At 33.5% G+C, this 239,109-nt stretch overlaps 13 protein-coding genes, 3 long non-coding RNA genes and 2 pseudogenes across 21 annotated transcripts in view; 14 read left to right on the forward strand and 4 right to left on the reverse strand.

Annotated features, from left to right (window-relative positions):
• The window catches only part of LOC142627872 (ATP-citrate synthase alpha chain protein 2), a 5,119-nt gene extending 707 nt beyond the window's left edge, over window positions 1-4,412 (reverse strand). The window contains exons 1-11 of the mRNA XM_075801758.1: window positions 4,189-4,412; window positions 2,627-2,803; window positions 2,377-2,538; window positions 2,199-2,279; window positions 1,830-1,881; window positions 1,380-1,494; window positions 1,184-1,265; window positions 974-1,069; window positions 596-697; window positions 387-503; window positions 192-308 (exon numbers count right to left, since the gene is read on the reverse strand). Coding sequence (XP_075657873.1) covers window positions 192-308; window positions 387-503; window positions 596-697; window positions 974-1,069; window positions 1,184-1,265; window positions 1,380-1,494; window positions 1,830-1,881; window positions 2,199-2,279; window positions 2,377-2,538; window positions 2,627-2,803; window positions 4,189-4,287 — 1,200 coding nt within the window. The 5' untranslated portion in view covers window positions 4,288-4,412. The remainder of the gene's footprint in view (window positions 1-191; window positions 309-386; window positions 504-595; window positions 698-973; window positions 1,070-1,183; window positions 1,266-1,379; window positions 1,495-1,829; window positions 1,882-2,198; window positions 2,280-2,376; window positions 2,539-2,626; window positions 2,804-4,188) is intronic.
• A 7,698-nt stretch (window positions 4,413-12,110) lies between these two features.
• On the reverse strand, window positions 12,111-12,500 carry LOC142627885 (putative CCR4-associated factor 1 homolog 11). Its single transcript, XM_075801769.1, has one exon. The coding sequence runs from the start codon at window positions 12,498-12,500 to the stop codon at window positions 12,111-12,113; it is 390 nt and encodes a 129-aa protein (XP_075657884.1).
• A 26,675-nt stretch (window positions 12,501-39,175) lies between these two features.
• LOC142627441 (uncharacterized) lies at window positions 39,176-44,007 on the reverse strand. Of its 4 annotated transcripts, none has more exons than XR_012842843.1 (4): window positions 43,839-44,007; window positions 41,127-41,192; window positions 39,729-39,800; window positions 39,176-39,334 (listed from the first exon to the last, which is right to left on the reverse strand). XR_012842843.1 is itself a non-coding variant. In XM_075801303.1 (4 exons), exon 1 carries the CDS (start codon window positions 43,840-43,842, stop codon window positions 42,064-42,066), a length of 1,779 nt encoding a protein of 592 aa, XP_075657418.1. In that variant the 5' UTR covers window positions 43,843-44,007; the 3' UTR covers window positions 39,176-39,334; window positions 39,729-39,800; window positions 41,127-41,192; window positions 42,042-42,063. The 4 variants fall into 4 exon arrangements, 1 of the variants encoding a protein (XP_075657418.1); XR_012842845.1 differs by having other exon boundaries at window positions 41,127-41,250; XR_012842844.1 differs by having other exon boundaries at window positions 41,127-41,284.
• Window positions 44,008-44,908: 901 nt separating this feature from the next.
• LOC142627886 (protein FAR1-RELATED SEQUENCE 5-like) lies at window positions 44,909-48,470 on the forward strand (annotated as a pseudogene).
• An 18,693-nt stretch (window positions 48,471-67,163) lies between these two features.
• On the forward strand, window positions 67,164-74,437 carry LOC142627028 (U3 snoRNP-associated protein-like EMB2271). The gene is made up of 7 exons (XM_075800806.1): window positions 67,164-67,808; window positions 67,951-68,296; window positions 68,989-69,213; window positions 69,664-69,892; window positions 70,301-70,479; window positions 73,081-73,146; window positions 74,087-74,437. Exons 1-7 carry the CDS (start codon window positions 67,345-67,347, stop codon window positions 74,162-74,164), a joined length of 1,587 nt encoding a protein of 528 aa, XP_075656921.1. The 5' UTR covers window positions 67,164-67,344; the 3' UTR covers window positions 74,165-74,437.
• A 1,481-nt stretch (window positions 74,438-75,918) lies between these two features.
• Window positions 75,919-80,731, forward strand: LOC142627910 (FACT complex subunit SPT16-like). Of its 2 annotated transcripts, XM_075801813.1 has the most exons (5): window positions 75,919-76,249; window positions 76,540-76,625; window positions 76,798-76,895; window positions 77,055-77,158; window positions 77,249-80,731. In XM_075801813.1, the coding sequence occupies exon 5, from the start codon at window positions 77,281-77,283 to the stop codon at window positions 80,491-80,493; it is 3,213 nt and encodes a 1,070-aa protein (XP_075657928.1). In that variant the 5' UTR covers window positions 75,919-76,249; window positions 76,540-76,625; window positions 76,798-76,895; window positions 77,055-77,158; window positions 77,249-77,280; the 3' UTR covers window positions 80,494-80,731. The 2 variants fall into 2 exon arrangements, with proteins under 2 accessions (XP_075657928.1, XP_075657929.1); XM_075801814.1 differs by lacking the exon at window positions 76,540-76,625 and having other exon boundaries at window positions 75,986-76,249.
• A 598-nt stretch (window positions 80,732-81,329) lies between these two features.
• LOC142627911 (protein transport protein SEC24 A-like) lies at window positions 81,330-83,640 on the forward strand. The gene is made up of 3 exons (XM_075801815.1): window positions 81,330-82,313; window positions 82,402-82,590; window positions 83,417-83,640. The coding sequence occupies exons 1-3, from the start codon at window positions 82,236-82,238 to the stop codon at window positions 83,609-83,611; spliced, it is 462 nt and encodes a 153-aa protein (XP_075657930.1). The 5' UTR covers window positions 81,330-82,235; the 3' UTR covers window positions 83,612-83,640.
• A 9,471-nt stretch (window positions 83,641-93,111) lies between these two features.
• Window positions 93,112-98,288, forward strand: LOC142630036 (shaggy-related protein kinase alpha). The gene is made up of 13 exons (XM_075804099.1): window positions 93,112-93,328; window positions 94,196-94,368; window positions 94,477-94,569; window positions 94,818-94,877; window positions 94,988-95,260; window positions 95,709-95,783; window positions 95,933-95,989; window positions 96,091-96,231; window positions 96,318-96,368; window positions 96,674-96,769; window positions 96,856-96,939; window positions 97,704-97,806; window positions 97,900-98,288. Exons 2-13 carry the CDS (start codon window positions 94,255-94,257, stop codon window positions 97,980-97,982), a joined length of 1,230 nt encoding a protein of 409 aa, XP_075660214.1. The 5' UTR covers window positions 93,112-93,328; window positions 94,196-94,254; the 3' UTR covers window positions 97,983-98,288.
• A 3,550-nt stretch (window positions 98,289-101,838) lies between these two features.
• LOC142627913 (zinc finger CCCH domain-containing protein 3-like) lies at window positions 101,839-104,755 on the forward strand. Its single transcript, XM_075801817.1, has 5 exons — window positions 101,839-102,084; window positions 102,180-102,241; window positions 103,607-103,688; window positions 103,977-104,048; window positions 104,376-104,755. The coding sequence occupies exons 1-5, from the start codon at window positions 101,949-101,951 to the stop codon at window positions 104,483-104,485; spliced, it is 462 nt and encodes a 153-aa protein (XP_075657932.1). The 5' UTR covers window positions 101,839-101,948; the 3' UTR covers window positions 104,486-104,755.
• Window positions 104,756-105,843: 1,088 nt separating this feature from the next.
• Window positions 105,844-106,614, reverse strand: LOC142627890 (pleiotropic drug resistance protein TUR2-like). The gene has a single exon (XM_075801776.1). The coding sequence runs from the start codon at window positions 106,612-106,614 to the stop codon at window positions 105,844-105,846; it is 771 nt and encodes a 256-aa protein (XP_075657891.1).
• Window positions 106,615-108,350: 1,736 nt separating this feature from the next.
• On the forward strand, window positions 108,351-182,652 carry LOC142627920 (uncharacterized). Of its 2 annotated transcripts, XR_012842964.1 has the most exons (4): window positions 108,351-109,220; window positions 180,960-181,173; window positions 181,292-181,336; window positions 181,447-182,652. It is a non-coding gene; the product is annotated as an uncharacterized LOC142627920 (long non-coding RNA). The 2 variants fall into 2 exon arrangements; XR_012842963.1 differs by lacking the exon at window positions 108,351-109,220 and having other exon boundaries at window positions 180,721-181,173.
• On the forward strand, window positions 124,669-132,990 carry LOC142630001 (putative disease resistance protein RGA3). Its single transcript, XM_075804059.1, has 6 exons — window positions 124,669-127,584; window positions 128,670-128,728; window positions 130,867-130,978; window positions 131,102-131,170; window positions 132,228-132,626; window positions 132,733-132,990. Exons 1-6 carry the CDS (start codon window positions 124,759-124,761, stop codon window positions 132,988-132,990), a joined length of 3,723 nt encoding a protein of 1,240 aa, XP_075660174.1. The 5' UTR covers window positions 124,669-124,758.
• Window positions 133,401-137,566, forward strand: LOC142627919 (uncharacterized). The gene is made up of 5 exons (XR_012842962.1): window positions 133,401-133,572; window positions 135,275-135,416; window positions 136,516-136,677; window positions 137,213-137,342; window positions 137,429-137,566. It is a non-coding gene; the product is annotated as an uncharacterized LOC142627919 (long non-coding RNA).
• Window positions 137,739-139,370, forward strand: LOC142627918 (uncharacterized). The gene is made up of 3 exons (XR_012842961.1): window positions 137,739-137,951; window positions 138,051-138,125; window positions 138,453-139,370. It is a non-coding gene; the product is annotated as an uncharacterized LOC142627918 (long non-coding RNA).
• LOC142627915 (putative disease resistance protein RGA3) lies at window positions 155,308-162,568 on the forward strand. Its single transcript, XM_075801818.1, has 9 exons — window positions 155,308-158,273; window positions 158,741-158,799; window positions 159,329-159,460; window positions 159,619-159,796; window positions 160,390-160,528; window positions 160,683-161,235; window positions 161,428-161,501; window positions 161,616-161,702; window positions 162,528-162,568. The coding sequence occupies exons 1-2, from the start codon at window positions 155,466-155,468 to the stop codon at window positions 158,786-158,788; spliced, it is 2,856 nt and encodes a 951-aa protein (XP_075657933.1). The 5' UTR covers window positions 155,308-155,465; the 3' UTR covers window positions 158,789-158,799; window positions 159,329-159,460; window positions 159,619-159,796; window positions 160,390-160,528; window positions 160,683-161,235; window positions 161,428-161,501; window positions 161,616-161,702; window positions 162,528-162,568.
• On the forward strand, window positions 173,355-176,256 carry LOC142627917 (zinc finger CCCH domain-containing protein 3-like). The gene is made up of 5 exons (XM_075801819.1): window positions 173,355-173,590; window positions 173,684-173,745; window positions 175,115-175,196; window positions 175,474-175,545; window positions 175,873-176,256. The coding sequence occupies exons 1-5, from the start codon at window positions 173,455-173,457 to the stop codon at window positions 175,980-175,982; spliced, it is 462 nt and encodes a 153-aa protein (XP_075657934.1). The 5' UTR covers window positions 173,355-173,454; the 3' UTR covers window positions 175,983-176,256.
• Window positions 182,653-195,686: 13,034 nt separating the features above from the next.
• Window positions 195,687-228,516, forward strand: LOC142627916 (putative disease resistance protein RGA4; annotated as a pseudogene).
• Window positions 217,840-227,065, forward strand: LOC142627891 (putative disease resistance protein RGA1). The gene is made up of 4 exons (XM_075801777.1): window positions 217,840-218,063; window positions 218,540-221,314; window positions 226,632-226,805; window positions 227,015-227,065. The coding sequence occupies exons 1-4, from the start codon at window positions 217,992-217,994 to the stop codon at window positions 227,063-227,065; spliced, it is 3,072 nt and encodes a 1,023-aa protein (XP_075657892.1). The 5' UTR covers window positions 217,840-217,991.
• Window positions 228,517-239,109: the final 10,593 nt, after the last annotated feature.

The following is a 239,109-nucleotide window of genomic DNA, read 5'->3' on the forward strand; positions in this document are numbered from 1 at the left end:
TCTCTCTCTCTCTCTCTCTCTCTCTCTCTCTCTCCTTCCAAAATAAAAAAGAAATATATCAAGTGAAATTGCCCCCATGCAATTTTCAATCTAAAAAGTCCCAAAACTTTTAGCCATTTGCAGAAGTTGCTCAGCCGCCTACAGATTTATTAGACACGAGGTTTCCAAAAAAAAACACCACCATTTCATACCTCAATGGGTACTCCGAGTTCCTCTCCCAAAGCACGCATCTTTGCCAGACCAGTCTGGTAGTTTGGACCACCTCTTCGAACATAGATGTGCATTCTTGCTGCTTTTAATTTGGACTCCTATCACACACAAAGGAAGAGAATTAATTGTTGAAAAAACAAACTAACACTTTTAGGATAAATTCAACCTAAACACACCTTCTCTTTAAGGGCTCGAATTATCCCATTGAAAGTAGCAGCCACATCAGTGAAGTTAGCAATACCCCCTCCAATAAGAAGGGCTCTCTTACGACCATCAGGGTCTGCAGTAGCACACTGCAAAACCATAAAGCATAAATTTTTGTACAGTGTAGGCATTGAAAGAAGTTGAAGTTCCAAAACAAGCCAAAAAAAATGTAATTTCTTACATCAATAACAACTCTTGCATATTGCAACACTTCGTCCTCATTTGGAGCTCCACTATACTCTGCATAGTTACCAAGCTCCTGTGCATAACCCAAATCGCCAACCTAGTTGAAAACAAAGGAAAAATAAGTCACAGAAGCCCCACAGCTTCCAACAGTCACTGTTAAAGAGTGCCACATCACTAAAACTTTTTCTTTTGTTGGAAAGTTACGCACACCCATTGGGTCTCAAAACCCAAGACCTCATGCTCCAACCTATCATTATGGAAGGAGCAAGTGTCATTTGAGCTAGAGCTCATTGACAACTAAAACCTTTCAGCAGAGATGAGATTATGATGAGAATGGTAGCTGCACTATAGGGGATAATATTGGGGGACTCACAGTATCAGCATATATAACACTAGCACCACCTCCAGCGACCATTGTCCAGATGCGTCCTTTTGGGTTCAACACAGTGAATTTCAAAGATGAACTTGTCTGCAATGTTAACAAAAAGAATAAGATTTATTCATTCCTTCCATTCTGTTGAAAGGCAGACAGACTTGATGAGTACTAAATATGAACATGAGATGGACACATGAATGCAATTACCTTTTCATCCAAGGAGTGAATGAAACTTTCTGTAGGGTTCAGGACTCTTCCAAAAGGCAACGGAAACTCGATGTTACCCCACCTGAATGTATAAAAATATGTCCACAAGACAACACACATTGCAAAATGCATTTAGAGGCATGGTTCCAAGGTCAATTAAACATTTCTTGAAAAACAAACATCAAGGAAGGCATACTTCTTAAAGTTCTTAAACGCAGCAGTGTCATCCAATTCTCCCCTCATATCCAAGGGATATGGCTCCCCATTCACCAGTGTAAATGGATTCATCTCTATGAAACTGAAGTCAAGATCTATGAGAAGAAAATAAAACAGTTAGAATTGAAAAACATCACTTTTAAGAATATTTCCCAAAAAAGTGCAAGTGATGACCAAAAGGTGAAAACAAAAAACGAAGAAAGCTCTCTTTTTTCATAACAGAAATTATCATTCAATTTTTATACAGAGTAAGATACTACCAAAATTGAAATTAGTTTCTATCAATTAAGATGCCAAAGTAAGATAGCGTATAAATTTGAACAAATAAAGTTTGATGAAGTCATAAATCTTTTCCAGAAGTCATGTTATTTCTCAAGCTCCATAAATGTGGAAGACTGCAAGCAGTTTTCTATCTTTAAGCATTTCGTACCTTGAAACACTTTAAACACACCAATTATGAAGTCACCAATTTTCCCCCGAACCTAAGTAAAATAAAAGTAGAGTCAGTGCATGGCAGAGACAACAAGAAAGCAATACTAAAAGAAAACAAACCTAATCATTAAAAAAAAGTGTATTGAAAAACTATAATTATGAGAAATTTGAAAATCAGGGAGATTTCATAGGATCTAGGTGCATTAAATGTGTCAGCAGAGTGTGTAGATGGAGGTTCTTTGAAAGTTAAACAGCTTAGTGACTTCTCAGATTACTCATCATTTGAGATCAGCTTTCACAAAATTTTGTGGAAATTATCACATCTGGAACGTGAAATGATAAATTAGAAAAATATACCTAAACTCACCTCCAAGGGAAGTGTAGCTATCAATGGAGCACAAGCCTCCAGTGTGATAGGCTTTTCAGATGGAAGGCATATAGTTTTAACCTGTACAAATCAAATACATGGTCACTATTTCGACATATAAACGCACCAATCATAGAAGAGATAAAAGAGAACTACAAGATGAACGGTGTGTCAATACTTTATCCCAGTTCTCTTCAATCTCAATACCCCCACATTCCGAAAAGCTAATGGTGCATCCAAGCCTTTCAGAGACTATAGAGAGGTAGTATTCTTGGTCATGGGGAACAAAGGGCTCAACAATGAATGTGGTTATCGGTGCTTTGCAACCACCCATCTCAACCTAAAGAAGATCCAATACCCACATCATCAAATTAATAATCACACAAATAATAATCAGAACAATGCAGCAAATATGTCTTGCCCATCACCTCAACACCAAGGCGAGCTTTCACAAACTCAGCAACTTGAGCTAAATCCAAGTTCAGCGCCACCAAGCCACTCTTTCCACGCTTCCCAAACAACATGTCGGGCTTCACGACCAATCTGGTGGACGAAAGCCATGGCTCTTGGTTCGTTAATTCAGTGAAGTCCGTTGCTTCTGTCACCTAAACCATAAAAATGTTCATTTCTTAAACAACCTTTTACAACATATATTCTTCTTTATATCTAATATCAGCTTAATTAAATATTCACAACAAAAGACCAACACAATTTAAATCACACACATTTTAATATCACAAAGGACAACCGAAATTCAAAATACATAAATTTTTTTTTTTTTTTAATTGCTAAGTAACACATACATCCAGTGGATCTTAAACCCACGACCATACTCTCCGCTTTATACTTTTAAGGGGACAGGACAAGGTGCCATTTAAGGCAGAGCTCAATGTCTATTCCTCAGCCTGTGGTTTTCTTGAAGTAATCACATACTGACAAACACATAAAATTGAAAATCTTTGAAACGAATACAATAAATTCAATGTTATAATACAAAATATGTTGAGTATCATTAAAATTGAGTATCACATTCATACATACACACCAAAAATTGAGTATCATTGAAATTGATATCATAAATTCAACCCGATACGCAATAACATAACAAGGACTAATGCCTAGCCCACTTTTTTTCCCTGAGGAATGATATAACTACATACTATACATACAAACACGTCGAGTAGACTCGGACTGAATTTCATTACTTCAAACGGTGAATAATAAAGTATATTGCTTAGCCCGTGTTTACTCCGAAAATACCACATACATAAGTTACATACACATACATACATACATACATGTACTCATAGATAATTGACTGAACTTGCATCGTTTAGCCGTATTCCCAGCTAGACCAACAACATGAATATAAAAAAACTTACCTTTCTACAAACTTCTCACTCAACATTCTCCAAATTTTGACTTTCCCAGTTCAAATTCAATGATTTCAAATCCAAATTAATTAAGGCCTCGTTTGGTACAGTAGTTTAACAAAATGTTTTTAGTTTTTAAATAACATTAAACGCTTTTTCACACACTTTTTTCACCCAAAAGTACTTCAAAAAAATACAAAAGTTACCAAACGGGCCTTAATTCAAAAATCGATTCGCAGATTCAAAAATTCAGTGAGCTCAAATTCAAAGTAAAATTAATCAACCAAAGCTAAAACTTGATCGCACAAATGTCACAAATGCTATAAGCTCAGTAGAGCTGAAAATTCAAACTTCTTTTTAGTTCAGCGAATCGAGAAGATTCTAGAAACTTCTAGAGTCAACGAGTTCGATCCTTTCGAATCGAACGAAAAAAAAAAGAAGAAGCTGTTTTCCACATGATAAACAGAGCACTTTTTTCCAATGCAAAAAAAAAAAAAAAAAATCGAAAGCGAAGTCGAGGAGGTTCTAGAAGGATCGGATCGGAGGTGAATAATTATTGATAGAGCAAAAATTGAAAGCTATAGAAAAATCGAGAAGGTTCTAGAAGGATGTGGAACCTGAGCAGAGTGGATCTGGAGGTCGATATTAGCGAGGCGCTTGAGGTGCTCCTTTACGAGGCGTTTCGAGTCGTACTCTCTGATCTTCTTCCTGGCCATTTTTGTATTTTTTTTGCAGAAGAAGAATATCTGTGAGAGAAATATATATATAAATATTGCTCTGTTTTTGTGAGAAAGATAAAAGAGATAGAGATGGAAGAATTGAGTTGGATGGGAAGTAGGTGGTTATTGGTTAATTGGTTGGGTTGGTGGCAAATTAAAAAAAAAATAAAAAAAAATTGTTATTGAAGAATGACCATAAATTTACAAATCAATTTTTTAATTTTAAGTTTAATTTAATTTTTTATTTTCAATTTTTGTATTGTTAGTGAGGTTATAGATGATGAAGAGATTTTTAAGAAACTAAAATTTATTATTTGAAATGAAGTAAAATGCTGGTTTCGTGTGTGTTAGTTTTTAAGAAAAAAATGTATCAAACTTGGGTGATATATATTTAAATAGAAAGTGTGCTAATTTTTAGGAAAAAAATTTCTCTGATGTTTTTTTTTTTTAATTTTGTTGAATTACAATTTTCTCTAATGTATCAAAATACTTTACAAGTTTTTTTTAAAAAAGAAACAAACATATCGTTTTAACACAAAGATACACTACGAACTCAAAAAAAAAAAAATCATGATTACTAAAAGAATATAAATTTGGATGGAGGATTACACATTGAGAATATTGATATTGTTACGATAGTTAAAAATGTAAATGGTAAGTTATAAAAATTATTATTGAAGAATGACCATAAATTTACAATCAATTTTTTAATCAATTTTTTTATTTTAAGTTTAATGTAATTTTTCAATTACAATTTATTTATTGTTAGTGAGGTTATACATGAAGAGATTTTTTGAAATGAAGTAAACTACTGGTTTAGTGTGTGCTAGTTTTTAGGAGAAAATGTATCAAACGTGGGTGATATATATTTTAAATAGAAAGTTTGCTAATTTTTTTATAAAAAAAAAAAAAAAAAAAAACTCTCTAATATTTTTTTTGTTTTGAATTTTTTTAAATTACAATTTTTAACTTTATTTTTTACTCCTATTTTTTAAGAATAAAGATTATCTAATTAGATCAGGAGTATTTTTTACAACTTTTTGCAGAAGAGGAATATCTGTGAGAGAAATATAAATATTGCTATGTTTTTTTGAGAGAAAGAGAAAGAGATAGAGATGGAAAAATTCAGTTGGATGGGAAGTAGGTGGTTATTGGTTAATTGGTTGGGTTGGTGGCAAATAAAAAAACAGTTGTTATTGAAGAATGGCCATAAATTTACAATCAATTTTTTAATTAATTTTTAATTTTTGAGTTTAATGTAATTTTTCAGTTTCAATTTATCTATTGCTAGTGAGGTTATACATGAAGAGATTTTTAAGAAACTAAAATTTAGAATTTGAAATGAAGTAAATTGGGTTTAGTGTGTGCTAGTTTTTTAGGGGAAAAAATGTATCAAACATGCATTATATATTTATATATATATATATATATATATATATATAAATAGAGAGTGTGATAATTTTTAGGGAAAAATTCTCTAATGGCTTTTTTTTTTTGAATTTTGTTGAATTATAATTTTAACCTTATTTTTTATTTTTTTTAAGAATAAAAATTATCTAATTAGATTAGGGGTATTTTCGACATTTTTTGAAGTTATAACTAACTTTCTGAACCCTCTTAATATATAGAAATAGATAAAAACTATTAAGGCTTAAATACATTTTAAGTTTTTTTATTATAAATAATGCCACCTTATTTTAACCTATGGCATTAGCTTTACAATAATTAATTAATTAATTTTTATTTAAAATTGATAATTACTTACATCATTAAGCTAAAATACCTATTGATTTTTGGTATAAACAGTTTTTGTTTGACGACAAAATACTTTACAAGTGTTTTATATTTTAAAGAAACAAACACATGATTCTAATACAAAGATACACTACAAACTCCAAAAAAAAAAAATCATAATTACTAAAAGAATATAAATTTGGTGGCTCAACTTTTATAACTTACCATTTACATTTTTTACTATCATAACAATATCAATATGCTCAATTTGTAATCCTTCATCCATTTAAAGTGGCATTGTTTTTCTTTTTCTTTTTTATGTTATGTTCAAAATGAAATTATTTTTGTGTAATTTAACAACAAGATTTTAATAAAAGGGGAAAATTTTCATTGTTAATAGCCAATGGTTTACATTCTAAATATAATCAAAAGATTAATTTAGAAATGACCCAAAACTTAAATGGTGTAAACAATATGTTAATTTCTTTTTAATAATTGATGCATTTTGTCAGTGATTCTAATACAAATGAGATAATGATGAGAGAGAAAATAGAGGGACAATAGTTGATAATTTCACGAGTAAATTTGGATGTAGGATCTTCGATAATAATAAAGAAATGTAGCTGGAGTAAATATGCATTGTAATTCATAATATTTTTTTTAGGTATATATAAAATTTTCATTAAAAAGTAAAAGAAAACAATAAAACAATTTATAAATGGAGAGAATCAAACCATTCTCCATTGTGTGACCTTAGACCAAAAAAAAATGGGAATCATTCCCCGAGCTCAAACAAAAGAGCCCATTTGGTAATATTATGGGCAATAAATTGGGGTTCGTTTGTTTATGTGGTTTAAACAACAGTTTTCAGTATTTAAATAATATTACACACTTTTTCACCCACACATATTTCCAAAAAATACAAACAACATTACTAGAAATCTCTTACCAAACGGAACGGGCTCTTGGTTGTCCTAAAAGTATGGTTTACAAACCACTCATCAAAAGAATTCAAAATTAACATAATTTCATATGTAATATGTTTAATCACCTGATGAGGATGGTAAGAAAGTTTATGTTGTGCAAGTTTAAAACGGAACTTGCATGGAAATTTTAATTTTGTAGATTATCCAAATCTACTCTGGGTTTAATAACATGCTTACATAAGCTTTAACAATACGTTTTATATAAATAAAGAAGCATAATAAGCTTAACAAATAAAAATGAAAAAATATATATAATATTGATGTATTAGGTGCCTAATCTTTAAGGTTAATATGGAGAAAGCATAAAATATTGAGGAAAACGATGAGCATAACCATCTTCGTCGTTGCATCAGCCCTCACAACATTTTATTTCTGAATTTAGATTAAGAAAGCTTTTTATTTTTTAAAGAAAGAAATAATTTTTTTTTAATATAAAGGTGTTGATTTCTGTAATTAAAAAGATGGCCAGTTTGACTTTTGCAACGAAATATTAAGATGGGACAAAGATTTAGACACATTATCATCTGCGAGAGCACTGGATGTAAGTCAAACTAAATATAATAATCTCATATTAATTGCTATGTATCAAATCAAATGATAGGAAAGAATTTGAGTGACAATAAATTTAATGACACAAAGTGTTTAATTTTTTCTCATGGGCAAGACTTTCGTCTAGTGTATAAACATAACACGAAAGCCGGCATGAGGCTAATTTTGAACAAGTATATTGTTCCTATAAGGCTAGTGCTCAAATGCATAGAACACAAACCAAACCATTTTTTTTATAAATTCAAAAAAAAATTAAGAAGGATAAATTCAAGATTTAAATGTAGCATTTTTGTACATATATATTTTTTCAATTAATATTCCCAAGAAGTAAACTATTGTATTAAAGGATATTGTTATCATTATGAGAAAGAATATGGGAAATTTGGAGATGAGACGATATTTTATGCGCCTAATGCATACAAAACTTTTGCTTTGGAGATAAGGTTTTTTTTTTTAAAAAAAAAAAAAAAAAATAGGTAGATAGGTTTAGTTGGTGAAAGAAAGTAGGTAGCATGTGCTTCAAGCGTTGCATAACCATGTTGCACGCCCACCCATCAATCATCATGTCGAGAGAGTGACTTCTTTTTCTTTTTGTCCTTTTTTCTCCCATAGAAAATGACTGATTTAATTAACTTTTAAGATTTGTATGAAATAGCATCTGTGCTAATATTAAGTTCTAATTCTGATACCACAATTTCTATTGAAAAATTCACACTCTTTCCCAAACCCACGTGCTTGAAACACACCACATGTACATAGCACAAAAAATGATTTGGTAAAAAAGTTACCTAAATTATTCATATCAGTCAGTATAGTAGCATAAAGAGTAAATTTTGCACATTTGATTTCAAAAACCATCCACATTAGTCTATGTAAATTTCTATAAATTTGATTGTTGCTACAGTAATCATGTAAATATACATAATTAATTATTATTCGCATGCAAATCTATTTTTTAATAGATCTATATATACATACATATATATATATATATATTAACATACATATATATATATATATAGACACACACAGATGATTTGAGAAAATTAAAAAAAAAATCAATAATGATATTATATTAATAAATGTAATGTAAAATAGATAATCTGATGTATGAGCTTTTGAAAAGTGGTTATATAAAATAGAAAAAGTAAATTTTTATGTTAAAATAGACAAAAAAATATTTGCATGAGTTTATGCAAATGCTCTAATAGGCCAATAATTAAAGTGAAAAAAAACCAATATAATGCTATTGTTCACTATCAAAATTAATTGTTATGATCCTATTTTTCACTATCGAAATCAATTGTTATAATTCATGTTAGGAGAATTAACTTAGTAGAGGAATCACATCACCATTGTCTAGTGATACTCCCATTCAATAATATAGCGACATAGTTTAAATTAATTAAATTAAATTATAATCTCAATTTTTTATTTATAATTCGATAATTTGGGATGGAAGATTTGAATTCTATATTTCAATTAGAAATGTTAGTGAGCGTTAGATGAACTATAAATCTCTTTCCAATCCTAATTTCAATTTTAAATCATAACAACTAAAAAGCGATTTGCCCTCACATCAACCATCCCCAACTTTGGTGTTGGTAAGGTCCTCTACACCATTCAAGTAAAAGTTTTGACAATTCAAGTAACATAGATGGGAATTGCTAAATTGGCGACTGGCAAAACTATGTTGTTAGCACTTTTACCATTTTTTAAAGGAATAAAATTTATCGCATACTTCCTTGCATTAAGCAACTCAATTCAATTCAAACAAACATACAATTATATGGAATTTAATTATGTTTTTTTAAAAAAAATTGAATTTACTTGTCTTTAAAAAAAGATAAGACATATTATATTTTATTGGCCAATAAAATCATACATTTGAATTTAATTTGGGTTATTAATGTTGTCTACCTAAATAAAAGTACAATTAAATTTTGGAGAAATTTTATTTCCACAATATTTTCATAACAAATTGTAAATAGTAAGTTACTATTGGTTCTAATTTAAATCCATAACTTAAATTATTTTTTTGTCCACCCTTTACAATTAGTAACAACTTATTACTTAACGGGGAATTGGTAACAATTCAGTCATTGCTCGTTCTCCCATGTTCGTCACAAGGGCAATGTGATGGCTAACAAGTTAGCAAAATTAGCTAAGCATCTTAATGTACCCAAAGTTTGGTTGGACAGTGTTCCAAGTGATGTTAACTCTCTTGTAGTTATTGACAATAGTTCTGCTGAAGTTTGAATAAAATTATTGGACGGATTTTCAAAAAAAAAAATTGTTGTGAAAGTATTGTGAAAAATGATGTAAATATTATATTTCTCTAAATTTTGTCCTTACAAGGTACAAGTTACAAACACAAGACTAAAATGTGAGACAGTAAAACTTCTTTTGTCCTTTTGATTGGTAAAGCCAGGGAATCATGGAGATGTAGTGTCATGCAACCATTTCTCACATCTTGTTAAGTTGTAAGATATCAAATTCAAGGCACTACTTGGGTGCATGTGGGCCAGTCCAGTCCAGTTCGGTCCTTGGCTACTTGAAAAAACTATACTCTTTTGAGTGAGGTCCTGAAAAGTGAAACCAGTGGGTGACAGTCAAGTTCGGTCCTTGGCTACATGTGGGTGCGTGCGGGTAAGTGGGTTTTAGGCAGGTGAGTAAGAATTAAGGTAGTCATTTTGACTTTTGAAGAAAGTTATTATAAATAGGTTAATTAAGAAAAATTTAAGAAAATTAAAATGGACAATTAGCATAAAACTATACTACAATTAAAAGCTAATTTGGATTCGACTTTGGATTTTGATTGTGCTTTGGCTTTAATATATTATTATATATGATATGATTATAAATAACAATTTGATGTCTTATTAACTAATTTGCAAAATTACACTATTTAATATCGGGCATAATACTAATACATTTTAATATATATGTACATATATACATATTGGGAGATTTTAGCCTTTTGCCTTTATTGAGCAAAATATTTGGCAACATGCCCCTGTTTTGAAACTATTTAGGTTTGAGCCCCTTTTTTGAAATTCGAATTTAATAAAATCGAGTTTCAATAAAAAAACTCAATTGCATGGAACTCAAGTTATGCCAAATGAAACTTAAAAAAAAAAACTTGCATGAAACTCGAGTTCAAGGAGCTCAAGTTCCATAAAAACGCCATTATAAACTCCTTGAACGCAACTATATGAATACCTAAAAAAAAAAAAATACTTGCATAGAACTCTAGTTCAATGAGCTCAAGTTCCATAAAAAACGTCGCTATAGACTCTTTGAACACAGCTATATATATGGGGTGATCAAACTTAAAAAATAAAAAATAAATAAAAAACTTGCATGGAATTTGAGTTTCATAAAAAACGCTGCTATAACACTAAAAAAACGCCACTATAGGTATGGAACTTGAGTTCTACACAAGTTTTTTCTTTTTTTTTAAGTTTCATTTGGGATAACTCGATTTTAAGCCAATCAAGTTTTTGATTGAAACTCAATTTTGTTAAAATCAAGTTTCAAAACAAGGGCATGAACCTAAATAGTTTCAAACATGGGCATATTGCCAAATATTTTTTCAAAAGAGGGTAAAATGCTAGAATCCCCATACATATTGTGTCTCATACTTTCAAGCTTGTTCATGAACACATGCTCATTTAGAAGTTGAGTGTAAACTTGGGCTTAAATTTGATTTATTTCGAAATTAATATATATGTGTATATATATATATAAGACCACGTTTGGTAGACTATAACGAAAATTATATAGAAATAGGAATAGGTATTACAAAGAATAAAAGATGATGTAATATAATACTTATTACTACTTACTAGCTTGTAACCACATGCATATGAATTAATGCATGGATACATTTAAAGATATACAATAAGATACATAATATAATTCATCTATATATAATTTAAATACTATTTGTAAGGACGCAATTTGGGTCCTAAGCCCAAAAGTTAAAATGATCTAGGCCCAAAGAGCCTAATACAATGAATTTGTAGAGAGTGAGTTGAAAAACTATGCTCTAATGAGTTAGGTAGCAATTACAGTGGGTCCAAATGACAATAAAGTAAAAATAGACTAGTTTTATCTAAAGAAAATCGTCCTCGGCATAGTCCGAGGAGATCAGTTCTGGTATATACTTCTTGAAGTTGATTACAAGTACAGTTCTTATTGCTATAGTATTTCTCTCTTAATTCTCCGATTCTCATCCTTCACCGATTCTCATCCTTCAGGGTCTTCTTTCTATTTTATACTCTCTTCCTCCCTTCATCTCTATCCTCCACATGTAGAGTAGATTGCTAGTGTTAATCCTTGCTCCATCAGTACCTTCTTGAAGTTTTTGGTAGTAAATGTAAGGCTGAAAATTACTACTCAAGTATCAATTCCTTATTAATTACAAATTAAAGATAGCAAACTATGATAAATATAGAAAATTGATTAACGACGACCCAAATAAAATGTGTACAAGATTTACTTTTTAAACGAAAAACAAAAGCAGAAATCTACAAGCAATAGATTTCACTAAAGATCGGAAATATCTAATCCATACAGAACACCAGCATACTTTTCAATCGGATTAACTTTGCCGAAGTAATCTTTGGTGATCTTCTGAAACGCGTGCAGGGTCAGCAAACTATCCGACCCGGCCTGGTGACTCTTCCCGATGACCCGACCCACATTAAGGGCCTGGGAGACCCGGTCCAGCCCACCGTAGAGACTCGCACAGTACCGCATCAAGGGTTTCACATCGTAAACCCTAGCACCAAAGAAGACTCGGACGAGTTCGAGAAACTCGCGCAACTCTCTCGGCAAGACTCGCTGAGTCAGCAACTTGACCAAGTATCCGAAGTCGTACGCGCTGTGGAAGGTGACCCACTCGACGAGGTCGTTGCACACGAGCCCCGACGACATCATCAACTCGGCGAACCGGGTCGACTCAACGCCGAACTCGCGGTTGCGCTCGAAAACTGAAGACCACTGCTCTAAAAGAAGACAAGTCAAGCACTAGAAGGGGGGGCGGTAACAAAGTTTTTTCCTAATATTTTTTATTTATTTTAGTACTATTATTCTCGGATTTTTTTTCATAACTCGGGGCCATGACCTCCCCCCCCCCACCCCCCCCCCCCACGGCCGCTCTGTAAAAATAAAATACCCCACGCTCCTATGAAAAAAAATACAAAACAAAACAAAACCGCATAAAAATAAATTGCAACTTTCTGGAAAAAAAAAATCCCTATTCATTTGTTCCACTCTTCACCTTCTCAAAGTTGTGTAATAATAATTCAAATAATGTTAAATCTCTCAAACTGCAAACCCCCAATATTCCTTCAGTTTTTTTTTTTTTTTTTCATTCTTTCATCATATTTCTAATTGGCACTATCTTCTGTACTCTCTGTTTAATATATTGAATTCTTTCCAATGGTCCGGAGTTTTCTTATTTAAATTGGCAAGCTTATGAACAAAATTTATATACTCGATTGAATTATATTATGAATTGGTAACTTTATGACGTATTATGATATGTGAATTATATGAAAAATGTTATAGAAAATTTAGTTATGAATAGAAAATTATAACATTAAATCCAAAAAAGAAAAAAAAAAGACTCATCACACATATAATTAGGCTAGTTTTTAATTATTTGAGTGCATCAAATTTTGAGAAGAAGTTTAATTGAATCCAATTTATTTCTATTAACTACGTAAAAAGTGCTATTAGGCTTATGAATAGTATTTTTGGTTTATTCTATTGGTGAGCTGTACCTTTTCTTCTTTACTTTCTTTTTTTTTCCCTTCAAATACGCAGTTGGTTTAAGCTTTGTTTTTGTTTTTTAAGAATCTTTATATGTTTATTGTGTACTTGCAATGTAAGCATACATTGTAAACATATAAAAAGTGGCAAATAGTATACACATTTGCAAAAAAAAAAGGGTAAATATTGTACAAATTTTGCAAATGTGTACAAAATTTGTCAATTTTTATGTGTCTACAATATAAATTTACATTGTAAGTACAATGCATACATAGAGATATTTTGAAAATGTTGTAATGCATGTGTCAATTCCTTATGGGTTAAAATAAAATAAAATAAAATAATATTAAATTAAGTATAGATCTAGAACAACTAAAAAATAACGGTATTGTATTGTGAAAATGTTATGACATTTTGTTGTTATCATAATACTTTTACAACTACTAAGGTGTAAATGCTTTATAGGTTAAAATAAAATAATAAAATATTAGACTGAGATCCACCACGGTTGAAAATAGAGATACTGTGAAAACATTGTAATATTTTGTTGTATTCATAATTGTTTTTTGGTTTAGTCACATTTAGTAATCTATATATAAAAAGAGTGAATGGGAAAAATTTAGTAATCTATATATAAAAATGGTGAATGGGAAAAACTACCGTAGAGTAGTTTTGGCTTGTTCAATTTTCACTGTTTTGCTAGTTTTTTTTTTTTTTTTTTTTTTGAATGCGTAAAACTATAGTAAATTTGCTATATTATTTTTGGTTTGTCCAATTCACGCTGTTTCACATTATAATAAAATACTAAACAACAAATTGGCACAATATTTCCACAATTGTTGAGGTGTAAATTCCTTATAGGTCGAAATTAAATGATAAAATATCATACTGAAACCAACCACAACTAAAAATAAAGTTCTTGTGAAAAAAGAAGTGTTATATCCACAATATTTTTCACAATACTTTCATAACACAAATTATAGGTGATGAATTGTTTTTGGTTCTAATTTAAACTTACCAATGAAACAACTCTTTTGCCTATTAATAATAACCAGCAACAATCTACTACTTAGGATTTGTTGTGAAAATGTCGTAGACATAACATTTTTTTTTTTTTTTTGAGAAAATGTTAAGACATCTTGTTTTCATCACAATATTTTCAAAAGTGTTGAGCTATACAAGTCAAAAAAAAATACAACAATACATTATAAAGAGATAATAAAACTGTTGTGCCATTATGTTGTGTTTTTAGAAATTTTTTGTTGGTTTAGTCGGCTTTGTTGAGCCAAAATTTATTATTTCATATACAATTTTTTTGGGTTGACCTTATGTATTTTTTATTTGCGTGCACCATTTTTAAGTAAAACCACATAGTTTTACACACAAAAACAAAAACTTAGCATAAAAACACTTGTCATCCTTGATGTTTTAGAATTCCTTTCTAAACTTTGAATTCAAGCAATTTTTCTCTTAATATTTTGGAAAATAGTGAATATGTCATATAGTTATTCTCTCAGCTAAATCCTAATGAAATCTTATGATTCTTAAAATATTTTATTGTGTAATATCTAAAATACTCCCTCTAAATTTTAACATCTCAAAAAATTTCTTCACATATTTTGAGTTTTAGATAGTAGTAATTCTTGGAAAGTTAGAATGATGATATATGGTGTTTTACTTTTATCTAAAGAACATTCATTTTTTAGGTTTAAATTTTTGAAACTTATAATTTATCTAATGAAAAATTCGATGACATATGTTTTTTGTTATCTTTTTTTTCTTAGCAAAACTCAGTTGTTTATTGTTTGAAGATAATGATATTCATTATCATTCTTAGAAGTTTTTAGTGAGTGAATATATTAACTTTAACAAATAAGTACTAAAAAACTATTATAGTAAAATAGATATTTATATGTTAAATGTCTACTTTATAACTTTGTGATTAATCTAAATTCTTATCAAAATGAGATTAACGTTTTTATGACATAATTATCAAAATTCTTAAAATTAATGTCTCTTTTAATTAATACAAATCTTTATGTACTTTAAAAATTAAATGATTTATATCTTTTTTTTGTGATACAAATAAAATCTTAAATTGACCTTAATCATTGTTCTATATCCACGGCAAGCACGTGCCTTGCATGTGCTGCCATAATTAGTTTAAGCAATAAAATTGTTGAATGAAAGTTTTAATTGAATCCAATTTATTTAAAAAATAAATAAAAATGTAAGTTACATTATTATAAAAGTGCTTTTTTTTTATTGATAATTAGCCCAAAAAAACCTAAAAACAGCCAAGCTGTTTTTTTAACAAAACTTTATATATATATATATATATATATATATATATATTTTTTTTTTTAAGAATGAACAGAACTTTATATCTGAAAGCTAAAGTACCGAGTATTTTTTTTAACAAAACTTTATGTCTGCAAGATGAAGTACCTTGTATACATTGCGAGAAGGCCAAAAAATGAAATAAAAGGAAAAGAAATATCTAAAGAAAAAGAGATGCAAGACGAGAAATTGGCTTAATTAGAGATTGAAGCAAAAGGCAAAGGTAGAATGAATTCGATCATTCGAGTTGAGGAGATTAAAGAAAGCAAGTTTTTGGAGGAATTTGGAGATGCAAATATGATCAAAGGCCTTGAAGATATTGAAGACTTGGAGGATTTGGAAGCATTCAATGAGTTTGGAGAGGAACTCAATTTGAAGAAAGAAAATAAAATTCCAGTAATGTGGAATGTAATGTGGTCACACTGCCAATAGAGTTTATGGCAAAAGAGAACAGATGAAGACTTGAATTCTAAAGGCTCAAATGCTCAGTGGGCATGTCATATCCTACTAATAGATAAAGAGATGGAGAATTTGGAACCTAAAGCAGAGGCAGGGCTAGAATTCCCACCAGGTATAATTATTTTTGAGAAACCATCTAAAAGAATGTTACAACATTTGATCTAAGTTTGAAGGCTATATTACAAGGTAGGAAGGTGTTAAGCACCCACACGGTGAAACCGGTTTTCTAGACTATGGTGGCCAACATTAATATCACATCATCCAATATGCTATCAATCGATTTGCATGTTGAATTTAAAGTGTGTGCATATGATAAACCCTAATTCAATTAATTAAGCATTTCATTTGGATTGAAAAATAAATTTTAGTGAATGTGTGTGGATGGTGATATCCTAGATTCAAGAATTTAAAAAGAATTATTAAACAAACATATTTTTCATATTTTTGATGTGGATTTAAGATCAAAATTAGTGTTATGCATGAACATGTGATTAACAACTAAGAACATGTGAAGAACATACAAGAACATTCAAACATATTCAAATGAATTTAAATGATTATTATCATGCTTTAATTTTAAACTCTCATCATGGCAACACAAAAAAGCAATTAGGGAAAGGGATTATACCTTCATGCAAGATCCATATGGTAGATGACAAGACTCTTGAGGGAGGTCCTAAGGGTGGAGGAAAAAAAGAGTTAGGAGGGGAAGAGTGAGTCTCACTCAATACCTTGAGTCTCAAGAAGATCAAGATATGACCAGAATACTCAACTTCCTAAAACTCAAAAGAGGAGAAGAGAAGGGGTTTTTATGTCTCGGAATGAAGGAGATGGAGGGTTTATATAGTAGTGGTGGAGGAAATATAAATGAAAGGTCATTTAATGAGGGTTGACAAAGAATCATGAACCTATACCTCATTTTAGCATTGGGGGAAATCTGGTGTATTAAATATAGAGATTGGTGGGAGTGAGGAACAAGCCAAAATTCGGTTTTCCCGTAGCTGCTGTAACAGCTTGTAGAACCAACTTCGAAAAATCATATTTGGCTCAATTCTGATCGGAATTGTCTCATTCTTGTGCTCAAATTGAAGCCTCAAATGTCTAGTTTATGAGAAAATTAACCTCATTTACAAATTCAAAATATTAGGAGAGATATCGATGAAATGGTGAGCAGAGGTTATTTGTTAGAAAATGGTTTCAACACAATTAACATTAATAGGTCCCAAATTAGCTCCCAATTAACATTAAATGGCTCCAATCTCTCTCATTTCAGACTTAATTGGTTCCAAATTTACTCTAATTAAAAGATAATTGCACAAATTACTCATTGAATAATTAATGTTTAACTATCTAATTAATTAGGTGTATGCAACGTTACCATAAAATGTAGTCCTAACCAATCAAATTATGACACATCATTAATCTCAAATTGATTATAATTATAACTAATTGAAATTAATTGTTCATAATCACATATAGTCGGACTCAATTTGTAATAGTGTATCTCAGCTATTAAAATTTGATTTGGTGATAACTTTCAATCTGATGGTTCAATTAGGGCTTATGACCAGTCAATTTGATCATTACAACATCAAGATCATTTTGGCGAAATGACATTAATGATCTAATGACCAGAATCAAGATGCATATTTTCAAGGTGAAATTACCATTTTACCCCCCATGTGAGGTTAAATGCAGGTTGCAAAATGAGGTGTCAACACTAGTGCAACAACCTTTGCATGAAGTGTGACGGCCCTTACAATAATCCTTATATATGTCTAGGGTTTTGAGAAAAGAAACCTTACACAAATACTCAAAGATATGCGTGTAATTAGATCTAGAATTTCTGATTTCGTAATTCTCAATAGATACAGCTTGTATCAAGGTTCTGTCGAGCTTTAACATTAAATCTTGATAGAAGTCTTTCCGTCGAGATTGCTGTCGAGCTTTAATGAACAACACTTCCTTAACTTGTTTCTTGGTCAGACTTGCATGGATTCAATACTAAACTTGAACACTTGTTTCTTGAAATATTAAACTCATCATAGATCTACCCAATTACAAATAAAGTGCATTTTGTCAAATGATTAGCCAATTACATCAACTATGTCCCTAACAGTATTATACTTGTAGAATTAAAGGTGGGGCATAAGATTACAATTGTTCCATTCTTTGTTGTTCATACTAAGGGAACTTACAATGCCTTGTTAGGAAGGGAATGAATGCATTCAAATTGGGTGATACCTTCCTCCCTACATCAATTTCTAATTTTTTTGGAATGATGATAATTCTGTTGAGATGGTGAAGGCTAATAATAGGCCATTCGAAGCATGTAAAAATACAATTAATGCTCAATTATATAACAAAAATGTTGGAATTTTGAAACTGATAGAGTTTGATTACCATGGCAAGCCAACAAGGGTGGAAATGGCTAGAGAACAACCATGTTCTGCTAGAGAATATGTTATTGGCCAAGAAATTGGCGAGGAATGGTTTGATGACAACATCATAGAGCCCCAAATGCCATATATAGTTGAGGAACCTATTAGTGATGAGTAGTTCACTTACTCTAGGGAAATTAAGGGCCATTAAATTGGTTGAAGACAAAGTAATAAGTTATTCTTGAGAATAAAATAGAACGAAGTATGTTTTTTGTAGAATGCGTATCCGCAGAATGGTGTCTTGGTCTGATGACAAAGAGTGCTCATCAAGAGCGGACGCTATAGGTTGAAACTCTCTAAAAAAAAAAAAAAAAAGAGAGATAGGAAACCAGGTTAAAATTGGTCAATAAGGCTCCTATCCAAATGTATTGAAAGCAGAGTTCAAGACCCTTTGATAGAAGTGAATCTTGGAACTAAAGAAGGAAAGAAAGTGATGTATATTAGTAGTCACCTTTCACAAGAACAATTCGATGAAGTGCTAGTTGTGGTGAAGAAGTTTAAGGATTGCTTTGCATGGAATTACACTGAATTACCAGGTTTAGACAAAACACTGGTAAAGCATAGACTTCCAATCAAGAAAGAACAGCTTCCACACCAACAACCTCCTTGCAGGATGGTGAATGAGGTTACTTTAAAAGTGAAAAAAGAGATCGAAAGATTATTGCAAGTAGGATTCACAAGGCTAGCCATGTACGTAGAATGGCTTTCTAATATAGTTCTAGTTCTTAAGAAAAATGGCAAATTACATGTGTGCAAAGATTTTAGGAACTTAAATACAACAACACCCAAAGATGAGTATCCTATGCCAATCGCAAATGTATTGGTAGATAGAGTGGCAGGACACAAACTGTTGTCTTTTATGGATGGGCATTTAGGTTATAACCAAATCTTCATTGCAGAATAGGATGTCCACAAAATTGATTTAAGATGTCTAGGTTCTATTGGAACATTTGAATGGGTAGTAATGCCAATTGGCTTCAAAAAGTGCGGCTTGTTAGTGAGACATGAATTTAATTTTCCATTACATAATTGGAAATTTTATGGATGTTTATATAGATTATGTGGTGATTAAATCCCAAGACTTTATTACCCATCTAAAAAACTTAGAGAAAGCCTTTTTGAGGATGAGAAAACATCAATTGAAAATGAATCCTCTTAAATGTGCCTTTGGAGTGCAAGCAGGAAATTTTCTAGGTCTTCTTGTGCATAATAGAGGAATTGAGATAGACCAAAACAAAGCCAAGGCAATCAAGCAAGCTAAACCTTCTTTCAGTAAAAAAGAACTACAAAGGTTCTTAGGCCAAGTTTATATTTTAAGAAGGTTTATTTTTAATGTTGCAGGTAAAATTAAGGTGTTTTCTCCTTTATTAAGGTCGAAAGACCATGAAAATTTTACTTGAAATGAAGAGCATCAGTTGGGCTTTGATACAATTAAGAGATATTTGTCCACACCACCAGTGTTGATTTCTCCAAGAAGTGGAAAACCTTTAAAGTTATATATATATATTTGTGACCCAAGATTCTATTGAAAGTTTGCTGGCTCAAGACAATGATAAAGGCCTTGAATAGGCTATTTTTTATATAAGTAGGTTATTAAATAAAGCAAAACTAAATTATTCAATGATAGAAAAAACTATGTTTGGTTTTGTATTTTACTGCTACTAAGTTAAGACACTTATGCTTTTTCTAGTAACTTATATTATCGCACAGACTGATGTAGTGAAATATATGTTATCTAGACCTTTTTTACTTGGAAGAATGGATAAATGGAGTTTAGCTTTAGTTGAATTTCACTTACTTTATGTATCACAGATAGCAATAAAAGGTCAAGCATTAGCTAATTTTTTGGTAAATCATCCATGCGATGAAGTTACAGATATAAACGAAACCATGTTTGTCACTTTAGCCCATTGGAAATTAAATTTTGATGGTTCACGTACCACATATGGGGTAGGTGTTGGTGTGATTTTAGAATCTCTAATCTAGATTAAAACCCAAGTGGCCTTTAAGTTAGAAGGAAATTATTCTAACAATCAAGTTGAGTATAAGACACTAATCATCGGGTTAGATATATTATTGGAAATGGGAATAAAAAGCGTGGACATTTATGGTGATTCACAATCAGTAATTAGGCAACTCACTGGTGTTTACAAATGTCGCAGTTCGTCTATTGCACCATACTTTGTGGCTCCGAGACAGCTGCTAGAACAGTTTAGCGACTCTAAGTTAAACCATGTCCCTTGAAATAAAAATGAGGAAGCCAATCGCATGGCACAAAATGCTTCTGGACATAAAGAAACCAACCAAGTTGCACAAAGTCCCATGTGTTTAAGTAAAAGGATACTTCCATCAGTTATTGATAGGGAATTAGGGACCCAGGTTTTTCATCTTGATACCTAAGTTAATGATTGGAGAAACCCAATCATGGATTATTTAAAAAACCCAAGTGGTTGTACAAATAATGCTTTAAAACTTAAAGCTAGAAAATCTATATTAATGGGAGACCAAGATGAAACTTTATTCAAAAGAGGAGTTGATGGTATACTATTGAAATGCATTAGTGATGATGAATCAAAGAAAATCTTAGTAGAAGTCCATGAAGGCATATGTGATTCACACCAATCAGGTATAAAAATGAAATGGTTGACACAGATATGGTTACTATTAGCCAAGTGTATTGAAAGATTGCATTAAATATGCACAAGGTTGCGTAGAATGCCAAAAATATGGTCCAATTCCTGGGATTCCTGCTTCAGATTTTCATGTGACAATAAAACCATGGCCCTTTAGAGGATGGGCAATAGATTTAATTGGAAAAATCAGACCAATCTCAAGAAAGAAAAATTGCTTCATAATCGTTGCAACTAATTACTTTACAAAATGGGTTGAAGCAAAACCTTATAAAGAAGTGGGTGAGTTTAATGTTATTCAATTTATAAAAGAAATGATAGTCCATATGTTTGAAATTCCTCAATCTATAACAATGGACAATGGAACCATCTTTAATGGAACCAGAATAAAAGACTTCACAAAAGAATATGTTATTCGAATTTTGAATTCCACATTATATTATGCATAGAAAAATGGTCAAGCAGAGGCCACTAATAAGATTATCAAGAATAATTTGAGGAAAATAGTGGTGAATGCTCGGATTTGTGTTAAAAACACAAGAGCTGTTTAGATCCCAAATTAAAATATTACAACTTGGTTGATTTTACTCTAACTTAAACTAAATGCAGAATAAAATAAATGCGGAATAAAGTAAATGCGACCGAACAAACAATAAAACTACTCTAAGCCATATTCAACAAATTACAGTAGTAAAATAAAAGCTAAAAGAGTAGGGAAGAAAAATGCAAACACAAGATAACACGTCAATGTGTTATCGAAAAGGAAATCGAAGCACTTGGTGAAAAATCTCTTCGCTGCCCTCCAAGCTGTAAATCGATCTACTAGACAATAAGTTAGGATACATGAATAGCAAAAGACCCTCTAAGCCTAATCTACCCAGTGCACCTAAGCCCTCCAAGCTCCTACTCCAACAAGATTTCTTGGAACCGTGTCTTGTCTAGCTTTCCGAATCCTACAATGCACCCGATTGCATCCGCTAAAGCTTGGCTTCTTCCAATACTTCCCAGTAGCACCAAAACCTCACTTGACACTCAAAATGGGTGCAATAAATGTTTGGGCTATCAACCTCTCAAGAATATGGATATGGAGAGGTAGGAATATGAGGAAAACCATAAAGGATTATGTAGATGATTGTAGGTATACAATCTTTAACTCTCAAGTGTATTTGCTAGGGTTTTCTCTCTGAAAAGCACTCTTTACAATATGTGGGTAATGTGGGTATATATATATATTGTGGGTGTATATATATATTGTGGGTGAAGACATGGTGGAGCAAATAAGCCAAAATAGCAAAACAGAATGTTTCGGGGGTATCTCGCGGGAAGGCCTTACCCAAGAGATACTTGCGAAAACTAGTTGTCTCTAGATTGTCACAACTCTTTATATTCTAGTCATGTGCTCTTTACGTGGCTTACTTCGCTGGAAGTTTACTCATGAGATGCCCGCGAAAACCACTCATTCTTCAATACAAGCTTGAGTCTTCACACTTTCTCTCACATGCAACCCATATAAAGAAATCCCACATAAAATATAGGGTACTCATGATTGAACAAAATTACAATAAAATTTGGCATGGAATTAAAACCAACACAAAATAGTTGTAAATAACAACTTTACAAGTGGCTAGAAATCCTACAAGTTGGGACGATTTTTAGTCTAAAGTATTATGGGCATATAGAACTTCGAAAGGAATGAGCATAAACACTACCCCATATTCATTATTTTTTGGCCATGATGCAGTTTTACCCATGGAGATTACTGCGAGATCAATGAGGATTACACGGCAAAATTATGAATTGACTCATTTGGATTATCAGGATGCAATGTTTGTAGAACAATATGAAATTGATGAGGCTCGCATGGCAGCTTTAGATTCTATTGTTGTACAAAAGCAAAAAGTATCTGAGATGTATAACAAGAGAATTTAAGCAAAATCATTTACCATTGGGGATTTAGTTTGGAAAGTTATCTTGCTTATAGGGGCTAAAGATCCATATTTGGGTAAATGGTCTCCTAATTGGGATAGACCTTTCTTAATCAACGAGGTCTTTGATGGAAATGCTTATAATTTAATGGATATTAGTGGCAATGAGCATGCGAGATCCATTAACAACAAATTTCTAAAATTATATAATCTAGGTATGAACGAATTGGCTTACTCACATAAATTTTTTTGAGATATGCATGTATGCATATTTCCAGGGGTCAAATGAGTGGTTAAAATGGGTATTAGTGATTAAAATAATGGATCACAATGCAATGAATGTATATAGAATAAAATTTAAAATAAAGAAGGTTGTAAATGATGGAAGTGCAAATATAATTTCGGAATTGAAATTGGTCTAATACATTGGGAATGAGTTTCCAAATACTTCTAATTTCTGCTCATTGGAATTCCATAAAATTTCCATTAAAGAATAGGAAATCAAAACAAATATTGATATATTTCGTTGGAGACCATTTTTTTTTTTGGTTTTGTTTGCGTGTTATCTAATGTTGCAAACTTTGTATTGGAAATTTGAATCAACATGTGTTATCTATTGCATTTTAACTTCCTTTGTGTTGTGCTTGAATCAAGAATCAATAGTTTTTAATTTAACTATTTTGAAAAGAAAAAGAAAAAGAAAGGTAATCTACATTTTAAACCTATATTTTAATACACCTTTGATCATACTTGTTTTAACTAATGATAACACACCCAACAAACAAAAACAAAAAAAAGCCCCAAGCATGTAACCATGTTTCATCCACACCATGGACAATGATTTGAAAGGTCATTCACAACAGATGCAATGCAATAGGAATTTGACTAACAACAAACCACTTAGAAGAGCACATGTGAGATAAATGCACTACTACTTTCTATAACCAAAACAAAAAGCTTAAACAAGTATTTAGAAGAATAGTGGTAACCTTATTGTTATTCCTGGCCCTTGCTACGAGAGTGAAATTCTTTATAGTTGCAGAAACAGCGATGGCACTAATAAGACCTACAGCAGGAGAGGCAACAAGAATTAAACGAACCATAACACCAGCAAAATACATGCTTGTAAGACCATACATAACACCAGCAACGAGTGATAATAATTAGGGATTATCATAAAATTTTGTAAACGCTTTGTCAGAGTTTAAAATTATAATCACAATCCAAGCAAGAAACAAATTAAGAACATATATGTTGTGTTTAGATTCTTTTCCGTGTTCATAATCATAACATTAAAAAAGTTTAAAAAATTTCGCTTCAATTGATTAATGAATAACTGAAATCAACATAAACACACAATATAAATTCAAAAACAATTGCTCTTACCAAAATTATACCTTCTTCAAATCCTCAACAATGCTCTTACTCTCCAAATCCCAGATCTTAATGCTCTGCTCCGTGCTCTGCTCTTGCTCTCCTCAATAATGGCACCCAAGTCAACCGAGTACAGCTTCTTCCCCTCAGCCAAATCCCACAAAAGGATCACCCCATCTTTCCCACCACTGGCACAAAGCGACCCATCGGGCGAAACGATGGTGGGTTGGAGAGTGTTGGGGCAGATTTGGTGCACGAGACCCAGTCCTGGTGCGCCTCTTGGTCAGAGATAGTGAACTTGCATTCTCCGAGGGTGTTCCAGAGCTTGATCGTGCGGTCACGGGAGTGGAGGAGGGGTTTGGGCAGGTGAGTGAGAGACAGCAAGAAGGAGTCGATGGAGGAGGCGTTTCTGATTTAGGGTTTTCTTGCGAATAAATTTAGGAATGATTTAGGGGAATTTTTTTTTTTTTTTTATTTATACTAAAGGTTGAAGCCGCGTTTGATTAAACGCAGCTCCAGACATGTTGAAGCTGCATTTGATTAAACGCAGCTTCAACATGTCTGGAGCTGCATTTAATCAAACGCGGCTTCAACCTTTAGGAGCTGCGTTTAATGAAACGCAGCTTCTGCTGGTCTGGAGCTGCGTTTTTTAAACGCGGCTCCAGAATTCAATTAAAAAATAAATAAAGAAATCCCTGTAGCCGCGTTTTCAGAAACGCGGCTGAAATTATACCTGCCAAACGCAGCCTCAGCACTAACCAACGCGGCTTCAGTGCGGGTCTATAGCCGCGTTTTGTAAACGCGGCTATAGGTGTTTCCTGGAGCTGCATTTTTGTAAAACGCAGTTCAAAACCCCTATCTGTAGCTGCGTTTTACAAAAACGCGGCTAAAAAACGCGGCCCAAAAGCGCGTTTTTTGTAGTGACATAGCTAATTAAACTATATAGTTTCAAAAGTAATAAATTCAACAATGAAGTTTCAAAAAACAACAAATTAAACCTTATAATTGTAAAAATGAAACCTTTAATTTTGTTTTAAAGGAAAACCGTGATTCCAATTAATTACCAGTAATTAGCAAAAATTGGATGCATCTTTTAACAACCACCTCTGAATAACACTTGAACATTCTTCATGCCATACAAAAGGATCACTACTATGCTGAGCGAGTCTAGCCAGAGAATGAGCAACTTGATTGCTCTTTCGCCCGATGTGACTAATTGAGTGGGATCTCAAAGTTTCCGACAGATATCTCAGCTTCACGGATCAATGAACAATTGCTCCAACAAGTTTTTAGAGTCACCCTTCATTTTATGTGCAATCCGAAGGGCCTATTTTAACTTCCTCTGTAGATCACGTAGGGTAACCCCGAGACAACACAAGGCCTTTTTCAACAGAGCACTGAACTAAATCTAGACCATCGGGGTATCTATTAACAAAGCTCCATCAAAATTGATTTTGTAGATTCGCTGTCGCTGTGTACTCCATTGTGCTATCCATAAGTCTTATCAATAAAACAAACTACCCGGTGTTCAGTGGTGGAGGTAGGATTTTTTTCTTGGGGGCCAAGGTAGCTTGATTACTTAATGATTTGTGGTGGCTGTTGCCGCTAGAGAAGTTTTGATCTTTGGGGTTACCAGGTTGGGAAGTTTGGGTTGTATTTGTGAAGTTTTTTTCTCTTCTTTTAAACGCATGTTTGTGACTTTAATGTTGTGATTTGTGTGTATTTATTTGGATTTTATAGTCCTAATTTAATTAGGAAAAGGTATCTGACTAACAAGTGATTTGGTTTTTGTTTTAGCAAAATTATTTATTGGCCAAAGAATGCGCTGGGGTTTTAAAATTAGATTGTTATATGTATTTTTTCATCAAAAATCTTGGGGGGGGGGGGGGGGGGCGGTAACAAAGTTTCTTCCTAATATGCATTCTCGGATTTTTTTCATAACTCAGGGAGGCATGCCACATGCCCATGTTCTGTGAAAATAAGATACCCCACGCACCTATGAAAAAAAAAAAAAAAAACCCTACCTACGTCACATAAAAAAAAACAAAACCACATAAAAATAAATTGCAACTTTCTGGGGAAAAAAATCCCTATTCATTTGTTCCACTCTTCACCTTCACAAAGTTGTATAATAATTCAAATAATGTTAAATCCCTCAAACTGCAAACCCACAACATTCCTTCAGTTTTTTTTTTTTTTTTCATTCTTTCATCCTATTTCTAATCGGCACTATCTTATTCTGTACTCTCTGTTCAATATATTGAATTCTTTTCAATGGTCCGAAGTTTTCTTATTAAAATTGGCAAGCTTATGAACAAAATTTATATACTACTTTCTCAATTGAATTATATTACGATTTGGTAACTTTATGACCTACTATGATATGTGAACTATATGAAAAAAATGTTATAGAAAACTATGATATTAAATCCAAAAAAGAAAAAAAAAGACTCATCACACGTGATTAGGCTAGTTATTAATTATTTGAGTGCATCAAATTTTGAGTAGAAGTTTAATTGAATCCAATTTATTTCTATTAACTACATAAAAAGAGTTAATAGGCTCATGAATAGTATTTTTGGTTTATTCAATTGGTGAGCTGCACCTTTTCTTCTTTTCTTTCTTTCTTTTTTTTTTTCTTTTTTTTTTTTTCCTTCAAATACACAGTTGGTTTAAGCTTTTTTTTTTTTTTTTTGATATGAAATACTGAAATTTTATTAAGGGCTGGAAAAACTTATTACATCATGGGCAAGGGCTTGTTCTAGAAAGTAAGGATTCTCCTCTATTCAAGTCATAAAATCAACAACGCCCAAAGCGTGTTTAGCTAATAGGTGGGCTGGACTATTACCCTATCTCTTAACGTGGGAAAACTCTACCCCACGAAAATCTTTACTCAGCTCTTGCACACCTTGTATAATAGTAGCCACAAAGGAGGGCTACAATGTAAGCTTACTGTGTACTTACAATGTACGCTTACATTGTAAACATATAAAAATTGGCAAATAGTATACACATTTGCAAAAACAAATTGGTAAATATTGTAAAAATTTTGCAAATGTGTACAAAATTTGCCAATTTTTATGTGTTTGCAATATAAATTTACATTGTAAGTACAATGTATACATAAAAATATTGTGAAAATGATGTGACGCATGTGTCAATTCCTTATGGGTCAAAATAAAATAAAATAAAATATCATACCAAGATCTAACACAACTAAAAATAACAATATTGTATTGTGAAAATGTCATAATATTTTGTTGTTATCACAATTCTTTTACAACTACTAAAGCGTAAATGCTTTATAGGTTAAAATAAGATAATAAAATATTAGACTGAGATCCACCACGATTGAAAATAGAGGTATTGTGAAAACGTTGTAATATTTTGTTGTATTCATAATTTTTTTTTTTTTGGTTTATTCAAATTTAGTAATCTATATATAAAAAGAGTGAATGGAAAAAACTACCATAGCTTCACTACAGTAGTTTTGATTTGTTCAATTTTCACTGTTTTGCTGGCTGTTTTTTTTTTTTTTTTTTGAATGCATAAAACTGCAATAGATTTGCTACATTATTTTTGGTTTGTCCAATTTGCATTGTTTTACATTATAATAAAATATTAAACAACAAATTGGCACAATATTTCCACAATTGTTGAGGTGTAAATTCCTTTTAGGTCAAAATTAAATGATAAAATATTATACTAGAACCAACCACAACTAAAAATAAAGTTTTTGTGAAAAAAGAAGTGTTATATCCACAATATTTTTCACAATACTTTCATAACAAATTATAGGTGATAAATTATTTTTGGTTCTAATTTAAACTTACCAATGAACCAACTTTTTTTCCTACCAATAACAACCTGTAACAACCTACTACCTATGATTTGTTATGAAAATATCGTGGATATAAGATTTTTTTTTGTGAAAATGTTAAGATATCTTGTTTTCGTCACAATATTTTCAAAACTGTTGAACTGTCAATTTTTTACAAGTCAAAATAAAATATAACAAAATAGTATAAAGATATTATAAAAATTTTGTGCCATTATGTTGTGTTTTTAGAAATTTTTTGTTGATTTAGTCAGTTTTGTTTAGCCAAAATTTATTGTTTCACATACAATTTTCTTGGGTTGACTTTTTGTATTTTTTTTTTCTTTGCGCACCATGTTTTTAGTAAAACCACATAGTTTTACACACAAAAAAACAAAAATAAAAACTTAGCATAAAAACACTTGTAATCCTTTATGTTTTAGAATTCCTTCTTAAATTTTAAATTCAAGCAATTTTTCTCTTAATGTTTTTGAAAATAGCGAATATGTCATATTGTTATTTTCTCAGCTAAACCCTAATGAAAACTTATGATTCTTAAAATATTTTATTGTGTAATGTTTAAAATGCTCCCACTAAATTTTAACATCTCAAAAATTTTCTTCACATATTTTGAGTTTTAGATAGTAGTAATTCTTGGAAAGTTGGAATGATGATATATGGTGTTTTTCTTTTATCTAAAGAACATTGATTTTCTAGGTTTAAATTTTCGAAATTTATAATTTTTTTAATGAAAAATTTGATGACACATGTTTTTTGTTATCTTTTTTTTTCTCTTAGCAAAACTCAGTTGTTTATTGTTGGAAGATTATCATTCTTAGAAGTTTTTAGTGAGTGGATATATTAACTTTAGCAAATAAGTGCTAAAAAACTATTATAGTAAAATAGATATTTATATGTTAAATAGCTACCTTATAACTTTGTGGTGATCGAAATTCTTATCCGAATGAGATTAAAGTTTTATGACATAATTATCAAAATTCTTAAAAGTAATGTCTCTTTTAATTGATACAAATCTTTATGTACTTTAAAAATTAAATGATTTATATCTTCTTCTTTTTTTTGTGATACAAATAAAATCTAAAATTGACCTTAATCATTGTTCTTTTTCCCAGCAAGCACGTGCTGCGATAACTAGTTTAAGCAATAAAAGTGTTGAATGAAAGTTTTAATTGAGTCCAATTTAGTTTAAAAAAATTAAAGCGTTGAATGTAAGTTACATTATTATAAAATCAGTGCTTTGTTGAGTTTGTTCCATCCAACTGTGATTCGGCCCGTACGATATGATAATTAGCCCAAAAAAACCTAAAAACGGCCTAGCTGTATAATTAGCCCAAACCTTAATATATATATATATATATATATATATATATAGAATGAACAAAACTTTATATCTGCAAGATGAAGTACCTTGTAATTTTTTAACAAAACTTTATATCTGCAAGATGAAGTACCTTGTAATTTTTTAACAAAAGTTTATATCTGCAAGATGAGTTACCGTGTATTTTTTTAACAAAACTTTATATCTGAAAGATTAAGTACCGCGTATTTCTTTAACAAAACTTTATATCTAAAAGATAAAGTACCATGTAATTTTTTAATTAAGTATTTTTTTTTTTTAACAAAACTTTGTATCTGAAAGATAAAGCAGCGTGTAATTTTTTAATAAAACTTTACATCTGAAAGATAAAGTATTGTGTACTTTTTTAACGAAACTTTATATCTAAAGGATAAAGTACCGTGTAATTTTTTAACAAAACTTTATATCTTAAAGATAAAGTGCCCGTTTGGTTGGGCTTTTAGGACCCAAAACGTAGCTTTTTCATAAAGTTGGTAGCCACTGGGCGTTTGGTGAAGCCTAAACGCAGATTTTAGATAAAAGCTGCGTTTTAAGGCAAAGGCAAAACTCAACTTTTCTGAAATGGTGGTCTGAGGTCCATATCTCAAACGCGCATCAACGTTTTCAGCTCAACGGATAGCTGAGACCGAAAATTACCGAATCACCCTCATCTCTTCTCTGCTGATTCCTCTCAGACGCTGATTCCTCTCATCTCTTCTCTGCTCTGCCTTCTCCGTGCTGCTACCGATCTCCCTGTGGTAAGTCATCTGTTCTTCTTCTTCTTCCTCTTCTGCTTTCTTCTTCCTCTTCTTCTTCGTCCTCTTCTTCTTCTTCCTCTTCTGCTTTCTTCGTTTTCTCTGATCTGTAATGTTTTTTGTTTTAATTTTTTTTTTCTGATCTGAGACAGGAATCTTGAAGGTACGCATTTGATCAAAAAGGCACCAAGCAAAATACACAAACAGATACAATCCTTCTGATTAAATTAAGGTACACCCTTTTTCTTCTTATTCTTATTATTTTCTCTGTGTTTATACTTTGTTGAAAACTAGGATGTGTAATCAAGTTGTTTCATTTTCTGTTTCTGGAACCCGAAAAGAAAAGGAGGTTAGTTGGTATGAGTTAGTTATTAGTTCAATTTTATAAGGATTATGGTAAAATGTAATATTGGGGAGTAAATATTAGTGGGTGTTTGGGAAGTAGAGCTATAGCCATGTTTGTGATTCAGTTCAATATGTGTGTGGTTGTGGTGTAAGTTTTAAGTTTTTTTTTTTTTTTTTTTACCCAATTCTTCAAATTTTCGATTTGTAGGCAAATTTACTTTATAGATTGGTTCAATATTAGTGGGTATTTGAGAAGTAGAGCTATAGCCGTGTTTGTGTTGCAGTTCAATATGTGTTTGGTTGTGGTGTAAGTTTTAACTTTTAAGTGTTTTTTTTTTTTTTTTACCCAATTCTTCAAATTCCAATTTAGAGGCAAACATTGAGCTGATGGGTCAAACGTTAAGGGCAAACATTGAGCATTTGAGCTGCTATCACATTTTAAATGCTGCTATTGCTTTATCTACCACTTATTTAGCTTTTTATTGCCTAGTTCTGCTTATAGTATTCTTAAGATGTCATATTGTAGACTAATTCTGTTTGCATTTGAATGTGAAAGTTGCCTATGGATGAGGAATGGCACTAGAATCTTTCATATTCTGTTGTAGTTGGTCTTTAGGCTGTTTTTGAAAGAAATCTCAAGTTAAAAGAACTTCAAACAATTATTGTTAATTGAACTTTTCTAATGAGAGTGTGAGGAGAAAGCCATAGTTTCAAGCGACACAAATATATGACGGGGCCCTAAAGCTCAAAAACTGAAGGCAACATCAAAGTTGCATAGTGAAGTCTTCTCCCATAAGGTTGACTGGAAACGATGTGTGGGGTGGTATGGTAAAAGGCATGTGTTAGAAAGTTTTTTTTACACTTGTTACGACAAGGTATGTCCAGGATACTGAAGATAGTGAAACTACAGTTTAAGACTCCTTATAAGGCATATCTAGGTTCAAAAGATACTCTTAAGTAATCCATTTGTAATTTTATATTTAAGTTGCTTCCAAAGTCTGAAGTTAAATGTTCCTCTGATTTTATTGCAGGTGAAGAGAACCTTTACATCTCGATGCACCACCTGCTCTCTAAGCTCTCCAAGTTCAGGCATATGATGGGGCAACATAAGCACATATGTATATAGATTTGTCTGTTTTCATTTGTTGAAGTGACCTGTGCAATTGTTTCTGTGACTACCGAACGTGAAGAAGAAGAAGAAGCAGCAGCCACATGCTGCCTTGGCACGCCCCAAGAAGAAGAATCGATCTTTGCATCGCCGCCGGGCATGACCCATCAGCAGCACACGCATCAGTATGGATTTGAGTATATTAGTGGTTTAAAGAATGAAAGACATTACACAGTGTATAAGAAATCATCTAATGAAAATCTTATGAAAAAAAAGGGGGGGGGGGAGAGAGAGCAAGGCAGCTGATGGGTCATGCCCGGCAGTGATGCGGCAGAGCTTCCTGCTGGGCATGCCCAGGCGACGTGCATCGAGATCAGCCGTGCGCGCAGGCTGGAACCAAGGCTGCAGCTTCTAAAATTTTTTTTCCCACATATTTTTTTTCCCACATATTAATAAGAAGTCATTAATGGTAATAACAAATAATTATGCCACTAAAAAAGAATAATTGCCCAAACATTATTAAAATAATACCAATAATATAAATTTATTATTATTATTATTATTATTTAGTAAGTATATGAAGTAGTTGAATTATAAGTATGAAATAAACTCCCTTATATATACATTGTCCTTTTTGGTAATTTGTCCCTCAAACTGCAACTTTTATAGTTTTAGCCAAACACTTTTTCAAAAAGCACTTTTTAACAGCTTTTACCAAACACTCAGCTTTTTGAAAAATCACTTTTTCATTATGCACTTTTTCAAAACTCAACTTTTTCATTATGCACTTTTTTAAAAAGCCCAACCAAACTCACCCAAAGTACCATGTAATTTTCAAACACCCACATAATCTCTCATTCTCACCGAGTCTAATCTCTCTTCCCTCTCAAGTCTCTCGGTCTCTCTCTTTCACGCTCTGTCTCATTCATTGCTTCCTTCTTTTGGTTCCTGTGCTTGGATGTGTTGTTGTGATCTCTCCTCCTCTACGCTACAGAGACATGGGTATGTATAATTTCTACTTAAATTCATGGATCCTTCTCTTTTCTTCTTCTCCTTTGAGTTTTTCTACATCTAATTGAATGGGGTTGTTTTGTTTATACTATAAATTCTTGCGCGTTCACGTCCCACGTCCCACATTTTTGGCCTTATTTTTTTTAAGGTGCTGCGCATCTTGCACTGTTCATGTCCATGAACTGTGCAAACATGCATAGGAACAGTGCCAAACAGTGCTGAACAGTAACCGAAAAATATTTTTTTATTATTTTCAGTTTTCAACAAAATAAACGAAATCCAAACGCACACTTAATAACCCACATTATAACTAGGATACTTAGCAGCAAAAACACCACAAAAATAAATAAAAAGATTATCAGTGACATTGTTTTATTTCACTTTTCTACTTACAGCTGGTTGGAGAAAAGATGGAGTAGGAGTTAAGAATTTTGAAAGTAACAATGACCATTAGATTGGCTTCACACAGGACTATATTGATGTGAATTATTTTATTAGTCGAGTTGAAGGGCATTCCTCTACATCAGTTTGCCTTTTAAAAATTTGCCTTCATTTTGAAATTGTTGAGTAAGTCCAAATTAATAGGACAATTTTATCTTTAGGGATGCGAAAAGAACAAAACTGATCCTACAGTGACCATTGAATGTTGTACTTTGGAATCTTTGGATGTTACCTCTTCTCTCCCCAAGAGAAAGAGTATAAGTTCGATCCACCGGGGGAAATGGGGCATAGTCCATAGAATTTACCTCGCTCCTTATAATTTTCCCTGGAAGTGGAACTGTGGAAGTGAGCCAAAGTAAAGCATTATAAAATCAAGAATAATGCTAAAGAAACAAATTATTTTATAAAATTTTTTACAAACGGCTAATTCGTTGAGTGATTATTGATAAATGAAAAAGTAATATTAATGGTGGGTCTAGATAAAAACCAATAAAAAGTTGACTACATCAACACTTTGTAAAAATGTTGTAAAATAATTTATGCTTATAACATTACTCTAAAATCAAAGAGAGAAGAATTTTCTTCTCCGAAAGTACTGGCATTTAATAGTTATTGATAATTAAGATTCTACTGTTGACTTTCCTAGTTTTTAAAAATAAATAAATAAAGTTTTCCTTGAACATTTTTGGAGTCCACGATATAATGACATCTAAATTACATCAGGTAACTATAACGCATTCTTGGCGTGAAAGTCATTTTACAAGTATAAGTACTTATAAGGTGTGAGGGAGGACAAGCGTTGAGATTCAAGTCTCCTAAAGATAGCTTTCTACACATGTACTTGAATAAGGCTTTGAGTAGAATTCTATCTCAACTTAAAAAACAAAAAAATTACAGTAGAGAACCATGAAGCTAACTTCTTCTTCTTCTTCTTCTTCTCTCTCTCTCTCTCTCTCTCTCTCTCTCTTTAATGTTGAATTTTTCTTGTGTCAGTAAATTCTGCCTCATCGTTTTACATCCTTCTTTTATTTTCTGTTTTTTTTTTTTTTTTTGTTCTAATTGGCTTTCCAGGATGGGTGTATCAATGCTCTATACTCTATCCCATCCATATATACTGATGCAAAGTATGCTACAGATGAATCCTGGCCAACCAAGACTGATGACTTTTTCCTGTAAGTTTAACGTTTGGATGTTATATAACCCGTTTTCTTTTTGCTTCCCACTTCAACCTTTTCTTAAAGTTTGAAGCATGCACCATGCCAGTTATGCAGATAGTGCAAATGCATACTGGACAGGATTCTTTACCAGTAGACCAGCCTTGAAGCAGAGACGTAGCTATGCTTGGACCAGGGGGGGCAATGGCCCCCCTTGGTCCAATAATATAAAGCAAAATATAAAATATATATTTATGCTCCATTTTTGTTCCATGCTTTCACAAAAATATACTTTCTTTATTCAGTTTTTCATTAAATTTTGATTCTTTTTGTGAGTTTTGTCTGAGTTCTAAATGATTTATGAAATTTATCTTAAAGCATTAGCATAGGATAAGTGCAGCTTAAGTGTTTGATGAAGTTCTCCAAAGAAACTTGAGATAAAAACACACACACATATATTCTTTTATAAGTAGCTTGGATAAAAAAAACATGGTTGTCTTTGGGTTAATCTAGAGCTACAATATGAAGGTTTAGGGTATAACACATTTTTTAAGCATTTGGGTTTGAGTGTATATCGCCCCTCTCACTCAAAATCCTAGCTCCGTCCCTGCCTTGAAGCACTATGTCAAAATAATGAGTGGCTATTATTTTGTATCATCTATGTGACTGTTTCAGTTTGTATGATGCATTTAATTAGAACAGTCGAATGACAGTTTTAGAGTTTGAGATTTATTTATCTCTAATGAATAATTGGCCGCAAGGCAACTAGAGTTTTTCAAAGGAAGGAATAGTTCTGAGCCCAATACAGAATCACTAGCAGATGCTTTAGCAATTGCTCAACATCATGATGGAGTTACTAGTACAAAAAACCTAAATGTGGCTAATGATTACGCAAAACATTTGTCGATAGGGTACACAGAGGTGTGAGTTTGGCTTATCAATTCAACCTTATGATTTTTCTCAAATTCTCTCTCTCTCTCTTCCTAGTGTCATCCATTTCTTCAAAATTTATGTGTAGGCTAAGGAATCATTTGCATCTAGACTTTCTTGCTTGGCTCAATCTACGTCAAATACTAGATGTGGGAAGTTTCAACCAGTAAAGTACTATGAGCTTAGCTATTTTAATTCATTGCTTAAAGGGCTCATTTTATTGTGGCATTCGTATAGCTCTAATGATGGATCTTGTTTTTGACTTTTGAGCACATTTGGTGGTCTGATGAATGTATGTATGATAAATGTCTGTATATCCCTACTGTCTATTAATATGACTACTATTCTATGTCAATTGTCGGGTAATTGTTTATATAAAAATTTTATCACACAGTAAGTGGGTTCCTAGATAAAAAAATTTTGTTAGTAGTGCAATTTTTTTTGTCGTTTCTATTCAAGCATTTGATCAAATCTAACATATTACAAAACCTAGTAGTTAATGGCTTAATGCCATTGCCATCATTCATATGGATTGAAAAACCAAGTAAATAGATTTTTTTAGATGAAAGTATATGTTATATTATAGAAATTAAATATATTTTATTTTATGATGTTATAAAAGTATAGTATTAAATTATTAATGTATTATAAATCATGGGGCCTTGTAATTCGACTAACACCTCTTAATGTTTTCAAGGAAAACATTCATAATTTAAATCTCCCACTCCAAATATTGAATTTATTATTATTATTTATATGTGCGTGTGTATCATAGTGTCTTTTTTTTTCCCCCTATTTTTAGGGCAATTGCCTAGGGATTAAGTCGGCATTATCAGGTTGACCTGACTCTTAAAAGACTAGGTACATATTGTAGGTTTTGCAATTCCCTCAACACGGCAATTCATTCAACACAACCAAAATAAGGTTGATTCAAACTTTTACCAAAACATAAAAGGGAAACATTAACGGAATAAAAAAATTGGTATGAATTGATGATTGAATTGAAAATATTACTAAAGTGATAAGTGGAACTCAAAAAGTTAGTTGTATTGGCTCTACGCCCTAGAAAGTTGGTAAAAAATCTAACATAAAAAAAATGACATAAAGCTATTTCTTAACCGGCAACTTAGGGTTAGTTAACACTAACCAACAAAGAAATCAAAATTCCATCTACTAACACAAGGTTCTAATTAGCAAAGTGATAACCTGATGGGACCATTCTACACGCTACGTAATAGCGTATACTTGACATCATTATTTATCTACTCCAATAAAATTTCCTCTAAAAAAATCTTCCCATTGAATAGTCGACATCTTTGATTGCTTTTTTTTTTTTTTTTTAATTTAAAACTAGAGAATGACCCTAATCATAACGTAACTACATACCATCTTTCTGAGCAATTCAGTATCTAGTTTACAACCAAACAAAATCAACTTGTAAATACAGCCAAATTTTAACTTCTTGTTGGTGTGATTTTGGGTTTCTGAGCAAGTTGTGTTTATGTATATTTTAAGCATATGAATTAGTATAACTCATACCCATTATTATGTTTTATATCTAATTTGGTGATAGGTTTTTTTTTTTTTTGGGATAAGCAATGTAGTTTATATTTCTATTTTGCATTAAAAAAGGGTTAGTTTGGTGTAATTTTGGGGTTTCTTAGCAATTGTGTCATACCTAATGTGAATGCAGTTGTGTTTTTGTATATTTATTCAGCCAAAAAATTTATATATATAAAAAAAAGATTAGATTTTTAGCACATGACTTAGTTTGTGAATATGTTGTTTGTGATATAAAGTGTCTCACAGTTTGAATTACTTGGATAGATAGGATTAATACATTAACATTTTGGAAGCTAAGAATTCCTTTAGAGCTGATGCTTTGTCTCTAGAGTGGTTGTGTAAAACCACCTTTGGCTGGGTTTTATCATTTGGGCATTGAGGAGTGGCTGTGATAAAAACTAATTGTGGGCCTGGGCTTGGCCCAGTACTAAAAGACAAGATAAAGGCGGTTGTTCAAACTAGTCTATATTAAAATGTCTCTCACTCTCTGTCTCTCTCCAAATACCAAAACCCTAGACCAAGCTCCTCCAAATACAAAAACCAAACCCTAGAAGATCAAAGGCAAGCTAGCTCCTGAAGATGAAGATAGATTTGGAATATGAATTTGAATTTGAGATTGCTTTCTATGCGCGTAATGGTCATTCTACAGAGTGGTTTGCAATACTTCCGTTCATCTGCAATTTGGACTCACTGTACAAAACTTCATTCTCCTTTTTTTCTTTTTTTTTTTCCTGATGAATAAAAATTCTTATCCTAGCATTATATGTGTATGCAACCTCGAAATGAATCAAGCTCTGCCGAGGTCTCCATTTTATGAGGTATTAGGCTAAATAGTTGACACAGGAACTGGGCATGTCTTTTATATCTATATGATTGATTAGGAACAAAATGCTGTAGTTGAATGTGGTTACAGTCATTTTATTACACCTTTGGATGTTTTTAGACAGGTGCAAGGGAATTTCCACATAGTGAATTTAGAAGTTTCTGCAATATTTTCTCGAGAACAATAAGTCAAAAGCAAACACACTGTTAGACCAAGGCATCTAGTTTGATCCATAGTACCTTCAAAGGATCTTTGGGGTCAACAGTGCATATACAGTGACATTGATCATTCATCAAGTAACTCATTAGAAGACTAGAAGTGCAATAATAGTCGGTAGGAAAATAGTCAACTAAAAAATTGTGTAAAAAAATGATGGTGCCTATCTCCATGTCTTTTCCTATTATGTAAGTGCACAAAAATAAGTTAAAGTGGGCCAAAATGGATTGAAGTGATCCGAATGGACTCAATAGGACCAAATGGAACAAATAGAAACAAGGTGGACCGAACGGACGGAATAGAACTAAAGTGGACGGAATAACAATGAATAGACAGATTAGGACCAAAGTGGACTGAATAGGAAAAATGTGAACTGAATAGGACCGATGTGGACAGAATGGATCGAATAAAACCAAAGTGGACAAAATGGACTGAATAGGACTAAACTGGACTAAATGACCCGAATAGGACTGAAGTAGACCAAAGTGGATAGAATGGAGTGAATAATACCAATGTGAACCGAATAGTACTGAATAGAACCGGAGTGTACAGAATGGACTGAATAGAACCAAAGTGGACAGAATAAACTGAATAGGACCAATGTGGACCAAATATAATTTTAGTGGACAAAATAGACTAAATAGGGCTAAATTGGACCAAAGTTGACAGAATGGACCGAATAAAACCAATGTGGACCAAATAAGATTTTTGAATATCTATCATTTTTATTACATTTTTAGGCTCATATTTCTAATTTTTAGTGTCTATTTTCTTTGTATTTTTTAACTCAAAACTAAAGAGTTTAGCCAAATATAATAAAATCTCATACTTTTCAAGTTTCAACCCAAAAATTAAGATAAAAAATGAATTTTTGAGCAAAACTTGAAAATGAAACCTACAAAAAGAATCAATATAAGGCTCAATTAGTCTAAAGTGGACCGAAATAGACCGAGTAGACCAAATTCAACCGAAGTAGACCTAAATGGACCAAATTGGAATGAATGAGATTAAAGTAGACCTAATTGGATCAAATAGAAAAAAATTTAGCAAGAACAAATTATTGTCAACAATTTAAATAAAAAAAAAAAGAATAATACATTATATTAAAATACAAAAAAATTATTTATTTTCATGCATTGCGTGAGTTTATGACTAGTTACAAATAATTCTCACTGCTAAGATAGCAGGCTCAATAATTTTTACATTTTCTAGTATGATTAAAAGAGAGTGCACGTGCCGGGAATTCCCACCAACAAGGCTGCATAAATGCAACATCAATATTACTTCCAGTGCAAAAGCTCTAAGCTGTGAATAGACAAAACAGAAAATATCATGTTTCAATTACATTTTCTGAATTAAACAAACTAATTTTGTCTTCATCTCTTAAAAAAAGCCACCTTTTTGATCTATTGTTATGGAATGCCATCAGTATATGTATACAAGGGTATGTTTGTATGAATTTTTCAAGGTCTGTGACTTGTAAATTTATATAACATTTGTTGGTAGCTAGTAGACATTTTCTTTACTTGTAATCCCTTTTGGCCCCCTTGAATAATAGCTCTAGTTGCTATTATCCAATTGGAATTTATATGCCATTACATAATTTAGACATGGCAGAATCTGAATGTAGATAACAGAGGTTATGCCGCATGTTTCAGCAGGCAAACATAGGGGAAATAATGTGCAAAGAAGTTTATACCTCTCAAGAATTCTGTAGCTTCATCTAGGACAAGGTTCAGCAACTGGTCGTAACCTTTCAATGTCCCTGTGGCTGTAACAATAAATAAATAGCTCAATCAGCTCACTCTAATTATGAAAATCAAGGTCAAACTTAGAACCCAAAAGTACATAACCATCATATAACTACATAAGAAGTCCATAAAATATACTAGATTAACGATTTTTAACTTAAATAAACAAAAATGCAACAGTTTTTCAGTATGCATTGTTGCATGACAGGGCTAACAACATTATTTGAGGGTTAAAGCATGGAAAAGGAATAGAAGAGGTATGTTCAAATTGGTTTATAGAAGCTTGTGAAAAGAAAATTAGCAATAAAAGTAGCTTGAATAAAAAAAATAATGGTTGATCCACAGTTTTACATAGAACATAGGAGTGGAACTGGTATCAGAAGTATCAGAAGTATCATAAAAAATTATGCCAATGCTTTCAATGTATATTATACGAGTTTAATATTTTTATTATCTAAAGATCTCAAAGAATTTATGTCTTAGGTCATCACCAACCTCACCCCATAAAACATAAATTTGTTAATACCAATTGATCTGACTTATTATTTCCCTCAGCTTTGGGACCATCTAAGGAGGAGCACTTTACCTTGAAAACAAATAGTAAGATCATGATGAGCCCCTAATATAGCTTATTCATTTAGCTTTTTAGCTTATTTGCTTATGTACAACTTTTTAAAACTCACATTTTTAAGGCACAATTATACTTTAACTTACTTTTAGCAAAAAGCAACATCTAAGCGCACTAAGCCACTTGGAAAGATCCAAGTCTAGCTAAAAAGATATCAATTTGAATTCACTAAGCCACTTGGAAAGAAACTAAATAAATTTTTTTCCTGAGGTTATTAGAGGCAAAGATAAATCCATAAAAAAATGAAAGGTTCAGTTCCAATACTAGTTTTGTCGAATCCTAAGAAGTATAAACAAAAACAGGAAAAAAAGGTTCCAGCTAAATCAACAGCATATTTCCATATAATTCCAACCAAAGCCACTGAAGACTACATGACATGCTATATACAAGCACAATTACATGTAGGGCATTATTTCTCTCTTTGTTCTCTTGCTGCCAAACGAATCAATTTGCAAAGATGATCCCAGCTCATGAAAAAATAAGTACATAAGGGCAACATGGTAAGCATAGTAGATTCATCAAGAAAATTAATAGAGTTGGTAAACCAATATATATACAGTGACGTGGCCGATGATGTGGCTTAACAGGAGTGTAGCAACAATAATTGCTACGTTTCAGCTTTTGCAACAAAAGAATTTGTAATATCCAACTACCTATAACTACAAACAAGCAGCACTTTATATAATAAAACAATGTTAACAATATAGCAAAAGAATACCAATGGTAGGAAAGGTGGTCACAATCTCTCCCAACTTCAGCTGGTACAAAATCGTAGTCTTGCCCGCTGCATGAAGACCCACCATTAGAATATGCATCTCCTTGGCAAAAGGCTAGCTGAAAAGCTTGGTGAAAGAAAACCCCATCTTTTATATCAAGCTAGATTCCCAAAATCACAAGTCAAAGACCAAATCAACCTAACAAGAAAACACTCATACATACATTCACATCACTTTGTTCCTAATAGTACAAACAATATTCAAAACCGTGAGGATTGGAATTGGACCAGAAGGTGGAGATACTATAAATATCTCATTATAATGATTTTGCACCAACTTACAACAAAACTTTTATAAACCTTGTTGTATATTTCACAAGACCTATGGAATTATCTATCTTATACTTGACCAAACATGACACCACTAACTTAACCTTGTGTATTTCAAAAAGATTGGTTTCCTTTAAGCATAACATCACTAACTAAAACTAAGAAACCTAACCCAAGTTAGCCTAGGAATTCACAATCTACATACCACAAAATGAAATTACAAAAGCTCCAAAAGAATCAACTCTCTGTGTCCATGAAATGTAATTAATCACTAACAAATGAAATATTCTTCAGCTATATGATCACAAGTTGGGAATTTCCAATTGATTTCATTTACTTTAAATCGTAAATACCAAAATGATTAAACCGTGAAGTTAATTTTGTATTGACAAAATTTAGCATTTTAAATCAGAAAAAATTCTGAAACAACTATCCAGTAAAATAGGTTCCATGAGTGCACAATGAAGTCGCAACAAAAGATAGAACAGGTACAAACAACCATGCATACATAAATGAAATAGAAAAATCATGAAAAGAAACATTACTTCACAAAAAGTAAATAACCACTTCCAACAAATATACATACACCTTATAGATTGACTGGCAAAGTCTAAATAAGTAATTCTTGAAGTGCTTTATCTGATGGATTTGTAGATAGCAAGTCAACCAACATGGATGCAGTGGTTGCATTTGCTGAAAAACCCTTGTCAACCATTATCTTAATAAGTTCTATAGCCCTTGCTGTCTCATTTTGTTGCAACAACCCTTGGATGATTGTGTTATATGTTCGATCATTAGGAGAGAAATGGTTCTCATCCATTTTCTCTAGCAGCTCACTTGCTTCATCAATTAGCCCCTCTTTGCAAAACCCTTTGATCATTATAGTGTAAGTCCGAACATCAGGTTGCAATCCTTTCGCAAGAAGACCACTAAAGATTTCTCTTGCAGTTATAAGTTCCCCAGCATTGCACATACTATCAATCAAGATGTTGTAAAACACAATATTATGGTCCAACTTTTTGTCTTCCATCTCTTGAAACAATGCCATCGCGTCCCCAATTTTTTTGTTCTTACAAAGGCCATCCAACAAGATGGCATAGGTTAGGGGATTTGGAAGTTGGCCACATGTCTGCATCTTATGTAATAGGTCTAGTGCAGCCTGGGGTCTCTCCACTCGAAAAAACCCACCTATAAGAGTGTTATAAGACACAACATTGGGAGCCACTCCCTTGTTGGACATTTCATCAAAGAGACTCCTTGCTTCATCAATTCTTTTATTTTTGCAATATCCATGGATTAATATGTTATAGCTAAACACATCAGGTGAACAACCCCTCTCATCCATCATATTAAATGTTTTGACTGCATCATCCATTTTGCTTTGCAAACAGTAACCATCAATTAGAGAATTGTAACTGATTGTATCAGGCATGATTCCTCTTTCAATCATTACATCAAAAACTTCTTTTGCCTCTGTCAGCATTCCCTCTTTGCAAAGTGTGTCGACCAATATAGTGAAGGTCCTCACACTTGGCACGATCTTCCTCTGTGTCATCTCATTCAACAAAGTGATAGCCTCTCTCCACCGGCTGAAATTGCATAGGCCTTGAATTAAGGAATTGTAAGTGACAACGTCCGGCTGAATGCCTTTACTCATCATTTCAGATAAAAGGTTCAAAGCCTCAGTTACCAATCTATCCTTACATAAACTATCAATGATTGTGCTATACGCTGTCAGATCAAGCTCAAAATTCCCTTCTTCCATCTTCCTAAGCAACCTAATAGCCATACAAGTCTGTCCAATCTTACACAGACCATTTAGTATTGTTCCACAAGTAAATGCATCAGACTTATACCCATTCTTCTCCATTTCTTCTACCAACCTCACAGCTCCAGCAATGTTACCTTGAAGACAGAGCCCCTTGACAAGGGTGTTTAGAGTAAAAGAGTCTGGGTGATAACCAAGTTTCAAAATTGTTGCTAAGACAGAGAACCCAAAATCTACTCGGTTCAACTGGCAGAAGCAATTAATCAAAGTATTGAGAGTAGGAAGACTGGGAGCAATTCCTGATGAGCCCATTTGTTTAAATAGAGTAATGACTAATGGGTAATGCTTCATTCTTGTAATGACACCCAAAATGTGATTAAAGTCAACAATGTAAGGCAAAGGGTGCATGTGAAGCATTGTCTCAAACAGGTGTACGGCATGATTAACATTCCTAAAGCTTCTAGATTTGCACTGATCTCTAACAGATTTCAAGAATTGATTTTGATTCTGATTGTGATTGTGATTCGGGTTTTTTTTAGCACTAGCAATACTAGCAGCAGTCAGAGTAGAATAACAATAAGAACGAAAAGAAGAGTGGGAAATACGAAGCAGCGTACCCATTTTCCTGAAGATCCAGCACACAATTCGGCAGCAGCAGAAATGAGAACGAAACGATAGAGTTTGAGAATTGAGAAAGAAAGAGAGTGAGAGAGATAGAGATAGAGAATCGGTTCGGTTTTGAGGGCAGTCTACTGATCAGTTATCTGATGGTGAGAGAGCATAAAAACAATTGGTGATGGGTACGGCTGAAATCTGCACACATCACCGGATTATTCTTCCTTTTTCCTGTTTAGAACAACGATTTTACTCTTTAGTCCTCGTCCTCGTTAACTTAAAGGAACCGGTTGTTGGGAACATTGATTGGGTTTCGGTGGGGTAGTTTTGGAATTTTGTGGACCTTTTTAATAAGCCTGTACCAATTGAAGAAAAAGAGTGGTTTTTGGTTGTTTTTTTTTTTTTTTTCATAATAAAAAAGGGGTGAGGGCGATCATGTATGGCTCATTCCCTTGGGTATGACCGTAGAGGCACCCTGCTAAAGAATGTTGGATTAAGTTATCATTACTGTGACCGAGATGTCACAGACCTCACCCTAACACCTTAAGAGAGCTAGTACTGAGATGCAACACATGAGTTCTCCCACCTCCCATCCTCGATACCCGTCAAGGTTCGAATGAAGGATCATTACACATGCGCGTGTGATCCTTATCGCTAGGCCACCCTTCCTAGGGCAAGTGTTTGGTTGCTTGGACTATAAAAATGTAATGGTTTTTATGCATCTGTGACTATTAATTAAGGACATGGATTTCCTCCAAACAAGTTTGCAGCAATTGCTACAAACAGAGACAAGTGTCAATTAAATAATAAGACACCTAAACAATCACTTAAGTAAGGGTCATGTGCATTGCACATGACCCATTTTAATTGGATTGCTGTTAACCCTAACGTTAACAGCGTTAGGCAGCCTTTCAAAGAAAAAAAAAAAAAACAGTGTTCTTCTCCCTCACGCCTCTCCCTCTCATCTCCTCCTCCACTGTGATCTCAGCAAACTCAGACTTCTCTTTAATCACGCCCCTGCGTTAGGCAGTCTTCTCTTGAAACCCCAGTCAGGCCAAAGAATTACGGCCACATGCAGAGGCCGCCGTCGATTCCGGCTGTTCACCCCCTTCCCTCTTCGCCGATTCCTCCTCCTCTGTGATCTCAGCAAACTCAGACCGGCGAGAGCTTGGGAGGCAGAATCAACGGTGGCCAAAGCCTAACGTTAGCAGCGTCTCTCTCATCTAAACTGGACAGCCCCTCTCTTTCTCCTCAAACTCTTCAAACCTGCGTCTCAACCTTCTCAGCTTTGTCTTGGGAGGCAGAATTGAAAGCGGCCACATGCAGCGGCCGCCGATCTCACCGGCGCATATCTCCATTCCTCCTCTTCACCCGCTTCCCCCTTCGCTGATTCCACCCCATTCACTTTCTCACTCAACCGATGCCGCTCCCATAAAGTCACCGCCAAGGACCACCGCTCCTACCACTCCATCGTTTCTCGGCATTCAACCCGACAGTGACAAATGCAATGTGGCCCAATTTGTTCAGGTCTGATTTTCTTTAAAAAAATTGTAATTAAAAAAAAAACATTGTTTTTTTAAAGATAATTATTTCCTCAAATTGGTTTCTAAAATTGCATTATATTTGAAGTTTGAATATTTGTCCTTATGATCATTATCATTGCTGAGTTCTCCTTTCAGATTTTAACAATAGATTATCAATATATAAATATATACTCAGACTGTTAAAAAAAAAAACCTAGAGCAAAAAACATATAGCAGAATCATTGTCAACAAAAAACATTACTAGAAGCATAACTGAGAGACGCTTTTCATCCACCTTTTCTAGGACTCCAATCAAACCAAGGTACCCAATCACATTGCCTTTATAAGGCAACCAAGTTGATAACTTTCTTAAAGAGCAATACAAATAATATTATCAGTATATAGTATATACCATGACAAAGTTGTATAGTGTAGAGTAGAGCTGTAGAGTCTAGCTTTGCTTAGAGGAAGGGGTTTTCTTTGGCTTCTGTGGCTAGGTACGAAAAGTTTGGAAAAGCGTAAAAAAGCAAAAGGGTGGGTCTGAATTGGGTAGTCACAGAGGTTGAATCTTTAGGTATTTTGAGTTCTGATCATTGTTGTTGTTGTTGTTGTTCCTTGTGACTATTTGCAAGACTATAAACAACTATGATTTTTTTTTTTTTGCTAAATTTATTAAAAAAATTGAATATTATTTTTCATACTGAATATTCTTAACACTATTGCTTTTTATTGGTTTTTGGACTTAGGAAGAAGCTCAAGTCAAACCTATTGATGGCAGTCCAAACACCCCAAGTAAACACAATAAGGATATTAAGGCACCAATGATTGGAATGAAATTTGATTGTGATGATAGTGCATATGAGTTTTACAAACAATATGCTCATAGAATGGGTTTTAGTGTAAGAAAACAGTATGTTAAGCGAGGAAGTGCTGGACATATTAAGAGGAGAACATTTTGTTGTTCAAAACAAGGTGAACGAGCTATTGACAAACGTCGTGAACAGGTATCTTTCCATCACCCAATTTCACGAATTGGTTGTTTAGCACAAATGACTTGTCAACTTCAAAAGGATGGTATGTTAGAAGTTGTTTCTTTTCACGAACAACATAATCATGAGTTTGCTCCTTCTCCAATGAAACACATGTTAAGATCAAATAGGAAAATTACACCTGCCCAACAAGCTTTTGCGGATGATGCAGAAAAATCTGGGGTATCAATAAAACAAACCATAGATTTGTTGAGCATGCAAGTTGGTGGTTATGAAAATCTTGGGTTTCTGAATATTGACTATAAAAATCATGTAAATTCCAAGAGGAGAGAGGCTTTAAAGAGAGGAGATGGTCGTGCTGTGATGGATCACTTTAGAAAGATGCAATTAGAAGATCCATCTTATTTTTATTCTATACAACTTGATGATGATAATCAAATTTTGAATATTTTTTGGGCTGATTCTAGATCTATAGTTGATTATGGACACTTTGGAGATGTTATATGTTTTGACACCACTTATCGAACAAATTCATATGGTCGACCCTTTGCTCCATTCATTGGGGTTAATCATCATAAACAATCAATTATCTTTGGTGTAGCTTTACTTTATGATGAAACTATAATGTCATTCAAGTGGTTGTTTGAAACTTTTTTGAGTGCAATGTCAAACAACCAAGAACTATATTTACAGATCAATCTGCTGCAATGGCTAATGCAATAGAAGATGTGTTTCCTGAATCAAATCATCGTCTATGTGTGTGGCATATTTATCAGAATGCTGCTAAGCGTCTACATCATATATTTAATTCATCAAGCCAATTTCGAAATGATCTTAGTAATTGTGTGTATGATTTTGAAGATGAAAATGAATGGATAGTTGCTTGGAATAACATGCTTGAGACATATGATCTAATTGATAATCCATGGTTGCGTGAAATGTTTGATGTGAAAGAGAAATGGTGTATGGTATATGGTCGACATATGTTCACTGCTGATATGAAAAGCACTCAACGCAGTGAGTCAATAAATGGTGTGTTGAAGAAATACTTGAAGCCAAAATATGGTCTTTTGCAATTTTTTGGACATTACTCTAGAGTATTGTTTGATAAGCGAAGTCAAGAACTACAAGCGAGTTCAAAATGAGGCAAACAACACCAGCTTTACTATTTGATTTTGAGATGTTGAGACATGCCGCAAAGTTGTACACTCCGGAAATATTCAAAATGTTTCAAGATGAATATGTGAAGATTGTGGATTGTACTATTTACAAGGCTAGTAAATCTGATTCTATCACGGTAATATAGAGTGAAATATCGAAACAAAACTCAAGAGCACTTAGTCAAATATGAAGCCTCAACAACGACAGTCCAATGCAGTTGCATGAAGTTTAGTTTTTTGGGAATTCTATGTTCCCATGCTTTGAAAGTTCTTGACAAGAAAAATGTTAAGAGAATTCCAGCCCATTATGTATTGAAAAGGTGGACACAAGATGCAAAGGTTGGTTCTATCAAGGACTATCGTGGCATTGATATTAAAGGTAGTGCTCAAGAGTCAGTGGGAAAGCGTCTTTCTTATTTAAGTCACAAATGTCTTCAAATTAACACATTTGCAGCAGAGAGAGAGATGATGTATGAATATGTTGATAAATGTTTTGACAAATTATTGAAGGATTTGCAAGAAATGAGAATTAGATGTTGTTTGTCCTCTATGGAGGGTGAGGTCCATGGTGAAGTTGTTCCCGAGAATGTTTTACAAGGTGATGGTGGATTTGAGTCACATGTGGACATTTCTCAAGACATACGTGGGATCAAAACAAAACCTACTGTAGGTCGACCAAGAGGAAGGTTGAAAAGTTCATTAGAAAGGAAAAAAAGAAAATCTCAAAGTAAGAACGATCAACTCAAAAAGACTAGTGGAGCAAGACAAGTTCAATCACGTGGTGGCTTAAATAGAGTAAGTTCATTTACATTCCATTATAGAACATGAATTTGTAGGTTCATAAATTTGTTTTATGTGACAATTGTTTTTTCTTCCCACATAGGTTGATTCCTCTGTTAATATTAATTCTCACAAAGAACATAGTAATGTTGAACAACCATCACAATTAGTAGATAACATAACTCAGGTATGATGCTCCTATTTACATTTTTTTTTCTTCTAATATCCTATTAAACAATTACTACTATTATAAAGTGACATAAATTTATTTAAATGTCATATACGGGAATCTTTCGGTTGTAGTAATTTGGTTGGACAAGACAATGTTGTTGGGTTAAATGGTCCGAATCGTGTACACTTATAAATTTTGTCTAATATCCGACTACCTAGTTACTTTCATTAGCATAGAAAATGAAATGTTGATTTGTTAAAATGTTATATGTAGGAATCTTTTGATTGTGAATTTTTGGTTGGAGAAGATCACGTTGGGTTATATGGCTTGAATCGGTGTGTATAGTCGTTATGAATTTTGCTACAACTTAAACTTATATTTTCCTTTTAGTTATTTTTTCCATACACTTATTTTATATTTGGTGGCATATTTTACAGGTTTCAGGAGATCCTGATATTGACAACCATTGAAAAACACCATATTGGCTGTTTTCCTTGTGTTTTGCACAGTTTTTGGACAACATATTGACTGTTATATAACATCTAATGGACAGAACTTCGACAGTATTTTTTGGACAGCACATCTGACTTTGACAAATTTTTGGAGAGCATATCTGACAATTTGGATAGATTTTTTGGACAACACAATTTGGACAGATGTTTTAGACATCACAATTTGGACAGATTTTGAATAATTTCATATGCAATGGGAAAGTTTATTTTTATATTTTTGTATTTATGCATTTGCATATTTAAACAGGGCAGCTTTAAATGAATGCAATAGAATGATATGGATGAAAATTTAAATTCAGGAACTTTAAATTGAGCAATAGATTTGTTGAGCTTTTCTTTTTATTTGGCTCTCTTTTAAGATTCAGGAAGTTTAAACTTAGATATGGATTTGATTGGCAGAAAATATTTCAGGTGAAACAAATATAGCCTGAATTGCAGAAAGAAAGCAGCAACTTTTGCGGTAAAAAAGCAAGCAAAGTTTTTTCCCCTATTTTTGGAGATGGTTTGTGCACGCAAAGCTAGTGGTGCAAACCTTCTATGTAAGTAGTGGGGATGTTGATGATCAGCAAAATCAGGCCATGGAACATGCTTATTTCTGTTGTGAGCTAGTTGCATGTGGTACATGATCACATGGCCCACTACAAGAGGTCCATAATCTTCAATCACATGTAACATCAATTAAACAACCAAAATCTAAACATAGGGAGAGGAATAAAGAGTGGTACCACAGTGTGACCTTTATAAATAAAGTAAAAGAACATATAATAATTCTTTTGGTTGGCAAGGAGCTAATAACATTATGTCAAAACTCAATTTGATGTAACAAAACCATATATGATTCTCAGAGCTCTCCCAAATAAATATTACAAGAATTGTAATGTAACATTTTACTAATACAAATGACAAAATCCATATCAGCATCCTTTGCCAAGCAAAAACAATCAGCCATAGCGGCTACTGTATAGCCTCTATTTGTGTCACGAGCAACATCCTCATATGTGCTCTGGACTCCAATCTCCAATCGTGTACAACCAGACAAAAGCATTTGCCGCAAGTGAGGTCCAAGGCAATAATCTGGCCTCCTAACAGATTAAACAAGAGCAACAGTTAACAATTTATTTTCATCAAGGAAATGACACATTCAAGTTTCTTAGAACTACAACAGAAGTTTTAATTGTTATGATTACTATTGAAGCAATTATTATCTAGACAATTAAAATTTATTACTGCAGCAGGTTCACAATCATACATGTGAATCCCTGTAACTCGCTAAATTAACCAGTCAAGGTTCAATACTGATGCTTCACCTCAACCTACAATTTGCCTTTTCCTCTCAGCATGAAGCAGAAGAAAACAGTTGCTTCACTTGTGTCAAGCCAGACAGAACATCAACTATCTTGGGATAATTTTGATTTTTTCCAAAACTCCAGCTGCTACTGATGCACCATTTTGCAATTTCACCAAACTTTGCCAACACCATGATCTTGCATTTGTCTTTCAGAATATCTAGCCGCTCATCAAAGGACTCCTACCACCAACAAGCTCATTTATCTCTTCCATGCTCCTGAAATTTTTGTAGCCATCTCGATCTGCTATAGGCTTCCCTTTTAGTAGCTCAAGTAACAGAAGCCCAAGACCCCAAACATCTTCAGCCATTTCTGATAGTTGGCCAGGATTTGTCCTGTCATTGCTGCAATAATTTGCAGACTCCAAATACATCATAAAATACATTAGGCCCTAAAATAGCAATTTCATTGTTATTTGTCTGTAATGTTTCCCAGACTCAAATTGTGCATCATACCCCTAAAGCACATCACCAATTTCATGTCAAATTGACAAGCAAGCTGAGATAACTTTAAGTTTTTTTTTTTTTTTTTAGAAGTAATAACTAGAAGATTATCTACGTGCACCAATTCTTATCAACTCAAAGAAAATCTCCATTACGTGCACTGGGTACAGCTTTTTTTCAGGACAAAGTGTGAAAAAACAAAGCAAAAAGAAATACTGCAATATACCTTCACTTCATCAAAGTCATCCTTCCCATCATCAACATTAGGTAACCCTCTAAATGACCGATTCCATGTAATCACACGCATCACTCAAGCAGAATGATCAATATGTCCTTGGCGGCGAATATATAGGTGCGAGATGGGAATGGAAAAGAGAGAGAAGGTTGTTAGGGGCGGCAACGGTTGAGTGGGAAAGGGAGTGAGACGGAATCGGCGAAGAGGGAAGGGGGTGAACAGCCGGAATCGACGGCGGCCTCTGCATGTGGCCGTGATTCTTTGGCCTGACTGGGGTTTCAAGAGAAGACTGCCTAACGCAGGGGCGTGATTAAAGAGAAGTCTGAGTTTGCTGAGATCACAGTGGAGGAGGAGATGAGAGGGAGAGGCGTGAGGGAGAAGAACACTGTTTTTTTTTTTTTTTTCTTTGAAAGGCTGCCTAACGCTGTTAACGTTAGGGTTAACAGCAATCCAATTAAAATGGGTCATGTGCAATGCACATGACCCTTACTTAAGTGATTGCTTAGATGTCTTATTATTTAATTGACACTTGTCTCTGTTTGTAGCAATTGCTGCAAACTTGTTTGGAGGAAATCCGTGTCCATTAATTAATGATCCACTGTTACATAAGTGTAATTAATTATTAATTGAACCTGATTAGATTATGGGGTCATCGGTTCCAAATTCATGTAGAATTCATAAAAATCAGTCAGGGATTCAAGCTGGTTCCATCAGTACTACGTTGGGCCCAACATTTCCATCTAGGTCTCTCTCTCTCTCTCTCTCTCTCTCTGTTATGAATTTGATTGAAGATGAATTTGTGTGCAAAATGTATTGGATTCTCTAGTGCCTGCACTGTTGGTTGACCAGAATTGAAAGTTTATCTATGCTGAACAGGCAAGTTTTTTGGTCCAATTGCTATTTCTCATTTTAAAAGTATAATATATTATTGTACTGAGTTTGGTAGACGAAGAAACATTGGGAAAGAGAAGGAAACTAAACTTTTAACCTTTACTGGTTTGATTGATGAAAATTGAAAATCTTCACTTTAAGTAATTATGTTGGCTTTTTAAACTTATTTGATGGATAATCTAAGATTTAAAATTGCTATTTCTTTTTCTTTTTCTACATTGTCCTGGTAAACAAACAAAGCATCATGGCTTGGTTGGTGGAGAGACTGTGAAAAATGCATGAGATTATGCTGGACTTGCACATAGGATTAGGAATAGGAGAATTGGAATTTGGGACAGTGAAAGTTAAAACAAAAACAAAAAACAATTTTTATTGCCTTTGAAATATGCCCCATCTTAGTTTACTAATGCCCTCTCTGCTATTCTTTTAATCAAACTGTAATATTGCAGTTCAGATTCACAATGTCTTGAAATTTCAAGGACCGCATTACATCAAATGTTTAGGTTGTCATTAAGAATCTAAAAGTCTAGAAACTAAATGCTAACAATTGGTTGAACTTGGTCAATTTTGGTATTTTGTCCATGGTTGGAACCATCAACAAGGTGACTGATTGTTAAAACTGCAAAGATGGTTTCACATAGTTTCTCCATCATCATCATAATCTTATGCCTTTCAAGTCTCTACGAATTCCTTAAGTTGAGGATTGTTTGACAGAATATTGTTTAAGTTATAATTTGTGATTAAATATGCATGTCTCGTGTTTATCAAAGAAAGGCAAATTAGATGATAAGATACTCATTTGAACTAAGATGTATTGTATTTCTAATAAAGGCTGCTGATAAAAATTTATGGAATAATGTTGGTAATCTACTATAAGGTGAGTATGAAATTACTAATTCTTCCAAAAACTTGAGGAAATTGTGAATTTAATCATGAGAGATGCTACGTTCACAACATTTTTACAACATTTTCACAACAAATCACAGGTGGTTAGTTGTTATTGGTTTAAATTTGAACCTAACACGAAAATTACTTTTTTACCCCAACAATAACAACCAGTAAGAACCTTCTACTTAAGATTTGTTGTAAAAATGTTGTGAAAATATTGTGGACATATCATTTCTTTTTAATCATTTAACCATAATGCTATCCCTCCCCTCACATGTGGGCTTAAAGTTCTCCTTAATAAGTGGGGCCCAACATGTAAGATTTTTAACATTTTAAATGGGAGGTAGTAAGAATAGGGATCAATATTTTTGTGCACGAAAATCCAATTTTACACAATCTACCAAATAAAAAAATGAAAAAACGTCTTGAAGACCACAGTCTACATTGATAATAATTTTTCCAAACACAAAGTTAATTGTGATTTCACCTATTCTTCCATTAATCGGAACACAAACTCTATGTTTTACTGGCATTAGAATCTATATTTCATAAGGTCCATATTGATTTTTAGAAACCCATAAAGCATTAGGGGTATAGATTTTCTTTTTCCTGATAAGTATAGTAGGGGTGACAAATGCATGGCCAGTGCATTGGTTTCTTCTCTAACATAGATTTATATTAATGGAGTTATTATATAGTTTGTTAGAATTATCTAAAAATTCTCTGATTAGGTGATTATTTAGGTCTCCTTTTAAGTATAGTGGTTGTATGGTACCAAACAACTAAATTTATTTATAAAAAAAAAAATTAATAAATTTTCTGCAATTTGGTGTTATAAAATCAAATTAAAAAATCTAAATAAAATATGCTAATGTAGAAAATTGTGGAGAGGTCAACCAAAAGTTAAAGACGTCAGTTATATATATATATATGAGATAGGTTCAAGTTACACATAGTATAACTCTTGTAAAATTACACATTTTTTAAATTATAAATTTCTAAGAGATTTAACCGTTTAAAAAATAGTATTAAATGTTATTACTTTCTATTTTATTACCTCATTAATACTAGCATTTTTTCTTTCTTTCTCTCTCCTTATTTATTTTGTGTCCTTTATTTTCAATAACCTGCAATCCATACTCATCTACTAAAGAGCACCCCACCATAGCCAAATCTCCCCTTTCGGCACAAAAGCAATATAGAAATTAATTTATGTTAATTGAATAATTTCCATACCACCTGTACGTAGGACATAATTTGAACTTCAAGCTCAAAGGGGTCTGTTAAATGGGCTTGAAACCAGTTTCGTTCTACTAAAAATGTATACTTGCATTCTTCCATTAATATGCGCGATAGTTGTATTGAATGCATTGATATTAGCTATATGGAGGGATCGGGGTTTGGCTGATGCCATTACAACTTCTTGAATTTCTTTGTTTTTATCACACAAGGGAATATGCACCCACCCATAACTGTGCCATCTAGGAACTTCACTAATTAAGGCAAATATATTGCAACCTATGGCAATGAAACTATTTTGGGATTGGAAGTTCACACTTTCTATGGTCTTTGTAATGCTATTAGTATAATTCGAAAATATTGGATAGTTGACATGAACTATGCCTTCTAATGAAATCTCCAGCACCTACAAGTTGAAGCTCCTCAAGAACTATTCTAAATGGGTACAAAGTGCATTTTCCCACAATATGTTTGAAATGAAGTCTTTGCTAAACTTGCTGATTGTATAAATGTAGTAATCGGGTAATTTATCCAATAACGAAATTGTCTAAAACACTATTTGCACCACGACCAACTCTTTATTGATGATGAATGGGAATGTGAAGCAGAAAATCCAACTAGAAATTTCTAGTGTACTGTTTAATAGCTTCTTTGCGAAAATGGGAGATTTGGCTATGGTGGGGTGCTTTTAGTATATGTAAGCTTTGCAGGTTATTAAAAATGATAGTGCCCTTTAATCAAGTGGAAAGCAATAAATAAGGAGAGAAATAAAATGCTAGTATTAATTAGGTAATAAGGTGTAAAGTCTTAACATTTAATGATGTTTTTTCAAGTGTTAGATCTCTTAGGAATCTATGACTTAAAAAATGTGTAATTCTTATAAAGTTACACCAAGTGTAACTTGAATCCATCTCTCTCTCTCTCTCTCTCTCTCTCTCTCTCTCTCTCTCTCTCTATATATATATATATATATATAGACACACACACACATATAGATAGGGAATAACTATTCATCTTCAAAAGGTTTGTAATAATTATTCTTAACAAGTGTATTAATTTCTAAAATTAATATATTTCCAAATGAACAAACTTTTCATATGCACATAACAATTATGAAAATAAATAATCATAAAAAAATAAATAACCTCTCTTTCAAATTTAAAAAATATTATTTTTTAGGAATTATAATTATATGAGTGTAAGTGCACAATCGCACCTGGACTCAAAGACAAAGTAGGCTTAAGCCCAATGAGCCTTAAACAATAAAATTTGTAGAGTGTGGATTTGAAATCTAGCCTTAGTGGTATTGGAGACTTGACAAATAGGCTTAAGTGTTACAGTATTTGCTAATAACAAACGATTATGACAAATGAACCTCCTCGGACGTAAGCCGAGAACAATTTCTCTATTATTTCTTTCTCTCTTAAAGATTATAGTTTTTGGTCCTTCTTTTGCTCTCCCCCTTTCTCTTTGCTCTCTTCTCTTCTTAAATACTTCCTCTTTTTCCTTTGTCCACGCGTCACCCCCAATCCCCTTCCACCACCTTCTTGGAATCTTTAAATAATAGCCAGAAGATTCAATTCTACTGTTCAGGGGTCACTTCCCCATTAAGGCGGCTAGGGAGGTAGGTGCAGGGTCTTTAATGTGGAGGTAGCAGCTTTTTTCTGAGATATTTTTCTCACACCGGTGCGTCTAGAGGGTACTTGGATCTCCTTTTTAACCTACAATCTTTCCAGAACTCTGCCTTGATATTTCTAGCGAATCTCCAAGCTATCACGGGTCTGTCCGAGGAGAGATTCTTCCTCGGATGAATCCTCGGACCCTCGGCTTGCGGGCCGACTTACAGTCCTAAAGGCCTTTAGTCAAGAACGAACTGAACCTTCTTAACAGAGCCCAAATGCCCAAATACCTACCCAGGTCCTTTAACTCCCCACAATGAGTAAGATATTTCCTAAAATATATCTTAAGTTTGATTTAAATAATATTTTCATTCTATTGTCTTCAGGGTTCTATTATTGTGTTGTCACAATATAAATGAATAGTAATAAGCATTATATTACAACGTCTTATATTCCTTGTAATACCTATTATATTGTGTTGCCATTAAAACAAAAGCTGCTATAAGTAGTTTTTTTTGTAATGATATTCCCATGTAATTATTGTTATAGTTTACCAAATGTATCCTCAGACCTTAAGTAACTCCAAGATTGTGGGGATTACTTCAAAAGTCAACGCATAAATATGAAATCAAACTTGCATGTGTGTGGTGCACACTGACGACTCCAAGTTAGAGTCAGGGTGGTCACAAAACCACCCTAGCCTAGAAAAAAAGTCATATTATATATAAAATTTAAAAATTTTATGATTTTTGTAAGTGCACAATTGCATCTGGCCCCAAGAATAGTTACGGGCTCAGGCCCAATGAGCCTTAAACAATATGAATTTGTAGAGTGTGGGCTTGAAACCCAGGTCAGAAGTGTCTGAGGATTAAATGACAAGCCAAAGATTGCAAACACTTGAAAACAACAAGGAATATTGTAAATCAACCTGCTCGGACGTAAGCCGAGAGCTGTTCTTATATTATCTCTTTCTCTTTTTTTTCTTTTTCTTTTTGATTACCAAAAAAGGAAGGCCCCCATTCCTGTTCTAGGTTTCTTCTTAAATACTCCTCTTTTTGATACTTTGTACACGTGTTACCCCAACTCCCCCTTAAGCCAGATATTTCTTTTCTCAGTGCCTTTGAATAGTAACCAGAAGTTTCCCTTCCACTATTCAAGTGTCACTTCCCCATTAATGCGGCCAGGGTGGTAGGTGCAGGGTCTTTAATGTGGAGGTGGCAGCCTTTATCTTTGGTATTTCTCTAACATCGGTGCTTCTAGGACATTCAAGAGTTCACCCCCTTTAACCATTGGTCTTGACCGTGTCATTCCCTAACCTTTACCATGAAGTCCCGGGTTCTCCGGTGTCCGTCCGAAGGGAAATTCATCCTCGGCTGGATCCTCGGATCCTCGGTGTATGGGCCGACCCGTAGTACTAACAAGTTCTAAACCCAAGAGCAGGTCGGTCTTCCTTAGCATGGCCCAAAGGCCCACATCCCCATCAGGGTCTTTTTACTCCCCACAATTTTTTTACCTTAAAAAAATGTATGACCACCGTAAAATTTTTTAGGTCCAATATAATTAAACTTTAGACAAAATTTAGCAACAAACTTGGTTGTAATTAAGGCTATAACTCCACTCAATATTTTTTTTTATTATATATGAATTTTAACAATTCCACAATTAGATCACATTTTTTTTCTTATATTCTCCATACTTGCAAAACTTCAAGAAGATTAAAGATAAATAGTTTATGTCATCAATCAAATGTTTAATTTTCGTCTTCTAAAAAAAAAAGTTTAATTTTCGAGTTTTTGTAGTCCTAAATTATACGCAAAAAATAAGTTTATGGATTAAATAGTAAATAACATTCGATTGACATGAAACTTGACCTATGTTTTAAGAACATAAAAAACATACAATTCAACGGTTAGATTTTCAAAATATGTAGTCATGTTAATTTGTTTAGTGAAAGTTGTAGTTTTAGGTTACAGCTAAGTTTGTAATGAAATTTTGGACTTTTTAACAATATATTGGGCCTTTACAAACAAAAAGAAAAATCCAAGAAAATTTTATTTAACTAAAATTTTGAAAGAGATAAGCTTGTGGTATTAATAGTGAGATATAATTATCTTTTTTTTGTTGTTAAATATTGTATAATTTAAGTTTCCTAATGACCACCCTAAAAAAAATTCCTAAAACCGTCACTGGTGGTGCAGCCTAACATGGGGAAGCTTATATATAACTCATATACTACTTGACATCATTATTAATCTGCTGCAATAATGGGCAATACATTATGAGAAATTTTTATCTTATTGAGTGGATAGAATCGTGGACACAGGCATGTACAGGAATCCAATAATAACATCAAGACCAATACATTGGCAAATTTTTCACACATAAGCTACATTCTGCACGTTCCTCTTCTTCTTGTTCTGGATGCAGATCTTTAAAAGCCCCATAACATCCCCTTAAGTTGACCTAGACCATGACTTTTTTGTTCACTCAACCTAAGTCTATTCCAATTAAGTTTAGTACAAATGGGAAAGTCAATGGAATATCTGCAGTTAACTGAGGACTCTAGACGATGCTATTTGGACCTTTGAAAGTTTGAACTGTAGAAGTGTTGACCGCTTAAAATTACATTATTATCTTAGTTTTAGTAGATAATATCATATCAATTTCATATTTAATTATTCGTAAATATGTGAGTTTGAAAGATTTCTAAAGAATATACTCATTACATGTATTTTTCTCTTTATAAGAGATTAAAGCCATTTAGCTAATTATATAGAATGCAAGAGAATCTAAGGGTCAAGATCAATTAGAGCATGGTTTTGGAAATTCTAAATAAGTCAAAAATGTGTGAGAATAAAAAGGGAAGAATGAAATTTGTTCAAGTCAAAATTGAAAAAATCCTAATATGGAAACATCCTGCACTGTTTCAGTATTTTTTTTCCATAATGTCTTGCATAGATGTTCGATAGACCTGATTCTTGTGGCCATGGAAATAAAATTTGAAGATCTACAACTTTGTAGTTTATCACAAATTCCATAAAATTTGTTTTGAAGGTCAAAAGTGGGCTAGAAGCCGACAGTTGATAAAATTCCTGAATTGGCGATTGACAAAATGTTGTTGTTAGCTCTTCTACCATTTTTTTGAAAAAATAAAATTTATCGCATACTTCCTTACATTAAGCTACTCAATTAAATTCAAACAAACATATAATTATATTGAATTTAATTATTATTTTTAAATTTTTTTTTGAATTTAATTGTCTTTAAAAAAAGATAAGACATATTATATTTTATTGGCCAATACAATCATACATTTGAATTTAATTTGGGTCATTAACGATGTCTGCCAAAAAAAAAACAGTACTTAAATTTAGGAGAAATTTTACGTTCAAAATATTTTAACAATAAATCATAAATAGTAAGTTATTATTGCTTTTAATTTAAATCCACAACTTGAATTATTCTTTTGCCCACTCATAACTACCGGTAACAATTTACCATTTAAAATTTGATAAGAAAATATTGTGAAAACGTTGTAAATATTGTATTTCTCTAAATTTTGCCCTTACAAGGTACAAGTTACAACACAAGTACACAACATAAGACTAAAATGTAAGACAATAAAACTTCTTATGTCCTTTTGATTGGTAAAGCCAGGGAATCATGTAGATGTATTATGTCATGCAACCATTTCTCTCACACCTTGTTAAGCTGGCACTTTGCACAATATGATATCAAGGCACCCCGCACTACTACATGGGTGCGTGTGGGTCAGTCCAGTCCAGGTCGGTCCTTCGCTACATGTGGGTGCGTGCGGTGCGGGTAAGTGGGTTTTATGCAGGTGAGTAAGGATTAAGGTAGTCATTTTGCTTTTTACAGAAAGAATTACGAATAAGTTACTTGACACTAAAATTAAGAAAATTAAAATGTACAATTGGTATAAAACTATATTACAATTAAAAGTTAATGTGGATTTAATTTTCAATTTTGATTGTGCTTTAGCTTTAATATATTATATATGATATGATTATAAATAATAATTTGATGTCTTATTAACTAATTTGCAAAATTACACTATCCAATATTGGGTGTAAGGACACAATTCAAGTTCCCAAACCACGACTAGGAGGAAAATGGGCTTGAAAGGCCTTTCTTCACAATGAATTTGTAGAGGATGGGTTTATAATTTAGATTTCAAGGATGGCTTTAGACAATCACAAAAAGAACGGGCTTTGGGCCCAATGGAACAAAACAAAGAATCGTTTGCAAAGAGTAAGATTGAGAATTCCTCCTCGGACTGATTCCGAGGATAATTTCTAATAGTATTTCTCAAGTGTGGATACAAATATTGATTATCATACACTTTTTCTTTCTCAAAAAGCCTCCCCCTTCTTCGTATGCCTTCCCTCCTATTTATACTCCTCCTCTTCTCTTCATCATCTTCCACTTTATGGTCGCGACCCTCATTTTTGGATACTTGTCCCATCCATTCTTCCCTAAAGCCCGCTGGGATTTGGGACCAAGTTCCAAGCTCTATACTCAGGTCCCATCCTTCCATCTATATTGTCAGCGTATCAATTACAGGGTCTTTAATATATGGGCGGTGGTAGCAGCTTTACTTTTAGACATTCCAACGCTCTTTCTACTGTCCTCCACGTATACTGTATATCCTCGGCTTAACATTCCGAGGACAAATCTACTCCTCGGACGGTAAGGGACACTTAAATACTCCACGATTATTTTGATGTTTTCGGATTTGGGTTTCTAGCCCAAAAGACCTTGTTGGGCCGTCTATTATAAATTACTGGGCCCAATACCCCTACAATAGCCCCTCGAGATTCTTTATTTTTCTTTCACCTCGGGAGGAAAATAGGATCTCGATTTAAAAGACCTTTTCACCCTGCAGGATCCTGGAATGTCACTAACGGAAATAACTTCTGAATTACCCATCGCGTGTTCCCGATGCTTCGGTATGCGAAACGCCCCCGAATTTATTATTGGCGCTTCTATGTCCCCCACGTTTCATTGATATGACACATATCTAACGGTCGAGAGCGATTCCTGTGTTGAGGCGGGAATTCGCCCGCTTCAAAACACCTTTTGACATATAAATACTAATTTTCTTCAAACTTCCTCACACTACAGAAACCTGATAACGTACCTGCCACACTTTCCATCTCCCCGTACTCTCTCTTTCTCTCAAGTACTCTGTCCGAGGTGACGTGATTTCTTCTTTTAAAAGTAAGTTCTTCAATACTCTTTCCCCTCCTTATCAGCTTTTTGTTTCTTTTGTTTCTTTTTCTTCCCGTCTTCTCCTTTTCACTGTGTCTTTCATCCTCGGCGTAGTTAGTTTTCTTCCCACCCCCCCTTTTTTCAAAAAAGAATGGGTAGGTTCGCGTCCCTGGTAGATTCGAACGAAAAAATAGAGCAGTTTAAGGCTAAGTACAAAATTCCCTCGGATGTATCCATTACGTACTGTAACGAGGAAGAGTATTATACAAAAAGAAAAACGGGAGAAGTCGTAATCCCGATGATTGCGTTCATCGAAGGGGGAATGAAAATCCCCATGGGAACCGTGACTAGGGATTATTTTAGGGCCTTTAGATTAGCTCCCACCCAGTGCGCCCTAAATGTCTTTAGGATCCTAGGTTCCATAGACGCCTTAAATGAGAAGATGAACTTAGGGCTCACTCACCACGACGTGAACTGGGTTTACAACCTCCATTACCTAAGCAAAAAAGATGAGTATTACCTAAAGTCTAGATACCCAGAGGTTAGGCTAATTCAATGTCTGCCTGAATCAAATAAGGGCCTAAAAAGCGACTTCCTGATCATATCAGGAAATTGGCATGACGGCCTCCCCTATCCGACAAGGGAAGGGACTCCAGGTGAAATTTCTTTTACATACTATTATCCTCTGTCTTTTTACTTATTCTTACCCTCTCTTACTTGGACAACTCTACAGATCCACACGCCGCGGATTGTCATCCCAATCTCGTTGACTTCGGACGGTTGGATAGGATCTTACAAGCTGAGGTTTTTGTGCATACTGACGGTCAACTCCGAGCAGCTCATCTGATCCTCGGCTACAATCCAATATCCAAAGCCTTTCAGGCGCCGAAGTGCGTGATCAAAGCCCACGATCCTCGTCTTCCTCGGATCAATGTTGCTGTTGAGGGTTTTTTGCTACCGGAGGGGACTGCCATTCCTCAAGGCACCTTGGTCACCCAACCAATCCAACCACCACAATTCGTTCCGGTTGGGATTCCCACAGTTCCTTTCTCCACAAATTTAACATTTGGTGAAGCCGCGCCTTCTCACTCCACTGTAAAGGAAGAAGAAGAAGAGATAGTTGAGGTATCAGATTCCGAGGACGATTTTGAGGTTTTTAATCAACCCTACTCTCCTGAAGATTCAACTTCCATCCTCGGCACCTCTACCCATATCTTAAAGGCTACTACTGAAGAACTTGACACTATGGGCATTCAACGAAAGACTAAGCCCAGCCTAAAGGATGTCCTTGAGGGCACTGATAAGGCCCCCCGAGTCCAAGAACCACCAAAAGAGGTGCGCCCTCGGACTCAAGAAAAGGGTGCTGACAAAGGCCCTGAAGCTAGGCTTCCTCCTCCTCCCCCATCCTCCCAAACCCAACGCACCAACATAGCTGATCTCAAAAGAAAAAGAGATCAGCCGAAAGGAAAGGAAGTGGTGGAGACAGGGAAAGGCTCTGTTTCCAAGGAGTCTGAGGTGGAAAAGGGTGCAAAGCAGGCCCGTACCATACAGACTAGGTCGGAGAGAAGAACTGACCAACAGGTGGCCGTGCGCGCCCCTTTATGGCTCCCTGATATGTCTATGGATGACGAGGCCATTACTGTGGATGCGTCCATTAGGAATTCCGATGAAGGGACAGCTGCATGCGTCGCGGATGCTTTGGAGCAGGCGCTGTTACTCCCTGAGGATATGGTTGAGCTGAGAAAGAAAAGGGACCATACCGTCTTCATGACTTTGAAGAAGGAGCTTGCAATGGTAAGTTTTCTTTCTCTAAAATTTTGGCCTTTGTTTTTATTTTCTATATATATATGTCTGATTTTTATATGTTTTGTTCGTAGGCTGTTCAATCTGCCCATAGGGCAGAGGAGATTGCCATCAACTCCTATAAATCTTTGAGGGCCGAGGAGTCCAGGCGTGAAACCGCCCAAAAGATCTCGGACCTTCATAAGAAGAAACTGCAGGAGGTCACAGCAAAATTGGCTAAGGCTGAGAGTGCTAAGGCAGGCTTAGAGGCTGATCTGAATACGACGACTAAACAGGCCGAGGATCAGCGCTTAATGCTTCGCCAAGCCGAGGATAATCTCTTAGTAGCACGAAGGCTCGTAGAGGATCTTAAGAAAGATCTGAACGAGTCTGTAAAGGCCAAAGAGGAAGCCATCAAGAGCAAAGAAGAAGCCATTGAGGAGAAGAAAAAGGCTGAAAAAGCAAAAGAAGAGGCCGAGATCTCAAGGGACCAAGCCGAACAAGATGGTTATGATGTAGGCGTGAAGGAGGTCACTGAAACCTTCAAGGCTCAGGTTCCCGAGGTATGTAGGCATTACTGCCTCCAAGTGTGGAATGAGGCACTTTCCCAAGCTGGGGTTGATGCCTCTTCCACTCTTTGGAAAGCAGAGAGTGTCTACTATCCTCCCGCAATTCGCGCTTCTTCCATTCCTGAAGTTGCCCAAGAAGTTGCCCAGGGATCATCTGAGGATAAGGGGGCTGATTTGGTTGAGGATTCAACTCTTCCTGAAGATGCTTCTAAGCAAGCTGATCTAGTACAAGAAAAGGCGCTTGAAGACGTACAGCCCTCAAGTGACCTTCAGGTATCTTCGAAGGATGAGTTGGGTGATCAAGCTAATCCAATACCCTTGACAGATGATCCCAAAGGCAAAGGAATTGCCGTTGAGTCCTCGGTCCAACTTCCATCTCCTAAAGACCCCAAAGGCCCTCTGAAGATCAAGCTGAAACAATGAATGCCTGCTGTCTTCCTTTCCCTTTTTTTATATATATATATTTTTTTATTTTGTTTTATCTCTAAGTGTAATTTCTAAATGTGATTGAAAAAGTACTTACTTTGAATTTAATATAAGCACGAATGTTTGTTTTACTTGTTTGGATGATTCTTACCTTTTGCTCTGTTCTGATCATATCATTCCATAAATATCATCTCTTTGTCTTTCACCAAAGTTATTAACAACAGCTTGAATTGAAATTGATACTCCTAGGAAGGCTTAATTATGCCGAGAACTGCATTAAGTGATGCATTTTGAGTATTTGTTTCTTCGTTTTGGAACTCTAGTTTGAACTATGTAAAGATAAGGCATATGGTCTATGCAAATATCCGATGTATTAATTCTTGGCGAGTAAATGATCCGAGGATCCAACAATACCAAGCTTCAGCTTGATACTTAGACGAATAAATTTAAAATGTTAATTTTCCCAAAGTAGGTGATCCGAGGACCAGACGTAACTTAGGTTCTGTTTAACACTTAGTAAAGAATATCAATTTAGACGAGGTATGTGGTCCGAGGATCCAGGCATACCAAGTTTCAGCTTGATAATTAGTCGAATAAATTTAAAAATGTTAATTTTCCCAAAGTAGGTGATCCGAGGACCAGACGTAACTTAGGTTCTGTTTAACACTTAGTAAAGAATATCAATTTAGACGAGGTATGTGGTCCGAGGATCCAGACATACCAAGTTTCAGCTTGATACTTCGACGAATGAAGATAACGAATATAATGTAGTTTACAACAAAGAACGGCCGAAGTGCCTTTTATTTAGTAATAGTACCTTCGTAGATTATTTACATTCCAGGGACGTTGTACAACATTTTCGTCCAAATCCTCCAGATTGTAGGCCCCTATTCCTGCTACCGAAGTAATACGATAAGGTCCTTCCCAGTTGGGCCCCAATTTTCCCCACGCAGGATTCTTCATCGTGCCCAAAACTTTCCTTAGTACTAAGTCACCTGGTCCAAGAGGTCGAAGTTTCACATGAGAATCATACCCCTGCTTGAGCTTATGTTGATAATAAGCTAGTTGAACCATGGCGCTTTCTCGCCGTTCCTCAACTAAGTCTAAGTTTCTCATTAACAGATCATCATTGCCATCTGGAATAAAGGAGCTTTTCTTCCGGGTTGGGAACCCAGTTTCTAAGGGGATTACTGCCTCGGCCCCATAAGTCATGGCGAAGGGTGTTTCTCCTGTGGATCTTCGTGGTGTAGTTCTATACGTCCACAAGACATGTGGCAGTTCTTCCACCCACCTCCCCTTGGCGTCACCCAACCTCTTTTTGAGTCCGCTCACTATTACTTTGTTGACAGCCTCGGCTTGCCCATTTCCTTGGGGATAAGCCGGAGTGGAATATCTATTCGTAATGCCAAGATCACAGCAGTATTTCCGAAAGGCTTTGCTATCAAATTGTAAACCGTTATCTAAAATGAGAGTATGAGGAATGCCGAACCTGGTAACGATATTCTTCCATACAAACTTTTTTGCTTCCGTGTCTCTGATGTTTGATAATGGCTCAGCTTCAACCCATTTGGTGAAGTAATCTGTTCCCACAGACGGCGCCAATTGTAAGGACACAATTCAAGTTCCCAAACCACGACTAGGAGGAAAATGGGCTTGAAAGGCCTTTCTTCACAATGAATTTGTAGATGATGGGTTTATAATTTAGATTTCAAGGATGGCTTTAGACAATCACAAAAAGAACGGGCTTTGGGCCCAATGGAACAAAACAAAGAATCGTTTGCAAAGAGTAAGATTGAGAATTCCTCCTCGGACTGATTCCGAGGATAATTTCTAATAGTATTTCTCAAGTGTGGATACAAATATTGATTATCATACACTTTTTCTTTCTCAAAAAGCCTCCCCCTTCTTCGTATGCCTTCCCTCCTATTTATACTCCTCCTCTTCTCTTCATCATCTTCCACTTTATGGTCGCGACCCTCATTTTTGGATACTTGTCCCATCCATTCTTCCCTAAAGCCCGCTGGGATTTGGGACCAAGTTCCAAGCTCTATACTCAGGTCCCATCCTTCCATCTATATTGTCAGCGTATCAATTACAGGGTCTTTAATATATGGGCGGTGGTAGCAGCTTTACTTTTAGACATTCCACCGCTCTTTCTACTGTCCTCCACGTATACTGTATATCCTCGGCTTAACATTCCGAGGACAAATTTACTCCTCGGACGGTAAGGGACACTTAAATACTCCACGATTATTTTGATGTTTTCGGATTTGGGTTTCTAGCCCAAAAGACCTTGTTGGGCCGTCCATTATAAATTACTGGGCCCAATACCCCTACATTGGGCATAATACTATATATATATATATATATATATATATATATTTATTTATTTACATTGAGTCTCATACTTTCAAGCTTATTCATGAACATATGCTCATTTAGAAGTCAAGTTTAAACTTGGGCTTAAATTTGACTTATTTCTTAATTTTTATATATGTAAGTTTTTTCTCATGCTAAGCTCAAATTGTTCATGACAATGTAATGGTTACATTCCAAAAAAAAAAACTCTAAACTTAGTTAATAGGGGTGTGCATGAGTCTAGTTGGGTCAAGTTAAATGGTTTTTTCAATCTAACCTAACTCAACTCATCAAGTGGATAGAACCCAACCTAACCCAATCAACATGGGTTAGGTTTAGTCAATTGGTTATGCATACATATTATATGCTTCGTGAAAAATTAGACTTTTACCAGTTGATTCTTAAAAAAAAAAAAATTAAACATTTTTTTCAATAAATTTTTGCAATTCATATAACATGCTTAAATTAAATTCCAAAATTTTCAAAATACCAAATTAAGCAAACCAAAAATAAAATAAAATTAGGGTAATAAAATAAATTTATATACATGGTAAGTTGGGTTAAGTTAAATGGGTTGAAAACACTTAGAGGGGGTTTGGATCCAGTTTTTTTTTTTTTTTTTGCTGCGTCCACGTTTTGCTTTTTTTTTTTTCTTTGCTGCAGGGGGACAAGCACGCAGTGTGCGCACTTTTCACATACTTTTTTAGCAATTTTTTATTAAAAATAGGTCCCGCAGCACTATTCACACATTTAAAAATTATTTTGCTATAGTGTTTTCAGTTTTCAGTAATAAGTTCTATCTAAACGGACCCTTAGGGTCTGTTTGGTAGAGGAGTTTGAGTAATGTTGTTTGTAATTTTTTGAAATATATGTAGATAAAAAAGTGTATGAAAATATGTGTAAGGTTATTTAAAAACTGAAAATGTATGTTTTCACTACTCTATTAAACAGTGCCTTATCAATTCAAACCTAACCCAACTCAACCCTCAAAATAAAATTCTAACCCAACCAGCCCATGAAAGCCAACCCGAGAGTTGACGGATTTGTTGCACACCCGGGCTTTTAAGCCCAATCCAGCCTAACCCAAAAGCACACAAGAACCAAAAATTTGCAGCACCCACACGCCCTAACAAGTAACGACAACAGTTTGTCTGTATAATTCTTCAAAACTCTAAACCCTCTGAAAAACCCTAAGGTCCCGCCGGAAACCCAAAAAAAAAAAAAAAAAAAGCAATCAAACAAAGAGCTTTTTACTAAAACCCTAACGAGAAAAACTTTTCCTTCACTTTCTCGGGCATTTTCTCAGCTACCAAAAGCGTTTTAGGCAGCTCAATCTATACCAAAATGAAGAAGAAAGTGTCTTCGGCAGCTCCAAGAGGAAGAGGAAGAGGAGGTAGAGGAAGAGGAGGGGCAAGAAAGGACGAGAAATTCTCGGAGGATTCGTTTTTCATGGCGGAATCGAAGAAGCGGCGGAAGATTTCGGACGATGCCGACGTGATAGACAGCGGCGAGTCGGACGACGAGAGGGGATATGGATTCCGCGGCGGTTCCGACGGGGAAGACGGTGATGGCGGCGATGCTGAGACGGCCGACGAGGTGAGGCAGCGCGTGGCTATGGCGCAGTTGGATAAGTATCGTCGAATTGCTAAGGAAGAAGAGGACGAAGACGACGACGACGACGACGATGAGGATGAAGGGATTGATAGGGTAAGCGAGAAGGAAGGCCTCAGAGACTCGCTTGTTGCGAAAATTTTGCAGCAGGAACAGCTCGAAGAGAGTGGCCGAGTTCGCAGAGCTATGGCCTCTAGGTATTGTATTTTATTGCTTTTTCGTTAGTGTCTATTGGTTTTTAGCAGATTTTGTTTAGTAAAATTTATAGCATTTGGTTCTTTAATTGGGTGCTAATTCGATTAGAACATGTATGTATGATCTACAATGCAATTCATTCAGGGTACAAAAGCCGAAAACTAGTGGTGGTGGGTTCAAAGTGTTATTGAAGCATAGACAATCTGTGACTGCTGTGGCATTATCAGAGGATGATTCTAGGGGCTTTTCAGCTTCCAAGGATGGCAACATTTTGCATTGGGATGTAGAAAGTGGGAAAAGCGAAAAATACCAATGGCCTAGTGAGGATGTAATAAGGTCCCATGGAGCCAAGGATCCACAAGGTTCGGCGAAGAAGCATAGTAGAAATGTTTTAGCACTAGCTGTTAGCTCTGATGGTCGGTATTTGGCTACTGGGGGATTAGATCGCCATGTTCATTTGTGGGATACCCGTACACGAGGCCATATTCAGGTAAATCTAGTTTATTACTCTTTTTTTTTTTGTGTTTTGGAACAAAATGTGTGATGATTCAAGACTTATTGTGGTTTTTTTTTTTAAACAATTACTTTAATTGGGTTTAACTGTGGAATGTTTGCAACCTATCAGACCATGCGACATTTAGTGACAGACAATAGAGAGAATTAAAGGGGTAATTCTACATTCTGGAGTTCACTTAAACTATGGCCTGGGTGTTAAATAAATTTTTTGTATGGTATCAAAGTTCACTTAATCTGGGTTGTTTTGTGCAAAAAGATGTAAAAAAAAAAAAAGGGTACTGTACCCCCCTGCCTGAGACTTGCACTCCCCTGGTCAAATCAACCAAGCTGGTCCAGTCCCCACTTGGTGCCAATTGAGCTACAAGCCTCTTGGCTTGAAGATGCCCAGATATTTTGCATGCTGAAATGTTTAGATTCATAATTACGATCTGTCTATTAATATTGACAAGATCTTTGAATAATTTCTCAAATGGCCTGAACAGGTGATGGACTGCTGAGTTTTGAGAGGATTCTCCTTATGGCCTATCTATGTTTGCAAGTTGAACTTCAAAATTTATGTATCTTATATAAATTTTTTATTTCCTGACACTGTTAGGGCAACATTTAAAACCTGAAGTTTATGGATCTTATGTACTATTTCTTAATTGTCTGTGGTGTGTTTAACAGGCCTTTCCAGGTCACAGAGGATCTGTATCATGTTTAACCTTTAGGCAAGGGACTTCAGAACTTTTCTCTGGTTCATTTGATCGAACAGTCAAGATATGGAATGCAGAAGACAGAGCCTACATGAATACATTATTTGGCCACCAAAGTGAAGTATTATCTATTGATTGTTTACGGAAAGAACGGGTGTTGACTGTTGGACGTGATCGAAGCATGCAGTTGTTTAAGGTAAAGCATCTTTCAGTTATTCCTTGTGAATATATTTACTTAGCTGAAATAAAAATACATAGATAATGTCAACTTTGCATAATAGCAAAAGTTGACATGAAGTGTGATGGCAAAGGAAAGGACACGGTTTATACTGTACTTAAATTAGATCTTTCCAAGGGTACATCTAATAAACTTAAATTTAACATACCAAAATGAAATGCCAAGAGCCTCATAGCTCAGCGGCATTGCACTGATGCTTGAAACTATGAGTCCAATTGCTACTGCAGATATGTGGTTTTATAGGGAGAACTATGGTCCACATATTTTTATAGATTATTGTTTTCTTTCAGTAGTATATTTGAGTTTTTGTGGTGCTTTTTTTTTTTTTTTTTTTTCTGTATCAGTTGGATTTGTCTTTCTTGTTATTATATTTGGTCTTGACATCACCTTCTATGCTTTGTGAAATAGGTCCCTGAGGAGTCACGTTTAGTATTTCGTGCCCCCGCATCTTCTCTGGAGTGTTGTTGTTTTGTTAGTAATGATGAATTCTTATCTGGCTCCGACGATGGAAGTATTGAGCTTTGGACCATGTTGCGAAAGAAGCCTGCACACATTGTAAAGAATGCTCATGCTTTGTTGGCTGCAAACAAGAATCTCGAGCAAAAGAATAGTGAAATAATCCCTAATGGACACTTAGGTAAAATTGTAAAATTCTGTTTTCATATTATCTATCATGGAAATTATATGTAATGTTGAAGTATTAAATGGTCCTATCATCTTTAAATTTCTAGGATTACTCTATTTTTGGAAGAAGTAAAGATTTTGTATTTAGTGAGAAAAGATCTCATCGATTTTCTTATTCCATGCCTTCTGTCATTTACAAGTGGGTATAAGATTATTTTACCCCTGGAGAGGACACCAGCTATTATACCTTTGTGTTGTTTAAAGTGAAATCCATCAATCTTTAAAAATAATTGGTGGAAAACAGAATTCTAATTTATTGTACTTTTTGGATAAGTATATTCTAAAATACTTTATTAATCTTTCCTTGTGCTTTCTCATTTCACCTGTATTCTAATGACAGCTAATGATTTCCATACTGCAGAAAATGGTAACCATAGTTATGAAAGCTATCATTGTCAATCAGCATATTCCTGGGTCAGTTCTGTCACTGTATGTAGAAACAGCGATCTTGCTGCATCAGGAGCCGGTAATGGTTCTGTTCGATTATGGGGTATTGAAAGTGAGACCAAGGACGTTCGACCCTTGTTTGACCTTCCATTGGTAAGCCAAAGCAATATTAAAAATAATTCTTAAATCTTTTTGCAATTAGAATTTACCAACATTTAAAAAAAAAATACCAACAGTGTGAATATAGCGATTACTATGGATTATGCTTTGGGGTATATATTCTTATTTTTTTCAAAAGAAGTTCAAATGTGAATATATTCTTATTTTTAAGAAATAATATTTGATAATAATCATGTGTGAATTTTTTTTATCTATATAAAAAAAATCCTGTATGAATTTAGAATAATTCATAAATACCTTTTTTAATAAATATTTTTTTTACTTTTTTTTTATTATTATGGATTATGCTTTTGGGTATTTCTGGATGTTATTAATGTTAAGATTTGTTTCAGTTACTAGTACTACCAACTTTTTATGCACTGGTATATTGCTCAATGGGCTTATGATATGCAGGCCGAATTTGGTATGTTTAGGTTTTAATGATTGGTAGAAGTTTTGTCTAGAGTAGAACTATAGAGATACAAAATGGAGCTTTTTTTGGGTTATATAATTAAGATATCATTTGAGCATGATGTGGTTAAAAGAATTGAATATTTATTACATTAAGTTCTACTCAGCTTTATCTAGCAGACTCTTTGTATTGGGCAAGCTGAATGTTAGGAATCCTGCATGTGCATGCTGCCTTGTGTTAGTGCATGCTACCTTGTGACTGCTTGTTGTGCCTTGTGTTAGTGCATGCTACCTTGTCACTGCTTGTGGACATTAAGGTTGTTGGCAGGGCTATGTGTGCACATGTGCATCAGTGTGAGACAAGCTTGTGAGCTTATGCATGGAGACTAGGGCTTGTTGTAACTGATTCTTTCTAGCTCATGTGTGTAATTTTTAGAGCATGTGCTTCGTTAGATAAGCTGTTAGGCGGGCTGTAGGCCAACTGGCAGACAGATAGAGAGTTGGTTAGGCTATTCTTGGCCTTAGCACCTGGCCAACACTTGTATGAATAGGCTTCTGCCTCTTTTCACCCCATTAAGTTGAATATACGTCAGTTTCTAGTCTCAATTCTCTCTCAATAACTCTCCCAATTCTCCCTCTCTTAGGAGGCCTGGATACCTTGAATAGGCCACTTCACTTACATTTCACACACCTAGTGTTTCTTAACACCAAACTTGCCAAGACAAGTTCTTAGAAAGTCAAACCATGCAACTCAAAGACAGTTCATGCCATTTTTAGTGCAAGGATGAAGGACAACTATAGAAAGAATTTCAAAAAACATTCTTTATGAAATTAAAAGAAAGTTTAAAGTGAAATCAGTTCTAAACGCTTGTTCTTCGAGTATGCAATGCTCACAATTCATTGCATTTGCTCACAATTCATTGCATTGCAGAAGATTAATTGGTCATGATGTGTTACTGTTTCGTTGTCCAAGCACAAGAGAGCTTGATCTAGTAAAAGGAGCTGATCCTGAGCCAAACCCAGATTGCCCCCACAATTTGTGGTTTGAAGTTCACAAGTTGGGAAGATTGCTCTAAGCTTGAAATGATTGAGTGTTGACGCAATTTAGGTTGCTTGAACAGGACTTATGTTTGCAGGATTTCTAGACAGCAGGTAAACATACTTTCTGAAGGCTGTTTTAATGGGAGTAAGGTGGCAAGGAAATGACTTCTTGGTTGCTGTTCTAGGGGCTGTGAATGGTGCTGGAGAACAGTGATCTTATATTTTGAGTGGTTTTTGTTTCCCATAACATTGATTTTATGGTGTTGAAAAGTGAACTGGAAATTAAAAAGGGAACAGAGTACATAGGTTTCACACATAGGATTTCTAAGGCAAGGACTCTAAATTTAGTGAAGTGTTAGTAAACTAGGTTTTAAGCAACAAAAAGATCACAATGAGTACTCAATGACATAACTTACCCAATAGCAAAACCCATTGGCCTGACCAAAACTACATGCGTCCTGGTTTCTTGAAATTTTATAAACTGTCCCTAAATCCTAAATATTTAGAATTGAAAATGAGACTTGCAATTAACTAAATAAGCCTATACAAGATCCAAAGAGGCTTGGTATCATCCAGTATGTGCCGAATCAATTCTTAGGCATTGGAGTTATCCTTGTTCTGCCTACTGTCTTTAGAGACTGTTGCCAGCATCCTCCATCACATTTAAAGATAGGTAACTGTTCCCTCATTTGAACATGAACGCATCATTTTTCGTTATTTATCTTACTAGATAATAGGTAATCGATATACCTTGTTAAACTGTCAGCAATAGAAGTCGATGGCGGTATTTCACACTTTCCATTTTGCAAGTATTTATGTCAACGATTAGTTTCCAGGGTGGACATTGGGAGTTAACACTGTGTTGATTCCCCTGTGCCTTCTTTACTGAAGAGGGGAAAACCTATTGTGTGCATTGATTTAAGCCAGTGTGCAGCCCTCAATTTGGTTATATCAACATCATCCCCCCCCCCCCTTCTCCCTGACGACACTTTTTATTTATTACTTTCTTTCTTATCTCTTTCTTTGGTTTATTAATGAAACCTTTTGATGTTGGGCTCACAATCTAATTGGTTGTCTGATTTGGTTTAGAGAGCCACCAAAAAAACTTGTTTTTTGCTTACTTGAATCATTTGTGTAACACAGGTTGGATTTGTGAATTCCTTAGCTTTTGCAAAATCTGGACAGTTTCTGGTTGCTGGAGTTGGGCAGGTAATTTTTTGTTCCATATCTGCCATCTATGACATAACCCTCTTTGAATATGGTATGAGAACTTGATTTGCCATGATTTAAGATAAGCTGATCTTTAATTTGAAATTTCTAAAATCCTTACATTTAGTCACTTATCAAAAAATAATATCAAATCCTAGAAATTCCCCACACACACTTTGTTTCCCTGCACCTTTCAAACTAAGTATAATCCTCATTCTGTCCAAAAATATAAGGGCAGTTTCATCAATCTATAATTTTGGTTGATGAAATTTGATTAAAGCATAGTTTTCAAAAACCTAAATGAATCCAGTAGAGGTTGAATATATTGATAGCACCTGGCCTTCAACCATTAGGAGTTCCCCTGGATTTCCTGATAGACAGTTTTGATGGGTGGGTTGTCTATTATCCGTGGTTTACTTCTCAAGGGTGGCTCCAAAGGGTATTGCCTTGGTGAGGATCTCATCATTAAAAAAAAAAAATTGTAGACAACAGAACCAAGGATGCATTTTAAATCATTGCTGAAAGGAGAGAAAGATATCAAGTGGGATAAAAGAAATTAATGTTCTAATGTATGTAAAAGGAAAAGATACAAGCTCAAAATTCATGAGGTAATCGTGAATCTGAACTTCTGGCTTAAAGAATCCTAGTCTCACTAGTCACTAGTACTTTGGAGCCTTGGAGGTCCTTCCCTCTCTTGTGGGGCTGATGAGGCTTCTCCAAGCTTTTCCTTTCTAACCATTTTCCATCGGAAATGCACAAAGAATGTGGAATTCAAAGTATGGAAATAAATTTCTGGATTTAATTTTTGACATTTAATTAGGCAAAAAACCATGGTACTGTTAAATTGCAAGTCAGTTTCTTCCATTCATAAAATTCTCTTATGTTATGCTTCACTTGGTGCCTGCTGTTCACATCTTAACTTGATAAATCTCTGCAACAGGAACCTCGTTTGGGAAGGTGGGGACGTATCAAATCTGCTCAGAATGGAATTGCGGTTCATTCCCTTAAGCTCTCATAAAATGGGCAAATGATTTTTGTAGCTCTCCAATTTTGACTAATCTGAGTTTTTAAGTTAAATGAAAAAAATATTTCTCGGCCTGGTCCAAATGATATATATTTAATTACCTTTCATTTAACACTTAGTGGCTTTGTATCCTGTCTTGTAAGTTTATTATTCTTGTTTTGTTTCTCTTTCATCTGAGGGGAAATAGGAAACCATGTTTTTAATGTGAAAAGCACTTATTCATCTTATGGTAAGAAAGTGCTTGGAAGAAACTTCAATTAGCACTTGGGATGGGATAGCTTTGTGATTTTGGATGTTTGTCTGTGGGTCATTCAAGTGTTTAAGTGTAGATTTTTATTGGGAGAGAAAAGTAAGAAAAAGATATGGATGTTTTGATCATACTTCATAGACAAACTTTAATTAGTACCTTGGTATAATGTCAAAAAATTATCCAGGGAACAATTGAATTTTAGTTTTGGATTGAAACATTTATGTGATTTTGCACATTTTAGATCCAAGATGGATAAAGCCTTCAGTTTGATTCCTCAATTCTTATGATTTATTTAATAATATTTTACTTATCCTCTGGTTGGTTGCCAAGAAAAATTAGGAGGAGAAATGGAAAACTGCAGGTTAGTTTCAGTTTCAGTGTTCTTATTTTTGTTCTCTTAGGGCTATGGTTGTTTTGAGGGAAATGTGAATAAGTTTCTTCGCCCCAAAAAAAAAAAAACATTAATAGCTTCAAAAAACTTTAGAATTGAGCATGAAGTACAAGAGAAAACTACCCAATTGCATAAACGAGTTAAGTTAAAACGTTGAGCTTCCAAAAGGTTTTGATGGTCTCAGTTGTAGAAAGTTGATTTATGTTTCAATGAGAATGATTAACATATATTTTAATCAAATGCACTTGTTTGAAATAAGAAACCTCTAATGTGGGCACAGGTGCAACTAAATTGTTAAGAGCTTATACAATTATAATCCCTTAAAATGGAACTATACAAGTCTTTTGACCATTGTGAATCATTCACAAACTATGTACAAATATGTATATGTTTGTATATATTATATAATAATAATATAATTATCCTTTAAAAATATATTATATTTTACACTTATAGCTTCCAAACAATTAGGTGATAATTTAAACATATTAATTTAAAACTTAACAGCTAACTACCCTAACCTGATTTTCCCGCCATGTTGTGTACAAAATCACAAAAAAATGAACCAATTTCCCGCCACTGCCCACGTAAACGACGTCGTCAAGCTTATTCATCTAAAAATACACAGTTACAAAAACGACACCGTTAGCAACCCACAAATCACACCAAATCCCAAAACCACCCTTACACAAAACCCAAAAACACAACCCAAACCAACCTCACAGACCCATAATTTCCACCAATTCCACTATCCTTTTCCGTCACAAAAGCGAAAAAAAAATAAAATTTTACCACCAATTCCTTCACATTTATTTCCCGCCCATCTTTAACAAAAAACCATTTCCCGCCACCGCCAACGAAACGACGTCGTCAACACCCTAAAACGACACCGTCCAAAACCAAAATTGCCCTTATCAGCCACTACACATGCAAAATCCCCAAACTACCCTTACCCAAAACCCAAAACCCAAAATCCACCCCCAACCCCACCGTAAATCCCCCAAACTACCACTGTCCTTTTCCGTCACATTAAAAATCCAGGGGCACTCAAACAACGGTCTTAGCTCTCTCATATAAATACCACCCCCTAACCCCCCAAAATTTCCATTTCTCTCTTCTCTGAAATTTTCTCTCTTCGAAATCTCTCTCTCTCTCTCTCTCTCTCACCGAAATCTCTCTCTTTTTCTCTCACTCCGATTCTCTCTCTCTCTCTCTCTGGTATTCCATTTCGCCGATATTTCGGCCCTGTTGTTAAAAGCCAAAAGCTTTATCCCTAACCCTAAATAAACATTATTGCAAGATTCAAAATCACTATTATCATTGTTTCTCTTTTGTTATTGTTTAATATAAGCGTATTAGCCCTAGGGGTTTCAACTTTTAACGATAAGGTTCTGATATTTCAGAACACGACGAGTATTATTGAAGGCCTAATCAAAATGTAAGTATTTCTCATTCTGCTTTTTTTGGGTTTTGTTTGATTTTATTTTTGTTGTTTTTTGGGTTTGTTCTAGGGTTTTTTTTTTTTTTTTTGGTTTATTGAAGTTGAGGTGGAAATCCTAATTAGGGGTTTTGAAAATGGATGGGTTTTGATTTTGGTTATATTTGTTTGTGTTTCTTTGGGTTTTTGGCGGTTTCTGTTACGCTAAACCCTAATTTCGGGGTGAATTTGTTTGTTTGGAACCCTAACCCTAACCCTAACTTTGTTTTTTTGTGTTTTGTGTGTTGAAGATTGATTGGTTGAGCTGGAGTGTGAAGTTTGGGTGGAGCTTGGCTTCTGGGATTTGTTGAAGCTGGTTCGTGAAGGTCTGGGGAATGTGAGTGTTTTTGGGTTCGATTTTGTTGGTTTTAGGGGTTTCTGGAGGGTTTCGAAGTTGCTGGAACCCTAATTTGGGGGGTTTTTCTGGGATTCTGTTTTGTGGGTTTTTGTGGGTCTGTTTTGTTGTGCTCGAAACCCTAACCCTAGCTTTGTTATTTTGTGTGTTTCAGAGCGTTTGGCGGACCCAGAGTGTGAACTTCAACTCGAATCAGCTTTGAAGAGCAAGCACTTGATCTGAAGAGTGTTTGAGAGTCCTTGTGAAGTTCGAGTAAGTGAAGTCGTATGCTTTGATTTCTATTATCTTAGTGGGTTTTTGAAGCTTTTTGAAGTTGGTGAAACCTTAATTTAGGCTTTTAATTTAAATTTTTATTATTACTATTTTGATGAATTTTGAAGTCTAACGCTACCTTTATTTTATGTTCTGAAGATTGGTCATAATACCAGTAGTACACAAGTTTAACCATAATTGGCATCATTATCTTGAGCTTGCCCTCCTAAGATCAAATAGCTTCTTTGTGACTATCGAGATATGTAAGTTTTCTGCTTCAGTTTCATCAAATTTTAGGGTTTTTCAGTTAGTTGGTTTTAGTTTGTTGAATAATTTGCCATTACATTGTGCAGCAAAGTTATAGGCCCAGCCCTATACTTTGCCAATGGCTGATCAACGGAATGGAAGTGGGCAACCTTCTAATGGGAAGGCTAGTGCAGCAGCAAATTCTTATTCAATTGATTTGGATAAATTCACTACACGATTGAAGTCTCTATACTCACATTGGAATGACAACAAGGATGATATGTGGGGCACATCTGATGTCCTTGCTATTGCCACACCTCCACCTTCAGATGATCTGCGGTACCTCAAGTCCTCAGCATTGAACATCTGGTTGCTGGGTTATGAGTTCCCAGAGACTATAATGGTTTTTATGAAAAAGCAAATCCATTTTTTGTGTAGCCAAAAGAAGGTCTCTCTTCTTGAAGTTGTGAAGAAGTCTGCTAAGGATGCTGTTGGTGTAGACGTTGTGATGCACGTGAAGGCAAAGAATGATGATGGAAGTGGTCTAATGGATGCTATATTCCGTGCTATCCATGCTCAATCAAAAGTGGATGGCCTTGATACGCCACTGGTTGGGTATATTGCAAGGGAGACTCCTGAAGGGAAACTTTTGGAGTTGTGGGCAGAGAAACTAAAGAACGCAAATTTCCAGCTTGGTGATATTACTGGTGGGTTGTCTGATCTTTTTGCTGTGAAGGACAAGGATGAGATTATGTGTGTCAAGAAAGCTGCTTACTTGTCTGCTCATGTGATGAAGAAAGTTGTAGTTCCAAAGCTTGAGAATGTAATTGACGAGGAAAAGAAAGTCAGTCATTCCTCATTGATGGATGAGACTGAGAAGGCCATATTGGAACCAACTAGAGCTGGTGTGAAGCTGAAGGCAGAGAATATTGACATTTGCTATCCTCCAATTTTTCAGAGTGGAGGGGAATTTGATCTCAGACCTAGTGCTGCCAGTAATGACGAGATGTTGTACTATGACTCTGCCAGTGTTATCATATGTGCCATTGGATCACGATATAATAGTTACTGCTCGAACATTGCAAGAACATTCTTGATTGATGCCAACCACCTTCAGAGCAAGGCTTATGAGGTTCTTCTTAAGGCCCAAGAAGCTGCGATAAGTGCATTGAAGCCTGGTAACAAGGTCAGCGCTGCATATCAAGCTGCCATTTCTGTAGTTGAGGCAGATGCTCCGGAGTTAGTTGCAAACTTGACAAAATCTGCTGGGACAGGAATTGGCCTTGAATTTCGCGAGTCGGGGTTGACTATCAATGCCAAAAATGATCGAGTGGTGAAAGTAGGAATGATATTTAATGTGTCAATTGGTTTTCAGAACTTGCAGACACAGACCAAGAACCCGAAAAATCAAAATTTCTCCCTGCTGCTTGCTGATACAGTTGTTGTCACTGATGAAAAGACAGAGGTGGTGACTTTAGCAAGCTCTAAAGCGGTTAAGGATGTGGCTTACTCTTTCAATGAGGAGGAGGAAGAAGAAGAAAAGCCTAAAGCTAAAAAAGCTAAAATTGAGACTAATGGCACTGAGGCCTTATTGTCTAAGACAACACTCAGGTCAGATGTTAATGAGATCTCAAAGGAGGAACTACGAAGGCAGCATCAGGCAGAACTTGCCCGACAGAAAAATGAAGAAACTGCCCGGCGTCTAGCTGGTGGTGGACCTGGAGCTGGGGACAAAAATGCTGCTGTGAAGGCTTCAACTGAATTGACTGCCTATAAGAATGTGAATGATCTCCCCCCTCCAAGAGATTTGATGATTCAGATTGACCAGAAGAATGAAGCTGTTCTTCTGCCTATTTATGGAAGTATGGTCCCTTTTCATGTGGCTACCATCAGGACAGTTTCTAGCCAGCAGGATACCAATCGAACTTGTTATATCAGAATAATCTTTAATGTGCCTGGGACCCCTTTTAATACTCAAGATGCGAACTCATTGAAATTCCCAGGGGCTATATATCTGAAGGAGGTTTCATTCCGCTCCAAGGACCCAAGGCACATAAGTGAAGTGGTACAGCAAATCAAAACGCTCCGGCGGCATGTTATGGCTAGGGAGTCAGAGAGAGCTGAGAGGGCAACTTTGGTTACTCAGGAGAAACTTCAACTAGCTGGTAACAGATTTAAGCCAATTAGATTGACTGACCTTTGGATCCGTCCTGTTTTCGGTGGCCGTGGAAGGAAGATACCTGGTACGCTTGAAGCTCATGTGAATGGGTTTCGTTTTTCAACTACAAGGCAAGATGAGCGTGTGGATATTATGTTTGCGAACGTCAAGCATGCATTTTTCCAGCCTGCAGAAAATGAGATGATCACTCTGCTCCACTTTCATTTGCACAACCACATAATGGTGGGTAACAAGAAAACCAAGGATGTACAGTTTTATGTTGAGGTGATGGATGTGGTCCAGACCTTGGGAGGTGGAAAGAGATCTGCCTATGACCCAGATGAGATTGAAGAAGAGCAACGGGAGAGGGACAGGAAGAATAAAATTAACACAGATTTTCAGAGCTTTGTGACTCGGGTGAATGATCTCTGGGGGCAGCCTCAATTTAGTGGCCTTGACCTTGAGTTTGATCAGCCTCTAAGAGAGCTTGGCTTCCATGGGGTTCCCTTCAAATCCTCAGCATATATTATCCCATCTTCCACCTGCCTTGTGGAACTGATAGAGACTCCTTTCCTGGTTGTCACTCTAAGCGAGATTGAGATTGTGAATCTGGAGAGAGTTGGACTTGGACAGAAGAACTTTGATATGACGATTGTATTCAAGGATTTTAAGCGAGATGTTCTTCGGATTGATTCCGTCCCTTCCACATCGCTTGATGGCATTAAGGAATGGCTGGACACAACAGACATCAAGTATTATGAGAGCAGGTTGAATCTGAACTGGCGTCAGATACTGAAGACAATCACTGATGACCCACAGAGCTTCATAGATGAAGGGGGTTGGGAATTTTTGAATTTGGAAGCTACTGATTCAGAATCTGAGAACTCAGAGGATTCAGACAAGGGTTATGAGCCATCAGATGTGGAGCCTGAATCGGACACAGAGGAGGAAGATTCTGACAGTGCGTCTTTGGTGGAGTCTGAGGAGGACGAAGAGGAGGATTCAGAACCAGACTCAGAGGAAGAGAAAGGAAAAACGTGGGAAGAGTTGGAGAGGGAAGCAAGCAATGCGGACAGAGAGTTTGGCGATGAGTCAGACAGTGAGGAGGAGAGGAAGAGAAGGAAAGCAAAGGCCTTTGGGAAGTCTCGAGCTGGCCCTAGTAGCAGTGTCCCCAAGAGGGCCAAGTTACGATAGATTTGATAGGAAATCTCTTGTTTCTTAGTCTTTTGTTTTTGTGATTCAGCAAGCAGCAGCTACTTTTGCTGCAGAATGCAGATGTCTGACTTTAGCTTGGAATTGTTATTTCTTACTAGTTTATTTCGAGGATTTCTTTCTTATGGCACTAAATAGCTTATCTAGAAGACAGGATCTTTTATTGTAAATTGGTTCCATCTCTTTGCTAGAAGTAAAATGATCTCTTTTGGCCGTGTTAGTTCTGATGTTCTATTGCTATGATTAACTGATGAGATCCCCTCACCCTCTTAATTTTAAGAGGGTAAAATACTATTTTGGTCCCTAAATTTTATTAAAAGTTTAGTTTTCATTCATAAACTTTAAGTTCATTTTTTGTCTCTGAATTATTGAAAAGTTTATCTATCATCTCTAAACTATTAAAAATATTTTATTTATTTTCTTAAATTTTATTAAAAGTTTGTTTTTCATCTTTAAATTATTGAAAAAAGTTCATTTTCCATCCTTATTTTTGTCCCTAAACTATTAAAAAAACTTTTTACAAAGCTTAGGGATGAAAAAAGAATTTTTTTAGAGTTTAGGGATGAAAAACAAACTTTCAGTAAAGTTTAAGTACCAAAATAGTATTTTACCCTAAATTTTTTATTTTTTTTTATTTTTATTTTTATATAAGATAGAATTTCTACTCTAAGTGTATATGTGTGTGAGTCTCTCTCTTGGAGACTTGAAGTTCGGCTCTTACTCCCCTCACTTTACAAGCATTTAAACTTATGAAGTGACCACTGCACGAAAATTGTGCGGTGGTCCTCTTAAGAGATCCTTTGAAACAAGAAAAGTCATTCATGGTAACTGTATGCTTTCAGCAAACTTCTTGATTTTTGTGCTGAAATTCATGTTCCTGGGTATTTGAGTGATTGTTTTATTCAGTTATTCATTGTAACCTTTCTTCACAATTTCTGCAAACTCTGAATTGCATGGTTTCCTTCTTGTGATAATCTTGTTCCTTGATATTTAGGAGACTTTTTTAAAGTCAGATTTTATCTCTTAGGCTTTAAAAAAAAAAAAAAAAAAATTGGCTAGCATTTTTTTATATTTTATATTTTTATAATTTTAAAGCTTGATCTTCCCTATTTCATTTGATATCTACTGGGACATTATTTCTCAGTATGGCCGTATGCATGACTCTTTGACTTTCTACAGTGTTAGGTGTCCCATTAGTTACTTGGATGTATTCATAAGACATTCAAGTTATCAAGGTGTCCTTAACAAATAAATAGATATACTGCATCATGTGGGGAAGGCGTATTAGAGTACACACAGCAGCTGCACTAGTGGTTGCAGATCTCGGAGAGAAGTATTGCCAGGTTGATGTTGGTGCTGTTGTTTCTGTGTTTAGCAGGCTAGGGACAGTAAAACAGGTCCCTTCTTCTGGTGATGTCATGTGTGATTGTGGATCTTGTTTTTTTTTATTTTATATAATACTTATTGAAATAACTTGCAGCAATTGAGAAACATTGTCCAGTAAACTGGAAGATGTATGAAACTCAGTGCAACTAAGAATTGTTAAAGCCCTTAAAGAGTATCGAAATCTTTATGCTGTACAACATTGCTTAGGAGACAGGATAATATTTCCAGAGTCTCTGAAGTTCTTGCCTTTGTACGGATTAGCACTTTGTAGATCCACACCTCTTCGGGGAGGATATGCTGATGCTCCACTTGATGAGTGCTGTTCAGCAGGTTACACAATGATGACTCTACCAGTAAAGAAAATGTTGAAGGTTCTATATCCTAGCTTAATACGACTGGATGAGTATCTTTTGAAAGTAATGAATTACTGGATTCAGTTATGCACTTGTGATGATTTTTATATTAGAACATCCTCAGAATTGGTTTTACTTCTCACATTTGCAGGCATCTGCTCAAGTCAACGACTTCAAAAACCTTGAGAAAAGATTACCACTGGCTGCTGAGAACTTAGATTCCAGAGGCCTCTATTTATATGATGATGGTTTTCGCTTTAATATATGGTTTGGTAGAGCTCTTTCACCTGATGTGGCCATGAAATTTTTTGGTGCAGACTTTGCAGCAGAATTGTCAAAGGTATGGTGGATCCCATAAATAAAAGTCTTAAAAGAAAAAAAAGATAGTGTATGATAGGCCATAAAATAAAATAAAATAAAAGCCTTGTGATGGTAATCCCCCAACCCCCCCCCCCCCCCCCCCCAAGAAAAAAAAGCATGTACTACAACAATGGCAAGATCAACGAAACCCAGTTTTTGGGGTTGGTTATGGATCTTTGCCATTTGATCATATCCAAGATCTTAATCTCTATTATCTCCTTAATTAACATGTCATTTTCTACTACCTCAATATGTGTTATTTTAGGTATTCTTCTACCTCCTTCTGCTCTCCATTTTGAATCAAAGCATGTACTTTTTCCTTTTGCTTTGGACTTTGATATGCCTATGCTTGTCCTAGGGGGCGGGCTGTTTGGGAAATTAATAATTTATCAGCTTGGGGCTGATCTTGATGTGTTGTTTTGATAAACAGATTTTTAGTTTTGTTTATCTTGAGACCAGCTTTTTCTTGGTTCTATTAGGAATTTTCAGATACATCTGTATCCTTATAAAACCAAATTTTTCTACAAAGCATCAAATACTGGTCACTCTATCTGCAGCTGACTTGCTTTTGGGGCTCCCTAACAACTCTTCTAAAGTTCTGTAGTTTTAAACAAAAAAAAAAAACCCCTTAGTATTCACTTAAATGGTTTTATTCAATGTAGTCTTGGTGTCGAGTTTTATTTAATTAGTGTGGATGAGGCTGCTATACGCAGCCAGTGCCTTAAATGCATGCCCAAAAAACCTGTTCTTTTTCATAATCAATCTGTAACTGACTTCCTCTGTTGCTGTATTTTTGTTTGAATCAGGTTACCCTTTCTGAGCGTGACAATGAAATGTCAAGGAAGCTGGTAAGGATACTTGAGAATTTAGAGAAAGTTTTCCTTCATATTATCATGTGTCATCTTGTAAGACAAGGCGAACAGCCCAGAGAAGACAGAAGGCTTTCCTTCTTCTCTCCAATCTTGTTGAGGACCAGATGGGGGGTGCTAATGGTTATTTAGATTGAATTCTACAAATACACCAGCAAGTTCAGCAATTTTTGTAATATATAAGTAATGAATTCTTCTGTTAATTTTGGGTCTACTTGGGACATTGCTTCAGAATGTTTTCAATTAGGAACCATGGTGTGTCAAATCATTTAGGTTGTGTTTTAGGATTACAATTATAAACAGTTTATTGAGAACATCTCTGTTTGAAAAAAAAAAAAAAAAAATTGTTTGAAAAGTAATGATTTCATGTTTTGATGTCTACCTTGACTTGAATTCTGCAGGGGGCTTAACATGCTTGTTCTGTGCCTCGTCCATACATTGATGGAACGTTTCATTCAATGTAATTATCAGTTTGAATTCAGACATCGGTTCCCCTCGAGAAGTGTCGATGGTTGAGTTGATGAACTGGTCACCAGACATCGAACAATTGCTTTGTCCATCACAGGATGTAATAATTAGGGGATATTAGTTAGTGATATAATCTTATGCTTCTTGTCTTTAAATTGAGAAGAAAAAAAGAAAAAAAAAATTTTGAATGCGATATCTTAACCACTTTAGCTTCTTCTTTTATTTTATTTTTATTTTTATTTCTAGTTTGTGTTGTATTATGATTTTTCTACCCCAGAACGCATGATTGTTTGCAAAGTTTGTTCATTAAATTATTGGGTTTTGTTCTGTTACAATGATAATATTTGAATAAACATTTGTTTCCTTATCTTTGGCATAGCATGAATCTACTTCTCCTACTCTGCATGTCTTGGTATTTTGGCTCCAAACCATCAGGTAGGTTGGTTTGTGAATAACCTGAATGGCAACCCAAAATGAATATTCAGCTGCTCCTCTTAAATTCCAAAATGGGTCTTTGAAAGTTGCTATGCTTCACTAATCTGTCACTCTAAGGAACTTGGTTGGTTCTTTGCTATTGAAAAGCTCAATATCAGTTTTGAAGGTGCTAGCCAACCAGTTGATACAGTTTAGTTACAGGGACAATCTTCATCAACTAAAATAATGAACCAGTAATCTAAATGATGTTATCTGAATGTCTAATCTCCTAAAGGGGAAAAAAATTCATTATAGAATTTAATCGAATTTAGATAAATTGGTGCACCACTTAAATTGAAATAACAATGAGAGTCAATGGTCCCAATCAGTCCATGTTGATAAGGCTGAAGATCTTCGACTAGGTGGATCGTCCAACTTCTAGCTCAAGGCGGATAAGCAACTGTAAAACAAAATATTGGATTGTTACAGTTTTTTGGGGTGCTTGTACACTCCCATAGAATTGGATTAGATGCATAAACACCGACTCTCCGATTCTCCAAAAAATCTACTAACGAACTTTTTCTATAGTATGAGTATGCACAATAGCATCACTGATATTCAATTTAGCTTGAATTCTTAACAAAGCAACACCAAATTTTTGGTTCAGAGGATCTTCCATAATGGCAAAGATCAATTAGTCCTTATGAAAGATGCTATATACAAACTGCTACATTTCTTACTTGGAAGGCATTCAAAATGAAAACCAGCTGTTAGCAGCTTGGTTTCTGATGTCTTGCAGTGAATATGAAGATGTTATGACTGAGCTGAAAATAGCAAATCCATCTTTGTGGTTGAAGGAGCACAAGGCTTATGAATTATGATCTTCATGAGACACACACACACACACATACATACATACATACATACATACATATATATATATTGCTCCTCCAGTGCCTTTTTGACAGTCTAGCTTTTGCTAAGAGCTAGCAAGATGAGAGATGCTTGGTCTTGAATCAGGAGAAACTTAATGACGTGCCGGGGTTGTTTGGAAATTTTGATCTGGATTCTCAGGAGGAGAGTCTATGTAAGAATTGAGTTGGATTCTAGGGACAAAATGGAAATCAAGGTTTGTGAAGTGTCTTTGGAACAGTTGATGGGTCCATGAAATGACATTGAGGGCAATGTTCACACAGTTCAACTTCAAGCCTTCATCTTTCAATTATCACAAAGAATACACTATAATTCTTTCTCTCACGTCAGATTCTTGAGATGTTTGCACTTATCAAGTTTCTGATTCAGATTCTCACACTTGCTGAGGTTGCCGAAAATGTTTTCTATTGTCACTATTCCTTTAAAAAAAATGAAAATTCAAATCCAATCTGCCGAGTAACTGGACTAGGTTCTCATTAGTGGAGTTCCTTTAATTTTTTTTGTGGGAGGTCCTAAAGAACAAAAATATCTAAGAATAGTCTTGATTTCTTAAGTTTTCCTGCTTTCTCAAAGTGAGCACATGAAAAATGTTTAATTTCTAGTGCTGATTTGTTAACATTATTAGCCTTTTTCACAAAATAAAAAGCTTTGCCCAATATATTGTTGTCTCTAGCCATCAAGTTGAGCATGGATTGTATAGGTAATCATACAAAGCTGACTAGTAAAGAAGAATTCCTCACTAATGAGATGGCTTTCAAGAGAACCATAATCACTCAAGATAAATATAGATTATAGTGTCACAAAAATGTCCTCAAATTTGAGTCATTGACAGAGAATAATTCCAGTACTAAATTGAAGAAGGAAGAGGAAAAATCAGTACTAAAGACTCAAAGGATCGTTGGAAACTTTATCTGCTCTAACAAAGAATGATTTTCAACGGAAATCATGATATTCAAAATGAGAAAGTGGTAAAATTGTCAAACAAGATGATCTTAGCATTTAAGAGGTGCCTTCAACTTCCTGCTAAACTAGCTCTAAGGCAAGTACAGTAGAAGCAGAAGTGGAAATGATAAAGTAGTTAAGTGAAAGCATGCACATAGTCCCTCTAAAACCTTCATGTGTTAAGAGAATTAATCGTTTTGTATTCAGGCTGATGAGGAAATTGATGGTAGCATAAGAGTAAATCATTGCAAGGTTTGAGAAATGGAAGATATTAAAGAGACTGTCTGAGATATTATGTAGTGCATATATGGGAGATGATGATATATTATGGTTTGTGTCAGCAGAGGCTTGTACATTAGCATTAAGCCAGGCAGCTGAGGATGTTACTTCTGGAGATTCTGATGTCATGTCACTAATGCTGCTACATTGTTAAGTTCTTTGAAGTATATGAACCTAAGTTTACTTTTTCTCTAGATAGGTCAAAATATTCATTATGTTCTTGTTCCCTGTAATCTTTTTCATTTTAAACACAGCATCTGATGCTGGGATTTATCATATTGTGACCACCACATGATGTGAATGAAATGGATTCTTTCAAGGACATTGATATGCTTGAACCAGAACCAGCTCCTTTGAAGTGGCCTTGAAAGACAGGAATTCCACACTTTGATTTTTTTTTTTACTCTGAAGATTATAGTTATGATGCTTCATCAGAGGGTTTCAGTTTTGACTAATTCTCTTAAAATAGTAGATTTCATCTTTTTTAATGACTCTAGGATTATGCTTGATTGTGAACATCATTGATGTCTAGAGTTATCACCTTTTGCAACAATGTGGATAACATCATCTTGCCAGATTGTTTCTATTCTGAAATCAAGCAGACTGTTGATGCTTGTGTTGCTGAGTCTTTGCCTAGACTTGTTTCTGATGTCAGGCTGACAACACCAGTATCTACTTTGAAGCAAGGAATAATACTCACTTTTGAACTTGTTCTCTCTTTATTAGCAATGTCTAATCAGATGAGGGGGACTAGCACTAATTTGTCCCTTATTATTAGATCAAGAAACTAAATGTTCAGTAGAGTCTGTAGGACTGACATTATTTTCATTATTAATTGACAAATGATTTGTTTAATTTCTCAAAATCCATTTGGATCTCCAAGGACTGGAACTGCAGAGTAGAATATAACATGAATGTTTTCCATTTGGGTCTCCTATTGTTTTCCACTTGAGTAAACTATGCAATCATATAACATGAAAGTATGCAAGAACAAAAGCCTCAATTTTTTTCTTTATTGTGTCCATTTGGCTACATAACTAGAGGCTGCTCTTTCTCATCACTAAAACCCACTTCCCTTGCTGTAAGGTTGTGAATAAAAAATTGGATCCAAAGTTCAAACCTTCTTGCCTGACAACAAACGACCTTTACCAGCTAAGGATAGAAGATTTCGGACGTAAGATCAACTAGGTTGCGATAGAGATGATTGCGTTTTTACTTTCTCATTAACCAATTCAATGTGTACATCTTTGAATCTTTAGCTAGATTAATAAGTTAAAAAAAAACTGTATATGTGCAGGCTATGTTAGACTTTTCATTGTTGACTTAATCTTTTGGTTCCATTCTTGCGTCAGTACTGAACAAGTCTTGATTGAAATTGAATACTTTGTTAATGTCAAGTTCCCTGTATTGATCATTTTCTCTCCATGAAATGACAAATGTGATAATTGTGAAATAATAGGATCACTTAGTCTTTGACATATATGCATTATTTTAAAAATATAAAAACCTTTCAACCGCTACTTTTTTTTTAAAACTCTATTATTGACATAAGGGATAAAAGGGACTGTTTATGATTGATGAACTGTCACCTAGCACTGGAGAAAGTATATGTTGTTACAGGAATACTAACTCAGCATCCAAGTTAGGGTGCTTGTTGGATACAATGTCTTTCACCGATGGTCTCTCCATTTGCAGTATTCCTACACTTACTCTGCACATGACCAACAAGAGGATGTTACTTCACAAGATGAGACCCCAAAAATACATATAAGGATAGAGATACATAAAGCATCACAAAAAGGACCTTCAATTTTTTCTATTATAACTAATCACTTTTCATGCACTTAGTTATCATGGAAGAGAAAATAGCAATTAAACTGGGGGTAATGAAAATTTTGAAGTTTAGTAAATTGCTTGGCAGCCCAAGGATAAGACAAGAATGCCATGACCGTGGCATATCTTGAATTAGTACTGTATGCAGTAATCAAATAAGGTGATATAGAATCATAATATTGAAATTTTGGGTTTTTACTGCCTCTTAAAGAATAACTTGTTAACCGTCCTTCTGGTTTTGTTGTTTGCTTACTAGCTGCTGGGTAGTTCTTGAGTAAGCGAAAGAAAAAGTACAAGGCTATGAAGGATCTTATAATGTCTTCAAAGACTACAATGAGATTCTCTTCCAATAGTTCTATGGGAAAATTGATCTTGGACATAAACAACCATGATTGCCCAAAAGATTGAGAGGGAAGAAAATAATGTGACCTCTTTTGCTTCTCATATTGCTTCATGTATTACCTTGTATAGCTTAGTAGCTACCAAGGATGATAGCTTAATGGTAACTTCTGTAGAAAATTTTAGGGTCTTTAACTGAGCATTTGAACATGGAACTTGGATATTGGAATGGAAAGTCTATACGCAACTAAACTACATGGCTATTGGGCTGTTGACTAACATGAAACACAATGTACATACTACATACTAATGATAATTAAACTATCATACCATTCCAATAATGTATAAAAACAAGCAGCAAAATTCTAGCTATCATCTTATGGTAATGCTAATACTCCTAGCTGGGGCTAGCTAAGGTTTCTTGCTGCCTGACATGTCAAGCCAAGAAACAGTAGTCAAATGTCTTGCAAGTTTTGTGGAGCAAATTCTGAATGTAAAAGGAATAGGATAAGGAGCTACTTTGTCATCTATGACTTTGGAGTTATCAACAATGTTAAATCACCATATATGCATTAGATTTGAATATCAATCATTATTAAGTGCCAATTGCCTACTATTCAGACATGCCAAAAGTGCACCGCCACTGCCATTAGAAGCGTTGATAACTCGATATCCTCTTGAATGAAGAAAATTGACTATGTTAGAGACACAACATTTTTTTTTATACTTATTAAGATGATAAGCTTAGTTTATTAGAAAATTATCTTTATCAGACAGATTGACCGTTAGACACTTTTTATTATACACCAATTACAATTAGTCGCGTCAACAATTGTGAAAAAAATTGTGAACATTTTGCTGTCCTTTGGACTCAAAACAAATAAAGAACATTGAGGCTCTTTCTTTATTAGTGGGGGGTGGAAGACCTAGTTAAAATTTGACAGCTTGTTTGTTTTTTACCAGTATTTTCTTTGTTTTATGTTGTGTCTGCTGGCCCCACTTTCCTAATCATTACCTAATTTTCCTTATTCTTTTAGAGAAATCATAAAATAATATATTATACAATTATTTTTTTTAAAGACCAGGTTTTCAATTTTGGACTTGTTATATGTCACCAAAAAATAATAAAAATAAAAATATATAAAGACAATGACCATAATCATCCAATATAGATCCTCAAAAAAAAAAAAAAACCATCCAATAATATATTCTCCATTTGGTTCATCCACAGCCAATTTGCCTAATTTTCTTTATCGATATCATTGACTTTAAAAGCATGTTAGATTCGTATATAAATTACAAGGGTGATATTGTAATTTCATCTAGATCTTATAATCTAAGACATTGTGCTTGAGCCTGGTCTTTAAACGGCAAAAGGAGTTATGGTATATTCGCATGTTGCAATAATGATTTGGACTGTCCTTTTGACAATATAGGCGCCCATAATAAAAGGACAATATTGCCCTCATAAAGAGATTGAAGTCTAACTAGTGCTTTTTTCGTATTCGTGTGTTCTAATAAGTATTACTGCTTCTTCAAAAAAAGCCTAACTAGTAAATTAGCTTAACTGGTAAAGCTAATTAAAAGTGGACACTATAAGTTGAAATTTTAAATTTATTCGCTTTCTCGTGAGTGAGTGTGTCGATGTCCATCTCTCTTCGCGTTATTCTAAAAATGTAGGGGTTGTCACCTTTCTCTTCTACAACTTTTTTTCCTTAAAAAAAAAAAAAAACTCTTCAGTTGAGTATGAGATTTTAATTTAAATATGATATGTATAAAAGAAATCTAATATTATTTTTTCTTAATGAAAAATATTAATTATCATAAAGTGAGTATCATTAATTTAAATCATATCATGTTTATAAAAAATATGATTTAAAAAAAAAAGTCTTGGTTAATTAATTATTATACTCTTATAGTTTCATCATAACATATGAAATGAAACTTCATCAGGGTTGAATGGACTGTTAATGTAATAATAGTGGAGCCTCCTTTGGTCACTTCAATCATTTTGAGCCTGATTAAAGCAACTGTATGAAAACAGGTTGAAATGATCAATATGTGAAAAGGTTTTTGTGATAGAAACTTTTAGTTGTAATGTGGATTAAAATTTTGCCAAAATAATATATTAATAAATTTTGTTTTTCTTCTAAAAAAAAAATTGTTTTTAAAAAATACTCCACCTAACTTAAACCATGTATAATCACACCACATTCTTTTCTTCTTGAAGTATTATGTGATTTTCTAGTGCCAGAACATGAAACTTGAAATTTGAATGGATTATTGATGCAATATTCATAAGGAATTTTAGGTCAATGTTCAACAGAATAATTGTTGAGTCTAGATAAAGGTTTGAATATGTAGATGTTGGCTTTCTAGAGTTATGGACCTTTTATAGTTTAAGAAATAAAGAAAGCAGCTAAAAGGTTTGAACACATTGTGTGAAGAAATTTTCTTCTAATAATTGATCTAATGACAAGTTCTTATTGAAAATTTTGACAAAATACACAAAATGTGATATTGTATGCACATCATGTGTATTGATCTCACCAATATTAAATTGAGTGACATGACAAGGATCATACATGAAGCCATGTGCCATACCAAAGCTTAACTTCACATCCACCCATCTCTTATATCCTACAACAAGTCATACCATAAAATACAATCTTCTCATCCGCCAATCTCTATATAACCTACTACAACAAGTCATACATAGAATGTAACGGTACTTAGGTACTAGTAGTTGAGAAAAGTGGGCAATTTGTTTTATATATATAGGTTTAGAAATGTTCTAATTACTACCAAACCTCTTTCCCCTTTCAATCCCAAACACTTAGTATTGGAGGAGCTATCGTTTGCATTAAAGAGTTTGGTGGTACCTCATAAATGGGCAACTTGTTGACAACATCAAAAGTAGTAAAAACTTTCTTTATCAAAACTTTATTAGATTAAAATATTGCTAGCGACAACTTAGTAGTTGAGCTCCCTATTATGGCTCTCTTAATACCATAATTATTGGGTTAGAGTTAGTTCAATAATTTTATGCAGTAACAAAGGAAAGATATTAGTAATTTGTAGACTTAATTTTAAAAAAACTATTAGCCCTTAAGCACTCTACCATTTTTTTTAATACATATTACAAATAAAATATTTCACCATCATTTCATAATGGTTTCTAACAAAGAATTTAGCTGTTTTGAGAAAATCAATCATTGTCAAAAGTTTCATAAATGGTATTAGCATCCAATTATTATTATTATTTTTAGATTCCCAAAATTTTTTGGATTGATTTTATTGTAAGAATTCTTAAATTCTAAACTGTTCAATATTATATGGATGGTTAAACATTAAACTTTATCACATTATTAAAAAAAAAAATATATGAAAAGTTATTGATTAACACAATTTTGATATTCATCTAAATAATTGATGACATGATAACTTTTGAGAGAATTATTTTCAATTTTTCAGGTTTATGTATAATTTTTTGGATATAATTGATCAGTTTTTTTTTTAGTCCAACTTACTTTTTTTTAACTTCAATAAATAAAAAATAATAATTTATCCTCAAGGTGCCATTTTTTAAAGGATTATTACGATTTAAAAACTTCAGCATATTCCCTCAAAAAAAAAAAATCAGCATTTTTTTTCCCTATATAGAATCTATCAAATTGTCAAAAAGAACATCAAGATAAAATAAAATCTACAATTTTTTTTTTTTGGTGGTAAACTACATATTTGGTTCTTATCTTATACATCATATTTTAATTTATTCATAACCTTTCAATTGTGTTAATTTGGTCCGCAACCTTTCAGTACCGAGTTAATTTAGCCCCTGTCGTTATTTTTTGGATGAAAATTGATAACGAGTCTAATAGCCAAAATAAAAAATTAGCTTTCGTTAATGTGACAATACACTAAAATTTTATTTTGATCATTTACCATGTTATCAATTTTATTCAAATTAGAATGATATGGAGTAAATTGACATGACACTAAAATGTTATGACTAAATTAAAAGGTAAATGACCAAATTAAAATAGAGGGTAAAAGATAAAGACAAAACACATAGTTTCCTCAAAATTTTATCCAAATACCCTAAATAGGAAAGTGGGTGCCCAATAATCAAAATCACATAGGTGCCAAAATCAAAGTCCCTTTAGACGTTTATTAAACACCATACCTTTTTAAAATTCTAAAAAAAAAAAAAAAAAACCCAAAAACACAAAACTTATAAAGTAAGTTTGAATGGTCAAAAAGATAGGCAGTAGGCACAGACTTCTTACAAAGTTTTATGATTTTCATTTACCATTTTTTTTATTTTTTAAAATATTCCATTAAAAAAAATATAAAACTAAAAACACCACAAAATAATAATAAAAAATTCATTATTTTTTTAAGATCTTTCTTTGACTGTCACCAGCGCATAATAGCACACTTCACAGAAAAAAGCAAAGCATTTACTCTCTCTCTTTCTCTCTCTCTCTAAAACACACACAAATCCATGAGAGTGAAAAGCCAAAAGCTTTGAAGTTTTTAACACGTCAAAAAACCCAACTGGATCTAAGTTTCTAAAGCCTCTGATACTTTGCTGTTCAAGGAGCTCTTGTTGATGCCTGGGAATTTCTGGTTTGATCGGTATGGATTTAAAATTTTTTTTTTTATTTTAAATTTCTCATAGACCCAGTTTATGTTTTTTCACTTTTTTGAGGTTTTTGGTTCTGGGTGTTGTTTGTTTTTGTTAAAGTTTTGATCTTTGTTGTTGGGTTTGAGTTTGCTTTGTTGGGCTATTGGTTGGTACGGATCTATGGGTTTCTTTGTTTATCTACTTTTTGTGATGGTTAAATTTTGTTTAGTTTATGATCATGTATTTTATGTTGGATTTACTTGCTTTGATTATCAATTTTCTTAATTAAATTCTTTGATTACTTGTGGGTATTTATAGAGTGCAAAAGATATGCTTATCAGCTTCCATTTTCTTTATTTTTAAAGAGAAATTGCATTTATGAGCTCACTTTATTGATCTCCAGATCTCTCTCTCAAAATTCCCATCTCTTATGTTAACTCAAAAAGGTGTCAAAATGTGAATACTTTGATATTTTTTTAGCTTGATGGGGTTCTATAGTTTTTTTTCGTGTTTGGTGTGGAAGTAGATAGGTTTTGACAAACCAAAACTTTGTGCATACTTCGATTTTGTTAAATATTTTGTGGGAATTTATAAGTTTATGTTAAGTAGTTGATGTGAAGTGCTAAAGAAATCCTGGAATATATCTTTGGTTTTAGGTTTAGGTTGTGGAAGTAGGAGCATTTGTTTGATCTGCAGCTCATCTTTTGTATTGTTGGCTAATTTGATGGGTTCTAGGTCTCATTCTGTTTCTTTCTGTATAGGTTTATGATTCATTTTTATTTTTATGTGAGTTATGGAGGATGGGTAAAGGATATTTATCTTGTATAAAGCACTGCACTATAGCTAAATTTGTTATTTCTTTATTTTTATTTGAGCAGGTAAATGATTGGTCTCATCAAGGTGAATATTTAAGGAAATTAGGACACATTTTATACTAATGGCTTCGGTGGGCGTAGCACCTGCTTCTGGTATGAGAGATACTAGTAGCCATAATGTTGGAGTTGATCGTTTACCTGAGGAGATGAACGACATGAAAATTAGGGATGACAAAGTAAGTATAGAGTTGGTTTGGTATATCTCTCTCTTATTCTTTTGCTTGTGTTCACTTGATTTGTGAGGTATATCTGCCAGTTAACCATAGGATTCACTGTTTTTGTAGGAAATGGAAGCCACAGTTGTTGATGGTAATGGTACAGAGACAGGTCATATAATTGTAACAACTATTGGTGGTAGAAATGGCCAGCCGAAGCAGGTATAGCTTTGTTTTACAAGTTATTCTCAACAATTTCTGTAAGTGAGGACCTTATGTACGCTCGTTTGAATGAAAATGTCAAAATGAATCCTACATGCTCTACAAGTGTCCAACTAAAGCTGGTTTAGGACTATTGCAAATGTCAATAATTGTAAAATTTGTCCTTCTGGATATGTGTATATCTTGATTTAAATGCAATGTATCATTTCATGACGTGTATTTCTGATGTGGCCTTCTGATACTTGCAGACAATAAGTTACATGGCCGAGCGTGTTGTTGGACATGGATCATTTGGAGTCGTGTTCCAGGTGAGGATTTATAGCATTTAAATTATAACTGAGTTTGATGTCTGTTAATTTAACGTCTTTTAGTTAGTATGGTGCAAGCTGTTATATACTGGTTTACTATGTTTATGTAGGCAAAGTGCCTAGAGACAGGTGAAACTGTTGCTATAAAGAAGGTTCTTCAAGACAAGAGGTATAAGAACCGAGAGCTGCAAACCATGCGCCTTCTTGACCACCCAAATGTTGTCTCTTTGAAGCACTGTTTCTTCTCAACCACTGAAAAGGATGAACTTTACCTTAATTTGGTACTTGAGTATGTTCCTGAAACAGTTCATCGTGTGATCAAGCACTACAACAAATTGAACCAAAGGATGCCACTGATATATGTGAAACTTTATACATACCAGGTATTGTTACTTGTTAAGAATTGGTTTCCTTCTGCTCTCACGATAAGTCATGTTTTGGACAATGTTTATATGTTCATGTGGTTAATTTGAAAATTTGTTTTGGATACTGCTGATGTCTAATATTGCTTGAGCAAAGATATTTAGATGTTAGGTTAGTCTTAACTCGTTTAAGTGTATCGGACTGGTGTTCTACACCATGGACTGTGAACCCTAGGCTGACCAATGTGTCTTGATGCATTAAAGACAGCCTCAAGACTTAAGCCTTGGAATCTTCACATGTATGGTTAATTATTTTAGATTTAGGTTAACATTCCATTCTTTTTCTTTGAAGCGGTTTGGGAGGCAGGGTTTATAGCTAGCTTTAACTTCATTAACGTGTGCGGTTTTTATAGTTTTGCTGATTATTTTTGTTCTTGCTTAGATTCTAATATATCTTTGTGCTTTGCAGATCTTTAGGGCCTTGTCATATATTCATCGCTGCATTGGAGTATGTCATCGGGACATTAAACCTCAAAACCTTTTGGTATGTCTGCTAAAAAATTTGCATGTTTATTTTAGATATTTAACTTGTGTTTTCTTTAAGCTTCACTGCCATTGCCTTTGTAAGGATGACACAGTAAAAAATTGCAGGTTAACAACTTATTCTAACTCAAAGCTATTGCTCTTGTACAGGTGAATCCACATACCCACCAGGTTAAATTATGTGACTTTGGAAGTGCGAAAGTCTTGGTATGTTTTTATTTTGTTATTCATGTCCTTTTCCTGAAGTTATTTTTGTCTTTGCTGTAATTGGAATGCTTATTATCCTTATTTTCTTTAATGTTGGACAGGTGAAAGGTGAGCCAAATATTTCTTACATCTGCTCTAGGTATTATCGAGCACCAGAGCTTATATTTGGAGCAACTGAGTATACTACGGCTATTGACATTTGGTCTGCTGGCTGTGTTCTTGCTGAGTTACTGCTTGGACAGGTAATTGATTATTCATATAAGCTCTGGTCAACTTCTGGATTTGTAATTTGTACATTAAGATTAAAATGAACTTTTTGTTCTATCAGCCTTTGTTTCCTGGTGAGAGTGGAGTCGACCAGCTCGTGGAGATAATCAAGGTAAATATAATATTTTGTTATGTAATGGAACTTGGATACCATCAAAAAAAAAAAAAGGTAATGGAACTTGGATATTTATTTATTGTGGGATTTTTTGTATGAAATTTGCTGGTTAGGAGTTAGCTGATGAGACAAAATGAAGTCTTTTAAGTACAATTATTTCACTGGACTGACCTAGCAGATGCTTTAGCTTTTAGCCTCTTAGATTGGGCAGTGGTTGATTTGAATTATGGTCATGCATGTTTACATTTTATATAGATATTTTTTGCACTGCTGTATTTGATATGAATTTTTGTGTGTTGTAGGTTTTGGGCACTCCTACAAGGGAGGAAATCAAATGCATGAACCCTAACTATACAGAGTTCAAATTCCCTCAGATTAAAGCCCATCCATGGCACAAGGTATTCAAGATGGGAATCTTAAGGTCTCATAGTATATATTTTTATCACCAATCCTCCTAAATATCTGCTCATTCCTCTTTTATTAGATATTCCACAAGCGTATGCCTCCAGAAGCTGTTGATCTGGTTTCAAGACTACTACAATACTCCCCTAACCTACGATGCTCAGCTGTGAGTACATTAAAATCTCAGTTTTCCAATATCTTATTTTACCTTGGGAACATCTTCACTAGGCTGTGTATGATATGATTCATCTGTTGATCATAGGAGTCTTGTAGGTGAATATTGGTAATTGTTCACAATAGTTGTATGATGGTGGAGATTGCTTTTACAGCATGGATCGATCTGTTCCATTTTTGTTTGGGACGGGTTGGTTTGGAAAGAGCATGTAATGACAAAAGTCTTACCAAATATGTTTGACTATACGGGTGGTCCTACTTGGGTTGTATCATTTTCTAGATTCCCTCTTGGTGGAGTTGGTTCATTTCATTCACCTAACACAATTTTAGACAGCATCACTTATAGGAGTCAAAGCTTGAGGAATTTTCCGTGAGACTGAGGGCCAGTGGGGCATTCACATTTTAAACTTGGGCTGCATCTTAAGCATGAGTCACATTTGTTTTGTTTTTGTTTGTTTTTTTCTTTGGCTGGAAAAAGTGTGATGCACATTTGGTACTGTATATCAATTTGACTCAAATAAGCTTTAGCCATGATTCCCACTGACTTGGGTCGGCTCAATAGATCATTTTATAAGTTACTGGGATTGCTACACATTTTTCTTAATGTCTTTTGCGGCTTGACAATCAGAAATGTTTTTGAATGCAAATATTGTCTTCTTGTCACAGTATGAGTTTAGTGACTTTTTGGCCAATTGTCTTCATGCTCCTCTTTTTTTGATCTTTGTGTTTTCTAATCATGCTTCAATTGCAATGCAGCTGGATGCCTTGATCCATCCCTTTTTCGATGAGCTACGTGATCCCAACAGTCGCTTGCCAAATGGACGGTTCCTCCCACCACTATTCAACTTTAAATCTCATGGTATGATATCATTTTAAAACCATTTAAATTACCTTATAAACTGTTATTCCCATCCAAACGTGAAACGTCTCACCTGCTGTTTTTGTCAACTAGAATTGAAGGGGGTGCCAGTTGAGATTTTGGTGAAATTGATCCCAGAGCATGCAAGAAAGCAATGCCCCTTTCTTGGTTTGTGATTTGATGTAATGTAACAAACCCACGAGTGTTATCTCCGTATGGAGCCGTGTTCAATCTATTTATGCTATTTGTTCTCAGTTCTTCAATGTATCTTTTGTTCTATTGTTACCTTGTTTTGTAAAAGCAGATTTAGAGATATGCTACCTATTTGCCCAAACCTCAATGGGTGTCTGATTACCTTGTTCTTGTATCACAGCCAGATTGTAACCTCACATAGAGAAGACAAACATCAGCATTATCTAAGTGTTTTATCTGTATTGCTATTTCTAGATGACAATATCAGCATATGTCCAGTAGTTTCTATCTGTCTTGGGATTTCAATGTTAGTCTAGGACTTGGGAAGTCATCTAATAGGAGACTGTAAAAGTCTTCTCACACCCTTTGTAAGTACCTCAATAGTCTTGGTCTCTGGGCTTTTATAATTGGTTCCATGGTGTATTGAAGTAACCACCCTTGGTCCTGCATAAGCTTCATTGGTAGCAATTAAAATATTTTATCTCCATTAAGGGTCCTCATTGTGGTGGTTTGGTTGTCATTTTCCATTAAAAAAAAACTATTTAAGGATTTTCTGTTCAAATAATACTGGGTGGTCAAGAAATCAACTAGATTCATTGTGCTTTATTTTTTTGGGATAAACCCGACATTTCATGCCACCTAAATCACTTTTGTTTTATGGTATTATTTGAAATATACAATCCGTCTTGTCCAATAATTGAATAGATGGTTGATTTTGTCAAACCAAAATCATCTCTGGTCCACATGTTTGCCCTTGTTCTTACGTTTTAGGCTGTGAATGATTTGTGGTCCATGTCTGCCCACCATATATAAAAAAGAAACAAACAGTAAACACGGGACCAACTGGGTAAAGTAAAGGTTCCTTAATTGAATTGAATTTTATCGTTGTATTGACTAATGCAGTCAATTGGGGAATTTATGGCACAGTATCTAAGAAATTTTATATAAATTTTATTCTAAACATATCTTTTTGATTATATCCAAACATGTACTAAAGCTCGTTTGAAACATGAGATTGTGAAATTGGACACCATCCTCCAGATATACATTGGGTGACTAATGACAATAATCAAAGAAGGATTTAGCAACGATTGCCTTCACAGTAAAATATATATATATTTATAGGTTGTAATTGAACTAAGCTGATCATGAATAACTCGAACTCGGCTTGATAAAAAAATTGTTCATGTTTATTTGTTTATAAATAAGTCAAACTTAAGTCATAGTTTTAGGCTCGTTTAATAAACAAGTCGAGCTTAAGCAAAAAAATTTGTTCACGAACAAGCTTGTGAGCTATTAGGCTTAATACATAACAATTCAAGCATAGATTTATTTTTAAGTTTATGTGTTAATTAAATATACCCATTACACATATTTTAATACTGACATGGCCAACATGAGACCACTACTTATTACCTTAATTTTTTCCTTCCCTCTAAACTGATTAAGAATCACTTTAAACTATAGCTACGTTTAAAAATAAATTAATTAATTAAGTAAGCCACATATAATTCTTCCCTATCAATCATTTAAGGTAAAGTTATAAGATATGTTAGTATTTTCTCATTCATAATAGTTGCAAACAAATATTTTTCTAGTTCTAAACAATATAACTGAAACTGTAGATAAGGAATGATGAATGAATGAATTTAATTATATAAATTTTTAATTTGAATAATGGCTAATCATTAGTAAAGCTAGATGCATGATAAAATGAATATACTATATTTTTTTCATAATTTTAGAGATTTAAATGTTTTTTTTTTAGTCAAGCTCAAAAGTTTGACTTAAGCTTGAGCTTGAGCTTGAGCTTGATATTAAGCTTAAGCTTGACTCAACTAATTAATCAAGCCAAGTCAAGTCAAGCTCAAGTTTTTTGGCTTTTCCACGAGCTCAAGCTCAAACACTATTTTTAGGCTTGTCACGAGCTTAAGCCAAGTTTGAGCTTTTGATTTTTCTTGACGAGCTAACCTTGAACATTCACTACTCGATAAAGCTCAGCTCATTTACAACCCTAAATCACAGGCATCAACATGGGTCCCTTGTCATTTTTCATAGTTTGCCCTTAATTAATGATGAAGACTTTGTAGTGTGGCTAGAAAAGCACCCCCATTGTTGAAGCCTGCCCTTGAAATGGACAGGCCTCCTTCCTTGCTTTCCTTCTTTCACTAACCTAACGTTTGACAGAGAAAGAAAGGGAATTCCATGCAAGTTTGGTCCTGAAGTTCCCTGTCAACTAACTTGGCTGTTTTTGCATATAATTGCTATCCTCCTTCAAATTGGCATTGTCTTCATGACCATTTCTCCCATCTTGTATAACCAAAACTTGCTATATTTATTGCCAAAAACAAGGACAATGAGATTACTTTGATGAGAAAACAAGTTTACAAATGATGGGATTTACAACTTAAGAATCATGATATTTCATATTTGAATATTGTGCTCTCTAATGAATAAATAGTCTTTACAAGTAAAATCATACATCTATTATTACTAAAGTCTCTAGGAAGAGAGAATTCTCTCTAGTAGTAGTTACATGGACTGTCCCTTTCATTAAATGTGTGATTCATAAGTGTTAGAGGAACGCTCCATACAACTATTACAAAAGATACATTCTTCTAGGAATGATTTGTTATTTAAAAAATAAGGGAGTTAATCACAACTATTTATCCTAAATTAGGATATTTTGCAAAATTTCCACTTAAAAAAAGGGTATTTACAATATATTCTAAATAATAAAAATCCTGCAAATACAATCCCTCATATGCTAACTTAGATGACAGAGCAAACATTGTAAAAATTAATCTTGAAGCAGATGCTGATTATTAAATTAATCAAAGGTGTACAAGACTTTCATAATTAAACATGGATAGCTTGAATTTAAAAATAAAATAAAATTGTGAGAGTAGCCCATCCCAAAGAAGTGATGAGACAATCATGATCCAGAAAACTTCTCATCTATTGTCACACCTACTTTATAATATGTCATACTCGTCGCTAACTCGTGTTAATCTTGATTTATTTACAATAGTCATCATATCATAAAACATGAGGGAACATTAATAATATTCAAATTGTAGCAATTGAACTTGCATAATAATCTTCTTAAAAAAACATGCATAATAAATTAAGTACTATCCAACAAATATTTGTAACTTTTTGGGAATAAATGTTAGGTGAGCACAGTTTTTCTAAGATGTATATGAATGTTTTGCAAATGTAACTTTCATTTATTTTTATAAGAAGATTTAAACAATTATTTATTTCTTTTTCTTTGATTGCACATTAGGATTCTAATCTCAAAAATCCCTAACCTCAATATATGAAACATTCGATTATTAAACGAAAAATATCAATTAAACAAAAATTAGAATATGAAAAACAAAAGAACTCACTATACAAAAATTTAAATAAAAATTAGAATATGAAAAACAAAAGAAATAATAGCTAGAAAGAGAAATTGACATACCTTGAGGGCAAAGAGTTTTGTAGAAATAAAAGATTGTCATACCTTTATGACAATCTTATTCTTGAAAATCCTAATAACAGAGGGAGTGGGAAAGAATTCCTAAGCAGATCTAAGAAAGAATAACTAATTACTTAATTGAAAATAAAGCCAAACAAAATAAAATTAGTAGAAATCTTAATAAGAGTTAGATTCGGAAAAGAATTAATAGTTTAATTAAAACCCCTTTCTTTGGGTTTAGATTTTGTCAAATAAATGAGGAATTAAAAGAAAATGTGATCACTCCAAACCTTTTGTGTTTATATATTACAAAGTCAACAATAATAGGCTTATATTAGATTAAATAAACTCACTTTCAAAAAAAGAAAAAAGGTATTGTTTTAAACGGTTGTCGATTTCAGTGTCCAGCAACAAAACGACATGCCACACTTCCTAATATAGGCAGGCGAAGAGAGAGAGAGAGAGAGAGAGAGAGAGAGAGAGAATGCCGTTGGGGAAGTACTACTGCGACTACTGCGACAAGGAATTCCAAGACACCCCATATGTTCGGAAACGCCATCTCCAAGGTCTCCAACACCTTAGAAACAAGGCTCTCTGGTTCGACTCCTTCCAATTCAAAGGTCTCTCCTTTTTCTTCATCTTCTTCTTCTCTCTCTGTCTCTATGATTCTCTCACATTTTTTTTTTATTTTACGAAGTTGCTTTTTTCATTGCAGATGCTAACCAGGCTTATACTGAAGGATTTGGCAAAGGGGTCTGTAACCGCTTTGTCAAGACGGTACCTTTTTGAAAATCTCTGCCTAAATTTCAATTTTTTTGGTTACCCATGTCGTTTTATTGGATATTGGATAATGGGTTCATGGCAGAATTTGGATTAGCTTTTGTTTTTTCTATGATTACCCAAGTTGTTTTATTGGATACTGGATAATGGGTTGAAGGCAGAATCCATATTAGCCTTTTGCTTTGATTACCCAAGTTGTGTTGTTGGATGTTGGATAATGGGTTTATGGAAGAATTTAGATTAGCTTTTACTTTTTCTTTGGTTACCCAAGTTGTTTTGTTGCATATTGGAAAATGTGTTGATGGAAGAATTTAGATTAGCTTTGTGGTAAATTGCTGTGATTTTAGTGGTTGAGCTTTTGCTAGCTCTGTGTAATTGTGTCTTGCTATTCATTGTACTGTTTGTACATGTATGAGGTAAAATAAAATCTGCTCATTTATCTTTAAAAAAATGAAGATTAACTTTTGGGTTTTGTTTGATTACCCAATTTGTGTTTTTGGATATAGAATAATGGGTTGAAGGCAGAATCTTGATTAGCTTTTTATTTTTCTTTGATTACCCAATTGGCCAAGTTATTTTGATGGCTATTGGAATTGGAGACTGGGTTTAGACCAGCTTTTTGGTTTTCTTTGATTACCCAAGTCATTTTTTTGGACATTAGACAATGGGCTGAGGGTAGAATTTAGATTATCTTTTGCTTTTTCTCTGAGTACCCAGGTTGTTTTACTGTATTTTGGATAATGGGTTGGAGACATGATTTATATTAGCTATTGTGTTTTCTTTACCCAATTCAGTTTCATTGGATATTGAGTAATGGGTTGAAGGAAGAATTTAGATAGCTTTTTCTCTTTCTCTAATTGTTTAAGTAGTTTTATTGTGTCATAAATAATGGATTGGAGGAAAATTTTACTTTAGCCTTTTGTATTTTTTTTACTGGTTATGTAAGTTTAAGTTTATTTTTGCCTTATGACCTTTAGGTCGACTAACACTTCTTGGTGTTTCCAAAAGAAATGTCCAGAGTTCGAATCGCCTCACATAAGGTGTATCAAAAAAGTTTTAAGTTTATTTCTAAGTGCAAAATGGGTTGGAGGTAGAGTTTAACTTGGCTTTTGTTGTGGAAATTTGAGCTTGTTGTCTTTGAGTACTAAAGTAATTTTATTACATATTGAGTAATGGGTAGGGGGGAGTTTATGTTTGCGTTTGGTTTGGGAATTTTAATTCGGTTTTCTTTGATTGCCCAATTAATATTAGTTGATAATGAAAAATTGGGCGACAATCTTGCATTGGCTTTATCGCTTTTGGAATAGAAATGATTTGGCCTAGAATTAACATGTTTTTTTTTTTGGCATGATGGGAGTAAAGGGGTTTTGCCAGTATGGAGATTCTTGCAAATATGTTCATCCCAAGAACAACTTAGAAAATGTTAATAATCAAGGCATATCAGGTAAATTATGTCCCTAATATATATTATTCTCTTTAATTCTTTTTACTTATTTTTCAGGCTGTTTTTCAGGCTATTTTTCTTTTTAATTTTCTATTTATCTTATGAATTAAAATAAATCTGATTAATACTGTATCTTAAATTTGTTATAAAGCTCTTATTTCTATAAAAAAAGAAAAAAAGAAATGGGGTGTGGAAATATTCAAAACTGTATCTGGGTTAATAATGACATATATGTTAGATAACTGTTAACAATGATGCTATTAGATAACTAACTTTATCAAACATCAGTGACAGGCTTTGTGGATAACAATCAGTCACCAATTATCCCTGGAAATCAGTTGGTTGGAGGCAGTTTTTCAGGTAAGGATACATTGTATGTTTGCTTAGACTTGAGCATTTGTTTGTCAATGGTTGCATTTGTTATAGTTTTTGGATTATTATTTTTTTCTTATGTTATTGTTAGACTTAATGTGGTATACAAACTATGCATAAAGCCTACTGCTGTTCAATCTTGAAGGAATGGGGCTTAATTTCTTTATTCCTTTTTTAGTAAATGTAGCATGTGGTCATCAGCTTATATTCTGTCATCTGTCATAGACATTTTTATATTTATTTATGTAGCTTTATTTTCTACGTTTCAGACTACTTTTACTCCAAATGCTTATGTTTCATCATTGTGATTCACAGGGGATGTAGTACGAGATAATATGGGAATGTCATGGGGCAATTTACCTCCATCTCTAAAGCCTCCTCCAGAGGGTGGATATCCTTCTCTTCCCTCTGTGGATTGGGGATAGGTCTGCTACTTCATTTAGTCACCTTTTTGTGTGGTGCCAGTAATAGAGTTCCTTCTATATTTTCTATCACCTTTCCTCGACATACTTGATATGGTTACAATGTAAATTGAGATATGTGTGGATATAGGTTCATGCAGCTTTCTGTATGTGATAGTTGAGTGGAACATGTTATTCTTTTTTCCTCTATTAAGGAAAAAGAAAGGAAGTGTTTTTGATGTGGGAGGTGTAACAAAAATTTTATTTTAATTTACTTCTATTTCCTTTTGGAAATCAATTGTATTTTTATTGGTCAAATGGATTTTATTTTAGGTCTTAGTACTTAATTAATTTTATTAGTATAATTTTTAATTTCCTAGAGTCAAGGGTAGTTTTGTAATTCAACGATGGGGATTTCCCAAGTCAATTAAAATTAGAATTAGGTATTTGTCTTAGTAGTTTATATAAGCATAAAATTGTACTTCTATGGAGACAGTTTATAGCTTGATTGGTAAAAAAATCTCTTGAAATTCTTCCAATGATCTGGTCCCTACTCCACCCAACCAAGTGTTGACTCTTAGAGGTTCTCTCTTCTTGGTGCTGACTCTAAGTCTAAGCAAGCTTATATGTTGACTCTTAGGTTGCCTATCCTTTAGTTTATATTCTTCAATTTTGTTGTTGCATTGTTTTGGTTTTGTCCTGCATCAATGCTCTTTCAATCAGCATGTTACTTGTTGCTTGTTTGCTTTATATAAACTTTTTGAATCCAGTGGTTGCCTCTGACTTGTTTTAGGCTACTTTAACACCTTTGAAATTAAAGTGTTTCTGGAATCTACATATTGAATATTTTGCAATGCCAAGAAATGCAATAATTTGGAAAGGAAAAAAAATGTAAAGCTGTACATGAATACATCGCAGTGCCCAACTTATAGGTACAAGTAGGAGGGATGTCACCAGTGTGATAATTCACGTCACTTTGATTATAATTGTAACTGAATGCATTTTTTATAGTCTGGAGTCCTTTTGATTTAATCTAGTTCAGATTTACCCTATATATTTGTTCTGTTCGCTTGTTTTGCCTTGCTCCTTAAACACTTCCCATCTTTGCTTCTTGACATCCATTACTCTATATGGGAGGGGGTGAATTGTGTCTCAGCAGAACAAAGAAGACAGAGGCAAGGCTGGCAAACAGCAAGCACATTGCAGACAAAATGAGTATGTCCAAATCTATCCTCTCATGGCTCAAGCTTCTTAAAGTTTCCAACCTATCCCACACATAAGAACCATCTTGCAATCTTGGACAATTGCACTGTGATCCACACCCCTCTGTATTACAGTAGAAACTGATTGAGGTCATCACATTCATTGCATCTTGGAATGGGTTACTCCAATACATCCATCTGTAAAACTTTGTCAGATAACAGAACAACCACACCTAAAGCTGACACCCACAGTGATGTCACAATTGACATGGCAAATGCAGCTAGTGTTGGCACTGGTGCTAGGAAAGTGATTATCATTCCAAAATAAGTTAGGCATAGTGTAAACAGGAAGAGCACTGTCCAGTACTTGATGAATTCTGAAGGGGATTGTGTCCCAATACCTGCCATCCCATTCCCAATTCCTACAACTGCAAGTGTTGCCATGAGAAAGTAAGGAATCTCACCCACTGCCCATGATATCGGATAAAATACTGGAAGATACATTCCAGTCCTTTTCTCTCGGAAATAGACCAACCTGTCTGTGCCAATCTGGGGTATGACATTGTTTGCTGAGATCACTCCTATGAGTATAACTTGCATGTATATATATAGTGTACGTGATGTAGCACCATATATGTCCTTATATTCAATCTGAAAGTAGAGGGAACCCATCAGGAGACCAATCATCGCACATCCGGTAAGTCTAGCATATGTATATTGAACATTCCTCCATAAGAATCTTTGTGTTCTTAGTATTACCAAAATGGCTTGCCGTGAATATGGAGCTGGATAAGTAGAAGATAGATAATTTCTTCTTATGTTCTTGATTGACTTCTTTATATTGCAAATTTCTTTGTTATTCATCTCACACAGAGAGCTGGCTTGGTAGATTTGTGAAAAATTTAGGGAAGGAGTGTCCCTCTTTTTGGTTCCTATGCCAAGAGCTCCCATGATAAACCTAACTGGACTATCTCTTCTGCAATAATGGGGGGCCTTTGGGATTGATGTGAAATAATGTAGCAAGTCATTGCAGTTAGATCCTACTGGGCCAAAGTATGCTTGATTTCCCTCTCGTGTTAGAATGAGTGCTAGGTCAAAGAATGATAGCGTGCGTGCATTAGGGTGTGTTAGAGTAGAAATAATGACCCGACCTGAATTTGACACCTGAGAGAGAATGTTGAGGATGGCCAAGGTTCCATTAGTATCAAAACCAGAAATTGGTTCTTCAAGAAGGAGAATACTTGGGTTGGCAGCCAGCTCAACTGCAATGGTTATCTTTTTGGCTATTTCAAATGTCTTTCCCGTGGCATTGCGAGGATGACCTACAAGTTCATTGGAGTAGGGCAGTAGAACAAGTTGGTTGAGAACCAACTCAACATGAATGCAGCGGCTTGTGGCACTAATCTCTTGGCCAAGATGGAGTGCAGCAATGAATTGAAGGGATTCACGGATGGAGAGGTAAGGTTGGTCAGCATCAAGCTTCTCAACATAACCTATTAGTCTGGAGAAGGTAGTGCCTATCCCCAAACCATTTGCCTGGAGATTGCCATTGAGGCTGCTGCTTGCTGGTATCCTTCCAGCCAGGCATTTGAGGAGTGTGACCTTACTTGTTTGATTACCACCTAACAAGGCTAGCATGGTGTGGGGTCTTGCATAGGCTGATGTATTGTTGAAAACTGCTGTGCCTTCTTTAGCTCCCTCATCATACCTGATGCACCACTTAAGTGTGAAAAAGTATCTCATGGGGATCAACCCTTTAATTTTATATAGTTCAACTGGGAATTTTCCCCCTATTTTTTTGTTTGGCAGGCTATTGTTATTACTTTTATTATTTCTTGTTGTAGACAATTTGTTTTAGGGAATTGTGACAGGTAATTATATAATTATTTTTTGGGTACAATTTGGAGATTGGGACACCTAAGGTTGGGTTAGGAGTAGGGAACAAACCTTGCGAATGATAAATCCTCAAAGAGTAGAGTTGCCTGCTTCACTGGAATGCCTAACCCGTGCCTCTACATGTCAATTCGAAATTCCTCAATCCATTTCTCAACTCCGCCATTGTCCTTCATTCCTTCCTGTTGTGAAATTAAATGTTGGCTATTGCTGTTGTATGACTGAAATTCTTTCTCTCTGTCTTCCTCATATTTTCTTATTATAGGGGTCTTTTTGGGACGGGGCGGAGATTGACTCATCCCCATGAACTCTATCTTCTTTAGCCCCAACACTGTTAACAAGTTGGCAATTCCTATCCATCCCAAGAGAATAACATAAGGAAGCCATGGTATCTTAGCATCCTGTGAAAGCTCATAAAAGACCATGTAGGCTTTTCCAACTGTCATTCATGGGAATTGATCACAGAAAGGAAGTTCACCAAGGTACTTTGAGCAGGGCTCTGTGTATCCCTCGTTAAACTGGAGCCTGCAAAATGAGACATTGGCCCAGTGAATCGGGTTCAGGTAAACAAGCCACTTCCAGTAAGTTGGAATGTTGGATGGAAAGATCACAAAGCCACTGAAGAGTAGGAAGACCGAGACAAGTAGACCTGCATGAAGTACATGAATTACATAATGGGTTTCATACCTGGTGTAAAAGTAGTGCTATCTCAAGCAGCATTCACTCAAAAAGAACCTTAAAAAATATTGACTGTTTTATGTATATATGAGATTGATGAGATTGATGAGGTGATTATGATAATACATTTTTTTCCCAGGAGCTTGGCAATTTTGAGAATTTTCTAAATGAATTTTAAGGATGCATCATTGTTTGCAATCTATGTATTTATGCAACTGGTTTAAGAACTTCTGCAGTGAACATGCTCATGCTGTGGGACATCAGGTCCTTCCGTTAGCGTTTAATTTTTGGAGATTCAAAATCGAAACAATGCAGTGTTGATGCTTTTGGATAGCAAAAACCACCTTTTTGCAGGATGGGACTTATTTCAATTTCTTTCATTTCCATTAAGGTCCTAATAATAACTTGTGGAAGTCATCATCGTAAGTTAGGAAAACTGTTTTCAAAGAAGCAGAAGTACCTGCTAAAGCATTCCCAACTTCTTGAATTGAAGAGATAGCACTGATAAAGAAGAATACTGATGAGCCAAAGTATGCTACTAAGAATAAGAGCATTAGATACACAAAGAATGGTGCCCCATTTCCTGCCATTGATAGCCCTGCTAGAAAATAAACACACAGAGTATATGTGAGTGCCTGCAAGAATTATTATATGTCTGAGTTATTTGAAAGCTATAGATATTTCAATAGGGAAAAGTCATTGAGAAGATTACTTCTATGAGAGTCTGTGGGAGATTGACTATGGAATGAGCTGTGATATATGATGAAGTTCTGAAGAATCTCTGGGCCCTATGCTTGTAAAATATTGGCCTTTGGAGCATGTAGAGAGGAAGCTGTACAAGATTTAGGAGCATAATACTCATGGTGGATACAAACCCAAGGGCCCTTACGAAATTCCTTTGCTGTTGGTCATATTGACCCCCAAGTTTGTAAAACAGTGTTCCTGCAAATATTCCCAGCATAATTGCCTGCAAAGTTTAAAAATGGGTTAGTTTTTACTATTCTTTGTTTCTCTTTTCGCTGTACCAAACTTGTAACATTTGACCTTGGTGGCAGCAATTCCAACAACTCATGCCACCAAACACCATGGTTCAAGGAAGATTGGTGGGATTCTTTTTATTTATTTATATATTTTTAACTAAGTATGAGATACTTAATGAAATAAAGATCAGGGTTTTCCTTCCACATTGGTTCTGTAGACGTGGTTTTTCTAGATATTCAATAACTTGAAATTTTGACATGTCAGATGATTTTTGTGATATTCATGAGCGGGAAAGCTGTGAAGATATGGTAGTATTAACCTGGAATAGCCTTAATTTGATTATAGCATGAAGCCTTTTGGTGATCTTGATTTGCCTGTAAGTCAAAGTCTTGGTTGATTGCAACCATGTTTGTACAAAGGGCCTTTGGAACTGCTTCCACTGAGCTTGATACTCCTCCTAAATAACAGATAACCTCTGTAAGTACAAATCATGTAGTATATCTTTTGTTTCTCACATTGGTTTTATAGGGCATTTGGATAGGCAAACGCGCGTCCACGTCCAGAGTTTTTTTTTTCCGTGTGTTTGTTACTGTTCATTGGCCATGAACAGTGATTTTAGGCCAATGAACAGTAACTTTTGGCATGAACAGTATTTTTTACCCATTTAAAAATTATTTTGCTACAGTGTTTTCAGTTTTCAGTTTTCAGCAATAAGTTCTATTCAAACAAACCCTTAATGTCAGTATTTTTCATTACATTTGAAAACCAATAAGCTGATCATCTCATTAGTCCTTTCTTGTTGGTAGGAAAAGCTTTTTATATACCTGTTCTTTACAGCGCTCAACTTGGAGGCAAGTGTGACCTCTTGCCTGCTTCAAAATAACATATGCATGTGAGGCACGATTGTGCTTAATTATTTGAGATCCCATTGATAGGTATTGCATTTCTTCATTGTTCATAGATATTGCTGTGATCACATCCCCGACTAGAACTCTGAGTGCTTTCAATCCCCCCTGAGTGCCCTACTTTGGTAGAGAGTTTGGACACCACTAGTTCTGAAATCATGTTAGCAAATCAGTAATTGTTGGAATAAGCTGCTTCAGTTAAATTATTGAATCAGTTCTAGCTGCATATATAGAGTTTACTCTAACAGGTTATTGATATTCTCATGGAATGATTTCTTTACCTGTCTCTCTTCTTGTCTGTGCGTTGACTGTGCTATGGTATTTGGATGGCGTTTTAAGGGACAACCCAATCCCAGGCTCACTTTCCACCCGGTAGGTGTGCTTCGCATCATCTCCATTAACAATTCTCATTATATCTTTGTAGTGATCTGATGCTCTGTAGCACTCTACTAGCTCTTCTAGTGTTAAGGGTGTTGCTCCAGGTACAATATATTGAGAACCGTCTCCAGCTGCAATATCTTCAAGAAACTCACTGGACTCCACATATGATGGTTTTATGTAACTGAACAATTAACAGGTGTTACTGCTTTCTAATGTTATGTTGAACATAGTTACTTATAAAGAAGTGTATGCACATATTAGCTTGGCTGTGACTACTTCCATGTTACTGTATACTAACCCGAGTTTGGCAAAGTAAGGAATGGCATCTTGACGGGGGCCCTGGAACAAAATGTGTCCATCAGTGAGCAATATAATTCTATCGAAAAGATCGAACACTTCCTGAGAGAGTTGTGTCAGTGACATGATTGCTGAAGATTGCTGAATCCTGCTAATAGTTCTTATGGTGTCAACTAGGTCATACGTAGCTGCTAGATCACACCCAGAAAATGGTTGGTCATAAATCATAACAGAATATGTTCCAAGTGCTAACTCAGCCGTAGTGAGCTTTTGGCGATCAGCATCGGATATTGCCTCTCCAGTGAGGTTGTTTTCTATATGTTTCAAACTTAAGATTTCTAACACATATTCCAAAAATGGATCCTGTCCCTCTACTAGTGCATGTGCAAAGAGCTTTCTCATCTGAGGAGTGAAGTTCTCTGGCCGAAGCCCCTGAGTGCAGTCCCTAGCAAACTCATGCGTCTCTCGAACTGTTAAAAATGGGCCATGTCTGCAATTTTACAAGTAAGAGAAAGTAAATATGCCAACTAGTAATCTTTAATTTAATTATTGTGAAGTTAGTAAATTTGTGTGCACATAAGTATGGATCTATGTTAACACATTTAGATGTCGGATGATGCTTATTTGAAAACTATGAAGTCAAATGACTACTTTGTGTGTTCATTCATGGTTGCTCTAATAAGATATTTAATTTGTCAATTTTAATTAAATTTTGATTAATACTGGTGTTTGAATGCCCATATGGTATGATAAATGTATACATGTTCCAAAATTTGGTCATTGTGTGCTTACATATTAAGCTGGTTGCTAATATATGCAATGAGTCTACTGAGACGAATGTCAGAGGCATATTTGTTGTTGTACATGACTGCACCTTCCACTATTGAGTTCTTATTTCCACTGGCTCTACCTGCCAGAATTTCTAGGAGAGTACTCTTGCCACTGCCTGTAAGATTTAATTAATGGATAAGTTCAGTAGCAGCGAAATGTCTAATCATATAAGGGCTATTGTACTGCAGGTGAATGAAGAAAGATGTATATATTGTAGCATAAAAAGTCAAGCAAATATGCGTTAGAAATTGTATCAAATGGTCCAATTGTGAAATCTTAGAATTCAATTAATATACAGGTAATCTTTTTTTGGCATTTTGGAATAAGCCTAATGGAAATTCTGAATATGAACGCATATAAAATACATACATATGAAAATAAATCTTAATTTATAGGGCTACTTGTTTGTAGATAGAAAGTTTCAGGATGCAGTTTCAAAGAGTTTTAGGTTGCAGGGATTTCTTTCTCTAATATGGTGCTGCTAACTTCGTGTAATTCCTAAGAGATGAGAGAATAATTTTCTTGTTGACATTACTGGTGCAACTTGTTTTTTCATTGAGAAAGACTAATCTAAAGCTTAAATTTTAATCTGGGCACTTAATAAAGAGGATTTCTCACTTTTTTCTCTCATTAAGTGCAAAAGAATTTCATCTGACATGGCTTCATCCTTCATTAAGTTCTTGCGCACAACTTGCAATTGATCTCAACATTTTACAAATTAGTGTCCTGCTCAGTATATAGCTTTAGTTCCAATTCTTTTATTTGTGCTTAGGAGTAATATATGTTCTGGCCAATAGATCTTATTTATTAAATTTTAGATTGTATTTATGTTTCTACCTGGAGGCCCTAGTAGGAGGGTCATGAATCCAGGCATGATATACCCATCCACCCCTTTCAGAATCTGCAACCATGTTGAATTCTTTCTTTGAAAAAGAGTCTTTAGGGGCCCAACAAAACTACCCACCAGTTTGTTTCCAAATGTTTCATTTCCATTGTTGGGTATCTCAAACTTCGTTCTGTACTTTATGTCTGAAAAGCGGACTACCAGCAAAATTTTCCAATCCATTCAAGTTGCATGATAATTGGGCCTTATAGATGTATCAAGTTTAGAGTTAATTGGCACCAAGGAATAGCATAGTCTACAGTACAGATAAAGTCTAGCACTCAATAATTATCTCATGTATTGGATATATGCATGCTTCCTCTTACCGTGTGTGAATTTTGCAATTGCCACACTGGGAGAAGAAAGATGCATATATATGATATATGCGATACGTTCTCCTCAGCATTGGTTGCTTGCATTATAAATATATGGGCTGTTAAATGATAGAAGACCTAAACTCCACAAAAGTTGTATGTTGGATGAGTTTCAAATATATGATCTTTCAACTAAAATCACTTGGGTGTGTTTGGTTTAAAGAATCTAAACAAGATTCTTACCTTTTTAGGAATTTAATGAGAGTATCATGTTTTGTTTGCTAATTATGTTATGCATTCGAGATCCATTGATATATGCAATAGACAAAAAAAAAAAAAAAAAAAAAAAAAAAAAAACCCTAGAGTATAGTTGATATGGCACTATGCACAAATAAAAGCAAGCCACCTAATATAAAATCTGACCTTTTCACATGACTCTTTTAGTTTGTGTCAAATTTTTGTATTAGGTGGTTTATTTTTATTGGTGTGGGATATTATGTCAACTTTATTATGAGAGTACATAATAATTACTCATCATCCACCAGAGACCACTATAACAAAACCCTTGGTGTATATCGTCATTTTAGCATTTCTTCCTTTTCCTTTTTAGAAAATCCCATTTAAACTCTCAAGAGTGTATCCCCAACTATCGAATTATCCCTTCTCCTTTAAAAAAGAAAAACTATCAATATATATGTGTGCGCGCGCGCGCGCGCACGGTCTAACCATGTTCTGCCTAATCTATCTGACAATTTGCTCTGTTGCTCTTTTCTTTAACCTTCAAAAAAGTTCACTTATTCTTAAAAAAAAAAAAAAAAAAAAAAACTCTCAAGAGTATATCCTCTTTTTTTTTTAATTTTTTATTTATTTAAATAATAGGGGTATCATACATCATATATTTTTATGTATCTAGTCTTTCTGCCAGACCAGGTTTAAAAATCTTGTAAGCCCATGACAATGATAAAAAAAAGATACTCAGTGTTGTTAAATTGTACCACATCGGTAAGGTGTGATATTGAGAAGTGGTTTATCAATTGCTCCGCGACATTAACTACCGCATGTAGATTTGGTGTTGGTGTGTGAGTGTATTCTCTTATCTCATCCCCTTTCCCTGTATATGACAAGTCAAAACAAGAATTCTTATTATATGCTGCGGGAATTACTTCACGTTAATATTAGGCAAAAGTATTTTTTGAGATAGTCAACCAACTTAATGAAAATAATTCAACATTAAAAAATTCTGCTTTTTCCGTAGTCAAAGTAAAATATGATATAAACCTATGTGGTGACTTAGTCACATAGGCAGTCATAATCACCTTCCTTATTATTCAGTGACATAAATTATTTAGCTCTTTCATTTCTAATATATCGAAACAAGTGTAATTCAATCCAATTCAATTAAATTAAACTGATCTGATTATCTGGCTTTGAATTTATTTAATTTTATTTTTATTTTTATTTTTCATATTGTAAGTTACACATGTAGTCGGTGGATCTTGAATCCATAGCTAACTCTCCGGTCTTAAAAATCCTTTAAATAATTGGGTTATTTATGTCACTACATTTCACTATTTTTTTCATCTAAAGGCTACACTTTATGTGTGCATTTTTATTAACTTTTTTTAAAAAGTTAATTTGTTGAGCTATACATAAGCAAATAAGTTCATGAAAAAAAAAAAAAAAACTAATTCAAATAGTTGCGTAATTGATCATGTTATTTTTTCTTCTTCTTCTTTTTATTTATTTATTATTTACTGATCCATGTTACTTCATCTTTTGATAATCTTTTTTTTTTTTTTTTGGTTTCTTAAACTCAAATAAATACTACATAAAAACGCTTTTTTTTTTTTTTGAAAAAAAATACACACACATCCAAAACAAGAGATATGGACCAAGAAAAATGAAAAATAAAATAAAATAATTCAAAAAATAGATCAAACTAACACCTGTTATGAACTTTTTGAGAAGTAACAGTCGTACAAAAGCTGTTAGGATTTGAATATATGGTTAATGGAATTGAACATCTCTCAACTTAGTCAACTTTTTACTTTGTTACTAAATCCTTGCAATTAATTTTGTTGGACCTCTTAAAAAAGATGTACTAATATTTTATCTTAAAGGGGATATGATTGCATTGCTAGAAAGATCTTTGTCCTAGCCAATAAAAAAGTTAAACTAACAATTTTCATAATGCGGTCTCCACCTAATATTTTACTGCTCTTAGAATGTTGAAAACATCATAAAAAGAAGTTAGTTTAAAATTTCCAAACATTTTTTTTATGGATAATAACACAAGTATTGAGTGAGTCTTGAATTCATTCTCTCTCCTTCCATTCCATTATTATTACGAACCAAAAATGTGTCATTTAAAAAAAAAAGATTTATAAAAATTCAATGTCATTTGAACCAGAGTTTATTGACATAACTTTTGTTTATGAAAGCCAAAAATGACCGACTCAATCTTGCATGGTACACTACATAACTATAAGTCTAGCATACAAAACTTTTCATAACTCTTTTTTTATATGGATTGATAATGACATGACCTATTGTGATTAGTTATAATAAAAATAGTATTCATGATGAGAATTCATATAAATGTGATTTTATTCAAATCATAACTTTATACCTAAGTAAGTGGACCAAAAAAATGAAGGTTAACACATTCAAATATGCCATTTGGGTTTCATCACAGTGACGGTTAAAAAACTCCTAGAAGAATTCGTTTGGATAGAACTTATTGCTGAAAACTGAAAACTGAAAACATTGTAGCAAAATAATTTTTAAATGTGTGAATAGTATCGTGGGACCCATTTTTAATGAAAAAATTGTTGAAAAGTAAAGTTTGTGGGTCCCGTAAACAGTGCACGGGACCCACTGATGTGATGAAAAGGGCTGAAAAGTCAACAATGTACCGCTACTGTTTATGAACAGTAGCATGAACAATAAAAATTGTCCCCCCTAAAGCATGCAGCAGCAAAAGAAAAAAAAAAAAAGAAAAAAAAAGAAAGAAACGTGATGTGCAAAACGCAAACGCACAATAAGTTGGATCCAAACGCCACCTTTGTCCCTACCCACTAAATCAATATATATATATAAAAGCAGAAACCTCACGTGAGAGAGCACGAACTTTTGCCAAGTTGCACTCTATTTGAAAAGATAATTGATTTTTTTTTTTTATAAATAAAATACATCATTTTTTAATTTATTACACTTATTAGATGCCACATCAGTTATTTAATAACTCAACAGATTTTAATTAGTAATAAATAAGACTAATGGATAAGATAGAGGGGTGTTAATCATCAAAAACTCTTTATTTTCCTTATTCCTCCATCTTAAGGTTTTCTTATGTTTATGTCTACTCCTCTTCCCTTATAACTAAATGCCTACTCTTCCTAAACCACTACATGCTTTCTCCTATGCCTATGTTGCTAAATTACCGATTCTATGTTCTATAATTTGCACAAACTAAAATAGCATATAGATTATTTAAAAACACATGAAATCATATAAAAATCACCAAATTAGAGTTTAAAATTATAACTAAATTTTAAAAAGAAATTTAGGCACATTTGCACAAAAATTCCATGTAACTAAATCACACTTAGGAATATTGGACCATTTTTCCTTTGTATAAATAGAAGGATCCCAATGAGGGGACTAACAATTTTCTCTCCAAAACATTTGTTGTAGGAACACAAACGTTTTCGATTATAAACTTTTCACAATTAAAGAACATGAATTGCCAACTAATCAAACTAGAGTTTTTAGTACCTACAGCAATTTCACAACATCGAGAACAAATCCCAGTGTATACAATATCAAATTTCATAGTCTCCTGTTACATCAAATGAGTGTTTAATTTTTCTCGCAAAGTATTGAATAGTAAAGCTTCTGAGCCTTAGTCTCAATTACAACTCTCAATCATATTGGACTTGGATGATACCTATCAACAACGTATCATTATGAAATGCAGAAAAAATTTGGAATGTACACAACGTTTAGTGTGAATGGGAAGAAATTTCATACAATTCCAATTGGTTAGGTTAGTAAGGGACCTATTCCAATTTAATGTTTCTAGAATTTTGTATACAAGTAATAATCAAGGAAACTTCCACCTAAAATAAGTCGGACTTTTGGCAAGAGAGAAAATTGATGTCTAGACAAATCAAGCTAAGGCCGACCAAAATGGACCATATTCTTAATTTCTTATCTCTATTTGTTCCATGTACAAGACTTATAGTCAATGCTTAGCGTATAAAAGTTGAACATCTTATCTAAAGTCCATCCTCTGAAAGCTTGAGAAAAAATTCATTTAAACTAACACAGTATATAAATTATAAAGGAATCAAAGAAAAATTGTCAAAAATAATAAAAATTTAATCTATGCTTAAATTCTTATAAGGATGAACACAATAGCAAAATCCTTTTTTTTTTTTTAAATAAAGATAAAAAAAAATTTATATTTATTTTGTACGTATGATAAAGTCCTATCACAAAATTTTTTGAGATTCATGTTGATTAGTGATTAGAAACAATGTGCATGACGTCTTGCCAAGTAACGCTCTAATTTTGCATTTAGCATTTTTTTTTACCTCTTTCATTAAGTGTTTTTTACTATTACCCAAAAGTTTACATTAACTTATTTTACTGTTATCTCATTAGTCCCTCATTAATTGCCTAAACTTACATCATGCATTTCTCTCTTTCTCATGTCTTTTAGCATCCCCACCGTTTTAATATTTTTTAAAAAAGTAAAAAAATAATAGTTAAGAACTAATAGTAATAACTTACCAGATAAGGTCTTAGAGAGAGATAGAGAGACATAAAAATGTTATCGATTGTTAAATAAAACGCATTGTTTCACTGTAAAATCAAAACACATTGTTTCACTATAAAAGACCTGAGACTGACAAAACATTTGAAAGAGAGAGAAAGAAAAATCTGAGGGGACGTTGCCTCCGTAATATTGGCCCCCACCACCATCAAGACCTTAAACCTATACGGGTATTTTTAGTTCTTTTTAAATTAGGAGATTAAATATGATTTAGATTTATGTAATTTGGTTGGATAGTTTTTGTTTTGGGTATATAAGTAGAGAGAATATTTGATACGCAATGTAAAACCATATTCTACCATGGTTTGAAATTATCTATAAGACACGTGCATACACACTTGCCCACACCATGTTTTAATGTTTCACTATCAATGAGTGGAAGACAGTGAGAGAGTTGGACATACTTTTATTTCATAGTATTAAATATGTGAACACAACACAAATTATTTGATTTTCACGGTCCTGTTACTCTTTTGCATTTATTTTTTGTTTCATGATTTTAAAAAAACTTAATCTTACCTTTTTTTTAGGCTGAAAAATTAATCTTATCTTGAAAAGGCTATAAATATGCAGTGAAACAACAGTTATAAATTGCACACACATAATCATTATAATTATTCAGTTCAAGGAATGAGTAAATATATATATATATATATATATATATATATATATATATATATATATATAAAAGCAGAAACCTCATGTGGGAGAGCACGAAGTTTTGCCAAGTGGCACTCTATTTGAAAAGATAATTGATTTTTTTTTGAAATAAAATACTTCATTTTTAATTTATTACACTTATTAGATGCCACATCAGTTATTTACTAACTCAACAAATTTTAATTAGTAATAAACAAGACTAATGGATAAGATAGAGGGATGTTAATCATCAAAAACTCTTTGTTTTCCTTATTCCTCCATCCTAAGGTTTTCTTATGTTTATGCCTACTCCTCTTCCCTTATAACTAAATGCCTACTCTTCCTAAACCACTACATACCTTCTCCTATGCCTATGTTGCTAAATTACCGATTCTATGTTCTATAATTTGCACAAACTGAAATAGCCTTTAGATTATTTAAAAACACATGAAATCATATAAAAATCACCAAATTAGAGTTTAAAATTATAACTAAATTTTAAAAAGAAATTTAGGCACATTTGCACAAAAATTTCATGTAACTAAGTCACACTTAGGAATATTGGACCATTTTTCCTTTGTATAAATAGAAGGGTCCCAATGGGATGAGGGGGCTAACAATTTTCTCTTCAAAACATTTGTTGTAGGAACACAAATGTTTTCCATTGTAAACTTTTCACGATTAAAGAACATGAATTGCCAACTAATCAAACTAGAGTTTTTATTATCTACAGCAATTTCACAACATCGAGAACAAATCCCAGTGTATACAATGTCAAATTTCATAGTCTCCTGTTACATCAAATGAGTGTTTAATTTTTCTCGCAAAGTATTGAATAGTAAAGCTTCTGGGCCTTAGTCTCAATTACAACTCTCAATCATGTTGGACTTGGATGATACCTGTCAACAACATATCATTATGAGATGCAGAAAAAATTTGGAGTGTACACAACGTTTAGTATGAATGAGAAGAAATTTCATCCAATTCCAATTGGTTAGGTTAGTAAGGGACCTATTCCAATTTAATGTTTCTGGAATTTTGTATACAAGTAATAATCAAGGAAAATTGATGTCTAGACAAATCAAGCTAAGGCCAACCAAAATGGACCATATTCTTAATTTCTTATCTCTATTTGTTTAATGTACAAGACTTATAATCAATGCTTGGCATATAAAATTTGAACATCTTATCTAAAGTCCATCCTCTGAAAGCTTGAGAAAAAATTAATTAAAACTAACACAATATATAAATTATAAAGAAATCAAAGAAAAATTGTCAAAAATAATGAAAATTCAATCTATGCTTAAATTCTTATAAGGATGAACACAATAGCAATATCATTTTTTTAAAAAATAAAGATAAAAAAATATATTCTCATTTTGTACGTATGATGAAATCCTATCACAAAGTTTTTTGAGACTCATGTTGATTAGTGATTCGAAATTATAAAGGAATAATCATGAATATATATATAAGTAGAGATCTTATGTGAGAGTGCGTGAGGTCTTACCAAGTAACGTTTTAATTTTGCATTTAGCATTTTTTTTACCACTTTCATTAAGTTTTTTTTTACTATTACCCAAAAGTTTACATTAACTTATTTTACTGTTATCTCATTAGTCTCTCATTAATTGCCTAAGTTTACATCACACATTTCTCTCTTTCTCATGTCTTTTAGCATCCCACCATTTTAATATTTTAAAAAAAGTAAAAATAATAATAATTAAGGACTAATAGTAATAACTAACCAGATAAGGCCTTGGAGAGAGATAGAGAGACATAAAAATGTTGTAGATTGTTAAATAAAATGCATTGTTTCTCTTTAAAATTAAAACACATTGTTTCACTATAAAAGACCTGAGACTGACAAAACATTTGAAAGAGAGAGAAAGACAAATCTGAAGGGATGCCGCCTCCGTCATATTGGCCTCCCACCACCGTCAAGACCTTAAACCTCTACGGGTATTTTTTTTTTTCTTTTTAAATTAGGAGGTTAAATATGATATGGTTTGGGTAATTTGGTTGGATAGTTTTTGTTTTGGGTATATAAGTAGAGAGAATATTTGGTACGCAATGTAAAGCCATATTCTACTATGGTTTAAAATCATCTATAAGACACGTGCATACATACTTGCCCACACCATGTTTTAATGTTTCACTATCAATGAGTGAAAGACAGTGAGAGAGTTGGACATATTTTTATTTCATAGTATTAAATATGTGAACACAACACAAATTATTTGATTTTCATGATCCTGTTAGTCTTTTGTATTTATTTTTTGTTTCATGATTTTAAAAAAACTTAATCTTCCCTTTTTTTTTTTAGGGTGAAAAATTAATCTCACCTTGAGAAGGCTATAAATATGTAGTGAAACAACAGTTATAAATTGCGCACACATAACCATTATAATTATTCGATTTAAGGAATGAGTAAAAAAAAAATTTGGAGGAATATTGTAGAATAAAGGTTGTTACAAAATGTCTTTCTCTCAGAGACCTCATGCAAGAGTGCATGAGGTCCTGCCAAGTGGCACTCTAATTTTGATTTAGTATTTTTTTACCTCTTTCATTAATTTTTTTTTATTGTTACCCAAGAATTCACATTATCTAATTTTACTGTTATCTCATTAATATCTCTTTAATTGCCTAAGCTTATATCACATCTTTCACTATTCTTCATGTCTTTTAGCATACCCACTGTTTTAGTGTTTCAAAAATAATAAATAAATAAATAAATAAGGGCGGGCTAATAGTAATAGCTAACGAGATAAGACTCTAAAGAGAGACAAAGAGACACAAAAATGTTGTGAATTGTTAAATAAAATGCACTATTTCACTATATATTACCAAATTAAAAGACCTGAGACTAACAAAACATTTGAAAGAGAGAGAAAGAGAAATCTGAGGGGTTACCACCTCCGTTATACTGACCTCCCACCACCATCAAGACACCGAAACCCCTACAAGTAATCTTTTTTTCTTTTTAAATTAGGGGCTTAAATATGATTTAGGTTAGGTAATTTGGTTAGTTAGTTTTTGTTTTGGATATATAAGTAGAGAGAATATTAGGTGCGCAATGTAAAGTCATATTCTACCATGGTTTAATTTTAAATCATCTATAAAACACATGCATACACACTTGCTCACACCATGTCTTAATGTCGCACTATCGATGAGTGAAAGATAGTCAGAGAGTTGGGTATACTTTTATTTCATAGTATGAAATATGTAAATACAACACAAATTACTTTATTTCATGGTCCCATTACTCTTTTGCATTTTTTTTTTTTTGATTCATGATTTAAAAAAAAAAAAAAAAAATCTTACCTTAAGAAGGCTACAAATATGCAATGAAGCCACTAAACCAATTTTTAATATCACAAAATGTATATGTTTCTTTACTCTAATTTAATTTACTTTTTTTTATTTTTTATAATTTATGTACAACATTATTCAAAAGTGCTTTACATAAAATATCATAAAATTATCCGTGCATCGCACGGGCAACTTACTAGTTTCTAATAAAAAGTAAGCCAGGTTTTTCAAAACCAATGTACACCCTTTGGCCCTTGCAAGAACTTACAACGGGCATGCACTACATATGCCTTTAGTTTGTTAATAAGAGAATAGAATTTCTTTCAATGATGATTTTGATAGCTCTCCACTAGTAAGAAGAACCCTTTCTTTAGCAAGACTAACAAGTCTTGTTTTACATGGAAGTTTATTATTGTTGATTATGTTATGGTATCCAAAACATTGAACAATAGATATTATTCTTATAATGCATCTAGCAATTTTGATGCAAATTCAGTGATGTCATGAGATTGAGAAAGAGAAAGAGAAAGAGCCTCTTTTTGTATTCATCACAATGTTCGGCACTCTCTGGTTGGTTGTAAATGAAGAAATTGTTATTCTAAACTAAAACTATGTTGTCTGTTGGTCTTTCTCAAATTCAGCACTCTATCAGATAGAGATAGGAAATTTATTGATGATGAAAAAGAAGTTTCTTTCAAGAAATGATGTTGCCTTGTATCTATGTTACTTAAAATTTGATTATGATCTCCTCCCTGTTCATTCTATAGAACCCGTTGTCCCAAATTGCAAGCTTTGGCTCTAGCTTAGTCAATTAAGCTATTGCCTGAGGCGCTTTACAAGAGCAAGACTCCAAATTTTCGTTTGAACGTTAGTTTTATCGAAACAATTATTAAATTAAATCTGCGGTTTGCTTGGATAGGGCAGCTCTTAGGCTAAGCCAATAGTCCGTTTAGTTGGAGGGTAAAAAAGTAAGAGTATAGAAAATTGAGATATGATAAAAAAGTTTTTAGTTTTCTCTTGTAGTGTTTGGTTAAGAGTGGAAAAGTGGAGAGATAAAAAAATGTAATTTGTTTAAATTTACTTTCATGCCTCTACTAAAATAAAGTAACAAATTAAGGAAAAAAAACTGGATGAACCAAAAAAACAAAAACGAAACTGATGAAACACAACCAAAAAAATAATATATATATATATAAATAAATGTATAAATAAAAGCAAACCGAATGAAAAGTATAGAAAAGGACAAAAAGCTAAAGAAGGAAATTAAAAAAAGAAAAAGAAAAAGGAAATAGTTGAGTAACAGAAAATGACAAAACTGAAAAAAGAAAAAAAGTGCCAAGAAGAAACCGAGAAAACCCAGCAGGTTGCAACACATGGGTGCTTTAGTTTAAACATTTTCTCTTGGATTTTCTTCCTAATTTGGGGAAAAAATATTTTGATGAGCCTGAGAAGAAAACAGTCTAATCCCACTAGTTTTCCTTCCTTAAATATTTCCAACCAAATATCCAAAAAATCCATTTTCTCTCCACATTTCTTTTCCATCTCCCTGAATTCCTTCCAGACCCTAAAGCCATGTATGATGTGGGTCAATATATATTCAACCTAATTGAAATTCTAAAACATTTTTAAAAAAATTTGTTAGAAGTGTGCTAAATCACCATGAATGATCAATTTTTCATAACAATTCAAGACTTCAATTTTTTATAAACAAGTCTCCATACGCTAAACAATCTACCTCTCAATAGGAAAATTAACATTGGAAATTAAATTTTAGCTCTTCTCATGTTACCCAAGGTAAATTATAAGTATTTTCTAAAATAATAATAAATTTTAATCTTTTTGATTTGGATGTTGAGTGGAATTTTTTAAATACCAAATATTTTTTTTACTATTATTTTATTGATCACATTAGTGTCTATCATGCGAACTATGCATCCTTTGTGCCACATAAGATATTTTACTTAGTAAGATAAAGCGATTTTCAAAAATTAGGGGCCAAATAGGAGCCCAAAAAATTGAAAGCCAAAGTAAAAAATGACAAAAAATACAAGAACCAAAAACATATTGTGTTCAAATGTTCCTATATAACGATCATAAAAATAAATAATAATAAAAAAGTTCCTACATAACTTTTTCATCGTGATCGACACTACGCTATGACTATTATACTACAACTTTATAAAGTTGATAACTTTGTAAATAAGCGGGGAAATTCACTTCACGGCACTATTTACATTTTGCTACAGTATTTCAGTTTTCAGCAAAATAAGCAATATCAAAACAGACTATTTGTGCGTGAGGAGATGTTAATTAAGTTACAAGACTATTGACAAAAATAAGAAAGAATACGTAAGAAGAAAATAATAATTGTGCAAGTAGGGCAACTCTCAATCTCAAATGGTCAAAAGGAAATAATATTTTAGTGCAATACTATTAAATGCATAGTACTTTTTTATCTTCTTCTTCTTTCTTCCAATTTTTTTTATTTAATTTTTAGAATTAAATAAGAAAAACTTTACTGTCTCAGTCCTCATATAATGCCTTTTCCAATCTATGCTTCTAATTATTGCTGTCCATAGGATATTATCCTATGAGATATTTATTCGTGTGGGATAGATGGAACCACCTCATCGTCCCACTAACCAACCCATAACCTACTACATAGAAAGTAGCCGTTATGTTTATATGTGCAGTATTTTGAAAAGGACTCGTGCCAACTGTAATAAATTCTTGTAATAGCTTTACCGGCAGGTAATTTCTATTCATGAAAGTTCATTATCAACAATGTTAGTGGTGGTGGGAAGGTTTTATAATTTATAGACCATAACGGACCCCCCCGCAGATCCTTTTTATCATTTAAAATGGGTGTTGCACATGACCTTGCTTAAGTGTATTCTTATTTGATTGACACATGTTCATGTTTGCAGCAGTTGCTGCAAACATGTTTGGAGGAAATCCTTGTCCATATAATAAATCAGTGTGAACTGATAACGTAGGGCCTGGACTTTATTGATGAGAGGTGGCTATGCTATTTGGTTTCTCCTGAATATCATCAACCAGTTCATTATCTACCTACTCTTTCTCACAGACTCTTCTTTCTCTTCTTGTGATATCCAGCAAATTTCCCATTTCCAATCTATGGCTCGTGCTTTACTTTCTGCTATTGTGGAGCAGCTTGGTTCTTTCATTTCTTCAGAGTTCACCTTGACCGCAACTGTCAAACAAGAAGTCCAAAAGCTTGAAACCAAATTCCGTACCATCCAGGCAGTGCTCAATGATGCTGAGAAGAGGCAGCTGAAGGAGGAAGCTGTGAAGCTTTGGTTAGATAAGCTCAAATGCGTATCCTACGAGATGGACGACGTGTTGGATGAGTGGAACACTGCCATGATCAAAGAAGAGATTGAGAAACAACAAAAAGACGAAGAAAAAGCTGAAACTAGCACTACTAAGAAGAGGAAGGTATGGTCCCTCATCTCAGTTCCTAATCTTTTTCAGCATCGTGATATTGCTCATAAGATAAAAGAACTTAACGAAAAATTAGATGAGATTAACAAAGAGAGGGAAATGTACGGGTTTGAATTGAGTAGGGCCATTGAAGAAGTAATTGAGAGGCCAAAAACTACTTCTTATGTTGATGTGTTTGATATTCTTGGTCGTGATAGGGTTAAGGATCATTTAGTGAGCATTCTATTGGGCAAGGGTACTGAAAAAGAAAAACTCCCCCATGTCATCTCTTTGGTGGGCATGGGCGGTATGGGAAAAACAACACTTGCCCAGCTAGCTTTTAATCATCATGAGGTGATGGATCATTTTGAAGAAAGAATTTGGGTTTGTGTTTCTGAACCCTTTGATCAATGTAGGGTTGCAAAAGCTATCGTTGAAGCTTTGGGAGTTCGTGATTTTTACACTACTGAATTGCAGAGTCTATTGGAAAAAATTTGTGAATTAATCGGGGGAAAGAAGTTTTTTCTTGTCTTTGATGATGTGTGGACTGAAGACTATGCAATGTGGAAGCCAATTAGAGATGCACTCAAAAGTTGTGGTTCCCAAAGTAGTAAAATTCTAGTCACTACACGTAAAGGCAAAGTTGCGAAGATGATGGAAAGTGCAAATACGATCAAGTTGGAGGAATTGTCTGAGGAAGATTGTTGGTTGGTGTTTAGTAAAATAGCATTTTTTGATAAGGATCCTAAGCAATGTGAGCAACTAGAAGTCCTTGGCAAGCAAATATCAAAGAAGTGTAAAGGCTTGCCCCTTGCTGCAAAAACTCTAGGGAGTCTAATGCATTTCAAGAAAAGTAAAGAAGAATGGAAGAACGTTTTGGATAGCAATTTGTGGGAATTAGAAGATGTTGAAAGAGGTCTTTTTGTGCCATTGTTACTTAGTTATTTTGATTTGCCCTCACCACTGAAACGGTGTTTCTCATATTGTGCTGTCTTTCCGAAAGATCATGCTTTTAATGTTAATGAGTTGGTACATATGTGGACAGCACATGGATTTGTTGAGTCAAAGGGAAATATGGAGGTGGAAATCATGGGAAGAGAATACTTTGATAATTTAGTCATTCGCTCTTTCTTCCAAGAATCCGGAGAATTTGGGCTTATGAGGTACAAAATGCATGATATAGTGCATGACTTTGCACAATTGATTACTAAGAATGAATGCTTTATAATCAATAATGACATAGAGTCGGAATCAGATTATAATAATGCTCGCCATTTGAGATTAGTAATTCCAAAAGAAACCCAATTTCCTGTGTCCATTGATAGTGCCAAAAATCTACGCACCCTCATCTTTTTTAATCAAGGTGGTTATAACATATCCAATTTATTCCAAAATTTTAGACTTTTACGAGTGTTAAAGTTGGAGTGTAGAATGAAACTTCCGCATACCGTGGAAAATTTAATACATTTAAGGTATCTCATTTTGTTTAAGTACAATGAGGTATTGCCTGAAGCCATTTGTAATTTATGCAATTTACAATATTTGGAGACTACCCCGGTTTTTGGTTTTGTGCTCACAAAATTACCTCAGGGGATAGGTAAATTAATTAACTTAAGACATCTTATTGGAGAACATTTTCTAATTCCAAGAGGGATTGGAAGATTGATTTCTCTTAGAACATTAAAATGTTTCAGCATAAGTGACGAGGATAGCGAAGGATGTAAACTCAGAGAATTAAAAAATTTGAACCACCTGCAAGGGAGTTTTGATATACGTGGGTTGGGGAACCTGGTAGATATAAGTGAGGCCAAGAATGCACAACTTAAGAAGAAGATACACCTTCGTGAATTGAAACTATCTTTTAAGAAAGGGAAGGATAGAGGATGGTGGGATGATTGGGTTCCAAATGCCGTCGACCCCAATGATAAAAGAATGGAGAGGGATGTATTATTTTTAAATGCGTTAGAGCCACCTCAAGACTTGGAGCTGTTAGACATTCGTTGGTACCAGGGCACCACAATGTCTCCTAATTGGTTGATGTCCTTGACCAAATTGAAAACGGTTTGTATCGGTTCGGTCGCCAAGTTAATGAGTTTGCCTCCTTTGGGGAAGTTTCCGCTCCTCGAATTGTTAACTATACGGAATGTGTGCAGTCTGAAAAAAGTGGGTGTTGAATTTTTGGGAATAGAATCTGAAAACAAGAAACAAGACATAATATTCCCAAATTTGAAACATCTCATGTTTCTGGGGTTGGAGGAGTGGGAAGAATGGATTGGGATTGGAGGAAAAGAAGACGCAGACTGTATTACTGTAATGCCACGTCTTCAACAGTTGGAAATTCATCGTTGCAGAAAGTTAAAGTCGCTGCCGGACTTCCTGCGTATAATTCCATTGAATAAATTGGTGATCGCTGGCTGTCCAATCATCAAGAAACGTTGCCAAGGAGAGACAGGAGAGGACTGGCGCACCATTTCTCACATCCCAAACATTGATCTTCTAGAACGTTCTGATTATGCTTGGGTAACTCATTCTGCTTCTTCATCTCCTTACTCTTCATTTATTTTGCAAATATATACTATCAATTAAATATTCTCATTTTTTGAAAATAAATTACTCACAACCTAGATTGATGAATTTAACATATTCTTATAAATTTGAGTTAGCGTGGTTTATTGTTGTTGCTTAGATTCAGTTAGCTTGTGATGTATTCAAAATTGCTTGATGGGTACAATAAATTTTCAGAAATGAATTAAAAAATAAAAGGCTGGACTTTCAGATGGAATAATCAAATGAACGTAGATTTTCACTCATTTGCATTTAAATGTAAACAACTCAAAATCAAATGGAACACCCTTTCCAAATAACGTTACTGTGCTAAAGATTTCGTTAGTTGGCTGGTTTTGGAAGAAAATGGGAAACTAACAACTCGAGTTTCTAAAACTCGAGATTAAACTGAAAATCGAGTTTTTAGTACTCGATTATGGGGTTTTTCATTTACTGACGTGGACAAATTTTTCCATGTGGATTCTTGCAAAATCGAGTTTCTAAAACTCGAGATTAAACTAAAAATCGAGTTTTTAGTACTCGATTATGTTTACAAAATCGAGTTTCTAAAACTCGATATCTAGTCATCGTTTTTATACCCCCCTGAACACCCTTTCCAAATAACGTTACTGTACTAAAGATTTTGTTAGTTGGCTGGTTTTGGAAGAAAATAGGAAACTAACAACTCGAGTTTCTAAAACTCGAGATTAAACTGAAAATCGAGTTTTTAGTACTCGATTATGGGGTTTTTCATTTACTGACGTGGACAAATTTTTCCATGTGGATTCTTGCAAAATCGAGTTTCTAAAACTCGAGATTAAACTAAAAATCGAGTTTTTAGTACTCGATTATGTTTACAAAATCGAGTTTCTAAAACTCGATATCTAGTCATCGTTTTTATACCCCCCTTTCAAAAACACGTTTTTGACCACTTAAAATCTAAAATCTCACCTGTACCTGTCTAGAGCTCTCTCCTCACTCCCACTCAGTTACTCTCACTCGACTCTCTCTCTTTGATTCTCACTCTAACGGATACTCTCCTCATTCTATTCTCACACCAGTCCCTTCAAGATTCAGACTTTCTCTCCGATTCGGTTTATTCCACAGTATTTGTACCAAGGTAAATCCTTTTCAAATTTTCCCTCTTGAATGCTAAGAAAGTTTGATCGTTGAAAGTTTGGTATACACCGTTGCGTTAAAACTGTTGTTTATATTTTTCATCAAGCCTAATCAAGCATTACTTATTATTATTATTTCTGTGCGCCTCTCCCATGCTCATTCCCGGGTAAGCCGCCATTGTTTGCTTTTGCAACCCCAAGCTTTTGCTTTTGTTTTAGTTTCTTTTTTGCTTTTTCAAATTTTGATTGAGTTGGAGAGTGGAGACCTAGTACAAATCAGGAAAGAAAGGATTTTTAGTTCAGTGTTGTTTTTCTGATTTGGGTCTTGTTTATAATGGGTCGAGTGCTTCGTTTGGAATGAGAGTTTCCGTTTAGTCGTCGGAGAGTGTTGTTATAGAATAAAATAATACTAATAATTGGAAATTTGGAATGAGAGTGGTCGGAGAGAGTTTTTTTATTTATTTTTTATTTAGATATCTCAATGTTTCAAAAGCAAATCATTACAACTAGTTTTTTTGCTGTTGTTTTCTTTTCAGCTTAGCCCTCCATTTGGGCAAAGGGTAGAAATTGTTGTTATTAGGGTGAAATGCCACTCAAACCCAGAGATAGATGATTTTCCTTGAAATGTGTTCAGGCACATTAGTTGATTGGACATTAGGGGCAAAGCATTGTTTTTGTGCAGGCCCCGAGAATGGTACTAATTCAAGGAAAACTCTTAATACTAAATATGATCTCAAAATAACAGGGATCAACTTATCACACATAAAAATTGGCAAATTCTCTATCACAAAATTCAGGTGGAACAAACCTTGATGAGAAGATTTTCTTTCCTATCAGCTATAATTATGTAGTATTGCCAACAACAGAATGTGAAAAAACAAAAAACTTCATTAGCAAATCTGCTTGCCACAAACATGAAAAACCCACCACTTGGCACACCTATTACTTGGTATTAACTATTAAATCAACAAGGAATGGTTCATATACATGGCACTAGAGTCCTTTTATTGTAGCAACAAAAATTTTAAACACTAAATACAAAGCTCTTGGGCACTAGCTTATGTGATTCATATGCATATGTTGCAAAAGTTTACAAGAAAATAACCAAAACATCCTTACGTAAGTGCTTAGTTGCATTAATAAGGGTGTAATTGAAAAGGGAAACTAGATGTATTAGTCAGTTTATGTTGAGGAACATTTTTAGGAGAGGGCTTGGATACAGGTATTGGCAAGCAAGTTTTAAAGCATTTGCATGTAGAAGTGACAAGACAATCGTGATTTTCAATTTATCAGCAAGTAGATTGTTCCAGGGAAATTTTATTCAAAAATATAATGCAGCTTATTCAACCATGCAGGGGGGGTCAACTTTTTCATATTTATATTGAAGACAATAGTTGCTTATTTTTTGACCAAATTAAGACAACCTTTATGGAATTCTACTCTAGACTCTGGTGGATTTGTTTATTCACAAGGTTGTGTTTGATGATTTTATGTGACAAAGCAATTTGAGATGGTGTTATTATTAATTTGTATATATAAAAAAAAAGGAACTGATAAATGCAGCTAAGAAGGCAAAGTTCAAATTGAATCTCCTCTTAACAGTTATGTTATGGTTTCATCTTATTTTAGTGACTTCAACATCTTACCTAACCAAAAAAAAAAAAAAAACCCATCAAACTTTCATGGGATTTTTTAATTGCACAAGCTCTAGATTTCTCCATAGAAATCCATTAAAAAGATGGCCATAATCAAGCAGTAACTAAATTAGAGTGCTTACTCACAATTACCAAATTATCCTATTAACCAGCTTGAGACATCAAAATTTTTACTGTTTCAGTCACTAAGTAACAAATGTCAAATGAAACCAATTCAGAAATAATCAAAAAGTCTGCAAACCCAGATAGGATCAATTCAGTAAATTCAAAAAACATCCACAAAAAAAAAAAAAAAGTGAATAGGTAAACATAGGAACATAAAAGATCAAGGCTGTACTTCTTCTTGCTTTCCATTCGTTTAGCATCCTTTTTTAAATAATGCCAATAAGCTGCTCTTCAGTATAGATTTTCGTTGTATGTAGAATAGCATTCCTTTGCCTCCACACTATTAATGATCTCACAGTTGAGTATCTGAATGTTTGCAGTATGGAGCCTCGGATTGATGACGAGCCACAGATCTTGCACCCTGGTCCGCTTGATGAGTCACTGTTGACGCGACAACGATATCATCGATCAAAGGACATTTGGAATAGCGAGGTGAAATATCTAGTTCTAACAACCGCTTTAATTTTTACGTTGTCTTTGACTTTTAGTTGACAAGTTCTTTCAAAGTTGTATTTGTAGTTGTAACAACTGCTATAATTTTTATGGATTTTGCAGGACCCGGGCCCACTTACGTGCCGTGGTCGCACTAAGGAGATGACAAGCATTCAGATGGGAGATAATCGGGTGATTGACATTATGAAGTTGCTAAGGCTGGAAGGATTGTTTAGGGCCCCTTCCAGAGAGATAGATCATTGCCTAATATCGGCCCTTGTTGAGCGATGGCGGCCGGAGACGCATACGTTCCATCTTCCACATGGTGAGATGTCAATCACCCTACAAGATGTGGAGGTCATTTTCGGACTTCCTATAGACGGTGAGGTCTTGGTTGGGCCGACTGCTGTGGTGGATGGGGATTGGTGAGATCTGTGCATGGAGTTGCTTGGTTTTACTCCGGCGAATGACAACAAAACTTTGGCGGGGCAAAGAATTCTCATCAGCCGCCTTGTTGACGCCATTACAGCGCCACTGCCTCATGACGCAACGGAGATGCAGATACACCAGTATGCCCGGTGCTATATTTTAGTGCTGCTAGGGGATAAGCTTTTCATGGACAAGTCGGGAGATAGGGTGCATTTGATGTTCTTGGCGTTCCTGCGTGACCTTCGTGATCCGCCACAGTATAGTTGGGGTAGTGGTTGCTTGGCCTGGTTGTACAGAGAGTTGTGCAGGGCAAGCGAGAAAGGGGCATCGCAGATTGGTGGGGCGTGCACATTGGTCCAGTATTGGGCATGGGCAAGGTTGCCATTCTTGTGCCTGAGGATAGAGCCCCCACCTAGATGTGATTATGGCCCATGACCATATGCTCCACTTGCATTTAAGTAAGTATTTTTCTGATATTGTGTGTGTTTTGCAATGTACTCTTCTTAGTAACTATAACATGGGTATTATCTTATCTTATGTTATTCGCTCGTAACTGTAGGTGGGTGCGGGTGCCAAGCTCGAAGAGTAGGCCATCCGGCATGGCCTTGATCCACTATCGCGAGCAATTAGTTAGAATGCAGCCGGACCAAGTATGGCAAACAAAAATTCTGTTTGGTTATGTTAATTTTCCTTAAGAATATGATTGCTTCATCCTTTAACATATCTTCTATTTTAATTTTCGTTTTTCCCTTTATTGATGTATTCTCCCTTGTTTCACATTCCTTGATGTTATGATAATTGTTTTTTGTTTCTATTGTAGATTGTGTGGCAGCCATACGAGGCAGACTTCGGCCACCTTCCTGACTTTTGCGTTGCAGGGAGGGATAAGTGGACGGCAAGGGTGCCACTTGTGTGTTTTTGCATAGTAGAGATGCACCACCCAGATTGTGTCCTTCGTCAGTTTGGGTTGGCGCAAGAGCGGCCCGACCATGTTATGTACGATGAAAGACTACATAGAATAGACTTGCGTGGGAAGGTGGAAAAGAATTGGAGGGAGGAGCATGGACTGTATATCCTTACATGGGATATGAGACAACAACGACTTTGCCATGCACCTCCTCAGACTGGTGAGATGCCTCGCGATCATGACTATTACCGCTGGTACCGTCCGTTCACTCGAAAGTATGTCGACCGCAACAGCGCAAAATTAGATATATCGGTAATGTGTGAGTATTTGGGTAGATTAATAAGTACTATATTATCCATTCTACAATTGATACGTAAATGTCTCAAATCTGATTGTACTGGTTCTTTCTTGGTTTCAGATTGAAAGTCATTTAGCGCTGTTGGAGATGCTTCCTGTAGGCAGCCGAGCACACAACCATGTCCGACGCGTCCTAAATGATCTAGCTGGGCTTGGTGGTGGTCCTGTAGCAAATGGGGAGGCAAACAATGGGCATGAGACTGAATCAGCAGCTACTGCAACCCCAAGCACAAGCGCAGCACCCATAAGTACACTGACCCATAAGACTCATTATCACAAACGCTTGATACTAAAACACAACAAGACAGGATATGCATAACTAAAAAACAAATAAATTTATGAAAAATCCCATTTAACTAAAGATATGTGAGTTTATCCCATCTAAATCAAGCCGAGATGTTTTTTCTTACTGTTTTGTCCATCTCTAATAACCTCATGCTAGATATTTAATTTTGTTGGCCTCATTTAAACCATACATCAAATTCTATTATGTAGGGAAGTATATTTTGTGCTTGAGAAAAATTTCACGCATGGATGCACTTTTGAGAAAGACCTACAGAAGAAATGCGTTCATTTTATTTTGGCAGTAAAGCTCACATATCGTATGACACATGAAAGGTTAGGTAGGTACTTGACAATCTACAACTTATGCAACCTTCTATCCTTAATCTTTAGGCTTTGATGTTTCACCTTTCAAATTTGATTCTGGATGCACACAGATTTCTTGTCTTAGTGATGTGTTTCTTATCAATGAAGATGAGGAAGAGTGAGATGTAACGACCAAGGGTAGAGGGCACAATTTGATAAATACTTGCTATTTTGAAAAGGACACCATAAGAAGTGGAGAGGAGAAGATAGGACCAGTCTTGATCTAGGCACATAAATGTTGCTTCTTGCATAGGTAACTCTCTCCTTTCTATTTCTTTTTATTTTTCATTTATTGCTGCATTTGATTTTGTTCCATGGTCAATCATTTTTTTTTCAACCTAATAATACCTTAGGAATGTCTTGCTCTCCTTCAGTCTAGGAACAATACCCTAGGAATATTTGACAAAAATTGTGATTTTGAAAACATTATTTCACAATTTGAACTAAAATCATGTTTTCAAAACACGATTTTCAAATAAAATGTGTGCAGAATTTGAAATAACGAGTGTGTACCAAGACTTTCCCTTTTGACTAAACCAATTCTAATTTCCAATGTCACAATTTCCTCTACTTTGTCCATCCCAACTGGTTTTTGCTTAAGGAGGGGAACCCTTCCATCCATGCAACCATAATTGAAGCGAAAACTTTGACCAAACCAAATAAGAGAAAGTCTAACTACACAAACAATTTGACAACAAGTTTCACACATGTTGAGGTGTTTGGTCAGTAATTTGAATGTCATAAAGTGATGATAATGATGATTCTAGATGAAAATGATGTTGCCATCAATTATATCCTGCTGAGTGCTAAAAAATTGTAAAATTTATTGTGTAGCATTGCATCGCCACATGAACCTGCCATTTTGTCTCTGCAACTCAGAGTCTAATATACAACACAGTTGTGGCAAAGTGCAAGTGAAAGTGTACAGTAAAATATATACTGGCCTCTTTCTCCATCCCAACGTGTAAAGCGGTGTTCAAAGCACATGCATGTCTGTCTTCGTCCCTTCCATCCATGATGTAGCTCTCCCTCAGTCAGACTCGGTGGGCTCCAACTGAATCACTATGACTCTGCCATGCACATGGGCTCCTCTGTTGCTCAGTTTTCCTTCACGCAAAAGCTCTCAACCACAGAGCGCTCTTAACGCAAAAGATCGTTAGAACAAATTTGATTCTCAACTGAAATCCACCAATCATGCTCATACGTCTCTATATCTATAAATACTCTTACCCACTCAAACATTCTTCAATCTCCAAACACTTAAACTAATTTTGCTCTTGATTTCTCTCTAAATCGGTGAGTTTCAGTTTATATATATATATATGTGTGTGTGTGTGTGTGCACGCTAAAAGCCAACTTTGTATTGAGGTTCCGTATTGAGATTTGAACCCTGCTTCATTTAGGCACTGAGCCTCACTCACTGTCACTCAGATGGTGTTGTTTCCTTCTCTGCAATCTGCATATTGAAGCTTCTGTTATCTTATTTCATTTGTGTTTTTAGCAGCTGCTCTGTTTTTACTGTAGCATTTCACTTGTTTTAGGCTGGATGCTCTTGTTGTTGCATGGGTTTTTGTATTCTTCTTGATTTTTTTAATGAAAGTTACTGATTCATCAAAAATGTTATTCGCAATCTCTTTCATTTATTTTGTGTTTCTTTTAAACTAACTTGTATGTATTATTTTATTCGTACATGCTAAAGTTTACATTGTTCCATATTTAGCCAAATGCCTTCAAATCATACTTGTGAAAAGGGGAACAAGATCTAAATCAATGAAAAGGCGTACTAAGCTAAGGCACTTGAATCCATGCATTATTGAAAATCCTTCTGGTTGTGTTATTAGTATACCTATAAGCTAAGATTTTTTTTTCTTTAAGCCTATTGGTTGTTTTGAGATTAAAAAAACTCGCTTTTTCACTTGATAATTAGAAGATTGATGGAATTCTTGTCGCACCAGATGGATTTGAAGCATGGTCGGCAAAAACTAGCATGCAAGAGAGTCTAATCTTCATAAGTATCAGGGGATGTTATTGCACAGGGTTGGTCTTATAAATGGCAGATGAGAGAAATGGTAGAATATTCATGGCAGGCATGACAAAGTGAGCCTTTATATTTATTTCTAATCATACCTCATTAATGTTGACATCCTATATTAATGGAATAAATCTTGATGATGCTTTAAGATGTAAACAAAAGTAGCTAGAAATTTAATTTGGAAGTTAAAACTCTGTAGAAGTTCTTCCATTGAAGTTTTTAACTTATGCCATAAGTTTTGCTTCTAGTTCTGGTTTGAAAGTAAGGGGAGTTGAGTTAAGATCAGCCCCAGGTTTCATTTTGGATTCGGTCATTTTCAGAATGTCCATTTAGAACTTGTTGATAGTCCTAACATGATGTAGAATAGACTGCTATGGTCGTTCTGGACTCTCATGCGCACCTGAAATCATCACGCAAGGCAAAAAGGCAGTAGTAGAAATCATGGGCCTCACAATCAGAATAGCATGAAATTTGGCAGGCTGAAGCAAAATGACATTTTAAGCAATATTTGTTACTTTGCCATGAGGTAACCCTGAATATGGCGAATTCCTTCATTTAGGCCCCGAAAACTACATTTTGCCGTTTATAGTAATTTTTGTTTCCTTAATAACTTTTTGCTCAAAAGTCAGAATAAGGTCCCACTTGTTATGGGACGACCCTTATGGTTAGTAGTTTATGATTCTGCATTAAACTCAAATTTTCCATTTTTGGTAAATTTTAGTATTTTGTCACCTAATCACATAATTAATGCAAATTAGGGTTTTAGACGTTTTTCTTAGTATTTATATGTTTTGTAGCCGTCAAAAGAAGTTTAGACTATTATCAATAAACATAGACTTTTTGTCAAATTCTTTCTCTGGTAGATTCTAGTTTATCTTCTTGTGGATTTAGGGAATCCACTTGTGGATTTTAGGTTTACTACCAAAAGCTAATAGTTTAGTTTTTGTTTCCTCAAGAGAGCATCGTGTGTGCTTTCTTCAAGCTTCTGTGATATCACAACATTGATGGAATTCACTTGGAGGAGAGAAATAATGTGAAAATATACAATTCATTCATATCCACTAGCATATTATTCCACAAGCTCTCAAATCCTGGTTCTTGTCTTCCCTATGTATTTCCTATTCTAAAAATGTCCTACTGTTTGGGTTTAAACATTTGATACAGGTGATGATTTTATTGGAATACAATGTGGATATAAGGAATGTTACATGCATTTACTATTCTCAAAGGGTAATACCGATTTTTGGTTTATTGGTCTAAGCTACTACATGGTATCCCTTTTGCATGGAGTTCTGATTGTTTAAGGAGTACAAGAAATCTATACAGGTACTGCTTCACCTACATCATCTATACATACCTCTTAACTAATTATTGAGATTTGAGACAAAAAGCTATCAAAAAGTCCAAGTTTTGGTTTAAAAAGATTGAAACAAAATGCCATCTTCCTTTGTAGTATAGTCAAATTAAGGTAATTGGCTTGTACTTCAATGTACTGTGTGTAGACCCCACTCTGTTAAAAGAAAATTTGTTATATATGTAGCCAAATATCTTCAAATCCATATTCTTATAATGAAAAGGCATGCTCAGTTAAGGCCATGCTAAAGCATGAATTCCTCTAGGGTAATTAATATTGTGTTTTTCATTATCATTTTAGCTATCTTAGTTCCTTTCATTTAGGGAAAATTTCCTAGGCCCACATGACAGTAGCATTTGCATGCATTATTTAGAAAATCAAAACCATGTTCCCTTCCCCATGTGGCTTTAACCTCAAGTAAAAGAGGTACTTCTACTATTACCAATATTGTTTTCAATGTACTTTGCATTGCTGCTGTTGGGGATGGTGTTATTGATGACTCCAAAGCATTCAAGAATACAGCCTGCAATGCTTCTTGTCCCTCCTAAATATTCCTACGGGGTAGAGTGTACAATTATCAAAGGGCCTTTTGAATCCCATCTCATCTTTCAGGTTGTGTTATCAGTATGGCTATAAGGTGAGATTTTTTTTTTTTCTTTAAGCCTGTTGATTGTTTTAATGATGAAAAACTCGCTTCGGGGCCTGATAATAAGAAGATTGCAGTGACTCTTATGGCACCAGATGGACTTGATGCAGCATCACCAAAAACTAGTAAGCAAGAGTGGCTGGTCTTCAGTAGTATCAAGGGGAATGTCATTACTAGGGGCTGGTCTTGTATATGGCAGAGGAGAGAAATGGTGGAATCTTCTTGGCAGGCCTGATAAGTAAGGCATTTTAATTTCTAATATTACCTCATCAATGTTGACATCCTATATTAATAGTATAAATATAGAGGATTTTTAAGACAAACAAAAGTAACTACAGATTATTTTTTGGAAGTTAAGCTCTGTTGAAATTCTTTCATTGAAGTTTTTAACTAATGCAGGACATGATTTTCGCTTCTAGTTCCAATTTGAAATTAAGTGGACTTTTATGACCAGCCCCAAGTTTCATTTTGGATTGATCAGTCAAAATGTCCATTTGGAATGGCATAGCAAATAATGACCTGATGATAGTCCCAACATGAGCAGAATTCACTTGGAGGAGAAAAATAATGTGAAAATATACAATTCATTCATATCCACTGGTATATTATTCCGCAAGCTCTCAATTTCTAGTTCTTGTCTTCCCTATGTTTTTACTATAATAAAAGTTCGTATTGTTTGGGCATATCCCTTTTATGCAGGTGACGATTGTATGTCAATTGGAAACAATTCTCACAATGTGGACATAAGTAATGTTACATGCAGCCAAATTTGTGGTACATTCACTGCTTGATACTAAAATTTCCTAGTTGAAAATATAGTCTGCATCCAAATTACAAGCTGTAAAAAAGTCAACCTACAAAACTTACTGCCATACAACACTCAGGGGTCACACTTGAGCTTATATTCACTTCTAGTTGTCTAATAGAATGTAGTGTATTAGAAAACTTCATTGTTTGTCTTTCTTTGTCGTAGTAAAAGTCAGAGGTTACAAAAGCCTAGACAAAGGTTTCAATTTGCACAAATTTTAATCTGCTTTTGCTTAATTAAGTGGCGGAAAATCGACTAGTCACTTTTTCTGACTGATCCTTCTACCTGTGCAGCATTGGCAGTCTTGGTGCAGATAAATCTCGAGCTTGTATTCCGAACTTCACACAGTGAGGGACTCAATCATCAAACACTCTACTAATGTTGTTCAGATCAAAACATGGCTAGGTGGCTCAGGTTTTGTATCCAAGTAGCATTCCAAAACATTCACATGGACTTTGTTCAAAACCCAATTATTTGAACCAATGCTACCTCCTCGGTAAAAAGTTCGCCAATCATACTACTGTACTTTGCGTTTTTGGTACATGGACAATTGGACATGGTTCGAAACCCAATTATAAAAACCAATACCACTGCCTCACTGAAAAGTTCCCCGATCATACTTTCATACATATATGGTACTTTTGACATAAAAAGCCCACCGATGAACATTGCTTGCAGTGATTCAAAGCCATGCAGAAATGTTGACACTTTTGAGAGTGGCATAGCTTTCCTGCCCAAGGAAAGAAACATATGAATCCATTTTGCTGGAAAGCTTATGGCAGAATTCACACAAGTACTCTTAGACCAGTTACCTGACATCCAAAGAAGTTAGCATGAGTAGATGATGATTATGGTGATTGGTGTTAAATAATAAGCTGTAATCGTGACAAGTTGATTTTGAGAATGATTAAAGGCCTTCAGGGTCAGTCTTCTTGTTAAGGTAAAGGGTCAAATCTCGACACTCAGAATGTTTAGAGCATGTCATTGAGCAATAGGGGTTTTATGAGTTGTTTGATGCATTTCTTTTGTGGAAATGATATTTGTTTATTTACCTAAGAACCAAAAAAGACCGGCTGGTGATGTTTCTGAAATATTGTTTGCAAAAGCAAATCAAACTCATTATCCAATTATTACTTTTCTTGTTGGCATAGTTTTTGTCTTTTTTGGACTTCTTGATGAATTAAGTATATAATTCTTTTCAATTGGCATATTTTCACTTGATAAGTGAATTGTCTACGAGAGTATGTAGTTGTGTAACATATTCATAGGAGGGATATTTTCTTCCATGAAAATAATCCCATTTTATGCATTGGCATGTTTTTGGGTTCATTGTCAAAGACCAAGGCATATTCTTCATTCAGTGAGAATATTTGTGTACCAATAGTTATCAAGTTGAAATGATGCTTAAGTACTGCTACTAGTATAGGGTAGGGTGCTAAATCACCATGTATAGAGTAGTGTTAAGAAATAGTTTCATGTCATTTTTATTTATTTATCTCATAATTTTTACTAGCTTTATAAGGTATGGAGCTAACAAAGTTACCTTTTTGAGTTCCACTTGTCATTTCGGTAATATTTTTAATCCCCCATCAATTTATACAAATTTTTATTAGCTAGATCCCACAATAACTCATCCAAAATTAGTTGGTGTCAAAATATTTCGTATTCCTTACCAAATTAAAACGTCTTCTAGTACTGTGTTGACTATCTTGCTTCAAATCCAATCAAAACAGGTTAACCATTAGTGATTAGGTAAACTACAGATAAAGTAATTTTTCACATTTTTTATAAATGAATTTATCATTGAAATGGTTCTCAAAAAAAAAAAAAGTTATCATTAAAATCACTTCTTTACCTATCAACAATTACTTGCCACATCTATCAAAAAATAAAAATAAAAACAATTACTCGCCACATTGTTAGTGAATATTTTTATGTACCTAAATTTATATTACAATTACTCACGACATTGTTAGTGAATATTTTTACTTACCTAAACTTATATTTGGCGATTTGATTGCAATTGAAATCTGTCACTCACATGATAAATGCTTTCACGGCACCTATATATATATATATATATATATATATATATATATATATATATATAGTTTTGTTAAAACTTTGCTGTATTGAGATTTGAACCCTGCTTCATTCTTGTCCGAATTCCTCATATTGAGGCTTCTGTTAGCTTATTTCATTTGAGGTTGGAGTAGGTTTGGAGATAAACCTTTAAACTCCTCTTATTTCTTTTTAATAGATAGGAATTTTGAAAATATAACTGTTGGATTGCATGTTCTTATTATATTCCACTTGAGATAAAAAATTAATAGCTATGTTATTAATCAATGTTTAAATTTCAAGTTTTTGTAGTCTAAATTAAGCATAAAAAATAAATTTATGGATCGAATAGTAAATAACATTCAATTAGTATGAAATTTGACATACGTGTTAAAAACATAAAAAATATACAATTTAACTCTTAAAATTTCAAGTTTCAATTTCTCAACAAAAAAAAAAAAATCAAAATTCACATATTAAGGCTTAGATTTTCAAAATTCACATCTAAAATTTGTCCTCGTTGGTTTTAGTAGCAGCTCCAGTAGCTCTGTTTTTACTCTAGCATTTTACCTGTTTTAGGATGGATGCTCTTGTTTTTGCATTGTTTTTGTTTTTGTTTTGTTTTGTTTTTTTTTTTTTTTTTGTGTTCTTCTTGATTTGTTTAATGAAAGTTACTGATTTATCAAAAAAGGTATTAACAATCTCTTTCATTTATTTTGTGTTTCTTTTAGACTAACTTGTATGTATTATTTTATGCATTCATACTAAAGTTTACATTTTTTGTTATTTAAGTTGCAGTGTGTTTAGTGAGCATGTATGATAGCCTGCTAAGTGTTGGCAAGGGAATAAGAAACCTGCCCCCAAACCCAGTCCATAGACTATTTTAACCTTCCTTCTTGCAAACCAAATTCTTAACAAAAGACTAGAATTTCTATTTGCTGTGCCGAAATTTTTTGTTTATTGTTTCAGTGTTTATCTCCGAGTTTATCGGGAACAAATTATTACTTAGGCCCCGTCCGTTTGGAGTGAAAATAGAGAGGATGGAAAACAATGAGAGGAAAATAGACATTTTTCACTGTTCGTTTGGAGAGAAAACAAAGGAGGGATGGAAAACTGGAAGGAAAATTTTCCTCCCGGGCCCACAAATATTTTCCTCCCAAATTGGGAGGAAAACTGTGGGAGAAAACTTTGGGATGGGGGCTTTTACTAAAAAGCCCCCATCCCACTTGATGCTTCTACTCTTTTTTTTTTTTTTTTCAACGTTACTGAACGTTTTTTTTTTCTTCTTCAACGTTACTAAACGTTCTTTTTTTTTTTTTTTAACATTACCTGAACATTTTATATTATGTACTGAGTACAAATAAATCTATTTCTTACATATTATGTAACAAGGGTATAATAGTCAATTTATATAAATTACATTTTCCACCCTCCTATTTTTCCACTCCTCCAACCGGACACACAAGAGGGAAAACTAAATATTTTTTATTCTCTCACTTTTCCATCCTACTACTTTTCCACCCCTCCAACCGAACAGACCCTTAGTAATATACTGTGGAGTCCTGGTTGTTTTAAGGAGTCCTATTATCACCTATGAGACCAATGTACAAGAAATCTATATCGGACCTTCAAGTAGGGCCATTTAGAAACTTGACTACAAGGTATATGTGTGGTTCTCATCGTAGACAGCAAAACCACTAATTGTGGCCCAAAAAAAAAAATTTAAGGTTCAACAATTCTTGAGGAGTTGAAGAATTGAAATTGAGTCCAACATCTTTACAAAATAATCAACTCAATGATTGAGTCCAGCCAATGCACTTAATGGGCCCTGCAATTGGGCCAAAAATGTTAACAAGTGACCTTTGGAAGTTAGGATGAGGAAAATTACAAAGACAATTGAGTTAAAAAAGAGTCGAAAGCTAGGACACTGAAAAAATTCCTTTTATTTTGGTTCCAAAAGTAAGAGAAATTTTATTTGAAACCGTATGATTTAAGGGTGTAACAAATTAGACATGAAAGTTTCAAATGTAACAAATTAAATCTTGAAGTTTCAAGAAAGCCACAAATTAACCTTAACTCATTTAAGTGGAATGAAATTGTGTTTTAGTTTAATATGGATTGAAGGTTTAATTTGTTAGCTTTTCAAATGCTTAAAGTTTAAATTGTTATTTTTGAAACAATAGTATTTAACTTGTTACATTTCTAAATTATAGGATCTAAAATATAATTTTCTTTTTAATATAATTTGGAATGAGATTGAGATTTATATATATTTTTTTTAATAAATTCAAATTTAAAATAGGGTAAATTACAATTTACCCACCTCTGGTTTGCTTGAAATTTAAGTTGTCTATCTGTGGTTTGAAATTTGACACTTTACTTACTTGAGGTTATCTTTATTTTATTTTTTTCTTTCTTTTCGTATGGTACTTTACTTTCAAGAAATCAAGTACTAGGTAAATTTTTTTTTTTTCACTTTTTTTTCTTTTGTAAATTTTGTATTATTAAATGGATTATAAATATTTAAAATAGTAATTTGTATTTTGCGTACATAATTATTGAATCTTCAACAAATATTTATAGATTAACACATATTACTCTTAAATATAGTCACTCTAAGATTTGAATATGATCTAATAGTATTTTAGAACTTAACAATTCGATAAGTTATCTCTCTTTAAGAAAAATAAAATAAAATAAAAAGTTGAGTTTGAAATGAGTTTGGATTCATTAATAAGTATATGTAAAACAAATTTGAGATTAAACTGCTAAAATTTAATATAATTTGGAATGAGATTGAGATTTATATATTTTTTAATAAATTCAAATTTAAAATAATGTAAATTGTAATTTATTTACCTATGGTTTGGTCAAAATTTAAGTTGTCTATCTGTAGTTTGAAATTTGACACTTTCCCTACCTGATGTTATCGTTATCTTTTTTTTTTTTTCTTTTCTTTTTTTTTTTTTTCTTTTTGTATGGTACTTTTTATTCAAGAAATCAAGTATAGGGTAGATTTTTTTTTCAATTTTCTTTCTTTTGTAAATTTTATATTATTAAGTGGATTATAAATTTTTAAGATAGTAATTAGTATTTAGCCTACATAATTATAGAATCTTGAAGAAATATTTATAGATTAATTAATATTACTCTTAAATATAGTCATTCTAAGATTTGAATGTGATCTAATAGTATTTTAGAACTAAACAGTTGGATAAGTTCTCTTTTAAGAAAAATAAAATAAATAAAAAAGTTGAGTTTGAAATGAATTTGGATTCACTAATATATCTGAAACAAAATTGAGATTAAATTGATAAAATTTAATATAATTTGGAACAAGATTGAGATTTATATATATTTTTAATAAATTCAAATTTAAAATAGGGTAAATTACAATTTACCTACTTGTTGTTTAGTCGAAATTTAAGTTACCTACATGTGGTTTGAAATTTGACCCTTTACTCAACTTAAGGTCATATTTATCTTCTTTTTTTTTTTTTTTTGGTATAGTACGTTACTTTCAATAAATTAAGTAATAGGTAAATTTTTTTTCACTTTTTTTTCTTTTGTAAATTTTGTATTATTATGTAGATTATAAATATTTTAGATAATAATTAGTATTTTGCATACATAATTATAGAATCTTCAACAAATATTTATAGATTAATACATATTACTCTTAAAATAGTCACTCTAAGATTTAAATGTGATCTAATAGTATTTTAGAACTTAACAATTCGATACGTTATCTCTTTTTTTAAAAAATAAAATAAAATAAATAAATAGTTAAGTTTGAAATGAGTTTGGATTCATTAATAAATATATGTGAAAAAAATTGGAGATTAAATTTCTAAAATTTAATATAATTTGGAACGAGATTGAGATTTAAAATTTTTTTAAAAAATTCAAATTTTAAAATAGGATAAATTACAATTTACCTACCTGTGGTTTGATCGAAATTTAAGTTGTCTATCTGTGATTTAAATTTGACACTTTACCTACCTGGTGTTATCCTTATCTTTTTTTATATATAGTACTTTACTTTCAAGTAATCAAGCATAGGGTAAATTTTTTTTTTTTAGTTTTTTTTTTTTGTAAATTTTGTATTATTAAGTGGATTATAAATATTTAAGATAGTAATTAGTGTTTTTCCTACATTATTATAGAATCTTCAACAAATATTTATAGATTAATACATATTACTCTTAAATATAGTCACTCTAAGATTTAAATGTGAACTAGTAGTATTTTAGAACTTAACAGTTCGATAAGTTATCTCTTTTTAAGAAAAAAAAAGTTGAGTTTGAAATGAGTTTGGATTCATTAATAAAAATATATGTGAAACAAATTTGAGATTAAATTGCTAAATTCTATACATACATACATACATACATACATATATATATATATATAAAATAAGTGAAGCAGAGAGAAACTACAATTGCAATTCTAAATTGGAATTCTAATCTACAATGTGTCACGTGTCAATGTAAATATGAAATTGGAGTCTGATTTTCCTTCATCTGTTGTAATTCCGATGTGTTTTTTTTTCCACACCCATGTATTTTCAGGTTCACCTCCCTTTTCCACTCTCACATATCAGGTTCACCTTTCTTTTTCACACCCACGTATTTTCAGGTTTACCTCCCTTTTCCACACCGATTCAAGCTCCTTAATATACAACTCTCTTTTTCTTCAATCAATGCTATGGAATTTCAAAAGAATCTCTTGGTATCAATAATGCATGTTTTTGGGTATTTTTGTATCTTATATAAGAAGAGATTCTCTAGATATTCCGATTGTACTTGTCTTTACAATTTTCATGGTCCTGGTTTATGCTCTGCAAAACGAATTCCAATCATTCCAAAGGTTTGATTATTGCTTTCTTTCATCTACCTATATTGTCGCTCCTTTTTGTGTAAATTTTTAATTGTTTAATTATATAATTTTGTGGTTTTCCTATGATTGATGTTGTATGTTTATTTTCTTTCATTTGCCTATACTTTCTTTCTTTCTTTTTTGTCAATAATTTTTATTGTTTGATTATAAAATTGTTTTGTTTTACTATCATTGATGTTGCATATTTCTTTTCTTTTTCATAACATGTTATCAGCATGAGTCTCTACCCAATTTTGAAAGGAAGTTGTAATCTCATTATTCTTCAAATATCAAAGATTATTTGTGTAGTTTTCTCAGCTTACTATAAGTTTTCTTATAAGGAATTAGTACTTATCCTATTTGCTTCTCTTTACGTTTTATGCTCATAATTTTAATGATTTTTAATTGATTAAATTTTTTTATGAGATTCACGTTATTCTATTGTTATATATTGTTATGAGATGCACGCTCACATTTAATTGATTAAAATATTTTGCTAAAAATGGTTTGTGATAAAGCAACTTAATCATAGCTATATGTACTGTGTATGAATCAACATTGAATATATATGTCTATGTAGCATTCTTTCATTAGAATTTTGTATGATAAAAATATTTGTTAAAAAATTACATAATGCTAAGTTTTATTAAACATGAATAAACGAAGTCTTTTAAACATGACTAAAATCATGATTAATAAATAAAATAAAATAAAACCAATAGTATCACTTAGATAATAAAATGCAATATATTTATTTCTATTGTTTTATTAAATTATATCCATTCCCGTGCGGTAGCATGAGTTACATGCTAGTTAATATAATTTGGAAAGAGATTGAGATTTATATATTTTTTAATATATTCAAATCTAAATTAGGGTAAATTACAATATAATTTACCCACTTGTGATTTAGTCAAAATTTAAGATGACTACCTGTGGTTTGAAATTTGATATTTTACTCACTTGAGGTTATCTTTATCCTTTTTTTTTTTTCCTTTTCTTTTTTGTATGGTACTTTACTTTCTAGAAATCAAGTACTAGGTAATTTTTTTTAACTTTTTTTTTTCTTTTGTAAATTTTGTATTATTAAGTGGATTATAAATATTTAAGATAGTAATTAGTATTTTGCCTACATAATTATAGAATCTTCAACAAATATGTATAGATTAATACATATTACTCTTAAATATAGTCACTCTAAGATTTGAATGTGAACTAGTAGTATTTTAGAACTTAACAATTCGATAAGTTATCTCTTTTTATGAAAAATAAAATAAATAAAAAGTTGAGTTTGAAATGAGTTTGGATTCATTAATATATGTGAAACAAATTTAAGATTAAATTGCTAAAATTTAATATAATTTGTTACAAGATTGAGATTTATATATTTTTTAATAAATTCAAATTTAAAATAGGGTAAATTACAATTTATCCGCCTAATAAATGCTCTCACCGCACCCCCTCACTCACACAACATTTTTACATAAAACAACAACAGTCTAGCCGATAACAATTTAGGCTAATTTCCATACATAAGCATTATATAGTCTATAGACTCTACTAGTAAAATTATATATTGATTTTATTTAACTCCAAAACCACGCTAGAGAAATTTCTTTTCAATCAAATTCCTTTATTATATGTACTTCTTAAATTCTGCTACTTTTTTAATTCTTAGGTACTCTTGAAGCACGGATAATAGTTCTTTTTCCTCTCACATTCATGGTGAGGTCTACTCATTAAATTCATGATGGAATCCACCATGATTGTGAGAGGAGGGAGCACAATTTCTTTGTGCTCTAAGTGTACCTAAGAATTTTCTCTTTTATAGATGCACATACCTAATGTTATGATAACAATGGAAAGAAAATAAAAAAAATCATGACTTGTACTGCCTTCATGCGGTAGATACTAAACGGTATGTATTGCCAAAAATACTGTTCCGCCCTTCGCTACTTTTATATATTAGTGTAGATGATATGACCAACATGTAGCTGCCCCTTCATTCAATACAAGCTCTCTTTCCCTAACCTAGCTTTCTTCTCACAAACTCTCTCTAACCAACCAACCAAAACCTTCACACACTCTCTCGTTCCAAAGCTCTCTCATATGGAGGAGGAGGAGAATGGTAGGGCTTTGTCTGACCTAAGGGAAACTAAGATCTGCTTGCTTGGACAACACAAGCTGGATGGTAACCGAAGTTATGTAGAGTGTTATGTGATTAAGGTCCCAGACCTTGAGGCTTGTACTCTGCCTTCTTATTTTTCTTGTCCTATATTCAAACAAAAACACAAGAAAAAGCAACCTTTAGCTTTGGCTTAGTCAATTAGGCCATTGCCTGAGGTGCCTTACAAGAAAAAGACCCCAAATTTTAGTTTGAATGTTTGTTTTATTGAAACAATTATTAAATTAAATCTGGTTTGCTTGGATAGGGCCAGGTCTTAGGCTAAGCCAATTTGGCCATCACTAAGGTTCCATTTGCTTGGAGGGGTGGAAAAGTAAGAGAATAGAATATGTAGAGATGATAGAAAAGTTTTTAGTTCTCTCATGGTGTTTTGTTTAGGAGTGGAAAAGTTGAGGGGGGAAAAATGTAATTTTATTTTAATTTACTTTCATGCCTCTGCTAAAAAAGAGAGTTACAAATTAGGAAAGAAAAGCTAGATGAACTAAAAAAACAAAAATGAAACAGATGAAACACAACCAAAAAATAATATATATATATATATATATATATATATATATATATATATATGTATATGCATGTATGTATGTAACCATTCCAAACTCTAATGGCTTTGTTAGTCATAATGGATGAGCCCAAGATACATTACGCATCTATGGCGAGCATTTATGCCAAAGAGTAACAAACCTAGCAACGGAAAAGAAGATGTTACACAAATCGAAGCATAAGTTTGTAATGTATTAACCGTTACAAATAATAATGAATGTAGAGATTCGTTGCTCATTAAAGACAAGATGGCTATAAAGCCAAAGGGGAAGAGAACCAAAAGATACACAATTCTAATCCCAAAAATACTCCCAAAGTTGAATTTCATTGTGATATTCCAATTAAATTCCATTCTAACTTCATCGTTGGAGGGTTTTTGGCAAACACCACACTATAGAATCCATATTTCTCTATTTCATATCTTATTTTAGGTTTGCCTTAGACATATCCATCCACTTTGTCCATCTACATAGATGAGAACTCAACTGACGATTTTTTGCATCATCAATATATTTAAGCAAATCAAATGAAAAGTTTAGAAAATGACGAAAAGCTAAAGAAGGAAATTTTTAAAAAAGGAAACAGTTGAGTAACAGAAAATGACAAAACCGGGAAAAAAAAAAAAAAAAAAAAGTGCCAAGAAGAAACCAAGAAAACTCAACATGTTGCAGCACATGGGTGCTTTAGTTCAAACATTTTTCTCTGATTTTCTTCCTAATATGGGAAGAAAACATTTGGATGAGCCCAAGGGGAAAATAGTATGGTCCCACTAGTTTTCCTACCTTAAATCTCTCCAATCAAACATCCAAAAAATCCATTTTCTCTCCACATTTCTCTCATTTCCTTTACATTCTCCCTAAAATCCTTCCAACCAAACGGACCCAAAGACCACGTATGATGTGGCTGAATATAAATTCAACCTAATTGAAATTCTAAAATGTTTTTTAAAAATTTATTTGAAGTTTGCTAAATCACCATGAATGATCAATTTTCCATAACAACTCAAGACTTCAATTTTTTGAAACAAGTCTCCCACATTATATACAGCCATAAACTAAACAATCTCTCTCTTAACACGAAAATTAACATTGGAAATTAGATTCTAACTCTTCTCACGTTACCCAAGGTAAATTATAAGTATTTTCTAAAATAATAAATAAATTTTAATTTATTCGGATGTTGAGTGGCATTTATTAAATATCAAATAATTTTTTTTAATGACCACGTTAGTGTCTAACATGCTAACTATGGATCCTATGTGCCACATAAGCACTTTTATTTAGTAAGATGACGGTTTTAAAAATTGATGGGTATGATAAAATACGAACTCCAATATCGTCCATGGAGGTCGTCCAGGACAAGACCAGGAAAGCAAAGGTTGTAAGAACCTCGTCCATAAGAAGCTCGTCCATGCAGGAAGATGCTTGGACAAGCTTTGCATGGTCAAGTTTCACGAAACCACACTGTGTCATCCAAGGAAGCCATCAATCTCGTCTGTAAGAAGGTCGTCCATAGAGGAACAACCTCCCTTGGAAGCGAGGTACGCTCGACTGGAGGACCCCTAGACGAGGTCTTGGCACTTAGGAAAATTCCTGAGTGTATACAACAACTCCTTATCACAGACATAAATTCCAGTGACCATTATGTGGGACAATGTAACTCTTAAACAATTGTGGAAGTTATTCCTGAACCCTCACACCTCCTCAAATCTAGGGGAGGTTACAAGTCTAGTAATTATTTCTAGGACACTCTATAAATGCTTATTCAGACCAGACAAAGGTACGTTTTTTACATTTCCTGAAAAGTTGGAACTCCAAAATTATTAAGAGAAAACTAACTTTGCTATCGGAGGGTTCTTGGCCGGCGACTCTGGTCACCTTTGATCGTTTTTTTTTTTTTTTTTTTTTTTTTTAGGCCATCAAGACAGTCAGTAGTTCTTTCTAATCCAAAGCATCCAACCTACTGATTTTCTTCGCATCATAAAAAATGATTTTCAAAAATTAGGGGCTGAATAGGAAGCCTAAAAAATTGAAGGCGAAAATATCATTTTGGTCCTTACATTTTAGAGTCACGGTCAATTTGGTCTATATATTTTGATAATAGTCAATTTGGTTCCTGTTATTTTTAACTTACAATCAATTTGGTCTCTGCCATTAATTTACTAACGAAAAATACTTACATGTCAAATAGAGAGCATTGTTGGCATACTTCATGCCTAGATGGCTTATAAAATAATATTAAACAAATTTAATCAACATAAAAAATTTCTACATCAGCATTTATGTGAAATTATAAACCCAAGTTAGTTGGTTGAGTAGTTGGGCACTCGATCTCAAAATGCTTGTCCTAGGTCCGACTGGGTGTGCTCCCCAGTTGGGGTCTGAATATCTACACTTTGAAAAAAAAAAACCCCTAAGCCAACGATTTACCCTACTAAGGCCCACTCACCAAAAAAACAGAAGAAGAAGAAATTATAAAGGCAAAAATAATAAGAATCATACTTTCTTTTCTTTCCTTGGCAACCAAACACAATCTAAACATTAAAAAAAAAAAAATCAATACAACCATTGTACGGTGGGTTCTTTTTTTTCAATTGAAATTGCTGGGTTTGATTTTTATTCAAACCCAAAGTCCTCTCTCTCTCTTGGAAATACAGAGAGTCAAACTGAAAGGAGTAAAACCCAGAAACAGCTCCCTAAAGCTAAATTATAATGACCACAAATCAAGTAAATATCCAGATTTTATCCAAAAAAAAAAAGTAAATATCCAGATTAGAAATGGCCAAAAAAAAAAAAATTTAATAGCAATTCCCATCGTTACCAGCGATTTGGGTTAGTTGGGACCAATCTTTTTAAAATATATATATATATATATATATATTTTTTTTTTTTTTCATTTTCTCACGATTTCTCGGAAACCAAACAGTGGGGAGAGTTTGAACCACCTGTTCCACTCTCTCTACCTTGCCACCGACGAGGACCAAGCCTCCGTCGCGCCGATTAGTCGTCGCACCATTGGGTTGGAGTCCATTGCCACTGCTACTGTTAGGATCGCTGAAGGCAGATGTGATTGGGTTTCTTTGAATGATTTGTTGTAGCTGCTACTGGTGATGAGTTTCATTTTGGGTTGGAGATGGGTTGTGGCTACTATTAGTGAGGGGTTTCATTTTGAATTTCAATTCACAGATCTGGACTTGATTTTCTGGTTTGTTTGTGGAGTTTTCAAGGAGTATGTTGTGTTTGGTTACCCAGAAAGTGGAAGAAAGAAATGGAAAAAAATGAATTACAGATTTTTTTTGAGGATAAACGTCAGAAAAAGGAATTAAAGATTGATTGCCAAGAAAGTGATTTAAAAAAAATAAATAAATAATGAACACGAGAGAATTAAGTCAATTAAATTTACTCTCAAGACTTTTTATTAAAAATATTGAGGAATTAATTCTGTTTCTGTTTTTTTTACGCTGATGTAACAATTTTTTTATGTTAATTACAAAATTTTATTATTATTTTGTAAGTTTGCCAATTGTGCATACTGCTTATCATGTAGATATTTTTCGTTAAGAGTTAACAGTAAGGACTTAATTAATTGTAAGATAAAAATAATAAGTATTAAATTGACTACTATGAAAATATAAAGATCAAATTAATTGATCGTAACTCTAAAATCTAAAATGTAAGAACCAAAATAGTATTTTAGTCAAAATTAAAAGCCATAGTAAAAATTGACCAGAAATACATAGAACCAAAAAGATATTTTGTTCAAATGTTCTTATAACTCTTTCATCGTGGTCGACACGACACTCTGACTATAGTACTACAACTTTAAGAAGTTGATTACTTTGCAAATAAGCGGGGAAATTCACTTCGCTTTGTGCCTTGTGGGTAGGTCAAAGAGAACATAATAGATCAGTGTGAACAGATAACGTAGGGCCCTGCTTTTGAATTTGCTATATGGTTTCTCCTGAATATCATCAATCAGTTCATTTATCTACCTACTCTTTCACTGACTCTTATTCTCTTGTGATATACAGCAAATTTCCCATTTCCAAACTATGGCTCGTGCTTTACTTTCTGCTATTGTGGAGCAGCTTGGTCCTTTCATTTCTTCAGAGTTCACCTTGACTGCTCATATAAATGGAGAGAAAAGAATGTGACAAGGATCGCTCAAAAAAAAGGTCGCTGATGGGTCAATTTACTGTAGCCGTAAGATTATATCAAGGGCTGAGATTAGAGCTATTGCACGCTGTGGAACTTCTCTTCAGCTACTCCCAGGACCGAATAGCCTCTTTTGTTTTCCTTCAGCTTTTCTTTTACTTCAGCGTGTGGGGAAATTCTTACATAGTCCCGGACTTCAAGGTCACCAAGCTGACCTTGTAGTCCCAGCCAATAAGAACAAAACAAGCTAAGATAAAATTGCTGGCTCATCTAAATAGTACTGCTCATGGGACTGATGTGCTGACTTCACGTGGCTGTGCTGATGAAAAAAAAAAAAAAGAAGCTCAACGTTAGACATCAAGTTAACGATAAACGTTAACGTTAATGTTATTAAAATAATAAAATATAAAAAAGGTGTTGGCCAGCTATTTTCAGTGGAAACTTAGGACAAAGAGAACTTTTAGGGTTCTCACTGAAAAGCCACAAGTCTTACTTCTAGTTCACAGTGCCGACGAAAAAAATAAGTGCACAGTGTGAGTGTGTGACCACAAACAAATGAGTGGTTTTTTAGTGAAATCAAGTGAAAAATTTTAGTGCAAAGAGACAAAATCTTGTTCACATAAGCATGGAAGAACCCAATTTTCAAGATCTTGTTCACATAAGCAACATTTCTTGTTCTTGCAAGAAATATGAGTCATTGGGAATTCTTTGTTGTCATACATTGCGGGTCTTCAATTTAAAAAATTTGACTAAAATTCCAAGCCAATACATTTTGAAACATTGGACAAAGGAGGCTAAGAAAGGGATGATGGCTTATGAACAAGACGATCATTCAAGTAGCAATGCTAAAGAGGCCGAGATAGTGTGGCGTAATAGCATGTTACGTATAGCTAATACAATTATATCCAAAAGCCAAAGGGATGATAGCCTTAAAAGCATTTGTCAAAAGATACTATTGGGACTTGATGAAAAAATCGAAAGAGAGTCGTCAAAGTTGGGTTCAAATGCAAATTTGGAAGAAAATGAAGTTGTAGAGCACAATACAGCTGATGAAATGCTTGACTTATCAAATTATGTGTCAGTTTTAAATCCCCCATGTGTGAGATCAAAAGGCTTACGAAAAGATAGACTTAAAGGCCACTTTGAGAAGCGCAAGGCAAAATCGTCTAAGGATGCATCCTCTTCACGTAAGAAATTCTTTCTTCTTTTTACTAAATATATGCCATATTTTTATTTTTAATAAAACTTTTTATTTACAACTATTATTATGTTTGAGTTTTTTAATTTGCATTATCAATTTTATTACTTATTTCTTGTTCCTAAGGATGACTTCCTTTTTTTTTTTCCTTTTTTTTTTTATATACAAAAGATGGTCAACAATGTAGAACAGCAAGGTTGGGGCAATCCAAGAGTCTCTAGATAAGAGAGTTCCAAAGGTATACTTCATTATTGATTATTTTATTTGGGGTTTGGTTTTTAAGTGTGATTGTATCAATACAAAATAATTAGAATGGTTTTTGTGAATGTTAATCTATTTATTTTTGTTCCATTCAATATGCTAATATGATTCTTATATGTTTCCAGGTGAGAAGACCGAGGATGTCATGCAGCCAAGAACTCTAGGAACTTCACAAATCCGGCACAAATTCTTGGCTTGGAGCCAAGTGACATTTATCATGACACCAAGTTTCTTTTGTTTGTTTTTTTATTTTTGAGGAATACATTTGTTCTCTTTGGATTTATTTTGACTTGTTGCCAAGTGAAAGTTATGTATTAAGGAAGAATATCTTTATGAATGAATGACAATTGCAGAGTACAATTTTAAAGATGGATTGCAGAATTCAAATAGGACACACAAATTCTCTGATAACAAACAATTTGAGCATTCAAAAGCTATCCTCAATCCTCACTGCTAGTGCTAACTCTTGCCTTGATTGAAAATACACCTACCTATTTTATTGATGTGTAATAAGTAAACAAAGTATACAACTTAAAAAAAGGTCCCAACAGAAGCTAAGAATTTGGCATCAAGTTTTTCCTTCTATTTTCTCTGGAACCGAACAGAGGCTGAGAATATGGCATCAAGTTTTTCCTTCTATTTTCTCTGGAACCAAACAGAGGCTAAGAATTTCATTGATGATTCAGAGCACTATAATCTCTTTCAATTTGATAACAACAGCCAGCAGATTGGACTCCTTCAGCAGCGCCTATTATGCATTGGACTTTTTGAACAACATTTGTTCTGCATTCCAAGACTAAATGAGCCGAACCAAGACTCCTTTAACCACATCTAGGCAACACTGCCAAATTTCTAACAGTCAACAACCTTCACAAAAAAAAAAAAAAAAAAGAAAAAAAAAAGAACTTCAAGACCAAAATTTCAATTACCGTATCAGCAAAGAATTTATTTTAAAATTGACAAACATAGCAGCAAGTTGTTTGCCAAGCAAAGATAGAAGCTTTATGTTTCTACATATGAAACTACAACAAAAATCCAACTGTTATCTAATCCGAAAAAACATTTAAAATAATAATAATAATAAAAAAAACCCTTTACAAGGTAGTATACATTTTGTTGATAGATAATAGTATGAGAACAAAGGAATCTCCATCTTCATTGAGACATTTCATCAAACATGTACAGGGGAAAAATGGCACACAAAAGGAAACTAAAAAATAGAGAATAAAAAGTCTTCTTGCAATGTCAGGAGTTGGAAAGAGAAGATTTTAGGGGTTCGAAAAAGAACAGATCAACACAACCCCTAAATCTGACAAATACTTTCCTTCGTTTTCCCAGCAACCAAACTAGGCTTATTGGAAAAAAAATCATTAAAATGACAGAAATAGATAGAAATTATAATATATAACTAAATAAAAAAACTTACTGGAAGTGCCGGCGATGTCAGCGTCAAGTGGAAGGAAAGGGCAACTGAACGGTGGTTATGATGAACAAGGAAATCTGAGAGAGGGGAAGGGGAACGGGTGGAAATGCTAGAGAGTTCCAAAATCAGTACATGGCTGGATATTTTATTTTTTTATTAAAGCTAACGTTAACTGATGACTAACGTTTGGAACATTTTTTATTTTTTTGAGGATGAACGTTGGTGGGCTGCCATGGTTGATGAGCTGTGCTCGTTAAATGATGTCAGCAGAATATTTATTGACGTGGTATTTTTCTATTGTCTGGGACTACAAGGTCAGCTTGGTGACCTTGTAGTCCAGGACTAGGTAAGAATTTCCCCAGCGTGTGAGCCACGCTTATTAGAGTCATTGTTTCTCAATAAATGAGCTAAAGACTTTGTGCAGTGCGCTGGATATAATAGATGACTAGTGTGGACTAATAATGTAAAACCAGGGCTTCGTTGATAACAGGATTTGGTTTCTCCTGAATATCATCAACCGGTTCATTTATCATCTAGCTACTCTTTCTCACAGACTCTTCTTTCTCTTCTTGTGATATCCAGCAAATTTCCCATTTCCAATCTATGGCTCGTGCTTTACTTTCTGCTATTGTGGAGCAGCTTGGTTCTTTCATTTCTTCAGAGTTCACCTTGACTGCAACTGTCAAACAAGAAGTCCAAAAGCTTGAAACCAAATTCCGTACCATCCAGGCAGTGCTCAATGATGCTGAGAAGAGGCAGCTGAAGGAGGAAGCTGTGAAGCTTTGGTTAGATAAGCTCAAATGCGTATCCTACGAGATGGACGATGTGTTGGATGAGTGGAACACTGCCATGATCAAAGAAGAGATTGAGAAACAACAAAAAGACGAAGAAAAAGCTGAAACTAGCACTACTAAGAAGAGGAAGGTATGGTCCCTCATCTCAATTCCTAATCTTTTTCAGCATCGTGATATTGCTCATAAGATAAAAGAACTTAACGAAAAATTAGATGATATTAACAAAGAGAGGGAAATGTACGGGTTTGAATTGAGTAGGGCCATTGAAGAAGTAGTTGAGAGGCCAAAAACTACTTCTTATGTTGATGTGTTTGATATTCTTGGTCGTGATAGGGTTAAGGATCATTTAGTGAGCATTCTATTGGGCAAGGGTACTGAAAAAGAAAAACTCCCCCATGTCATCTCTTTGGTGGGCATGGGCGGTATGGGAAAAACAACACTTGCCCAGCTAGCCTTTAATCATCATGAGGTGATGGATCATTTTGAAGAAAGAATTTGGGTTTGTGTTTCCGAACCCTTTGATCAATGTAGGGTTGCAAAAGCTATCGTTGAAGCTTTGGGAGTTCGTGATTTTAACACTACTGAATTGCAGAATCTATTGGAAAAAATTTGTGAATTAATCGGGGGAAAGAAGTTTTTTCTTGTCTTTGATGATGTGTGGACTGAAGACTATGCAATGTGGAAGCCAATTAGAGATGCACTCAAAAGTTGTGGTTCCCAAAGTAGTAAAATTCTAGTCACTACACGTAAAGGCAAAGTTGCGAAGATGATGGAAAGTGCAAATACGATCAAGTTGGAGGAATTGTCTGAGGAAGATTGTTGGTTGGTGTTTAGTAAAATAGCATTTTTTGATAAAGATCCTAAGCAATGTGAGCAACTAGAAGTCCTTGGCAAGCAAATATCAAAGAAGTGTAAAGGCTTGCCCCTTGCTGCAAAAGCTCTAGGGAGTCTCATGCATTTCAAGAAGAGTAAAGAAGAATGGAAGAATGTTTTGGATAGCAATTTGTGGGAATTAGAAGATGTTGAAAGAGGTCTTTTTGTGCCATTGTTACTTAGTTATTTTGATTTGCCCTCACCACTGAAACGGTGTTTCTCATATTGTGCTGTCTTTCCAAAAGATCATGTTTTTAATGTTAATGAGTTGGTACATATGTGGACAGCACATGGATTTGTTGAGTCAAAGGGAAATATGGAGGTGGAAATCATGGGAAGAGAATACTTTGATAATTTAGTCATTCGCTCTTTCTTCCAAGAATCCAAAGAATTTGAGCACATGAGGTACAAAATGCATGATATAGTGCATGACTTTGCACAGTTGATTACTAAGAATGAATGCTTTATAATCAATAGTGACATAGAGTCGCAATCAGATTATAATAATGCTCGCCATTTGAGATTAGTAATTCCAAAAGAAACCCAATTTCCTGTGTCCATTGATAGTGCCAAAAATCTACGCACCCTCATTTTTTTTAATCAAGGTGGTTATAACATATCCAATTTATTCCAAAATTTTAGACTTTTACGAGTGTTAAAGTTGGAGTGTAGAATGAAACTTCCGCATACCGTGGAAAATTTAATACATTTAAGGTATCTCATTTTGTTTGAGTGCAATGAGGTATTGCCTGAAGCCATTTGTAATCTATGCAATTTACAATATTTGGAGATTAACCCGGCTTCTGTTTCTGTGTTCACAAAATTACCTCAGGGGATAGGTAAATTAATTAACTTAAGACATCTTGTTGGAAAAAATTTTCTGATTCCAAGAGGGATTGGAAGATTGATTTCTCTTAGAACATTAAAATGTTTTAGCATAAGTGACGAGGATAGCGAAAGATGTAAACTCGGAGAATTAAAAGATTTGAACCACCTGCAAGGGAGTTTTGAAATACGTGGGTTGGGGAACCTGGTAGATATAAGTGAGGCCAAGAATGCACAACTTAAGAAGAAGATACACCTTCGTGAATTGAAACTATCTTTTAAGAAAGGGAAGGATAGAGGATGGTGGGATGATAGGGTTCCAAATGCCGTCAACCCCAATGATAAAAGAATGGAGAGGGATGTATTATTTTTAAATGCGTTAGAGCCACCTCAAGACTTGGAGCTGTTAGACATTCATTGGTACCAGGGCACCACAATGTCTCCTAATTGGTTGATGTCCTTGACCAAATTGAAAATGGTTTCTATCTATTCGGTTGCGAGTTTGCCTCCTTTGGGGAAGTTTTCGCTCCTCGAATTGTTAACCATAGGGATGTGTAGTCTGAAAAAAGTGGGTGTTGAATTTTTGGGAATAGAATCTGAAAACAAGAAACAAGACATAATATTCCCAAATTTGAAACATCTCAAGTTTGTGTGGTTGGAGGAGTGGGAAGAATGGATTGGGATTGGAGGAAAAGAAGACGCAAACTGTATTACTGTAATGCCACGTCTTCAACAGTTGGAAATCTATTGTTGCAGAAAGTTAAAGTCGCTACCGGACTTCCTGCGTACAATTCCATTGAATAAATTGGTGATCGTTGGCTGTCCAATCATCGAGAAACGTTACCAAAGAGAGACAGGAGAGGACTGGCGCACCATTTCTCACATCCCAAACATCCATCTTCTAGAACTTTCTAAACGGGTAACTCATTCTGCTTCTTAATCTCCTTACTCTTCATTTATTTTGCAAATATATACTATCAATTAAATATTCTCATTTTTATGAAAATAAATTACTCACAACCTACATTGATGAATTTAACATATTCTTATAAATTTGAGTTAGCGTAGTTTATTGTTGTTGCTTAGATTCAGTTAGCTTGTGATGTATTCAAAATTGGTTGATGGGTACAATAAATTTTCAAAAATGATTTAAAAAATAAAGTCTAGACTTTCAGATGGAATAATCAAATGAACGTGTCTCTAGATTTTCACTCATTTGCATTTAAATGTAAACAACTCAAAATCAAATGCCTACCTCTTTCTATTTCATTTGCGGTTTAATTTTTTTATGGGTCTTGCTCATTTTATTGATTTAGATGATATTGCAGGAATTTATCAAATTTTGGCCAAACTCACAAAGACACTGTCAGCAATGGTTTTCTTAAGGGCATGAGCAAAGTTCATCGTCGGCTTCATTCGGCATTGCAAGTCTGAACCAATAAAGGGTAACTTCTTCCTACTTCTTTCTTCCTCTTCTGCTGCTTTTGTCATACGGCTGAAATATTAATTAATTATTTTCATTATCTCTCAAAATTTATCAATTTTTGGCCAAACTTACAACAGGACTGTCAGCAATGGTTCAATCTAGTAGGCCCAGTATTTGCAACCAGAATTTCTATTTTACTTAATTTTGAGTAGGATTTTTCTTGTGTCTAAACTTAATACAATCCTTGCATCTCATTTTAATTTGCTTTACTAAGTGATACAAAAAATGTTGTTCATTTTTAAAGAACTGTGCAATTTTCACCAGTATAACATAATTATAAATTTGTCAAAAAAAAAAAAAACATTGCCAAGCTTCCCTTTTTTTTTCCCCTTATGTTCTCTTTTATTGCAAGGTATATCCAAATATTATTTTTTATCTTTTGTATTGAGATGATTTTTCTTACTGTTTTGTCCATCTATAATAACCTCATGCTAGATGTTTAATTTTGTTGGCCTCATTTAAACCATACATCAAATTCTATTATGTAGGGAAGTATATTTTGTGGTTGAGCAAAATTTCACACATGGATGCACTTTTGAGTAAGACCTACAGAAGAAATGCGTTCATTTTATTGTGGCAGTAAAGCTTGCATATCGTATGACGCATGAAAGGTTGGGTAGGTACTTGACAATCTACAACTTATGCAACCTTCTATCCTTAATTTTGAGGATTTGAATGTATAGTTGCTAATCTTCAGGCTTTGATGTTTCAACTTTAAAGTTTGATGTTGGATGCACATAGATTTCTTGTCTTAGTGATGTGTTTCTTGTCAATGAAGATGAGGAAGAGTGAGATTCTACTACCAAGGGTAGAGGGCGCAATTTGATAAATACTTGCTATTTGCTGCAATCCATAGTTGCCTATTTTGAAAAGGACACCATAAGAAGTGGAGTGGAGAAGATAGGACCGGTCCAAACTTTCTTCATCTAGGCACATAAATGTTGCTTCTTGTATAGGTAACTATCTCCTTTCTATTTCTTTTTCATTTTTAATTTATTGCTGCATTTGTTTTTTGTTCTATGGTCAATCATTTTTATTTTTTCCAACCTAATAATACCCTAGGAATATTTTGATCTCCATCAGTCTAGGAACAATACCTTAGGAATATTTAACAAAAATTGTGATTTTGAAAACTCTATTTCACTATTTCTCAATTTGAACTAAAATCTTGTTTTCAGAACATGATTTCAAATAAAATGTGTACAAAATGTGAAATAACGAGCGTGTACCAAGACTTTCCCTTTTTACTAAACCAGTTCTAATTTCCAAGTCACAATTTCCTTTGCTTTGTCCATCCCAACTGGTTTTGAATGAAGAAGGGGACCCCTTCCATCCATGCAACCACAATTGACGTGAAAACTTTGACTAAATCAAAATAAGAGAAAGTCTAAGCACACAAACAATTTGACACCAATTTTCACACATGTTGAGGTGTTAAGTCTGTAATTTGAATGTCATTAAGTGATGATAACGGTGATTCTAGATGAAATTGATGTTGCTACCATTATATCCTGTTGAGTGCTAAAAAATTGTGAAATTTATTGTGTAGCATTGCACCATTTGTCACCATCACATAAACCTGCCATTTTTTCTTTGCAACTCAGAATCTCATACATAACACAGTTGTGGCAAAGTGCAAGCGAAAGTGTACAGAAAATATATGCCGGACACTTTCTGTGACCCAACAGGTATATATCTTGTTTATTTATTCCTTTATTAAAAATCTGTGTTTTTCCATTCTTCCTCCTGCAACACATGGAGTTTTAGTAGTTAGCAAATTGAATTTCTGCTAGCACTGTGACAGTTCTATTTGATGACAAAGGGTTGATGTTGCCTTGCCAGCACCAATAAAACTGTTGGAAGGAGTGACTCATTGTATCATACTACAAATCAAAATCAAAATGGTGCTTTTACCCCTGAGAAGGTTCAAGTCCTTCAGTACTTGCAATCTCAAAGTGGGACATTTCCAGCAAGATCATTTTCACAAGATGGTTTGTGGGGTACAGCTATAGGTTTTCAAGAATATATGGTTCTGGCAAGAAATCTTGTTTGGGGATATAAGCTACCTGGTGGTTTAGAAGGAAATGCCCCTTGGTTGAAACAGAGCAAGATAGATGTGTCTCATAAGTATGGACACAGCATTGAAAATGATAATTACTTGGACAGAGATTTTCTTGTACAGCTTTGGGTTGCTGATAGGAAAATGAAAAATTATAAGGGAAAAAGAAGGCGGAAATTGGTACAGCATATGAAAACCAACATGAATATGGAAGATGGTATTCGGGGGCACCTCTTTGCAGAAAAGGTTTTTTTGGACAAAGGCAAACGACTTTTGAATCAACCACCTCTGAGCCAGTCTGACTCAGCTTTTCTGGAGCCAAAATCTCCAAATGAGGTGAGTTGGGTTTAGTGTTGCTGTTAGTTTGTTATTTTTAGAATTAATCTGTAGATTTATTATTATTGAAGTTGTTGTGATATGATTGTTCAGTAGCTCCATCTGTCATTATCTTTAACAAATGCATCAGCTTGCTCATTGTGCTTTTTCTGCTATTTTACTATTGCTATTTTTGTGAAAATTGAAATACAGGTTGTGCATGTGTGGAGTAAGAAATTAGCTCAGAGAAATCCCTGTAAGAACAAAGGGGAAAAAGCATGGGAAAGGTTGAGGTTGCCTTGAAGTTTCTTTCAAGATCTTAATGTTCAAAGTTAATCTTTTTCACCCACTGTCTGTAACATATGATTAATGTTTCACTTGGTATTTTGTGAGTTATTTAGGCCCAGGTTGCACTCCTTCTTGCTAGGTTCAATTTGTTGATTACTAGGGATATAGAGTGGGCAAATTTTATGCTTGGTTTCAAGCAGGTAATTCATTTTCCCTATCATTATCTTTTCTTTTTTTGTTCGTCTTGATGCTGATTTTGGAGCACACATAGTAACCCATATCTATTAAATACTGTGTATGATACATATAGGATCCAAAATATTACTCTTTTATTAGTTGATTTATTTGTTTTGCCTTTGGCTTTAAAATAAAGCAGTAGATTGAAGTGTTAATGGTAAGAATATTGAGATTTTTTAGTAGAGCATCAGGTTAACTCCTCTGAGTAGTTCCCTACAGCTTTTGACTGGGAAATACAAAAAATTATTATTAATTATCTCTACTTTGATTTATTTAATTTCATCTTCTGTTTTAAGATCAATATTTGCTTATATTGTGGTTGATCAACTTGCTTAGTTTGCATATTTGGCTTTTCTTTGATGGTCCTAGTGCTTATGTAGTTGGCTTTAAGTCTTACATGGGTATGGGTCTGACAAGATCCATTCATAGGTAACTAAAATTATGGTGTGTTGTCTTTCACATAATTCACAAGACCCTGAGCCAAGTTTGGGATGTTGGTAGTGTGATGCCAAGAGCCAAATATTTGATCTGATGGTTGACGAGGTAGTGTTTAATTGGACACGACTTTTATTGTCTGCTTGTATGCTTTGCTATTTGATATTTTCAATTTGGAGTAATTGTTATAGAGTAAGGATCAAGTTACACCTAGTGTAACTTTTGGATGTTACACCATTAAGTAATATTTTATTGGATCAATATTTTGAAAATTCAACTATTGCATTCTAATAGTATAACCTATTTTCTCTGTCTCTTTTGAGCATTTAATTTTTCATTTTCTTCTTCTTTAGATTCTTTACTCTCAGTTCTATTTGGTGGAACTATTGGAAAACCGGTATGCAGTTGTAGATGTGTGCTACCACAGTCAGTGAGTAATCAATCTAACTCCTTTCATTCTCCTTAATTTTTGCCACACACAATTATCTTTCAAACAAATGGGCTCATTATTTTACCCATTGAACAATCTCCCAATTCCTAATACTCTGTTGTTTTGCAGCCTCTAGGTTTTATTCGTGAGTTGAGTAATCTCATTTCCAGACAGGTATATTCCTAATACTCTGTTGTTTTGCAGCCTATAGGTTTTACCACTACACTCTTCATTTTTAAACATTTTGTTGTGTGCACAATATATATAATACATTTGGTGTCTACTTCATATTGACTATAAAAAAATATTCTAATGTCATCCTTTAAAATCAATATGAAGTTCAATATTATATCATAATAAAACAGAAAGTGTACATGTCTCATGGAAGATGATTTCATTGTATTTTTCCATATCAATCTCATCATGTGGACTAAGACGATGTTAATTTATACTATCAATGTAATCTAGGAATCCTTCATTTTTTTATTTAGGGTAAATACATAACCCAAGGCACCTATAAATACATTGCTTCCATATCGAAGTGGCATTTGGTAACTCTACAAAAATGTTCATTCTTGGGCCAAAAAATGCATTTTTCATTATCCATTGGATGTTTGGTATCTCTATTATGTTGTAAATTTAGAAAATTTATTTCCCCTAACTACTCCAAATAAGTAAAAATGAAGTCCTATATATTTCTGGTCCATTGGTTTAAGCTACTACATGGCATTCCCTTTGTGTGGAGTCCTGCTTGACAAGAAATCTATACAGGTATTGCTTCACCCATAACATTTTGGCTTAAGACTAATGATTGAGACAAAAAGCTGTCTAAAGTCCAAGTTTTGGTTTAAAATGATTGAGACGCTAACTGGCATCGTCCTTTATAGTCAAATTAAGTTAATTGGCTTGTACTTCAGTGTACTATGTTTAGAGTTCTACTCTATTATAAAGAGAATTTGTTCTATATTTAGCTAAATATCTTCAAATCTGTCTTCTCATACTTATGAAAAGGGGAACACAATCTAAATCCATGAGAAGGAATACTTAGCTGAGGCACATGAATCCGTGCATTATTTCTTTTCAATGTACTTTTCATTGCTGTTGTGGATGGTGTTATTTATGACTCCAAAGCATTCAAGAATGCTTGGAGTGCTTGCCAAGCCAAAAGGTTTGCAATGCTTGTTCCACCCAAATATTCATTCCTTCATGGTACAAACTACAATTTTCGAGGGGCCTTGTCAATCCCATCTCATCCTTCTGGCTGTGTTAGTAATATGGTTATAAGCTGAGGTTTTTTTTTTTTTTCCCCTCTCTTTAAGCCTGTTAGTTGATTTTGGATTGATAATTAGAAGATTGACGGAACTCTTCTGGAACCAGATAGATTTGGAGTATGGTCACCAAAAACTAGTACGCAAGAGAGTCTGATCTTCATACATATTAGGTGATGTTATTGCACAGGGCTGGTCTTATAGATGGCAGATGAGAGAAATGGTGGAATATTCATGGCAGGCTCGGAAATTGAGCCTTTTTATTTCTAATTATACCTCATTAATGTTGACATCCTATATTAATGGAATAAATATTGATAATGCTTTAGGATGCAAAAAAAAGTAGCTTGGAATTTATTTTGGATGTTAAACTCTGTAGAAGTTCTTTCATTGAAGTTTTTTACTAATGCCAGCCATAAGTTTTGCTTCTAGTTCTGATTTGAAAGTAAGGGGACTTGAGCTAACATCGGCCCCAAGTTTTCTTTTGGATTCGATCATTTTCAAAATATCCCTTTAGAATTGGTTAGCATAAAATCACTTGTCGATAGTCCCAACACGGATGATATTCAATAATTTGAAATATACAATTCATTCATATCCACTGGCATATTATTCCACAAGCTCTTAAATCCTTGTTCTTGACTTCCCTATGTATTTTCTATATTAAAAGTTCATACTTTTGGGTTTATACCTTCAATGCTGGTGATGATTGTATTGGAATACAATTTGGATATAAGGAATGATACATGCAGCGAAAGTCATGGAATTAGGTCATTCACTGCTTGATTCTGATTTTATTTGCTGAAAATATAGTCTGCATTATAATTGCAAGTTGTAAAAAAGTCAACGTACAAAATTGCTACCATTACCATACCAACACCCAAGGGTCATCACTTTTTGGTTTATATGCACTTCTAGTTATCTAATAGAATGCGATGTAGTAGAAAACTTCCTTGTTTGTCTTTTCTTCATTGTAGTATAAAATTCAGAGGTTACCAGTCTAAATCTAGGTATCAATTTGCACAAATTTTAATCCACTTTTGCTTAATTAAGTGGCAAAAAATCTGTCACTAGTCCCTTTCTCTGACTGAATCCTTGTACCTATGCAGCATTTGGCAGTCTTAGCAGAGATAAATCCCGAGCCAGCATTTCAAACAGTGAGGGACTCAATCATCAAACACTCTACTGATGTTCGGATCAAAACGTGGCAAGGTGGCTCTGGTGTTGTATCCAAAGTGACCTATTCAAAACCCAATTATTTAAACCAATACTACTGCTTCTGTGAAAAGTGCCCCAATCATACCTTTTCACTTACCATTTCTGATGCATCATACAAGAACATGTATGGTGCTTGTGACATAAGAACCCTGCCTATGCACAATTCAAAGCCATGCAGAAATGTTACAATTCTGGGAGTTGCATTGCTTCCTGCCCAAGGATAGAAACATATGAATCCATTTTTCTGGAAATCTTATGGCAGTATACACACAAGAACCCGTCCACTAGTTTCTTGTTTGTTCCGAATGTCCAAAAAAGCCAACATGAGTAGAAGACAATTATGGTGATCAGTGTTAAACAATTAGTTGTAATTATGTCAAGTTGATTTTGTGATTAATTAAAGATCTTTGGGGTCAGGCTTTTTTCTAAGGTCAAGGTTCAAATCTCAACCCGCATCATTTTTAGAATGTCTTTCTATGAGTTGTTTGGGAATTGATTTTTTTTTCTTTTTTTTTTTTTTGTGGAAAATATATTTGCTTATTTACTGAAGAACCAAAAAAGACTGGTTGTTGATGGTGTTTCAGAAATATTGTTTGGAAATGCAAATCCAACTCATTATGCGAGGATTACTTTTCTTGTTGGTATAATTGTCTTTTTTGGACTTATTGCTGAATATGAGTATATAGCCCTTTTCAGTTGACATATTTTCACTTGATAAGTGAATTGTCAATGAGAGTATGTACTTGTGAAACGTATTCATTTGGGGGGGGGGGGTTATATTTGGATTCATTGTCAAAGACCAGGTATATTTTCTTTATTCAATGAGAATATTTGTGTAGCAATCGTTACCAAATTGAACTGATGCTTAAGTATTGCTACAAGTGGTGCATGCTAGAAATCTATATAATATCTAAAAGATAAACAGTATCATTTATTACTATTACACTCTTGTTAAGTCACATCATCATAGCATTTTGGCTCATTTTGGTTATTTCAATCATTTTGGTCTAACTTGGTCTTAAATTGATATTTTTTAAGTTGCCTTTTTCAGTTTGGGGCTCAAAAATTCTTTCTTTTTTTTTCTTTTTTCCCTAATTTTTGGGTTGGAAATTATGAAATTTTATTCTTTTTGTGCCAAACTCTTTAGTTTTGGGTTAAAAAATAGAAACAAATAGATATTAGAAGTTAGAGATGTGGGCCTTAAAAAAGTAATAAACATGATAAATATTTACTAGATTACATTAAAATTCAAATTTCAATATTGTAGACATTATACTTATTTTTGAAAAAGAAATGTCACAATTCTAAACATATTTAATAATTTAAACTTAATATAAGAAGTTACATGTGTTCCATGGAATGAGGATGTACATTTTTTTTTTTTTTAATATTCTTTGATATGTTCAAATTAGTCAACTAATCATGGTATATTTTTAAAACAAAATATTTTTAATATATTTATATTACACTTTTCATATATATAAAACTTTTAAAAATTGAAAATAATTATTTAATTTATGTATTGTTGTTGAATTCAAAATACACTACTTAACTTATAAATTTTACATTATATTCTTATACAATACTTTTATTACATTTTTCTATATATTGCGTGGATTTGCGACTAGTGGGACGGTATTCATGCATTTATGTTTAAGTTGAAAAAAGAAGGAAAAAGAGTGAATACAAACTTTGTCAAAATGTTTGGCATGCGGATACTTAGAGAATGAAGTGAGAAGGATTTGAGAATGTGGAAGTGACTTCACTTAGAGGGCACGGAACTTGAAGTGAAAAGAATATGTTGATGTTCTCTCTCTCTCTCTCTATTATCTACAAACTGTGTAAAATGGGACAAAATGAGTGGGCGGTGCACCAATAGTCATAGAAGGCTGCTGTTAATGTTTTCCCCATTCAGAGAAGAAAAATTGACTATTCGTTGCATTTTGTATTAAAATAATGAATAATTCTAGCATATTTAGTATCATGATTGCTGGGGTATACAGCTGAAGGGTTTTTTCAACCCAACCCGCTTTAAGGTCATGTTATACTAGAATGTTTCATCTCTTGTAAAAAAAAAAGATTTTCATGAACCATTTAAGTTTTTTTTATTAATAAATTATTAAAATTCAAATAATATGTCTAAATTATATTCCGAAACTAATCTAATTTTGAAAATACCAAAAATGAACTAAACTAAAATATTAAAATAAGGTTAATATGTGTGTGTGTGTGTGGTGGGTTGGGATAGATCAAATAAATTGAAAGTTCAAATAATGTATAAAACACCAATGAACGTTTAGACCCTCAAATACAAAAATACCAACACAAGCTTATACACAAACAATATATGTGCGGAATGATGAATATGAGCTAAACCCAAATTGGTAAAACACTCTAAACCAACAATAATCACAAATATAGCAGTAATTAAAAGGCAAAGAGTAAGAGAAAAGAGATGCAAACACAAAGATAACACGGTGATGTGTTATCGAAGAGGAAACTGAAGAACTCAATGAAAAACCTCTCTGCCGCCCTCCAAGTGGTCAAATGATCCACTAGAGAATAAAATTGGGATACATGAATAGTAATAGACCCTCCAAGCCTAATTTATTAGATGCACCTAAGCCCTCCAAGCTTCTTGCTCCAACAAGGTTACACCGAACCTTATCTTCTCTAGCTTACCGAATCTTGCAATAAGCTCCATGTTGCATCCGCCATCCTTGGCATCTTCCAATACTTTCCAAAGCTCCAAAGACACTCTCAACTTTTTGAATGGGTGTGGGTAGTATTTGGGTACAAATCTCATCTCAATGGGTATATCAATGAGAGAGGGAAAGAGAAGAGACTACAAAGATTTCTTTCTAAGAATGAGTAGCTCTCTCTAATAGGATGGGTGTGTTGTAGAAATCTCTCTTAGGGTTTTTCTCTCAATAGACTCATTTTTCCGCACATTACATTTCGTGGGTATAAGGATATTTATAGTAGGGTATGAGATGGAATGTGAAAAGTCAGTTTTCAGCAACACAGGGCATTCTAGCGACTTGGCCTCACAACTAGAACGAGTCGCGAGTTAACTATCAGGTCAGACTATACTTTTTGTCTTGCAATGCTCCAGTTGTCGTGACCCTTCAACTCCCTGCATGCTTCACACGTGTGGCACTTTGGTGACTTGCCAGTCGCGAGATCTAGTCATGAGGCTCCTCTTGAATGCACACAACTTGAGTTTCTTCACACTCTCTCACACACAACCCTTACATTATTTTCACCTAAATACAGGGTTTCTAAGTGCTGAATTACAAGCAAATTTGACAAAGAATAAAGCCAACACATGATTGAATAAATTCAACCTTACATAAATGTATTAAAAAAATAGAAATAAAAACTATCAACCTGAATCCAAGACTCAAAATAAAATTTTTACCCAACCCATGAAAACCAACCAAAGGCGTCAGTTTCTTCAGATTGGTGGATTAGATGCACACCCTTAATATCATGCTTTGTTTTTGGTTTTTTTTTTTAAACCAAATATCTTCTAGGTTATACAACCAAAGAACACCTTGATGGGCAAGGAAATTCAGCCAAAAATATTGACAAATGACCTCACAGGTTAGGAAGAGCAATCATACCAAAAAAAAAAAGAGTTAGGAAGGGGAAAAGTACAAAGAAAAAATGGGTTATTGAAAAACTCATTTTCCCTCTAGTCACCACCACACCAACCCCCCCTCCCCCTCCCAAGACCCTAGAAGTAGGGGAAATTATATTTTGAACTTGAAAATTGCAAATGTAATGTAACAAATTAAATCTTAAAGTTTTTAAAAGTAACAAATTAAATTCCGGCCCATTTAAATAGAATGAAATTGAGTTTGGACAAGAAGATATTTGGTTTAAAAAAAAAAACCAATTGTTACCTTTAGGGCTTCATTTGTTACCTTTTCAAATCTTTGAGTCTAATTTATTACATTTGAAACTGTAGGAGTTTAATTTGTTACACCTATATATAGGAATTAAAATACAAGTTTACCATAAATGTATTATAGCAACACAAGCCACACATAAATGTTCCTCATTACAAGTGGTCAATTTGTACCATAGCAATCATCTTTGGTCAACTTTCTTAATAACTGTCACATAAAGGCAGGGGACAAAAAAAATAGGGCAGACTTATTTTTGGACTTTTGACTAGTTGAAGAGGAAAATGCTATTCTTGGTGACTGATTTTTTTGATTGAGGTTATACCACTTCATGAAGTGTTAAGGACTCGTGTGTAAGGGCACATTTGAAACTAATACACCATGGTGACCACTTCCTAAGGAGTAGCTTATGTGAAATCTCTCTCTCTCTCGAAATCACTTAGACAAAAACAAGATTAAATCAAAATTCTTTCTTTATAGTAGACAGAATTGTGGAGGGACAAATGACTTTTACCGAAAATTGAAAAAATCCCCCTCAAAACTTTTTGATTAACATTAACCAGGTTATGCTTTCTAATATTCCCCCCATAATTCTAGCAGCTAGGTAATAGAAAATAAGGAAGAAGTTATTAGAATTTTCTCAAGTTCATTTAGCAAAACTAATGCTTAAGAATGATGAAATATTAAATATTCCTACTTCATTCAAGCCCCTTTTGATGGTGATAATTGGATCTAAAATCATATTTAACTCTACAAATGTCTATGTCATTCACCCTTGTAACTAATTTGAAGGTCAATCATACTTTTGGAAAAGTACAAAGTAGTCACATGAATTTTTTACAAATAAAGAACATGAATAAAGATATCTTTGTAATTTAATTTTAATTTTATCACTGAATGTAAATCGTTCATGCCCAACTTAATTTTCTAAAAGTTTTCATATGCTTCAATACCATAAAAATAACATATTATTCACATAAAAAATACTCCAATACTATCACTAACTATTCACATAAAAAAATAATCTCTTATATTTAAAAAGAAGATATGCTTTTCTTATAGAAGACTTCCAAAAAAATTTCCCAGTATAATGTGGAGGCTTTGTTATCAATAATTGACATTTCTGCAGCAACCTCAAGCGATAGATCTAACAGTAATGTGACAGACTAGCTAATTTGAGAAACCAAGAATAATTTGAATCTTTTAAATGAAACTAGGGAATGCATACCTTAGAGGCACAATTCAATTATTAGGTACAAATTTAATGCCCATGAAGAATCTAAAAACTATCTAGAGCAGTAGAGCACAAATCATAGTCTAAACTCCAAAAGTCTAAACAGACAAACATGTAAGGTGACCATGGTTGATCAGTCCCTAGCATCAACATAGTTGGGGGTGCTACATATATATGCCAAACCCACTGGCACAACTGACCAAATCAAATCTACATACAATTATCTAAAATGGCAAGGGACACTGCTTGCAAGTGACAATTCAGTTTATTGCTTCAAAATCATAGGATCATGCAAACTGGCTTCATGTTCCAGGTCAGTTACTAACACAATAAAATTCTCCTGGAATTTAATTTCCATAGTAAGAGATTTATTTTTTGATTAAATAAGTTTTCAATGAAAGCTATGTCTATGAGTTTTATCATGAACTATAATTAAACAGTCCAATGAATTTATGAAGAAACCGATCATAGCATGGTTAAAATTCACTAGGAGAACACAATGTAAAAGTGAACAATTTTTTTGGTCCTAAATGAAGAATTGAGTCACATCCAATGGTGAAGACTTTGTTCTCTTTATGTGAGTGTCTATGCTTCAGAAACAAAGCCTTAGTGATAATGACATGCATTTTGAACGTAAAGAACAAATAGAAGCTATAAAATATATAAGAGAAAGTTACTTTTGCATTGAATACTTTGTAGTTAACTTCCTAACCACATTAATAAGTAAGTGATGTATGAATAGTACTTTTCAATTTTATAGCTACCTCCAAAGACTTCAGGAAAGTACTGATAAGACAAGGATCAACACTAGCATTCTAATTTACATGTGGAGGGTGGAGATGAAAGGAAGAAGAGAGTATAAAATAAAAAGAGGTCCTTAAGAAAGGGAATCGAAAACGGAGAGAAAAACACTGTAGAAACAAGAATAATACTTGTAAACAGATCAAAGAGGAATATATACAAGAACCAACCTCTTCGGATTGTGTTCAAAGTTAGATGCATGATAAAATGAATATACTATATTTTTTTTCATAATTTTAGAGATTTAAATGTATTTTTTTTAGTCAAGCTCAAAAGCTTGACTTAAGCTTGAGCTTGAGCTTGACTCAACTAATTGATTAAGCCAAGCCAAGTCAAGCTCAAACTCAAGCTTTTTGGCTTTTCCACGAGCTCAAGCTCAAACACTATTTTTAGGCTTGTCATGAGCTTAAGCCAAGCTTGAGCTTTTGATTTTTCTTCACGAGCTAAGCTTGAACATGCACTACTCGATAAAGCTCAGCTCATTTACAGCCCTAAATCACAGGCATCAACATGGGTCCCTTGTCATTTTTCATAGTTTGCCCTTAATTAATGATGAAGACTTTGTAGTGTGGCTAGAAAAGCACCCCCATTGTTGAAGCCTGCCCTTGAAATGGACAGGCCTCCTTCCTTGCTTTCCTTCTTTCACTAACCTAACGTTTGACAGAGAAAGAAAGGGAATTCCATGCAAGTTTGGTCCTGAAGTTCCCTGTCAACTAACTTGGCTGTTTTTGCATATAATTGCTATCCTCCTTCAAATTGGCATTGTCTTCATGACCATTTCTCCCATCTTGTATAACCAAAACTTGCTATATTTATTGCCAAAAACAAGGACAATGAGATTACTTTGATGAGAAAACAAGTTTACAAATGATGGGATTTACAACTTAAGAATCATGATATTTCATATTTGAATATTGTGCTCTCTAATGAATAAATAGTCTTTACAAGTAAAATCATACATCTATTATTACTAAAGTCTCTAGGAAGAGAGAATTCTCTCTAGTAGTAGTTACATGGACTGTCACTTTCATTAAGTGTGTGATTCATAAGTGTTAGAGGAACGCTCCATACAACTATTACAAGTGATACATTCTTCTAGGAATGATTTGTTATTTAAAAAATAAGGGAGTTAATCACAACTATTTATCCTAAATTAGGATATTTTGCAAAATTTCCACTAAAAAAAGGGTATTTACAATATGTTCTAAATAATAAAAATCCTGCAAATACAATCCCTCATATGCTAATTTAGATGACAGAGTAAACGTTGTAAAAATTAATCTTGAAGTAGATGCTGATTATTAAATTAATCAAAGGTGTACAAGACTTTCATAATTAAACATGGATAGCTTGAATTTAAAAATAAAATAAAATTGTGAGAGTAGCCCATCCCAAAGAAGTGATGAGACAATCATGATCCAGAAAAACTTCTCATCTATTGTCACACCTACTTTATAATATGTCATACTAATCGCTAACTCGTGTTAATCTTGATTTATTTACAATAGTCATCATATCATAAAACAGGAGGGAACATTAATAATATTCAAATTGTAGCAATTGAAACTTGCAGAACAATCTTCTTAAAAAAACATGCATAATAAATTAAGTACTATCCAACAAATATTTGTAACTTTTTGGGAATAAATGTTAAGTGAGCACAGTTTTTCTAAGATGTATATGAATGTTTTGCAAACGTAACTTTCATTTATTTTTATAAGAAGATTTAAACAATTCTTTATTTCTTCTTCTTTGATTGCACATTAGGATTCTAATCTCAAAAATCCCTAACCTCAATATATGAAACATTCGATTATTAAACGAAAAATATCAATTAAACAAAAATTAGAATATGAAAAACAAAAGAACTCACTATACAAAAATTTAAATAAAAATTAGAATATGAAAAACAAAAGAAATAATAGCTAGAAAGAGAAATTGACATACCTTGAGGGCAAAGAGTTTTGTAGAAATAAAAGATTGTCATACCTTTATGACAATCTTATTCTTGAAAATCCTAATAACAGAGGGAGTGGGAAAGAATTCCTAGGCAGATCTAAGAAAGAATAACTAATTACTTAATTGAAAATAAAGCCAAACAAAATAAAATTAGTAGAAATCTTAATAAGAGTTAGATTCGGAAAAGAATTAATAGTTTAATTAAAACCCCTTTCTTTGGGTTTAGATTTTGTCAAATAAATGAAGAATTAAAAGAAAATGTGATCACTCCAAACCTTTTGTGTTTATATATTATGAAGTCAACAATAATAGGCTTATATTAGATTAAATAAACTCACTTTCAAAAAAAGAAAAAAGGTATTGTTTTAAACGGTTGTCGATTTCAGTGTCCAGCAACAAAACGACATGCCACACTTCCTAATATAGGCAGGCGAAGAGAGAGAGAGAGAGAGAGAGAGAATGCCGTTGGGGAAGTACTACTGCGACTACTGCGACAAGGAATTCCAAGACACCCCATATGTTCGGAAACGCCATCTCCAAGGTCTCCAACACCTTAGAAACAAGGCTCTCTGGTTCGACTCCTTCCAATTCAAAGGTCTCTCCTTTTTCTTCATCTTCTTCTTCTCTCTCTGTCTCTATGATTCTCTCACTTTTTTTTTTTTTTACGAAGTTGCTTTTTTCATTGCAGATGCTAACCAGGCTTATACTGAAGGATTTGGCAAAGGGGTCTGCAACCGCTTTGTCAAGACGGTACCTTTTTGAAAATCTGTGTCTAAATTGCAATTTCTTTGGTTACCCATGTCGTTTTATTGGATATTGGATAATGGGTTCATGGCAGAATTTGGATTAGCTTTTGTTTTTTCTTTGATTACCCAAGTTGTTTTATTGGATACTGGATAATGGGTTGAAGGCAGAATCCATATTAGCCTTTTGCTTTGATTACCCAAGTTGTGTTGTTGGATGTTGGATAATGGGTTTATGGAAGAATTTAGATTAGCTTTTACTTTTTCTTTGGTTACCCAAGTTGTTTTGTTGCATATTGGAAAATGTGTTGATGGAAGAATTTAGATTAGCTTTGTGGTAAATTGCTGTGATTGTAGTGGTTGAGCTTTTGCTAGCTCTGTGTAATTGTGTCTTGCTAATCATTGTACTGTTTGTACATGTATGAGGTAAAATAAAATCTGCTCATTTATCTTTAAAAAGAATAAAGATTAGCTTTTGGGTTTTTTTTGATTACCCAATTTGTGTTTTTGGATATAGAATAATGGGTTGAAGGCAGAATCTTGATTAGCTTTTTATTTTTCTTTGATTACCCAAGTGGCCAAGTTATTTTGATGGATATTGGAATTGGAGACTGGGTTTAGACCAGCTTTTTGGTTTTCTTTGATTACCCAAGTCATTTTGTTGGACATTAGACAATGGGTTGAGGGTAGAATTTAGATATCTTTTGCTTTTTCTCTGAGTACCCAGGTTGTTTTATTGTATTTTAATTAATGGGTTGGAGACATGATTTATATTAGCTTTTGTGTTTTCTTTAATTACCCAATTCAGTTTCATTGGATATTGAGTAATGGGTTGAAGGAAGAATTTAGATAGCTTTTTCTCTTTCTCTAATTGTTTAAGTAGTTTTATTGTGTCATAAATAATGGATTGGAGGAAAATTTTACTTTAGCCTTTTGTATTTTTTTTACTGGTTAGGTAAGTTTAAGTTTATTTTTTCCTTATGACCTTTAGGTCGACCAACACTTCTTGGTGTTTCCAAAGGAAATGTCCAGAGTTCGAATCCCCTCACATAAGATGTATCAAAAAAGTTTTAAGTTTATTTCTAAGTGCAAAATGGGTTGGAGGTAGAGTTTAACTTGGCTTTTGTTGTGGAAATTTGAGCTTGTTGTCTTTGAGTACTAAAGTAATTTTATTACATACTGAGTAATGGGTAGGGGGGAGTTTATGTTTACGTTTGGTTTGGGAATTTTAATTCGGTTTTCTTTGGTTGCCCAATTAATATTAGTTGATAATGAAAAATTGGGCGATGATCTTGCATTGGCTTTATAGCTTTTGGAATAGAAATGATTTGGCCTTGAATTAACATGTTTTTTTTTTTGGCATGATGGGAGTAAAGGGGTTTTGCCAGTATGGAGATTCTTGCAAATATGTTCATCCCAAGAACAACTTAGCAAATGTTAATAATCAAGGCATATCAGGTAAATTATGTCCCTAATATATATTATTCTCTTTAATTCTTTTTACTTATTTTTACAGGCTATTTTTCTTTTTAATTTTCTATTTATCTTATGAATTAAAATAAATCTGATTAATACTGTATCTTAAATTTGTTATAAAGCTCTTATTTCTATAAAAAAAGAAAAAAAGAAATGGGGTGTGGAAATATTCAAAACTGTATCTGGGTTAATAATGACATATATGTTAGATAACTGTTAACAATGATGCTATTAGATAACTAACTTTATCAAACATCAGTGACAGGCTTTGTGGATAACAATCAGTCACCAATTATCCCTGGAAATCAGTTGGTTGGAGGCAGTTTTTCAGGTAAGGATACATTGTATGTTTGCTTAGACTTGAGCGTTTGTTTGTCAATGGTTGCATTTGTTATAGTTTTTGGATTATTATTTTTTTCTTATGTTATTGTTAGACTTAATGTGGTATACAAACTATGCATAAAGCCTACTGCTGTTCAATCTTGAAGGAATGGGGCTTACTTTCTTTATTCCTTTTTTAGTAAATGTAGCATGTGGTCATCAGCTTATATTCTGTCATCTGTCATAGACATTTTTATATTTATTTATGTAGCTTTATTTTCTACGTTTCAGACTACTTTTACTCCAAATGCTTATGTTTCATCATTGTGATTCACAGGGGATGTAGTACGAGATAATATGGGAATGTCATGGGGCAATTTACCTCCATCTCTAAAGCCTCCTCCTGAGGGTGGATATCCTTCTCTTCCCTCTGTCGATTGGGGATAGGTCTGCTACTTCATTTAGTCACCTTTTTGTGTGGTGCCAGTAATAGAGTTCCTTCTATATTTTCTATCACCTTTCCTCGACATACTTGATATGGTTACAATGTAAATTGAGATATGTGTGGATATAGGTTCATGCAGCTTTCTGTATGTGATAGTTGAGTGGAACATGTTGCTCTTTTTTCCTCTATTAAGGAAAAAGAAAGGAAGTGTTTTTGATGTGGGAGGTGTAACAAAAATTTTATTTTAATTTACTTCTATTTCCTTTTGGAAATCAATTGTATTTTTATTGGTCAAATGGATTTTATTTTAGGTCTTAGTACTTAATTAATTTTATTAGTATAATTTTTAATTTCCTAGAGTCAAGGGTAGTTTTGTAATTCAACGATGGGGATTTCCCAAGTCAATTAAAATTAGAATTAGGGTTTTGTCCTAGTAGTTTATATAAGCATAAAATTGTACTTCTATGGAGACAGTTTATAGCTTGATTGGAAAAAAAATCGCTTGAAATTCTTCCAATGATCTGGTGCCTACTCCACTCAACCAAGTGTTGACTCTTAGAGGTTCTCTCTTGCTTGGTGCTGACTCTAAGTCTAAGCAAGCTTATATGTTGACTCTTAGGTTACCTATCCTTTAGTTTATATTCTTCAATTTTGTTGTTGCATTGTTTTGGTTTTGTCCTGCATCAATGCTCCTTCAATCAGCATGTTACTTGTTGCTTGTTTGCTTTATATAAACTTTTTGAATCCAGTGGTTGCCTCTGACTTGTTTTAGGCTACTTTAACACCTTTGAAATTAAAGTGTTTCTGGAATCTACATATTGAATATTTTGCAATGCCAAGAAATGCAATAATTTGGAAAGGAAAAAAAATGTAAAGCTGAACATGAATACATCGCAGTGCCCAACTTATAGGTACAAGTAGGAGGGATGTCACCAGTGTGATAATTCACGTCACTTTGATTATAATTGTAACTGAATGCATTTTTTATAGTCTGGAGTCATTTTGATTTAATCTAGTTCAGATTTACCCTATATATTTGTGCTGTTCGCTTGTTTTGCCTTGCTCCTTAAACACTTCCCATCTTTGCTTCTTGACATCCATTACTCTATATGGGAGGGGGTGAATTGTGTCTCAGCACAACAAAGAAGACAGAGGCAAGGCTGGCAAACAGCAAGCACATTGCAGACAAAATGAGTATGTCCAAATCTATCCTCTCATGGCTCAAGCTTCTTAAAGTTTCCAACCTATCCCACACATAAGAACCATCTTGCAATCTTGGACAATTGCACTGTGATCCACACCCCTCTGTATTACAGTAGAAACTGATTGAGGTCATCACATTGCTTACTGGAATGGGTTACTCCAATACATCCATCTGTAAAACTTTGTCAGATAACAGAACAACCACACCTGAAGCTGACACCCACAGTGATGTCACAATTGACATGGCAAATGCAGCTAGTGTTGGCACTGGTGCTAGGAAAGTGATCATCATTCCAAAATAAGTTAGGCATAGTGTAAACAGGAAGAGCACTGTCCGGTACTTGATGAATTCTGAAGGGGATTGTGTCCCAATACCTGCCATCCCATTCCCAATTCCTACAACTGCAAGTGTTGCCATGAGAAAGTAAGGAATCTCACCCACTGCCCATGATATCGGATAAAATACTGGAAGATACATTCCAGTCCTTTTCTCTCGGAAATAGACCAACCTGTCTGTGCCAATCTGGGGTATGAAATTGTTTGCTGAGATCACTCCTATGAGTATAACTTGCATGTATATATATAGTGTACGTGATGTAGCACCATATATGTCCTTATATTCAATCTGAAAGTAGAGGGAACCCATCAGGAGACCAATCATCACACACCCGGTAAGTCTAGCATATGTATATTGAACATTCCTCCATAAGAATCTTTGTGTTCTTAGTATTACCAAAATGGCTTGCCATGAATATGGAGCTGGATAAGTAGAAGATAGATAATTTCTTCTTATGTTCTTGATCGACTTCTTTATATTGCAAATTTCTTTGTTATTCATCTCACACAGAGAGCTGGCTTGGTAGATTTGTGAAAAATTTAGGGAAGGAGTGTCCCTCTTTTTGGTTCCTATGCCAAGAGCTCCCATGATAAACCTAACTGGACTATCTCTTCTGGAATAATGGGGGGCCTTTGGGATTGATGTGAAATAATGTAGCAAGTCATTGCAGTTAGATCCTACTGGGCCAAAGTATGCTTGATTTCCCTCTCGTGTTAGAATGAGTGCTAGGTCAAAGAATGATAGCGTGCGTGCATTAGGGTGTGTTAGAGTAGAAATAATGACCCGACCTGAATTTGACACCTGAGAGAGAATGTTGAGGATGGCCAAGGTTCCATTAGTATCAAAACCAGAAATTGGTTCTTCAAGAAGGAGAATACTTGGGTTGGCAGCCAGCTCAACTGCAATGGTTATCTTTTTGGCTATTTCAAATGTCTTTCCAGTGGCATTGCGAAGATGACCTACAAGTTCATTGGAGTAGGGCAGTAGACCAAGTTGGTTGAGAACCAACTCAACATGAATGCGGCGGCTTGTGGCACTAATCTCTTGGCCAAGATGGAGTGCAGCACTGAATTGTAGGGATTCACGGATGGAGAGGTAAGGTTGGTGAGCATCAAGCTTCTCAACATAACCTATTAGTCTGGAGAAGGTAGTGCCTATCCCCAAACCATTTGCCTAGAGATTGCCATTGAGGCTGCCGCTTGCTGGTATCCTTCCAGCCAGGCATTTGAGGAGTGTGACCTTACTTGTTTGATTACCACCTAACAAGGCTAGCATGGTGTGGGGTCTTGCATAGCCTGTTATATTGTTGAAAACTGCTGTGCCTTCTTTAGCTCCCTCATCATACCTGATGCACCACTTAAGTGTGAAAAAGTATCTCATGGGGATCAACCCTTTAATTTTTTATAGTTCAACTGGGAATTTTCCCCCTATTTTTTTGTTTGGCAGGCTATTGTTATTACTTTTATTATTTCTTGTTGTAGACAATTTGTTTTAGGGAATTGTGACAGGTAATTATATAATTGTTTTTTGGGTACAATTTGGAGATTGGGACTCCTAAGGTTGGGTTAGGAGTAGGGAACAAACCTTGCGAATGATAAATCCTCAAAGAGTGGAGTTGCCTGCTTCACTGGAATGCCTACACCGTGCCTTTACAGGTCAATTCGAAAATCCTCAATCCATTTCTCAACTCCGCCATTGTCCTTCATTCCTTCTTGTTGTGAAATTAAATGTTGGCTATTGCTGTTGTATGACTGAAATTCTTTCTCTCTGTCTTCCTCATATTTTCTTATTATAGGGGTCTTTTTGAGACGGGGCAGAGACTGACTCATCCCCATGAACTCTATCTTCTTTAGCCTCAACACTGTTAACAAGTTGGCAATTCCTATCCATCCCAAGAGAATAACATAAGGAAGCCATGGTATCTTAGCATCCTGTGAAAGCTCATAAAAGACCATGTAGGCTTTTCTAACTGTCATTGATGGGGATTGATCACAGAAAGGAAGTTCACCATGGTACTTTGAGCAGGGCTCTGTGTATCCCTCGTTAAACTGGAGCCTGCAAAATGAGACATTGGCCCAGTGAATCGGGTTCAGGTAAACAAGCCACTTCCAGTAAGTTGGAATGTTGGATGGAAAGATCACAAAGCCACTGAAGAGTTGGAAGACCGAGACAAGTAGACCTGCATGAAGTACATGAATTACATAATGGGTTTCATACCTGATGTAAAAGTAGTGCTATCTCAAGCAGCATTCACTCAAAAAGAACTTTAAAAAATATTGACTGTTTTATGTATATATGAGATTGATGAGGTGATTATGATAATACATTTTTTTCCCAGGAGCTTGGCAATTTTGAGAATTTTCTAAATGAATTTTAAGGATGCATCATTGTTTGCAATCTATGTATCTATGCAACTGGTTTAAGAACTTCTGCAGTGAACATGCTCATGCTGTGGGACATCAGGTCCTTCCATTAGCGTTTAATTTTGGAGATTCAAAATCCAAACAATGCAGTGTTGATGCTTTTGGATAGCAAAAACCACCTTTTTGCAGGATGGGACTTATTTGAATTTCTTTCATTTCCATTAAGGTCCTAATAATAACTTGTGGAAGTCATCATCGTAAGTTAGGAAAACTGTTTTCAAAGAAGCAGAAGTACCTGCTAAAGCATTCCCAACTTCTTGAATTGAAGAGATAGCACTGATAAAGAAGAATACTGATGAGCCAAAGTATGCTACTAAGAATAAGAGCATTAGATACTCAAAGAATGGTGCCCCATTTCCTGCCATTGATAGCCCTGCTAGAAAATAAACACAGAGTATATGCGAGTGCCTGCAAGAATTATTATGTCTGAGTTATTTGAAAGCTATAAATATTTCAATAGGGAAAAGTCATTGAGAAGATTACTTCTATGAGAGTCTGTGGGAGATTGACTATGGAATGAGCTGTGATATATGATGAAGTTCTGAAGAATCTCTGGGCCCTGTGCTTGTAAAATATTGGCCTTTGGAGCATGTAGAGAGGAAGCTGTACAAGATTTAGGAGCATAATACTCATGGTGGATACAAACCCAAGGGCCCTTACGGAATTCATTTGCTGTTGGTCATATTGACCCCCAAGTTTGTAAAACAGTGTTCCTGCAAATATTCTCAGCATAATTGCCTGCGAAGTTTAAAAATGGGTTAGTTTTTACTATTCTTTGTTTCTCTTTTTGCTGTACCAAACTTGTAACATTTGACCTTGGTGGCAGCAATTCCAACAACTCATGCCACCAAACACCATGGTTCAAGGAAGATTGGTGGGATTCTTTTTATTTATTTATATATTTTTAACTAAGTATGAGATACTTAATGAAATAAAGATCAGGGTTTTCCTTCCACATTGGTTCTGTCGACGTGGCTTTTCTAGATATTCAATAACTTGAAATTTTGACATGTCAGATGATTTTTGTGATCTCCATGAGCGGGGAAAGCTGTGAAGATATGGTAGTATTAACCTGGAATAGCCTTAATTTGATTATAGCATGAAGCCTTTTGGTGATCTTGATTTGCCTGTAAGTCAAAGTCTTGGTTGATTGCAACCATGTTTGTACAAAGGGCCTTTGGAACTGCTTCCACTGAGCTTGATACTCCTCCTAAATAACAGATAACCTCTGTAAGTACAAATCATGTAGTATATCTTTTGTTTCTCACATTGGTTGTAATGTCAGTATTTTTCATTACATTTGAAAACCAATAAGCTGATCATCTCATTAGTCCTTTCTTGTTGGTAGGAAAAGCTTTTTATATACCTGTTCTTTACAGCGCTCAACTTGGAGGCAAGTGTGACCACTTGCCTGCTTCAAAATAGCATGTGCATGTGAGGCACGATTGTGCTTAATTATTTGAGATCCCACTGATAGGTATTGCATTTCTTCATTGTTCATAGATATTGCTGTGATCACATCCCCGACTAGAACTCTTCCAGTGCTTTCAATCCCCCCTGAGTGCCCTACTTTGGTAGAGAGTTTGGACACCACTAGTTCTGAAATCATGTTAGCAATCAGTAATTGTTGGAATAAGCTGCTTCGGTTAAATTCTTGAATCAGTTCCAGCTGCATATATAGAGTTTACTCTGACAGGTTATTGATATTCTCATGGAACAATTTCTTTACCTGTCTCTCTTCTTGTCTATGCGTTGACTGTGCTATGGTATTTGGATGGCGTTTTAAGGGACAACCCAATCCCAGGCTCACTTTCCACCCAGTAGGTGTGCTTCGCATCATCTCCTTTAACAATTCTCATTATATCTTTGTAGTGATCTGATGCTCTGTAGCACTCTACTAGCTCTTCTAGTGTTAAGGGTGTTGCTCCAGGTACAATATATTGTGAACCGTCTCCAGCTGCAATATCTTCAAGAAACTCACTGGACTCCACATATGATGGTTTTATGTATCTGAACAATTAACAAGTGTTACTGCTTTCTAATGTTATGTTGAACATAGTTACTTATAAAGAAGTGTGTGCACATATTAGCTTGGCTGTGACTACTTCCATGTTACTGTATACTAACCCGAGTTTGGCAAAGTAAGGAATGGCATCTTGACGGGGGCCCTGGAACAAAATGTGTCCATCAGTGAGCAATATAATTCTATCGAAAAGATCGAACACTTCCTGAGAGAGTTGTGTCAGTGACATGATTGCTGAAGATTGCTGAATCCTGCTAATAGTTCTTTGGTGTCAACTAGGTCATACGTAGCTGCTAGATCACACCCAGAAAATGGTTGGTCATAAATCATAACAGAATATGTTCCAAGTGCTAACTCAGCCGTAGTGAGCTTTTGGCGATCAGCATCGGATATTGCCTCTCCAGTGAGGTTGTTTTCTGTATGTTTCAAACTTAAGATTTCTAACACATATTCCAAAAATGGATCCTGTCCCTCTACTAGTGCATGTCCAAAGAGCTTTCTCATCTCAGGAGTGAAGTTCTCTGGCTGAAGCCCCTGAGTGCAGTCCCTAGCAAACTCAAGCGTCTCTCGAACTGTTAAAAATGGGCCGTGTCTGCAATTTTACAAGTAAGAGAAAGTGAAAATGCCAACTAGTAATCTTTAATTTAATTATTGTGAAGTTAGTAAATTTGTGTGCACATAAGTATGGATCTATGTTAACACATTTAGATGTCGGATGATGCTTATTCGAAAACTATGAAGTCAAATGACTACTTTGTGTGTTCATTCATGGTTGCTCTAATAAGATATTTAATTTGTCAATTTTAATTAAATTTTGATTAATACTGGTGTTTGGATGCCCATATGGTATGATAAATGTATACATGTTCCAAAATTTGGTCATTGTGTGCTTACATATTAAGCTGGTTGCTAATATATGCAATGAGTCTACTGAGACGAATGTCAGAGGCATATTTGTTGTTGTACATGACTGCACCTTCCACTATTGAGTTCTTATTTCCACTGGCTCTACCTGCCAGAATTTCTAGGAGAGTACTCTTGCCACTGCCTGTAAGATTAATTAATGGATAAGTTCAGTAGCAGCGAAATGTCTAATCATATAAGGGCTATTGTACTGCAGGTGAATGAAGAAAGATGTATTTATTGTAGCATAAAAAAGTCAAGCAAATATGCGTTAGAAATTATATCAAATGGTCCAATTGTGAAATCTTAGAATTCAATTACTATACAAGTAATCTTTTTTTGGCATTTTGGAATAAGCCTAATGGAAATTCTGAATATGAACGCATATAAAATACATACATATGAAAATAAATCTTAATTTATAGGGCTACTTGTTTGTAGATAGAAAGTTTCAGGATGCAGTTTCAAAGAGTTCTAGGTTGCAGGGATTTCTTTCTCTAATATGGTGCTGCTAACTTCGTGTAATTCCTAAGAGATGAGAGCATAATTTTCTTTTTGACATTACTGGTGCAACTTGTTTTTTCATTGAGAAAGACTAATCTAAAGCTTAAATTTTAATCTGGGCACTTAATAAAGAGGATTTCTCACTTCTTTCTCTCATTAAGTGCAAAAGAATTTCATCTCACATGGCTTCATCCTTTATGAAGTTCTTGAGCACAACTTGCAATTGATCTCAACATTTTACAAATTAGTGTCCTGCTCAGTATATAGCTTTAGTTCCAATTCTTTTTATTTGTGCTTAGGAGTAATATATGTTCTGGCCAATAGATCTTAATTATTAAATTTTAGATTGTATTTATGTTTCTACCTGTAGGCCCTAGTAGGAGGGTCATGGATCCAACAAAACAACCCACCAGTTTGTTTCCAAATGTTTCATATGAATCCATTGTTGGGTATCTCAAACTTCCTTCTGTACTTTAAGTCTGAAAAGCGGACTACTTGCACAATTTTCCAATCCATTGAAGTTGCATGATAATTGGGCCTTATAGATGTATTAGGTTTAGAGTTAATTGGCACCAAGGAATAGCATAGTCTACTGTACAGATAAAGTTTAGCACTCAATAATTATCTCATGTATTGGCTATATACATTCTTCCTCTTACAGTGTGTGAATTCTACAATTGTCATGCAGTGAGAAGAAAGATGCATATATATGATATATGCAATAAGTTCTCCTCAGCATTGGTTACTTGAATTATAAACATATGGGCTGTTAAATGATAGAAGACCTAAACTCCACAAAAGTTGTATATTGGATGAGTTTCAAATATATGATCTTTCAACTAAAATCGCTTGGGTGTGTTTGGCTTACGGAATCTGAACAAGATTCTTACCTTTTTAGGAATTTAATGAGAGTGTCATGTATTGTTTGCTAATTATGTGATGCATTCGAGAACCATTGATATATGCAATAGACCAAAAAAAAATCCCTAGAGTATAGTTGATATGGCACTATGCACAAATAAAAGCAAGCCACCTAATATTAAATTTGACCGTTTCACATGACTCTTAGTTTGTGTCAAATTTTTTGTATTAGGTAGTTTATTTTTATTGGTGTGGGATATTATATTAGTTTTATTATAAGAGTACATAATAATTACTCATCAACCATCAAAGACTACTATAACAAAACCCTTAGTCTATATCATCATTTTAGCATTTCTTCTTTTTCCTTTTTAGAAAATCCCATCTAAACTCTCAAGAGTGTATCCCCAACTATCAAATTATCCCTTCTCCTTTATAAAAGAAAAACTATCAATATGTGTGTGTGCGCGCGCGCAATCTAACCATGTTCTATCTAATCTATCCGACAATCTTCTCTGTTACTCTTGTCTTTAACCTTAATATAGTTTACTTATTCTTAAAAAAAAAAAAAAACAAAAAACAAAAAATTCTCAAGAGTATATCCTGTGTTTTTTTTTAAAAAATAATAGGGGTATCATACATCATACATTTTTATGTGTCTAGTCTTTTTGCCAGACCAGGTTTAAAAATCTTGTAAGCTCATGACAATGATAAAAAAAAGATACTCAGTGTTGTTAAATTGTACTACATCGGTAAGGTTTGATATTGAGAAGTGGTTTATTACTTGCTCCGCGATACTAATTACCGCATGTAGATTTGGTGTTGGTGTGTGAGTGTATTCCCTTATCTCATCTCCTTCCCCTGTATATGTGTGTGTGCGTGTGTGTTTCTCAAATAATAAAAAAATAGAATAATGGTCAATGTTAATATAAGTGTCACTAAACTTTAGTTTAATCCATAATCAAATGCAAGCAAAGTTAAAACACAATGTATGACATAGGAACTATCTCAATCAGAAACTAAAAAAAATAATCAAATGCAAGCAAAGTTAAAACACAATGTATGACATAGGAACTATCTCAATCAGAAACTAAAAAAAATAAGGGTAGAGATTCCAGAGAAAGGGGGATGAAAAAAGGAGAAGAGAAAGCACTGTAGCAATCTCAACAACTCCTGTAACCATTGTCATCCAATATATACTAGAACAGAGCTCCTCAGACTGTGCTGAGAACAAACTTTCTCGCACAAACTAGGTTCAATTCTTGTTGGCTCATCATCCACAACCATATTAACTGTTATCCATGCATTAAAGCCTAGCTCTTTGACCCACTCTCTACAAATTTATTGTTCTAGGTTCACTAGGTCAAGATCCCTTACATTTTGAGCTTGGTCTGAAAATCGTGTCCCTACACTTATTATTCAATGACATAAATTATTTAGCTCTTTCTTTTCTAATATATCGAAACAAGTGTAATTCAATCCAATTCAATTAAATTAAACTGATCTGATTATTTGGCTTTGAAATTTTATTTTATTTTATTTTTTTCATATTGTAAGTTACACATGTATTCGGTGGATCTTGAATCCATAGCTAACTCTCCGGTCTCGAAAATCCTTCAAATAATTGGGTTATTTATGTCACTACATTTCACTATTTTTTTCATCTAAAGGCTACACTTTATGTGCGCATTTTTATTAACTTTTTTTAAAAAGTTAATTTGTTGAGCTATACATAAGCAAATAAGTTCATGGAAAAAAAAAAAAAAAACTAATTCAAATAGTTGCGTAATTGATCATGTTATTTCTTCTTCTTCTTCTTTTTATTTATTTATTATTTACTGATCCATGTTATTTCATCTTTTGATAATCTTTTTTTTTTTTTTTTGGTTTCTTAAACTCAAATAAATATTACATAAAGACGCTTCTTTTTTTGAAAAAAAAAAAATACACACACCCAAAACAGGAGATATGGACCAAGAAAAATGAAAAATAAAATAAAATAATTCAAAAAATAGATCAAACTAACACATGTTATGAACTTTTGAGAAGTAACAGTCGTACAAAAGCTGTTAGGATTTGAATACATGGTTAATGGAATTGAACATCTCTCAACTTAGTCAACTTTTTACTTTGTTACTAAATCCTTGCAATTAATTTTGTTGGACCTCTTAAAAAAGATGTACTAATATTTTATCTTAAAGGGGATATGATTGCACTGCTAGAAAGATCTTTGTCCTAGCCAATAAAAAAGTTAAACTAACAATTTTCATAATGCGGTCTCCACCTAATATTTTACTGCTCTTAGAATGTTGAAAACATCATAAAAAGAAGTTAGTTTAAAAATTCCAAATATTTTTTTTTTTATGGATAATAACACAAGTATTGAGTGAGTCTTGAATTCATTCTCTCTCCTTCCATTCCATTATTATTACGAACCAAAAATGTGTCATTTAAAAAAAAAGATTTATAAAAATTCAATGTCATTTGAACCAGAGTTTATTGACATAACTTTTGTTTATGAAAGCCAAAAATGACCGACTCAATCTTGCATGGTACACTACATAACTATAAGTCTAGCATACAAAACTTTTCATAACTCTTTTTTTATATGGATTGATAATGACATGACCTATTGTGATTAGTTATAATAAAAATAGTATTCATGATGAGAATTCATATAAATGTGATTTTATTCAAATCATAACTTTATACCTAAGTAAGTGGACCAGAAAAATGAAGGTTAACACATTCAAATATGCCATTTGGGTTTCATCACAGTGACGGTTAAAATACTCCTAGGTGCGTGGCATAAAGATACTTTTTTTTTTTTTACTGTTATCTTGAATGTGATCATTAAAGAATTTTTGTGCTAAGATTAATTAATACAGATGTACAAGTTACAAGACAATTTCTTAAATGTTCTAAGGCCAGCAATGCTGCAGTTAGGGGATTTGGCTATTATTACTGGGTCATGTGACAAATTTGTCAACTGCTGATTTTTCTAATTGCCTAGTTCACCTTACCCTAAAAATTGAAGAAGAAGACGAAGAAGAAGAATTCGTTTGGATAGAACTTATTGCTGAAAACTGAAAACATTGTAGCAAAATAATTTTTAAATGTGTGAATAGTGTCGTGAGATCCATTTTTAATGAAAAATTGTTGAAAAGTGAAGTTTGTGGGTCCCGTAAACAGTGCATGGGACCCATTGATGTGATGAAAAGGGCTGAAAAGTCAACAATGTACCGCTACTGTTTATGAACAGTAGCATGAACAATAAAAATTGTCCCCCTTGAAGCGTGCAGCAGCAAAAGAAAAAAGAAGAAGAAGAAGGAAACATGATGTACAAAACGCAAACGCACAATAAGTTGGATCCAAACGCCACCTTTGTCCCTGCCCACTAAATCAATATATATATATATATATATATATATATATATATATATATATATATATATATATATATATATATAAAAGCAGAAACCTCACGTGAGAGAGCACGAAATTTTGCCAAGTTGCACTCTATTTGAAAAGATAATTGATTTTTTTTTTTATAAATAAAATACATCATTTTTAATTTATTACACTTATTAGATGCCACATCAGTTATTTAATAACTCAACAAATTTTAATTAGTAATAAATAAGACTAATGGATAAGATAGAGGGGTGTTAATCATCAAAAACTCTTTGTTTTCCTTATTCCTCAATCTTAAGGTTTTCTTATGTTTATACCTACTCCTCTTCCCTTATAACTAAATGCCTACTCTTCCTAAACCACTACATGCCTTCTCCTATGCCTATGTTGCTAAATTACCGATTCTATGTTCTATAATTTGCACAAACTAAAATAGCATATAGATTATTTAAAAACACATGAAATCATATATAAATCACCAAATTAGAGTTTAAAATTATAACTAAATTTTAAAAAGAAATTTAGGCACATTTGCACAAAAATTCCATGTAACTAAGTCACGCTTAGAAATATTGGACCATTTTTCCTTTGTATAAATCGAAGGGTCCCAATGGGATGAGGGGACTAACAATTTTCTCTTCAAAACATTTGTTGTAGGAACACAAAAGTTTTCGATTGTAGACTTTTCACGATTAAAGAACATGAATTGCCAACTAATCAAACTAGAGTTTTTAGTACCTACAGCAATTTCACAACATCGAGAACAAATCCCAGTGTATACAATGTCAAATTTCATAGTCTCCTGTTACATCAAATGAGTGTTTAATTTTTCTCGCAAAGTATTGAATAGTAAAGCTTCTGAGCCTTAGTTTCAATTACAACTCTCAATCATATTGGACTTGGATGATACCTATCAACAACGTATCATTATGAGATGCAGAAAAAATTTGGAATGTACACAACGTTTAGTGTGAATGGGAAGAAATTTCATACAATTCCAATTGGTTAGGTTAGTAAGGGACCTATTCCAATTTAATGTTTCTAGAATTTTGTATACAAGTAATAATCAAGGAAACTTCCACCTAAAATAAGTCAGACTTTTGGCAAGAGAGAAAATTGATGTCTAGACAAATCAAGCTAAGGCCGACCAAAATGGACCATATTCTTAATTTCTTATCTCTATTTGTTCCATGTACAAGACTTATAGTCAATGCTTAGCGTATAAAAGTTGAACATCTTATCTAAAGTCCATCCTCTGAAAGCTTGAGAAAAAATTCATTTAAACTAACACAATATATAAATTATAAAGGAGTCAAAGAAAAATTGTCAAAAATAATAAAAATTTAATCTATACTTAAATTCTTATAAGGATGAACACAATAGCAATATCCTTTTTTTTTTTTTAAATAAAGATAAAAAAAATCTATACTTATTTTGTACGTATGATAAAGTCCTATCACAAAGTTTTTTGAGATTCATGTTGATTAGTGATTAGAAACAATGTGCGTGACGTCTTGCCAAGTAACGCTCTAATTTTGCATTTAACATTTTTTTTTAACCTCTTTCATTAAGTGTTTTTTACTATTACCCAAAAGTTTACACTAACTTATTTTACTGTTATCTCATTAGTCCCTCATTAATTGCCTAAACTTACATCATGCATTTCTCTCGTTCTCATGTCTTTTAGCATCCCCACCGTTTTAATATTTTTTTAAAAAGTAAAAAAATAATAGTTAAGAACTAATAGTAATAACTTACCAGATAAGGTCTTGGAGAGAGATAGAGAGACATAAAAATGTTATCGATTGTTAAATAAAACGCATTGTTTCACTGTAAAATCAAAACACATTGTTTCACTATAAAAGACTTGAGACTGACAAAATATTTGAAAGAGAGAGAGAAAAATCTGAGGGGACGTTGCCTCTGTAATATTGGCCCCCACCACCATCAAGACCTTAAACATGTACGGGTATTTTTATTTCTTTTTAAATTAGGAGATTAAATATGATTTAGGTTTAGGTAATTTGGTTGGATAGTTTTTGTTTTGGGTATATAAGTAGAGAGAATATTTGGTACGCAATGTAAAACCATATTCTACCATGGTTTGAAATTATCTATAAGACACGTGCATACACACTTGCCCACACCATGTTTTAATGTTTCACTATCAATGAGTGGAAGACAGTGAGAGAGTTGGACATACTTTTATTTCATAATATTAAATATGTGAACACAACACAAATTATTTGATTTTCACGGTCCTATTACTCTTTTGCATTTATTTTTTGTTTCATGATTTTAAAAAAACTTAATCTTACCTTTTTTTTAGGTTGAAAAATTAATCTTACCTTGAGAAGGCTATAAATATGCAGTGAAACAACAGTTATAAATTACACACACATAATCATTATAATTATTCAGTTCAAGGAATGAGTAAATATATATATATATATATATATATATATATATATATATATATATATATATATAAAAGCAGAGACCTCATGTGGGAGAGCATAAAGTTTTGCCAAGTGGCACTCTATTTGAAAAGATAATTGATTTTTTTTTGAAATAAAATACTTCATTTTTAATTTATTACACTTATTAGATGCCACATCAGTTATTTACTAACTCAACATATTTTAATTAGTAATAAACAAGACTAATGGATAAGATAGAGGGATGTTAATCATCAAAAACTCTTTGTTTTCCTTATTCCTCCGTCCTAAGGTTTTCTTATGTTTATGCCTACTCCTCTTCCCTTATAACTAAATGCCTACTCTTCCTAAACCACTACATACCTTCTCTTATGCCTATGTTGCTAAATTACCGAGTCCATGTTCTATAATTTGCACAAACTGAAATAGCATTTAGATTATTTAAAAACACATGAAATCATATAAAAATCACCAAATTAGAGTTTAAAATTATAACTAAATTTTTAAAAGAAATTTAGGCACATTTGCACAAAAATTTCATGTAACTAAGTCACACTTAGGAATATTGGACCATTTTTCCTTTGTATAAATAGAAGGGTCCCAATGGGATGAGGGGGCTAACAATTTTCTCTTCAAAACATTTGTTGTAGGAACACAAATGTTTTCCATTGTAGACTTTTCACGATTAAAGAACATGAATTGCCAACTAATCAAACTAGAGTTTTTATTATCTACAGTAATTTCACAACATCGAGAACAAATCCCAGTGTATACAATGTCAAATTTCATAGTCTCTTGTTACATCAAATGAATGTTTAATTTTTCTCGCAAAGTATTGAATAGTAAAGCTTTTGGGCCTTAGTCTCAATTACAACTCTCAATCATGTTGGACTTGGATGATACCTGTCAACAACATATCATTATGAGATGCAGAAAAAATTTGGAGTGTACACAACGTTTAGTATGAATGAGAAGAAATTTCATCCAATTCCAATTGGTTAGGTTAGTAAGGGACCTATTCCAATTTAATGTTTCTGGAATTTTGTATACAAGTAATAATCAAGGAAAATTGATGTCTAGACAAATTAAGCTAAGGCCAACCAAAATGGACTATATTCTTAATTTCTTATCTCTATTTGTTCCATGTACAAGACTTATAATCAATGCTTGGCATATAAAAGTTGAACATCTTATTTAAAGTCCATCCTCTGAAAGCTTGAGAAAAAATTCATTAAAACTAACACAATATATAAATTATAAAGAAATCAAAGAAAAATTGTCAGAAATAATGAAAATTCAATATATCCTTAAATTCTTATAAGAATGAACACAATAGCAATATCATTTTTTTTTAAATAAAGATAAAAAAATCTATTCTCATTTTGTACGTATGATGAAATCCTATCACAAAGTTTTTTGAGACTCATGTTGATTAGTGATTAGAAATTATAAAGGAATAATCATGAATATATATATATATATATATATATATATATATATATATATAAGTAGAGATCTTATGTGGGAGTGCGTGAGGTCTTACCAAGTAATGCTTTAATTTTGCATTTAGCATTTTTTTTACCACTTTCATTAAGTTTTTTTTTACTATTACCCAAAAGTTTACATTAACTTATTTTACTGTTATCTCATTAGTCTCTCATTAATTGCCTAAGTTTACATCACACATTTCTCTCTTTCTCATGTCTTTTAGCATCCCACCATTTTAATATTTTAAAAAAAGTAAAAATAATAATAATTAAGGACTAATAGTAATAACTAATGAGATAAGGCCTTGGAGAGAGATAGAGAGACATAAAAATGTTGTAGATTGTTAAATAAAATGCATTGTTTCTCTTTAAAATTAAAACACATTGTTTCACTATAAAAGACATGAGACTGGCAAAACATTTGAAAGAGAGAGAAAGACAAATCTGAAGGGATGCCGCCTCCGTCATATTGGCCTCCCACCACCATCAAGACCTTAAACCTCTACGGGTATTTTTTTTTCTTTTTAAATTAGGAGATTAAATATGATTTAGGTTTGGGTAATTTGGTTGGATAGTTTTGGTTTTGGGTATATAAGTAGAGAGAATATTTGGTACGCAATGTAAAGTCATATTCTACCATAGTTTAAAATCATCTATAAGACACATGCATACACACTTGCCCACACCATGTTTTAATGTTTCACTATCAATGAGTGAAAGACAGTGAGAGAGTTGGACATATTTTTATTTCATAGTGTTAAATATGTGAACACAATACAAATTATTTGATTTTCACGGTCTTGTTAGTCTTTTGTATTTATTTTTTGTTTCATGATTTAAAAAAAACTTAATCTTACCTTTTTTTTTTAGGGTGAAAAATTAATCTCACCTTGAGAAGGCTATAAATATGTAGTGAAACAACAGTTATAAATTGCGCACACATAACCATTATAATTATTCGATTCAAGGAATGAGTAAAAAATTTTTTTTGGAGGAATATTGTAGAATAAAAGTTGTTACAAAATGTCTTTCTCTCAGAGACCTCATGCAAGAGTGCATGAGGTCCTGCCAAGTGGGACTCTAATTTTGATTTAGCATTTTTTTACCTCTTTCATTAATTTTTTTTATTGTTACCCAAGAGTTCACATTATCTAATTTTACTGTTATCTCATTAATATCTTTTTAATTGCCTAAGCTTATATCACACCTTTCACTATTCTTCATGTCTTTTAGCATACCCACTGTTTTAGTGTTTCAAAAATAATAAATAAATAAATAAGGGCGGGCTAATAGTAATAGCTAACGAGATAAGACTCTAAAGAGAGACAAAGAGACACAAAAATGTTGTGAATTGTTAAATAAAATGCACTATTTCACTATATATTACCAAATTAAAAGACCTGAGACTAACAAAACATTTGAAAGAGAGAGAAAGAGAAATCTGAGGGGTTACCACCTCCGTTATACTGACCTCCCACCACCATCAAGACACCGAAACCCCTACGAGTAATCTTTTTTTCTTTTTAAATTAGGAGCTTAAATATGATTTAGGTTAGGTAATTTGGTTAGTTAGTTTTTGTTTTGAATATATAAGTAGAGAGAATATTAGGTGCGCAATGTAAAGTCATATTCTACCATGGTTTAATTTTAAATCATCTATAAGACACATGCATACACACTTGCTCACACCATGTCTTAATATCGCACTATCGATGAGTGAAAGATAGTCAGAGAGTTGGGTATACTTTTATTTCATAGTATGAAATATGTAAATACAACACAAATTACTTTATTTCATGGTCCCATTACTCTTTTGCATTTTTTTTTTTGATTCATGATTTAAAAAAAAAAAAAAAATTTTACCTTAAGAAGGCTACAAATATGCAATGAAGCCACTAAACCAATTTTTAATATCACAAAATGTATATGTTTCTTTACTCTAATTTAGTTTACTTTTTTATTTTATTTTATAATTTATGTATAACATTATTCAAAAGTGTTTTACATAAAATATCATAAAATTATCCGTGCATTGCACGGGCAACTTACTAGTTTCTAATAAAAAGTAGGCCAGGTTTTTCAAAGCCAAGGTACACCCTTTGGCCCTTGCAAGAACTTACAACGGGCATGTACTACATATGCCTTTAGTTTGTTAATAAGAGAATAGAATTTCTTTCAATGATGATTTTGATAGCTCTCCACTAGTAAGAAGAACCCTTTCTTTAGCAAGACTAACAAGTCTTGTTTTACATGGAAGTTTATTATTGTTGATTATGTTATGGTATCCAAAACATTGAACAATAGATATTATTCTTATTATGCATCTAGCAATTTTGATGCAAATTCAGTGATGTCATGAGATTGAGAAAGAGAAAGAGAAAGAGCCTCTTTTTGTATTCATCACAATGTTCGGCACTCTCTGGTTGGTTGTAAATGAAGAAATTGTTATTCTAAACTAAAACTATGTTGTCTGTTGGTCTTTCTCAAATTCAGCACTCTATCAGATAGAGATAGGAAATTTATTGATGATGAAAAAGAAGTTTCTTTCAAGAAATAGTGTTGCCTTGTATCTATGTTACTTAAAATTTGATTATGATCTCCTCCTTGTTCATTCTATAGAACCCGTTGTCCCAAATTGCAAGCTTTGGCTCTAGCTTAGTCAATTAAGCTATTGCCTGAGGCGCTTTACAAGAGCAAGACTCCAAATTTTTGTTTGAACGTTAGTTTTATTGAAACAATTATTAAATTAAATCTGCGGTTTGCTTGGATAGGGCAGCTCTTAGGCTAAGCCAATAGTCCGTTTAGTTAGAGGGTAAAAAAGTAAGAGTATAGAAAATTGAGAGACGATAAAAAAGTTTTTAGTTTTCTCTTGTAGTGTTTGGTTAAGAGTGGAAAAGTGGAGAGATAAAAAAATGTAATTTGTTTAAATTTACTTTCTTGCCTCTACTAAAATAAAGTAACAAATTAAGGAAAAAAAACTGGATGAACCAAAAAAACAAAAACGAAACTGATGAAACACAACCAAAAAAATTATATATATAAATATATATATATATATATAAAAGCAAACCGAATGAAAAGTATAGAAAAGGACAAAAAGCTAAAGAAGGAAATTAAAAAAAGAAAAAGAAAAAGAAAATAGTTGAGTAACAGAAAATGACAAAACTGAAAAAAGAAAAAAAGTGCCAAGAAGAAACCGAGAAAACCCAGCAGGTTGCAACACATGGGTGCTTTAGTTTAAACATTTTCTCTTGGATTTTCTTCCTAATTTGGGGAAAAAATATTTTGATGAGCCTGAGAAGAAAACAGTCTAATCCCACTAATTTTCCTTCCTTAAATATTTCCAACCAAATATCCAAAAAATCCTTTTTTTTCCACATTTCTTTTCCATCTCCCTAAATTCCTTCCAGACCCTAAAGCCACGTATGATGTGGGTCAATATACATTCAACCTAATTTGTTAGAAGTGTGCTAAATCACCATGAATGATCAATTTTTCATAACAATTCAAGACTTCAATTTTTTATAAACAAGTCTCCATACGCTAAACAATCTACCTCTCAATAGGAAAATTAACATTGGAAATTAAATTTTAGCTCTTCTCATGTTACCCAAGGTAAATTATAAGTATTTTCTAAAATAATAATAAATTTTAATCTTTTTGATTTGGATGTTGAGTGGAATTTTTTAAATACCAAATATTTTTTTTACTATTATTTTATTGACCACATTAGTGTTTATCATGCGAACTATGCATCCTATGTGCCACATAAGATATTTTATTTAGTAAGATGAAACGATTTTAAAAAATTAGGGGCCAAATAGGAGCCCAAAAAATTGAAAGCCAAAGTAAAAAATGACAAAAAATACAAGAACCAAAAAGATATTGTATTCAAATGTTCCTATATAACGATCATAAAAATAAATAATAATAAAAAAGTTCCTACATAACTTTTTCATCGTGGTCGACACTCCACTATGACTATAATACTACAACTTTATAGAGTTGATAACTTTGTAAATAAGCGGGGAAATTCACTTCACTTTGTGCCTTGTGGTTGGGCCAAAGGGAATATAATAAATCAGTGTGAACTGATAACGTACGGCCTGGACTTTATTGTTGAGAGGTGGCTCTGCTTTTGAGATTACATAGTGGCTTCCAGTGTGAACTGATAGACTTCATTGATTGACCAGAGCGGACCTGCTTTTGTATTTGCTATTTGGTTTCTCCTGAATATCATCAACCAGTTCATTTTCTACCTACTCTTTCTCACAGACTCTTCTTTCTCTTCTTGTGATATCCAGCAAATTTCCCATTTCCAATCTATGGCTCGTGCTTTACTTTCTGCTATTGTGGAGCAGCTTGGTTCTTTCATTTCTTCAGAGTTCGCCTTGACTGCAACTGTCAAACAAGAAGTCCAAAAGCTTGAAACCAAATTCCGTACCATCCAGGCAGTGCTCAATGATGCTGAGAAGAGGCAGCTGAAGGAGGAAGCTGTGAAGCTTTGGTTAGATAAGCTCAAATGCGTATCCTACGAGATGGACGACGTGTTGGATGAGTGGAACACTGCCATGATCAGAGAAGAGATTGAGAAACAACAAAAAGACGAAGAAAAAGCTGAACTAGCACTACTAAGAAGAGGAAGGTATGGCCCCTCATCTCAGTTCCTAATCTTTTTCAGCATCGTGATATTGCTCATAAGATAAAAGAACTTAACGAAAAATTAGATGAGATTAACAAAGAGAGGGAAATGTACGGGTTTGAATTGAGTAGGGCCATTGAAGAAGTAGTTGAGAGGCCAAAAACTACTTCTTATGTTGATGTGTTTGATATTCTTGGTCGTGATAGGGTTAAGGATCATTTAGTGAGCATTCTATTGGGCAAGGGTACTGAAAAAGAAAAACTCCCCCATGTCATCTCTTTGGTGGGCATGGGCGGTATGGGAAAAACAACACTTGCCCAGCTAGCCTTTAATCATCATGAGGTGATGGATCATTTTGAAGAAAGAATTTGGGTTTGTGTTTCCGAACCCTTTGATCAATGTAGGGTTGCAAAAGCTATTGTTGAAGCTTTGGGAGTTCATGATTTTAACACTACTGAATTGCAGAGTCTATTGGAAAAAATTTGTGAATTAATCGGGGGAAAGAAGTTTTTTCTTGTCTTTGATGATGTGTGGACCGAAGACTATGCAATGTGGAAGCCAATTAGAGATGCACTCAAAAGTTGTGGTTCCCAAAGTAGTAAAATTCTAGTCACTACACGTAAAGGCAAAGTTGCGAAGATGATGGAAAGTGCAAATACGATCAAGTTGGAGGAATTGTCTGAGGAAGATTGTTGGTTGGTGTTTAGTAAAATAGCATTTATTGATAAGGATCCTAAGCAATGTGAGCAACTAGAAGTCCTTGGCAAGCAAATATCAAAGAAGTGTAAAGGCTTGCCCCTTGCTGCAAAAACTCTAGGGAGTCTCATGCATTTCAAGAAAAGTAAAGAAGAATGGAAGAACGTTTTGGATAGCAATTTGTGGGAATTAGAAGATGTTAAAAGAGGTCTTTTTGTGCCATTGTTACTTAGTTATTTTGATTTGCCATCACCACTGAAACGGTGTTTCTCATATTGTGCTGTCTTTCCGAAAGATCATGCTTTTAATGTTAATGAGTTGGTACATATGTGGACAGCACATGGATTTGTTGAGTCAAAGGGAAATATGGAGGTGGAAATCATGGGAAGAGAATACTTTGATAATTTAGTCATTCGCTCTTTCTTCCAAGAATATATTTACGGGTACAAAATGCATGATATAGTGCATGACTTTGCACAGTTGATTACTAAGAATGAATGCTTTATAATCAATAGTGACATAGAGTCGGAATCAGATTATAATAATGCTCGCCATTTGAGATTAGTAATTCCAGAAGAAACTCAATTTCCTGTGTCCATTGATAGTGCCAAAAATCTACGCACCCTCATTTTTTTTAATCAAGGTGGTTATAACATATCCAATTTATTCCAAAATTTTAGACTTTTACGAGTGTTAAAGTTGGAGTGTAGAATGAAACTTCCGCATACCGTGGAAAATTTAATACATTTAAGGTATCTCATTTTGTTTGAGTACAATGAGGTATTGCCTGAAGCCATTTGTAATCTATGCAATTTACAATATTTGGAGATTACCCAGACTTATGGTTCTGTTTTCACAAAATTACCTCAGGGGATAGGTAAATTAATTAACTTAAGACATCTTGTTGGAAAAAAATTTCTGATTCCAAGAGGGATTGGAAGATTGATTTCTCTTAGAACATTAAAATGTTTTAGCATAAGTGACGAGGATAGTGAAAGATGTAAACTCGGAGAACTAAAAGATTTGAACCACCTGCAAGGGAGTTTTGAAATACGTGGGTTGGGGAACCTGGTAGATATAAGTGAGGCCAAGAATGCACAACTTAAGAAGAAGATACACCTTCGTGAATTGAAACTATCTTTTAAGAAAGGGAAGGATAGAGGATGCTGGGATGATTTTGTTCCAAATGCCGTCGACCCCAACGATAAAAGAATGGAGAGGGATTTATTAGTTTTAAATGCGTTAGAGCCACCTCAAGACTTGGAGCTGTTAGACATTTGTTGGTACGAGGGCACCACAATGTCTCCTAAATGGTTGATGTCCTTGACCAAATTGAAAACAGTTTCTATCGAATCGGTCGCCAAGTTAATGAGTTTGCCTCCTTTGGGGAAGTTTCCGCTCCTCGAATTGTTAACTATATACAATGTGTATAGTCTGAAAAAAGTGGGTGTTGAATTTTTGGGAATAGAATCTGAAAACAAGAAACAAGACATAATATTCCCAAATTTGAAACATCTCAGGTTTCTGTGGTTGGAGGGGTGGGAAGAATGGATTGGGATTGGAGGAAAAGAAGACACAGACTGTATTACTGTAATGCCACGTCTTCAATGTTTGGAAATTCATTGTTGCAGAAAGTTAAAGTCGCTGCCGGACTTCCTGCGTACAATTCCATTGAATAAATTGGAGATCGCTGGCTGTCCAATCATCGAGAAACGTTGCCAAAGAGAGACAGGAGAGGACTGGCGCACCATTTCTCACATCCCAAACATCCATCTTCTAGAAGATTCTGATTATGCTCGGGTAACTCATTCTGCTTCTTCATCTCCTTACTCTTCATTTATTTTGCAAATATATACTATCAATTAAATATTCTCATTTTTATGAAAATAAATTACTCACAACCTAGATTGATGAATTTAACATATTCTCATAAATTTGAGTTAGCGTGGTTTATTGTTGTTGCTTAGATTTAGTTAGCTTGTGATGTATTCAAAATTGCTTGATGGGGACAATAAATTTTCAGAAATGATTTAAAAAATACAAGGCTGGACTTTCAGACGGAATAATCAAATGAACGTGTCTCTAGATTTTCACTCATTTGCATTTAAATGTAAACAACTCAAAATCAAATGCCTACCTCTTTCTATTTCATTTGCGGTTTAATTTTTTTATGGGTCTTGTTCATTTTATTGATTTAGATGATATTGTAAGAATTGCGCATGAGCAAAGTTCATCCTCAGCTTCATTCGGCATTGCAAGTCTGAACCAGTAAAGGGTAACTTCTTCCTACTTCTTTCTTCCTCTTCTGCTGCTCTTGTCATTTGGCTGAAATATCAATTAATTATTTTCATTAACTCTCAAAATTTATCAAATTTTGGCCAAACTCACAACAAGACTGTTAGCAATGGTTCAATCTAGTAGGCCCACTATTTGCAACATTACCAGAATGAGTAAATGTATGGAAGATTTTTCATTTATTTTAAAGATTCCAGACTGAATAGTAATGAAACATTACTTGTGGATTTTTATTATTGGCATATGGCCTTGTTATTTAACATTAACATTTTACTTAATTTTGAGTAGGATTTTTCTTGTGTCTAAACTTAATACAATCCTTGCATCTCATTTTAATTTGCTTTTCTAAGTGATACAGAAAATGCTGTCCATTTTTTAAAGAACTGTGCAATTTTCACTAGTGTAACATAGTTATAAATTTGTCAAAAAAAAAAAAAAAAACATTGCCAAGCTTCCTTTTTTTTTTTTCCCTTATGTTCTCTTTTATTGCAAAGTATATCCAAATATTATTTTTTTATCTTTTGTAACGAGATGATTTTTCTTACTGTTTTGTCCATCTCTAATAACCTCATGCTAGATATTTAATTTTGTTGGCCTCATTTAAACCATACATCAAATTCTATTATGTAGGGAAGTATATTTTGTGCTTGAGCAAAATTGCACGCATGGATGCACTTTTGAGAAAGACATACAGAAGAAATGCGTTCATTTTATTTTGGCAGTAAAGCTTGCATATCGTATGACACATGAAAGGTTAGGTAGGTACTTGACAATCTACAACTTATGCAACCTTCTATCCTTAATCTTCAGGCTTTGATGTTTCACCTTTCAAATTTGATTCTGGATGCACACAGATTTCTTGTCTTAGTGATGTGTTTCTTATCAATGAAGATGAAAAAGAGTGAGATGTTACGACCAAGGGTAGAGGGCACAATTTGATAAATACTTGCTATTTTGAAAAGGACACCATAAGAAGTGGAGAGGAGAAGATAGGACCAGTCTTGATCTAGGCACATAAATGTTGCTTCTTGCATAGGTAACTCTCTCCTTTCTATTTATTTTTCTTTTTTCATTTATTGCTGCATTTGTTTTTTGTTCCATGGTCAATCATTTTTTTTTTCAACCTAATAATACCTTAGGAATGTCTTGCTCTCCTTCAGTCTAGGAACAATACCCTAGGAATATTTGACAAAAATTGTGATTTTGAAAACATTATTTCACAATTGAACTAAAATCATGTTTTCAAAACACGATTTTCAAATAAAATGTGTGCAGAATTTGAAATAACGAGTGTGTACCAAGACTTTCCCTTTTGACTAAACCAATTCTAATTTCCAATGTCACAATTTCCTCTACTTTGTCCATCCCAACTGGTTTTTGCTTAAGGAGGGGAACCCTTCCGTCCATGCAACCATAATTGAAGTGAAAACTTTGACCAAACCAAATAAGAGAAAGTCTAACTACACAAACAATTTGACAACAAGTTTCACACATGTTGAGGTGTTTGGTCAGTAATTTGAATGTCATAAAGTGATGATAATGGTGATTCTAGATGAAAATGATGTTGCCATCAATTATATCCTGCTGAGTGCTAAAAAATTGTAAAATTTATTGTGTAGCATTGCACCGCCACATGAACCTGCCATATTGTCTCTGCAACTCAGAGTCTAATATACAACACAGTTGTGGCAAAGTGCAAGTGAAAGTGTACAGTAAAATATATACTGGCCTCTTTCTCCATCCCAACGCGTAAAGCGGTGTTCAAAGCACATGCATTTCTGTCTTCGTCCCTTCCATCCATGATGTAGCTCTCCCTCAGTCAGACTCGGTGGGCTCCAACTGAATCACTATGACTCTGCCATGCACATGGGCTCCTCTGTTGCTCAGTTTTCCTTCACGCAAAAGCTCTCAACCACAGAGCACTCTTAACGCAAAAAATCGTTAGAACAAATTTGATTCTCAACTGAAATCCACCAATCATGCTCATACGTCTCTATATCTATAAATACTCTTACCCACTCAAACATTCTTCAGTCTCCAAACACTTAAACTAATTTTGCTCTTGATTTCTCTCTAAATCGGTGAGTTTCAGTTTATATATATGTGTGTGTGTGCGTGCGCTAAAAGCCAACTTTGTATTGAGGTTCTGTATTGAGATTTGAACCCTGCTTCATTCAGGCACTGAGCCTCACTCACTGTCACTCAGATGGTGTTGTTTCCTTCTCTGCAATCTGCATATTGAAGCTTCTGTTATCTTATTTCATTTGTGTTTTTAGCAGCTGCTCTGTTTTTACTGTAGCATTCACTTGTTTTAGGCTGGATACTCTTGTTGTTGCATGGGTTTTTGTATTCTTCTTGATTTGTTTAATGAAAGTTACTGATTCATCAAAAAAGTTATTCACAATCTCTTTCATTTATTTTGTGTTTCTTTTAAACTAACTTGTATGTATTATTTTATTCGTACATGCTAAAGTTTACATTGTTCCATATTTAGCCAAATGCCTTCAAATCATACTTGTGAAAAGAGGAACAAGATCTAAATCAATGAAAAGGCGTACTAAGCTAAGGCACTTGAATCCATGCATTATTGAAAATCCTTCTGGTTGTGTTATTAGTATACCTATAAGCTGAGATTTTTTTTTTCTTTAAGCCTATTGGTTGATTTTGAGATTAAAAAAACTCTCTTTTTGGCTTGATAATGAGAAGATTGATGGAACTCTTGTCGCACCAGATGGATTGGAAGCATGGTCGGCAAAAACTAGTATGCAAGAGAGTCTGATCTTCATAAGTATCAGGGGATGTTATTGCACAGGGTTGGTCTTATAAATGGCAGATGAGAGAAATGGTGGAATATTCATGGCAGGCATGACAAAGTGAGCCTTTATATTTATTTCTAATCATACCTCATTAATGTTGACATCCTATATTAATGGAATAAATCTTGATGATGCTTTAAGACGTAAACAAAAGTAGCTAGAAAATTAATTTGGAAGTTAAAACTTTGTAGAAGTTCTTCCATTGAAGTTTTTAACTTATGCCATAAGTTTTGCTTCTAGTTCTGGTTTGAAAGTAAGGGGAGTTGAGTTAAGATCAGCCCCAGGTTTCATTTTGGATTTGGTCATTTTCAGAATGTCCATTTAGAACTTGTTGATAGTCCTAACATGATGTAGAATAGACTGCTATGGTCGTTCTGGACTCTCATGCGCACCTGAAATCATCACGCAAGGCAAAAGGGCAGTAGTAGAAATCATGGGCCTCACAATCAGAATAGCGTGAAATTTGGCAGGCTGAAGCAAAACGGCATTTTAAGCAATATTGGTTACTTTGCCACGAGGTACCCCTGAAAATGGCGAATTCTTTCATTTAGGCCCCGAAAACTACATTTTGCCGTTTATAGTAATTTTTGTTTCCTGCATAACTTTTTGCTCAAAAGTCAAAATAAGGTCCCACTTGTTATGGGACAACCCTTAAGGTTAGTAGTTTATGATTCTGCATTAAACTCAAATTTTCCATTTTTGGTAAATATTAGTATTTTGTCACCTAATCACATAATTAATGCAAATTAGGGTTTTAGACGTTTTTCTTAGTATTTATATGTTTTGTAGCCGTCAAAAGCAGTTTAGACTATTATCAATAAACATAGACTTTTTGTCAAATTCTTTCTCTGATAGATTCTAGTTTATCTCCTTGTGGATTTAGGGAATCCACTTGTGGATTTTAGGTTTACTACCAAAAGCTAATAGTCTAGTTTTTGTTCCATCAAGAGAGCATCGTGTGTGCTTTCTTCAAGCTTCTGCGATATCACAACACTTATGGAATTCACTTGGAGGAGAGAAATAATGTGAAAATATACAATTCATTCATATCCACTAGCATATTATTCCACAAGCTCTCAAATCCTGGTTCTTGTCTTCCCTATGTATTTCCTATTCTAAAAATGTCTTACTGTTTGGGTTTAAACCTTTGATACAGGTGATGATTTTATTGGAATACAATGTGGATATAAGGAATGTTACATGCATTTACTATTCTCAAAGGGTAATACCGATTTTTGGTTTATTGGTCTAAGCTACTGCATGGTATCCCTTTTGCATGGAGTTCTGATTGTTTAAGGAGTACAAGAAATCTATACAGGTACTGCTTCACCTGCATCATCTATACATACCTCTTTACTAATTATTGAGATTTGAGACAAAAAGCTATCAAAAAGTCCAAGTTTTGGTTTAAAAAGATTGAAACAAAATGCCATCTTCCTTTGTAGTATAGTCAAATTAAGGTAATTGGCTTGTACTTCAATGTACTGTGTGTAGACCCCACTCTGTTAAAAGAGAATTTGTTATATATGTAGCCAAATATCTTCAAATCCATATTCTTATAATGAAAAGGCATACTCAGTTAAGGCCATGCTAAAGCATGAATTCCTCTAGGGTAATTAAGATTGTGTTTTTCATTATCATTTTAGCTATCTTAGTTCCTTTCATTTAGGGAAAATTTCCTAGGCCCACATGACAGAAGCATTTGCATGCATTATTTAGAAAATCAAAACCATGTTCCCTTCCTCATGTGGCTTTAACCTCAAGTAAAAGAGGTACTTCTACTATTACCAATATTGTTTTCAATGTACTTTCCATTGCTGCTGTTGGGGATGGTGTTATTGATGACTCCAAAGCATTCAAGAATACAGCCTGCAATGCTTCTTGTCCCTCCTAAATATTCCTACGGGGTAGAGTGTACAATTATCAAAGGGCCTTTTGAATCCCATCTCATCTTTCAGGTTGTGTTATCAGTATGGCTATAAGGTGAGTTTTTTTTTTTTCTTTAAGCCTGTTGATTGTTTTAATGATGAAAAACTCGCTTCGGGGCCTAATAATGAGAAGATTGCAGTGACTCTTATGGCACCAGATGGACTTGATGCAGCATCACCAAAAACTAGTAAGCAAGAGTGGCTGGTCTTCAGAAGTATCAAGGGGAATGTCATTACTAGGGGCTGGTCTTATATATGGCAGAGGAGAGAAATGGTGGAATCTTCTTGGCAGGCCTGATAAAGTAAGGCATTTTAATTTCTAATATTACCTCATCAATGTTGACATCTTATATTAATAGTATAAATATAGAGGATTTTTAAGACAAACAAAAGTAACTACAGATTATTTTTTGGAAGTTAAGCTCTGTTGAAATTCTTTCATTGAAGTTTTTAACTAATGCAGGACATGATTTTCGCTTCTAGTTCCGATTTGAAATTAAGTGGACTTTTATGAACAGCCCCAGGTTTCATTTTGGATTGATCAGTCAAAATGTCCATTTGGAATGGCATAGCAAATAATGACCTGATAGAATGCAGTGTATTAGAAAACTTCATTGTTTGTCTTTCTTTGTCGTAGAAAAAGTCAGAGGTTACAAAAGCCTAGACAAAGGTTTCAATTTGCACAAATTTTAATCTGCTTTTGCTTAATTAAGTGGCGGAAAATCGACTAGTCACTTTTTCTGACTGATCCTTCTACCTGTGCAGCATTGGCAGTCTTGGTACAGATAAATCTCGAGCTTGTATTCCGAACTTCACACAGTGAGGGACTCAATCATCAAACACTCTACTAATGGTGTTCAGATCAAAACATGGCTAGGTGGCTCAGGTTTTGTATCCAAGTAGCGTTCCAAAACATTCACATGGACTTTGTTCAAAACCCAATTATTTGAACCAATGCTACCTCCTCGGTAAAAAGTTCGCCAATCATACTTCTGTACTTTGCGTTTTTGGTACATGGACAATTGGACATGGTTCGAAACCCAATTATAAAAACCAATACCACTGCCTCACTGAAAAGTTCCCCGATCATACTTTCATACATATATGGTACTTTTGACATAAAAAAGCCCACCTATGAACATTGCTTGCAGTGATTCAAAGCCATGCAGAAATGTTGACACTTTTGAGAGTGACATAGCTTCCCTGCCCAAGGAAAGAAACATATGAATCCATTTTGCTGGAAAGCTTATGGCAGAATTCACACAAGTACTCTTCCACCAGTTACCTGACACCCAAAGAAGTTAGCATGAGTAGATGATGATTATGGTGATCGGTGTTAAATAATAAGCTGTAATCATGACAAGTTGATTTTGAGAATGATTAAAGGCCTTCAAGGTCAGTCTTCTTGTTAAGGTCAAGGGTCAAATCTCGACACTCAGAATGTTTAGAGCATGTCATTGAGCAATAGGGGTTTTATGAGTTGTTTGATGCATTTCTTTTGTGGAAATGATATTTGTTTATTTACCTAAGAACCAAAAAAGACCGGCTGGTGATGTTTCTGAAATATTGTTTGCAAAAGCAAATCAAACTCATTATCCAATTATTACTTTTCTTCTTGGCATAGTTTTTGTCTTTTTTGGACTTCTTGATGAATTAAGTATATAATTCTTTTCAATTGGCATATTTTCACTTGATAAGTGAATTGTCTACGAGAGTATGTAGTTGTGTAACATATTCATAGGAGGGATATTTTCTTCCATGAAAATAATCCCATTCTATGCATTGGCATGTTTTTGGATTCATTGTCAAAGACCAGAGCATTTTCTTCATTCAGTGAGAATATTTGTGTACCAATAGTTATCAAGTTGAAATGATGCTTAAGTACTGCAACTAGTATAGGGTAGTGTGCTAAATCACCATGTATAGAGTAGTGTTAAGAAATAGTTTCATGTCATTTTTATTTATTTATCTTATAATTTTTACTAGCTTTATAAGGTATGGAGCTAACAAAGTTACCTTTTTGAGTTCCACTTGTCATTTCGGTAATATTTTTAATCCCCCATCAATTTATACAAATTTTTTATTAGCTAGATCCCACAATAACTCATCCAAAATTAGTTGGTGTCAAAATATTTCATATTCCTTACCAAATTAAAACGTCTTCTAGTACTGTGTTGACTATCTTGCTTCAAATCCAATCAAAACGGGTTAACCATTATAATTGAATTTATCATTGAAATGGTTCTCAAAAAAAAAAAAAAAGTTATCATTAAAATCACTTCTTTACCTTTTTTTTTTGTGGAAACAAATCACTTCTTTACCTATCAACAATTACTCGCCACACCTATCAAAAAAAAAAAATAAAAACAATTACTCGCCACATTGTTAGTGAATATTTTTATGTACCTAAACTTATATTACAATTACTCACGACATTGTTAGTGAATATTTTTACTTACCTAAACTTATATTTGGCGATTTGATTGCAATTGAAATCTGTCACTCACATGATAAATGCTTTCACGGCACCTATATATATATAGATATATAGTTCTGTTAAAACTTTGCTGTATTGAGATTTGAACCCTGCTTCATTCTTGTCTGAATTCCTCATATTGAGGCTTCTGTTAGCTTATTTCATTTGAGGTTGGAGTAGGTTTGGAGATAAACCTTTAAACTCCTCTTATTTCTTTTTAATAGATAGGAATTTTGAAAATATAACCGTTGGATTGCATGTTCTTATTATATTCTACTTGAGATAAAAAAAATTAATAGCTATGTTATTAATCAATGTTTAAATTTCAAGTTTTTGTAGTCTAAATTAAGCATAAAAAATAAATTTATGGATCGAATAGTAAATAACATTCAATTAGTATGAAATTTGACATGCATGTTAAAAACATAAAAAATATACAATTTAACTCTTAAAATTTCAAATTTTACTTTCTCAACAAAAAAAAAAATCAAAAAAAAAAAATCAAAATTCACAATTTAAGGCTTAGATTTTCAAAATTCACATCTAAAATTTGTCCATGTTGGTTTTAGTAGCAGCTCCAGTAGCTCTGTTTTTACTCTAGCATTTTACCTGTTTTAGGATGGATGCTCTTGTTTTTGCATTGATTTTGTGTGTGTGTGTGTGTGTGTGTGTGTGTTCTTCTTGATTTGTTTAATGAAAGTTACTGATTTATCAAAAAAGTTATTCACAATCTCTTTCATTTATTTTGTGTTTCTTTTAGACTAACTTGTATGTATTATTTTATGCATTCATACTAAAGTTTACATTTTTTGTTATTTAAGTTGCAGTGTTTTAGTGAGCATGTATGATAGCCTACTAAGTGTTGGCAAGGGAATAAGAAACCTGCCCCCAAACCCAGTCCATAGACTATTTTAACCTTCCTTCTTGCAAACCAAATTCTTAACAAAAGACTAGAATTTCTATTTGCTGTGCCTAAATTTTTTGTTTACTGTTTCAGTGTTTATCTCCGAGTTTATCGGGAACAAATTATTACTTAGGCCTCGTCCGTTTGGAGTGAAAATAGAGAGGATGGAAAACAAAGAGAGGAAAACAGACATTTTCCACTGTTCGTTTGGAGAGAAAACAAAGGAAAGTGGAAAGCCGGGAGGAAAATTTTCCTCCCGAGCCCACAAATATTTTCCTCCCAAATTGGGAGGAAAACTGTGGGAGAAAACTTTGGGATGGGGGCTTTTTCAACATTGCTGAACGTTTTTTTTTCTTCTTCAACGTTACTGAACGTTCTTTTTTTTTTTTTTATAACATTACCTGAACATTTTATATCATGTACTGAGTACAAATAAATCTATTTTTTACATATTATGTAACAAGGGTATAATAGTCAATTTATATAAATTACATTTTTCACCCTCCCACTTCTCCACCCCTCCAACCGGACACACAAGAGGAAAAACTAAATATTTTTCATCCTCCCACTTTTCCACCCCTCCAACCGAACAGACTCTTAGTAATATACTGTGGAGTCCTGGTTGTTTTAAGGAGTCCTATTATCACCTATGAGACCAATGTACAAGAAATCTATATCGGACCTTCAAGTAAGGCCATTTAGAAACTTGACTACAAGGTACATGTGTGGTTCTCATCGTAGACATCAAAACCAATAATTGTGGCCCCAAAAAAAAAAATGTAAGGTTCAACAATTCTTGTGGAGTTGAAGAATTGAAATTGAGTCCAACATCTTTACAAAATAATCAACTCAATGATTGAGTCCAGCCAATGCACTTAATGGGCCTTGCAATTGGGCCAAAAATGTTAACAAATGACCTTTGCAAGCTAGGAAGAGGAAAATTACAAAGACAATTGAGTTAAAAAAGAGTCGAAAGCTAGGACACTGAAAAAATTCCTTTTATTTTGGTTCCAAAAGTAAGAGAAATTTTATTTGAAACCCTATGATTTAAGGGTGTAACAAATTAGACATGAAAGTTTCAAATGTAACAAATTAAATCTTGAAGTTTCAAGAAAGCCACAAATTAACCTTAACTCATTTAAGTGGAATGAAATTGTGTTTTAGTTTAATATGGATTGAAGGTTTAATTTGTTAGCTTTTCAAATGCTTAAAGTTTAAATTGTTATTTTTGAAACAATAGTATTTAACTTGTTACATTTCTAAATTATAGGATCTAAAATATAATTTTCTTTTTAATATAATTTGGAATGAGATTGAGATTATATTTTTTTTAATAAATTCAAATTTAAAATAGGGTAAATTACAATTTACCTACCTGTGGCTTAGTTGAAATTTAAGTTGTCTATCTGTGGTTTAAAATTTGACACTTTACTCACTTGAGGTTATCTTTATCTTTTTTTCTTTCTTTCTTTTCGTATGATACTTTACTTTCAAGAAATCAAGTACTAGGTAAATTTTTTTTCCACTTTTTTTTCTTTTGTAAATTTTGTATTATTAAGTGGATTATAAATATTTAAAATAGTAATTAGTATTTTGCGTACATAATTATTGAATCTTCAACAAATATTTATAGATTAACACATATTACTCTTAAATATAGTCACTCTAAGATTTGAATATGATCTAATAGTATTTTAGAACTTAACAATTCGATAAGTTATCTCTCCTTAAGAAAAATAAAATAAATAAAAAGTTGAGTTTGAAATGAGTTTGGATTCATTAATAAGTATATGTAAAACAAATTTGAGATTAAACTGCTAAAATTTAATATAATTTGGAATGAGATTGAGATTTATATATTTTTTAATAAATTCAAATTTAAAATAGTGTAAATTGCAATTTATCCCCTTGTGGTTTGGTCAAAATTTAAGTTGTCTACCTGTGGTTTGAAATTTGACACTTTCCCTACCTGATGTTATCGTTATCTTTTTTTTTTTTTTTTTTTTTCATTTTGTATGGTACTTTATATTCAAGAAATCAAGTATAGGGTAGATTTTTTTTATTTCAATTTTCTTTCTTTTGTAAATTTTATATTATTAAGTGGATTATAAATATTTAAGATAGTAATTAGTATTTAGCCTACATAATTATAGAATCTTGAAGAAATATTTATAGATTAATTAATATTACTCTTAAATATAGTCATTCTAATATTTGAATGTGATCTAATAGTATTTTAGAACTTAACAGTTCGATAAGTTCTCTTTTAAGAAATAAAATAAATAAAAAAGTTGAGTTTGAAATGAATTTGGATTCACTATTATATCTGAAACAAAATTGAGATTAAATTGATAAAATTTAATATAATTTGGAACAAGATTGAGATTTATATATTTTTTTAATAAATTCAAATTTAAAATAGGGTAAATTACAATTTATCTACTTGTTGTTTGGTCGAAATTTAAGTTGCCTACATGTAATTTGAAATTTGACCATTTACTCACTTAAGGTCATCTTTATCTTTTTTTATCTTTTTTTTTTTTTGTATGGTACGTTACTTTCAAGAAATTAAGTAATAGGTAAAAAAAAAAAAAAACTCACTTTTTTTTTTCTTTTGTAAATTTTGTATTATTATGTAGATTATAAATATTTAAGATAATAATTAGTATTTTGCATACATAATTATAGAATCTTCAACAAATATTTATAGATTAATACATATTACTCTTAAAATAGTCACTCTAAGATTTAAATGTGATCTAATAGTATTTTAGAACTTAACAATTCGATACGTTATCTCTTTTTTAGAAAAATAAAATAAATAAATAGTTGAGTTTGAAATGAGTTTGGATTCATTAATAAATATATGTGAAAAAAATTGGAGATTAAATTTCTAAAATTTAATATAATTTGGAACGAGATTGAGATTTATAATTTTTTTTAAAAATTCAAATTTAAAATAGGGTAAATTACAATTTACCTACCTGTGTTTTGATCGAAATTTAAATTGTCTATCTGTGATTTGAAATTTGACACTTTACCTACCTGGTGTTATCCTTATCTTTTTTTTTTTTTATATGGTACTTTACTTTCAAGTAATCAAGCATAGGGAAAAAAAAATTTAGCTTTTTTTTTGTTGTAAATTTTGTATTATTAAGTGGATTATAAATATTTAAGATAGTAATTAGTGTTTTGCCTACATTATTATAGAATCTTCAACAAATATTTATAGATTAATACATATTACTCTTAAATATAGTCACTCTAAGATTTGAATGTGAACTATTTTAGAACTTAACAGTTTGATAAGTTATCTCTTTTTAAGGAAAAAAAAAATTGAGTTTGAAATGAGTTTGGATTCATTAATAAATATATGTGAAACAAATTTGAGATTAAATTGCTAAATTCTATATATATATACATATATATATAAAATAAGTGATGCAGAGAGAAACTACAATTGCAATTCTAAATTAGAATTCTAATCTATATTGTGCCACGTGTCAATGTAAATATAAAATTGGAGTCTGATTTTCCTGCATCTGTTGTAATTCCGATGTGTTTTTTTTTTCCACACTCGTGTATCTTCAGGTTCACCTCCATTTTCCACACCCACGTATCAGGTTCACCTTTCTTTTCCACATCCACGTATTTTCAGGTTTACCTCCCTTTTTCCATACCGATTCAGGGTCCTTAATATACAGCTCCCTTTTTCTTCAATCAATGCTATGGAATTTTAAAAGAATCTCTCGGTATAAATGATGCATGTATTTGGGTATTTTTGTATCTTATATAAGAAGAGGTTCTCCAAATATTCCGATTGTACTTGTCTTTACAATTTTCATGGTCTTGGTTTATGCTCTGCAAAACGAATTCCAACCATTCCTAAGGTTTGATTACTGCTTCTTTCATCTACCTATATTGTCGTTCCTTTTTGTGTAAATTTTTTATTGTTTAATTATATAATTTTGTGGTTTTCCTATGATTGATGTTGCATGTTTATTTTCTTTCATTTGCCTATACTTTCTTTCCTTTTTGTCAATAATTTTTATTGTTTGATTATAAAATTGTTTTGTTTTCCTATCATTGATGTTGCATATTTTTTTTCTTTTTCATAACATGTTATCAGCACGAGTCTCTACCCAATTTCGAAAGGAAGTTGTAATCTCATTATTCTTTAAATATCAAAGATTATTTGTGTAGTTTTCTCAGCTCACTATAAGTTTTCTTATAAGGAATTAGTACTTATCCTATTTGTTTCTCTTTAAGTTTTATGCTCTTAATTTTAATGATTTTTAATTGATTAAATTTTTTTTTATAGGATTCACGTTATTCTATTGTTATATATTGTTATGAGATGTACGCTCACATTTAATTGATTAAAATATTTTTCTAAAAATGGTTTGTGATAAAGCAATTTAATCATAGCTATATGTACCGTGTATGAATCAATCTTGAATATATATGTCTATGTAGCATTCTTTCATTAGAATTTTGTATGATAAAAATATTTGTTAAAAAATTACATAATGCTAAGTTTTATTAAACATGAATAAACGAAGTCTTTTAAACATGACTAAACTCATGATTAGTAAATAAAATAAAATAAAACCAATAATATCACTTAGATAATAAAATGCAATATATTTATTTCTATTGTTTTATTAAATTATATCCATTCCCATGCGATAGCATGAGTTACATGCTAGTTAATATAATTTGGAACGAGATTGAGATTTATATATTTTTTAATATATTCAAATTTAAATTAGGTAAATTACAATATAATTTACCCACCTGTGATTTAGTCAAAATTTAAGATGCCTACCTGTGGTTTGAAATTTGATACTTTACTCACTTGAGGTTATCTTTATCCTTTTTTCTTTTTTTTTTTCTTTTTGTATGGTACTTTACTTTCTAGAAATCAAGTACTAGGTAATTTTTTTTAAATTTTTTTTTCTTTTGTAAATTTTGTATTATTAAGTGGATTATAAATATTTAAGATAGTAATTAGTATTTTGCCTACATAATTATAGAATCTTCAACAAATATTTATAGATTAATACATATTACTCTTAAATATAGTCACTCTAAGATTTGAATGTGAACTAGTAGTATTTTAGAACTTAACAATTCGATAAGTTATCTCTTTTTAAGAAAAATAAAATAAATGAAAAGTTGAGTTTGAAATGAGTTTGGATTCATTAATATATGTGAAACAAATTTAAGATTAAATTGCTAAAATTTATTATAATTTGTTACAAGATTGAGATTTATATATTTTTTAATAAATTCAAATTTAAAATAGGGTAAATTACAATTTATCCACCTAATAAATGCTCTCACCGCACCCCCTCACTCACACAACATTTTTACATAAAACAACAACAGTCTAGCCGATAACAATTTAGGCTAATTTCCATACATAAGCATTATACAGTCTATAGACTCTACTAGTAAAATTATATATTGATTTTATTTAACTCCAAAACCACACTAAAGAAATTTCTTTTCAATCAAATTCCTTTATTATATGTACTTCTTAAATTCTGTTACTTTTTTAATTCTTAGGTACTCTTGAAGCACGGATAATAATTCTTCCTTCTCTCACATTCATGGTGAGGTCTATTCATTAAATTCATTATAGAATCCACCATGATTGTGAGAGGAGGGAGCACAATTTCTCTGTGCTCCGAGTGTACCTAAGGATTTTCTCTTTTATAGATGCACATACCTAATGTTATGATAACAATGGAAAGCAAATAAAAAAATCATGACTTGTATTGCCTTCGTGTGGTAGATACTAAACGGTATGTATTGCCAAAAATACTATTCCGCCCTTCGCTACTTTTATATATTAGTGTAGATGATATGACCAACATGTAGCTACCCCTTCATTCAATACAAGCTCTCTTTCCCTAACCTAGCTTTCTTCTCACAAACTCTCTCTAACCAACCAACCAAAACCTTCACACACTCTCTCGTTCCAAAGCTCTCTCATATGGAGCAGGAGGAGAATGGTAGGACTTTGTCTGACCTAAGGGAAACTGAGATCTGCTTGCTTGGACAACACAAGCTGGATGGTAACCGGAGTTATGTAGTGTTATGTGATTAAGGTCCTAGACCTTGAGGCTTGTACTCTGCCTTCTTATTTTTCTTGTCCTATATTCAAACAAAAACACAAGAAAAAGCAACCTTTGGCTTTGGCTTAGTCAATTAGGCCATTGCCTGAGGTACCTTACAAGAGAAAGACCCCAAATTTTAGTTTGAATGTTTGTTTTATTGAAACAATTATTAAATTAAATCTGCGGTTTGCTTGGATAGGGCCAGGTCTTAGGCTAAGCCAATTTGGCCATCACTAAGGTTCCATTTGCTTGGAGGGGTGGAAAAGTAAGAGAATAGAATATGTAGAGATGATAGAAAAGTTTTTAGTTCTCTCATGGTGTTTGGTTTAGGAGTGGAAAAGTTGAGGGGGGAAAAATGTAATTTTATTTTAATTTACTTTCATGCCTCTACTAAAAAAGAGAGTTACAAATTACAAAAGAAAAGCTAGATGAACTTAAAAAACAAAAATGAAATAGATGAAACACAACCAAAAAATAATATATATATATATGTATATGTATGTATGTATGTGACGATTCCAAACTCTAATGGCTTTGTTAGTCATAATGGACGAGCCCAAGATACATTACGCATCTATGGCGAGCATTTATGCCAAAGAGTAACAAACCTAGCAACGGAAAAGAAGATGTTACACAAATCGAAGCATAAGTTTGTAATGTATTAACCGTTACAAATAATAATGAATGTAGAGATTCGTTGCTCATTAAAGACAAGATGGCTATAAAGCCAAAGGGGAAGAGAACCAAAAGATACACAATTCTAATCCCAAAAATACTCCAAAAAAAAAAATACTTCATCGTTGGAGGGTTTTTGGCAAACACCACACCATGGAATCCATATTTCTCTATTTTATATCTTATTGTAGGTTTGCCTTAGACGTATCCATCCACTTTGTCCATCTACATAGACGAGAACTCAACTGACAATTTTTTGCATCATCAATATATATAAGCAAATCGAATGAAAAGTTTAGAAAATCACAAAAGGCTAAAGAAGGAAATTTTTAAAAAAGGAAACAGTTGAGTAACAGAAAATGACAAAACCGAAAAAAAAAAGTGCCAAGAAGAAACCAAGAAAACCCAACATGTTGCAGCACATGGGTGCTTTAGTTCAAACATTTTTCTCTGATTTTCTTCATAATATGGGAAGAAAACATTTTGATGAGCCCAAGGGGAAAATAGTATGGTCCCACTAGTTTTCCTACCTTAAATCTCTCCAACCAAACATCCAAAAAATCCATTTTCTCTCCACATTTCTCTCATTTCCTTTCCATTATCCCTAAAATCCTTCCAGCCAAACGGACCCTAAGGCCACGTATGATGCGGCTCAATATAAATTCAACCTAATTGAAATTCTAAAATGTTTTTTTAAAATTTATTTGAAGTTTGCTAAGACACCATGAATGATCAATTTTCCATAACAATTCAAGACTTCAATTTTTTGAAACAAGTCTCCCACATTATATACAGCCATAAACTAAACAATCTCTCTCTTAACACGAAAATTAACATTGGAAATTAGATTCTAACTCTTCTCACGTTACCCAAGGTAAATTATAAGTATTTTCTAAAATAATAAATAAATTTTAATTTATTTGGATGGTGAATGGCATTTTTTAAATATCAAATAATTTTTTTTAATGACCACGTTAGCGTCTAACATGCTAACTATGGATCCTATGTGCCACATAAGCACTTTTATTTAGTAAGATGACGGTTTTAAAAATTGATGGGTATGATAAAATACGAACTCCAATATTGTTCATGGAGGTCGTCCAGGACAAGACTAGGAAAGTAAAGGTTGTAAGAACCTCGTCCATAAGAAGCTCGTCCAAGCATGTCCATGCAAGAAGATGCTTGGACAAGCTTCGCATGGTCAAGTTTCACGAAACCGCACCGTGTCGTCCAAGGGAGCCATCAACCTCGTCCGTAAGAAGGTCGTCCATAGAGGAACGACCTCCCTTGGAAGCAAGGTACGCTCGACTGGAGGACCCCTAGACAAGGTCTTGGCACTTAGGAAAATTCCTAAGTGTGTACAACAACTCCTTATCACACACATAACTTCCAGTGATCTTTATGAGGGAAAATGTAACTCTTAAACAGTTATGGAAGTTATTCCTGAACCCTCACACCTCCTCAAATCTAGGGGAGGTTACAAGTTTAGTAAATGTTTCTAGGACACTATGTAAATGCTCATTCAGACCAGACAAAGGTACGTTTTTACATTTCCTGAAAAGTTGGAACTTCAAAATTATTAAGAGAAAACTAACTTTGCCATCGAAGGGTTCTTGGCCGACGACCCCGATCACTTTTGATCATTTTTCTTTCTTTTTCAGGCCATCAAGAAAGCTAGTAGTTCTTTCTAATCCAAAGCATCCAACCTACTGATTTTTTTCGCATCATAAAAAATGATTTTCAAAAATTAGGGGCCGAATAGGAAGCCTAAAAAATTGAAGGCGAAAATATGATTTTGGTCCTTACATTTTAGAGTCACGGTCAATTTGGTCCATATATTTTGATAATAATCAATTTCGTTCCTGTTATTTTTAACTTACAATCAATTTGGTCTCTGCCATTAATTTACTAACGAAAAATACTTACATATTAAACAGAGAGCATTGTTGGCATACTTCATGCCTACATGGCTTATAAAATAATATTAAACAAATCTAATCAACATAAAAAATTTCTACATTAGCATTTATGTGAAATTATAAACCCAAGTGAGTTGGCTGAGTGGTTGGGCACTCGATCTCAAAGTGCTTGTCCCAAGTTCAACTGGGTGTGCTCCCCAGTTAGAGTCTGAATACCTACACTTTGAAAAAAAAAAAAACCCCTAAGCCAACTATTTACCCTACTAAGGCCCACTCGCCAAAAAAAAAAAAAAGAGAAGAAGAAATTATAAAGGCAAAAATAATGAGAATCATACTTTCTTTTCTTTTCCTTCCTTGGCAACCAAACACAATCTAAACATTTAAAAAAAAAAAAAATCAATACAACCATTGTTCGGTGGGTTCTTTTTTTTCAATTGAAATTGCTGGGTTTGATTTTTATTCAAACCCAAAGTCCTCTCTCTCTCTCTTGGAAATACAGAAAGTCAAACTGAAAGGAGTAAAACCCAGAAACAGCTCCCTAAAGCTAAATTATAATGACCACAAATCAAGTAAATATCCAGATTTTATCCAAAAAAAAAAAGTAAATATCCAGATTAGAAATGGCCAAAAAAAAAAAATTTAACAGCTACTCCCATCGTTACCAGCGATTTGGGTTAGTTGGGACCAATCTTTAAAAAAAAAAAAAATATATATATATATATATATATTTCATTTTCTCACGATTTCTCGGAAACCAAACGGTGGGGAGAGTTTGAACCACTTGTTCCACTCTCTCTACCTTGCCACCGACGAGGACCAAGCCTCTGTCGCGCCGATCAGTCGTCGCACCATTGGGTTGGAGTCCATTGCCACTGCTACTGTTAGGATCGGTGAAGGCAGATGTGATTGGGTTTCTTTGAACGATGAGTTGTAGCTGCTACTGGTGATGAGTTTCATTTTGGGTTGGAGATGGGTTGTGGCTACTATTAGTGAGGGGTTTTGTTTTGAATTTCAATTCACAGATCTGGACTAGATTTTCTGGGTTGTTTGTGGAGTTTTCAAGGAGTATGTTGTGTTTGGTTACCCCAAAAGTGGAAGAAAGAAATGGAAAAAAATGAATTATAGATTTTTTTTGAGGATAAACGTCAGAAAAAGGACTTAAATATTGATTGCCAAGAAAGTGATTTAAAAAAAAAAAATAAAATAATGAACACGGGAGAATTAAGTCAATTAAATTTACTCTCAAGATTTTTTATTAAAAATATTGAGGAATTAATTCTGTTTCTGTTTTTTTTTTTTTTAAGCTGATGTAACAATTTTTTATGTTAATTACAAAATTTTATTATTATTTTGTAAGTTTGCCAATTGTGCATAACGTTTATCATGTAGATATTTTTTTTTGTTAAGAGTTAACAGTAAAGACTTAATTGATTATAAGTTAAAAATAATAAAGATCAAATTGACTACTATAAAAATATAAAAATCAAATTAAACGTAGTTCTAAAATGTAAGAACGAAAATGGTATTTTAGTCAAAATTGAAAGCCATAGTAAAAATTGACCAGAAATACATAGAACCAAAAAGATATTTTGTTCAAATGTTCTTATAACTCTTTCATCGTGGTCGACACGACACTCTGACTATAGTACTACAACTTTAAAAAGTTGATTACTTTGTAAATAAGCGGGGAAATGCACTTCGCTTTGTGCTTGTGGGTAGGTCAAAGAGAACATAATAGATCAGTGTGAACAGATAACGTAGGGCCTGGACTTTATTGATGAGATTCAAGAGAATATAATAGATCAGTGGATTAGAGCGGGCCCTGCTTTTGAATTTGCTATATGGTTTCTCCTGAATATCATCAATCAGTTCATTTATCTACCTACTCTTTCACTGACTCTTATTCTCTTGTGATATACAGCAAATTTCCCATTTCCAAACTATGGCTCGTGCTTTACTTTCTGCTATTGTGGAGCAGCTTGGTCCTTTCATTTCTTCAGAGTTCACCTTGACTGCTCATATAAATGGAGAGAAAAGAATGTGACAAGGATCGCTCAAAAAAAAAAAAAAAGATCGCTGATGGGTCAATTTACTGTAGCCGTAAATTATATCAAGGGCTGAGATTAGAGCAATTGCACGCTGTGGAACTTCTCTTCAGCTACTCCCAGGACCGAATAGCCTCTTTCGTTTTCCTTCAGCTTTTCTTTTACTTCAGCGTGTGAGCCACGCTTATTAAAGTCATTATTTCTCAATAAATGAGCTAAAGACTTTGTGCGGTGCGCTGGATATAATAGATGACTAGTGTGGACTAATAATGTCAAACCAGGACTTAATTGATAACAGGATTTGGTTTCTCCTGAATATCATCAACCGGTTCATTTATCATCTAGCTACTCTTTCACAGACTCTTCTTTCTCTTCTTGTGATATCCAGCAAATTTCCCATTTCCATTCTATGGCTCGTGCTCTACTTTCTGCTATTGTGGAGCAGCTTGGTCCTTTCATTTCTTCAGAGTTCATCTTGACTGCAACTGTTAAACAAGAAGTCCAAAAGCTTGAGACCAAATTCCGTACCATCCAGGCAGTGCTCAATGATGCTGAGAAGAGGCAGCTGAAGGAGGAAGCTGTGAAGCTTTGGTTAGATAAGCTCAAAGGCATATCCTACGAGATGGACGACGTGTTGGATGAGTGGAACACTGCCATGATCAAAGAAGAGATTGAGAAACAACAAAAAGAAGATGAAAATGCTGAAACTAGCACTACTAAGAAGAGGAAGGTATGGTCCCTCATCTCAGTTCCTAATCTTTTTCAGCATCGTGATATTGCTCATAAGATAAAAGAACTTGATGAAAAATTAGATGAGATTAACAAAGAGAGGGAGATGTATGGGTTTGAATTGAGTAGGGCCATTGAAGTAGTTGAGAGACCAAAAACTACTTCTTATGTTGATATGTCTGATATTCTTGGACGTGATAAGGTCAAGGATGAGCTAGTGAACATCATATTGGGCAAGGGTACTGAAAAAGAAAAATGCCCCCATGTCATCTCTTTGGTGGGCATGGGCGGTATGGGAAAAACGACTCTTGCCCAGCTAGCCTTTAATCATCATGAGGTGAAGGATCATTTTGAAGATAGAATTTGGGTTTGTGTTTCTGAACCCTTTGATCAATGTAGGGTTGCCAAAGCTATCGTTGAAGCTTTGGGAGTTCGTGATTTTAACACTACTGAATTGCAGAGTCTATTGGAAAAAATTTGTGAATTAATTAGGGGAAAGAAGTTTTTTCTTGTCTTTGATGATGTGTGGACTGAAGACCAAGCACTGTGGAAGCCATTCAGAGATGCACTAAAAAATTGTGGTTCACAAAGTAGTAGAATTCTAGTCACCACACGTAAAGGCAAAGTTGTGAAGATGATGGAAAGTGCAAATATGATCAAGTTGGAGGAATTGTCTGAGGAAGATTGTTGGTTAGTGTTTAGAAAAATAGCATTTTCTGATAAGGATCCTAAGCAATGTGAGCAATTAGAAGTCCTTGGAAGGCAAATATCAAAGAAGTGTAAAGGCTTGCCCCTTGCTGCAAAAACTTTAGGGAGTCTCATGCATTTCAAGAAAAGTAAAGAAGAATGGAAGAATGTTTTGGATAGCAATTTGTGGGAATTAGAAGATGTTGAGAGAGGTCTTTTTGCGCCATTGTTACTTAGTTATTTTGATTTGCCCTCACCACTGAAACGGTGTTTCTCATATTGTGCTGTCTTTCCGAAAGATCATGCTTTTAATGTTAATGAGTTGGTACATATGTGGACAGCACATGGATTTGTTGAGTCAAAGGGAAATATGGAGGTGGAAATCATGGGAAGAGAATACTTTGATAATTTAGTCATTCGCTCTTTCTTCCAAGAAGATATTTATGGGTACAAAATGCATGATATAGTGCATGACTTTGCACAGTTGATTACTAAGAATGAATGCTTTATAATCAATAGTGACATAGAGTCGGAATCAGATTATAATAATGCTCGCCATTTGAGATTAGTAATTCCAAAAGAAACCCAATTTCCTGTGTCCATTGATAGTGCCAAAAATCTACGCACCCTCATCTTTTTTAATGAAGGTGGTTATAACATATCCAATTTATTCCAAAATTTTAGACTTTTACGAGTGTTAACCTTGGAGTGTAGAATGAAACTTCCTCATACCGTGGAAAATTTAATACATTTAAGGTATCTCATTTTGTTTAGGTGCAATGAGGTATTGCCTGAAGCCATTTGTAATCTATGCAATTTACAATATTTGGAGATTACCCAGACTTCTGGTTCTGTGTTCACAAAATTACCTCAGGGGATAGGTAAATTAATTAACTTAAGACATCTTGTTGGAAAAAATTTTCTGATTCCAAGAGGGATTGGAAGATTGATTTCTCTTAGAACATTAAAATGTTTTAGCATAAGTGACGAGGATAGCGAAAGATGTAAACTCGGAGAATTAAAAGATTTGAACCACCTGCAAGGGAGTTTTGAAATACGTGGGTTGGGGAACCTGGTAGATATAAGTGAGGCCAAGAATGCACAACTTAAGAAGAAGATACACCTTCGTGAATTGAAACTATCTTTTAAGAAAGGGAAGGATAGAGGATGGCAGGATGATTGGGTTCCAAATGCAGTCGACCCCAATGATAAAAGAATGGAGAGGGATGTATTATTTTTAAATGCGTTAGAGCCAACTCAAGACTTGGAGCTGTTAAACATTCGTTGGTACCAGGGCACCACAATGTCTCCTAATTGGTTGATGTCCTTGACCAAATTGAAAACGGTTTCTATCGATTCAGTCGCCAAGTTAATGAGTTTGCCTCCTTTGGGGAAGTTTCCGCTCCTTGAATGGTTAACTATATGGAATGTGTGTAGTTTGAAAAAAGTGGGTGTTGAATTTTTGGGAATAGAATCTAAAAACAAGAAACAAGACATAATATTCCCAAATTTGAAACATCTCGAGTTTGTGTGGTTGGAGGAGTGGGAAGAGTGGATTGGGATTGGAGGAAAAGAAGACGCAGACTGCATTACAGTAATGCCACGTCTTCAATGTTTGGAAATTCACAGTTGCAAAAAGTTAAAGTCGCTGCCGAACTTCCTGCGTACAATTCCATTGAATAAATTGGTGATCGCTGGCTGTCCAACCATCAAGAAACGTTGCCAAAGAGAGACAGGACAGGACTGGCGCACCATATCTCACATCCCAAACATCCATCTTCTAGAACAGTCTAATTATGCTTGGGTAACTCATTCTGCTTCTTAATCTCCTTACTCTTCATTTATTTTGCAAATATATACTATCAATTAAATATTCTCATTTTTATGAAAATAAATTACTCACAACCTAGATTGATGAATTTAACATATTCTTATAAATTTGAGTTAGCGTAGTTTATTGTTTTTGCTTAGATTCAATTAACTTGTGATGTATCCAAAATTGCTTGATGGGCACAATAAGTTTTTAGAAATGATTTAAAAAATACAAGGCTGGACTTTCAGATGGAATAATCAAATGAACGTGTCTCTAGATTTTCACTCATTTGCATTTAAATGTAAACAACTCAAAATCAAATGCCTACCTCTTTCTATTTCATTTGCGGTTTAATTTTTTTAAGGGTCTTGCTCATTTTATTGATTTAGATGATACCGTAAGAATTGCGCATGAGCAAAGTTAATCCTTGGCTTCATTCGGCATTGCAAGTCTGAACCAGTAAAGGGTAACTTCTTCCTACTTCTTTCTTCCTCTTCTGCTGCTTTTGTCATTTGGCTGAAATATCAATTAATTATTTTCATTAACTCTCAAAATTTATCAAATTTTGGCCAAACTCACAACAAGACTGTTAGCAATGGTTCAATCTAGTAGGCCCACTATTTGCAACATTACCAGAATGAGTAAATGTATGGAAGATTTTTCATTTATTTTAAAGAATCTAGACTGAATTGTAATGAAACATTACTTGTGGATTTTTATTATTGGCATATGGCCTTGTTATTTAACATTAATATTTTACTTAATTTTTAGTAGGATTTTTCTTGTGTCTAAACTTAATACAATCCTTGCATCTCATTTTAATTTGCTTTTCTAAGTGATACAGAAAATGCTGTCCATTTTATAAAGAACTGTGCAATTTTCACTAGTGTAACATAGTTATAAATTTGTCAAAAAAAAAAAAAAAAACATTGCCAAGCTTCCTTTTTTTTTTTTTTCTTATGTTCTCTTTTATTGCAAAGTATATCCAAGTATTATTTTTTTTATCTTTTGTAACGAGATGATTTTTCTTACTGTTTTGTCCATCTCTAATAACCTCATGCTAGATATTTAATTTTGTTGGCCTCATTTAAACCATACATCAAATTCTATTATGTAGGGAAGTATATTTTGTGCTTGAGCAAAATTTCACGCATGGATGCACTTTTGAGAAAGACCTATAGAAGAAATTTGTTCATTTTATTTTGGCAGTAAAGCTTGCATATCGTATGACACATGAAAGGTTAGGTAGGTACTTGACAATCTACAACTTATGCAACCTTCTATCCTTAATCTTCAGGCTTTGATGTTTCACCTTTCAAATTTGATTCTGGATGCACACAGATTTCTTGTCTTAGTGATGTGTTTCTTATCAATGAAGATAAGGAAGAGTGAGATGTTACGACCAAGGGTAGAGGGCACAATTTGATAAATACTTGCTATTTTGAAAAGGACACCATAAGAAGTGGAGAGGAGAAGATAGGACCAGTCTTGATCTAGGCACATAAATGTTGCTTCTTGCATAGGTAACTCTCTCGTTTCTATTTCTTTTTCTTTTTTCATTTATTGCTGCATTTGTTTTTTGTTCCATGGTCAATCATTTTTTTTTCAACCTAATAATACCTTAGGAATGTCTTGCTCTCCTTCAGTCTAGGAACAACACCCTAGGAATATTTGACAAAAAATGTGATTTTGAAAACATTATTTCACAATTTGAACTAAAATCATGTTTTCAAAACACGATTTTCAAATAAAATGTGTGCAGAATTTGAAATAACGAGTGTGTACCAAGACTTTCCCTTTTGACTAAACCAATTCTAATTTCCAATGTCACAATTTCCTCTACTTTGTCCATCCCAACTGGTTTTTGCTTAAGGAGGGGAACCCTTCCATCCATGCAACCATAATTGAAGTGAAAACTTTGACCAAACCAAATAAGAGAAAGTCTAACTACACAAACAATTTGACAACAAGTTTCACACATGTTGAGGTGTTTGGTCAGTAATTTGAATGTCATAAAGTGAAGATAATGGTGATTCTAGATGAAAATGATGTTGCCATCAATTATATCCTGCTGAGTGCTAAAAAATTGTAAAATTTATTGTGTAGCAATGCACCGCCACATGAACCTGCCATTTTGTCTCTGCAACTCAGAGTCTAATATACAACACAGTTGTGGCAAAGTGCAAGTGAAAGTGTACAGTAAAATACATACTGGCCTCTTTCTCCATCCCAACACGTAAAGTGATGTTCAAAGCACATGCATTTCTGTCTTCGTCCCTTCCATCCATGAAGTAGCTCTCCCTCAGTCAGACTTGGTGGGCTCCAACTGAATCACTATGACTCTGCCATGCACATGGGCTCCTCTGTTGCTCAGTTTTCCTTCACGCAAAAGCTCTCAACCACAGAGCGCTCTTAACGCAAAAGATCGTTAGAACAAATTTGATTCTCAACTGAAATCCACCAATCATGCTCATACGTCTCTATATCTATAAATACTCTTACCCACTCAAACATTCTTTAGTCTCCAAACACTTAAACTAATTTTGCTCTTCATTTCTCTCTAAATCGGTGAGTTTCAGTTTATATATATGTGTGTGTGTGCATGCGTGCTAAAAGCCAACTTTGTATTGAGGTTTTGTATTGAGATTTGAACCCTGCTTCATTCAGGCACTGAGCCTCACTCACTATCACTCAGATGGTGTTGTTTCCTTCTCTGCAATCTGCATATTGAAGCTTCTGTTATCTTATTTCATTTGTGTTTTTAGCAGCTGCTCTGTTTTTACTGTAGCATTTCACTTGTTTTAGGCTGGATGCTCTTGTTGTTGCATGGGTTTTTGTATTCTTCTTGATTTGTTTAATGAAAGTTACTGATTCATCAAAAAAGTTAGTCACAATCTCTTTCATTTATTTTGTGTTTCTTTTAAACTAACTTGTATGTATTATTTTATTCGTACATGCTAAAGTTTACATTGTTCCATATTTAGCCAAATGCCTTCAAATCATACTTGTGAGAAGGGGAACAAGATCTAAATCAATGAAAAGGCGTACTAAGCTAAGGCACTTGAATCCATGTATTATTGAAAATCCTTCTGGTTGTGTTATTAGTATACCTATAAGCTAAGATTTTTTTTTTCTTTAAGCCTATTGGTTGATTTTGAGATTAAAAAAACTCGCTTTTTGGCTTGATAATGAGAAGATTGATGGAACTCTTGTCGCACCAGATGGATTTGAACCATGGTCGGCAAAAACTAGCATGCAAGAGAGTCTGATCTTCATTAGTATCAAGGGATGTTATTACACAGGGTTGGTCTTATAAATGGCAGATGAGAGAAATGGTGGAATATTCATGGCAGGCATGACAAAGTGAGCCTTTATATTTATTTTTAATCATACCTCATTAATGTTGACATCCTATATTAATGGAATAAATCTTGATGATGCTTTAAGATGTAAACAAAAGTAGCTAGAAATTTAATTGGAAGTTAAAACTCTGTAGAAGTTCTTCCATTGAAGTTTTTAACTTATGCCATAAGTTTTGCTTCTAGTTCTGGTTTGAAAGTAAGGGGAGTTGAGTTAAGATCAGCCCCAGGTTTCATTTTGGATTCGGTCATTTTCAGAATGTCCATTTAGAACTTGTTGATAGTCCTAACATGATGTAGAATAGACTGCTATGGTCGTTCTGGACTCTCATGCACACTTGAAATCATCACGCAAGGCAAAAAGGCAGTAGTAGAAATCATGGGCCTCGCAATCAGAATAGCTTGAAATTTGGTAGGCTGAAGCAAAACGGCATTTTAAGCAATATTGGTTACTTTGCCATGAGGTACCCCTGAAAATGGCGAATTCCTTCATTTAGGCCCCGAAAACTACATTTTGCCGTTTATAGTAATTTTTGTTTCCTTAATAACTTTTTGCTCAAAAGTTAGAATAAGGTCCCACTTGTTATGGGACGACCCTTAAGGTTAGTAGTTTATGATTCTGCATTAAACTCAAATTTTCCATTTTTGGTAAATATTAGTATTTTGTCACCTAATCACATAATTAATGCAAATTAGGGTTTTAGACGTTTTTCTTAGTATTTATATGTTTTGTAGCCGTCAAAAGTAGTTTAGACTATTATCAATAAACATAGACTTTTTGTCAAATTCTTTCTCTGGTAGATTCTAGTTTATCTCCTTGTGGATTTAGGGAATCCACTTGTGGATTTTAGGTTTACTTCCAAAAGCTAATAGTTTAGTTTTTGTTCCATCAAGAGAGCACCGTGTGTGCTTTCTTCAAGCTTCTGCGATATCACAACACTAATGGAATTCACTTGGAGGAGAGAAATAATGTGAAAATATACAATTCATTCATATCCACTAGCATATTCCACAAGCTCTCAAATCCTGGTTCTTGTCTTCCCTATGTATTTCCTATTCTATAAATGTCTTACTGTTTAGGTTTAAACCTTTGATACAGGTGATGATTTTATTGGAATACAATGTGGATATAAGGAATGTTACATGCATTTACTATTCTCAAAGGGTAATACCGATTTTTGGTTTATTGGTCTAAGCAACTGCATGGTATCCCTTTTGCATGGAGTTCTGATTGTTTAAGGAGTACAAGAAATCTATACAGGTACTGCTTCACCTACATCATCTATACATACCTCTTAACTAATTATTGAGATTTGAGACAAAAAGCTAGCAAAAAGTCCAAGTTTTGGTTTAAAAAGATTGAAACAAAATGCCATCTTCCTTTGTAGTATAGTCAAATTAAGGTAATTGGCTTGTACTTCAATGTACTGTGTGTAGACCCCACTCTGTTAAAAGAGAATTTGTTATATATGTAGCCAAATATCTTCAAATCCATATTCTTATAATGAAAAGGCATACTCAGTTAAGGCCATGCTAAAGCATGAATTCCTCTAGGGTAATTAATATTGTGTTTTTCATTATCATTTTAGCTATCTTAGTTCCTTTCATTTAGGGAAAATTTCCTAGGCCCACATGACAGAAGCATTTGCATGCATTATTTAGAAAATCAAAACCATGTTCCCTTCCTCATGTGGCTTTAACCTCAAGTAAAAGAGGTACTTCTACTATTACCAATATTGTTTTCAATGTACTTTCCATTGCTGCTGTTGGGGATGGTGTTATTGATGACTCCAAAGCATTCAAGAATACAGCCTGCAATGCTTCTTGTCCCTCCTAAATATTCCTACGGGGTAGAGTGTACAATTATCAAGGGGCCTTTTGAATCCCATCTCATCTTTCAGGTTGTGTTATCAGTATGGCTATAAGGTGAGATTTTTTTTTTCTTTAAGCCTGTTGATTGTTTTAATGATGAAAAACTCGCTTCGGGGCTTGATAATGAGAAGATTGCAGTGACTCTTATGGCACCAGATGGACTTGATGCAGCATCACCAAAAACTAGTAAGCAAGAGTGGTTGGTCTTCAGAAGTATCAAGGGGAATGTCATTACTAGGGGCTGGTCTTATGTATGGCAGAGGAGAGAAATGGTGGAATCTTCTTGGCAGGCCTAATAAAGTAAGGCATTTTAATTTCTAATATTACCTCATCAATGTTGACATCTTATATTAATAGTACAAATATAGAGGATTTTTAAGACAAACAAAAGTAACTACAGATTATTTTTTGGAATTAAGCTCTGTTGAAATTCTTTCATTTCTGTTTTTAACTAATGCAGGACATGATTTTCGCTTCTAATTCCGATTTGAAATTAAGTGGACTTTTATGAACAGCCCCAGGTTTCATTTTGGATTGATCAGTCAAAATGTCCATTTGGAATGGCATAGCAAATAATGACCTGATGATAGTCCCAACACGAGTAGAATTCACTTGGAGGAGAAAAATAATGTGAAAATATACAATTCATTCATATCCACTGGTATATTATTCCGCAAGCTCTCAATTTCTAGTTCTTGTCTTCCCTATGTTTTTACGATAATAAAAGTTCGTATTGTTTGGGCATATCCCTTTTATGCAGGTGACGATTGTATGTCAATTGGAAACAATTCTCATAATGTGGACATAAGTAATGTTACATGCAGCCAAATTTGTGGTACATTCACTGCTTGATACTAAAATTTCCTAGTTGAAAATATAGTCTGCATCCAAATTACAAGCTATAAAAAAGTGAACCTACAAAACTTACTGCCATACAACACTCAGGGGTCACACTTGAGCTTATATTCACTTCTAGTTGTCTAATAGAATGTAGTGTATTAGAAAACTTCATTGTTTGTCTTTCTTTGTCGTAGTAAAAGTCAGAGGTTACAAAAGCCTAGACAAAGGTTTCAATTTGCACAAATTTTAATCTGCTTTTGCTTAATTAAGTGGCGGAAAATCGACTAGTCACTTTTTCTGACTGATCCTTCTACCTGTGCAGCATTGGCAGTCTTGGTACAGATAAATCTCGAGCTTGTATTCCGAACTTCACACAGTGAGGGACTCAATCATCAAACACTCTACTAATGGTGTTCAGATCAAAACATGGCTAGGTGGCTCAGGTTTTGTATATCCAAGTAGCATTCCAAAACATTCACAAGGACTTTGTTCAAAACCCAATTATTTGAACCAATGCTACCTCCTCGGTAAAAAGTTCGCCAATCATACTTCTATACTTTTCGTTTTTGGTACATGGACAATTGGACATGGTTCGAAACCCAATTATAAAAACCAATACCACTGCCTCACTGAAAAGTTCCCCGATCATACTTTCATACATATATGGTACTTTTGATGTAAAAAGCCCACCTATGAACATTGCTTGCAGTGATTCAAAACCATGCAGAAATGTTGACACTTTTGAGAGTGACATAGCTTTCCTGCCCAAGGAAAGAAACATATGAATCCATTTTGCTGGAAAGCTTATGGCAGAATTCACACAAGTACTCTTCCACCAGTTACCTGACATCCAAAGAAGTTAGCATGAGTAGATGATGATTATGGTGATCGGTGTTAAATAATAAGCTGTAATCATGACAAGTTGATTTTGAGAATGATTAAAGGCCTTCAAGGTCAGTCTTCTTGTTAAGGTCAAGGGTCAAATCTCGACACTCATAATGTTTAGAGCATGTCATTGAGCAATAGGGGTTTTATGAGTTGTTTGATGCATTTCTTTTGTGGAAATGATATTTGTTTATTTACCTAAGAACCAAAAAAGACCGGCTGGTGATGTTTCTGAAATATTGTTTGCAAAAGCAAATCAAACTCATTATCCAATTATTACTTTTCTTGTTGGCATAGTTTTTGTCTTTTTTGGACTTCTTGATGAATTAAGTATATAATTCTTTTCAATTGGCATATTTTCACTTGATAAGTGAATTGTCTACGAGAGTATGTAGTTGTGTAACAGATTCATAGGAGGGATATTTTCTTCCATGAAAATAATTCCATTCTATGCATTGGCATGTTTTTGGATTCATTGTCAAAGACTAGGGCATATTCTTCATTCAGTGAGAATATTTGTGTACCAATAGTTATCAAGTTGAAATGATGCTTAAGTACTGCTACTAGTATAGGGTAGTGTGCTAAATCACCATGTATAGAGTAGTGTTAAGAAATAATTTCATGTCATTTTTATTTATTTATCTCATAATTTTTACTAGCTTTATAAGGTATGGAGCTAACAAAGTTACCTTTTTGAGTTCCACTTGTCATTTCGGTATTATTTTTAATCCCCCATCAATTTATACAAATTTTTTATTAGCTAGATCCCACAATAACTCATCCAAAATTAGTTGGTGTCAAAATATTTCATATTCCTTACCAAATTAAAACGTCTTCTAGTACTGTGTTGACTATCTTGCTTCAAATCCAATCAAAACGGGTTAACCATTAGTGATTAGGTAAACTACAGATAAAGTAATTTTTTACATTTTTTATAATTGAATTTATCATTGAAATGGTTCTCAAAAAAAAAAAGTTATCATTAAAATCACTTCTTTACCTTTTTTTTTTTGGAAATAAATCACTTCTTTACCTATCAACAATTACTCGCCACACCTATCAAAAAATAAAAATAAAAACAATTACTCGCCACATTGTTAGTGAATATTTTTATGTACCTAAACTTATATTACAATTACTCACGACATTGTTAGTGAATATTTTTACTTACCTAAACTTATATTTGGCGATTTGATTGCAATTGAAATCTGTCACTCACATGATAAATGCTTTCACAGCACCTATATATATATATATATATATATATATATATATATATATATATATATATATATATATAGTTCTGTTAAAACTTTTCTGTATTGAGATTTGAACCTTGCTTCATTCTTGTCTGAATTCCTCATATTGAGGCTTCTGTTAGCTTATTTCATTTGAGGTTGGAGTAGGTTTGGAGATAGGAATTTTGAAAATATAACCGTTGGATTGCATGTTCTTATTATATTCCACTTGAAATAAAAAATTAATAGCTATGTTATTAATCATTGTTTAAATTTCAAGTTTTTGTAGTCTAAATTAAGCATAAAAAATAAATTTATGGATCGAATAGTAAATAACATTCAATTAGTATGAAATATGACATGCGTGTTAAAAACATTAAAAAAAATATATACAGTTTAACACTTAAAATTTCAAATTTCACTTTCACAACAAAAAAAAAAAAAACAAAATCAAAATTCACAATTTAAGATTTAGATTTTCAAAATTCACATCTAAAATTTGTCCTCGTTGGTTTTAGTAGTAGCTCCAGTAGCTCTGTTTTTACTCTAGCATTTTACCTGTTTTAGGATAAATGCTCTTGTTTTTGCATTGATTTGTGTGTGTGTGTGTGTTCTTCTTGATTTGTTTAATGAAAGTTACTGATTTATCAAAAAAGTTATTCACAATCTCTTTCATTTATTTTGTGTTTCTTTTAGACTAACTTGTATGTATTATTTTATGCATTCATACTAAAGTTTACATTTTTTGTTATTTAAGTTGCAGTGTTTTAGCGAGCATGTATGATAGCCTACTAAGTATTGGCAAGGGAATAAGAAACCTGCCCCCAAACCCAGTCCATAGACTATTTTAATCTTCCTTCTTGCAAACCAAATTCTTAACAAAAGACTAGAATTTCTATTTGCTGTGCCTAAATTTTTTGTTTACTGTTTCAGTGTTTATCTCCGAGTTTATCAGGAACAAATTATTACTTAGGCCCCGTCCGTTTGGAGTGAAAATAGAGAGAGTGAAAATAGAGAGGATGGAAAACAAAGAGAGGAAAATAGACATTTTCCACTGTTCGTTTGGAGAGAAAACTAAGGAAGAATGGAAAATCGGGAGGAAAACTGTGGGAGAAAACTTTGGGATGGGGGCTTTTTACTAAAAAGCCCCCACTTGATGGTTCTATTTTTTTTTTTTTTTTTTCAACGTTACTGAACGTTTTTTTTTCTTCTTCAACGTTATTGAACTTTTTTTTTTTAACATTACCTGAACATTTTATATTATGTACAAATAAATCTATTTCTTACATATTATGTAACAAGGGAACAATAGTCAATTTATATAAATTACATTTTCCACCCTCACACTTTTCCACCCCTCCAACTGGACACACAAGAGGAAAAACTAAATATTTTTCATCCTTCCACTTTTTCACCCCTCCAACCGAACAGACCCTTAGTAATATACTGTGGAGTCCTAGTTGTTTTAAGGAGTCCTATTATCACCTATGAGACCAATGTACAAGAAATGTATATTGGACCTTCAAGTAGGGCCATTTAGAAACTTGACTACAAGGTACATGTGTGGTTCTCATTGTAGACAACAAAACCACTAATTGTGGCCCAAAAAAAAAAAAAAATGTAAGGTTCAACAATTCTTGAGGAGTTGAAGAATTGAAATTGAGTCCAACATCTTTACAAAATAATCAACTCAATGATTGAGTCCAGCCAATGCACTTAATGGGCCCTGCAATTGGGCCAAAAATGTTAACAAATGACCTTTGCAAGTTAGGAAGAGGAAAATTACAAAGACAATTGAGTTAAAAAAGAGTCGAAAGCTAGGACACTGAAAAAATTCCTTTTATTTTGGTTCCAAAAGTAAGAGAAATTTTATTTGAAACTCTATGATTTAAGGGTGTAACAAATTAGACATGAAAGTTTCAAATGTAACAAATTAAATCTTGAAGTTTCAAGAAAGCCACAAATTAACCTTAACTCATTTAAGTGGAATGAAATTGTGTTTTAGTTTAATATGGATTGAAGGTTTAATTTGTTAGCTTTTCAAATGCTTAAAGTTTAAATTGTTTTTTTTAAACAATAGTATTTAACTTGTTACATTTCTAAATTATAGGATGTAAAATATAAATTTCTTTTTAATATAATTTGGAATGAGATTGAGATTTATATATTTTTTAATAAATTCAAATTTAAAATAGGGTAAATTACAATTTACCCACCTGTGATTTGGTTGAAATTTAAGTTGTCTATCTGTGGTTTGAAATTTGACACTTTACTCACTTGAGGTTATCTTTATCTTTTTTTCTTTCTTTCTTTTCATATGGTGCTTTACTCTCAAGAAATCAAGTACTAGGTAAAAAAAATTTCTACTTTTTTTTCTTTTGTAAATTTTGTATTATTAAGTGGATTATAAATATTTAAAATAGTAATTAGTATTTTATGTACATAATTATTGAATCTTCAACAAATATTTATAGATTAACACATATTACTCTTAAATATAGTCACTTCTAAGATTTGAATATGATCTAATAGTATTTTAGAACTTAACAATTCGATAAGTTATTTCTTTTTAAGAAAAATAAAATAAATAAAAAGTTGAGTTTGAAATGAGTTTGGATTCATTAATAAGTATATGTAAAACAAATTTGAGATTAAACTGCTAAAATTTAATATAATTTTGAATGAGATTGAGATTTATATATTTTTTAATAAATTCAAATTTAAAATAGTGTAAATTGCAATTTATCCACCTGTGATTTGGTCAAAATTTAAGTTGTCTACTTGTGATTTGAAATTTGACACTTTCCTTACCTGATGTTATCGTTATCTTTTTTTTTTTTTTTTTTTTTTTCATTTTGTGTGGTACTTTATATTCAAGAAATCAAGTATAGGGTAGATTTTTTTTTTTCAATTTTCTTTCTTTTGTAAATTTTATATTATTATGTGGATTATAAATATTTAAGATAATAATTAGTATTTAGCCTACATAATTATAGAATCTTGAAGAAATATTTATAGATTAATTAATATTACTCTTAAATATAGCCATTCTAAGATTTGAATGTGATCTAATAGTATTTTAGAACTTAACAGTTCGATAAGTTCTCTTTTAAGAAAAATAAAATAAATAAAAAAGTTGAGTTTGAAATGAATTTGGATTCACAAATATATCTAAAACAAAATTGAGATTAAATTGATAAAATTTAATATAATTTGGAACAAGATTGAGATTTATATTTTTTTTTAATAAATTCAAATTTAAAATAGAGTAAATTACAATTACCTACTTGTTGTTTGGTCGAAATTTAAGTTGCGTACATGTGGTTTGAAATTTGACCCTTTACTCACTTAAGGTCATCTTTATCTTTTCTTTTTTTTCTTTTTTTTTTGTATGGTACGTTACTTTCAAGAAATTAAGTAATAAGTAAATATTTTTTTCACTTTTTTTTCTTTTGTAAATTTTGTATTATTATGTAGATTATAAATATTTAAGATAATAATTAGTATTTTGCATACATAATTATAGAATCTTCAACAAATATTTATAGATTAACATATATTACTCTCAAAATAGTCACTCTAAGATTTAAATGCGATCTAATAGTATTTTAGAACTTAACAATTCAGTATGTTATCTCTTTTTTAGAAAAATAAAATAAATAAATAGTTGAGTTTGAAATGAGTTTGGATTCATTAATAAATATATGTGAAACAAATTGTAGATTAAATTTCTAAAATTTAATATAATTTGGAATGAGATTGAGATTTATAATTTTTTTTTAAATTCAAATTTAAAATAGGGTAAATTACAATTTACCTACCTGTGGTTTGATCAAAATTTAAGTTGTCTATCTGTGATTTGAAATTTGACACTTTACCTACCTGGTGTTATCCTTATCTTTTTTTTTTTTTTTATATGGTACTTTACTTTCAAGTAATCAAACATAGGGTAAATTTTTTTTATTTTTTTATTTAGTTTTAATTTTTAAATTTTGTATTATTAAGTGGATTATAAATATTTAAGATAGTAATTAATGTTTTGCCTACATTATTATAGAATCTTCAACAAATATTTATAGATTAATACATATTACTCTTAAATATAGTCACTCTAAGATTTGAATGCAAACTAGAAGTATTTTAGAACTTAACAATTCGATAAGTTATCTCTTTTTAAGAAAAAAAAAAGTTGAGTTTGAAATGAGTTTGGATTCATTAATAAATATATGTGAAAAAAATTTGAGATTAAATTGCTAAATTCTATAATAATAATAATAATAATAATAATAATAATAATAATAATAATAATAATAATAATAATCATAATAATAATAATAATAATAATAAGTGAAGCAGAGAGAAACTACAATTGCAATTCTAAATTAGAATTCTAATCTATGTTGTGCCACGTGTTAATGTAAAGATGAAATTGGAGTCTGATTTTCCTCCATCTGTTGTAATTCCGATGTGTTTTTTTTTTTTTTTCCACACCCGTGTATTTTTAGGTTCACCTCCCTTTTTCACACCCACGTATTAGGTTCACCTTTCTTTTCCACACCCACGTATTTTCCGGCTTACCTCCATTTTCCACACCGATTTAGGCTCGTTAATATATAACTCCCTTTTTCTTCAATCAATGCTATGGAATTTCAAAAGAATCTCTCGGTATCAATGATGCACGTATTTGGGTATTTTTGTATCTTAGATAAGAAAAGGTTCTCCAGATATTTCGATTGTACTTGTCTTTACAATTTTCATGGTCTTGGTTTATGCTCTGCAAAACAAATTCCAACCATTCCTAAGGTTTGATTACTGCTTTCTTTCATCTACCTATATTGTCGTTCCTTTTTGTGTAATTTTTTTATTATTTAATTATATAATTTTGTTGTTTTCCTATGATTAATGTTGCATGTTTATTTTCTTTCATTTGCCTATACTTTCTTTCCTTTTTGTCAATAATTTTTATTGTTTGATTATAAAATTGTTTTGTTTTCCTATCATTGATGTTGCATATTTCTTTTTCTTTTTCATAACATGTTATCAGCACGAATCTCTACCCAATTTCGAAAGGAAGTTGTAATCTCATTATTCTTCAAATATCAAAGATTATTTGTGTAGTTTTCTCAGCTCACTATAAGTTTTCTTATAAGGAATTAGTACTTATCCTATTTGTTTCTCTTTAAGTTTTATGCTCATAATTTTAATGATTTTTAATTGATTAAATTTTTTTTTATGAGATTCACGTTATTCTATTGTTATATATTGTTATGAGATGCACGCTCACATTTAATTGATTAAAATATTTTGCTAAAAATGGTTTGTGATAAAGCAACTTAATCATAGCTATATGTACCGTGTATGAATCAACCTTGAATATATATGTCTATGTAGCATTCTTTCATTAGAATTTTGTATGATAAAAATATTTGTTAAAAAATTACATAATGCTAAGTTTTATTAAACATGAATAAACGAAGTCTTTTAAACATGACTAAACTCATGATTAATAAAAATAATAAAATAAAACCAATAGTATCACTTAGATAATAAAATGCAATATATTTATTTCTATTGTTTTATTAAATTATATCCATTCCCGTGCGGTAGCATGGGTTACATGCTAGTTAATATAATTTGGAATGAGATTGAGATTTATATATTTTTTAATATATTCAAATTTAAATTAGGGTAAATTACAATATAATTTACCCACCTGTGATTTAGTCAAAATTGAAGATGCCCACCTGTGATTTGAAATTTGATACTTTACTCACTTGAGGTTATCTTTATCCTTTTTTTTTTTTTTTTTCTTTTTGTATGGTACTTTACTTTCTAGAAATCAAGTACTAGGTAATTTTTTTTTAACTTTTTTTTTCTTTTGTAAATTTTGTATTATTAAATGGATTATAAATATTTAAGATAGTAATTAGTATTTTGCCTTCATCATTATAGAATCTTCAACAAATATTTATAGATTAATACATATTACTCTTAAATATAGTCACTCTAAAATTTGAATGTGAACTAGTAGTATTTTAGAACTTAACAATTCGACAAGTTATCTCTTTTTAAGAAAAATAAAATAAATAAAAAGTTGAGTTTGAAATGAGTTTGGATTCATTAATATATGTGAAACAAATTTAAGATTAAATTGCTAAAATTTAATATAATTTGTTACAAGATTGAGATTTTTATATTTTTTAATAAATTCAAATTCAAAATAGGGTAAATTACAATTTATCCACCTGATAAATGCTCTCATCGCACCCCCTCACTCACACAACATTTTTACATAAAACAACAACAGTGTAGCCGATAACAATTTAGGCTAATTTCCATACATAAGCATTATACAGTCTATAGACTCTACTAGTAAAATTATATATTGATTTTATTTAACTCCAAAACCACGCTAGAGAAATTTCTTTTCAATCAAATTCCTTTATTATATGTACTTCTTAAATTCTGTTACTTTTTTAATTCTTAAATTCCTTTATTATATGTACTTTTTAATTCTGTTACTTTTTCCTCCTCTCGCATTCATGATGAGGTCTACTCATTAAATTCATGATGGAATCCACCATGATTGTGAGAGGAGGGGCACAATTTCTCTGTGCTCCGAGTGTACCTAAGAATTTTCTCTTTTATAGATGCACATACCTAATGTTATGATAACAATGGAAAGCAAATAAAAAAAATCATGACTTGTATTGCCTTCGTGTGGTAGATACTAAATGGTATGTATTGCCAAAAATACTGTTCCACCCTTCGCTACTTTTATATATTAGTGTAGATGATATGACCAACATGTAGCTGCCCCTTCATTCAATACAAGCTCTCTTTTCCTAACCTAGCTTTCTTCTCACAAACTCTCTCTAACAAACCAACCAAAACCTTCACACTCTCTCGTTCCAAAGCTCTCTCATATGGAGATGGAGGAGAATGGTAGGACTTTGTCTGACCTAAGGGAAATTGAGATCTGCTTGCTTGGACAACACAAGCTAGATGGTAACCGGAGTTATGTAGAATGTTATGTGATTAAGGTCCCAGACCTTGAGGCTTGTACTCTGCCTTCTTATTTCTCTTGTCCAATATTCAAACAAAAACACAAGAAAAAGCAACCTTTGGCTTTGGCTTAGATAATTAGGCCATTGCCTAAGGTGCCTTACAAGAGAAAGACCCCAAATTTTAGTTTGAATGTTTGTTTTATTGAAACAATTATTAAATTAAATCTGCGGTTTGCTTGGATAGGGCCAAGTCTTAGGCTAAGCCAATTTGGCTATCACTAAGGTTCCATTTGCTTGAAGGGGTGGAAAAGTAAGAAAATAGAATATGTAGAGATGATAGAAAAGTTTTTAGTTCTCTCATGGTGTTTGGTTTAGGAGTGGAAAAGTTGAGGGGAGAAAAATGTAATTTTATTTTAATTTACTTTCATGCCTCTACTAAAAAAGAGAGTTACAAATTAGGAAAGAAAAGCTAGATGAACTAAAAAAACAAAAATGAAACAGATGAAACACAACCAAAAAATAATATATATATATATATATATATATATATATATATATATATGTATGTATGTATGTATGTGACAATTCCAAACTCTAATGGCTTTGTTACTTATAATGGATGAGCCCAAGATACATTACGCATCTATGGCGAGCATTTATGCCAAAGAGTAACAAACCTAGCAACAGGAAAGAAGATGTTACACAAATCGAAGCATAAGTTTGTAATGTATTAACCATAACAAATATATAATGAATGTAGAGATTCGTTGCTCATTAAAGACAAGATGGCTATAAAGCCAAAGGGGAAGAGAACCAAAAGATACACAATTCTAATCCCAAAAATACTCCCAAAGTTGAATTTCATTGTGATATTCCAATTAAATTCCATTCTAACTTCATCGTTGGAGAGTTTTTGGCAAACACCACACCATAGAATCCGTATTTCTCTATTTCATATCTTATTGTAGGTTTGCCTTAGACGTATCCATCCACTTTGTCCATCTACATAGACGAGAACTCAACTGACAATTTTTTGCATCATCAATATATATAAGCAAATCGAATGAAAAGTTTAGAAAATGACAAAAAGCTAAAGAAGGAAATTTTTAAAAAAGGAAACAGTTGAGTAACAGAAAATGACAAAACCGAAAAAAAAAAATTGCCAAGAAGAAACCAAGAAAACCAACATGTTGCAGCACATGGGTGCTTTAGTTCAAACATTTTTCTCTGATTTTCTTCCTAATATGGGAAGAAAACATTTTGATGAGCCCAAGGGAAAAATAGTATGGTCCCACTAGTTTTCCTACCTTAAATCCCTCCAACCAAACATCCAAAAAATCCATTTTCTCTCCACGTTTCTCTCATTTCCTTTCCATTCTCCCTAAAATCCTTCCACCCATACGGACCCCAAGGCCACGTATGATGCAGCTCAATATAAATTCAACCTAATTGAAATTCTAAAATGTTTTTTAAAAATTTATTTGAAGTTTGCTAAATCACCATGAATGATCAATTTTCCATAACAATTCAAGACTTCAATTTTTTGAAACAAGTCTCCCACATTATATATAGCCATAAACTAAACAATCTCTCTCTTAACAAGAAAATTAACATTGAAAATTAGATTCTAACTCTTCTCACGTTACCCAAGGTAAATTATAAGTATTTTCTAAAATAATAAATAAATTTTAATTTATTCGGATGTTGAGTGGAATTTTTTAAATATCAAATAATTTTTTTTAATGACCACGTTAGTGTCTAACATGCTAACTATGGATCCTATGTGCCACATAAGCACTTTTATTTAGTAAGATGACGGTTTTAAAAATTGATGGGTATGATAAAATACGAACTCCAATATCGTCCATGGAGGTCGTCCAGGACAAGACCAAGAAAGCAAAGGTTGTAAGAACCTTGTCCATAAGAAGCTCGTCCATGCAGGAAGGTGCTTGGACGAGCTTCGCATGGTCAAGTTTCACGAAACCACACCATGTCGTCCAAGGGAGCCATCAATCTCGTCCGTAAGAAGGTCGTCCATAGAGGAACGACCTCCCTTGGAAGCGAGGTACGCTCGACTGGAGGACCCCTAGACGAGGTCTTGGCACTTAGGAAAATTCCTGAGTGTGTACAACAGCTCCTTATCACACACATAACTTCTAGTAACCGTTCTGTGGGAAAATGTAACTCTTAAACAGTTGTGAAAATTATTCCTGAACCCTCACACCTCCTCAAATCTAGGAGAGGTTACAAGTCTAGTAACTGTTTCTAGGACACTATATAAATACTCATTCAGACCAGACAAAGATACGTTTTTACATTTCCTGAAAAGTTAGAACTCCAAAATTATTAAGAGAAACCTAACTTTGCTATTGAAGGGTTCTTGGCCGGCGACCCCGGTCACTTTTGATCGTTTTTCTTTCTTTTTCAGGTCATCAAGACAACCAGTAGTTCTTTCTAATCCAAAGCATCCAACTTATTGATTTTATTTGCATCATAAAAAATGATTTTCAAAAATTAGGGGCCGAATAGGAAGCCTAAAAAATTGAAGGCGAAAATATCATTTCGGTCCTTACATTTTAGAGTCA

Source organism: Castanea sativa, chromosome 3, assembly GCF_040712315.1.
Source record: "Castanea sativa cultivar Marrone di Chiusa Pesio chromosome 3, ASM4071231v1".
NCBI lineage: Eukaryota > Viridiplantae > Streptophyta > Magnoliopsida > Fagales > Fagaceae > Castanea > Castanea sativa.

Excerpts from the sequence above, each read along its gene's own strand:
- LOC142627885 (XM_075801769.1), bottom strand. The coding sequence starts at position 12,500 with ATGTCGTCGGGGCTCGTGTGCAACGACCTCGTCGAGTGGGTCACCTTC.
- LOC142627441 (XM_075801303.1), bottom strand. The coding sequence starts at position 43,842 with ATGGGTACGCTGCTTCGTATTTCCCACTCTTCTTTTCGTTCTTATTGT.
- LOC142627028 (XM_075800806.1), top strand. The coding sequence starts at position 67,345 with ATGAAGAAGAAAGTGTCTTCGGCAGCTCCAAGAGGAAGAGGAAGAGGA. Across the intron at positions 69,214-69,663 it reads GAAGCATGCAGTTGTTTAAG|GTCCCTGAGGAGTCACGTTT; the intron begins GTAAAGCATCTT and ends TTTGTGAAATAG. Across the intron at positions 70,480-73,080 it reads CCTTGTTTGACCTTCCATTG|GTTGGATTTGTGAATTCCTT; the intron begins GTAAGCCAAAGC and ends TGTGTAACACAG.
- LOC142627910 (XM_075801813.1), top strand. The coding sequence starts at position 77,281 with ATGGCTGATCAACGGAATGGAAGTGGGCAACCTTCTAATGGGAAGGCT.
- LOC142627911 (XM_075801815.1), top strand. The coding sequence starts at position 82,236 with ATGATGACTCTACCAGTAAAGAAAATGTTGAAGGTTCTATATCCTAGC. Across the intron at positions 82,314-82,401 it reads TGGATGAGTATCTTTTGAAA|GCATCTGCTCAAGTCAACGA; the intron begins GTAATGAATTAC and ends TCACATTTGCAG. Across the intron at positions 82,591-83,416 it reads TTGCAGCAGAATTGTCAAAG|GTTACCCTTTCTGAGCGTGA; the intron begins GTATGGTGGATC and ends TGTTTGAATCAG.
- LOC142630036 (XM_075804099.1), top strand. The coding sequence starts at position 94,255 with ATGGCTTCGGTGGGCGTAGCACCTGCTTCTGGTATGAGAGATACTAGT. Across the intron at positions 95,784-95,932 it reads TTAAACCTCAAAACCTTTTG|GTGAATCCACATACCCACCA; the intron begins GTATGTCTGCTA and ends GCTCTTGTACAG. Across the intron at positions 96,940-97,703 it reads CTAACCTACGATGCTCAGCT|CTGGATGCCTTGATCCATCC; the intron begins GTGAGTACATTA and ends ATTGCAATGCAG.
- LOC142627913 (XM_075801817.1), top strand. The coding sequence starts at position 101,949 with ATGCCGTTGGGGAAGTACTACTGCGACTACTGCGACAAGGAATTCCAA. Across the intron at positions 103,689-103,976 it reads TAATAATCAAGGCATATCAG|TGACAGGCTTTGTGGATAAC; the intron begins GTAAATTATGTC and ends ATCAAACATCAG. Across the intron at positions 104,049-104,375 it reads GGTTGGAGGCAGTTTTTCAG|GGGATGTAGTACGAGATAAT; the intron begins GTAAGGATACAT and ends TGTGATTCACAG.
- LOC142627890 (XM_075801776.1), bottom strand. The coding sequence starts at position 106,614 with ATGGGAGCTCTTGGCATAGGAACCAAAAAGAGGGACACTCCTTCCCTA.
- LOC142630001 (XM_075804059.1), top strand. The coding sequence starts at position 124,759 with ATGGCTCGTGCTTTACTTTCTGCTATTGTGGAGCAGCTTGGTTCTTTC. Across the intron at positions 127,585-128,669 it reads AACGTTCTGATTATGCTTGG|TCCCTTCAAGATTCAGACTT; the intron begins GTAACTCATTCT and ends TTCTCACACCAG. Across the intron at positions 131,171-132,227 it reads TTCAGATGGGAGATAATCGG|ATTGTGTGGCAGCCATACGA; the intron begins GTGATTGACATT and ends TTTCTATTGTAG.
- LOC142627915 (XM_075801818.1), top strand. The coding sequence starts at position 155,466 with ATGGCTCGTGCTTTACTTTCTGCTATTGTGGAGCAGCTTGGTTCTTTC. Across the intron at positions 158,274-158,740 it reads TTCTAGAACTTTCTAAACGG|GGCATGAGCAAAGTTCATCG; the intron begins GTAACTCATTCT and ends GGTTTTCTTAAG.
- LOC142627917 (XM_075801819.1), top strand. The coding sequence starts at position 173,455 with ATGCCGTTGGGGAAGTACTACTGCGACTACTGCGACAAGGAATTCCAA. Across the intron at positions 173,591-173,683 it reads CGACTCCTTCCAATTCAAAG|ATGCTAACCAGGCTTATACT; the intron begins GTCTCTCCTTTT and ends TTTTCATTGCAG. Across the intron at positions 173,746-175,114 it reads GCAACCGCTTTGTCAAGACG|GGGTTTTGCCAGTATGGAGA; the intron begins GTACCTTTTTGA and ends ATGGGAGTAAAG.
- LOC142627891 (XM_075801777.1), top strand. The coding sequence starts at position 217,992 with ATGGCTCGTGCTTTACTTTCTGCTATTGTGGAGCAGCTTGGTCCTTTC. Across the intron at positions 218,064-218,539 it reads CTTCAGAGTTCACCTTGACT|CTTGGTCCTTTCATTTCTTC; the intron begins GCTCATATAAAT and ends ATTGTGGAGCAG. Across the intron at positions 221,315-226,631 it reads AACAGTCTAATTATGCTTGG|CCTGTTGATTGTTTTAATGA; the intron begins GTAACTCATTCT and ends TTTTTCTTTAAG.